The sequence below is a fragment of the Lissotriton vulgaris genome, chromosome 1_1 (genome assembly GCF_964263255.1).
Source record: "Lissotriton vulgaris chromosome 1_1, aLisVul1.2, whole genome shotgun sequence".
NCBI classification, from domain to species: Eukaryota; Metazoa; Chordata; class Amphibia; order Caudata; family Salamandridae; genus Lissotriton; species Lissotriton vulgaris.
Window position 1 is genome coordinate 1630806227 of NC_141685.1, and position 261959 is coordinate 1631068185.

The following is a 261959-nucleotide window of genomic DNA, read 5'->3' on the forward strand; positions in this document are numbered from 1 at the left end:
ATTCATACGTATATGTGTGCTGTTGTGTATAAAGCAGGTCCAACATGGCTGATGGAGAGAAACTTTTGAGGACCTGACACACTCTCAGCCAATCAGAACCAGAAGGGTCAGCTAAGAATACTGGTCCACCAATTGCAAATGATGTCAACCATTAGGTTGTTAAAATACGTGAAAGTAGGGTTTGAGGCTGTGTTTTAAGATCATAGCAGAACAGATAAACATAAAAGAGCTCTTCCAAGCATGGGTTGACGTTTCTAAAAGTACCCAAAGAACTAACAGAATAGGGACGGCCCTAGGCATGTGCAAACTGTGCGCCTGCACAGGGCCGCCAAACCCCAGGGGCCGCCACGACGACGGACGAGGATCGATCGGAACTTGGATCACTGGCAGCCCCCTGGCAGGATTTGGCGGCCTCCGGGCAATGGCAGCGACGTGTGAGCGTTGTTGTTGTTTAGTTTTTGGTTTCACTATTGCCCAGGCAGCCAGCCAGCAGTTTGGGTCCCAGGGCCGTCAATCTTAGCCCTACAACGACGTGACGGCCCTGGGACAGCCCCCGCGCGCTGTGCGCAGTGCGCAACTATTAGGGACTGGCGAGTGCTTCAGAGAGCGGTGGTGCGTGCGTCGTCACCCATCGTGTGAGAATCGATTGAGAATCATAAAGAACAATTATAACGTCAGACTCGTCCTGTCGCCACCCGATCATCGAAGACAGAGAACACCTGTCTGACTAGTCCGGCACTATCTCGACTCTTCCCCGAGTCTGACTAGTCCGACTCCGACCCTTCAAATAACACCGGTGAGAGTTCAATTAATAGAATTAGATAAATTAACTGGAAAGAAACCTGAATTCATTTTCCCTGACAGCTGGCAGGCCCTTGTCTGTGGCTTATGGCCTTTGCTGCGTAAATAAACATGCAGCCGAACCTATCTGGCGAGTCACGGATGAATGCCCCTCTCTGGTCCAGTTTGCGGCCTGTGTTCCATAAATATATGGCCTCTGTCTAACGGTTTCCTTTGTGACGTACTTAAAAAGTCTCCCTTCACCTTCGCTGCAATTTGTGACGTTGGTGACAAGAGATGCGCTTCATCGGTGCTCTGCCAGTTGCCTACATGTATTTATGTGTGTATGTGGCATGTTGGAGGCACTGGCTTTGACCCATGGAGTGATTGTGTCTGTTTATTTTGTCCTGAGGTACGCTGTAATCTTAAATGGCCCCGTAATAGTTTTCTTGACAGTTCATGGATGAAGTGTGATAATTCCACATAGATATTTATCTCATATTTATTTGTGGTGTTTCTGATACATAACTTATCATATTCCCCATAGTCACTCGCTCGTGGCGTTCGTCATGTTCACTTGAGGCATGTTTCACATTCCCTTGTGTTTTCGTACTTTCTCCTTGTTTCTTCGTGTTCACTTGCACTGTTTCTCATATTCATTCATGGCCCACCTCATATTCACTTGTGGTGTTCCTCATATTCAGGTGAGACATTTTTTACATTCCTCTGTGCCATTTTTAAATTCTCTTGCGTGGTTCTTCATATATGATTATGGTGTTTCTAATATTGACTCGTAGTGTGCTTCATGTTCGGTTGTGGTGTTTTTCATATTCAGCTCTGGTGTTTCAATTATTAACTTGCGATGTGCCTCATAATCACTTGTGGCTTTCCTCATATTCATTCATGGCATTTTTCATATTAACCTGAGGCAGCTTTCATACTCTTTTATGGGGTTCTTTGTGTTCAGTAGGCTGTACCTAATACGTTTTTAGGTTCTTCATATTCACTTACGTTGATCCTCGTATTCGCTTGTGACATTCTTCAAATTCATATGTCGTGTTTCATATCGCAGCAGGTGTTTCTCATACTCGCTCTTGGTGTTTCTCATATTCACTGCTAGCTTTCTTATTCATTTGTTGCAGTCCTTCTAGTCACTTCTGGTGCTTGCAGTCACACATGTTGTGTCCCTCATATCCAATGCCAGCATTCCTCGTAAGCAAGTGTGTCATGTTTCAGATTATTTTATGAAGTTTCACATATTCACTGAGGCATTGCTTAGGTTCAGTTTTGTTTTTCTTTTTGTTTCCTTGTGGTGTTTCTCAATTTTACGTAGTTGTTCTTTGTGTTCACTTGTGATGCTCCTGTGTATCCACTTGTGGCATTCCTGAAACTCAAGTGTGGTGTTCCCAGTATACAAGTGTGCTGTACTTTTCAGTTTTCTGTAGGATTCCTCGTTCTAACGTATGGCAATCTTTGTCATTTTTGGTGCTAAATTGTGTGTTATGGAAAACAGGGCGTGGATCAATGAAGGGTGATTGTAAGAGGTCACTTACAGTTTGTTGACAGATATTGGACATATCTTTTGTGAGGTTACTTTGTGAATACGGCTGGTACAGGGCGGGTTGGGGAGCATTGGGAAGGAGTCAGAGGGGATGTGATTTATAATAGCTCTTAATCTACATTGTGAACTTTTATGCTTGTCACTTATGGGTTGCTAATATCCCTGTGTGATAAACCTTGTAGGCATATCTGGTTAACAATGTGTTGGGGAACAGAAGGAGGGGATCAACTTATGATGATTGCGACTGGTGATGTATATCATGTTGCTAATTGGTGTTCCTCATGTTCCCTTGCACAGTTTGTTTTAACCAGTGTTGGCTTGTAGCACATTTTGAAGCATGGGGTTTATCTGGATCAATTGCCCACTTCTGTATGCATAACCGAGACCTGACTCACGAATGCATGCGTCTGTGTGCACAAAACGCAGCAGCAAATTTCGAAAAAAGTTAAACGCTTGTTGTGTCACGAGGTGGCTATGCAGTGTCTGCAACGGACGTGGCCATCTGCAAAGCGTAAGACACCATATGCGATATGGCATCGATATTACTGTTTCCGGGCAAAGAGCCACCGATTATTTCTCTGGGGGGTTGTGGGGGTCCGGTGCCCCTGTCATGGCCCTGGCACTGCAGCTGTCTGTGCGCCCAGTCCCTCATGTCGTGTGTCACAATGCCCTCCTCCTCCTAAATTGTATCGTTCTGAGACGAATTCGGAAGGGTAGGAGCAGCCGCAGGTACTGGTCAATCATCTAACGACTTTTCTGGACGTATTATTATTATTAAAACACCTTCCTGAGCTCCGCCCCGTCCGGACCCCCTCTTCCGGGGCCCCCACCTACGCTCCTTGCACAGGGCCACCATGAGCCTAGAGCCGGCCCTGAACAGAATGACAGCAAACTACTAAAAAGACGTTTTCTGGCACTGCCTCTGGCTTCATGACATGTTTGGCGTAAACTCGTCCAACATTTTGGTTTACAATGAGGAGAAAATAGACGATGATGGGAATTATGAATGCACACCCCCAAAACAAAAATGTCTTGAGAGATAACATTAACCCATGTGACCTGTGGCAAATTTGGGAAGAAGAACCAGCGCTCCCTATAAGTAGAACAATGGAATACGCAGGGAAGACAAACGGTCAGTTTAATAGGAAGTCGGCTTAATTTTATCCGAAATTGGGTGCCCATTACAGGGACAAACAGGCCATACTTGGTGATGCCCTGACAATCTCACAAGTGTTGTACACACAAATGCACTCTTTTCTGATTCCAAATGTCATGCATGAGAATGATTCATGTACAGTCTGTACTGCCCTGCCAATGCACCTGTCACCTTCACTCCATTAACTTCGACGTGTTCAAAATAACACATCAAGTCCTGTGCAGGAGAATAATCGAGCGAATATTCACACAACAGCCGCATGCAACCTGTGGTCGAGCTCATAAAACGTGCAATGAAATGAAACAAAAGGTATTGGGGCGGAGTCGGGACACGCACACACACAAGCAGCCACGTACAAGGACAATCCCCGGGTGCACAGACGGGCGTGCCCTTCACACATACTCATTTCCGGCACTGGCGCAAGCACTGCAGTTCAGCTGTAGAAGACCAACAATGTGGGTTAAAGATCGTGACGAAAGTTTACAAGCTGTCCGTGCGTGCCAGGGAAATGCCCAATTTAATGAGAAATGCTCCACGCGTCTCCGCAATTTTCTAATTATACAGTAAGACTCAGCGACAGCGGCTGTGGTGATTGGGGCGCTCTGGCCGGTGGACAGTTGCACCCCACAACTGGGGACTTCTTCCACCTCAGTCCTCGTGGTAGCGGCGTTAGATGCTCAACTTCCCAAAATATCCGTTGTTGTCAGGACTGGATTGTCCAATTTATGGTCTTTAAAATAGATTTTTCCATATATTTAATTTATTCAGAAAGCCAAGGCTCATTATGACAACATTAGCTATGCCAGACTTTCTGAATGTCTTTCACCTCATCTTTAACTCTCGCAAAATGTGTCAGTTTAGCTCTACTCAACCCCAATCTGATCGCTGTCTGCCCTTCACTGACTGGTCGCTTCAGTATTAAAGAACCTTGTCGATTAAATAGGAATCATCTGGGCCTGCGAAGCTAAATAAGATTGCCAAGCGCCGGCCACCAACTGGCCTTCCATGATTTGCCTGACCCAGGATAACTGGGATTAGAGCCAGCCAAAATTAACATGCCATACAATATGCAAGAGGCACTTCACTCTAGCCAACTTGATCACACTCTGCACTTTACTCATTGGCCAGTGCTCCAGGGCGATGAAGCCACAGGAAATACCCCGGTCACTGTAGCAACCGGCGCAGGAACAGGCAGCATAAACAAACAGAATCCACTCCTCGTGTTTAGGGTGTATCCTCCACAGTTTGGGGAACACCCTCCTTGTTTTTAGGTCCCCCCACACACCAACAGGCCCCTTGGTGTCATGCTTCATCATCGGGGTCATCGTACCCCTCTACGGGGTACGGCGTGCTGCGACCTAAGGATACACGAGAGCACTTGGTAGACTATGTGTGGTGCGGATGAGAGGTTGTTTTTTGTGTGAGTGTATGGTGGGGTTTAGAACAAAAAATATATAATTTGGTTGCCCACATGTCCGTGAGCATAAGCATGTTCCCTATTCTTTTTCGTGCCTTCTGCTTCCCTTGATGCCTGAGAGTTAAAAGAGTAATAAAAACAGCAGAGTAGAACACACATTTGCTGCCCCGGGGTTTGTGTGTGGAATTGATTGTCTCTCAAACCTAAACCAAGTTACTTCTCAGCACTTGGGAAAAAAGAAATAGTATTGGTCTACTTGTGAACATGGCTATGGAAGAATCCCAAGATATCATGGGTGTTTCCATCATGAATGTGAGGTACCCAATTCAGAGGAGACACCAGCAAAAGACATGTCTGAGCAGCGCCACTTTGTGAAAAATTTCTAAGCAGCCAAGCTCGTTATGCCACCTGGCATTTTACCAGTCTTGCAGCACCAAAAGCTTAGATTTCCTTTCACTATATTTTGCACAAAATATATTTACGATTACTGAATACCTTTGGTACAAACAAACAGGAGTGCACTTTTAAATGTCCCCTGTGATTCTGAATGCATACAGAATTGTTTCATTGATTAATTTGAAGTTTGTAAAGCACTAAGTGTCCTGGAGCCAAGAAACAAGTGGACTGGCAACATTTAATATCTAACCCAACTGACCCCGCCCTGTGTGTTCACTGTCAATACCTGATATGTAAATAAAGGCAGGTTCATCAACCTGTTGGACTGTGGCCAACATACCACAGTGCGTCACCTCTTCTATCACCTGCTTCACTGCCTCATGGCAAATGACATTTAACAGAATAACAACTATCTACACTCCTCTTCCAGGAAAAGCCCAGATCACCAGACACAGAAACAGTACAGCAACTCAGAGCTCACGTCTTCTATCGCAACTAGGGGAAAGGGTGGGAGGTGAGATCAGTGACGTAACGAAACTTGAGGGGGCCCCCTGCGAAGTAAATAGAGGCCCCCCCCCCCCCCAGACTCACTCAGGAGGTCTAAGGCCAGTGTACTGTGCTGAGGGGGCTCACCTGCAGCTAGGCCCCCCTCTGCACTTCGGGGAGCCTTTGTTACACCACTGGGTGGGATACATGGGTTGCCTGGAGGGTCGGACTGGCCTATAGGGCAATCAAGCAGTGTCTGAAGGGCTGGTTTGATAGGTCAGCTTATTAGCCATTTTTTTGGAAGTTTGTGGACCTGTTTTACAGTCTTGTGAACTTGTTTGTACTGTTCATTTCCCTGATACTACCACAAACATTGCCTGTAACAAGCACAGGTGCCTCCCATATTTTACAAAACACCTATACAATGTGTCTTTACAAGTTCAAAACTGCCCTATTTGCAAATATGGGTCAACTAGTAGGTATCTGATTTTTAAATGGAGGCCACTTTGACTTTGGTGCCTGGGCCTATTTTCTGTCTCAGTCCAGCCTTGTTTGCCTTCAGGTAAGATGGCGGCTTCAATGCCTTCCTCCTCCAACATACAATCCACACAACTCCAAAAGTGAATCAACATACCTACCGACCACAAAAGAGAAATGATATATGTAAACATGAGTATAAACTCCCATTGGACTGAGCCCTTTTGCCCTGGAAAACTAAGAGTGGATGATTCTGTGCCTTTGCTTAATCGACTCTGACACATAGCTTCTGCCTGGTACAAAGTGAATTACAGACTTAGCAGCAGGGGTAAGTGTGTAGAGTTCTGGCTTGAAGTGGACCCAAAGCTCAGCCAGTACACCTTACCCAACTTAAACCCGAAACAATGTGGGATTGCTTCCTGTTCAGCAGATCTGTGGTGTCATGGGTAGATCAGCCTTATGCTTTAGACAGAAAGCAATCTAGATGGGGGTGCTCCCAGCTCCTCTTGTCACCAAAGATGAGGCGAAGCAGAAGATTCTCCAAAAACATCCAATTAAGGGGGGCTGCAGTTATTCATCCATAAGACTACAGAACAAACAAGAATTTGCAATGCAATAGGTCTCGCATTAGGAAAGTTTGAGCTATTGGTATTGTAAATGACTCATTTTTTATTTATGTGTTGGTTTTGAAAATAGCGAAATTAATAGCTTTGTCATTTACAATGCCAATAGTTATAACTTTTGCAAATGTGACACCTATAGCATTTGTAATGCAATATGTGTTGTATTTACGTGACTTAGATGTATTGATATTACAAATAATAATGGCTTTTATTTTTTTTAAAATAATTAATACTTAAATAAAAGCTATTGCAATTTATAATGGCAATAGCTTAAACTTTTGTAAATAACTTTTGTGAAGATTGTTCAGTGTATTTTATTGTGACGAAAATACAAGAACAGAAGTGAAATATTAAAAAATAATTGTGACATTTGTAATAAAGCTTGAAACATTGAGAGAACCTATTTGAACCAGTTGTTGAATGGTTGCACAGATTGATGCTGTGGTGGCGCTGAGTAATGTTGTGGTGGCGACAAGTGATGCTGTGGCGTTCAGTGATGCTGTGGTAGCGAATAGTGATGTTGTGGTGTCCGTGAGTGATGCTGTGTTGGTGCTGAGTGAAGCTGTGGTGATGCGATAGATAGATAGATAGAGTGAGGGCGATAGATAGATAGAGTGAGGGTGATAGATAGATAGAGTGAAGGCGATAGATAGATAGAGTGAGGGCGATAGATAGATAGAGTGAGGGCGATAGATAGATAGAGTGAGGGCGATATATTGATAGACAGATAAATAGAGTGAGGGCGATCAATAGATAGAGTGAGGGCGATAGATAGACAGAGTGAGGGCGATAGATAGATAGAGTGAGGGCGATAGACAGAGTGAGGGCGATAGAGTGAGGGCGATAGATAGATAGAGTGAGGGCGATATATAGATAGACAGATAGATAGAGTGAGGGCGATCGATGGACAGATAGAGTAAGGGTGATAGATAGACAGAGTGAGGGCGATAGATAGACAGAGTGAGGGCGATAGATAGACAGAATGAGGGCGATAGATAGAGTGAGGGCGATAGATAAATAGAGTGAGGGCGATAGATAGATAGAGTGAGGGCGATAGATAGATAGAGTGAGGGCGATATATAGATAGACAGATAGATAGAGTGAGGGCGATCAATAGATAGAGTAATGGCGATAGAGTGAGGGCGATAGATAGACAGATAGAGTGAGGGTGATAGATAGACAGAGTGAGGGCAATAGATAGACAGAGAGTTAGGGCGATAGATAGATAGAGTGAGGGCGATAGATAAATAGAGTGAGGGCGATAGATAGATAGAGTGAGCGCGATAGATAGATAGAGTGAGGCGGCCTCGTGGTGGATGTGGTGGTGGTAGTGAACGTGGTGGTGGTGGTGGACTTGGTGGTGGTAGTGGATGTGGTAGTGGATGTGGTGGTGGTGGAGGTTGACATGGTGGTGGATGTGGTGGAGGCCTCGTGGTGGACGTGGTGGTGGACATGGTGGTGGTGGATGTGGTGGACATGGTGGTGGTGGACATGGTGGAGGTGGAAGTGGTGGTGGACTTGGTGGTGGACGTGGTGGTGGTGGAGGTGGATGTGGTGGACATGGTGGTGGTGAACGTGGTGGTGGTGGATGTGGTGGTGGTGGTGGATGTGGTGGTGTTGGTGGTGGACATGATGGTGGATGTGGTGGTGGTAGATGTGGTGGTGGTGGACATGGTGGTGGTGGTGGACATGGTGGTGGACGTGGTGGTGGTGAACATGGTGGTGGTGGACGTGGTGGTGGTTCACATGGTGGTGGTGGACGTGGTGGTGGACATGGTGGTAGTTGACGTGGACATGGTGGTGGTGGACGTGGTGCTGGTGAACGTGATGGTGGTGGACGTGATGGTGGTGGACGTGATGGTGGTAGACGTGGTGGTGGACATGGTGGTGTACGTGGGGGTGGTGGTGGACATGGTGGTGGTGGATGTGGTGGTGTTGGTGGACGTGAAGGTGGACATGGTGGTGGTGGACGTGGTGGTGGGGGACATGGTGGTAGTGGATGTAGTGGTGGATGAAGTGGTGGTGGATGTTGTGGTGGTGGTGATTGGTGTGGTGGGTTGGAGGGCTGAATACGAGAGGCAGTGAGAGAAAAAAAGGAGACAGACAAGGGAGAGAGAAGCGAAGTGGGAAGTAGAGAGGGAAAGAGCAGCGGCTAGGGAAGTTGTGGAAAGCAGGGGGTGGCGTAGAGGGTAATGTTAGAAAATGAGAATGCAAATAATAAAAGTCCGTGCATGGTGGGACGAGAAAAAATGAGCCAATTTGTGCAGGCATGTAAATATTAGCAAATGTGTGTGTAAGCATAGAAATTGTAACAAGCTCTCGGCATTGCTGTGGCGGGGGGCGGGGGAGTGGGAGCGCATTCCTTTGAAGTCTGATGGGGGCGGAGGAGCGGCTTGAAAATAAATGCATGTAACTAAAAGTGTAAGGTTAGGTAAGGATGCAATTAAACAATCCTTGTAATGCATCAGGAAAAGCACTTTTTCAATGCATGTTGGGCTAGAAATGAAGCAAAATGTGAGATGAAATAATCAGTTTTGCCCTGAGTGCCGCCACTAGCGCGTATTAAATATATGCAGGAAGGGTAATGTTAGAAAATGAGAATGCAAATAATAAAAATCCGTGCATGGTGGGACGAGAAAAATTGAGCCAGATTTAAATTTGTGCAGGCATGGAAATATTAGCAAATGGGTGTGTAAGCATAGAAATTGTAACACGCTCTTGGCATTGCAGTGGCGGGAGTGCATTCCTTTGAAGTCTGATGGGGAGGGGGGGCGGGGGAGCGTCTTGGAAATACATGCATGTAACTAAAAGTGTACGGTTAGATAAGGACGCAGTTAAACAATCCTTGTAATGCATCAGGATAAGCACGTTTTCAATGCATGTTGGGCTAGAAATGAAGCAAAATGCGAGATTAAATATTCAGTTTTGCCGTGAGTGCCGCCACTAGCGCATATTAATTATGTGCAGGAAGGGTAATGTTAGAAAATGAGAATGCAAATAATAAAAGTCCGTGCATGCTGGGACGAGAAAAATTGAGCCAGATTTCAATTTGTGCAGGCATGGACATATTAGCAAATGTGTGTGTAAGCATAGAAATTGTAACAAGCTCTCGGCATTGCTGTGGTTGGGGGGTGGGGGAGCGGGAGCGCATTCCTTTGAAGTCTGATGTGGGGGGCGGGGGAGCGGCTTGGGAGCGTATTCCTTTGAAGTCTGATGCCGAGGCTCAGACAAATGGTGTGCGAGCGGCTTCCTTTGAAGTCTGATGCCAAAGCCGATGGTGTTTGATGTGCACGCGCCTGCCTCACACACCTGCCTCACATGAACTGTACGCGATCCGCAGTTTGGTAGACTTTTTGAACCGCTTACTATAATCTTGCCTATTCAATCTCTAATGGGATAGAATAGTCGAGACCTAAAAACAGACTTCGAAGTTGTCACAGGAATGAAGATCGGTGCAGTCTCGAAGGACAATCAGTTGGATGTTCTTTGCAAAGGAGTCAAAGTGAACCCCAAATTTGACAATTAGAGCAGCCAAAGGTGCCACATGGTTATTAAATAAGTTGGGCTTTGCCAGACTTCACAGGTGACCTCTTTACATTCTGAGGTAAAAAAATGCCAGGGATACTGCTTGACAATGTTGTGTTAGAAATTAAATAATACAGTTTAAATCTTGATTCTTGATGCCAATGTCCTTAAACTGCTGTATTAGGATTGTGTGGAGTATGGAATAAGAAGTTGCAGAGAAACCCAATAATATTAGGGCAGTAAGCCCACCTTCATCTTTCATCCAACACAACAGATATCATATGCTGCTGTAGCCAATCCCATTTCAGTGCTATAGGATAGGATAAAAGCCAGACTGATGAGCATCCATTTTTCTTTTGTTTACAAACTTTATTTGGGTTATGGGTACAGTAGGTATAGCAGCCAAGAACATATAAAGGTTTACAGTATATTGTTGTGGAACATCATATACTAATATAGGAAAATTAGCATATTAAAGGTATGCCACATTAATAAGTTGTATTACATTGCTGCTCATCCTTGATAACTTCAACTCTCTCAAGCTTCCTAGAAAACATTGCAGCAAGCATGAACAAAAAAGTAAAACTCATAATAATACTTTTTCTAGATCATCCTCTCGTACAGAAGATGATGATGAACTGGAATGGCACATCCCTGCCGTGTGAGTGGTTGATGCCATATGAGCTGGTCCTCCTTTATGTCGACCTGCATTTTTAATGATTGTGTTGGAGGGAGCCCAAGAGTTCTCAAATGTATTAATTTTATTATAAACCATAGCTGACATTTTTGTAGCAAAGATAAACAATAATTGAGACCACTTAGCACATACAGGACAGGAGTGTCTATCATCTACACGTGTTATATCATTGATAATATCATTCATCTTTTTTAGAAACTTTTAATTTCCATCATTGATAAGTAATACACAGGAGTCACGGAATCTTGATGAAAAAGTCTTGATTGATTTCTATTCTTTTTGTAGATGTAAACATGAATTCAGCCCAGCCAACGCGTTTCGTCCTAAACTGACTTTATCAGGGTTGTCAGTAAATGCTTGAAACCAGGTGTATCATCTCTAGTTAGGCTTTGCGTTGTAATTGAGTGGATCCCAGATGATTGTATCAAAGACGAGTCATCAAATATTCTATGTTCAACACAAATTTATTTATTCCAACCCTCCATCTTCTCATCAGAAGTGAATTCATATGATCAATGCTGATCATAATTAATTCAATTATTTTATAAGACAAAGAAAGGCAGTAGGGCTATAGGACAGTCGCACTAGTGTTTATTGGTATTAGTTCATTATTTAGATCAATGCTGATCATAATTAATTCACTTCTGATGAGGAAGATGGAGGGTTGGAATAAATAAATTGGAGTTGAACATAGAATATTTGATGATGGTGACGGACATGCACCGCTGCCATGAGTGCCACAGCTACATAGATATCTGGATCCCTGGTAGTGATTTTTGCACATAGACGAACACCGATCATGAGTGTGCACCAATCGGCCTGCCTTTTTATATTTGCAACTGTTGGAAAATGTTTATTGAGTGGGCATTATGACTGGACTTTTGAAAAGCATATTGAGGAAAAGAAAAATGATCACTGGTTAATAACATAACGTGGAACTTTCTATTGCTAATTGTCTCGGCTGCATGTTAAAATTAATTGATGGAATCTATATGAATGTGATTCATGTTTAGATGGAATTGTACAGGGTATTTTTTTTTTTTTGGAAAACCTTTATTGTTACTTCAAACAGTTACAAGTATGGGCCTACAACCACCTAGGCCGGCCGCTAATCAGTTTCATCAAGCAAGTCAGTTATGACACGACTCGGCAGCCCGTGAATCGAAGGTACCATAAATTCAGTTAAAACTTGTTATTAAGCGTAACAGCCAAATTATAGGATTCTAAAGGCTCCATTTTACAATCTAAAAAATAAAAGGATCAGGTGCCATACAATAACACAGAGTCGCAGAAAGGGCGGGCAAAATAGTAAGACATCCACAGTTAGAACAATCTTAATTAGAACAGTGGCGCTAAGGCATACAAATCAGGATAAACAAGCATACAATCACAGTTCACACCAGTTAAGCGCCCGCCCATTGATACTGATTATACTATAGAAGTATAGGCACAGATAAGGAAAAATAGATAATAACACAAGAGTGGACCCACTACGCTGACCCGAAAAACGAAGAAACGAAAGAAAAGGCAAAAGAAAGAAACAAAAGAGAACAAAGGCCATAGAAACAATAAAGGCAAAACAAAAAACCCCCACCCTCACCCCTGCAGATGACTACGGCCTACCCCCCCTAGCAGCGTGCCTGTCGCCCCAAATAACTGAAACCCGAGATATAGAAAGAACAAAGAGATATAAAAGAGTAACTAAATCCCTACACTAAAAGTAGAAATGAAGGAGGGCATTGTCGTACACATTCCCGGTTCCCCCCCCCGCTTTAACAAAGAATCCCCCACAAAGCTGACGCAATCGAGCAGTATACAATAGAAAATTACACCGGAGGAAACTATAAACCCCGCCCGGTCTCCGTTAACCCATTAAAGCAAATCCCGTTACCGATGGAACCACAATAGTAAACCCAAAACAACAGTCTCAGCCTTGACCCCGTCGATCAAACTTGCTGACTCCCTCTGGTAAGTAGAGCTCCATCCACCAATTGTCAAAATATACATAGAAGTTGCCGAAATATAGTCTGCTAGATGGAGAAAGGATGGCAAACCCCAAAGTACATGGCCGATTTCAGCGGTGCCCCTCCCCGACTCCAAGGCCAGACACTGTTTCCTCCGCCATCTTGATGAACCAGCTGGGAAGGGGGTGCGACACAATCCAACGCAGTTCATAGTCTCGACCAAAAGTTTCCAGAGTGGGAACAGCAGTTAAATTTTCCACTGGTAGCAAAATCAAGGATTCCGACCATACAGTCGATACACAGATCGCAGCATGTTCGACCAGTTCCACTTCTGTAGGGGCAGGCACAGCTCCATGCACAGGGTCTGAATGCACCGCTGGGGTGTCTATCGGGAGTAGAGCTGGCCGCCGAGTCACGAGCGATAAATCAGGGTCCGGTCCCAATCGCCTAATGCCATCTGCTGCCGACATCAGTTTACAGACCTGGGCCTCCATAGTCTCTTGAAGTGCCTCGAGGGCTGCCAGCACTGACCGCAGTGACTGGCCGCACTCAGCCCGCTCCGCCGGGTCTTGCATAACATCAGGCATATTGATCCCCTCGGAGAGCCGCTTTTCCCGGGGGAAGATTAGGCGGAGCAAGGAGGAACCGTGAGGGACAAATCTTCAACATGCGTTCCTGCGCGTCAAGTCCCCAACCCAAAGGCACCAGCGAGGCGAACACTAGGCCTCCGGGTCAGGGACCCCCACCACACCGCCTCGGGCGTCACACATCTCCTCACCTTCGACACGAGACCAGGCAGCAGTCCAAAAGATGTCGAAAGTTCCATGGACCGGACCCTGCCGCCCTCACCAGTCCGCTGTTGTTCAACTGGGACCCGGCAGGACCAGCACTCGAGACCCCGGCTTCCAGACTGGGTTAGGCCTCGAGTCAAACCTCGACATTACTCCACTCCACAAGGTCGGAAAAAACTCGGGATTGCTCCATCGGACTGCAGATTAGGTCATAGACACAGATACATGGCGGAAAATCAGGATAGATGACAGGATCTTCAAGCGAAAGACGGAGGTCAGCGAAGCCGGGAGACTAAGCGGCCATCTTGTTTGCTGTCATAGCTCCTCCCCCTGTATAGGGTATTTTAATCATATTCATGTTTTATATGTTACTTTTAAGATTTTAAAATGTTTAAAATCGAATAAAGTATATTCTGATTCTTAAGTGTTCACCATGACATAGGCCTCTCACACGGTAATGCAATCTGGTTAGACTGGCAGGGGCTCACCAAGCACTGCCTTTGAAAAGGTAAAGGACTACTGCCCATACTTAGAGTTAAGTGACTTGAGCATGCTTGTGGAGCATACCAGATTTGTGTTTAGTAAAATCATTATTGTGAACAGGACTTTACCTGTGTCACTACTGGCCTACTAGTGTAAAATTCGATTACTGTGTACTTAACTCACTCTTAGCCTGAATGGAGCATGCATAGCATAGCAAAATTGTGTGTGCATACTGGGATGCATGTGTGTGGTATAGAACATGGAACCCTGTGGGTTCAGGCACTGGGCATGGAGGGGCAGGAGAGGTAGGTGAAAACTGCAACCTCAGGACAGGAGATGTAGATTGCTGACATTCCTGAGGGCTGGGGTGGGACACACACATTGAATAAAGAGGAGGCAGGCAGGTTTCTTTGATTCCAGGAAGAATTACCTGTCAGTGGGGCCTGGGCTCCTTGTGTGATCCCAATGCTACTTTGGCCTGTTTTGTGGGCCCATCAGAATTGGAGCCACGTCTGCTGTGGCGGACTTTCCCTTTGACAAAGGGCAGTGCAGAGGAGTGAGCAGTTCAAAGAAGCTAACACCCCCCGCACGAATTTCAAATGTCAGACACTAAACCACATATGTGTTTGGATTTGGACTACAGCACTGTCTCTTTAGGGGAAGAAGATTGTCACAAATTCCTGCTGCTGATACCAAGGCTTGGGACCAAGTTCTGCTAGTCTCCCTGTGGGGGGCCATCACTCAGGAAGCCCTCTGCCTGCCTGCCTGCCTGCCAGGACCAGAGTACCACGTGAGAAGCAGAGTCTGCCTGCCTGTCAAGACCAGTGGGCCCTGTGAGGAGAAGGAGAGCGCCTTAAGAGAGTGAGGCCTAGCAGGGATCCTGTCAAGTGGATCCTGGTGGGAGATGTGCGAGACATTTGGTCTGGGACTATTGCAGAAGAGTGGGCCATCATCCCAGTTCTGCAAAGTCTGTGACCCCCCCATGTCCAGTAAGGGGCCACTGTGAAATTTGGGCCAATGCCCTTTTCTATGTGCCAAGTAGGCTGACCCCTGTGTACAAGGAGGGGGTGGGGAGACACTGTTAAATTTGAGGCACTGCCAGTGTGTGTCCCAGAGACGACACTACCTCCCCGTGTGCTGGGAAGGGGACCACTGTGAAGGCAGGGCCATTGCCTGTATGTGGCCCAAAGTGGGTGACAAAATGTGTCCGGAAGAGGGCCACCGTGGAGCCAGGGCTGACATCTTGACTTGTTGTGCCTAGGAATCTGGTAGGAACACTGAATGATCACTAGAAAAGCCAAGTAGGGGTGCCTATCATCAGCATGGTTGTTTGGAGACTTAAGAGGCTGCAACAACATTGGGGAAAGAATGCAAGAGTTCGCCGGCCCCCAGCACGCCGAGAACAGAGCCGCTGAAGTAACGAGACAGCCTCTGGAGTTACTGGCTGCCCTTGGGTCGATAAGACTGTTCAAGGCTGTCGGACCTGCAGGTGACTTGCATGAACTTAGCAGCGGAACGCTGTCGATTCAACTCTTCAGGCCAAACACAGATTTTGTTTGCATATTGCGAACGTGGGCTACATCTTGGAGTCACCTTCAGTATATTGAATGGGGAATAACAGACTTCACTAGACTGGGATAGAGGGACTCAAGGGTTCTGCCCAGGACGATGCTAGTGCACAGACCTTAATGGGCTCTGGAGGTTATTTTAGTGTGCTGATGGTATGCTTTGTGTATTACAATAAAAAACTCTTTTTTCTTTACAGTAAGAATTTGACTGGACAGTCATGTTATTGTTGTTAATGTTTGTACTTTGAGTTGTGAGTCTGTCTATGTGTTACATCTACCTTCCCCTGAGGAGTTTTAATCTGACAACATGTGCTACCAATGAGTGTCAAGTGCTGGACGGGGCAGTACTTCTCCCAGTTACTCAGGACCTATAGTACATTGGGCTTGGCACATCAGGAATAAAAGGCCTCAATCCCCACAGGTGGGCCCAGTAGTTTCTGCATGCCCTGTGGCCATTTTACACACTGAAATGCCTTGCTAGGCCAAAGACAAAAAAAATCCAATAAAATATCCAACAGTTTGGCTTGTAAAGTGTCTGTCTTACAGACTCCACGCCAGGCCACAAATTTGTCCCCACACCCACTGTAATTGGACGTTGCAGACCAACACCTGGTATAAAGGATGATATACACCTCACCTCCTCAAGTGGTACATCGAATGCTGTCAACTGCCATCGCTCAATCTCCACGTACGAGGTGTAAACAGAAGATCCTCTCGAAGTATTAACCTGAATGGGGGACCGACGCTCATGCCCAGAAATTCCAGGTACTGCACTCTCCTGGTACAATTCGGAGCCCCTATGATGACTTGGACCTGGTCATCACTGATCTTCTTTAGAACTCAGGGCAGGAGAGCCACAGGTAGGAAGGTGTATATGAGTCCTGTGTTCCACTCTAGCCAGAATGCATCCTCTAGTGAGACATTTTGTGAGATCTTCAATACCCAAACTTCTGGACACTACACACTTTCGATGGTGGTGAAAAGATCTAGGCAGGTTCCTCCTACTGTTAGAAGATGCACTGTGCTACCTTGGGATACAGATACCTTTTGTGATCTGCTAGGCGTCTCCATCTGAGCTTATCCGCCCTAGTGTTACAGGATCGTGGAAGGTGGTTCAAGATTAGGGAGATGCCCCAGTGTTCCAATGAACTCCAGTGATGCAGAGCCTCTCAGCACAGGGGCCAGAACCCCATCTGCCCCGCCCATTGGCAGTACTTTTGTTTGTGAGAACTTGCACCAGCCTCCTCTTGATGGACAGCAGGAAGGCTTTCAACACGTGATGAATGGCCTGCAACTTCAAGAGTCTGATATGGAGCTGGATTTCTGCTGGAGATCAGAGTACTCTGATTTCTATATTGCCCAGATTACATCCCCACCCCAGCAGTGAGCTTCATCACCAGCAGGTCTAGATGGGGAAGGGAGTGTGGGGTCTGCCACTGGTTCATTGCAGTCGAGCAGCCACCACTGCAGATCACCTGCAGCTACCTCTAAAACCTAGATGGCATCTGACAAGTTGTCTGTGTGCTCGGCCCACTGGAATTTCAGATTCCAAAACACAGCCTGCATATGCCACCTCCCATATTCGACAAGCAGATTGCAGGAGGCTAATAGGTCAATGAGTCTCAGAGCTGCTCTCACTGAGATCTAAGACCGAGGTTGAAATATCAGAACCATAGTCTGAATATTATGGACTCTTAGCAACGGAGGGAAGGCCCTGAACTGCACCATTACCAGAATACCTCCTATATAAGGAAGCCTTCTCAATGGAGTCCGGCGCAGCTTTGGGTCATTGATCGAGAACCCCAGTGATGTTAGGAGATATGCCGCTGTCTGAAGGTGGTCCTTGATTAACTTTAGCGAGCCAGCCTTTAATGTCCAGTTGTAGAAACAGGGGAAAACTGGCATTCCCAACCTCAGAAGATGGGCTGTGACAACCGCCATCACTTTTATGAACATGCGAAGGGCACTGGTGAGACCATAGGGAAGCATGGCAAAGTGAAAATGCTCTTGACCTACCTTGAGCTGCAGGTAATGTCGCAGAGACTGCATGATAGTTATATGAAAATATGCTTCCTGCAGGACCTACACAACCACGTATAGCAAAAAGGAGGGGTACGCCTACTAAAATGGATGAACAGGTTGCGGAAAGGGGTTAATAGCAATAAACAAAACCAAAAAGAACTCGCCTCACATCTATTTCTTTATAATGGGGTTAATAGTGTACCCAGAATGGGACCCAAAAGTCAACATACTACCATGTATAATTCTGACTGTTTATGTTTTATTTCTTCACATTAGCAATATAAAGATCTGTAAAATATACAACTGTCATCGGTCAATCCCCAAAAATATGTATTAATCCTTACTACTTTATTCTATTATTTTATTGTACTTGTTTTACGTTATACAACAATCGAATTTTCAATTCACCCTATAATTCCCACCCTCATACATACATTATACACCAGTCATACCAATACATACTTCCTTTATTAAACAAATTGAATGAAATGTCAACCATATACATAAATATAAATCCCATTGTGTGTTACATATAGTGCGTCCACTACGTCTCTATTTTCAGAAAACCATTCCAAGAAGTTGGTTGACAAACGTTTTGGCGTCAAAACATCTTAAAGGACTCATAAATCTTTTTTCTTTTAACCTACAACAGGGAAAAGGGTAACAATATAGAATAGGCATCCCAATATTGCCAACATTTTTCACTGATAAAATATCCAAACTTTTAAAGACTCATATGATCTGTACTTCACAACATTATAAATCCAAAATATCTCCACAACTGGGGTAGAAAGTCAATGCAGGGCCACTTCCTGAGCCTACTTAGAATAGGTAGGAAGACAGAATTTCAAAGTCAAATACTTCATGGTGCATTATCTACTTACAACATATACTTTTCTCTCTTACCTCGGCTAGTATATGTTCAGCTCCCTCCATTCCAAGAAAAATAGCTGACTGTAGTGAGCCAGTTTTCAACAATCAGTTGCTGAGGTAGGGGAAAACTAGTATCCCTAACCTTCGAAGATGGACAGCGACCACTGTGTTCATCCGAGGAACACCGGTCAGGCTGAAGAGGAACACAGCAAACTAAAAATTCTCTTGGCCTGCCTTGAATCTCAGGTAACGTCTGTGAGACTGCATGAGAGGTGTATAAAAATACCTGTATGTCCAAGGCTACCATCCAGTCACCAAGATCCAGAGCAGACAGAGCCTGGGCCAGCCTAAGCATCTTGAATTTGACCTTTTGTAGGAAAGTAGTCAGAGGATAAAGATCTAAGATAGACTGAAACCCTCCATCCTTCTTCTGCATGAGCAAATAACAATAGAAATCAGTCCCTGTCCAAGCCCGGAATCCTCTTGATGACTCATCTGGAGAGAAAAGCTTGCATCTCTTGCATTAGAATAGACTGGCAATTCTCTGAGATCCGTTGTTATGTGGGAGGAAGGTGGGGGATCAGAAGGAAACAGTAGGGCATATCCATGTGAACGATTTTGAGCTCACGTCAGTTGGGTGTGATGGGTCACCACCTCAGAAGAATATGCCGGATCCTGCCTCCCAGAGGGTTGTTGTGTGCTACTAATGACAGCAATAATGGCTTGGAGGGTGTTGCCCATGAGAGGGGGACTGGTAAGACTGATGTCCATGGTGATCTGCACATTTGCTGCTCTGTGGACATCCCTGGCTATTATAGGACTGGGCTGACTGAAATGGGGGCTACGAAGACCGGCATTATCTGTAAGCCAACCCAGAGAGTAGCCTCAGAATTTCCTGAACTGGTGACCAAAAGACCCAGACAGAATGCCGTGGCCCTACTCATGTTAATGCAAATCTGATTTAATGCTGAATAGGCATGAGCCATCAAAAGGCATATCCATAAGGGAGGAATATGCATCTCCTGAGAAACCCTTGTGTTGTATCACATCCATGCATTACAACGAAACACCACACTTGAGCTGATTGTACTCCCCAGACAATCAGTATTATCAAGACCAGCATTAATCATATATATCTTTCTCATCTTGGCTGTCTTCAATGGTCATAGCCAAGAAGCCCCTAAGTTCTTCCGAGACCCCCACCAAGACCTTCTTTGCCATGTCCAAGAGGGCGTGCATATAGGGCCCAACAATCTGTAGAAAATCCAATAGTCAGATGAATGAATAAAATAAGGTTTATTCAATTGAAACCTACACAGCTCTTCATCTGCCAGTGTCACCTGAGCTTGATCAGTTTGTATCATCTATTGAAACATAACATTCCACCATGGACAGGGTGCGATGATCTCACAAACACAGTGACAGCAGAAACATAACCATTTCATTAAAGCTACAGTACAACTTAACATGGCTTAGAATATAACATAATCCAACTGTATTGAATGACCTCAATGTCAAACTATGCAAAAAGTGATGGATGGAATGCCTCTTTGGCTTCTCAGAAAGAAGCAAACCCAGTGCAAACTCTCAGGTGGAGTTACACGAAATTCTAAGATACTAAAGTGTAATCGAACCAGGAGCGTTGCAATTTTTGAGATCACATTGATCCCATCCTATCTAATCACAAATGCAAAGTACCCAAGAGCTCTGACTTTTTTGTTTGCTTCATTACAAATACACTTTTACAACAGTCAAGAATATCCAAAAGAAAATTTTGAAGGCCATAAAAAATGTACTGGTCAGGTCCACACGAAAAAAAAAACCAGTCCTGTACACAAACCCTTCCTGGTGATGGGCTCAATACTGTGTGCTTCCGAAAAGTAAATTACCTTTAAAACAAACCCTAATTATTCAATTGCCAGCTATAACTTAGAATTCTCCCTTTCCAAGAAAAAGATAACATGACTCTATAATGTAGCTCGAAACTGATCAACAATCACTTCATCCGCTGGCACATCCCTAATCGCTGGCTCAGCTGCAATACATTCAAATTTAGATATTTATCTACTACTTTTCCATAATGAATCTGATATCACTATTGGTCTTGGGGACAGATCTGGGGTGGCTGCCTCCATTGTAGACTCGGAGGTCTTAATGAATCATTGGGAATCAGATACAATCAATGGGAGAGGGTGGGATGTGGAGGTTCATTAAGGTATCTTATGCGTTGCTACTTTACTTTTACTTTTTGACTTCTTGTATTCTCTGTGAGTTTTAAGGTTTGAATGGACATACAGTGCACCAACGATAAGATTTAAAATCACAGACTGATTTCACAAGAGCAACCTTATAAGGACCAATTGGCACCACAGTCCTGTGGGTGCTTAGGACATGAACACACAGAAAATATGACTAGTTCATAAAAATAAGGAATGCCCATCTTTCATTATACTAACCATAATGTAAAGGATTTAAGAATGATTAAAACACTTTGGATTATTGTGGTCACCTAATGGAAAATCTAATACTTCTTTAGAAAACTAAAGGTGTGGAAAAGGAGGCCAAAAACCACATCAGTTACCATTTATAATTGTAGACGCCATCAAAAAAACAATGAATAATTACCCTTTAATTCAAACAAGAAAAGTTTAAAACAATGCACAGGGAAAATAGTGCTGGGTAACAGTACACCTAAAGTGCCATATATGTTGTAAACATACATGTGGCAAGTGGGGATTTGATTAATAGTGGGCAATGGAGATCCTCATCTGCCAAAGAACACCTTCCTGAATAAATGATGCATCCAAATATTAAGACCCTTTCAGCAGCCAAAGTTTTTAAAATACTGCAATCCTCATGTGTGAACATCCATTACTAAACCCTGCATGGATAATTCAAAATCCAAAAGTTCAGGAATTTACACCCCTTCTTTATCAACTGACTAGCAGCCCGTCCCGACGTTGTCCGGGGTTGAAATGTTATGTGTGTAATGTTTGTAATGTGAAATTGTAATTTATTGTAAAATTTCATGGTAAACAACATTTTTGGTCTTATTTGAATGTGGCCGTAGAATAAATTGATTTTGCAAAGGTGAGTTTGTAATGTTTTGTCAAGGTCTTTGTCGGCTTGTGCATGCAGTGTTAGTAACCCTGTTTTTTATATGTGCCTGTTTAGCTGTCCCGTATTTGCATGTCCTTCGTTGTGTGTGCGTCCTCAGCTTTAATTATTTAAGCTTTTGTGTATTGTGGAATGTCTTGGTTATGTAATTTGCAAGCACATTGTGTTTGACGTTAACGTGACAGTGCCGCTTCAGTTTGTAATCATTTAGTAACGTATTTTTTCCCTGTTCTGCATGCAGTGTTAGTACCAGCGGTTTTTATATGTGGCTTGTTAGCTGGGCCATATTTGCTTCTCCTTGGTTGTGTGTGTGTCCTCAGCTTTAAGCAGGGTCCGGCGTGATTCCGTGCTGCAAGGGCTGGTTTGAGTCCCCGCGCGCACGTTGTCTTTCACATTAAGGTGTGTAGGGTGAGAGTGCACTGCGTGATCCCGTGCTTGCAAGGGCTGTTTTGCGGCCCCGTCTGAGCCCCGGAGTAAAAGTCAATTGTGAAGTGTCTTTTATCGTTTTGTACGCTGCCTGCCTTCCGTGTCCGCTGGAGACGTTGTAGTAGGAATGTCACGGTCAGTGAATGTGGGCTTGTGCGCGCCTTCATTATTTCCTTCATGCAGCCACTTGTGAGAAATGTAACGTAAGTAAATGAGTGAATGTTAATGTAGTTACTGAAAAATAGTTGGTTGCATGTCAAGGATCTGTGAATGCGGCGCAGCGTCTTGTTTGTCGCGGTACGTCTGAGAAGTGATTCGAACGGCGGTGTCGAAAGCCGCGCCCCTTATTTTTGGTAATTGTATTGCAGCCCCCTGTGACAACGGTGACGCCCACTAAGTTATTGGCGCTCTATATATGAGTAATGTCGCGTCATGAGAAGGGCAATTTGGAGCGTGAATGTGCGCGCACATAGCTTGTGCAAGCCGCGCCCCTTTTTATTTTAATTGTGGTTGATCCCGTGTGACAAAGGTAGCGCTTATGCCCACAAAGGTTGGTTTGCAGTATATATGATTAACGGTGAATGCGGCGCACCTTGGTGTTTGTATTTGGGAGGGAGGGCGAGGGGTGAGAGAAAAGTAGACCAAAAAATTGTTTGTGTGTGTGTTAAAGGCCGCTTTATTAGGAAACAGGTGCACATTACAAATACAAACCTTGGCAAACGCCTTACAAAACTAAACCTCGCTAAATAAATAAATAACTAACCAATCGGGCCCCCAACCCCCACCCCTAACATATTTGGGCCCTCCCCACAATACATCAATACACATTATAACATCATTATACATTACGTCATAATAAAACATTACATTATCAATCAACATTACGTCATATATATAAAACATACGTCACCAATAAAACTTTATTCATCAAACCACAACTGAATTAACATTTGTCATGTCCTCCGTAATCATCGACCCTGCCTGACCCAGCACTCCTGCAGATACCCCTTTTTCAAACTGAACGGTCAAACCATGACCAACCTACCCCGGCCCCAGTCCAAGAAAAATCTAACGAAAATACAACCAACAATCTGCCTGAAACCGAACTGATACACCAAGACCCCGCACTGCACCTGCTCCTAGCGACAAATACAAATACAAGAAACAACCCCTGCACACCGGTAACCCATAAAAAACAGCCTTTTGAAAAAAGAAAAATATTAAAAAGGGGAAAAAACCCCAAAAAAGGGCAAAAAACGAGGGAGCGAGGGGGAAGAAAAAACTTACAGAAAAATAGGGAGGGAGGGTGGGACAAAAAAGCTAAAGCACCTAGCCACCAGGTCACCAAACCTAAAATGGTGGCGGCTAGCGGGAAAGGTGGAATTTATACTTGGGCTGGCTGGTCCTACTAGACCAGCCCAAAAACTAGAACATTCTGGCAACTTCTGGAAATAACCCCTCGCAGCCCTCCCAAACCGCCCGGGGGAGGAGACCTCCCTTCGGTCGGCTCCCTCCCCCAAGCCCCCCTTGGGAGGGAGGGCGAGGGGTGAGAGAAAAGTAGACCAAAAAATTGTTTGTGTGTGTGTAAAAGGCCGCTTTATTAGGAAACAGGTGCACATTACAAATACAAACCTTGGCAAACGCCTTACAAAACTAAACCTCGCTAAATAAATAAATAACTAACCAATCGGGCCCCCAACCCCCACCCCTAACATATTTGGGCCCTCCCCACAATACATCAATACACATTATAACATCATTATACATTACGTCATAATAAAACATTACATCATCAATCAACATTACGTCATATATATAAAACATACGTCACCAATAAAACTTTATTCATCAAACCACAACTGAATTAACATTTGTCATGTCCTCCGTAATCATCGACCCTGCCTGACCCAGCACTCCTGCAGATACCCCTTTTTCAAACTGAACGGTCAAACCATGACCAACCTACCCCGGCCCCAGTCCAAGAAAAATCTAACGAAAATACAACCAACAATCTGCCTGAAACCGAACTGATACACCAAGACCCCGCCACCCAGAAAGGTAGGCAAGGGGGGGGGGGGGGGGGGGTGAAACACACGGCGCCTCCCTTTCTGCCCCCCAACCGCGTAGCGAACGGAAAGACAATTGGAATCAACGCTGCACGGCCAATGCCCGTGCTAACACCTCACGAAGCTCTAATAGATAAAGGTCCATGCCCACCCGTGACAAATGGACTCCGTCATCCCGGAAAAACTCAACTGACTCAAATTTAATGTCCCTGTGCGATATCCTGCTGAAACCATGGCCCCTGCAGCAACGAGACACCTCTGAATTCACCTTCTTCCTCGCCCGGTCCACAGCCCTGGGGTTCACAGCCCCTCTCCATGTCCTACGCGGTATCAACTCTGTCCAAAACACATGGCACCCAGACCAGAGTTCCTTAATAAGGCCTAAATCCCGCTTCATAGCACGCAGTAAGACAACCCCTTTCGTGGCACAAAGATCATTTTCACCCAAATGAATTACCAAAATATCCGGGCATAAACCGCCCACCATGTTACTATTTAAACAAGGGATTAACTCTCTCCAGAGCATCCCACCTTTACCCTTCCATACAACGTTAAACATTCGATCATTAAAGCCAAGTTGTTCTCCAAAGTAGCTCCGTGCCGCCTGGACTCTGGCCCATTTAACGAAGGAATGACCCACTATCCAGACCGTTACCACTGGTGAGCGAGGTCCAGCAACGGATCCTGAAAAAGAAAACACAATTAGAACACATGACTAGGATGGTGACGCCTGCGCTTCCTCTGCCGGGCTCCTCACATAACGCTGGAAACAATTAGAAGACCAGCGCCCCAACCGCATAATATCCCTCTCAGTCCAACCTCTGTGAAAGGCCTCCGTGGCTGCACCTATGCGGAAAGAATGAGTACCATATAAATTGCTATCAAGACCAATGTGTTGCAGGGCTTTACGTAAAACCATCCGTAACTGATAAGTTGTGACAGGGGAACCATTAATGTGTTGGAATACGAGGGCTTCATCACCGCTTCCACACAATGAACGCCAGCGCCGCGCCAGCAATAAAGGGCAAGTGAGCTTTGGGTCGCGCGCTTGTAACCAAACCCCTTTCCCTTTACCCGTTTGATCAGTTTTGGAGCTGGATAACCAGACATGAACACCTTCATCATAACAAAAAACGTCCCTCCAATGTAAACCACCCTTATGTTTGGACCCCAACAACTCCGAGACCCTAAAAGCACCAAAAAACATAAACGCCATGAGCATTGAGAAAACACATGCCTCAAAATCATCTGAACATACCAAAGGCAAGACTGTGATTAACCTAGCAAGTATTTGCCAAGATAATGGAGCCCTGGATCGAACAACATGTCCCTGTTCCCTGGCCCATCCCTCAAGCATCCTCCTGCCTATCTCTCCTGCTGACGGGGTGTAACCCCATAACAACTTTCCCATAAAAGCAATGCCCGCTAGTTTCCCAGCTATAGTCACTTTAGTGAGGCCCTTATCCATGAGGTCCAGTATAAAATTAACGACATCATCCGACCGCTGAGACAGATCCTCCCGTCTGACAGCACCAGAGTCCAGGAATTCCCTCCAGGCCAAGGAATAAGCAGTACGCGTGGACACAGATGAAGAACCTACCACCAATTGTACGACCCTACCTCGCCTACGCGCCACAGATGAGTCGGCATCGGAGTCGGGGATCTGTCTGCATCCCTCGCCAGTCCACTGAATCTCCCCCACTGTGAACGAGACAGAGCATCCGCAATGTCACGGTCCACGCCAGGAATGTGTAAAGCACGAAAATGAATGTCGTGTTTCAAACAACCCAGAACGAAAACTCTCATCAGTTTCAACACCTGTTCGTCTCTGGCAGACTGTCGGTTCACTATCTCCACAACAGCCATGTTATCCACACGAAACAACACCTTCTTGTGGGCTAATTCCTCCCCCCACAATGTCAAGGCCACCAAAAGAGGGAACAATTCCAAGAAAGTGATGCTGCGACCACCATTCAACCATTCATCCGGCCAACGTTCCGCACACCATCTGCCATTCCAGAAGAGGCCAAAACCATCACTGCCAGCCGCGTCAGAAAACATCTGCACGTCCCACTGGAAATCAACGTCTCTGACCAAGGGAACACCATTGAAAGAAGTCAGAAAGAACTTCCACATTCTCAAATCCTCCTTCACACCAGCAGACAAGCGCACACGATGATGAGGCAAGTGATGTCCTGCTAATGCCCTACCCAGTCTCCTACAAAAAGTCCTACCTGCTCTCACCACCCTACAAGCAAAATTTAAATGACCCAAAAGCACTTGAATCTCTTTCACCAACACTTTCTTTTTGGCCAAAATTGTCTCTAGCAGTTGCACCATGTTGCTCCTTTTATCCTCAGGCAAGCGAGCAGACATAAGTACAGAATCAAGTTCGATACCCAAGAAGGAAAGGACCGTAATGGGGCCCACTGTCTTTTCCGGAGCTAAAGGAACTCCCAAATCTTCCATGAGCCCATGGAATGTGTCCAGAGCGGTTTGGCACTCCGCGGAGCCCGGGGATCCAACAAAGAAAAAGTCGTCAAGGTAATGTGTCACTAGGGAATGACCGGACTGATGTGAAAAATACCACTGTAAGAAAGTGCTAAAACATTCAAACAGAGCACAAGATATTGAACAGCCCATAGGTAGAGCTTTGTCCACATACCAGTTACCCGCGAATTGTATACCAAGAAGGCACCAATCGTCCGGGTGGACAGGCAACAGGCGGAAGGCAGATTTGATGTCACACTTGGCCATCTCAGCGGCTGCGCCCGCGGTCACAACCAGTGACATGGCTACGTCAACCGAAGAGTAGGAGACCGACACTGCCTCCGGGTCAATAAAATCATTAACTGAGGACCCTTCAGGCCACGATAAATGTTGAATGAGTCTAAACTGACCTGACTCTTTCTTAGGAACAACACCGACTGGAGAAACAATCAAATTGAGTAACGGCCAATCATTGAACGGGCCAGCCATCCTACCCTCCTGAACCTCCTTAGTAAGTTTGTCTTGGACAACTGCGGCGTGTTCCGACGCCGATTTCAAATTGGCAGACCACCTCCGTTCCCGGGATCCTAGATAACCCAGTCGGAAACCAAACTGAAAACCGTCTAATAATGTTATTTTTGCAGACTCATCGTCATAACCTTGCAAGGCAATCCGTAACCTGTCCAATTTAACCGGTGTACGAGCCTTTGGCCCCAGAACCCTTAGCACCTCTGGATCCCCGACCCCCTGAAAACTGTGTTGACGAGTTGGAATTTCCTGACCCCGACTGCTTCCCCTGTTGGCTGCCCGATGGCTGGTTGTCCCAACATTTGGATAACGGGTGTTTCCTCCCGCAACCTGAACACTCATGCCTGAATTTACAGTACTCTCTAATACAGGAACCCCTGTTGAATTCCCAACAGAAACCAGATCCTGATTGAATGGTTGTGTTGGCCCCCACCCCTCCCCGGGTGGGCTTCCCCTGAAAGGGCCGATAAACTAGTGGTAAACCACTGGCCGTAAAAACAGTCTTCCCCCCAGCTGCTGACCCCATTGTGTGTTGCCATAAATCCATATCGAGCTCACCCCATTTCGCCTCAGGGTCCCACGCCATCCTGGCCCTAAATTCCTCGTCGTATTGAGACCAGGCAAAACCACCCCCGGTGATCTGAGCTTTACGAATCACATCCATATATTTAAAAAGGGAAACGCTGCGCTCAGGGAACTTTTCGCAATACACACTGGCATAAATCAAAAACGCAGCCGTCCAATTTTCAATATTTAAAGGTACTTTAGGGCGTTTAGCCAACTCGAATTCCTCCTCTTTAGAACCCTCCTTAGACCGGACTTCCCGGTGGAGAAGCTTAAGTAGCTCCACATACTCACCGTTCCAAATTCTTTCCTTAGTACTAAGCATTAGATGAGCACCCAGAGGCTTCGTAACCCCCATGTATGGCATTTTTTTTGATTTTCAACTCTTTACTAGCCACTGGCTCTTTAACATTGCTGGAAGCACCAGCTATAACACCACTGTCAACTGTCTCTGTAACTTTGCTGGAAGCACCAGCCAGAACACCACTGTCCACTTTGTCTGTAACTTTGCTGGAAGCACCAGCTATAACACCACTGTCCCCTTGTTGTGTAACTTTGCTGGAAGCACCAGCTATAACACCACTGTCCCCTTGTTGTGTAACTTTGCTGGAAGCACCAGCTATACCACTGTCCCCTTTATTTGATATAAACAGTTCGTCAGTGCCCACAGCAGTGTCTTTGACATAACGACCTTTAACCAGACGGCCATCCGTAATGACCACATCAATTTCACCACCGGTACCCACAGACACCATAACAGGTTTGGCCTGTGGGGCCGTTTGCTCACCTGGCAACAGAGATACAGCTCTCGATGGCTCCGCCCGTGGCGCCGAGGACAATGCATCCGGTCTGCGAGGTGCCCTACCCGATGGGCCGCGCTCTCTTCTCCCCTGCAGTTGCCTCTGGACCACTGGAGCCTGTAAAACACTATGAGAAGCATGAGAGGGCACCCCCCCCTCAAGGTCCCGCAGTTCACCTTCCTCGGGACTCTCCTCATCATAGTCCAATACCAACGAGTCCACACTAGTATGCATCAAATCACCACGGGTCTTACCCAACCCGGTATCAACCACTGTACATTTAAAAGATTTTGAAACTCCAGGTGGGGGAGCAGACTGTACACGCCTGTACCTCCCTGGGCGCTGACTCTGTTGCCGCCGGCAAGGCCTGCCACCTGTACCTGCTACTCGTTGGGGCCAGCGGGGTCACGCCAGACCCTCGTGTGCTGGCCGCGTCGGGCTCCCTCGGTGGAACAGAGAGGGCCGCGCTAGGCACTCTCCTCACTTCCCCTTGGCGAAAAGGGACTGGACTGCGCCCTGCCAAGTCTGGAACTCCGCGCCTAAACTCGTCCTGTAAAGAAAAAGTTTGGACTGGTGTGCTAGGGTTCCTACCATCCACAAACCGACCATACACATTCTCCCTCCGAGTAGAATCAACAGCCATCCTCTGACCTCTCTCCAAAGAACGGCCACGTGCTTCATGCCTCAAAGGAACCACCCGAATCGGAGAACCACCTACCGCCTCCTCGTCTTCACTATGATCCAAATTATCAGTTGCCGGTGCCGAAAAGGAAGCGCGACTAACAGCTCTAGAGACTGAGTCCTGGCCTGCTGAATCCCTCTGAAAACTACGCTGTGCAAGGCCCGCTGCGCCAAAATGTTCCCAGCCTGGAGAACCACACATGAAAAACGGACCCCCAGAGGCCCCAGATAAGTGCGGAGCTGTACTCCTGGGTCCTTGTATAGGCCCGCCACTCACCTGTCCAAAACCTCTATCCGGGCCCAACAACGTGCCCTGGAAGCTAACCCCCGCCGCATGCAAGGCCCCAGGAGCCGGAAACCTACCCATACCCATTCCAGACGTGCCAAAAACCGCAGAACGTACACCAAAATCTGGCTGGCGATTCTGTAATCCCGATTGAAAAGGCCCACCACTCAGAAATGTAACACCCCCACCTTCCGCCCGAAAACCTGCACCCTGCTCCAAACCAGAAATCGCACCACCAAACGAAACACTTTCGCCCATTTGGGCCCATTCACCCTCACCTCTAGATCCACCGCCCACAGAAACCACTTCGCCAGTCGACGAGCCCGGGGTCGAAAACAATAACGGACTCCCCACATTACCTCCAAACTCACCCACCCCCGCTTCAGCCTCTTGCGCCACAACCTGTACACCAGAAGACAAACCAGTCCTGGGCCCAACTGCTCCCCCCTCATGTCCCTCCCCAACCCGAACATTGTGAGGAATACGACCTAAAGGGGTTAACAACAACCGTTGACCATCTTCAGGGGCGAACTGAGTTTCACTAACAACCAACATGTCTTCCTGGGCCCAACAAAAAAGCGAAAGCACCTAGCCACCAGGTCACCAAACCTAAAATGGTGGCGGCTAGCGGGAAAGGTGGAATTTGTACTTGGGCTGGCTGGTCCTACTAGACCAGCCCAAAAACTAGAACATTCTGGCAACTTCTGGAAATAACCCCTCGCAGCCCTCCCAAACCGCCCGGGGGAGGAGACCTCCCTTCGGTCGGCTCCCTCCCCCAAGCCCCCCTTGGACGTGTGAGAAGTGATTCGAACGCCAAGGTGGATCGTGAATGGAAAGGCGCGCTACTGAATGACGCGGCCATTTTTTATTTAATTAGTGGCACGCCCCTCTGACAACGCTGTTGTGCCACGCCCCTCTGAGAACGGTGCATGCCCACAAAGTAATAATGTTAAGTCTACTTTGACACGCCGGTGCCACGCCCCTCTGAGAACGGTGCACGCCTACAAAGTAATAATGTTAAGTCTACTTTGACACGCCCACGCCCCTCTGAGAACAGTGCCCGCCCCAAAGTAATAATGTGTGTACTTTGACACGCCCACGACCACGCCAGCAACATGAACACGCCAACGCCCAAGTGGAGTTTGCCATGCCCACGCCAACGCTCACAAGGGACTACTTTACCCCCAAGGTTCTTTGACCTTTCTAATGTATATGGTGGCCAGCTGAATAGCCTATGTCCATCTGTTGCAACTCCCCTTTACAATGCTGTATTGGGTGTTGTGATTGGTGCAGTACTTCTTGAGTTTACCCGCCTCAAAGGTTTCAGCTCTCTCTTTATAATAGTAGTATAGATAAATGGAGCTATCTGTCCTAAACTGATGACCACACAAATGTAACAATTTACATGTTTAACCACACTTGTGTTTCCTACTCGTAGTACAAAAACCTTCACCAAAAATCAAGATACTGCATGTGAAAGAATTGATTTGAGAGGACAGGGGCAAAGATCGAATCCAAGAAAATTCATCATTCTAATGCTTCACTTCGAAAAAACTTGTATAGATTCCATGAAGTTTTCAGTGAAGCACCGTAATTGACATATGTCTTTCAAAAAAACAATCAAACATTAAAATCCAAATACATTTCAGACAACTTAGACGCCCGATAATGAGGTGTCCCAAGTTATGTGCGAGGATGCCGCATGGCCAGAAATCCCAGTACATAAATGATTCTGGCTATTATGAATATTTTCATCCACGAATAGGAGATAGAACATGGACCCAGAACGACTGGGTAAAAATCCACTCATGAAATCCCCAAACAAGAGATGATGGTAGTTAGATTGATATTTTGGAAACCCTAGCTCTATTCGTATGCCAAATTTTACTGCCCTAATAAAACCAAATAATGCTGAGGACTGCCTCGAAAATATTAATCATCCTTGAAGGTAATTCAGACAATAGAGATCTTGTACTCTCCCATAGATGGAAGCTGCATTGTCTCAGTCATTCATGATTTGCCCCTCTGGAAAGCGTTTTGAATAGGTGGTATTTAAGCTTTTGTGTAAAACCTTTTGGACCTTAAAATGTATACAATACTACCATTTTTGCTGCATGCCTAGTGACAGCAATCAAACCTTTAATCTATCCAGCACAACTGTGTTTTGAAACACATGGACGTCCTATTGGCAATACCAGGGGGCATATGTAGGAATCTCCATTTTACGATTCTGAAATAGCGATTTTTAAGGAATCGCTATTTCAGAATCGCAAAATGCAATGTAGGTAATAATTCGCAATTTTTTTGCGATTACCTAATATTCCTTAATCGCAATTAAGGAATGAGTGTCCCATTCATTCCTATGGGCCAAGAGGCCCATAGGAATGAAGTGGGATACATTCTCAAATTGCGATTTTCTATGAGAAAATCGCAATTTGAGAATCGCAATTCCAAGGGTGCCAGGGTGTCCAAAGGACACCTGTTGCACCCCTGGAATGTGCCTGTAAGTGCATGTGGCGCACTGACACGCCCTAAGGGCATGTCTGTGCGCCACATGGCACTTTGAATTTAAAAAAAAAAAATCATTTTTAAAGGAAATCGCAAAATACCATCTACTTGGAGTAGGTGGTATTTTGCGATTCCTTAAGCCTGAATCGCATTTTTTAATTGACTCCTACATAGCATTTAAGGAATCGCAAAATTGCGTTTCCTTAAATACTTGAGCAAAATAAGGAATCGCAATTTTTGCGATTCCTTATTTTGCTAATATGCACCTACATATCAAAACGTCGTTTGCGATTTGCAAACGCCGAAATTCGGTGAATTTCGGCGTTTGCGAATCGCAAACGGCTACCTACATATGCCCCCAGGTTCGTTGCTTATCTTACATAAAGAGCTAAGTTATACTGGGAACCTTCTACCCCAATCCCTTTTTATGCGAAGACGGCTTCTGATAATGTTTCAAAGTTGTACTAAAGAACAGTGAACTTTCAAGTCAGAATTATTTGCTTCGGCAGTATCAGGGCTGTGTACCTATGCCAAAGACATTAAATTAAAGTAAAAGGGACCCCTTCATCTATTTTGACCTCACTCCTGGAGTGCTTCCTCTCACCTCTTCTCTTTGTACTAACATTAGTACTATCAGTGGTGGCTGAGATACCTAAAGCAAGCGTTTGGAAAAAAGACTAACCCACAAGTAACCATGCATTAGTTCCATAAACTCTGGGGAAATTGTGTGCTGGAAAAATTGACATATGCTGTTAACCTACAGACACATAAGTTTGCCAAAATGTGGTGCTCACTTCAAAAACGTATTCATAAGAGAGCCACTGCTCCAACTTTTTTATTAAGACTTAAAGCACTGGATGTGTACTACTGAATACCTGCTGACTTGAAGAGCTAGCTCTCGCAATTACATTGATGCAATTGTCAGCATGTTGATCAAGGCCAGAATGGAGGCAAAACCTAGAGCTAGATTCAAAAGGAGCTGGAATGGATTAGATAACCCCTCATCTAGCCGGTCAAATGAGAATGAATTGGTTAGATGACCTGTCTTCCATGGAGTGCATTGCTTGAAGAAGGGTTGGGGCACCAGAACCAGGGAGAGTTCAATGGTGACTGAGTCTTGAGGAGACTGACTACTGGTTTTGGAAAACTCTTGAGAGCTCTACTTCTGAGGCAGTAACAACCAATTTCTACTCCAACAAAATCTGGACTGGTGAAGAAGATGGGGCAAAATATACCCCTTGCTGTGCCTCTGTTGTCAAGGTGTCATCTCATTGATACTTTTAAGTTTCAAGAGTGGTTGGTGAGGGGCTTAATTATCAGTGCTTCATTTTCATGTGCCTGCATCCTACCCACATCCTACCCACTGTCAGGAATTTGAAATGTCCAGGTTTACAGCACAAACAGAGAAGTTCCAGGTTATGCAGATTTGGAAGATGTTGGCTTAATGAAATAGGCTAGTGCGTCATCACCTTGGAAGGTGTTTCTATCCATTTAACTCCTTCAGTGCTGATTCGCCTGAACAAAATATCATGCAATTCATTCATTCACTTAATTATCAACAACATGTATGCCAATACTGAATCTACAATATATATAATGTACTTACTCACACCACACGTGACACTCATTGTCATTGAAGAGAGATAGTTTATTTCTTTTTTTTATGAGGATTTCCAAAGGGGAATTTGGAAACTTGACTTTTGTTTTTTGTTCAAAATATTTTTATCATAGAGATCTATTCAATATTTTCATCGACCACAATACAACACTACACAAACATGTCATAAATTACATGTAATATGTACACATATAGTTATCACAGACTACAACTTAGAATACAAAAGTAATTTGTGAGTTAGAGTTCCACAAATGATAAAACGAAAAATGATAATAACATATACAAGAGACTTGTAATCAAAACAAAAAATATTAAAACGCACATCAAAAAACGATTGCAGAAGGGTTATAGGGTGTGTTTCAATAACTCCCTATTGCTTTTATGCAACCCACATCTGGGTGAAGACCAAACAGTGTGATATTCAGTTTAACCGAGGTTGATTAAGTCAATAAATTGTCCAATGATTTACAGACTATACAATGGAGAAAAGTGGTTAAAGTGATACCCAATGCATATTCACGTGTTTGGTCAGAGAATGAGGTCTACGTGTTTCAAACCCCTAAATTTCCGTTTTGGTGGTTATCTTCAGGACTGGAACTAAAACAAAGCTTATTGGAGATCAGCCGATCTCAACTCCAACTGTAGATCTCTTAGTTATTCTACATTGGAAAAGCGTGAGTTATAGCCTACAGTTTGACCACCTTTGTTTTGGCCGAGGACGGTCATGCACCCAAGAGCTCCAAACTAAGGGGTCCATTACGATGTCGGGCGGTTTGCCTCCGCCAGGCTGGCGGTGGCCACCGCCGGCCTAGCGGAGCCAAACCGCCCGACATCGCAAGTCCAAATCCCCCCCGCCATATTAGGATGGCGGAGGGGAAGGTGGCGGTGCAAAATACCACCCGCCTGTTTTCCGCCCGGTCGCCCTGCGGCCGGGGCGGAAAACGAGTAACATGGAGGCGGTGTCTGTTAGACACCGCCCGCAATATTACCATGGGCTTTTTTCAATGCCTTTCCGTGGCGGCAATGCCGCCACGGAAAGGCATACGGTGTTCACTCTAGGGGCCCCCTGTGGGCCCCCAGAGTGAAGGCCAAAGGGGGGTGGCACACGGGGGGGGTACCCCCCTGCCTTTGCATAATCAAAGAGGCAGGTACCGCGCGGTGCCTGCCGCTTTGATTGTGCAAAGGCGTGCTTTTGTTTCCTAACATTGTGGCGGGCGGTGCAGTGAGCACCGCCTGCCACAATGTTAAATTGAGGAATGCGCCCGCCACTGTGGCGGGCGCATCCTAATGGCAATGTCGGGACCCCCTCCCTTTAGGCGGCCGGTCCCGATTTCCGCTAGGGTGGCGGGCGGGCAAAGCCCGTCCGCCATCCTAATGTGCCCCTAAGAATCTATGAGCATGTACAACTAATAGAAACTGAATATTGGACCGCATGGACATACAAGTTCCCACTGACAACAAGAACAGTCCTACCACCAGCAACATTTTTCAAAATAAATTTAATTGATACCTGGGTTTTCAGGTACCGGCTATTTCAACTACATTTACATCTTAAATGCCTTAAACAAAAGGGAGGACTCCAAATCTCCAGTATGCGCTTATCTCCTGTATGCCATGAGCCACAAAGGAAGTTTTGAGTGCCCATTAAGCACTTCCCTCTGGAAAGCTATGCTTCGAGAGTAAGGTCTCTGTATAACATCACCAGAACAGACACTAGAGCATACATATATATATATATACATATAGATACATATATACATCTCTCTCTCTCTCTCTCTCCCACCCCCACTCTCCCCATTCTCCTGCGCTACCCTCAGTATTAGAGTTGTGCAGGGGTACAACAGTAAAATGAGGGTTTGGCAGTTAGGGACATGGGCTGTACGGCTAGGTGGCAGTTGCTAGGTCAGGAGTAGTGGCCCTGGGGAAACTTAACTGCAGCGACTGCTCTGGCTGTAAAGATCAATCAATCAATAGTCATTTGTAGAGCGCGCAGCTACCTCGACAGAGGTGTCACAGCAATAAGAGCAGACTAGAGAGAAATACCAACCAAAAGTACTACCCCTGCCTAAAGAGGCAAGTTTTTAAGGCCTTCCTAAACTCATGTTCTGTTTCTATCTGGCCCAAGTGACTTGGCAATGGGTTCCACAGTTCAGAGGTCCTTTATGAGAAGAACCTGCCCCCTTTTTGAGTCTTGGCACATTGTGGGATGCAGAGGAGTTGCAGGTGATTGGATCTCAGGGTCAGCTCCTGTCGATATGGGCTGAACCTCTGCCTAAGGTAGCCTGGGCCCCTGCTGCTCACGGCTCGAAAGGCAAAGGTCAGCACTTTAAACTCTATCATCCTGGCCACAGGGAGCCAGTGTAGCTGTCTCAGGAGTGGGGAGATATGATGACGCAGGGTACCCGACAAATTAACCTTGCCACCATATTCTGGACAATCTGAAGTCTCTGAATCAGGAAGGCTGGCAACCCCAGGTAAAGCATGCTGGCATAATCCAGCTGGAAGGTCACCAACGCATGGACAGTGATCCTTCAGCACTCCAGCAGAAATCGTATTCATTTCCTGATAGTTCTCAATTTCCAAAAGCAAGCTGAAGAGATGTGCTGGACTTGCGCTGTAAAATAGAGATCTGTTTCCCACCTGATTCCAAGACTTCTTGCTGAGTCCATAGGAACAGGCGGGGGCCTAGCTCTATGGGGCACCAGAGGCACAAGGGGGGCGGGGGTGGGGGAGGGGGTGCTGGACTGAAAAATAAGACCTCCGTCTTATCTACATTTAATTTCAGACAATTTCCGTTTATCCAGATTGAGATGTCTTTCAGGCACTCCTTGAATTTAAGGAAGGCTGCAGCTGATTGTTCTTTAAAGGAGAACACCAGCTGAGTGTCATCTGCATAGGAAACCACATTCACCCCCATGCGGCAATAAGAGAAGCTAAAGGGGCAAGGTAGATATTAAAAAGCAGCAGGCTCAAGGCCAAGCCCTGAGGCACTCCACACAATGCTGGTTATACTGAGGAAGATAAAGGACGAAGAAAAACCTGTTGGGAGAGGTCTTTAAGATAGGACTGAATTCAGGCGAGTGCCACCCTAGAACACTAATATGCCTTTATCTTTCCAGCAGGATTGGATGAGTGACTGTATCAAACATTGCTGATAAGGTCCATCAGAACTATCATGGAAGATGTGCTGCCGTCTACAGTCACTCTTACTTAATCGGCCACTTTTACTAAAGCAGTCTCCGTGCTGTAACAAGACCGAAAGCCACATTGGGAATCATGTAGGAGATCATTAGCTTCAACAGAGTTGGCTAGTTGTCACTGAGCCATTTTCTCTAAGATTTTTGTGGGTGCAGACAGTAGGGAGATTAGTAAAAAATTGCTGAGCTCTTCAGGGTCAGCATTAGGTTTCTTCAACAATGGTAATAAAAACTCCTGTTTCCAAATAGCCTGAAAATTGCCAGTTTTAAGCATGGAGTTCAAGATTTGGTTCAATACAGGAATTAGCCAGAGGGCCATTGATCTAAAAAAAAGGAGAAGGGCCAGGGTCCCCAGGCAAGCCCAAGCCCAACTTGCATTTCAGAAGTTCAGCTAGTGACTCCTCAGCTGTTATTGGAAGAAATTCTGAGGAAATAGTAAGGGTGTTGGAGGGAGGCTAGATGATGATGATTATTGGCAGTGGCCCCGTCACAGCCGGAAACGAGGAATGCAATTTTTGTATTTTTTCTTAAAAGAAACATGACACCCTTCCGCCATCGCTGAGTCGTTTGCCGACTATTTCAGGGGTGTTTACACCTCCTCCTCTGACTGCACAGAGGCCGATGCGGCAGAACTTCTCTCGACCGTGGATCTCCCCTGTCTTACGGAGGAGGACCGCGACGACTTGGACAGGGACATCACTTCTGATGAGATTGCCCTTGCGATCCGCTCCTTGAGATCTGGCAAGGCGCCGGGCCCCAATGGAATCCCGGCTGAGCTCTACAAGATACGGCCCGATGTGATCTCCCCGCGTCTTCGTGCTATGTTCCTAGAGGCGAGAGACGCCGGCGTCCTCCCACTCGATCAGAGGGTGGCCACTATTGTGGTCATTCACAAGGACGGTAAACCAAGGGACGTGTGTCGTTCCTATCGGCCTATTTCCCTGCTGAACACCGAACCAAAGGTTCTCGCCAAATTGTTGGCTAACCGGCTGGTTGGGATTATTGGTGACCTGGTGCATCCGGACCAGTCGGGCTTTATTCTGCACCGTAACACTGCCCTCAATCTGAGACGACTTCACGGCGCCCTGGCTAGGGCGCATACTCTCACGGAGCCAGCCGTGCTGGCGTCTCTAGACGCCACCATGGCGTTTGACTCCATTGAGTGGAATTATCTCTGGGCGGTATTAGCTAAGCTCGGTTTTGGCCCGGTCTTCCTCGGCTGGGTGAAGCTCCTATATGCCAGCCCGATGGCCAACGTATCTGTGAATGGTCGCCTGTCGACGACCTTTGTCCTCCACAGGGGTACCAGACAGGGCTGTCCCCTGTCGCCCCTACTTTTCGCCCTGGCTCTCGAGCCCTTGGCGGCCACTCTGCGCTGCCGCCCCGACCTCCATGGTATCACCTGGGCACCGGACTTTGAGGACCGTATCTCCCTCTATGCGGACGATATCCTCCTATATTTGACGTCCCCATACCAGTCACTCATCGTCGCCTGCGACGTGCTTGAACACTTTGGGAGGTACTCTGGCCTGATTATCAACTGGGCCAAGTCCTCCCTGTAGGTATTGAAAGGGGACACGCCGCGCCTCCCTAGAGGCTGCAACATCCAGGTGGCCACACAGGGCTTCAAGTACCTAGGGATCTACATCTCTGGGAACCCGAAGGTTCGATACGACCAGAACTTGCTCCCTCCACTGCAACGCCTTCGACGCGACGTGGAGGGTTGGCGTAAGCTCCCGCTCTCCCTACTTGGCCGAGCGGCCCTGTTTAAAATGATGTCCCTACCCAGATTCCTGTATGTCCTCCAAAACACCCAAGACCCGGTACCGGCCCGATATTTCCGAGAAATTGAGAGTCTTCAGCGGGCCCTGCTCTGGGATGGCCGACCTCGGGTGGCGATCACGAAGCTTACGCTCCCGTGGTATGACGGGGGCATAGCACTGCCGGATGTACGTAGATACTATTGGGCCTCCCAGCTTGCGGCACTCAATCACGGGTTTTACGGGCCGGCGAATAGCCCCGGGTACGCTATGGACAGGTGGCTCATGAGTGGAGGTAACTACTACCGCGCCCTTTACTCCAGATCTCTGGATCGGCGTATGTCCGGTCCCACTAAGACGGCAGTCTCTATTTGGCGTTCGATCACCAAGGTGCAGGGATGGCGGGGCAGACTGACCGGTTTCACTCCCCTCTATGAGTCCGATGTGTTGGGCAGGCTATGGCACACCAAGGGCTTTGACAAATGGGACCTTATTGGCATCACCAGGGTGGAGGACGTGATTTCCAAAGGGACTATTAAAACCTTCCCCCAGTTACAGACTGAGTACCAGCTGGGTGACTCGGAATTCTTTCGATATGCGCAGCTGAGGCACGCCTTGCTCTCTGCTATGACCCCTGAGGAAGACATCCCCGAAAGCTCACCGCTGGAGGACAGAGTGCTGGATGGCCATATGCCAGATAGCGCAATCTCGCTGTCCTATAAAAAATTAATCAATGTCCGCACTGACCTCCTTCTTGGGCTACGTGACCAGTGGGTGGCGGATGGACTAGAGATCGATGAGGAAGACTGGCAGAGTGCAGTGTCCTCCCCTAAGGAGGTGGCCATCTCATCCCGGCTTCGTTTGGTCCAATTTAAAATCCTGCACAGGGTGTACGTTACTGGCCCCCGCCTAATACACATGGGTTACTCGCCCGACGGTCTATGTCGTCGAGGCTGTGGTGCCCTTGCCACCTTCATGCACATCCTCTGGGAATGTCCGGTCATAGCGTCCTACTGGAGGAGGATTCACAGGGTCATGAGTGAAGTGTTGGGTGTGGGGATTGTGGCGGAAGCCCGTAGGTGCCTCCTTAATATTTGGGAGCCGACGGATCACAACACAGCCCAAACTCAGTGGGTGACCCTAGGCAACATGGTGGCCAAGAGAGACATCGCTCAAAAGTGGGGGGCCAATACGGCACCCTTGGTGGTGCAGTGGAAGGCCAATATGGACTGGTGTATGCTCCGGGAGAAGACTGTCTATGTTGCCAGGGGTAAGCCCAACAAGTGGAACAGGGTGTGGGGTGCCTGGAATTCTTACCGAGGTGATGTGTGTTTACCGCCTGAGCCTGCCTCACTAGATGAGCACCTGTCACTGTGACCTAAGACACCAACTGTACACGATATCTGAGTAATCCTGTCTTTCTCCTCCCCCCCTTTACCATCCTCTACCCTTCTGTGCTTCTGCAAAGCTGGTCTCTTTCTCCTCCTGGCCTTATACTCCTTGCTGTATTCTTCTCCCATTGCCACTTCTTAGCGCCGTTTGGCGTTTCTCACTGTTATAAAATATAAAATAAACCTTTAATTTCCTGTTGTACCTGAACTGCACTAATATGCTCTGTCTATTATGCTGCCTTGCCTCCGGGATGTCAGGCTGAATAGCTGTGTGCTTTCGTGAAATAAAGGTTTTCAAAAATTAAAAAAAAAAAAAAAAAAGAAACATGACAGGCTCGTGCACAAGGTATTGGAGGGAGGGATGGATAATACTATTCATTGCTGCCAGTTTGGTAAATGATTGTACAATCTAAAACATTTCCTTAGCGGATTTCTCAGAAATGTTCCCTCCTCTTAAACTGTAACAGTTGTGGAATTTCTTTAAGGCATCCTTATAGGCACTTTTAGCTGTGGGCTTGTAGGACTTTCTCCAGAAGCGCTCTAACCTCTTGCAGCTGCTCTTTTCCACTCTAAGTTTGGCTGAGAACCAGGGGACCAATGAGACGAGGCACAAAATGATGTGAGAATGAAAGTATTGATTCTAAGTGTCCTATTACAGCCCACTGGTGAGGAATATTGGAGCGTGTCCTTTCACCACCAGCTCCGCACCGTTACTGCCCCATAACATTCTACGGCCACACAATACATCATAACATGAGTGAGACAGCATCATGCCATACCTACTATTCCATACAATACTGGCCCTCTGGACCTTACCTTTGTGGACAAGAAGAAGATGGTGGCAATCGGTGGTAGCGGTCTTCAAGGCTTTCAGCGATCCGGTCCTTGACATCTGCTGGGCGCTAGAGGACCAGGAATGTAGAGGTCAGTGAACAGGCCAAGGGTTGCCAGTGTGATCCTCCTTTCTGCCGGGCCCCACAGTTGGCAGCCTGTGTCTGAGCAGAAGGCGCCTCTGAGGAGGCAGTGGCCTGAGATCTGACTGCCACCCACTCACAGGACGCACTAAGGGCGACATCAACTACATTGGAAAGTGGTAAAGTGTGGCCCTGCCATTTGAGCCTGGGCCCATGGCCAAGCTTGGATGCCCACCATACACTGGCAGGAGTTGGACGGAGTGCTGCAGGAGACAGACTGCTGCCACGGAAAAGAGGAGCAGCTTGGGGTTCGATTGATTCTGCTGGGGTCCACCCAAAGCTTAGATTTGAGCGACTCCTATGGGAGACCGCCGCGGTTAGCAGTGTGCCAGGACCGGGAAGAGAGAGGGTCTTGTCAAGCCCTTTGGATGGCCCACTTTGAAGATGATGTTGGCCCAAAATTGAGGGCACTGGCCAGGTAAGTGTGCGGCTGCTGGCCACTGAGGTTAAAGTATATTGAGGCCCGAATCTGAAGGTACAACATGAGCGGTAGTGTGGGTGACCAACCCTTGGGTCCACTGCAGGTTCCCTGGACCAATCAGGATCTGGTTCCCCTGCCCCCTGATGCTACCGACCGGAGACAATATAAGGTGTGTGATAAAGGCCGCTTTATTGGGAACAGGTGCATCTTACCACAATACCAAATCCTTGGCCTTTGCCATAGTAAACTAGGCCTAACTAAATATATAAATACCTGCCACAACCCCCGCCCCACCCCTAAAATGTTCCCCCACAAACAGCATATACATAATTACCAACTACCCAAACGCCTGACTCCACTGTTTAAACGCTTGCCATATGTACACTCCCTCCTCCTCCCCTGTTAAAGGAAACCTCATTCCTCCTATCCTAGGCCCCCCCCCTTAAACTAGGAAAAAGCACCATCCCAACAACATCTCACCAGCACCTGCCCCAGCGACATCAAACCCAGCCATCCTAACAAAAGAAAGCACCTGATCCCAACAAAACCCCTTCCGTAACCACCCCCCCCATGACCAACAGACTCCGGTCAAACCCCTACTTACCCTGCCACCATAGGGCGGGAGGGCGGGACAAAACTTTCCTGCCTACACCTCTACTGCTGGGTCACTGTCCCTAAAATGGTGGACAGTGACCCAACATGGCCGGTATTATACACACCAGCCCAAAAGGAGCCCAAACCTAACACCAGCCCAAAACTAGCCCAAAGAAGCCCAAACCCCCCCAAGAAGCCCAACCAGCCCAAAACTTCTTTCTGTCCCCTGCCTATCTCGTACCCCTCCCCTTCCTCCCGGGGCCCCAAATTCCCCAATTGGGGCCCATCGGGAGACGGGGGGGGGGGAGACCGACCGGAGACAATATAAGGTGTGTGATAAAGGCCGCTTTATTGGGAACAGGTGCATCTTACCACAATACCAAATCCTTGGCCTTTGCCGTACATAACTAGGCCTAACTAAATATATACATACCTGCCACAACCCCCGCCCCCACCCCTAAAATGTTCCCCCCACAAACAGCATATACATAATTACCAACTACCCAAACGCCTGCCTCAACTGTTTAAATGCTTGCCATATGTACACTCCCTCCTCCTCTGTCCAGGAAACCTCATTCCTCCTATCCTACCCCCCTTAAACTAGGAAAAAGCGCCACTCGAAAGCCCCATACGGCTTTCGACCCCCCCCCTAGGACCCTGCACCTTCGGATACCTGCGCACACCAAGAGCCCTATCCACCGCCTCCTTCATCTGCACAATATAGAGCTCCATGTCATATCGTGACAAATGCACGCCATCTTCCATGAAAAAATACACTGCCCCATACCTCAATTCCGGGTGCTCCATCCTACCCAAACCTTCCTTCTCACAGAAAACCCTCATTTCCCTGTTAATTTTCCTCTGTGTCCTTTCAATAGCTGCAGGCCTCTCTGCCCCCCTCCAGCATCGTCTAGGAATGAATTCTGACCAAATGACCTCACACCCCGCCCACTGCCTCCGAATCGCTAGCAAATCCCTCTTCATCTGTTTCACCAGTGCCAGTCCCTTACACTGCACCAAGTCATTCTCTCCCAAGTGGATGACTACCACATCCGGACAGACCCCCCCAGCACAACATTGTTTAAAGCCGGCACCAACTTGTGCCAACGCATGCCCCCTTTTCCCCTCTAATGATGCCGAAACAACTGATCATCTAACTCCAAATTTAGGTTCCTTTGCTTCTCCCATTCGTCCCTCTCCGCTCTCTTAACAAAGGAATGGCCCATCACATAAATGCTCATCGCCGCCGCCGTAGGCCCCGCCACCGCACCTGCAAAGATACATGTGTAAGTAATGGGCCAAACATGTCAACCTCACTCCACAGCTACCCCCCGCATCCTGACGTACGTCCTATAACAGTCCGATTTCCAGCATCCCAGTCGTTTATCTCTTCTCTGCCCCAACCCCTCCGCGCCGCCTCCGTCGCCGCACCAATGCGAAAAGAATGCGTCCCGAATTCCTTCGGGTTCTCACCCATAGACCGCAGTGCGTAATGCAGGACCCACAGCAGCTGAGCTGCCGTCACCCGACCAGCCTCTCCCCGACCAAAAACTTCCCCACCGTCCTGCGCCCGGCCCCCCACCAGTCGTCTCCCCCACTGCGCCGGACAAACTGCCTTTGACCCCCCAGGACCCAGCACCACCCAAGTACCCTCTCCTCGCTGATCAGTCTTCGATCGTCGCAAACGTATGCACTCCTGGCCGTCCCCACAACCCCACCAACTCCGACACCCGGAACGCTCCAAAAAACAACCACGACATCAGTGTGGAAAACAAAACAGCCTCCGCCTGATCCCTGCACACCTCCGGTAAGCGGCGCACCAATCCTTCCAGCATCCCCTCCATAATAGGCGTCGCTGCCGCACCCTCGCCCCCTTCTCCCTCTCCCAACGCCCCCCCAGCTCTCCCGCCGAAGGCGCGTAACCCCACCAGAGCTTCCCCAATAACGCCACCCCCGCCAGCTTCCCCGCAATCATCACACTCGCCAGCCCCTTGTCCATCAACCCGAGCATGTACCGCACCACCTGCTCCTCCCGACGCCACTTGCCACGCTGCCTTCCCGCTCCACCATACAGAAACTCGAGCCACGCCTGCTCATAAGCCTTCCACGTGGATGCCGCCAGTGTCAGGATTGAGCCCAGTTCAGACCGCCCTGTGCAGGTGTCTTCCACTGCCCACTCGACCTTCAGAATCGATCCTTATGCTATTCCCACAAGCTGGTCACTACTGGTGGCAAGATACCGCTGTGCACGGAGCAGGCATTTCCCTGTTGCCTGATTTCACCAGTTCAGTTAGCGTTCTAGTGTTTTCCCTCTAACGCCGGCTCAGTGTTCTTGGAGCGCGAGCGTTGTTCGAACGTTGCACTTCAACGGAATTTCCTCCGAGAGGCGAAGGTGTCATTCGCGCTCTCCTCACAGTTAGATATTTAGAGAAGCTATAAACTAGTTTTAGTCAGGGTTAGTGTATTAGCCCTGTATCTTCCTTGTTCGCATTTTCCCCGATGCTCAGGCGGCTTCCCAGCTTGCCGCGTCAGTCACCTTCCTACTCCCGCTTGCCTCACGGACTTCCTCACTGAGGTTTCCTAGCGGTTCAGCCCCATTTATTTTTTCCCCAATCTTCAGACTCACTATTTTTCCCTGCTTCTTGAAACTCTCCGTCGAGAGCGGCATTCCTGGTCCTCTGCTGTGAACTCTTCCTGGACAGCTCGTCATACAGCGGCAGAGGCATCCTGTACCTGGTGAGCTCGAACCAGTTTACTTGACTGAATATAATTAGTCCTATTGCACCGCTCCTTGTGTATGTGGAAACTTGGTGAAATACTTTTGGAAAAGACTAGTCCATGCCAATTTAGACTTCACGCTCTACAGTTTTGGAACTGAACATTTGGCTGCCTTCTTTTGGTGTGAGATTTGGAGCTGTGTACGTCTTCATCCACACGGAGTCTAAAAGTAGATAACAATATATATATATATTCTTGTGTACCACCTTTACTTCATTCTTTGAGCCACAGCAGCTAAGCTCCATTGACCTTCTCCACTGCAGCTTTACTGAGACCTTCTAGAGAGCAGCTAAACCTCACACACACACAGGTACTTAGGATAAGGCTAGAAGGGTAGTTTAGGAATCCGCACTTAAAAGGTCAGAACTTAGTAATTGTTGTTTTGTTTTGCAGAACTATCTTCACCAATCCTAGAGCGGGAGAAGATGAATGTGTGAGCAGTCTCTCTGTTTGTCTTATCCACTTCCCCTTTCCCTGACGTCCCTGTCGCAAGAGCAATCCGGCTCAGGGGCGAAAGGGAATTGGGACCTATCTTCACCTTCGGTGTGGTACCCCCGCGGAGCTCTGAAACTACAGGTACTTTCTGACAGATTGAAGTGCCCGCTGTTGCTCTCCGCTTGAGTATCATGGCCGAAGGATTTGATTTGAAGGCCCTGGGATCCATCCTGGAAGATTTGCAAAAGCAATTGATGGAAACCCGAGAGGAGGTTAGAAAATCCAATCAGGAGACTAACTTTCTTCGTCAGAAAATAAATGAACTCACGGTTAGTCCAAGCCCAGATTTTGGGGGTCAGAAGTCCCAAACATTTAATCCATCTCCAGCCACCAGCGAGTTTTCCACCCAGGTAGTGCATGCTATGTCCCCCACAATTCCTCTAGCCCCTCCCGAGAGATTTATGGGTGATCCAAACAAGGCACAGGTTATTGTTACTCAGTGTTCGTTACATTTTTTGTGCAAACCTATATTTTTCAAGGAGGATCAGTCCAAAGTGGCATTCATAATGTCGTACCTGAGTGGAGATGCCGCATCTTGGTCGTTGCCGTTGGTGTCTACTAATGATCCTGTGCTGTACAATTTCAGGGAATTTAAGACAGAATTTTTACGAATTTTTGATCGGAGAGCAATCTCTCAAACCACAGATAATGAGCTTCTTGATTTAAAACAAGGGAATCGAGAGTTGGTGGCGTATTTGGCTCAGTACAATAAGCTTATTGTGGAAACTAATTGGCCTGCAGAAAAAAGAGCAGCCATATTTTACAGAGGTCTACGAGATGAATTGAAGGATGGTCTCTCTCAGATTCCTAAGAGACCCACAGACGTTTCGGAACTCATCGACCTGGTTCTTCAAATTGATCAAAGACAATCTGAGAGACGTCAGGAGCGGCGAAAGGAAACTCGACCCATTCCTCCAAGATTTGACCGAATGCGTCCTGAGAGTGTTAAGGCTAAGGAAGAAATCACCATAGAAGAACCTATGCAGATCGGAACGGTTCGAGGACCTCTTAGCACGGAGGAGCGTGAAAAGAGAAGGCAAGGCAAATTGTGTATGTACTGTGGAGGTTCTGGACATTTTGTCAAGGAGTGTCCACGGAGACCTAAGACGGCGTCATGGGTAAAAGACAAGCTCCACCAGTAGAAGGAGTTGCTCTGGTGGAAGCCGATTCTAAGTCAACTCCTTTAATCCAGTCCTTATCAAACACCATGCAGTTTTCAGCTCCTCATCTCATACTCTCTTGCCAAATAATTTTTGGAAAGGAACAGTGTGCAAATGTAGCAATTATGATCGATTCTGGAGCTACTGGAAATTTTTGCGATATTTTGTTTGCGAAGCGCTTGGGAATAAATTTTGTGAGAAAGGACAAACCGGAGCCAGTGCGAGCTGTAGATGGAACTCCTTTATCTTCCGGTCCGATCGCTTTTGACACGGAGACAATCTCTGTGATTGGGCCTGGAAAACATCATAGTTACCTTCTATTTAGTTTAATTGATGCTCCTCAATTCCAACTCATTTTGGGCCTGCCTTGGTTAACAGAACATAACCCGAAGATTGATTGGGCTAAGAGAACTGTAGACTTGGTTTCCGAATTTTGTTTGGAACACTGTTTTCATTCCCCCCACAGAAGAGAGAGTCCAGTGAAACTTACTGTTTGGCTAATCAACCGCAAGTAATTTGTTTGGTGGAACTTCCAGAAATTCCTGCGCAGTACCAAGATTTGAAAGCTGTGTTTGATGAGCAAGAGGCGCAAAGACTTCCTCCTCATCGGGATTATGACTGTACTATAGAATTGGAACCAGGTGCCTCGCTGCCATGTAGTCGCATATATGCTCTTTCGGAATCTGAAAATTTGCATTTGAAGGAGTACCTAGACAAGAACTTGGCCAATGGATTTATCCGGCCCTCACAGTCCCCAGTTTCTTCCCCTCTTTTTTTTATTCCGAAGAAAGACAAAAGCCTGAGGACTTGCATAGACTACAGGGCCTTGAATTTGGTGACCAGAAAGAACCGTTACCCATTGCCACTTATCTCCGAACTTCTGGATCAGGTGAAGGAGGCTCAGATCTACACCAAATTGGATCTGAGGGGAGCCTACCATTTGGTTCGGATGGCTGAAGGAGATGAGTGGAAGACGGCATTTCGGACACGTTATGGTCTTTTTGAGTATCAGGTCATGCCCTTTGGGTTGTGCAACGCTCCTGCAGCATTCCAACATTTTGTAAATGACATACTTCGAGAATTCCTGGATCGATTCGCCGTTGTCTATATTGATGACATCCTAATTTTTTCCAAGAACACTGAGGAACATGTTCAACATGTTCGTACCATTTTGGAATGTCTCTTGAAGAATCAACTCTTTGTGAAATTGGAGAAATGTGTATTTCATGCTACCAAGGTAGAGTTTTTGGGGTTCATACTCTCCCCCGAGGGAGTCGCCATGGATGAATCTAAGCTCAAGGCAATCCGAGATTGGCCGGCTCCTCGTTCTGTAAAAGAAATCCAAAGTTTTTTAGGTTTCGCCAATTTTTATCGGCGATTCATTCAGAATTTTTCAGCAAAGGTGAGCCCCATTACTCGATTTTTGCGAAAAAACGAAAGGTTTGTTTGGGGGTTAGAGGCAGAAGAGGCCTTTCAATTCCTCAAGGAATCATTTGTCACAGCTCCCATTTTGCAGCACCCTGATCCTTTGGAACCATTTTTTGTAGAGGCGGACGCTTCCAATCTGGCCATAGGGGGAGTTTTGTCCCAAAGTCACAAGAAGACTGGACAACTTCATCCAGTGGCTTTTTATTCTCGAAAACTTACCCCAGCAGAAGTCAATTACGCCATAGCTGACAAGGAATTGTTGGCGGTCAAAGTAGCGTTTCTTGAGTGGCGACATTACCTGATGGGAGCCAGGCATGTGGTAACCGTATTTACTGATCATAGAAATCTGCAATTCCTTAAGTCAGCACGAACCTTGACTCCACGACAGCTCAGGTGGTCTTTATTCTTTGCTGATTATGACTTTGTCCTCACGTATAAACCTGGAGTAACCAATGGAAAAGCAGATGCCCTCTCTCGGTTAACTGAGAGCGAGAGCCCGGAGGCGAAGACAGAAGAATTTCTCATTCCTATAAATAAGATTGTGGCTGTCACAGTGGTTGATGAGTTTGAAGAAAAGATAGTCCTGGAATTCAAAAGGAAAGAATACTCCAACTGGGAGAACGAGGGTTCAGACCGTTCCGTAAAAGATGGGAAACCATATTTTCAAGAAAAGATGTTCGTCCCCGGAGAGAAACTGCGTGAGGAGATCATACACAGGTTTCATGATCAGCCCATGGCTGGCCACAAAGGAGTCTTGAAAACCTTGGAGTTGTTAAAGCGAAATTTTCTTTGGCCAGGTATGGAAGCTCAGGTTCGACAGTATGTTGCCACTTGTGAACTATGTTTGAAAGGGAAAAGTCTCAGACAGGCTCCGCAAGGGCTTTTAATGCCTTTGCCAGTACCTCCCTATCCATGGCACACTGTTTCCATGGACTTTATAGTAGAGTTGCCATCCTCACAAGGGAAGTCAGTCATTTGGGTGGTGGTCGATCAATTTTCTAAAATGAGTCATTTTATTCCCCTCAAAAGCCTTCCAAACGCCACTGAGTTAGCCACCTTGTTTGTACAGCACATAGTTAAACTTCATGGAATCCCTAAGGTTGTAATTTCAGATAGAGATCCTCAGTTTGTGTCTAGATTTTGGAGATCCTTTCTCAGAGGTTTGGGGGTGGACTCTCGTTTGTCCACCGGTTATCATCCTGAGACCGATGGACAGACGGAGAGGGTAAATCAAGATTTAGAGCAGTACTTGCGTCTGTATCTAATGGATCAGGAGGGAGATTGGCCTTCTTTACTAGCTCCAGTTGAATTTGCCTACAATAACTCAGTGCATTCCGCCACTGGTTATTCTCCTTACTACTTGAATTCGGGTCGGCACCCCAACATGTTGGTGGGTAGAGTAGTTGAGGATGTCCCAGCTGCTGAGGAAGTAATACGAGAGTTACAGTTAGCTTTTCAGTTAGCCACTGCAAATTTGATTAAGGCAAAGGCTTCCTTCAAGAAGCAAGCGGATAAGGGTCGTAAGGCAAATCCAGTCTTTCATCCTGGGGATCAAGTTTGGGTTTCCACGCGTCATATGCGCTTGCGGGGAAACCGAAAGTTTCAACCCAGGTTTGTAGGACCTTACTCAGTAGACAGAATGATAAATCCTGTTAGTGTAAGACTTCACTTACCCACAACCTTGAAAATCCATCCAACTTTTCATGTATCTTTGATTCGAAAGAATCCACCTAATCTTCGTAAGGTTCTTCCACCAGTTTCTGTGCAGGTTGATTCTTCGGAGGAGTTTGAAATAAAGAGAATTTTGGATTCCAAGGTTAGGAAGGGACAACTATTCTACTTAGTGGACTGGAAGGGTTACGGTCCTGATGAACAATCTTGGGAACCCAGTGCTAATGTTCACGCTGCTAGATTGGTGAGGGAGTTTCACAAGACTTATCCACACAAACCTAGGAGGGGGGTTTTGGTGGGGGGTACTGTCAGGATTGAGCCCAGTTCAGACCGCCCTGTGCAGGTGTCTTCCACTGCCCACTCGACCTTCAGAATCGATCCTTATGCTATTCCCACAAGCTGGTCACTACTGGTGGCAAGATACCGCTGTGCACGGAGCAGGCATTTCCCTGTTGCCTGATTTCACCAGTTCAGTTAGCGTTCTAGTGTTTTCCCTCTAACGCCGGCTCAGTGTTCTTGGAGCGCGAGCGTTGTTCGAACGTTGCACTTCAACGGAATTTCCTCCGAGAGGCGAAGGTGTCATTCGCGCTCTCCTCACAGTTAGATATTTAGAGAAGCTATAAACTAGTTTTAGTCAGGGTTAGTGTATTAGCCCTGTATCTTCCTTGTTCGCATTTTCCCCGATGCTCAGGCGGCTTCCCAGCTTGCCGCGTCAGTCACCTTCCTACTCCCGCTTGCCTCACGGACTTCCTCACTGAGGTTTCCTAGCGGTTCAGCCCCATTTATTTTTTCCCCAATCTTCAGACTCACTATTTTTCCCTGCTTCTTGAAACTCTCCGTCGAGAGCGGCATTCCTGGTCCTCTGCTGTGAACTCTTCCTGGACAGCTCGTCATACAGCGGCAGAGGCATCCTGTACCTGGTGAGCTCGAACCAGTTTACTTGACTGAATATAATTAGTCCTATTGCACCGCTCCTTGTGTATGTGGAAACTTGGTGAAATACTTTTGGAAAAGACTAGTCCATGCCAATTTAGACTTCACGCTCTACAGTTTTGGAACTGAACATTTGGCTGCCTTCTTTTGGTGTGAGATTTGGAGCTGTGTACGTCTTCATCCACATGGAGTCTACAAGTAGATAACAATATATATATATATTCTTGTGTACCACCTTTACTTCATTCTTTGAGCCACAGCAGCTAAGCTCCATTGACCTTCTCCACTGCAGCTTTACTGAGACCTTCTAGAGAGCAGCTAAACCTCACACACACACAGGTACTTAGGATAAGGCTAGAAGGGTAGTTTAGGAATCCGCACTTAGAAGGTCAGAACTTAGTAATTGTTGTTTTGTTTTGCAGAACTATCTTCACCAATCCTAGAGCGGGAGAAGATGAATGTGTGAGCAGTCTCTCTGTTTGTCTTATCCACTTCCCCTTTCCCTGACGTCCCTGTCGCAAGAGCAATCCGGCTCAGGGGCGAAAGGGAATTGGGAGCTATCTTGACCTTCGGTGTGGTACCCCCGCGGAGCTCTGAAACTACAGGTACTTTCTGACAGCCAGAGACGCCTTCACCAACTGAACGACCCGCGCTCTCCCACCAACCAAAGCTCCTCTGGCACCCCCGTCTTGGCTGCGGCCGCCTCCGTGGCTTGCCCATGGAACCTCTGCCACTGTGAACGAGACAAAGCATCCGCAATGTCATTGTCCACCCCCGGTACATGCTGAGCTTGAAACAGAATATCATGCTCCAGGCTCTTCAACACAAAAACGCGCATCAACTTCAGCACCTGGGGCTCCCTCGTGTACTGCCGATTCACCACTTGCACCACCAACATGTTATCCACCCTGAACAAGACTCGCTTGTGCGCCAAGTCCCACGCCCACACTGTCACTGAAACCACCAATGGAAAAAGCTCCAGGAACGCAATACTCCGCCCCCCCCGCCTGCCAATGAGCCGGCCACTGCTCCGCGCACCATCTCCCCGCACAGTAGAGACCGAAGCCGCCGACACCCGCCGCGTCCAACGACATCGAGACGTCCCACTCCCAGTCCTCCGGCGGCGCCATGGGCACTCCATTAAAGCGCCCCAAAAAGGCCAACCACATGCTCAAGTCCTCTCTCGAGCCCGCTGACAATGCCAGCCCCAGCCGACGGCAAAACATCCGCCCCGCCTGCACAACTCAGCACGCAAAATTCAGATGCCCCAGCAACACCTGCACATCCCGCACCTTCACTTTTCGCCTGGCCAACATGTCTCTCATCAAATCCATCATCACTGCCCGCTTTTCCTCCAGTAGGCGTGCTTCCATGGCCACTGAGTCGAGCTCTATACCGAAAAAGGACAGCACCGTGCTGGGACCCTGCATCTTCTCCGGCGCCAAGGGGACCCCCAAGTAACCCATCAAGTCCGTAAAACTGTCCAGCTGCTGCCGGCAGGCTGTCGAACCGGGCCAACCCACCAGGAACAAATCGTCCAGGTAGTGCGTCACCGTCTCAGAGCCTGTGCACCAGGAAAAAGCCCACTGCAAGAAGGAGCTGAACCTCTCAAACAATGCACACGACACGGAGCACCCCATGGGAAGCGCTCTATCCACGAAAATGAGGCCGTCAAACTGAATCCCCAGCAATTGGTGATCCGCCGGATGCACCAACAACAACCGAAACGCAGATTTGACGTCGCATGTTGCCATGAGTGTACCCTGCCCTGCCGCCATCACCAACCTCCTCGCCACATCCACGGACGAGTACGACACCGACGCCAACTCTGCCGAGATGTAGTCATTCACCGAGTGCCCTACGGCCATGACAGATGCTGAATCAGTCGAAACTGAACCTGCTCCTTTTTCGGAACCACTCCAATCGGGGAAATGATCAAGCCCGGCAAGGGCGGCTCCTGAAAGGACCCCACCATCCTCCCTTGCTTCACCTCCTTGAAAAGCCTCTCCCGGACGATACCTCTGTGCGCGTTCACGGACTTCAGGTTCTCCGCCCACCGAGCGATCCGCGGACCCTCGTACCCCAACCGAAAACCCTCCCTGAAACCCCGACGCAGCACGGCCGCATCGTCCGCCCGCGGATAAGCCGTCAAGAGAGGTTCGAGCCTGTCCAGCCTAACCGGTGTATGAGCCTTTTCCCATGGCACCGCCCCTGCCGCCCCCTCTCCCTCCAGCGGGAGCTGGCGCTGACTGCTGCCCCTGCGTGGGCCCAACACCGAGCCCCCAGCAGCGCACCACGGGGTGTCTCCTCCCGCCCTTGGAGCATTCATACCGGAAACGGCACACTTGCCGGACACAGGAACCCCTGTTGAAGTCCCAGCAGGCCCGACGCTGTTTGTACTTCCTGTGTCCCCCGACCCCACCCCCCCACTGGTGGGGCAGGCCGCAAAGGGGGGGACGCCAGTGGAAGCCCACTGGCCGTGTAGATGGTGCGACCGAACTTTGCCCCACTCATCGTCTGCTGATACAAGTCCGCATCCAGCTCTCCCCACTGCGCCTCCGGGTCCGACGCCATGCGCGCCCGGAACTCCTCGTCGTAATGCGACCACGCATAACCTCCGTATGTCACGTGCGCCCGCCGCACCACATCCATATACTTAAATAAAGCGACCAATCTGTTAGGATACTTTTCGCAGTAGACACTAGCGTAAATCAGGAAGGCAGCCGACCAATTCTCAATGGTAACTGGTACCCTGGGGCGTCTAGCTAACTCCTGTTCCTCCTCCTTCGAACCCTCCTCGGCCATCAACTCCCTGTGAAGCAACTTCAAAATCTCCACATATTCCCCCTTCCAGATCTTCTCCTTGATTGCCAGTGACAAGTGCGCCCCCAGTGGTTTCGCCACCCCCATATACGGCAGCCTCTTGACCGGCATCTCGCAACTCTCCTTCGCCCCGCCGCCAGACACCACCGCAGCTCCGGACGTCACCGCATCCCCTGTCCCCACGCTCGTGGACGCCGCGTCTCCCGCCGCCCCCTCTGCCCCTGTACCCACCCCCGCATCCATCACATACCTGCCCTTCACCAGTCTCACCAACTCCCCACCTTCCCCATCCGTACCCACAGACACCTGGCCTCTCCGAGGCTCCCCCAACTCGCCCCCCCCCGGCATCCGCACCTCCATTCACCCAGCCTCCATGAGGCCTGCCCAAGCCACTCCCCATCCCTGCTCCGGTCTTACCTGGCGTCAAGGCTGGCGTCGCACCGGATCCCGCCGCCTAACCAGGTCCACTAGGGGGGCCGTCACTCGCGGCACCCTCTGCCGGGGGCGAACCTGTAAAATACTTCCAACAGCATTACTCGTGTCCCCCTCCCCCTCCCGAAGCTCCCCTTCCTCCTCTGACTCCAACTCTCTGCTCACCCAGCTCAAGCCCGCCTTGTCCCTGCACGCCTGCATCAGCACCCCCAAGTGTAAGCTCTCCCTTCTCCCACTCTCCGTTTGGTAATCCGAGTAACCTGCCACTCGTTCACTCCAGCCCCGTCCCCCGGCGGCCGTCTCGACCCATCGGGAGGGGGGCGGCGGAAACCTATGGCCCTGCCATCCACTGTCTTCACGTGCATGGTCCCTTGGTGGAGCGCGACCGGCCGTACTAGGCAGAGCCGGCCCATCTTCTCGGCAGGTTGGAGCAGCATGCTGCTCACCCGAGCCCCCTGCCAACTGCTCCTGCCAAGAAAAAAGCGGGGAAGTCCAGCATGCCGATGTAAACTCACCTCCTTCTCCCCCCCCAACCTCTGTGCGTGCCTCTCCCCCATGCCGCTGAATATCCTCCCCGTTGTGCCGGACATCCCCCCGCCACCCCACACCCCTACGCCCCCACAGTCCCCTCCCGCGCCCAACCCAGACCCCCACACGCCCCACATCCCGCGACCCACCCCCGCAACCCCCGCCACCCCCTGCCCCCTGTACCCCACTCCCCACACACCCCCTTCCCCCTGTCTTCTCCCACCCCCTCTCCGCCCCGACCCCCATGGCCACGCCCCGCTCCTCCCCAGCCCCCAGACCGCCCCCGCCTCACCCCCTCACCCCCGTCCACCCTCATCCCCCGCTGCGACACCGGCCTGCTAGGCCCCACCATATCCCCCTCCCCATCCGACGAGGACCCCCAATCCAGCTCACTCTCTCCACCCCCCTTCCCCTGCCCCCTCCTCCTCCTCCGATTCCTCTATCAACAACGGGGATCCACCCTCCCCCTCTCTCTGGACCCCCAGCCCCACCCCCCCGCCTGCACCCAGGACCGGCCCCTTCCCCCCACCCTACCACTCCCCCCACCTTGCAAGCTTGGCACCCCCCCATCACCCTCTTCTCCCCCAAGCCCGCCACCGTCCTGCAAACCCGGCTCCTGCCCCCCCTGCCCCCTGCCAGAACCTCTAACCGGGCGCTCCTCCTCTTCCCCTTAGCACCCCTCCCCCCCCCCCCCCCCCCCGCTGGCCGCTCCTCGCGCTCCCCCCGCGCCACCTCCCTGTGCCCCACCCGCCTCCACACTGAAGTCCTCTCCCACTCGCCCCCAGCCCCCTCCACAAACGTCAACGGCGCCTTTCGCGCCCCTCCTCTCTTCCTCCCCGGTCCTTTTCCCCGTCGCGGTGCCCCAGCTGCCTGCCGACCGCCGCCGCCTGTCACTCCGCCTCCCCGCCCCTCCCTCTCCTCCCTCCGCACCCGCGATATCAGCGGCTCACAAGCCGCCACCGCTGCCGCGGCGCCATCAGCAGCGCGCCGCGGAGGCCTTACCCGAATATCGCCTCTCAGCAGGTCCATCCTGCCCACGTCACCCAGGAGGCGCAGCGCCTCCCGCACTCGAGGGTCCGACATCGCTGCTTCCGCCATGTCTGGTAAATGCCGCTCCCGCCGCCTCGCAAACCACCACCGCAGTAGCACCGCCTCCAAGATTCGCCTCAAGCCTACCACCGCTCACCACGAACCTCCGCCGCTAAACAACCTACTAAACCTACACTGCCACAACAAAACTTTCACCAAACTTTCCTGCCTATACCTCGACTGCTTGGTCACTGTCCCTAAAATGGTGGACAGTGACCCAACATGGCCGGTATTATACACACCAGCCCAAAAGGGACCCAAACCTAACACAACCCAAAACTATCCTGAGGAAGCCCAAATCCCCCAAGAAGCCCAACCAGCCCCAAACTTCTTCCTGTCCCCTGCCTATCTCGTCCCCCTCCCCTTCCTCCCGGGGCCCCAAAATTCCCCGGGGGGGCAAGCCTCCCTCCGGTCTGCCACCCCCGCGAAGCCCCATTGGGCCCCGCAGGTTCGCAGCCCAGCGGCGGGCCACCGCATTTCGCCCGGCTCCTCTGTCTACTCTGCTCCTCACCACTGGGCGTGTGTTTAGGTCTGAGCGGGGAACTCCGCTCCATTCGCAGAGTTCCCTGCACTCAGCGCTCCGTGGGGCGTGCAGAGTGCAGAAAACTCCTCTTTGCATAGTGCAGCTGAGTTTTTTCCCTGCTCGCGATCGCGAATGGCAAGTTTGTGAGCGCGAGCTGCCGTCCGGGTAGAATTTCTACCTGAGCAGCAGGAAGACCAGCGCGATCTCCATGGCACCGACAAGGGTGTCGGCAAACTTCTTTCAGGATATGAGTGGGCACTGCAATCCGTCCCAGGTTTGCTATTTTTCTGGTCTCTTATGGGCAGGATGCTTCAGGATTTATTTAGAGGACTGTAGAGCGTGGCTTAGCACATCCGATCGGCCAAGTTCTCAGGCCATTGACCCCCCCCCCTCCTCCGCCCCTCCCCCCTCACCCTTTCCAGCACTCTGTCTTTTTTGACTGACCTGAGGCAGCTTGGGACTGGGTGGTGGAAAAGAAAGGCTTAAAACGAAATTCATAGCCTCCCACAATAGACTATACCCAGAGGTTGGTGGCAGGAAACATAGAAGACAGCGACACTCAAGCCAGTGGAGGGGGCTTTGGAGACGCCTGTCTATTCTGATGTGAAAACAACTGACAACAAGATGAGGGCCTAGTGTTGGAGAGTCGATCGTCCGATCGGTGTGTCTCTTGAGCCTCAACGCCTAATAGAGCTCGGTCACCATTACTGGAATAACCCACTGACCAACTCATGACATGTCCTACACCTGAACAATTGCTTTAGTCCATTCCCTCTCCAATGTTTCATATTTACCAGCAGTATGTTATCCTCATACATTCTCATATAAGGGGTTTTGACCTTCACTATTAAATGAACAGTAAGGATGGAAGATGATTATAAGGGGGAAGTGTAGGGTGGGCTGTGGGGGGTAAAGTTTGGTGTTGCAGTTTTGACAAACGAATGCTTTTCATCTTTGCGTTGTACTCACAGTGCTGTTCAAGATTCGCAAAAGTGGGAGAGTGGGACCTCCTGCATGGTACTGGCACTCAGTAGCAGGGTGTGTCCACCTCTCGCTTCATTATGGCCCATGTGACGTGCTTTGGGGTAATGTGGTGGGAAGTTAACTGTCTCAATGACCACATTAAGGAAGTTGTGGCTCACAAATGTGCTATGCGTCATTCCCCAGCAGTACTCCTCCTTCAAGATAACTACCTACTTGGATCTCGCTGTCGGCCCTAGGCCAGTTTGTATAGTACAGTTTACCCGTGCTGGGCACACTAGAGGGTCTAGGGGCACTGCAGTACTATTACACGGATCACTTCTCCTGTCTGTTACCCAGGACAGATATGTAGCATAAGTGAGTTAATTTGAAGGGAAACAGTTCCCTTTTGTCATTACGTTCGCTCCCCAGTAGCTTTCTGGATCTACCCTGGACCATCTCATACACTAGTATTAGGGTTGTCACAGGGGCAGGCGATTATAGGTGGGGACGGACTTAAATGCAGTCTTGGACCCAGCAACCGACAAGTCCGGTGCAAGAGCCACAGAACCTCGGAGAGTAAGGGCACCCCATTTTTAGGTCAAGCCTAGTGGCAGCACGCATGCACTACTCACTTCTGCGAGGCATGCTGTAGTAGGGTATGCACTAGCAGCCCCGCCCCTCTCCGCCCACATTTGTCATTGACTTTGTGTCAATCGTCCTTCTTAAATTGTCTGCATTTGTTACGCCTATAACGGCAGGACTTTTTACTTGGCTTGTTAATCTAGTGGGTAAGCGCTATTTTGTTTTAGGACACTGATGGGGACAATGGCGCCTGCATTTTTTGTTTTTTTAATCTGCATGCTGAGCGCAGCGCCCGCTTCAGGGACACCGCACTCCGTTAATAGTAATATATGTCTTATTTAATACTGAGCGTGGCGTCCGCTTCAGGGACACCACACTTGGTTTCATTATTGTTTTTTAAACTTTAGTAATGAGCGCAGCAGCCGCTTCAGGGACACTGCGCTCTTTTTTTTTTACCTTTAATAATGAACGCGGCACCTGCTTCATGGACACTGCGCTCTACAATACAATAGGTATTGCTTTTGGTGTTGTAAATGACAATGCCTTTTTTTCATAAAATGCATTGCCATTTAGAATGCCAATAGCTCAAAAACAGGCAATTGCGAGACCTATTTCATTGTAAATGCTTTTTTAGGAATATACTCATGTCAGTGGCTCCCAGAATTAACTATCTCTTGCTAACAACTGCTGACATGATGTGCTCAACAACTGCAAGTATTCTTCCTCTGAGAATATCCAATCACTTCCTACTAGTAATTAAAAAGGGATCCCAAGGGTGGAAGTGTGCCTGGTCTGGCTGCTGAATGCCTAGTCTTTGGTTGACACGCAATGCTCTTGATATCTAGCTCAGAAACTAAACACATACTTTTTTCTCCACATGGGCTTGGTACAGCACCCCACAACTGCATTAGCAGTTGGGAAAGTTAGTTTACGTAGAAAAGCTAAAACATAACTGACGGTGAGGGAATGGCAGGAAAATCAATTGCAGCTGGCTTGGAAGCCAGGGCCCTCATGCTCGAAGGAGAGAGAGTGCCTCACCAAATGATACAAGGGACCTCAACACTAACTTGCAGTCAACGAAGTCTTCATGCAGCAGTGCTATCTGGATGAGGCTAGGCAATGCTGTGTAGCTTCAAACAGTAGAGTCTACGGATTTGATGATACGGCCAGGAAGCAACAACCAGTGATGCCGCTGCTCAGATGATTCCCAACAGAGTAGTTCTCAAATGGGGGTGGTTCACATAGTGGTGGAGATTGCCTTTGCCCTGTTTTATCCTGGCCCAAACAGATACAGATGAATTGCGAAAAACTATCAAGGGGAATGAGATCATGCAGGATATTAGCGATATGTAGCCAGGAAAAATGCCTGGACCAGAAAGGTTACCACTCAGATACTACAGCAAATATAAACCAATCACCCCCCTCCACCTACTGCACTTATATCAAGAGGCCATAGAAACAGGTCAGTTCCCACCTGACTGATCCGTCCATGATAGCGGTCATTGCTAAACCAAGGCAGGTGCCAGAGCAGTGCTTCTCTTACCTTCCACTCTACCTTATGAACACAGAGATCAAGATGTTAATGTTAAAGGGAATTTATTGAGCGCACTGCCACCATGAGTTTCCTGGCGCTGATTGGACACTGAGGCTGTGCAAGAGGGACTTAGCGGGGGTGTGAGAAGAGCAAAGTTTTTAAGGATTTCCTAAATGATAAGAGAGAACACGAGGTCTTAAGTGAGAGTGGAAGAGAATTCCACAGCTTGGGAGCCAGGTGAGTGAAGCTGCGGTCACCTAGTTTGGTGAGTTTGAAACGGGGGGTGACCAGAAGCTGAAGGTGGGTAGAGCTCAAAGTGCGGGGGGACAGTAGGGGGTGATCAAGGACTTCAAGAAAGCGGGGGAGGGGCCAGTCAAGGCTTTAAAGACCAGGCAACAAACCTTGAAGGCTATTCTTTCGCTGACTGGTAGCCAGTGTAATTGATGTAGTAAAGGTTTGGCCGACTGCCATCTTGGAATTTTGAATGCCAGTCTGGCGGCCTGGTTTTGGACGATCTGTAGCCTAGACAGCAGGGATTTGGGAAGGCCATGGTACAGGGAATTAGAGAAGTCCAAACGGGACATCACCAGTGCTATTAGGACTTGTAACAAGGCTTCAGGAGTCAAGAGGTGGGCGACTTTCCGTATCCTGTGTAGCTGGAACATGCAGGAAGATGTTACGGCGCTCACCTGGGCCTTGAGAGTGAGCTCAGAGTCAATAATGTCCCCGAGGCTCTTTACACAGCCAGCAGGAACAGGCGGTGGACCAAGCTCAGTTGGCCAATACTGGGGGCCCCAGTGGGAGGTGCTCCTCCCAGGAAGGAGGAGCTCAGTTTTCCCAGGGTTGAGCTTTAATTGATTTTGATTCATCCAATGCTGGATGTGTGTCATGACCGCCTGAAAGTTGGTGATGGTGTCAGGGGAAGTGAGGGGGAAAATAATTTGTAGGTCGTCAGCGTAATTGAACACGGTGACGTCCCACCTACCCAGGGAGTGAATAAGAGGTTGAAGATACAAATTAAAAGGGAGGGGGGACAAAGATGATCCTTGGGGGACACCGCAGAGCGAAGGAGCGCTGGTGGTGCTGAAAGGGCCCAAGCTGACTGCTTGAGATCTTCCCTCTAGGAAAGACTTGACCCAGGACAAGGCAGGCCCACGGACTCCGGCTGACTCGACACGGTGGAGTAGGATGTCATGATCCACCGTGTTGAATGCCGCCGACAGATCCAGTAGGACCAGTGCCTGGGAGAGTCCTCTGTCGGCATTGCCTCTGAGGTTGTCCAACACGGCAAGAATCACAGCCTCGGTGGAATAGGCTGGTCTAAAGCCGGCCTGGTTTATTTCCAGGAAGTTGGACTCCTCGATGAATTGCGAGAGGCAAGCAGTAACCTGTGCCTCCAAGATTTTAGACAGGTAAGGCAAGAGGGGGATGGGCCGATAATTGGCGAGGACCGCTGGGTCGGTGCCAGTTTTTTTTAACAAAGGCACCAGTACGGCCTCCTTAAACGACCTGGGGACTGTGCCGGAGCTGAGGGAGGTGTTGAGTAAGGGTAAAATGCAGTGCGGTAAAGTGTGACAGATGTCGCGAAGCACTGAAGGAGGCAGCAATCCTTGGGGGAGCCGGATTTCACTCGCGTAGCCAGCTTGGCTAGGGAGTCGGAGTCAAGTATAGGGAAACAAGTCAGGATGGAGGTATTAATAGGGGAGGCTGCAACTATAGCTGAGAGAGGGGAATGAGGGATGGAGTTTTTGATTGCCAAGATCTTATCAATGAAGAAGGTGTTTAAGGCATTACATGACTCTGCGGAGGGGGCCAGGTTCGGGAGTGTCCTGGCGTCCGATGTTAATTCGCCGAGGACCTTAAATATCTCTTTAGATTTATTAGGAGCTGTTAGTATTCTCTCGGAGACAAAAGCAGACTTAGTTGTAGTGATAGCTTTTTTATATTCTTTACGTGCAAGCACGTACGCCTCCCTGTCGGTACTGAGATAATTACGCCTCCACCTACGCTCCAATTGGCGCAGCTCAAGGTGTTGTAATTTCAAAGCTGAGTTGAACCATTTGTGGGATTTGCTATGGCGGGAGCAAGGGAACCGGGACAGGGGAGCGAATTGGTCGCTAGCCGTCGTGAGCCAGTGAGCGATATTGGCGTCCAATGCGTTGACACCTGGAGTGTTGCTGGGTAAGGGCTGGGTCTCCGCAAGAAAAGAAAGGAAGGCAGAGGAATCAAGAGCATTCCATTTCCGAGCGACCCCGCCCTCCAGAGGAGGAAGCCTAACCAGGCCCTTTACAGAGATAGAGGACTCGATCAGCGAGTGATCGGACCAGACGCAGGGGGAGATGATCGGGCAAGAGAGAGATACCCCCTGCGTCCAGATGTGATCCAGAATGTGACCAGATCTATGCTAAAATCTCATACATACTACAAAATTTCCCCTAACAATCCCCTTCGAGCTGTTTCTTTGACATTAGAGCCAGGGCGTACTTCGTTATATGGGCAAGCCAGCCACCATTTAAAGCATACGATAAATGCACTCAATCCATCAGGGGTATGGGCATGTTGGACTTGTGGCTCTATTACTGGGCTTTCAAATCCTGATGCTAAATGAGTGGCTGTATGGTGATAGACATTTCGCTCTGAAATTTCTCTAATTGGGCAAGAAAACATAAAATAATAAAAGTACAAGGACTCTATACACACTCACTCCCTGAAGTGACCAGGATGTTCTTCTTAAGCTGTTGGTCGCCCTCTGCTGGACACATTGGAGACCCCTCTCTGGCATGGAAGATGGTTTCCTCACAGTGCTCAGATGGAGTGGTATACACTGTGAACTGCGACGTTTGACAAGATACACACATGTAGGCGTTACAGACCTTGCAAGAAAAATGCGATCTACACAAAACTCAATTTTACAAATACCTCCAGTTCCACCAAGCATCATCATAACCAAAGCTCCCTAGTTGACCTTCTGAATACAGCCTGCTAGAAGCTAAAACCACCCTGGACCAACTGGGGAAAGGAGGGATCTCACACATACAAATCCCAAACCATAAATGCCCCTGACCTGTTTAAAACACTCCAAGAACCTTAATTTAGCTTTGAAAATACTTGCTATCCCCTCACAATAACAGCTGGATTACTTGCATGCTACTTATTACACCCCCAGGAAGCTCTGGAAAGCTGGTAGGATCCCCTCGCCTTCAATCTCCCTCTGTAACACTACTGATTGTGATTTCTTTCACAATCTTTCTCTATAACACTGCTGAATGTGATTTAATGTGGCCTTGAAATGCCCTGTCATAGCACAATACCGGTCCAATATATTTACCACTCTCTCCAAGGATAACCCATAGACTTTTCTCCCATTGTTGCCTTACTAGAGGCATGTAGGAGGCTGCAAGGAAGAACACACTTTCGTTGGGATTGAAACTTTGATTGCGGAGAGGGGCATTGGCTGATTTTGAAAATCTCCTGACCCTGATCCTATCGTGAATGGCGGAAAGCATTGGATAACTGTGCGAAAACAGACAAGTCTAATTATAAAGGTAGGGCCTGTCCCCATAAATACGGTTTAATCTGGGGGAAATGGTAACAATGTTATCGTTTAATGCCCACCAATTCTGCTCTGAAACTTTTAATGAACACACTGAATTCACACGCTGTGATTTCACTGTTTCTTTTACTTTAATGTTTTTTGATAAAACAAATAACATTTGGTTTATAAAAAAAAAACGAGGCTTGGGTTTTCATCTCATAGGGAACAAAGACGAAAACCAAAAAGAAAAACACAAGAGAAGGTAAGACAACTAGGCAAAACAGCTTGTATCCTTGATAAAGCCTGTATACCAATTAGGGCTAAGAACAGAACATGTGTACGATGAGCAGGTCATCTCTTTAATATGCACTAACCATTAATAAAAACAAACAAGAATAAAGTCTAAGTGGGAATGGGAATTCCAGGAACACAAGAGATTATTCAACAGAAATCCTTTGCTCTATTTCCTAAACGCAAACAATTGTCATTAGCGATTTAGGAGGGACAAAACCCAGCAGTACAAAAAAACCACACATAGTTAAAAAAAAGTGCACATGCAGCTTAGAAAGTAGCAACACCCCATTTAATGGCCGCCCACACCCAAAGTAACCATTCAGGGGGCACTAGAGGACGCACGAGCAAGATGGCCGCACTGGTCTGAAGCTCTTGCCGCCCAGGACAATAAAACACTTATCCTGCCCCAAATGCCCACGAGTTGCAAAATAATGGAGAAATAACGGTGACGGAAGATCGGCTATATCGATTGGCGTGAGCTAAGGCTTCTTCTGCTGACAACAAGCGGAGATTGGGAGCGGCAAAATGTCTGGCGGAGCTCACGACACACACAAGATGGCGGCCACCCGGAGAAGAGAACCAGGCACCCACTGAGGGGACGGGCGTACCGTGCGAAAGGCCTGGAGGTAGTGCCGCGTGACACATAATTCTGGATAGCTGCCCAAGGAAAACCTGAGCTGCGGGGAAACAGCGGGCTCTGCACCCGGAGACCGCACCATTGCAACTAGCATGAAGTGCTTGGGACTGGCCGGCGGTACAACAGGAGAGAGCACAAAATCCTGGCGGTTGACTGAGGTGCCAAAGAAAAGTAAGAGTCGGCGCTGCCCCCCATCTACAAGGTGCCATTGGTAGTGCTTTAACTTGGTCCCACTCTCCATAGAAGCGATCGGCTGCAGCCCTGGGACTTACTGAGCAGCGGGCTAGGCCCTGGTGAAAGCTGCAAGGCGCGCCCTGTGGGAGGCAATTATCAGGTGCGGAGGACTCCCAAAAAAACACACACCAAGCGAAAGCAAGTGGTCGCTGTCCCCAGGCACTAGGGGTACAAATAGCGGAAAGGATGCTGCCAATCCTCAACTTCACAAATACATGGGAAGATTTATCTGCTGGGACTCCCGCTTCCCCCTAAGTAAATAAATGCAACTTTAAGCCGAGTCAAGCACAGAGGGGATAAAATCGTAGGCCGTGCCACGAGGAGAGAGGTGGCACCGGCCCAGTGCATTAAAGTGAGCACACAGTGCACTGCAGAATGGTTGGGAGCCAACAATAAGGTGCTGGCGCTGCCCCACCCCCCCTTCTTTCTGATTATTTGTTATACGGCGAACTGGAGTGTGCATCAATTGGGGCCATACACCCATACAAGCAACAACAGGTATAGGGGAAAGGAGCAGGGGGGAAAACAAACAAAGCAAACGAAGCGTACAGTGATGCAAACCTCCCTACTCACAACAGAGACATTATAATTAACTTCACTCTTGCAAAAAGAATACTAAGCAGCAACACGTCCGCGGAGCGGAAGTGGGGACCATTAGGCAGCGCACTACACAGAGACAGTAAAAGAAGATCCCCTCTAAGCAGAACCAACAAACCACAGTGGAAGGAATAGTAAATGGACTAATTTCAGCTGGATAAAAAAAGACATTAAAAAAACCTATCAAGGAAAAAGCAATACGTGAACAAGCAATATCCACAGCAAAAGAAAGCGCAGGATCTGCAGAAAAAAGTAATACTACCTATCACCTGATAGGTTAGGAATAGGGGATCCGCTCAGAGGACATAACAACACTTCAGCATTGCGGAACATCCACAGTATGGAGAAGAGTAATGGTAGGCAATCCAAGCTGCAATTTGAGGTTCTGAAATCGACTCTGGTACAGAACAGCGAAACAGTTGAAAGTATGGCAGAAAAGGCCCCCTTAGAAGAGCAAACATCAGTTAATGACCTAAAAGACCTGCTCTTAACTATGAAAACCAGCCTCAATTCGATCGAATCCAAAATGGATGCCATGACTGCACGGATGGATACAATTACTCACAAAATTGAGCAACAGGACGAGTGCCTAAAAGAGACAGAACATCGCATCTCCGAGCTCGAAGATACAGAGGTGGTGCAAAAAGAACAACTATTGAACATGGACCAGCTACTGAGAGTAATAGGGGCCAAAAATGAAGACTTAGAATCACGCTCCCGACTAAATAACATCAGAATCTTAGGGGTTGCAGAAACTATGAACAACGGAAGGATGGAGGAGAGCGCTTACTCAAGACCATCTTTAAAAGAAAAGCATTTAAGAAAGTGTTCATTGTGGAGAGGGCACACTGGTCACTCAAGGAGCCCCACCAAGACCAATTATTGCCAAAGTACTTAATTATCGTGACTGCGACCCTGCATTGAGATTAGCATGGGAAAAACAGCAAATCTCATTTGAAGGCGCCAATATCGCTATATATCCAGACTTTCCCATGGCAGTCCAAAAGGCGAGGCGAACGTTTCTGACTGTCAAAAAGAAGTTACAGCAAGCCAACATTACCTATGCTCTGTTATATCCAGCGCGGCTCCGTGTGACACACCAGGGGAAATTACATTCTTTCACAAACTCACAGGTCACGGACTACCTAAAAAATATAGCCAGGCAAGCCCCTAAAACCCAAACATCCAGAAAGCGCTCACAGTCACCATTGGCGATGTCAGAGACAAAATGATTGGGCAATAAGAAAGAACAGAGAAACCACAATACTGGAACAGAAGGCAAAAATCAGAAATGAAGTATAGAGAAAACTATGAAGATAAAGTTTTTTTTTAAACGAACAAAAAGAAGGACAACAGATGAAAGACATGATAGACAGCGACCGTGGCCACGAGGGAAAACAGAAGACAGCCCGGGCAACCCTGGACTAACAGGGAGACACCGCCTGTATCCTGGTCGAGGAGGCGAGCTCTTCAGCCATGAAGGCTGGCGTCTCCAGGACAAAATATTAAGTCGACCCAAAGATAGCTCTTCCATTCCATGCGTCCAAATTGTCCAGCCACCAAGATAGTTCTAGCTTTGCTTGTTGATCTAAGATTATAAGGTCCCCGTACCACAGTCCGGACCTGAGGGAATTGGCTTTCACTCTCTGGAGGGCACCATAGTTGAGAGGTCCAGGGAAAATGGCCTGAATCGAAGAAGAGAGTAAGCCCAGAAGTCTGGCCAATTCTCGAAGAGTGAGGGACAGATGTCTTAGAGCGACCCTGATCTCTTTCCGAATCTTGGCGATCTTTTTGCTGGGGAGCAGGAGGAGACATTTCGAGGTATTTATGGTGAAACCTAGGAACTCTAGAGATTTTAGAGGGGTAAGAATGGATTTTTCCCAGTTTATAATGAAGCCAAGATTCTCTATGAGATTCATGGTGATCCTGAGATCTACCAAGAGTTGAGAGTGAGTCTGGGACATGATGAGAATATCGTCTAGATAGATAATGAGGCGGAAAACTTTCGCTCTCAGGAGAGAGACAATTGTCCTCATGATCTTGGTGAAACACCAAGGAGCGGATGAAAGCTCGAATGGGAGGGCTTGAAATTGAAAGAGGTGATTGTCCCATGAAAATTGAAGGAAGGGCTGATGTTCCTCTGCCATAGGTATGGTAAAATACGAGTCCTTTAGGTCTAGTTTGACCAACCAGTCTCCCTGAAGAAGAAGATCTCTGAGGAGGTGGATGCCCTCCATTTTGAAGTGTCTGTACATAAGGTATTTGTTCACTCCTCGAAGGTTTATAACCGGTCTCCACCCTTTTTCCTTCTTCTGGACTAAGAAAAGAGTGCTTACAAATCTCTTTTGAGACCAAGGAACCTGGATAATAGCACCTTTTTGGAGCATAAAAGAAATTTCCTCTTTGACAATTTCTAGATGTTCTATTGGGAGAACCAGAGGATAGGGTGTGTGTGTTTGACATGGAATATCGACAAAATCTATTCTGAACCCCTGAACTGTCTCGAGAACCCACAGTCTTGAGTTACAGATCTCCAAACGTGATAGAAGTGTTTGAGCCTTCCCCCGACCCTGGGAGGGGAAGAGGAGAGAGAAGGACTTACTTGCAGGGTTGCCGTTGGGAGTTCCTCGGGAAGAAAAACCTCTGCTGCGGGAACCTCTTCATCTCTGGGGATAGAATTGACGATTGAAGGTGTAGAAACTGCCTATGCCAGCAACGCCTCTGCTTCTATTGAATGAAAAGGGCCGGAAGTTTCCACGGCCAGAAGAACGGCCCCTTCTTCCGTCCTGTCCAAAAAAGTTAGTGGAGAAGACACGTCTCATATTATTTTGTCGCCTTGTCTAGGCGGTGAAGGTGGAAACGTACTTTCCTATGGTCTTAATCATATCCTCACCGAAGAGGAGACCCTTGGGCTTGTTTGAAGGTTCCTTTTCGGCAAGATCGGATTAATTTTATTGAGTATGGTCTTCCTCCTTTCGATATTGAGGCCTGAATTAGCATTACCAAGCAGGATGATTGCTCTCTGGCTCCAACCTCTAATAAGGTCAGTGTCGAGGGGAGAATATGAGATATAAGATTCCTCAGTCAGATCGAGAATCTTAGTAAGGGGGCCGAGAACATCAAGAAGAGGATCCTGGCAACTTTTAAGGGCCCTCTCAAGGCCCTTCGTAGGGTCCTTACCCAGTTTGAAGAATAATTTAATAAGGTCGGGATCGAGGTTGGGGGTCAGACAGACCTTGTCTTCGATGCATGGCCTCGGGCATTCGGATCTTAAGGTATTGCGTGTTTCTCTCTCTAGAGAGTTCCTCAGCCATCTGGTAATAAATTTGGCGACATGATCATGGGGGAACCATTTAGAACTATTCGGGTGGGAGATGCTAGTTGGTGAAAACATTTCGCCACCTAAAGGGTTGAGAATGGGGTCCCTAGGAGAGGGAGAAGAGTCAGCCTCATAATGGATATTGAAATCCAAGTCATTCAGATCCTGGTCGTCAAGGCGTCCAGGTCAAGAACAAACTCATCATAAGGGTCTTTGAAGACTTCGCCTTCGTCCGAATCAGAGCCAGTGTCAACACATGCACTATTAACGATTGCGTCGCAAGGGACACCCGCCAAAATTGTGCCGCTAGGGACACCCATCCTAGTTGTGTCGTGAGGGACACCAGTACCTTTTGAGGCACGAGGTCCTCCCATAGAGCGCAAGGTGCTAGGACCTCCCAGGTCAAGTGAGGTACCACGACCTCCAATAGTGCCTTCACAATGTTTGACTTTTTTTGAAGATTTTAAGCATACAGCATCAGGATCACGAGGAGTGTCGTCGTCTTGTGAGGATCTCTTATGCGACATTAACTTCTTTCAGCGTGTCCATCATGCAGGACCTCATCTCCCTATGTAAGAATAATTTGAAAGACTCATTGGTGTGGCTAGGGGAGCTAGCAACAGCATTATCTGATTCCATATCAGACATGACAGGCAAGTAGAGGAATATATATATATAAAGTATTAATCTATTAAATTAATCTCAATATACGCCCATTTTTTATATTAAATGATTCTAGATTAAATAAATAGATTTGTATATATATATTTTTTTTTAATATATATTTTTTATTACTTTTTTTATATTTTGTTTATTTTAACGTAGTCTTAAAGATCAATTGGATAACAATAAAATATTATTAAAGAATTATTAATTAGTTTAACAATCTCCGGGAAAAGAAATCAGGGAACACCTTTTAAAAAAGTAGATAATAGGAGACAAGGCAAGGAATTGATACTGGGGGCACAGGGGAATAAGGCGAGAGGCAGGGGGCATAACGCCGCCGAGGTTCATTCCTCATTACATGAGAGAAAGAGAGAGAGACGCGCTCGCGAGGAAGAGTGAGAATGTGCTAAGGATAAAGAAATAATTGTAAATACGTGCAAAGAAATCAAAATGCGGGCATATGGAATGTAGAGTGGAGGAGGCGCGCCAATAAGGAAAAGGCGCAGGAGAGAAGAAAAATGAGGGGGCACTTCGAAAGAACCGAGCGCCGAGTAGGCCACGATAAACACGACTGTGAGGAAGGGAGGGCGGAGGGTGGGAAAAAAACGACGACCATAAATTGGTAGTCGAGGGAGGATACAAGGGAAGGACCGGGATGAGTCCAGAAACAAAGCCACAGTCAGAAAAAGGCGTTATCAGTTAATAAATATTGTAGTAAAACAGTAGATAAACTATACAATAATCATGAATCAATATCTGTAGGCTTAAACAGAATCATAATAAGAAGAGTAAGGAGAGCCAACTTGAATCAGTATGTACAGATATAACCGGCCCAGTTCATACTGTATGCGGATTCAAGCCTCAATTAACACACACAGGTGTTCTGACTCTTAATACTGTGCAACAAAAAGCTTTATAAACCTAGCATTCAGAACAAGTACGAACACGCTTTGCTAAACCTTTTCATGTGTAGTGTATGAAGCACTTGTTTTTGGCTAGAAAAACAGCATTTTGTTTAAGTGCCCGAAAAGCAGTATATTGAGTGGCTTAGATTTGGGCCTTATCTGCAGGGTTAAAACCTGGACCTGCAAAGTGTGGATTGAGTATGTGTATCTCCAGGAGTTTCAGGTATTCAGGAGCGTGGCCATCAGCCTGTGCCTTCATGATTGGCCCACTAGCTCCCAAACAACCCTGTGCCCTCCTCCTCTCACACCTTCTAAACCCCTTTAACCACTTGGCTGCTAGGCGTTTTCCCGTCCTGCGCTAAAAAAACATAAATCCTATACACCATGACGAGCTGGCCTTGTCATCCGCGCACGGCAGGTAAGCGCCATGACGAGCCCAGCTCGTCATTAGCCTCGAAGGGGTTAAGGTCTGTGCAGGGACTCACAAGACAGGCACCTCCATCTTGTAGCAGTTGCCCCTCTGTGTCCTAAACAGCCCAGTGAACAAAGAGGGTGGTAAGAACAAAGACTTGTGCAGGGCTCGAAAAACCATTTAATTTGTACTAGACCTGCAGAACTAGTAACCTAAAAAATGTACTCGACCTAAATGAAATGCACTTGACCTCAGTTTCTGGAAGCAAGCAATTGTGACAAGTTAACAAGATTTAAAGACATTTTTATTGCTCATTCACTTTGTGAGCAATAAAGATGCCTTTAAATTTTACCATCTTGTCACACTTCCTCTGCTTTCAGAGACAGAGGTCAAAAGTCAGTTTGCCTTCCTACTCTCCAGAAAGGGTGTTGGACCTGGCCTCGCGGCGTGGTTCCCCCCTGATCCTCAGCAACCTGTGCACGCAACCCTGCCACCCGAGAACTACTGGTCGACCTGTCACCGGTCCGCCCAGAGCCCTACACCACACTCCCCACATGCCCTAACCTAGTGCCGGTGGCCCCATTCCTGCATCCCTACCCGTGGCCACCAGACACCATCATTGCCACATGGGCCCACCAGCCGCCATCTTTCCTCTCCGCCATCCCTGGCTCTGCCACCCTTAACCGACCCTAGCCCCGAAGACGCTTAGGCGGCAGACGCGCCTGACCCGGCTGGGGGGTAGAGGGCCCTCCAAGTACCCCAGACCAAAGACTACAATGGCACCTCCGGCCTCCTCCTGAGAGCCCGGTTTCGCTCATACCTCTAGCCTACCACTGGGGGCTGGTTTCGATCACACCTTTGGCCTCCCCGAGAGCTGGCTACAGACCTGGATGGGCGTCTGGGAATCCCCGAACGCATCTTCTAAAGCATCAAAGAGGCCGCCAACAGGAGACTCTGCCGGCCCGCCCTCGGACCACGAGATCTCCCCCTGCGAGGGTCCGGACATCACAGAAGCCCTGGACTATATGAAGGCCCGTCTCAGAACTAGCGGGCAGTTGTATCCTGGACAAGAAAGCCCTACTGATCTGATTGCGGTTGACCTTAAGGAGAGACTGAACTTTGCCAAGACCACGGAGCCCTGCTGACGCTGTCGCAGCTCCCCCTCGAACCGAAGGAACTAAGACCACGGAGCCCTGCTGACTCTGTCGCGGCTCACCCTCGAAGAGAAAGAACTAAGAATCCTGAGCCCTGCTGACGCTGTCGCGGCTCCCCACGAATGAACAGAATGTTCAACCACTCCGAATCCAGCCATGCTGACCTCGTCGCGGCTTGAGGAGTCCTCTGGTCCGGCTGGACCACCAACGCTACCGACAACCCGAAGTGAGTGAAATAGTCAGTACCACCTCCAACTTCCTTATTCCCCCGGCCCGAGGATTGAGGGTTGTGCGCAGGATACGTGACGTACTGACCCACGAGTGAGACTGTCCCGCTTCCACACTCCTTCCAACGGAGACTTTTATGACCCGTTGAATACTGTAAATATTGGTTCCCGTTTAAACTGTGATAAAGAACGTGCTTAATCAAGATTCACCGTGTGGTGTCTGTTCTTAAGTGTGGTGTGTGCCCAGTGTGTACGATCAGCCATCCTCCCCGGCGGGGACCGCACAATAAGACTCGGCAATAATTGTGGGAGAGGAGGATTCTGGGGTGGTCGAGAGAGTACTTCTTGTCCCTCGGAATCGGCCCCTCTAACATTGGTGGCAGCGACGAGATACAAACCTACGTCTAAGAGATCGTACCACTGACACACTACCTGAACGAACACACAACAGCAACGAGAGAAAGAAGCAACCATAATCTCCGCAGAGATGAGCGAAAAGGCCACTTTCGATAAAAACCTTTTGGGAGATTACACCCACAAACAATTAAAACAATTCTGCAAAGAACTCAGCATCGCTAGCACAGGTATGAACACCAAGGAAGACTTCTAGCAAGCTCTATCCGCCTGGGTAGAGTCCGGAACCTCTCTTCCCCTACCAGAAGGAGACGGGGGAGAGGGGGAACAACGGACCGAACTCAACGCCACAGGAAGTGGTGGTACCGATCCCCTGGGCCGTAGCCCCAGCACAGAGAGGGGTCTGTCATCAGAGGAGCTGACTGACCGAGAACGAAACCGAAGCCACAAACTAGAAATAAGGCACCTTAAAATAGAAGGAGAGCTCAAGCTGGCTGAGATGAAATTGGCCGTAGAACAATTAAGATTACAAGGAGAGCTAGAAGAAAAGAAGCTCCAGAGAGAGCACGAAGGAAGAAGACTCCAACTAGAACACGAGCGCGGCCTGAAAGAGATAGAGCTAAAGGCCAGAACGGGAGAAACCCGACCTACAGGGAATAAAGAAACGCTTCTACCGGTGGAGGCCAAAGTACACATCCCCAAAGATGTTGTGAAGGAATACTACAAAGGAGACCACATCCAACAATGGTTTAAAACCTACGAAGTCGTCATTTCCTCCCACCGGGTTCCCGAGAAGGATTGGGGGGCCGGCTTGTGGGGACGCTTCCTCAGCGAGGGAAGAGACACCTTGCTGGACTAACCCACAGCCGAACTCAATTCGTACCCATACATGAAGGACGCTCTACTATCCCGCTACGGGCTCACTCCCGAGATGTATCGCCAACGGTTTAGAGACTGCAAGAAAATCCCGGGCACCACTTGGGTGGAGTATGTGAACTTCTACAGCCGGACCTTAGAAGGGTGGATCAAGGGCAGCAAAGTAACCACCTTCGATGGCCTGGTCGATCTCATTGCCTACGAACACCTGTCCGCAAACTGCTTTGTGGAACTGAGACAACACCTCCGGGACAGCAAACTGGAAGCTGGCTGTCGAGCATGATCGTTGGGTGATCACCCGGGTCCAGAGGGGGCCCGTGGGGGACTACAACAGAAACAACCAAGGCTCTTCCCGCCAGAGAGGAGGGGGAGGTCGAGGTAGGCAGCAAGGATCCCAGCCAGGGCCCCAGCGTAGTACCCCCAGAAATCAGATACCCAACCCCCCTCCCCTGAATAGGGCAGCTCCTTCCGCGAATAGACAGGGCCCCCACGCCAGCGTAGCCTGCTACAAGTGTCAGCAACCCGGGCATTATGCCGGAGATTCCCAATGCCCCCTGAACAAGAGACCCGCCGCTGCGAGTCCGCCCACGCGCCAACTAGCCTCCGTAGCGATAGAGGAAGAAGGGAAGGAGGACCCCGAGGAGTGGGAACCCGCAGCCATGGTATTAGTCTCCCTAGGGAACAGAGAGATGGTCCCCGGAGACTCCTTGCCCGACAACACTGAGAAGTACAGTCAACAGGTCATGATCAACGGGCGCAGCGTAGGGGCCCTCCGCGACATGGGGGCCAGCATCACTTCTGTACGGTACACCCTGGTCACGGAATCCCAGATCATCCCCCACGCCTCCTGCAGGGTGATCGCAGCTGACTACTCTGTCCGCACCTGCCGAATAGCCCAGGTCCCGTTTGAGCGGGGGGGAGTCTCCAGTGTCTTACGGGTAGCGGTCCGCACTGATATGCCAGTGGACTGCCTACTGGGGAATGACCTGGAGAGCTCCCTGAGAAAGCAGGTAGAACGAAGGACTCATCTCGAGATGATGGGCCTGCCCGCCTGGGCCTGCGTGAACACCCGAGCCATGACGGCCAGGATGGCCAACACTGGGGAAGGGGAACCAGAGATCCCTAACCCCATCTCTAACGCCGTAGAGGGCAACGAGCAACCCGAGGTCCCCGACCTTCCACCCAGTGACGAAACTGACCCTGACGACTGCCCCCTAGGAGCATCAGTCGAACCGACCCAAACCTTGGATGACATTCCTGAGTTGGCCCAGTGGCGACAGGAAGGGGGACCTTCCAGAGAAGAGTTCTGTCTAGAACAGACCTCCTGTCCTTCCTTGGTTGGGCCGCAGCAGCAAGCCGCCGCCCAGGCTGCCGGACACCAGTCCGGCTCCCATTACCTCTATTGGGAAAATGGCCTCTTATATAGCTAGCAGAAAACCGCCGAACTAGGGTCAGCCCGAGTGCTGGTGGTACCCCTACGTTTCCGAGGCTTCCTTCTGAACCTGGCCCATGATGTGCCCCTGGCGGGACACTTGGGCCAGGACAAAACCTATCAGCGCCTGGTTACCCACTTTTATTGGCCCCGCATGCGCTCCGATGTGGAGGCGCACTGCAAGTCCTGTCCCACGTGCCAAGCCAGCGGGAAGAGCAGGGGAAAGCGCAAGGTTCCTCTCCAACGGTTTCCGGTTGTCAGTACCCCCTTTGAGCGGGTGGGAATAGACATCGTGGGTCCCCTGGACCCCCGGACCTCCTTAGGCCACCGGTTCATCCTGGCCTTAGTAGACCACGCCACCCGGTATTCCGAGGCCATCCCCCTCCGGACGGTGACGGCCCCCGTAGTGGGGCGGGCGCTCATGGGGATCTTCTCCCGGGTGGGATTCCCGCGAGAAGTGGTGAGCGACCGCGGTACAAACTTCATATCGAGGTATATGAAGTCCCTTTGGCAACAGTGTGGGGTGACGTACAAGTTCACCACCCCCTATCACCCTCAAGGTAACGGCCTGGTTGAACGATTCAACTGCACCCTTAAAGGAATGATCATGGGTCTTGAGTAGCCCCTGAGGCGCAAGTGGGACGTCCTCCTACCCTGCCTCCTATTCGCCTATTGAGAAGTCCCCTAAAAGTCCCTGGGGTTCAGCCCCTTCGAGCTGCTCCACGGGCACCCCGTCCGGGGACCCCTCAGTCTGATCAAGGAAGGTTGGGAAGCGCCCCCCCGAGTCCACCTCCAGATGTATTCTCCTACATTCTGGCCCTCCGGAACCAGACTCGGAAGTTCCGGGAGCTGGCCGAGGCAAACCTCGAGGCCAGCCAAGAAGAAATGAAACGCTGGTACGACCAGAACACCACTCTGGTCGAGTTTCAGCCTGGCTAACAGGTTTGGGTCATGGCCCCGGTGGAACCTTGTGCCCTTCAGGACAAGTGGACCGGACCCTTCAAAGTGGTGTAACGCAAAAGCCAGGTCACATATCTCATCGATATGCAGTCAGCCCGAAACCCCCTGAGGGTTCTCCACGTGAACCGCCTCAAGCCCCACTTCGTGCGGTCCGAGTTGGGTTTGCTCCTCGCCACCGATGACGGAGCGTAAGAAGACACGGAGCCTCTCCCCGACCTCCTGTGTGCGAAGGAAAAAGATGGCTCCGTAGGGGGAGTAGGCCTCTCCCCCTCCCTCACCCCCGAACAACGTGAAGACTGTCGCCGGCTGCTGGGACAGTTCTCTGACCTCTTTTCCCTCACCCCGGGGTCACCAGCTGCTGCGTCCACGACGTGGACACCGGGGACAGCCCTCCGGTACGGCACAGAGCCTACCGGGTCCCTGACCACGTCCGAGCCTGCATCAAGGCCGAAGTTTCCAAAATGTTAGCCTTGGGAGTGGTCGAGGCCTCTGACAGCCCATGGGCTAGCCCCGTGGTCCTGGTTCCGAAGGCGGTCGCTCCCGGTGCTGTTCCTGAACTGAGGTTCTGCGCAGACTACCGCGGGCTGAATGCAGTCACCAGAACCGATGCACACCCCATTCCCCGGGCCAACGAGCTCATTGACCGCCTAGGGTCGGCCCGATATCTCAGTACCCTTGATCTGACCAGTGGGTACTGGCAGATCGCCCTCACGGAAGGAGCCAAAGAAAGATCCACCTTCTCCACTCCGGATGGTCACTACCACTTCAAAGTGATGCCCTTCGGCATGAAAAATGCCCCCGCCACCTTCCAGAGGCTGGTTAACCAAATACTGGCCGGGTTGGAGGGGTTCAGTGCAGCCTACCTCGACGATATCGTGGTGTTCAGTGCCCATTGGACCGAACACCTACAACACCTCTGGGAGGTGTTGGAGGCCCTGCGCCGCGCCAACCTCACAATTAAGGCCAGCAAATGCCAAATAGGGCAGGGATCCGTGATCTTCCGAGGACACCAGGTCGGAAGCGGCCTCGTAGCCCCCCTCCAACCCAAGATCGATGCAATCAATGCCTGGGAGCCCCCCACGACGCAAACAGAAGTGCGAGCTTTCCCGGGGCTCACGGGATATTACCGTAGGTTCATAAAGGGGTATGGCAGTATTGTAGGCCCCTCACTGAGTTGACCGCTAAAAAGAACCCAAAGAAAGTTAGTTGGACCCCCGCCTGTCAGAAGGCGTTTGAAGATTTGAAGGTCGCCATGTGCACCACCCCCGTACTGCAGGCCCCGGATTACTCCCGAGAGTTCGTGGTCCAGACGGACGCCTCTGAGCACGGCATCGGAGCGGTCTTCTCTCAGGTAGACGACAAAGGTATTGATCACCCCATGGCATTCATTAGCCGGAGGCTACTCCCACGCGAACAACGGTGGAGCACCATCGAGCGGGAGGCCTTCGTGGTGGTTTGGGCCCTGAAGAAGCTGAAGTCCTACCTGTTTGGCACTCACTTCCTGGTCCAAACCGACCACCGACCTCTCCGATTCGAGACAGCCACCCCATAATTCTCACGTAGGACCACTTCAGAGTCTGTGTGTAGACGAATCCCCAAGTACCGTACTGTGTCCATAGTCCATTGAATGGGGTATTCCGGCTCAAAGGGCCGCGTAGCTGGTGTGAGCAGGAACATAAGGGACTTCTTCCAATTGACGTGGATCCCCAATAGCGAACTAAACAAGACCACCTCTTGAAGCACAGCTGGTAGGTGCACCTCCGGATCCCTGATATACAGAAGGGTGTCGTCAGCGTACGTGGACACTATCAGGTTATAGGTGGGGAAGCGAATGCCTCTATGGCTGTGATATTCGCGCAGGCGAGCGGCTCGGCGACCAGCGCATATAATATAGGGGAGAGGGGACATCCCTGCCTAATGCCTCTGCTTATCTATATGGGGTCCGTGGTGAGAGAACCTATACGTATTCGGGCAGACGGGGAGGTGTACAGCGTAGCTAGCAGCTGCAGGAACAGCTCACCCACCCCCATGCGGCTCAGGACGTGTCTCAGAAAAGGCCACTCGATGGAGTCGAAGGCCTTCTCCATGTCAAGAAAGACCACTATTGCAGAGGCCTCCGGGCGTGTATGTTGGAACGCCGCAAAAACCATCCTAAGATTATACGTAAGATTCCGAGTCTGAACAAAACCGGCTTGTTCCGGGGCCACCAGCGCAGTTACCATGGGGGCAAGGCGGTTGGAGATTAGTTTTGCAAATATCTTCGCGTCGTCGTTCAGCAACGGCAAAGGTCGGTAGGAGGCACAGGCCCACGGGTTTTACCAGGTTTGAGAATAGCAACTAATATGACTTCACGAAGAGTAGGCGGCATGGTGCTTGTGTCCGCCATATCCTCGCAGAGGGAAAGGAGGTGTGGTTTCAATAAGTCCGAGTAAGCCTTCTAAAAGGCGGCAAAGATGCCGTCACTGCCGTCGCTGCCCGGGGCACCCTCATCGCCTATAATGCCCACACTATTTCTTCCCGCTCTATCGGCCGTGCCAAGAACTCTCGATGCGTGTTGGACAACCAGGGAAGCTCTATGAGGGCAAGATAATCCAGGATACGCTCCTCAGGGACAGGGCCTGTTGAGTCATACAGAGTCGCGTAATACTACTGGAAACGCTCCGCCACCTGCTCATCGGGGAGCAACTCCTCTGTTGTGGGTGACCTCATAATGGGGGTTGACGTTCTATCTCGGCGACGTTTAGCCAGTTGCGCAAGCACCGCACCAGGGCGATCTCCCTCTCCGTACGTTCTGGCAATAGCGTATTTACCTAGATGTTTGACTTCAGAGTCAGCCTCCTCGTTGTATGCACGTAACGTTTGGGCTAACTCATGGGTAAGGGCCTCACTACTATCATGTAATCGTTTCTGTTCCAGCTCCGCTAGTTTGGATTCTAAAGTACGAAGCCGCCCCTAATCGATTTGAGAACCCCCGAATGTTTCGAGATGGTGACCCCTCTGACATACACCTTGAACGTCTCCCATACAGTCTGGAACGAATCTACGGAGCCTACGTTAATTTCAAAGAATGTCTCAATGGTCTCTGCCAGCTCCTCCTTAAAGGAGGCATCCAGCAATGTGTACGGAGGGAAGCGCCAGGCGAATGGCGGGATACGCTTTGCCGGGGCTGCTACCGTCAACAATGTAGGGGAGTGGTCTGAATATGTACGTGGTAAAATAGTGCATGCATGTATCATCCGGGTGAGGTGTGCCATGGCAGTCAATAGTCTATCCTGGTGTATATATTATAGGGGGCCGAATAGTGTGTGTAACCACCCTGGGTAGGGTGCATGTGTATCCGTACGTTGCGCATATCCAGCTGAACCATTTGCGACTCTAGAGCTCTAGCTGAGGCCAAGGGACAGGGGTCGGGCCATCTGATCTGTCCAGGTGTGGTTGTCTAGTCATGTTGAAGTCGCCCCCCCCAGAGCACCTCCCCTCTTGAGTGTGTCGCGACCTTGGCCGCCAAGTCCGTATAAAAGACAGGGTTGTCATAATTGGGGCCATAGGTGTTCACTGCACAGATATCCATGCCCTTAACACAACACCTCGTGATTATGTAGCGTCCGTCTCTGTCTGAGTCTAGAGGCGCCATCTTAAAGGGTGTTTTCGGGTTGACCCACGTGAGCACCCCTCTGGCGTGTGTTGTGAACCCGGCAGCCTGAATGTTCCCCGCCAAGCTCCTGTAATGAAGTATGTGGCTGTCGGGGTGTAGGTGCGTCTCCTGTAATAGGGCAATGTCAACACCATGCTGTGCAAAATATTGTAATACATTTCGAACCTTTCTATGGTCGTTGAGACCCCGGACATTCCAGGTTATCAGCGTCAAAGTGTCCAAGTTGTCCATAGGGGTGTCCATCCTATCTACGGCGGTCTGTGTGCCTGTTCCAGAATGTTCGCCTGCGTGCGTATCCCAACACGGTGTTGCGACTGAGTCATGTGAGGCAACCCATAAAAAACGCCCATTGGCAACAAACAATGTCCGCATCGCGGAAGTAGAACTCTAGAATGCCACCCAATCCCCCCACCCATGCCTGCCCATCCCCAACTAGGCCGCGAGCAACCCCTCTCCCCATCTTAGCCTCCCTCGCCTCCCAGAACCTCCCCAGGAAGCCCCAACCCCTCTAGAACCCAAACAAAACTTTAACTAGATTCAGTGGGATACACGCAGGGGCAAAGGTAGCCAACAATGTGCAATCTGTCTGTAAAATCAAAAATGGAATGCTGCACGCCCCTCCGCCGCCTCTATACAAGAAAGAAAAAAGCATTTTGCGTGTAACCAAAATGTACTTTGTGATGCAAACCCAGCATGACCATATTACATTACAGTTGTTACAAATATCAATACATATCCCAATGCAGAAGAAAACTAGGGTAAGAGACCTGTGCCTCCATAACACCTGGGACTTCCGCTGGTGCATGAATGTGTCTAGGGGTCATACCTAACACCCAGCTCCACAACCCCCCTGAGCAAACCACCATCCAGAAGGCTGGAACCGTCCCCAATGTGTCCGGGGAGCGGCACCCCCCGCATCCCATTCCCACATCTGCATCCCCCCCCCTCCAACCCACCAGGAAAAGCAAGGCAGAAGATGTTCCTTATCTCCAAGTGTCACATTTATTCCTATTCATCCGTGGAACCTCCAGCAGCTTCGCACAACCTATCCTGGGAGGAACAGCTCTCCTTCCGCCAGTCCTTCAGAGCCCTCTGCAGCGCCTTAGGGTCTGTAAATATCATGGATTTCCCCTGCCTGTTGATTCTTAATTTCGCCAGATATAACATCGCATAGTCCGCACCCATCTTCCTTAGCTGTCTTTTCATCGGTTGGAATGGATGCCGTGTCTCCTGTACCCTTGCAGTGAAGTCCGGGAACAGCGAAAGGGTCGAGCTCTCGTATTGGAGCAGCTGATTCTTCGTCGCAAGGCCACATCGCGGTCCCTGTAGTTGAGCAGCTTAGCAATGATAGGCCTAGGCGGAGCTCCCGGGTTTGGCCTTGGGCCGAGAGATCGGTGAGCTCGTTCGATCATAAACATGGCGGAGAAGGCTTAATCGCCCAGGAGGGACTTAAGAAGATTTTCAATGAAGATTTTCATGTTCCCGGTCTGCATGGTCTCCGGCAGATCCGTAATGCAAAGGTTGCATCTCCGGGAGCAGGCCTCCAAATCCTCCGTCTTGTCCTGGAGCAACTGATCCGCCCTAGCCAGTTGTTTGCCATCAGCGTTCAAGGTGGTCTGGACTTCCTCCACCTTGGTAAGCCTACGCTCAGACATGTCCAGGCGCTCTGCATGTTTATCAAGCCTCTCTGCCATGCGATCCATGCGGTAGGTGAGCGCGTCCATCTTGGTGCCCAAGGAAGCTATACCCCCCTGGAGGCTCTTTTCCATTGCCAATAGCAGGCTGCGGATATCTTGCTGGGGGAGGTCCTCCGTCGATTCACGTTCACCCTGGTCTTTCCTCGATGCAGTATCACCTGGTTTGGTGCCTTTAGGATCAAAGGACAGCTTCGTCTGAGTCCTGTCAGTGCGCCCCATTCTCACCGGGCCCAGTGTTCTATTGCCTTCTGGCGCTGACACTCTATTCTACGCAGTTTTGAATTAAGCCAAGCTACACCTGGGCCGTCAGCCGCGCCCCGCGTCCAAAGTGTGGCCACCTCCTCAACTCCACGGGACTCTAACTCAAGCTGGACCTCTAGTAGTTCTCCCCTGTCCCAGGGCACCAGTACCAGGGCGACGTTGATCACGCTATTGGGCCTCCCAATCCTCTAGGCTCATTAAAGATGGCGCACTGAGACCCAAGTGTCAAGCAGGGGGTATAGGGGGAGGGTATACAGTCACTCCCAGGGGCTCCAATCGCAGCAAGCAGCACCTCACTGTGCCGTTCTCGTGGTCTCCGGGGCCAGCTCCTTGCTCAATCCAAATGGGGCCGCCGCCTCAGTCCCTCAACAACTTGTGAGGCTCCCAGGTGGGACCCGCCCGCGCAGCTCTCCTAGCTTCACGTACCATGGACTGGGGTCTTACCCCTGCTCAAAAGACTCCAATGCTCCGCAACCTCCACGGAGAACTCGGGCCTGGTGTATCTCAGGGGAGACGCGCAAGCCGCCGCCAGGGTCCCCGCTTCAGCTCTAGGACCTTCAGCCCCACAGCGTCGTCCTCCGCCTTAGTCCGCGCATCCAGGCCTGCTCGCCCAGCCCGAGTCAGACACGCAGATAGCGCAGGGCAGGAGCGGTCTCCGGGCCCAGCAGCTGCCCAGATCTCAGCGGCCGGCACGGCCCTCGCAGCCCCCGAGGCGCACCAACCTTCCCGTCTTCACATAGTCGCTGCCCTCCGCAGCGCCGCGCTCCTCTGCACACTCCGGCACCCCGCAGTCCAGGTGCCGGAGTGTCGGTCACTTCGCCAGGGCTCGGGGGAGCACCGCCAGCAGGCTCAGGGCGCTGCCGGGCCCCGGGGGAAGCACAGTGGCAGACTAGTCTTCCCCCGTGGTCATTCTCACACGATAGGCCAGGTAGGGGAAGGGGAGGAGTTAGGGGGTGGGTATTTAGGCGCAGGGAAGGAAGGGAACTTCATCTTCCTGCGCCTGGCACCATCGGGAGGGAGCAAAAAAGGGAGGTTAGTTAGTTCGAGTTTTTTCAGCTGTTTAGAGTAGTCTGTGGGTCTTTTGGTCAGCTAGATCGGAGTCGGGGGCTGTTCACACGGCAGCCGCCTTGTTTCCTGCGCCGGTAGCGTGACCCTTGGCATTATGTCGGGCGTGTCTGCCGAAGAAGTGCGGGAGGCCTTGTTGCTGCTTGCGAGGGCCGGGCGGGAGGATCTCATCCAGCCGGGAGTTTTGGGTCAGGCGTGGGTGGGGGCAACCAGGGGCACGTGCGCTGCCTCGGCCGGGGTTAAAGCTGCGGTCGCGGCCTGTCAAGAGGACGAGCCCGACGCGCAGTGTTTGGGCAGTGATCGGAGGGGGGGCGGAGCACCGAGGGACCCGGCGAGGGGCGGGAAGCGCAAGAGCCTGCCCCCGCGGGCCTTCCGTCCGATCGAGTTTCTTCCTGGGGCCTCGGGGGCTCCCGCACCCCAGCCCCTGGGGCCTGTGCACGTGCCGGCTGGTGCTGTGCAGGGGGAGGGGCAGGGGGACAGCATTGCTAGGCCCTCTTTGTTGTTGGAGGTGGCCTCAGGTGGGCCTGTGAACACTGAGCTGGACGGTCAGACTTCTCTCACCACCCTGGGTACGGACTTGTCTGGGGACACTGTGAGGGAGGACGAGGGGCAAAATGAGGAGGCCCCCATCGACCTGTCCACTAGCTCCAGGGCAGGCACCCCTGCCCCGGCGAGGCAGGCGGCGGTGGGGGACCTGGGGGACCTGGGGGGCCGGGGTGGGCCAGCCGCCCTGGTTCCCGGGGTTGGTGGGCCTGGTTGGGTTCCTGGGTTCCCGCAGGTGGGTTTCTTCCCCCTGGGGGCTGAATTCTTCGGCTACTGCCCACCCCCGCCCCCTCAGATTTGGGGCGCCACTTCCTGGGAGGACAGGGCTAGGGGTGAGAGGATCCTGGAACAGATCCAGGAGGTTAGGTGGGCCAAGCAGACCAGGGCCAGAGTGGGTGCCGTATGGGGCCATGAGGTTGAGGGCCCTCCCACCTCGACCTCTGAGGAGGAAAGGGAAGCGGAGTTAGAGGAAGAGCTAAGGAGAGTCAGGGCCAGGAAGTCATTGCAGGACCACCCCCCACAGGGGGGCATGGCAAGAGTAGGGACGGCCAGGGCGGCTTTGAGGCCCGATGGTGCTGGGGCCCGCTCAGGTTGGAGCGACCTGAGGGGTATATTGTTATGTTATGTTAAAAAATTTATTGAGCGCGACTAACACCGTTAGGTTTCTTGGTGCTTGTGCTGAGGGAGTAGTGAAAAGAGCGTGAAAGCGGAAACTAATTATAGGACTCGGTAAAGAGGAAGGTTTTAAGGAGGGATCTGAACCTGGGGTATGGAGAAGGCAGCCTAAGAGGAAGGGGAAGGGAATTCCAAAATGATGGAGCTAGAAATGAAAACCTAAGGCCACCGTGTTTCTTCCTCTTAAATCTGGGAACTGATAGCAGGGCCATCTGGGATGACCGAAGATTGCGAGGAGGAACATACGGGTGGAGAAGGGAAGAAATAAAAAGGGGACCGTGGCCTGCAAGAGATTTTGAAATAATGCAGCCTAACTTGAACTTACAGTGAGCAGATATCGGGAGCCAGTGGAGACATTTTAAGAGAGGACGAACGTGTTGATCTCTAGGTTGGTGGTAGATCAAGCGAGCAGCCTGATTTTGGATCAACTGAAGTCTCTTGAGTTGGTAGTCAGGAATGCCTACATACAGTGCGTTTGCGTAGTCAAGCCTAGAAATGACTAACGCAAGCAAGGCCAAAGTGAGGGCCTCGGTAGTGAGTAGGTGAGAGATTTTGCGGATTTTCCTGAGTTGGAAGTGGCTGGAGGACACTACTGCGCTGATCTGGGGCGTCATAGAAAGATCGTTACTAATGACGACTCCCAGGCTTTTGGCTGAGTTGACTGGGCAAGGAGGGCTGCCCAGACTTGCCGGCCAAAAGGAAGGTTGCCAAGGATTGGAGGGTCCCCCGACAAGAACCAGCTCGGTCTTGTCGGGGTTGAGCTTCAGGTGGTTTGAGCTCATCCAATTGCTAATGAAGCAGAGCGTGTTTTGAAAAATAGTGATTGATTCATCAGAGGAGTGGGAGGGTATCCAAGCCGGTGGCTGTCGGCAGAGCCCGGGGGTGCCTGGCGGGGCGCAAGACGGCTCCAAGATGCAGGACAGAAGCAGTAGGGCAGTCCGCCGCGGCTGTCCCTCCACCGAGGGCTCGGGCTCCTGCAGCACGTGTGGAGACTGGCGTGCGTGTGCGGGGTGGTGTACAGAAAGGTATGAAGAGGGCTGTGAAGGAGGTGGACAATGTGCGTGTGGATCTGGAACCGGTGCTTGAGTTGGATTATGGTGCGGAGAGTGATGAGCTGGAAGACGGGGAGGTGCAGGATGACTTGGAAGGCTTAGGGGCGCTGCGGACAACGGCGACCTTGGTGTTTTGCAGGACCCGGCATCGACAAAGACCAAAGCAGGGACTGCGGCGGTCCAGGTGACAGCGGCAAGAGGACAGCCCTGGGAGCGGAGCTCGGCACTCACAGGTGTGGTCGGCCTGGGAGGATGTTCCCCGGGGGAGGGGGGGAGTAGGGGGGGGGGAGGGGTGGAAGAGGACTTGTAGGTCGGTAGGAGTGGGTGATGGTTCGGTGCGGGAGGCAGAGAAGCCATCGGGCGGTCCACCCGAGGATGGTAAGAAGGTAGATGGTAAGTCGGTGACCTTGGGGGTGCAGACGGACAAAGGGGAGGGTAAGGAGGAGAAGGGAGTGAAGATGCCTAAGAAGCTGCCATATATGGGGCTGGCTATGCTGTTGGGTTCATATCTCTCGGAGAAACTCAAGGAGCGGATCTGGAAGCATGAGTTTGTGGATGTCTTTAAGTTGCTACATAGGGAGGTGCAGGCAAAGGAGGGGTCCAAAGAGGAGGAGTGGGAGCTGACGAGGCGCCCTAGGGTGCCGGTGATAATGGAGAATTGGACGTCAGCGTTCTTGATTTATGCCAGTGTTTACTGCCAGAAGTATTTGGATAGGGCGATTGCGCTTTTCAAATACATGGACATTATTCGCAAGGCCCAGATGCAGTTCAGGGGTTTTGCCTGGCTGAGCTATGATGAGGAGTTTAGAGCCAGGGTCAGTGCGAATCCCGAGAAAAGTTGGGGGGAGGTGGATCAGGAACTCTGGGTTCAGTGGATGGCGTCTTCGCACTCCACTGCGTCCACACACACGGCCAGTGGCCTGCCGGTTGGTTATCGGTCTTTTCTGCCGCGTCCCGCCCAAAGCGGGGCGGGTGGAGGAACGGTGCCCAACACCATCGTCTCGGGGCAGCAGTCCAAGCCTGGGGGTTATTCCACAGGGGCCTGTTGGAGCTACAATAAGGGGTATTGTTCCCGGTATCCCTGTAAGTTCAAGCACGAATGTTCGAAATGCGGCGGGAAACATGCCCTTACTCAGTGCCTCACGCTCACCACACCCTCGGAGCAATGGAGGAACGCCAGAGGGCGTGGCCACCCTGGACCAAAGGGCACCTACACCGGTTAGGGTGGAGGCGATGGCCCCGTGGCTCTCGTGCTACCCGGATCAGGAGGCGGCGGCACAGCTTTTCAGGGGTTTCACTGAGGGTTTTAGAGTGGGCTACCAAGGTCCCAGGGAGCGCCGTTGGGCCGACAATTTGAGATCTGCCAAGGAGCTGCCGAGTGTAGTGTCTGCAAAATTAAAGAAGGAGGTGGAGGAAGGCAGGGTGGCTGGCCCGTTCACTGACTGGCCTTTGAAGGATCTGATCATCTCCCCATTGAGGGTGGTGCCGAAGAAAGAAGAGGGGGAGTTCAGGATGATACACCATCTGTCATGGCCGGAGGGCCAGTCAGTGAACGACTTTACTGCGGAGGAAGATTCTAGAGTGCTCTATGCGTCGGTGGACGATGCGATCCGTCTGGTGAGGGTATGTGGGACAGGAGCGGAATTGGCGAAATGTGACATCAAGTCTGCTTTCCGTTTACTGCCCATTCACCCGGCGGATTTTCCGCTCTTAGGCATGCAGTTTGAGGGGGCCATCTACGTGGACAAGGTTTTGCCCATGGGGTGCGCCATCTCATGCGCTCTTTTTGAGCTATTCAGCACTTTTCTGCAGTGGGTCATGGTGCGAGTTAGTGGGTGCCGTGAGGTCACTCACTACTTGGATGATTTCCTCTTCCTGGGGAGGTCGGATACCGGGGATTGCGGCAGGGCCCTGTCGCGATTCCAGGAGATGGCTTTTCAGTTTGGGGTGCCTCTGGCGCCTGAGAAGACGGCTGGTCCCAGCTGTTGCCTCACCTTCCTGGGGATCGAACTGGACTCGGTGCAGTGGCTGGCGCGCCTCCCTGCGGCCAAAGTGGCAGAGATCCTGGCATGTCTGGACTGGGCGGTGGGGGAGAAGCGGATTCCTTTGCGGGCAGTGCAGAAACTTCTGGGTTTCTTTAACTTTGCGAGTAGGGTAGTGCGGGCAGGACGGACGTTCTGCAGGCGGCTCGGCATGGCCATGTTGGAGGCAGTGCTTCCACATCACAGAGTCAGGATTTCTATGGGAGTGAGAGCGGACTTGAGGACATGGATTACTTTCTTGCAAGACTTCAACGGTGTGTCTCTGAATTTTGACGAGGAGAGGGCGATCTGGCAATGCCAAATTTACTCTGCGGCTGGGTCAGCAGGGTTTGGTGTTTTCTGGGACGGCAGGTGGTGTGCGGAGAGCTGGCCGGCCTCCTGGTTCAAACAAGGGAGTAGCATTGCTTTCTTGGAATTTTTCCCTTTGCTGGTGGCGCTGGAGGTGTGGGGGAGGAATTTCGTAACAGGTCGGTGCTCTTCCATGTGGACAATATGACGGTTGTGGAGCTGGTGAATCATCAGAGGGCAAGGGACCTGAGAGTGTTGCGGCTGTTGCGGAGGTTCATGTTGGCTTGTCTGCGGTTGACTGTGGTGTTTCGGGCTAAGCATGTCCCTGGAGCGAATAATGACATTGCGGATGCTTTGTCTCATTCGCAGTGGCAGCGGTTCCGAGACCTGGCACCGGGAGCGGATACATGCAAGACCGAGCTGCCGGCCGGCATCTGGGCCTTGGGGGAGTGAGGATGATTGGACTGGTGGAAGGTTCACTGGCAGAGACCACAAGGAGGACATATCGTTTGGCATGGTCTGAATTTAGTGCTTTCATGGGCTGGAACGGGAATGGCGTCGTGGGTGTGGAGTCAGCAGTGGAACATGGGCTGAGAGGTTAGGTGTTGGATTGTATGGATCGGGGTTTGACTGCGGCTAATATTTCTGGTAAATTGGCAGGGATATCGTTCTACTGTGTTCTGTTTCTGAGTTTTGACCCGACCAAGGATGTGATCCTGAGCAGGATGTTGCGGGGCTGGGGCTGGGGCAGGGAGCAGGGGAGTGGGGGGGCAGGCTGAGGGAAGCTGTAACTTTTGAGTTGTTGGTCCGGCTGGTTGGGGTGTTGCCGGAATGTTGTTACGACCTGGTTGAGGTTGGCCTTTTCCGTTTGTGTATGGTGTGGATGTTTTTCGGGGCATTTAGGGTGTCTGAGCTGTTGGGTACGAGGAGAGGGGCTGGCAGGTTGTTTGAGGAGATTCGAGTGGATGGAGGGCGCTTGGGTATTTGGCTGCGGTGCTCCAAGACTGATCAGTTGGGCAGGGGCAAGTGGGTATGGCTGAATGAGACCGGAGGGGCGGTTTGCCCTGTATTGGAATGGCGTACTTTCCTGGGGACGGTGAGTGTGGCATGTGGGGAAATTTTTTGTCATGCGTCTGCAGCGAGAATGATGGCGGGCCAGTTGTTGGTAAGACGGTGACATGGATTTTTGGGCACTCCTTCATGCATTGGGCTTCCAAATATGCGGAGCAGCAGGTTTACGGCCGTAACCTGGGACTGAAAGGACACTTGCACGAGGTACAATGGTGGGGCAAAAGTGGCATGCGATGGGGGCACTACTGCCCAGGCTCGCGAAGATGATCCCACATCGGGGATGTCCTGATTTGTTGATCTAACATCTGGGGGAAAATGACCTGGTGCAGCTGTCCGGATTGGCACTTTTACAAATCATGCAACGGGACCTGGATGTATTGAAAGCGAGGCTTGCAGGGACCTGCATTGCCTGGATAGAGTTGGTCCCCAGGAAAGTGTGGAGAGGGGCTATTAAGCATGGGGCAATCGAAAAGGCACGAAGGAAGCTCAATAGGGCAGAGACATTAAAGTTATTGCACATGGCGGGATCCGACTGGAGAAGCCTTTAGTTTTCAGGGACGACGTGGTGCACTTGTCCCAGCTGGGCAATGCGTATTACATGATGGAGATGAGAGATGTGGTGAGCAAGTTGTGGAATGAGGCTATCTGGTGTCGCAGGGAATGAATGCGGGTGTGTTTGGTGCGGACTGGCGGACCTGGAGGGGGGGTGGGGCAGTGAACCGCCCTACAGGGGGTTCACTGGTTGGCGGGACTTGAAGGGACAGGGGGGTCAAGAGCGGGCACACCCATCCCTTGGGGGGGAGTTCGTAGGGGGGATAGAAGCATGAATGGCAGGACGCAAGGAGTGGGCTGGATGACAAGTGATTGAGGGGCAGGAATAAAGCATGGTATGGAGCTTCTAGGGCTTTGTGATGAAGTAGAACGAGTGAAACGAATGAGAGGGGAGTGTGAGTGGGGGTTTGTTGTTATTATTCTGTTTATGTTATTGTTATGTACAGATTACGCAGTTCTGGTCTAATAAAATGGCCTTTTACGCTGACACTGCGTGGTCTGTTTATTGTGCGATGCCGGGCCCCGGGGGAAGCACAGTCGCAGACTAGTCTTCCCCCGGGGTCATTCGCGCACGATAGGCCAGGTAGGGGAAGGGGAGGAGTTAGGGGGTGGGTATTTAGGCGCAGGGGAGGAAGGGAACTTCCTCTTCCTGCGCCTGGCACCATCGGGAGGGAGCAAAAAAGGCCACCCACCCACCCGGCAGTTGGAGGTGGTTTTTGGGGCGGTCTCTAGCGTGCCACTTTAGGCCAGAGCTGCTTTAGGCGGGACTTGAAGGGACAGGGGGGTCAAGAGCGGGCACACCCATCCCTTGGGGGGGGGAGTTCGTAGGGCGGATAGAAGCATGAATGGCAGGACGCAAGGAGTGGGCTGGATGACAAGTGATTGAGGGGCAGGAATAAAGCATGGTATGGAGCTTTTAGGGCTTTGTGATGAAGTGGAACGAGTGAAACGAATGAGAGGGGAGTGTGAGTGGGGGATTGTTGTTAATATTCTGTTTATGTTATTGTTATGTACAGATTACGCAGTTCTGGTCTAATAAAATGGCCTTTTATGCTGACACTGCGTGGTCTGTTTATTGCGCGACGACCTCTCCAGCTGCCCCAGGCATCAGGGTCACCACCAGCAACGTCTGGCAGCCGCAGCCGCACTGTCAGCGGCGGCCCGCCTCCTCAGGATAGTCCACTGCTCACGCCTGTGGGACCCGCTCGCAGGCCCAAGGGATCGCTGCTAATCAGCAGGGGGACCGCAGGGACCAAGCTCACTCTCGTCTGGGTCGGTGTAAAGCCAGCGTCACCAGGTCGCAGTCTGAAGCCTCCAGAGAGAGGTTAGCACACAGGATATTTGAAGGATTGTTGGCGAGACGGGGGAGCTCCGGGCTCAAGCAGCCATCGTGGTTGCGAGCTAGCGCCGCCCCCCGAAGGTTGGGAAATTTAGCTATATTATGCTTTATGCAGTATTGTGCGAGGACGCTCTCAGGGGTGGACAGCAATTCGTCATTGTCTACAGGAGCATCCTTTGCTCATAAATCTTCTGAAGTGTCAAGTTGTGCCGGCACAAAACAGAACCTTCAGCAGTGCCTAATTCAGGACCGGCCTGCGCATGGTTTTTCTACCAAAGATAAGAGCCGTAAAGTTGAAATTTGTAGTATGATTGTTTCTGGACAGCAGCTCTGCTTCAGTAAGATTCTGGCTCCGTGTTCAGCCTCACATGGCGTCATGTGTCCTTCTAGTCCTCTGGGCTTGTTCGCATCTGAGGCTGGTGGTAGTCCAGATACTCCGATAACGAACTGCTTAGAAGCATCTGGAGAAAAAAATTCCCATCGCATCAAAGATCAAATCAGCTCTGCTTTAGTGGCTACTTCCAGCTTCTTCAGGATCCACTGGTGATCATAACTGAAGATGCCACCCAGGAGGGCGGAGGAGAGGCTTGCATTTTCATTCAATTCAGAGGAGATGTCCATCAACGAGCAGAACCAGTTCTCAGATTAGAGAGAATTGTCTGCAATCTTCAACCTTCTGTTGAGGTTTCACAATTTGATTTCTCAACTGAATATGTTGATAAGGACAGACAACAGGACTGGTATGTCTTATGTGAACAGGCAAGCTGGGTCAAAATCTGCGTTTCTCAATCTGGTGGCAATGACGACGGAGTTCTGGGTGGAGAACCATTTTCTATCCTTGAAGGCGAACTATGTAAAACTGAATGACAATTTAGAAGCAGATCACTTGAGCAGGGTATTTTTGTCTTCCCTCAAGGTCTGGCTCTGAAGTCTGTAATGTCTGCCAAGATTTGCATACGTTTTGAGATTCCTCTTCTGGATTTGATTGCCTGCCTGTGACCAAATTCTCTTCCTGCACAAGGGTTGTTGGCAGTAGATGCTTTCTCTATACCATGGCCTCATCACCAGCTTCTGTATGCCTTTCCGCCAATTCCGCTTATTCCACGCTTACTCCTGAAAAATCAAGAGAGTTGATTGTAGAAATAATATTTTGTCCATGCTGGGCCTTGTTTCCTTGGTTTAGGGAAATGGTGGTGGAACCGTGCTGGAGGATTCATCTTTCTCCTCCTCAGCTTCAAATGTAGGCATGTCTTCCTCTGTCAGAAATGGTCTTTCGGTTTGGAAATTGAGAAGATGGGAATGGAGTAGCAGGATCCCTAACCCGAGGCTACCCAGAAGTCTTGTCGTCCCTTGGCACTAAAATCAAACAGGGGGGGTCATTTTAAAAATAAAACATTTTAAACTTACCTTTGTCTCCGGTTCCGCGTCTCGTCTCCTTCTCTCTCTCTCTCTCTGCTCCGAGTCCCAGGTAGCAGGCAGCCTCCCGCTCCTCCCTAAAGCCAATCACAATGCTGCAATGGCTGGGACGCCGACCACACAGATGTTTGTCTATGGGGAGGCCGTTTTCTCCAAGCAGGCTGCATGCAGCCTACATGGAAACAAGCATTGAAAATGCAATAGGTCGCGCCTTTGATTAAGTTAAAGCCATTTGCTTTGCTAATAGTATAGTATAGCAAAGCAAATGGCTTTAACTTAATGAAAACGAGACCTATTGCATTTTTAATGCTTGTTTTTATTATAGTTGAATTTAGTTAGTGAATCGCGCCACGGGTTAGGCAGAATGCTCTATAGTAACAAAGTGAGCGAATTTGCCTCCAGACATTTGGGAAATTGTAGACTGTGTACGTGTGAAGTTCTTAAAACATCCACAAAGATCAAGCTTCTCACACTGTCCACCAATGCAACTCATGCTGGACACGCGAAGGTCGAGATGCCATGATGCTCGTTCAGTTGATGGCCTCTCTGCAGAGATGCAATAGGAGCAGTGCTTTTGTTCCACCTGGGATAGAGGATTCTTTCAATCAGAGGATTACATTATTGTTATTTGAAATACGATAGTACAAAAATCCTGTTACACAAAAACAGGAGATATATCAACAATGCATTAGAAAATGTTAAAAATAAAAAAACAAATGCATTTAAACATGAAAGCAGTGAACAATAAAAAGCAATGCGTATACAAAAGTATACACACTCCATTTTAGCCCCACCTTTCTGGAACGACTTGAAAGATAATCAAACCACTAAAGAGAAAAGTGAAATGCTATAACACTTAAATGCAGTGTGCCCGCTGCTTCTATGCGCTTAAGAAACTGTACGTGCAAATACGACTGACCTCTGAACTATAAAAGGGGTACAGCCTCTTAAACAGACTTCAATAAACTTGGCGGGTTATTTAGGCAAGAGAATGGACGTGATGACCAAAACCTAGACAAAGCAACAGAGGAAAGAGGATTGTTAAACATGACTCAGTGAGTAGAACTTCAGTGACTGAAACGTGCAGTGATACAATCTATTCACACACCTAATACTCTGCGGACACCTGACGCACTGCTGACACTGCCCTTGCACATTTCTGGCACCCTCTACCACAGTCTATCCACAAAGCTGGCACACTGACTACGGACTCCTGGTACATAACTGATACTGTCCTCGCACATCAATGCCTCGTCCCCACGCACAGTGCTGACATCTCCCATGCTGTAGCTGACACATTTTGTCACAAGGCCGGGAGACTCCTGGCACACTGCTAATGTTTTCATGGCACATTTCTGACACGCTCCTGGCTCACTTGCAAGTGCTCTGCTTGTTCACCTGTGCCACAATCTATTTACACAGATGGCACACTGCGCACGCTGACTACGGAATCCTGGCACACTGCTGACACTGCCCTCGCACATTTCTGGACACTCGTGGCACACCCCTAGTACACTGCTGGCACACTCTGCCACACCCTATCCACACTGCTGACACTATCCTCGCACATTTATAACCATTTCAAGCAGGGTGCTGATACAACCCATGCCACGGATGGCAAATGCCTCCTGGCACACCGCCAATATTTTCCATGCACATTTCTAACTTCCGCCTGTTCACTAGCACAATACTACCAGAGTCAAGACACATGGCCGGCACACCCCGGGCACAGTAACGGCACACCGCTTTTAAACGCATGGCATAACCCTTCTTGCACACTTATGGCACGCCTGTAAAATGCTTCTGGCAAAGTCCTGGCCACAGCCAGTCATATAGCTGGCACATTCCTGGCACACAGCGAGCACTCTTAGGTGCAGAGTGTTGCACTACCGATATAACCCCAAAACGAACCAGAGAACCTGTTGGTACATCACCAACCCAGTCCAGAATATTTGGCCCACCCCAGGAACCCTCTGGGCTCACTGCTGGCACACTCCTGACATTCCAAATTGAGGTAGTGCGTGCACCTTTAACATGTGTGGCACAATTTTGATGTTTAATGGCACCCCACTGAAAACCACGGCTCGTACATTCCTGGCACGAGCCAGCCCAGCGCGGATTCCCACGTCTAGATAAATGTTCTGTTTTCCAACAATGTGTATGTAAAATACGGTCAAGTTTTCCAAAGACTTATGGAACGCTAACCATTTCAGACAGCGCGCCCCCACCTTTCTCCCCAGAAAGGCGAATAGGTACCCACCGTGGCTCCCGCACAGGGAGACTGGCGAGCGGTAGATCGAGACGGGTACGGAGTGTTGCTTGGTCACATGGTAGTGATGATCGTGTTGAAAGTTCGTGGATGAGGAGGACGACGAAGAGGCCACGAGGCCAGAGCAGACCACCCCCCCCCCACCCCCAAAAACAGGGACCATAGCCACGGTGTCCATGTGCAGTAGAGCGCGGTGTACCGTATGGTCAGGGAACCGACCACCCCCTCCCTGTCTTGTGCACCACCATCATTAAACAATTAAAGCAATTAGACATGAGAGGAGTTTTCTTTGGAAGGCGGGGGTGGGGGGGGGGGGGGGGGTGTCTAACGACCCCCGGCCGTATTAATTAAAACATGAAAACAAATTAAAATTTGGAAATAAACAATATTTATACAATCATTATTAAGCAAAAATTTGACATTAGATTACAAGTAATGTAGACAGGTATCAAAGGGCTAACCTTAACAAATGTCTAATACAGCGTGTTTCCTAACCGAATCTAACATCCTACGTATGAATTTTTGCATATCCTAACTTTTTGGGCCTACAGCAAGGTCGCTAACCAGTGTCAAATCCTTTTTAACCAGCTACGCCCTCATGTATGAGTGCGCATGCGCAGAGGGCCCGTTTACCGAGAGGGTACTTCCCCCCCTCCCGGTTACCCCATTACGCTCCATGAACTCCATTAACCAACAAGCATTTACAATGCAATGGTTTTGCCTTTGTTAAAGTTAGAGCTATTGGCATTGCTCTTGACATTATTTTTATTTATGTGTTTTTTTAAAACATAAATAAATGGCATTGTCATTTACAATACAACTAGCTTTATCTCTCGCAAATGACACACACAAACACCCACAGAGAGCCCCCCCACACACACAGAGCCCCCCACACACACAGCCACACAGAGCCCCCCACACACACAGCCACACAAAGCCCCCCCCACACACACCCACACAGAGCCCTCCACACACACCCACACAGAGCCCCCCCACACACTGCGACCCCCCCCCCACACACTGCAAGCCCTACACACTGCGACCCCCATTTCTATAGATGTGTGATGCTTACCTGGTACTAAATTGGTCCCTGCATGGCTGAAAGGTTGAAATGGTGTAGGAGGCAAGGGGACAAATGTGAGCATGGAGAGAAATGAGTATAAGTTTGAGATGAGTGACTAGGTGAAAATAAAATCAGGTAGGACACAGGGTGGTCTTTCCAAATTAGATGGTCTATTTCAGGTAGAAAATGTCAGTAGGTTCTTTGTGTTCTTGAGGGGGGATAGGTCCAACCGGCACCATAATCGGACGTTTATTGTTTATACCCATTCACAACAGGCAACTAGGCAGGATGGCCGCCTCAGAGCCCAATCAGCAGTGAAGCAACAAGGTCCCTAAACCTCCGTAAAAGCATGTGTAACACTGAGGGGCCCTCCTCAACACACACAGGGCTTGATAGAACTTAATTAGTTCCATACTGACAATTATTGCCAGACCAAACAGTAACATACACACTTGATATCTAGGAGAGCTCACCGTGTAGCACTGCAGACCCCAATTTTACCCCCATTTTTGCCTGCACACCCTAAAAACGACCACATACAACATGTATACACTTTACGCGTTTAATAGCAGTTGACTAGGAAGTTCAGAAAGCTTTTTACAAGCGAGTAGTCCGCCTGCTCACGTTTTTTCTGGGTTTTCCGCTGCTCGAGTTCGCATTTTTAACATGAAAAGCAAAAGGAAAAACACAAACAGACTCAATGGGCTACTCAACATATCTAATAATATACAACCGGATATTTGCGTGTCTAAAGTTCAAAAATGGGTTTTGGCAACTTCCAACTGAGCGTTGAAGGGACTGACTGAGAAATGTGTGTCTCCGAGGCAGGGTGACAGTGTAAACAAGCATTTACAATGCAATGGTCTCGGCAATATTAAAGGTAGAGCTATTGGCATTGCTCATGACATCTTTTTTGGTGTGTTTTTTTAAAAAAATCATAAATAAATGGCATTGTCATTTACATTGCCAATAGCGTAATCGTTAAATAAATGGCCTTGTCATTTACAATGCCAATAGCTTAATCGCTCGCAAATGCATGACCTATTGCATTTTACACCCACACAGAGACACACACGCAAAGCCACCCACACACACATAGAGTCACCCACACAATCTGCACTCTGAATCTGCACTCTGAATCTGCACTCTGAATCTGCACTCACAATCTGCACTCACAATCTGCACTCACAATCTGCACTCTGCACTCTTCTGCACTCACAATCTGCACTCTGCACTCTTCTGCACTCACAATCTGCACTCACAATCTGCACTCACAATCTGCACTCTGCACTCTGAATCTGCACTCTGAATCTGCACTCACAATCTGCACTCACAATCTGCACTCACAATCTGCACTCTGCACTCTTCTGCACTCACAATCTGCACTCTGCACTCTTCTGCACTCACAATCTGCACTCACAATCTGCACTCACAATCTGCACTCACAATCTGCACTCACAATCTGCACTCTGAATCTGCACTCTGCACTCTGAATCTGCACTCTGCATCTGCACTCTGAATCTGCACTCTGAATCTGCACTCTGAATCTGCACTCTGCACTCTGCACTCTTTAAGACGCCATACTTGGAGTTGCCACGTTGTCCTGTTAAGAATTAACTGTGGGCGCATCTAACACCAACACCATGTTGATATGTTAACGGGACACAGTAGCCAGCTAATAAAGAACAATGGTTCAACTGGCCAGCGCCTCAGATTCATGAGCGTCACGTTTATAAACCCGGCCTGTTTGCTGTACTGATACGGTAACTAAAACCATGGATGATCCTTTGTATCTGATTCCCCTTGTGTATGTTGTGAGTGCTGACCTTTACCCCTGCAGCACAGATTAGTATTTGCGTATCTTCGAGCTTGCATAGAATGAAACCAAATAGCAAGCAAGGCGCTGCGCACATTGTGGGCCAGCGGGAATGATTGTAAACGAACGACGGCTGAAAGAGCCGCGCTTTTCCTGGTTGTGTGTTCAGGCTCTCTCTGAAGGGAAGGGGGGAATGCACAGGGCGGTTATGCGCTATGGCCTTGTTCAGGTCGCGGCTGCCTTGCATCGCGCGGGAATGTGTTCACTTTTCTGGCTTCTTGGTTTCAAGACAGGTGATGTCATCACTTTGTACTTGCAATATATCTTTGAGATATAATAAAAAACATCAAGCTGGTGGAGTTTTCCCACAGGTACCTTAGCTTGTTGGTTGCTAATCTCCTGGATGTTAGGTGGTCTTAAAGGTGATGCGCTGGCTAGTCCTGGGTACTTGGTTTTAGTGACGTAACGTAACATTAGGCACCACAGTGCGGGGGGGATGGGAGGAAGGGGAGGGGGAGAGCTGAGCTCCAAGGGAGGCCTAGCCTGAGAGCTCCTGACTGGGTCTGGGGAGGGGGTGTACTTTGCAGGGGGCCCTTTCACTTTTGGGGTGGGGGTGTTGTTGTAGTACTTCTACAGTCTGTTAAAGCACGCAGGGTGCTTTTCGTGCACCCCGAGAAGAGGAACTGATTCAGGCGGTGAGACTGTTACCGCCATCCAGATGGGGAAAAAAACTCTGCGCGGATGAGGTGTTCAAAGTCCAGTTGGGGAAGATATTGGAAGCAACTTACATTACAGCTATTGACGCAGTCAGCTGACCTGTCCACATGCTCTTGTCATTTCAAGAATAACCTGTACCCAAATCTGCTTTCTTCATAGCCATCCAGTGACTGTCAAATGCCACTAGATATTGCTGAATTTAATTTACGTTGAGCTGGACTCTTTATAACCCATTAGTCACATACATAAATATGATTTACCTGTTTTACGGCTGCGCTCAGTACACTATCAAAGAAGATCCTTAACCCAAATACTCGCCCGGCACTCCAGATCCTCTCAGCCCATCTGAAACCACAATATAAATGGGCCCTTGCAGCCAGCTGATCTGTTCACATTTAGACTTTGTGGTGACCTTCAGGCCTTCATTATGTGGAAGGTGGTAACTGCAAAACAGAGGCCAAGAATAAAGGGCAGGCTTATTCAGATATCTGTTTGCTTTACAGAGTTTATATAGATATCTAACATGAGAGTGGAAGTCCACGCTGAGGTGGGTCAAAGGCGTCGCCGCAAAGTAGCAAGCTGTGCTCGAGCACTGGCAGGTGAACTGGTTTAGGGATTCTCAGTTAAAGGGCCCGCAGCCTGCCTATAACAACTAAGAACTGCCTTCACCACAGACCACATCCCGACCACAGGGTTTGCAGTGAGACCTTCTGGAGTGACTGAGGAGGGGGATCCCTTCACAGGAAACGACTTGAAAACATGATGCGCAGGTTTTAAAAGCGGAGCCGAGGCAGCGGTAGGGGGGCGGGAACGGGGCCGGGGAGACACAGAGCGAGGCAGCGGTAGGGGGGCGGGAACGGGAGCCGAGGCAGCGGTAGGGGGGCGGGAACGGGGCCGGGGAGACACAGAGAGCGAGGCAGCAGTAGGGGGCGGGAACGGGAGCCGAGGCAGCGGTAAAAAGCAAAAAAAAAAGCAAGCACTCACCTGGACTTCTTCCGGGTGCCTTCAATGCCGGACCAGATTCGGGGGCGTTCCCGAGAACCGGCTTTCGGCTGACGTAGCCAAAAGCCAAAAAATCTCGGGAACGCCCCCGAATCTGGTCCGGGATTGACGGACAGAGCCAACTCCCAATGGTTAGCCTCCATTTATGGAGCTAGCCAATGGGAGGAGGGGGCTGTTACCCGACTCCACACACAGATCATAAGATTTTTCCTAGCGCATGCGTACTTCGTACGCATGCATTTGCTAGTCAAAACCGAAAAAGGAGGCCCTTTCACTCTGCACCGTTTAATGACGTCATAGTGCACGTGCGGGGTGGCTAACTAGCCCAAAGAAAGTGTGACTCCCCCCCTCCCCCACACCCATCCAACCAAGCGGATATACCGCCCCTGGAGTTCTAGGAGAGACCACTGGCCCTCCCAGGTCAAGAATGGTGACGCCCCCTAAGGACCTTAAATTGACTGCTCAACGATCATGACCTTACTGTCACATAGTTGACCGACTATCTGGCTCCCCCAATCCTCCTACTCTGAAAGGTCATGCCTACTTACAAAAACCCTCACAGCCATGCCAAAATATTCTCCATCAACCGTTCGTTGCCAGCCCTAGTCAGGTTGACCCCATCTTGTAAGAAGACATGTTCCCTCCAGATGCACCCATGTGGAATATTCTGCAATTGAGGTGACCGAAATAATTACTCTATCTTGTTGTTGGTCCTCTTTACCGAGTGATTCTGCAGTCTAGGAATCATCTGAGACCATATTATGGTGCAGCCTGGGCGTATTTTTGCTAACCGGCTCAGTAATGAGATTATCTCTTCCATCAGGACCCCCATGCCCAGTTTTACTAAATCGTTGCCACCCACATGTAAGATGACCACTGAGGGTGGTGGGGTGTGCCTATCTAGCTATTCTGTAAAGAACCCCCTAAACTCACTGAGGCAAAGACCAGTCCTACCATAAAAGGAAACCTTGAAACCTCCCTGTTCCGCCCTCTGTCTATAGTCGCCTGAAAAGAAAACAGATTTAGCGCCCTTCACATATGAGTGACCAACCACCCATACCACTTGTGTCTCCTTCCTATGTTCCTGGGTCCGCCGTGATGAGGACACTTGCTGTCGATAAGCCGGTAATAGTTTCCGCCCTGCATTACAGGCTCGAGAAACTGAAATGCAAGCAAAGAACACCACAGGAGTCAGCGTAACTTACTGTGTAACCTCACAACATGTGCAGCCGCACATAACGCTTATAACAGTTGGAAGACCATCTCCCAATCCTTTTTACACTGTTCACATGCAACCCTCTAGCCGTTGCTTCAGTGGCCGCCCCTATTCTGAATGAATGTGTCCCAAAATCCTTTGCCTTTAAACCCGCCTTGCTAATTGTCATTGCCAACACTCTTTGAAATTGAAACCTGGTCAATGGGGTGCTGTCTGCATGCATTAACAATGCTCCTTCTGCTGTACCTGCTATTTGCTTGATAAAGGACTCTACAGGGAACACTGGGCAGCAAGGATTAGTCCGTGCATGGTGGAGTACCAGACCATCCCCCTGGGCCTTCTGATCAGTTTTTGATTTACGCATGGTAATCAACAGCGTATCATCCAGTATCTTTGTGTGTTCCCGCCGGAGACCCCCATGCATGTCCTGCTTGCTTCTAGCCACCAGTTCGCCCACCCGTAATGCCCCATAACGGCCAATGAGAAGGCGGCTCTGAATAAGAGTACCTCCCCTGATGAGCAACAGATTTCAGACAAAGCATTCAATAATGATGCCAGCCGTTCCAAACCGGTTGTCTGGAATAAATGACAGTTGCTTGGAGGCGCCGCCACCCCCTCAGTGCCTTCCGCACTATGAAACTATTCATGGGATCTTTGACCCTTTTAAGCTGCGCAAAGAAAGAAACCGCCGCCCTGTGCCTGCTATCTGTCACTGCTGAGCGCCCCTTTTTATGTAATGCCTCCATGTACTGGGTGAAATTCCCCTCCTGGTCCCACTTCTCTGACCAGCCCTGTCCCAGAAAGGAGCAATAAAACAAAAATGCCCCTTCGTAAGTTGTTCTGGTCCTGGGCGCTAGGCTAGCTGCCACGAGGTTCTGTAGTTGGGGGCACCAATTTGCCAAAGTGCTGTTGGGAAGTGTGCCGGTGTCGCCTCTGTGGGTGGTGATGCTCCCTGAATACCTGCATCTTAAAGTGAGAGAGTGCGTCAGCTGCGTTATTCAACACCCCTGGGAAATGTTTGGTCTAAACTGTACTTTCAGTTTCATGCAAATCAGCAGAATTTCCTTCAGGAGGCGGAGTATAAACTTACACTGCGCCGCCTGCTGATTGATACATTCGACTACGGTCATGTTATCTAACCTGAAGATCACAGATTGGTTACACAACTGGACAGGCCACACTGTTAATGCAACCCATATTGGAAATAGCTCCAAGAAGCAGATGTTAGCTGTCAAGCCGCTTTCCTCGCACCAAACCAGCCACCGTTGGGCCACCCACTTGTTTCCAAGTATGGCCCAAACCCCAAACTGCCCGCGGCGTCAGTCCATAGACCTAACTCAGCATACGTAGTGGGGGGACTGCACCACACTACTCTGCCGTTGAAATCCTCCAGGAATGCCATCCATATACGCATGTCCTGGCGAACCTCAGCCGACAATCTAGTGCAATAGTGTTTCTCCCGCAGGACCGTCATGGCCCGCGAGAATGAGCGGGAGAAGGGGCGTGCCATGGGTATTATTCTTAGTGCGAAATTTAGCTGACCCACAGTCTGCTGTAGCGTCACTTTTTCTTTAACCAAACATTGCTGTAGAGCTGCTCTAAATTTCATGATTTTTTCTTTGGGTAACCTGAAACAACCCTCCACTGAGTCGAATTCTATGCCTAGAAATTCCAAGGCGGTTGCCGGACCCACCGTTTTTCCAGGTGCCAGTGGGACCCCAAAAAGCCCGCATGAGCACGCAAAATTCCTGCAATGCCCATGCACACTCCTGTGAGCCCGCTGAGCCCAGAAAGAGAAAGTCATCCAGGTAATGCATAACATGGTGGTGTCCTGTTTGCCTAAAAACCCATTCCCGAAAGGAACTAAATTTCTCAAAGTAGGCGCATGGGACAGAGCAACCCATGGGCATACACATATCCATATAGAATTTCCCCTGAAAAAAAAAACTAGCAGATGCTGATCTAAGGGATGTACCGGCAGTAGCCGAAAAGCAGATTCAATGTCTGACTTGGCCAGCAAGGCCCCAGGTCCAAGGATCCTCAACATATCCACTGCTTGGTCAAAAGACGCATACTTAACACTACAAATGTCTTCATTTATGGCGTTGTTTAAGGATGCGCCCCTAGGTGCTGAGAGGTTATGAATGAGCCTGTACTCGCCCTTCTCCTTCTTTGGGACCACTCCGAGGGGCGAGCAAACAAAATACTGGGATGTCAGTAAAAGAACCCGCTATCCTACCCAGGCGCAGCTCTTTAGCAATTTTTGTTGCCACTACAACTGGGTTGTGCCTAACTGACAGTTGATTCCTACATTCTGGTGTCCCGGTATATCCCTAAAGCCCTGCGCGAAACCTTCCTGCAACATCCTCCCAGATGCATGGTCTGGGTACCTGTTCAGCCAAGGAGTCATAGCCAGAACATCAATGGGTGAATGGGCCTCCCCCCCTAATCCTGCATCTTTCGCCCCCTGTTTCCGGAGGCATTACCCTTAATGATCGTGGGAGGTCTTGAGGCACTGGAGACTCTCCATTTTGAAAACACGGGCGCTCGGAGCACATCGCGTCACGTGTCAGGGCTACAAAATGACGTCATAAACAATAGACTTGTAGTTTTGAATTCACAATTCCTGTCTGATCACAATCCATCGTGAATGTGCAACACCTTGCTCAAAGTGCATTACGAATAAAACTACGCATAAAATCCTTGTACAAACATTTGTTTATGCAATATTTAGTGCGTGTATATTGTATTTCATTCAACATTATTCTGCTTAGTCATCTACTTTATCGCTAAATGAACAATAAAGTTTTATTGAAACAGTAGTAGTTTATGCACAAAGCCTCCAGAAAATATCCTAGAGACCTAACCGCATCAGGCTTTAGTTAGTGATTCATATATCTGATGGCAGTTGCCTCGACCGCAGGGTATAACCCAGGCCCACGTTTTTATATATATATTTTCTTAAATGTCTACAATGTGAGGGTCATCTTTTAGTTGAGTACACCATCTTCAATAAAGTATTCTTCATGTTTGTTACTATTTAAGTGTAGACATCGGGACATGTTGGTACAATTTGAAACATGCTCTCAATGAGCAGCCATCTCTTCCTAATAATGTGAACCTTGTAAGCCCAAGATACACATGGACTTAGGAGTACTTTGTCCCCATACTTGGATAGAGCACAGGGCGAACAGGAACTCACAGCAGAGTCCAAGGTATCATATCATTCAGACCTTTCGTGTCACTGCGAAGTCTGAACACCCATTTTTGTTCTTTATTAAAAAGAAACTTGGCTTTGTCATTCATTTGAGGTGGTATAAATGGTTGTTCTAGCACAGTCCATGAACAATCATCAGATGGATGATTAAATTCAGTGAAATGCCTTGTAAGTTTAGTATTGTTTTTTTTTACAGCGGAACGTGCTTTTGTGTTCTAGCATCCGTAGTCTAACTTTCTGAGTTGTCATGCCGACATACTGATATCCCCAAGGGCACTTAATCAAATAGACTAGGTTCTCACTGTTGCAGTTAGAAAACTTGTTTGTATCCATGGCCTTGACGTCCCAATGTCTATTGTTTAGGATTGTGTTTTTTGGGGGCAGGTGGTACATACTTTGCAAGGAAAATGGCCTTGAACAGGTGGGAGATTCCTGTGTCCCAACTTTTTTTGGTCCTTGTTGTCTTGGACGTGTATGCACGAAACTGTCATGTAAGTTGTGCCCCCGTTTGAAAGCAAAGAGAGGCATTGGTATCTTGTCTTTGCTTGTGTTCAGAAAACACCAATTTTTGCGAATACATTTCTGTATGCCATTGGTAAGTGTACTGAATGCATTGACAAAGGTCAAACGCCCTAAAGGTGGTTTTTCAACTTTAAGTTCCAACAGCGCATCTCTATGATGATTGGCGGCGCGCTTACAAGCCTGTTTTTATGAGTTTCTTGGGGTACTTCTTTTCCAATAGTTGGTCGGACAGATTGCTTGCATGATGTCTGTACTTTTCCATTTTGGAGCAGTTACATCTTAGCCGTAAGAACTGGCCAAACGGCAAATTATCTTGCAACGACTTCGGATGTTGACTGTCGTAGCGTAAGAGCGAATTACATGCCATTGGTTTCCGGAAAAGTTCACTTTCCAGTCCAGTTGATGTCACATAAATTGATAATTCAAGAAAATAAATCCTTGTTTTGTTCACCTGTAGGGTAAATCTCAGAAAATCATGTTGAGTATTAGGCCATGCTTGAAATTGTGTGACTGATTCCAAATCTCCATGCCATACCACAAGAATGTCTAATTGACTTATGGAAGGGATTCACGTTGGTCAGTACATGTTCTTGTTCAAAGTTATGAACCTATAGGTTCGCCAGACTTGGTGCGAAAACGCTCCCCATACTCATTCCAGACACCTGGAGATAGTTTCTTTGAATTGGAAGAAGTGTTCTTTAATGGCCAAATATGCCTTGTGTCATAATAAAATGAACTGGAGTAATTGAGTTAAAAATTGTATCATTCAAGATAGTCGGGATAGTATCTAAAGTCTCATCCTGAGGTATAGATGTATAAAGGGATTAGACATCGAATGAGACCAATAGGTCACACTCCGGGTCGAATTAGACTGTAGGTAATAGCTGTAGTACATCTTTTGTATCCTGCAGATACGTTGGCATCTTCCTTACTATTGGCCTTAAGAAGAAGTCTACGAAGGTTGACAAAGGCTCTAGCAATGAGTATATACCCGATATAATGGGTCTGCCCGTTGGAGATCTTTGTGCCTTATGGACTTTGGTAAAGTATAAAAATAAGGCATCACAGGGTGTGCAGTCTGAAGGAATGCAGATTCTTGAGAGGTTATCCATCCTTCATTATAGGCCTTCTTAACTACTTCCACGATGGCTCTGCTGATTCTCTCTGTCGGGTCTTCTTTCAGAGGGCGATAAAATCTCCTGTATTTAAGTTGTCATAGACACTCAGTGCGGTAAACTGCGGTGTCAAGAATAACAATCGCACCGCCTTTGTCCGCGGGCTTGATTGTAATGGCCTGATCTTCAGTCAGCGCCCTAACAGCAATTTGTTCCTTCCTGGGGAGATTACTGTAATTTCTTCTTTTGTTCTTGCACAAGGTTGTGATCTCCTCTGTACCGCTCTTTCGAAAGCAAGTACTTATGGTGGTACACTGTGTAACGGGGGATTAAAGGTAGAGAGAGTCTTAAGCCCAGTATTGATAGTATCAGTCAAGGGCTCTGATTGGTCTTGGTCTTTAAAAAAAATGATATAAGCGGACTTTACGAAAAAAAATCGCGCAAGTTCGCATTGAACTATGAAATCATCACCTTCGGACGTAGCCACGAAACCCAGGCCTCTATTGAGAACTGTTACCTCTTCTGTTGTCAAAATCTTTTTACTGAGGTTCACTATTAGGTCCCGTCTGGGTGCATCCCGGTTTGTTGCTGATTCTGGTTCAGTTTGGTTTTGCTGAGAGTGTCTATTTGATGGGGTGCTGGCGGAGGCTGGTTCCAATGTACCTGTACCTGGCAATTTCTTCGCCTTCTTCTGGATCTGCCTGGGCCTGACTCTAAAAAAGACTGGTTATTATAGCCTTGCTGGAATGGTGCTGGTGGCGGATACCCCCATGGTGTTGGTGGCCACCACTGTTGAAAAGGTGAATTGCTCAAGTTGTCTTCAGAGCTACTAACAGAATAAGTGGAGCCATAGCGTTTGCCTCTATGGTTAAACTCCGGAGCAGTGTAATCATCACTAGTGTATGGGTAAACCACCTCATGTTTAAACTTAGCCAAGTCTTTTTTTAAAATTTCAATTTTAGCAAGAAGAATCGAATCTTTAAATTCTTTATTAACCTTATTGGATTCATCCAGAATCTTTTAACAGAGAATGCTTGTGATGGTAGTTTTGATTTGAGCTTCCATCGCCTGTATTTCTATCAAAATAGCATCTGCTAAACGTTTTGCCGTGCAGATAATCAAGAGTAACCAATCGCGAGTACAGCGCCAGGCTATTGATGACCAATCCTTACGAAAAGCCTTATCTTGTAAGAACAAGTGTAGGGCATTGGTAACAATCAGACCTGTGGGTGCACAGTTTCCTCGCAAATACTCTGCCATAATAGCACCATGTATCACTGTGCGTGAATGAGATTTCTTTAAAATTGTAACTGAGCTCCAATCATCCACAGTGAGACCTGTGGAACTAGTAATGCTGTCCAATATACTCGGTGTGTTGTCTAATATACTCTGATATGTAGCGTCATCATACGCTAGGCCACTGAATTCAGCCATGTCGAAGAATCAAATCGGAGTACGTTATTTGTCTATAAAGAATGTGTAAGAAATGCTTTCATTAGAACAATAAACTCCCAGTGGACTATCCTATTGGTCTAGGCCACTAGCACTTAAAATAAAGGACCTGCAGCCATCAGTTGCACAGGAACACTACATACAATTTCACAAGGGAAAAGGGTCCTAGGGACAGTTTTACGACCAACTTACAAATTTAATCCCCAATACAACTTGAAAAAATAAACAACAAAATCTGGTGGTCAAAGAAAAGAGAAAAGGTGCAACAACTGGTTTCTTACCCCACAACTAGTATGTACCACCAAAAAACAACTAACTCATTAAGTGAGACTAATATAGGAGAAAGTGACCATTACAAAATAGTTGGATTTCCATCAACTGCCCTCAGTGGCCAGTGTCATCATCTGGATATCCTTCCTTCCTACCACAGCACCTCTTGATCACAGAGGGAAATCATGTGGTTCGGATTTCATACAAGTCACTGAAATCTCGGCAGAAGAAAGTCAAATGAAACATAATGACCCACTTGGTCAATCGCTTTCAAGATGTAAACCTAGGATATCTATTAGGGACAGCTGATGGATAGTATTAGTGCAGTGCCAGTGAGTGAAGATATAAAAAGGATATGGAAGAAAAAACGTATTACAATATCTCTCCCAAACCTGTTAAAAAAAGTGCAGATGCGGCTTGTAACAAATACGCCGCTGATCTTTATTGGTCGACTAGTTTCAGCCAAGTGGGCCACTTGTCCTGGCTTTCTTCAGGACCTAAGCTTTACATAGCTACTGCATGTATGAAAACGTGCTATTTTGCAATAGAATTATCCAATAAATAGCTCAATACAGGCAGGGTAATCTTCACACCTGAAAGAGATGGTAACAAACAATTGTTGTGAGAACGTAAACCATTCTGACATATCCGCCCCTACTACACAACATATGAGTTGCTCAATCTTAATGTAATGCACAGATACACTCACCTGTCCTGTACGAGGTATTAGCCTCACCTCACCTGGTAACCACTCAGGTTTGTGAGACCCCGCCCTGTAAGGAAAATCAAGTCACTTGTGAGGCGGGTGCCCAAATACTAGTACTGGGTGGATTCCACTCAAATACCTAGTACTCCATTAAAAACACATTCTCTAGGAAACAACACCTCTAAAAACCCACTCTCCGCTGGGCTGGTCGATATGTCATAGGTGGAAAAAGACAACATCCAGTGATTCTTATTGAATGTTGATTATATCACAGATCTGTCTGTGCTATGCTGATACGTTATGTTAAGTTATGTTATATTTACTTATATAGCGCACAGCTGCCCCAGCTAAGGGGCATCCCGGCGCTTTTCCAGAGAGATCGGAGAGTTAAGCACAACAGATGTTACAGTGAAGAAATAACATAACAGAGCAGTCTAGCAGAAAAGGTGGGTATTAATGGCCTTTCTGAAATTAAACATATTGACCTACTTGGTCAATAGCTTTCAAGATGTAAACCTAGGATATTCATTAGAACAGCTGATGGATGGTATTAGTGCAGCACCAGTGAGTGAAGATATAACAAGGATATGGAAGAAAAAACTTATTACAATATCTCTCCCAAACCTGTTAAAAAAGTGCAGATGCGGCTTGTAACAAATACGCTGCTGATCTTTATTGGTCGACTAGTTTCAGCCAAGTGCGCCACTTGCCCTGGCTTTCTTCAGGACCTAAGCTTCACACCTGAAAGAGATAGCAACATAAACAATTGTTGTGGGAACATAAACCAATCTGACATATCCGCCCCTATTACCAACATATGAGTTGCTCAATCTTAATGTAATGCACAGATTCACTCACCTGTCCTGTACGAGGTATTAGCCTCACCTCACCTGGTAACCACTCAGGTTTCTGAGACCCCGCCCTGTAAGGAAATTCAAGTCACTTGTGAGGAGGGTGCCCAAATACTTGTACTGGGTGGATTCCACTCAAATACCTAGTACTCCATTAAAAACACATTCTCTAGGAAACAACACCTCTAAAAACCCACTCTCCGCTGGGCTGGTCGATATGTCATAGGTGGAAAAAGACAACATCCAGTGATTCTTATTGAATGTTGATTATATCACAGATCTGTCTGTGCTATGCTGATACGTTATGTTATGTTATATTTACTTATATAGCGCACAGCTGCCCCAGCTAAGGGGCGTCCCGGCGCTTTTCCAGAGAGATCGGAGAGTTAAGCACAACAGATGTTACAGTGAAGAAATAACAAAACAGAGCAGTCTAGCAGAAAAGGTGGGTTTTAATGGCCTTTCAAATTAAACATATTGCACCACTGGGAATGCCATACTTCCAGCATGATATGAAGTAGGTGCCACGCCTGCGATTTGCCTGTGTGTGACGCATGGATAAACAACTCCAGGTATCAGCATAGCACAAACAGATCTGTGATATAATCAACATTCAATAAGAATCACTGGATGTTGTCTTTTTCCAACTATGACATATCGACCAGCCCAGCGGAGAGTGGATTTTTAGAGGTGTTGTTTCCTAGAGAATGTGTTTTTAATGGAGTACTAGGTATTTGAGTGGAATCCACCCAGTACAAGTATTTGGGCACCCTCCTCACAAGTGACTTGAATTTCCTTACAGGGCGGGGTCTCAGAAACCTGAGTGGTTACCAGGTGAGGTGAGGCTAATACCTCGTACAGGACAGGTGAGTGAATCTGTGCATTACATTAAGATTGAGCAACTCATATGTTGGTAATAGGGGCGGATATGTCAGATTGGTTTATGTTCTCACAACAATTGTTTATGTTGCTATCTCTTTCAGGTGTGAAGCTTAGGTCCTGAAGAAAGCCAGGGCAAGTGGCGCACTTGGCTGAAACTAGTCGACCAATAAAGATCAGCGGCGTATTTGTTACAAGCCGCATCTGCACTTTTTTAACAGGTTTGGGAGAGATATTGTAATAAGTTTTGTCTTCCATATCCTTTTTATATCTTCACTCACTGGTACTGCACTAATACATCCATCAGCTGTTCTAATGAATATCCTAGGTTTACATCTTGAAAGCTATTGACCAAGTAGGTCAATATGTTTAATTTGACTTTCTTCTGCCGAGATTTCAGTGACTTGTATGAAATCCGAACCACATGGTTTCCCTCTGTGATCAAGAGGTGCTGTGGTAAGAAGGAAGGATATCCAGATGATGACACTGGCCACTCAGGGCAGTTGATGGAAATCAGACTATTTCGTAATGGTCACTTTTTTGTCATATATTAGTCTCACTTAATGAGTTAGTTGTTTTTTGGTGGTACATACTAGTTGTGGGGTAAGAAACCAGTTGTTGCGCCTTTTCTCTTTTCTTTGACCACCAGATTTTGTTGTTTATTTATTCAAGTTGTATTGGGGATTAAATCTTTAAGTTGGTCGTAAAACTGTTCCTAGGACACTTTTTCCCTTGTGGAATTGTATGTAGTGAATTGACGAACAAGTTACTTACCTTCGGTAACGCTTTTTCTGGTAGATACTATATCTGCCTGGGGATTCCTCACCTTGTGATTCCTCACCTTGTGAATATCCCCTTGCGTCAGCAACATTCGGAAATTCTTTTTGTAGCCTCGCGCCGACGTGGACTTGGACGTCATAGAGACACGGCATCGCCCGCGACTCCGCTGACGCCTACAATAGGCCCACGCCGGCGTGATGACATCTGTTCCGCCCTTTTTTCCGTGCCATCGAGGCACACGGACGGACCAATGTTAGCAGAAATATACATAGTATACATAATACACAATAGTCAAGGAGGAACACACACAGTGTGAAGCAAATGCAATCGAAACAACTCCTTAACATTACTATATACATACACAATACATTACAGTAACTCTGGTATAGAAGAGTGGACAACGGGGAGGCGGGTGGGTCAGTGAGGAATCCACAGGCAGATATAGTATCTACCAGAAAAAGCGTTACCGAAGGTAAGTAACTTGTTCTTCTGATAGATACATCTGCCGTGTGGATTCCTCACCTTGTGAATAGAGTCCCACAGCAGTCCCCACTCCCGGAGGAGGGTGTCCACTCTTCTAAACCAGGAAATCCTGAAGGACAGAGCGCGCAAAATGGCCATCCCCCCTCACCTCAGTGTCCAAGCAGTAATGCTTTGCGAACGTGTGGAGGAAGGACCAAGTTGCCGCCCTACAAATGTCCTCCACAGGAACATCTCTAGCCAATGCAGAGGTAGACGACTTAACCCTTGTAGAATGAGCCCTTATACCCTCTGGAGGTTCCTTACCGGCCAAAGAGTAGCAGATCTTTATACAGAGGACGATCCATCTCGATAAAGTCCTTTTATGGACCGCTCTTCCTTTCTTGCAGCCAGCAAAGCCAATGAAGAGCTGATCATCCAACCGACAGTCCTTAGCTCTGTCCAAATAAAAAGACACTGCCCTCTTAGGGTCCAGACGGTGTAACCTCTCCTCCTCCTTGGAAGGATGTGGGGGAGGATAAAAGGTAGGGAGGGTAATGGATTGACCAAGGTGGAAAGGAGTCACCACCTTAGGGAGAAAAGCAGCCCTGGTCCTAAGAACCATCCGATCAGCATGAATGGTCAAGAAAGGGGGCTTGGAACTAAGAACTTGAAGCTCACTTACCCTCCTTGCCGAGGTTATTGCAACGAGGAAGACTACCTTGAGTTAAAAGCCTCATAGGACATTTATGAAGAGGCTCAAAGGGAGCCCCCATCAGAAAAGTCAAGACAAGATTTAAGTCCCACTGAGGCACAATAAAAGGAGTCGGAGGGAACAAATTTGTGAGACCCTTCAAAAACCTTAAAACTACAGGAGACTTAAAAAGAGACGGCTGGTCAGGCAAACAAAGAAAAGCCGACAGTGCCGAAAGATAACCCTTAACCGTAGCAACAGCAAGTCCCTGCTGCGCCAGAGAAAGAGCAAACCGGAGAACGTCAGACAAACGGGCTCTCAAAGGGTCAATAGAATCCCCACCACACCAATTGACAAATTTAGACCATCTATACGAATAGACAGATTTAGTGGAGTCACGCCTGGCTAACAAGATGACATCCACCACGTCAGGTGTGAGAAAAGGTTGCCCCGTTCAATCTCCAGGCATGAAGGTGCAATGTCTGGAGGTGGGGGTGTAGAACCTGCCCCTCCATCTGAGAGAGGAGGTCTGCCCTGAGAGGGAGACGGAGCGGCGGGTGAGAGGAGAGGTGGAGTAAATATGTATACCACACCCTTCTTAGTCAGTCCTGGGCGATCAATAGGACTTGGGCCCGGTCTTGGCGAATCTTCCTCAGAACCCGAGGAATCAAGGGTATGGGAGCAAACGCGTAAAGGAGTCGATTTCCCCAACTCAACCGAAATGCGTCCCCCAAGGCTCCCTGCATCGGATACTGGAGACTGCAGAATGACGGGCAGTGAGCATTCTCGCAAGTAGCAAACAGGTCCACCTGAGGAGTCCCCCACGTCCGAAAGACGTGACGCACCACCTCTGGGTGAAGCCTCCACTCGTGATCGGCAGAGAACTGTCGACTGAGAACGTCTGCACGAACGTTCAGAACTCCGGCCAGATGATTTGCCATCAGACAAATCTGGTGGTCCTGAACCCAGGACCAGAGACGCAGAGCCTCTCTGCAGAGACACTGCGACCCCACTCCCCCCTGCTTGTTGATGTACCACATCGCGGTCGTGTTGTCCGTCAGGACTTGGACCGACTGACCGCGAAGGGAAGGGAGGAAGGCCTTGAGCGCCAGACGTATCGCCCGCAATTCTAGAAGGTTGATGTGAAGCAACCTTTCCTCTGGAGACCAAAGACCCTTGACCTCCAGGTCCCCCAGATGAGCACCCCACCCTAGAGTGGATGCATCCGTAATCACTGTGGCCACCGGAGGAGGTAGCTGAAAAGGCTTCCCCTGAGACAGGTTGCCTTCCACGCCCCACCAAGACACATCCGCCGCAGCTTCTCTGGAGATCCTCACTGACTCCCTGAGATCTCCGTTGTGCTGATACCACTGCCTGCGGAGGCACCACTGGAGCGCCCTCATGTGCCAGCGTGCATGGTTGACCAACAGAATGCAAGAAGCCATCAGACCGAGCAGGCGAAGGACCTTCAGGACTGGAACGACCGCTCCATTGTAGAATAAAGGAATCATATCCTGTATGTCGCGAATCCTTTGAGGTGGGAATGCACGACATACAGTTGTGTCCAGTACTGCACCTATGAACAGGTTGCGCTGGGAGGGCACCAGGTGAGATTTGGGCACATTTATTGAAAAACCCAACCTGAACAACAACTGGGTTGTCAACTGCAGGTGATGGAGCACTTTCTCGGCCGACTCCGCTTTGACCAGCCAGTCGTCCAGATAAGGGAATACAGGAATCCCCGACCTTCTGAGATGCGCTGCCACCACTGCCATCACCTTGGTGAAGACTCGAGGCGCAGTAGTGATCTCAAACGGAAGGACCGCAAACTGATAGTGCTGCGATCCCACCATAAAACGGAGATACTTCTTGTGCGACTTCAGGATAGGGATGTGAAAATAAGCATCCTGCAAGTCGAGCAACACCATCCAGTCTTCTTCCAGCAGAGCCTGAAGAACCTGAGCAAGGGTGAGCATCTTAAATTTCTCCTGCTTTAGATAAAAATTCAAGATCCTGAGATCCAAAATCGAACGAAGCCTGCCATCCTTCTTGGGGGATCAGAAAATACCGGGAGTAGCATCCCTGACCCTTTTCCTGCTCCGGGACCACCTCTATCGCACCCTTCCTCAACAGAGTTTGAACTTCCTCCTGCAGGAGTAGCAGATGTTCCTCTGAGCAATATCCCCAGCAAGGAGGGTAATTGGGAGGGAATTCCCGAAAGGGAAGGGCATACCCATTTTCTACGAGATTGAGAACCCAAAGATCTGATGTAACCGATTCCCAATCCCGTAGAAAGTGAGTAAGCCGACCCCCCACCGGACCCACATGATCCTGGATGGCGGATCTAGGGCTGCTTTTCTGTGGCTGGGGCGTTGGAGGAGGTGGAGGAGGAAGAGGCTTGACGCCCTCGAGGACGCGCCCTTTGCCTTCCCCTGTACGACTTATACAAGGTGTTTGGCTGCTGCTGCTGCTGCTGTCCTTGCCTAAATGTACGAAAGGAAGAGCGACCAAAGCCTCTGAATTTCCTGTCCGTAGAGCCTCTCACTTGTAGACCAAGAGATCTAGCAGTCGCCCTGCTGTCCTTAAACCTCTCCAAGGCCGAATCCGCTTTTTGCCAAAGAGTCCCTCTCCATCAAAAGGCAGATTTAGCAAAGCAGATTGCACATCAGCTGAAAAAAACTGAGGATTTCAACCATGCTGAACGCCTTGTAGCAACAGCAGTGCCCATGATCCTCGCCACAGAATCTGCAGTATCAAGGCCGCTCTGAATAACCTGACGAGCTGCCGCCTGAGTGTCAGATAAAGCTTCCTCAAAGTCACCTCTGCAGTCTTCAGGAACCTTTGGGATCAAAGTACGTACTGAGTCCATAAGCGCATGGATATATCGTCCCATAAGGCAAGTGGCATTTGTAGATTTTAACGCCATACTCGCGGAAGAGAAAGTCTTCTTGGCCACCTGATCCTGCTTTTTAGCCTCCTTGTCACCAGGAACTTGGGGAAAAGCACCTACTGACTTCTTGGAACATGCCGCTTGGATCACCAAACTTTCAGGAGAAGGGTGTGTCGACAAAAAGGCAGGGTCCTCAGAAGCCACTCTATACCTCCGAGCCACACCTTTCGAGACTGCAGGAGCAGAAAGAGGCTTCTTCCACACCTCCATAATGGGTTCAGTCAAAGCATCATTAAAAGGGAGCAAGGGCTCCACTGCCGAGCTCGGAGAATGAAGAATCTCAGTAAGCAGATTCGAGTTGAACTCAACAGTAGGCAATTTTAAGCCTAAAAGACCCGCTGCTTTTCTCATCACCACGTGATATGGCTGAACATCCTTAGACGGCACATCAGAGCCTGATTGCAAGACCCACTCTGGGGAAAATTCAAGTCCACTAGCCTCTGCTAGATCTTCGAAATAATTTTCATCCAGGTCACCTTCTTCCAAGTCAGAATGAGACTCACAATACCTCTGCTCTTCTAGCAGACGTTGAGCCTCCCTTCTAGATCTCTGCTTAACTCAGAGTGCAGCCGGATCCACTGTCGACTCCGACGGCGCCGGAGCCGACGTCGGAGCCGACGTCGGAACCGAACCCAAAGGCTTAGAAGGATGTTCCAAAGACTTGCTTGGAGTCGTCGACTTCGGACGAGCCGGCGTCGACATCGGCGTCGACCTCGGTGGAGCCTGGTACTGCCACAGCGGAGTCGGAGCCGGCAAAAACGGCATGAAAGGTGCCGGGGTGTATGAAAGAGGCACCCCCAAATTAAATGCCATTGGACCCATAGGACCCGAAGGCGCTCCAGAGGGGTACCAAGACTTAGAGAAGACATCATACATAGCGTTAAGAAACGCTGAAGGATCCTGACCTGGAGCTGGAAAAGGTGGATGCTCAGGTCGACCTCGAGGTAGATTCAAATCTGTCTCAACAACAGGAGTCGAACCCTCAACCTCCTCAGGAACCTCCTCTTCCTCTTCCTGGGCCGGAGACAGAGCCGGAGTCGGATCGGGTGCCGGAGCCGGTGAATGAACTGGCGACTCCGAAGGCGAAGCCTCGCCCTCCTGATCCGAAACCTCTTGTGGAGGAATTACCTTGGATCTTATCTTCTTGGGTGATCTCGACCTCGAGCCAGACTTATCACCCGAATGACGTTGAGACTCATGTCTCCTCTTCTTGTGCTTCCTTCGCGACCTCGAAGCATGATCCGAGGAAGACCTCGAAGCCGACGCCTCCCTAGACCTCGATCTCGACTTCTTCGAATGGGACTTCGAAGATTTTCTTTCTTTATCAGCCTTCAGCTTAGCCACGAGAAGCTTAGACTCCCTTTCTCGCAAGGCCTTAGGATTCATTTTTTGACACGTCGAACACCCATCCACGTCGTGGTCGGAGCTCAAGCACCAAATACAGTCCTGGTGCGGGTCCGTAACGGACATAATTTTTCCACATTCCCTGCAGGGCTTAAAACCCGTCTTCTTTGTCGACATTTTAACGAACAAAGTGACAAGAGAACTGGAAACAACGAAGAAAAACAGCTACAGAGTAACTAGAAGCTACAGAGTATCCCAAAAACCGTTAGCGTCGACGACGCGGAAAAAAGGGAACTGATGTCATCACGCCGGCGTGGGCCTATTGTAGGCGTCGGTGACGTCAGCGGAGTCGCGGGTGATGCCGTGTCTCTATGACGTCCAAGTCCACGTCGGCACGAGGCTACAAAAAGAATTTCCGAATGTTGCTGACGCAAGGGGATATTCACAAGGTGAGGAATCACAAGGTGAGGAATCCACACGGCAGATGTATCTATCAGAACAACCTTACCACAATAAGAGCATTTAGACTTTAACGCTGGACATTTTGTATCGTTAACATAATGACCATTATAGCCACATCTAGAGCAATTGGGAGTTTTGTCAATTCTAGGTTTGTTAGAAATATAAAAAAAATTCCTGGTATCAGATGATGATCGTTTATTATTTTTTTTTTTAGTATGGCTATGAAAGATTTTACTAACAGTTAAACCTTCTTTGTCTTTAAGTGCAACTTCTGCACATCTTTTAGACATTTCTGCTTTCCTTACAATTGCAAAAATTTCATTGAGGGGAGCGTAAACAAGAATATAATCTAATGAATGTACATCACTTGTGAAACAGTCAATAAACCGATGTGCAATAAGTTATAAGGTGTGCACATCACTGTGTAAAAATAAGGAATAAGATGTGCTATAACTGCTATGAGGTGTGCACATCACCGCGTAAAAGTAATGAATTCCGATGTGCCAACTTTGTTATGAGGTGTGCACATCACCGTGTAAAAGAAAACAAAGGAATCCGATGTGCAATCTTTGCTATGAGGTGAATACATCACCGTGTAAAGATAGGATTTATTGTGATGTGTGGTGTGCACATCACCGTGGAAAAACTACAATTTGTATTTAAATTTATAAAGAAAGTACCTTGAAATTCTTTTAAAACGTTGTAAGAGAATATCTTCCGATCGGAGATTCTCGTTGCTATGCCGGTACTTGCAACAAAATGGAGGTACGCGAAGTTGTGTACTTGACCTTATGTGATGATGAGGTGTGTAGCGCTTCGTGCGTTTACTTCCGTGAAGTCAAACCTGTATGTGGTGCGCGCAACAGGAAGGCTGCACGGAAAGGCTGGCTCACGCATAGCAATAGAATGGCGGCGCCGCCGCTCGAATAATGCGGCTGAGAAGCGCCATTGGTTCAAACCGTCCGAGATGCAGAGGTTAGAACAAAGTACACATTTTAATGTAAAGAACTATAATTTGAATAAAATTTGAAGCAGTAGCAAATCGCTCCGTAAGGTGCACTCTCACAGTGAATACTTGTGGAGATTTAATCCAATCTTCAATCCACACTGTTAGATGCACTCCATTATTCAAGGTGCAAGCAAGTCCACAGCTGCTAGACGTTCAACAGTAACTTCTTGTTCAACGCTATCAAGTCATCAGTCATCTCTTATTCAGCGTAGTCATTTACACACTACTTACGATTAAGTCACAAGTGAATTCTTGACGTCCAGCTGTTTGAGATGAAATCTCTTCACTTGAATGCCGGAAGATACATTAAGGAATAATTCTTGAAGTTGATCAGTGGAGAGTAATTAAGTAAAGATTATGAGCAAAAACAAACATTTGGTAATAAGTTTTAAAATATTTAAAAATGTAAAGGTAGTTGGATCTGCATGGGTCCATCATAATCTCTGCTTGTTGATCCATCAAACGTCACCAAAATGTAAAGAGGAGTACATCCAAGATTGTAGAACAAACAAGTACATCTCACATCTTCATTATCTCTCCTTCAACTGCCCTCCTTATCTCATCATTCTGGAATTCTATTACAGAGCATCATCCAGTTGCCATGGAGCTGGATGCATGCACTGCAGCCAGGATACCACAGGTTAGTGTATCGGTTACCTCAAAAAAGAGACGACTAGCAAGTCACGGCCTTGAATGAGACAGAGGTAGACTTAACCGTCGGGGATGGGGCTCGTTGGGCAACATTTAAATATTTTGCAAATGTCGTTCCCTATACATCCCCCTACTTCAGTCTTAGCCTCAGGCTGCATGTAAAGAGTAGAGAGTGCGGACTAGGTGTTTGGCTCAGAGGCAGGACCCTGATGGTTCCTTTCCTTTATGTCCCAGACTGTGTGGAGTCCCACACACTCACCCATAGCATGGAGCAAGATCGAGAGGGGGTTTGTTTTTTCTTATGGGTCTAGTATGACGCAGGCTGAGCTCTCCATGTCAGGACCCTCTTTCCACTATTCCATGGCAGAGAAGAGGTGGGATCTTTTAGGTTTCACGACTAATTGGAATATTGATTATGTAATCGAAATGATGTCATGTTGACCGAAAGAGAAATTGACATGAAGTGGGATCAAGATCAGGTGACACGCCTTGTATATATGCTGTATTGAATAGCTGGACTCTAGCTCCGCAGGAATGGAATGCTGCCCAGTAATGGAGTTGGGTGAAGGGGTGATGCCTTTATGACATCATGAGATATAAATGACATGACATTATGAATTGCTTTGGAGCCTTTGTCCAGCTTCAACCTCACTAACACAATGGCCCTCATTCGGAGATGCCCATTATCAATCGCATGTGACGTTTTGGAAACCTCCTACCCTGCGTTGTTTTTTGTTACCGGACCCTCGCTCAAACTCGGGGTGTTTATCTTTACTGGGTAAAATCCATAGTTTCCTCGCTGAGGACAGCTGCTTTTACATTTTATGGCTGAACACCTGGGTTGGAATTGTGGTGTTTGTTATGTGTCGCAGGTGACATGGATGGTGTGTGGGTGTACATAGGTGGTGCCAGTGATGGCTCAAGAAAAGAACTACAAGAAATCAGATCAAAAATAAAAAAATAGAACAAAAAAACTTTTTTTTTACCAAATGACAACAAGCGAACTTAATAGCTGTGGACGTAAAGAAAGAAAAACGGCAGACATGCCTTCACATATTAGTCTCAAATAATTGCCTTTTTATGACCGCTCGAGACCGCTTCCATCAGCCCTCGAAAGAAGTGCTCTCCAGAAAACTCCTGCTGCATAAAATGACATTATAATGCTGTTGCTGCCACCTGGTGTCTCACAGTGGTATTTTTATTTGCTACAATATCCCCCATCAGCTGAAACGAGCTGAAAGACACGCTGTGCGCATGCCTATGTGCTGTCCGGCCCCAAGTTGATGCACACTCCGTGAGAGTGCACATCGGCTGTCCAGGTATGCACATGGTTTGTCTCACTTCCGCACCAAAGCAACAACAATAGAGTCTCACCAAGGCGAAGCAGTGCATGCGCTGCATTCGCTAGGCGAGACCTAAAAACAAGAGAGTGCTTATGACTGGTTTGGTCGGCCCAGGGGCACCCAAACAGTCTGTGCCCACAACAGTGGGCAAGCCACTCCTCCTCTGCCCTGCAGCAGGACTGCCCGCCCCCAACCAAACCATTCTGCTTTTTCGCAGAGCAAGAAGCAGAAACATAAAATTGTATTCATAAGATCATTTTATGTTTTGGCTTCTTGCATTGTAGGAAAGCAGTAGGGTGACGCTCCTCCGCCCACGTGGAGGAGTCGCCCCTGGATATGCTACAAACAAGAGGAAAATGATAAGATTGACTTGTGCTGTGTGAAATTCAAAGCCCAGGTCAGTCCACAAGTTACTCATGGAATTAACAATGTGTACTCATTGTAACACTGGGTAATTACACTGGATGTGGTTCTAGGCCGGCACACTTTGGTGCTGAGAGCGCAACTCAATGCCTAGTGATATGTTCTCACACAACATACAACTACCACAGAGGGCTTGAGGGTATTTAACAATGTGCACCTGAAGGCTACAATCATCAACTGAAATGCATCATATGGTATGGATGAGGATGTGTGCTTGTCCGACTTCATATGTCTATCTACAACACATAAGGAACCAATAGTGTGTGCAATGCCAATTGGAGGAAGGGGGATTTGGGTAGAAAATTTTGAAAATATATAAATTGTTAACTTTGATATTTCTACAGCACGCCTCGACCTCAATGGTATTAGGGAGCTTTTTAATGAAGCATTCAAAAGGAACAGCTTTACATTGAGATAGGGGCAACAAAACAATAAATGTTAAGAACATTGGAGACAAGCATGAGGGAGAAATCAGCTCTTTGTGAAACAATACAGCAAGCATCGTTTGAAAAAAATGTGCCTTTATTGTTTTCAGAAGGTAGTGAATGGTTTCAAGGGTTGAAGGACGAGAGTTTTAAGCTGAAGACGCTGTCCCAGAAAAAGACTCAGTGAGCCACAGAAATTCCCAACTAGGTGGTTTCGAATAGGAGAGAAACAGGATTCCAAGGGAGCCTATCAGCTGTCCCAAATAAATAACAAATGACAATATGTTGAGGAGTGTGCTGCTTGAAACAGCAATTGGGCAACGCATGGATGCTGGCAGCTCCCAGACAACTACTGTTTCTGCTGCATCCCTGCCAAATTCTGAGTAGAAGCCATAAGGGACGGCCATAGTCCAAGAGCAGCTGTGCGCTTTATAAATCCGTCTTTATCATCATCATCATCATAATATTCTGCATCTTGGTGCTTTGTAATGGGACCAGAGCTTATGGTACAGTTGAAGGATCTGTAATTCAGGCATTGAGCGCAAATGAGGCACTTTCACACTATATGTTGATACATGTGCTTAACACAGGCCTTAAATCTGCTTTTGCTAAACAGTGTAAAACAGTAGACGTACGCTCCATAAAATAATCAAGTCTATCAGCAATTTGTGGAAAAAAGTAAGCTACAGTGCACTACAGTGAAACACCATGAAGATGTTTATGAGCTACTCACAGACTATTCCCCCGACCTTTTATTTATGACAGAAACGTGGCTAACCGAATACATCCTGGCTGTCTCTACCCAGGCTCTCCCTCTAGGCTACCTTATATGTGCCCAAAACAGACCCATAGGAAGGGGGTGGCTTAGATGTAATTTTTAAGAACAACTATACTTGCACCCATAAATATTGCTAACTGTGAGAGTGCGATATTTAAGGTGAGGGTCTCTGACACTTTTACCCTTGCGGGTCTTCTGATATACCGCCCACCAAGGCCAGCGAGCGCCTTCCAGGACTCACTAGTATCGAACATCTCAGCGCTAGCTCTTCACTCAGCAAACTTTACTGTGTTGGGGGACCTCAATCTCCACCTTGAGCGTCTTGACTCACCCACTATACTAAAGTTTCTGGGAGACCTGGAGGCCTGTCAGCTGAATCAGCTAGTGAATGGACCATCACATCAGGCAGGCCATCTTCTGGACCCATTGTTCACAAATATCCAGGAAGTCACAATCACTACTCCTAGCCCTCTTAGCTGGACCGATCACTTCCCGATCCTTATCTCGATTAAATTCCCAGCTAGCCGTAGGAAAAAACTTCCCCCCTTGCTGTGGAGACGCCCGTGGAACAAACTGGATAATGTCCCGTTTGAAACCAGACTGAAAACATCTTGTCCAGTCTGGCCTAGCAACATTGAGGAGGCAGACACAGCCTACAGGGAATGGATAAATGAGTCATTTGACCATTTCATCCCTATGAAACGATCAAGGCCCAAACGTGTGCAGTCCCATCCGTGGTACTCTGAGGCTCTTGCAGAAATAAAAAAGCAATGCAAGGTATTGGAGCGTATTTGGAGGCGATCATATGATCATTTGGCCAAAACTAACTTTAGAGCTGCCACTAAAGAATATCATAAACTTATTAAGTCGACCAAAGCAAAGTATTATACTGACCTGATCAACTCCAGCACCAACCGCTCCAAAACTATCTTTGCCTTAGTGAAGGATCTGACCAAGGCCCCGGAGGGAACTGCCAATTTGATAGTATCGGACGCACAGTGTGAAGAGCTATCATGTTTCTTCCTGGATAAAGTAAAAGGGATATATAATTCTCTACACCCGGAAGGACACACTACGTCCCCCAGCCCTACCATAGGTCCAGTTGTCCTCCCATGTTCACTTCTAATCCTGCCACTTATTGAGCAGACTGTGATGGAATCTCTAGCCTCAAAGGTAAAGTCCGGCTACCCGGAGGATCCTGTAAAACCTGACCTGTTCAGAACTTTCAAGGATTCCATCTTGCGGGAGGGGCTGACGCTGATCAACAACTCACTTCAGTTAGCAGCCATCCCCAAATCTTGGAAACATGCTAAGGTAGTCCCACTCTTAACAAAACCTACGTTAGACCCCGCTAGGCCGGATAGCTTTAGACCCCGCTAGGCCGGATAGCTTTAGATCCATCTCCCTACTACCATACCTTGCTAAGGTGGCGGAAGCCCATGTGAATTATATTCTGACCACCTACCTGGAATCTAAAGGATTTCTGGACAAGTCCCAGAATGGCCTCTGTGTCAAACATAGCATGGAGTCTGCCTTACTGGCCATTACGGAACATCTAAGGGAGGTGCAGGACCAGGGCGAGACTTCGTTTCTGGTTCTGCTGGACTTGAGCGCGGCCTTTGACAGGGTCTCCCACAGGATCTTGCTTGAGCGACTGTGGGAGATCGGAGTCAGAGAGAGTGCCTTGGATTGGTTTGTGTCTTTTTTAACTGACCGTTCCTTCCAGGTGCATGCCCCGCCGTACTCGTCCAGCAGTGAGCTAAAAAACGGTGATGGATCAAGCCCTGATCTTTGGACTGGGTAAGAGTGATCTGCTTAATTCAGACACTCTTCATCACCACCCCCTTTTCTGAATCATTTTGTCCACCCTAAGCGTGGAAGGGTATTCTCAGATGTGAGACCCTTGCTCATTGCACCATCAGGATTCAAGCAAACCGGGCCGAAGACGGCTGTAATGCCAGAAACCGGTCCCCGGGAGCTTGTTTCCTTCCCAGTGTAAGAATTGGCTTTTGTAGTTTGGTTTGCCCTGTTCCCATCATGCACTGGGAGAGGAACAGACTAATTTGCATACAGCCAGGTTCTGAAACTGGGATGGTGCAGTGAGCTAAAAAACGGTGTTGGATCTAGCCCTGATCTCCTGACTGGGTGAGAGCTTTCTGCTTAATTCAGAGACTCTGTCCCTCACCACCCCTTGTTGTAAATATTTTTGTCCACCCTAAGCGTGGAAGGGTATTCTCAGATGTGAGACCCTTGCTCATTGCACCATCAGGATTCAAGCAAACCGGGCCGAAGACGGCTGTAATGCCAGAAACCGGTCCCCGGGAGCTTGTTTCCTTCCCAGTGTAAGAATTGGCTTTTGTAGTTTGGTTTGCCCTGTTCCCATCATGCACTGGGACAGGAACAGACTAATTTGCATACAGCCAGGTTCTGAAACTGGGATGGTGCAGTGAGCTAAAAAACGGTGTTGGATCTAGCCCTGATCTCCTGACTGGGTGAGAGCTTTCTGCTTAATTCAGAGACTCTGTCCCTCACCACCCCTTGTTGTAAATATTTTTGTACTCGTCCAGCAGGCACGCGTTGGAGTGTGGGGTCCCGCAGGGCTCTGCGCTCAGCCCCACATTGTTCAATGTGTATGTCTGACCCCTGGCTTTGTTGGCTCGAGAACGTGGGATTAGGCTAATATCGTACGTTGACTATACGCAGCTTATTTTCACCTTCTCCAAAAACATCGAGATGGACCAAACCAAATTCCAAGAAGATATCTTGGCCATATCAAACTGGCTGTCCCAGAACTGCCTTCAGCTAAACTCCTCCAAAACGGAGGTTCTTCTAATAGGTACTGAAACTCAGAGATGGAACAAACACTGGTGGCCCCCCACACTAGGACCCTCACCTATTCCTAAGGAGGTAGTTAAAATCTGGGCGTGATGCTGGATAGCTCACTCTCCTTAGAGTCACATGCCAAAAAAGTGGCAGGCATCAGCTATGGTCGCTTACGCTCCCTTAAACCCATTCTTGGCTTCTTTGAGCCCCCCACTCACCAGGTTATAGTCCAGGCTTTAGTCTTATCCCATCTAGACTATTGTAATGCTCTTATACTTGGCTCTAACCTGATAGTGATAAATAGACTACAAAGAGCTCAGAATGCTGCGGCCCGTATTCTGTTTGCATTGCCAAAAACCTGCCATACCTCCCCGATTATTCGACATTTGCATTGGCTGCCAGTTAAACAACGCATCCAATTCAAAACCCTGTGCATAATCCATAGAATTCTGTATGGCTCCGGTCCACAAATTCTGCAGGGACTTTGCGCCCTGTATGCACCCACGCATGCCCCCCGCTCGGCGGATCTGTCTCTTGCCACCACTATCAAGATCCGGAGGAGCAGAGCTGGTGGCCGCTCCTTTAGGTACTTGGCCCCGAAGCTATGGAATTCGATCCCCCTAACGGCTCGGGCCACCACTAATCATATGCTCTTCCGGAAACAGATCAAAACCTGTCTGTTTTCTTCCATTTAACCCTCTCTCACTGGCCGCGCTGTTGCACCCCCCTGATATGGCCATAAGCGCTGGGACGCCCAGTAGCTGGGGTAGCCATGCGCTATACAAATAAAATTAACATAACATAACATCTAATAATTAATCTTAAATACACACATATGAAGCATTTAATCTTGATTTCGGAAACAGTGCGAACAGGTTCCATCCTTTGCTGTTGTAACATGCATGAGAGAGAGGGAGCAAGAACAAAGGCAGAGGTAGATCTGAGAAGACAATTTTTGTAGTGGTCTATATTCCCATACTAATACTGTTGGGTGCTGACGAGAGAGTGAGCTGTAGCACCACTGTGAAATCCTAACATAATGAATAATTTATTTTTGCAGTTGAATACTGCTTAAAGTATTGGAACCCTTCTTCTGTACTTCTCATGCTTTTTGACAACCGAAGAATATTAATACCCCGTCAGAAAGAATGTGCCAGTATTTGGTTCTCAGTCAACTTCGTATCAGAATCAGTCATAAAACAAGGTGCACATTTAGAAGGTTCAACTAACCCCACTATGCTATTGTAGGTTCTCACGCCATACCCCTCAGCATATTGGCACTTTTGCTTGTCCTTTACTTGACACAGCTGCTAGGCTTCAAGCAGGCTACTGCTGATTTTAGTTACATGGTTCCCAGTCTAATGCTGATAAAGGAGGGTAAGGGGCACACGCCACACAGTCAATGGGAAATCCTCTTGCAATTTTCAATTCCTTTTTGCAGTAAAGCACTGCTCAATATGTACTGGAAATGTTATGAACAGGTCATGACATTTGGCTGGCTTTGGAGTAGGGCTGAAAGCTTGCAGTGTTGCTACATTTGCAGCACCTCCTATGTGTGATGAGTACGGGAAACCTTGCACTCTTGCTGCTCACAATGTCTATGTACTGTGTGAGACAGATCAACAATGCACCTTTCCAAGCTCATCTTTCTGTAAGAAGAAAGACTGCAGCTCTAATTATTAGGCAAACCCAGATGTGCATGTAAGGGAAGCTTGCACTGCTCCTGCCCAAGCTGCACTCGGTTTGTGTTTAAGAGACGTTTGCATGACTTCTAAATTAATCAGGATTTATAAAGCGTGACTAGTCACCTTTTAGGGTATACAGGTGCTTGCAGGCCCCGGAGGCTTATTCTAACAGCCAGGTCTTGAGGGCCATTCGGAATTCCGGAAGTGAGGTGATGGTCCAGAGGTACTTGGGGAGGCTGTTCCAAGTCTTTGCTGCGATGTTGGAGAATAAGTGTCCTCCACTTCTGCTTGATAGATGCTGGGGGTATGTGCAAGTGACAGGGAGGCAGAACTTCTGCACATGTTGTATCCATTCTGTAAGAATAGTATACTGCTATTCCAGGAGTCCTACACATCTAACGTATCCTGGCAAAAACGGTCTCCAGTGAGAGCCCTGCTCTGCTTGTGGGGATAAGGGGCATGGGCGAGGGACGGGTGTGTGAGTGTGCACTTTTGCTGGCTTTACTGTACCTTTTTTGTGTGGTCAGTGCACTGCAGATGTCCATTTTATCAAACAATCACCGAAAGAAGTCAGGTTTGTTGTGCTTTATTTCTATACGGTGTCTATTCTGCCACATGAGTAGATCCTTTCTACTGCATGAAGGTCTTCACGTGTATATACACATAATAATACTTTCCCGCAAATGTTACTGAGAAATAGAAAACACCAAAAGGAAAAGGTTGAAAAGTTAAAACGTAAATAAAAAGAGGGAAAAGCGAACTTACAATACACTGTACCCCGGCTTTATATAGGTGACAGAGACACACAGCATGTACTTTGAAGAAATACTAGTGTATGGATAAAATGCCTTTTATTAACACTTCAATCCAATGATCTGCCTCTGCAGAGTTGGTCAAAACTTGGTGTAGCTTTCCCCAGTTTCTTAGATGAAACTATAAAGAACGGCTTCAGGAAAAATGGGTTAAAAGTTCTGGTTATAGGAAACTCTGAAACTCACAAATCTTGCCCCGGTATTAAATCAAAGCAAATTAAATGATTAATAAAAAAATTCAGGACAAAGAAGAACCCAAAACCAAAAGTTATAGCTGCAATCTCCCTGCCATGGGAGGGAATATTGGCGAGTGAGTTTTCCCCCATTACCTTAAGCTTCAATCATTTCACATCGAAACAAATATGACTGCAGCTGGGGAAAAGGCTGTAAATCTGCTTTGGCTTGTCAAACACTGCCACGTGACCTTAGGCTGAAAGTTAAAACGATTACATCGAAGAGGCAAGGAGCAATGAGCAGAGAAAATCAACAAATCACCACTGTTTTACAATACTGAGGGTTTGCTAATATCCAATATTGTAAACGACCCCGATTTCTTTGGGAGCAAACAATTAACTCCTGGTCCCTATCTGTGGATATAAAAGCACACTGTATCTCATCACTTTCATACAAAAGAGCAATCATTTACAAAAAAATCAACGTATTTACAAATGCTAGACATTGTCTGTGGCGTCCTGCATTAAGGGTTTGTCTTCCACTGGCAGTGAGGGGCCAGGCGTTATTGGCATCCCCAGGCCGCTGGGAGCCACAGCTAGCTTCATCTTTTCCCCGATGGCCACCAGCTGCCACTACTCTGATGTTTCAACACAATCCGCTTCTCCTCCGGGCTGAAATGCAAGATAGTCAATATGGCGGAGAGTGTCTGCTGGCGCCCGAGCAGGTCAGGCAGGGTCAGGAAGCGGTACACAATGTTCTTGAGATACTCCAAGTTGGCTCCCTCTCGTCCTTTGTCCCGCAGGTCCTTCTGAAGGAGGGCCTGCAGGGCAGAGACCTGATCCTTGTGCTGCTCTTCCTCCACAAGCAGCTTATCCTGAAGTTGGTGCACCTCCACCTCAAGTCTGTGCTTTTGTTTGCGCAAAGCTCCTATTTCCACTTCTTTTCGGGAAAGCTGCTCAACGTAGAGGAGGAATGTTGGCTCATTGGCACTGTGTAAGTGCAGTGCCTGGGGAAGGCCATCCTGGGAAGAAAAGTCTGTGGTGTTGTCAGGGATGTTCTCGCCGTTGGATGATGTTGACATCTTGCCCCCTGGAAAGGCGTAGGACATAGCAGTGGATCTCAACTGCTCCACCTCCTGATCTTTTTCCGACAGAAGGGCCATTGCTCGGTCTCTTTGCTTGTGCATCTCTTCATCCAGCATGGCCGTCTTCTCTCGATACTCCTGCAGGCATTTCTCCAGTTCCTGTTTGTGGAGGAGTGCCAAGTGGACCACCTCCTGCTTCTTGGCTTCTATTTCTCCTGCATGCTGCCTCTCCAGCTCATCACAAGTCAGCCGCAGGGCAATGTACTTTTCCTTGAGCTCTGCAACCTGCTCCTGAGCCTCCTCCAGCTCCTTGGCAAGGTTGCTATCCTTGGTGTTTTTGTTTTTTAGTACTACCTGTGCCCTCATTTTATACCTCTCAAACTCCTCCTTAAGCTGCTTCAGCTCTTGTTGGTAGTACAAAGCAGTGGCTTTCTCTCCATCAGTTGCATCGTTTTTTGCTAGCTCAATTTCACAGAGCTTTTCTATGTCTAGAGTCTGTGGACTCTTTTTTGCTGCCAACTGCAGTAACCTCTTCAGCCTTTCCATTTTGTCCTTCAAAACATTGATATCCAAGCTTGGCTCCTCCATGTTCATATCCGCCAAAGACCTGCTGGACGCAGCGATGGCCAATGTTTTGTTCTCCATGTCCAGCTGCACAATGCGGTCCCTTAGTTTTTGAATTGTAGCCTGGTCCTTCTGCTTGGCTTTCTCATAAGTACCAAGGAGATCAGAGACTTCAGAGACTTGAGACTCCAGGCTGGCCACCCGCTGCTCCTCCATCTGGGAATAAAGGCGAAGCTGCTCTTCCACCTGAGTGGTCTGAAACGACATGACACAAAACAGGTAAAACACACAACTTAAACATACCCTAAAAATGGCAACCAATCACGAAGTCACAAGGTTTTAGGGGCATAATCAGAAAATCATTATGTTTAGAATGTATGTGGCAGAGGAAGAGATGTGACCTGCTAGGAGCACCAAAAGTATAAATAGCAATCTGTCTAACAAAGAGCGCTGACCTACAAACCAATCAGTACCTAATACCCAGAAGAGGTGTTAGATTGTGAACACAGCCTAAACTCAAACCCAAGGCTCTTTTACACCATGCTTGCATTGGAATGAAGCAAGGGGTGTTCTGGATGTTATCTGGATAAGAAACATCTGTAGGATAATCTGTAAAGTCACTTGTCTTTATGAGAGGAGCTTCTGGAGGGAGGAGTGGTTGTAGAATTGTAATAGTTTTCAGGCTGAACAATCATGCAGATGCGTGGTAAAACTTTGATGCTGGACTCCATTTGCCCCAGTCAGTGAACAAGGGCTATGTGAGCTAATAAAAAGGATTATTAAGCACACACTATGTTAAGTTAAAACATGGAGTAGTAGTTACCCTCTTATCCTATTACTGCCTGGTGCCTGTTCCCTCTGAGACCTCCAAAGACATCCACTTATTCATCTCCCCTAACCTTACTCGTTCTTACTATTGCTTGAATCCAACTCCTTTCCCTCCACCTCTCAGCCGCTTAACACTTTTCATACTTCATTTTGTTTCCCCTTTCATGCAGTTTCACCATCTTGTTCTTCCTTCCTCTTGCAACCCTTACCACAAGACTCAGAAAGTTGTTTGGCCTCAGCTCTGCATCTTTAGGTTTTCTCCTCTTCTGTGATAATCTCGTATGACTACATTATACTGTGTGGCAGTTTCTAATCCTGGTACTTTTATATCCACGGTCCATTCCCCGCTTCTCCTTCTTAAGAACAGAGAGCCCTTTAACTGTTTTCCTTTTATTTATAGTTTATATGCTGGCACCAGTCCATGGGCGGGATAATGAGCATCGCTGTGTTCTTTATGTGTACAGGATGCTGACAACTTTTTGAAGAGTTATTTTTTTATGAGAATGTAACATACATAGTGTATTCATGCGGGCTGTAGAGTCATTTAAAGTAAATCCCTTTCCACACACATACATACAGCGCGACCACGGAGATATATATATATATATGTATATATAGCCATTAAACGCAATTCAAACACAGACCCTGGAGTGCGAGTCGTTTGTGTGGTTCCTGGGGGAAGAAACTCTGGTCAGGAGATATATATATATATATATCGCAAGTATGTGTGCCCTTTCATCCCTTATAGACACTTTCATGCTAAAATGCGGATAGTAAACATTTGTCTATGGACGTATAAATATCCCATGTTTCACAACTTGCCTTGGGAAAAAGGATGCAGGTGCAATTTATGTTCAATTTCTGAAAGGAGTTTATGCGCACACAAGGGAAATACCATTTAAACAAGAGACCGACAGTTACTTCCAAATGTTGACTGGGAAATCTTTGGCCAATTAAGGAGAATCAGTCCTTATTACTATCTTATCTTTTTAAAAGGTGCCATCCACTCAATACAATTACCACTGGATTCCATCTTTTTCGTGCCGGATTCAAATGATCAGCACATTGACATTTAAATAAAATAATGAATGGGAAAATGCCCATCCCAATGTCTACATATCCTGCTGTGAACGAGAATCATCAACACCACTAAAATAGGTATTTAAGGAAGAACTCAAGGATGTGCCCCCCAAATAGCGCTTCACAGCCTTTAGGAGCCAGAATTCTATCAAGTATTTCCTGGAGGGAAATGGATTCTGAATACAGTGATTCACCACAAATCTGAGGAGTATGTGTCAAGTCCTCTATTCAAGTCACTGAACCTATTCGTTTTGGAGAAAAAACATATCACGCTTTTAAATACTAAATAAATAGATGGGTTGAAAAGGGCTGGAATTATTTTGGGAAAGGCAGTGTGGTAGGTCAAGCACAGGACTTGAAGGCAAAAAACCAACACACACAAAAAAAAACATTTATCAAGTTTAAAATAGGAAGCTCCCAACTACTTGATCTGCGAATAACTCCAAACCACCGAGGAGCATATTACCTTCAGCATCTCCTGCTGCAGCTGGGACTGCAGGTGAGTCTTTATGTTGGCCATTTCCTTTTCCATTTCGTGTAGCTGAGGGTCAGGTTTGTCTCGCTCATCCTGGATGGTTTGCAGTTCCTTTGTTCGCTGTTGTAGCTCACGGTTTAGGTGAGCCACCTGCAGCTCATACTCTCCGACCCGCTCTGCTAGGTTCATCCTCCCAGCCAGGCACCCCCTCATGTCCTCGAGCTTTAGCTCCACATCTTGCCGCTGTGCTCGCTCTTGCTGCAAAAGCTTCTGAAGCTCTCGGAGCATGACAGCATGGTCGTTCTGCTCCTGGGCCCGGTCATGCTGCTGTGTGATGAGTCGAGCTTTGGTCTCCGCAAGCTGGTCTTGGACACTCTTCAGCTCTTCCTCAAACCACCTTTGGTTTTCGGAGGCCTGTTTGTTTAGGTCATCCATCTCCTGCTTGGTTTTCCTCTTGTCAGCCTGGTAGGAAGCTTCCATTCGGGACTTTTCCTGAGTCACTGTGGATAAGGCATTTGTCAAAGTTACCAACTGAGTCTTCATTTGAAGGACTTTCTTGTCCACTTCACTGACAGCAGTGGGTCCACCTTCCCCGCTTGCTATGCTGAATCCACTATCTGAGCCACTTGCTTCTTCTGGTTTTGGTAGGGGGGATCCACTGGCGGCAGAAGCATCAGCGCCTAGACGATCCTCCTCTGCCAGCTCCCCCTTGATGCTAGATAGGCTAGCAGTGGTGTCCACACTTGCAGCTGTTCCAACACTGTCCTCACTGTGCAAGGAGCATCCATCATCGCCAGCATCTCCCAGGGAGGTGGCACCACCACTGCTCGCACTGTCCAAACTTGCTTCAGCCTGATGGGTCACAGACAACACCTTCAAGCTGGCCTCCAATGCTTCTTTCTCCTTTAGAAGACTCTTGTAGGCCCGCACAACATCTTTTAAACGAACCTGGTACTGAATCAGCTGTTTCTTCTGGTTTTCGATAGTCTCCAACAGTTCCTTCTTTCCACCTCCAAAATTCATGCCAAATTTCTCCATGACCCACTGTCAAGGGCTAGTGTGCACTTCTCATGGTACCTAAAATGAAGTGAGGGAAGTGTTACTCACTGAACTAGGACAGCTCTTTCAGTTGTAGTGATGCTTTGTCACGGAATAAACATATAACATTTAGTCTGAATACATTTTACTATCCAGCTAATAAACACCAACAGAGCTCACTGTGATCAATAAACTCAGTCTTAACTTCTCTCACAGGCTACATACTCTTGGTCATCAGAGATGCATGCCCATTACCCTAACCAAATTCATCACAATGACGATCTTTATTCCACATTTTCTTTTTCAGACAGGCAGTTCACCCACCATCACCTCATGCAAAACTCGGACTTCTTAAACCCAGTATTCTGTACTCTGCTGCACCAAAGTCAATTCTGGCAGTCTGGAGTCTATGGAACACAGCAATGCATACACATACGTTTTCCAAGAATTGATATTTTTACCTTTCGTATCTTTTCTAACCTCTTTTTACACAGCTTAATTTACAGAATTATCACCAGGAAAATACCTACTCTCTTTCTTTACTGTCCAAAGTTTAGAAAGATGTGCTTCTATAGCAACACACACATTTATCTGGTTGCGATCCAAAATTTTATTGCAGGTCTTATTAATAGAACATCATTTGGAAAAGAGAGACTTTAGCGGTGATAGTAAATTGTTGGTAAATCTATTTATCAACAGTATTTACTCTCTCAAATCAAGCTCATTGGTCTTTAACAGTGGTCATTAATTTCTCATAGCCATGGGGATGTTAAACTTTAGCCCAACATAAGGCCGTGGTGGGAAATCGAGACCATCTATTTTTGCCTTGTAGTTTGGCTGCTAGTAGTAGATGAGAGCCTAACTTACTAATCATCGAGAATATGCAAAGATGCCATCCTTGTCGAAACAGTGAATTTAGTGATCTCCTTAATGAGAGACAAAGTTCCACTCAAGAATCCCCTTTGTCTTTCCACAGCCACTAAATAAGAAAATTAGAAGCCCTCTCATCACACCCCTTTCAACGGGTATCAGAACTGCTGAGCACTGCCCTCAATCTTAACAAAAAAATGAATTTGTTCTTCTGTAACGAAACTGGTGCTCATGTAAAACACTCTGATACCCAATGTTTCGGGTCTAGTTTGCGCTATATGAAACTCTATATATAAAAATTAAAAAAAATCTTGAATGAAAAAATAGTTTGAAAGGGAATCCACGTTTATTATTGAAATGCATAGGTTAAAGAAAATCAATACAATTTTTGAGGGATTTTCTTTTGCAAAGGTTGTGCCTTATATATTCCGGAATAGCAGGACCAGAGCCTCTTTGTACAAAATGGGTTTAGCTTTCTGCGCCGCTCTCAGAATCGCCTCCTTGACCATGGAAAAATATATTTGTGTCAGAACATCTGGGGTTTAAAGTTATTCTGTATTTCATAGGTCGTAAATACATTGTCTGTATGGTTCAGGTGTACTGAAGAGCCTTTTGGGCGCAGTAGCAGGAAAAAGACCCAATTATAGTTCTGAAATACCTAGACTGAATCGCTGCGGGTACACTCTTGATAAATAGATTATTTTGCCTTGACCTGTTTTCTACATCATCCAGCCTGTCCAGGATTTGCTAGTGTTGTTTTTCAAGTTCTTCCACTCTATGATTTTTGTAGTTAACCTGTCTCATGAATACCTTCCACGGCAATTGTTTCTAACTGCTCCATCCTGGTTTCAACTTGTGCGTCTCGTGGTCTAATTCAGCAGTGTTTTATTGCAAAGTCTTAGTGTAATGCTCCATCTCCCTTTGAAATTTCAATATCAAAACATGGACACTGACCTTTGATGATGGTACACCTGGATTGGCTTAGTTAGGAAACCCCCGAAGGAGTTCAGCTGATGATGCCAATGGTGTCTCTTTCGACTTAATTTGGGACTCAGAAGAAGCAACCAGGCAATGACCTGTAGGGTAGAGTGCTGGCGTGTTGAAGAGAACGTCCGGGTGCTAGGAAATGAATCTATCGGGGGTCTCAGTCCAAGGGGATCCGGGATGGAAGAGAGTATCTCTTCGGCGTAAGTCCGAGTGGGTGCGGGAATACCCAGGAAAAAGTGAGCCGTCAGCTGGAACTACGCCAGGACGGCCCTCGTGTCATAGTTCCAGCTGACTGCTCACTATTTCCTGGTTATCACCAGGACATTCACTTGAACACGCTGGCAATCCTTACAGGCCACCATTACCGAACGATCTCCTCTCGATGTGGGTAGTTCATGCTGGTGCTAACCATTCTCTCCCCCTACCTGGGGATCACGCTCCTCTGATCTCCTGCATGATCAACCTGGTCCTGAAGACGACCTGAACTAACAACAGGTCGAAACGTCGACTGCCCAGTGCAATCTTTGGCGCATCTCCATGGTTCACCTAAAATGTTTTACCTTCTTCAATTTCTGTAATTTACCATTTGTGAACCAAAATCTCTTGTAAATATTGTCACTGTTGTTTGTTCTGCGCTGCCTTTCGCGGTGTCACTTGCACCGTTCACATTTTCATGAGCACAGATGTGCACAAGTGCCTTCGGGTCACGCTCATATTTAAAAGTAAATGGTGCCGATACTGTTCTTTTGGTCTACATTGGCTCTAAATACAGACCAGTCCTGCATTATTCAAACAACCCTTCCAGTCTCCCTTTCTTTCCTTTTTGCATCAAATGTGCATGTTTTATTAACAGTCTTTCTAATATTACCCAATTAGACATTGTTAAATAAAGGAGGCCTGGGGCATCGAGCAGCATACGCATTGCGACTCCTCCCTCAATCCCATACGATGCAACGGTTTAGGTGTAGGATACATTCTATGAAGGAACTTGAAATGTATAAGATGCAGTCTATAGTTGGGAGAGAGGACCTCAGTCTGCCCACAGCAGTACGCCACTGTTCCTCCGTTTAGGAGCAGAGTCTACTGTCCACGGTTCGTAAGCTCCTGGGCCGCAACCGGTGCCTTGTTCTGCATAGTGGTGTACAGCTGTGTAATCAATTTATGACGTGCTGCATTAGTCAGTATGTGTTCCAAGGCATCTAGGGTAGGCGAGGGTTCGGGAAAGTATTATTTATCGCTTTGCAAGGGGCTCTTAGCTGTTGGTATAGGATGATATTTGTTACTGACTGCTGGGTGGCGCCCAGTGTCCAGGAAGGGGGGAGGAGGGGGATCGTCCCTCTTCGTACAAATCTTCGAATGTGCGCAGCGGTCTCTGGGGTGTCTTGGCTTTAGTATTTGAGTCTAACAGTGCTGGTATTAGTGGGTTATTTATCGGAATGGAGTGAGCATAAAGATAAGGGAGTCGAGCCCGGCGTCTCAGGGTGTCCCATGCCCATTTCACACAGACAGCCATAGTGGCTGTTATGCGTAAATATCTATATGGATAGTATCGCGGTGTGGGGTGTCTCAAATCTGCCTCCACCGCCACATGCAGTTAAAATTTAATGGGATATATCCTGCAGTTCATATATTGAGCCCGAGTGCATACTGCACACAGTGTCATGGCTGTAGCACCTTGGCGTAGAGATAGGGTAAAGATTTCCCGCACTATCCTGTGATGTTTTCCAGCCCATGCAAGTGTTATTAATAGTGATCTTAATCGTTGTAGGAATCTGGAGGGTAGGGTAGGGGCAGAAGTAGATTAACAAAAAGATGCAGGAATTTGGGCAGAACCACCATCTTAATCGGAAGGCAGTCTTTACTTTTTGCGCACCCAACTGCAATTACATTTGTTGGATTGCACCTCAACTCGAGGTGGGTTTTGTCGCAGTAACAGGAAAGGTTCAATAAACAATCATATACATGGCTCAATGTTTATCGTTCCCACTTCAGAGGTTTCCTAGGCCTTGTACCTGCGCTGCTATCCATGCCACATCAAAAGCCCAGGTGAGCCAGGGGGGAAGAGAGGAGACCTTCAGAGCCCTGGAAAGTGCCAGCAACAGGTCAGGCCAGGAAAACCAAGGCGTCACAGCATGAATTGACAAATGGTGATGAGTGGAGATCTAGCCAATTTAATAATGTTCATTATCCTCCTGAGTGTCTGGTGATGTGCTTGAATGTTAGCTTTTGCTATATCTCCCATCGGCTGCCAGGTGGCCTCAATCGTGGTTAAACTCCAGTGACATGGGTTACACTCTGCTGATGTGTTCCCCACCAGGGCTCATCTCCCTGCACAGCTCCCAATCGACTGGTGTTGCTGCGGTGGTCCCTCTCCCTTGGGCAGTTTGCCACCAGCTGGGGGACAAGGGATTCTGACAAACAAATATTTAAAAAGCTAAAAAGAAATTTAAAAAAGGAATGTGAAAAGGTTTCCAATGGTCTGGAAGCGTATTACAGCTGCTGCACCTACTTAACATATCATGACACAACGTGTATTTGTAAAGCAAGGGTTTACCACAATAGGTATCATGGCGCTGAATAACAGATGTTTATTGTTACTCAACTCAATGGTACTCTTTTTATCAACCTGGGAAGGTTGAAAGGCTGAGTGGACCTGCCAGGACTTGAACCGGTCACGAGGTCAAGCGCAAGCCCCTACACATTAGACGCATTAGTCCACTAAGCCACCAGACTCGTTTAAAAAACAATATTAAAAAACATTCACATGGGGATGAGTGACCCGCATCGAACAGCATTGGTAAGACAGAGGAAAAGAGCGCCAAAGCGGTGGGGGTGGTATGCTATAAAAAATGATGGGGTAGGAAGCAAAACGGAGAGTAAGGGGAAGATGTGAAGAGGAAAGCAGCACAAAGGGGAGAGACCAATGAAGCAAGCATTGGAAAAGATAATAGGCCTCTTTTAGGACAGAGTGACCAAATGGGCAGTGGCAGCACGATTTAGAGGTTATAACAGTGGGCAATGTTAACGCCTTCACTGCGGTGTTAATTTCGCCGCAGTGCAGGTGGGGCTAGGGGTGGGCGTGGTGCCGCGGTGCTCATGATGGCTCCGCCCACTGATTAATTCGCTCGCACAAGCGGGGAATTAATCGCGCGTGGGCAGAGCGACAACCTTCTGACGGCTCCCGTCGTCATCAGCACACGCCAGGAGCCAGGAGCCGTCATGAGCACCAAAGGTTTTAGGCCCCATGTAACCTTCCACAAAATGCTATGACTTTAGCAGAAGCCCAACAAGCCAGCGGCAACTTAAAAAAGAAATGGCAACAGCCAATAGCCGAAGGGGCTTCCCAAACCTCGCACTTGTGTGTGTATGATTTTGTGCGTGTTTAAAAGTTATGCAAGTGTGTATATGTACGTATGGGTGCATCAGTAAAGTGGTGTTGTCTGTAGGTCAGACCTAAAAACATTCATTTAGCTAGACCAGCAACTCTCCTTGTATGTCCAAGGAAAGGTAGGCCTCAATTGCAAACCTCAGACACCAAAGAGCCACACTTCCCTATTGCTGGAGGCCTCTTCTCTTGCGTTCCCCTGCTGTGTTGCTTGGAGGGATCCATCTAAAGCACTACTCGCTTACTTATCCCTGGAGTATTGACCACTATGGGGTTACACAAATGCTCTATTATCTAGACCTGGCTCTGGGAAGGGCTTACTAGCTACGGAAGCTCTAAGCTCTAAGGCGCGCGCGCACCGCTCCGGACCTCACCGCGCACCACCTAGCGTGGAGCGCGCACACAGTCAGGAAGTCGCGCCGCCGGCCGCTTTGAAAGAAGCGAGCGGCGCGAATGCGGCGGAGCGGTCGTTAGGCGTGCAGGTAAGGAGGTGGGGGAGGGCTTGTGGCGCTTGAGGCTATGGACGGAGGGCGGGGTAGACTCTGGCCTTTTGTTTAAGTAATGCTGTTAATCAGAGCCCCTTCACGGGCTCCGATTAACAGTAATACTTAAACAAAAGGCCAGAGTCTTCCCCGCGCTTTCCTAACAAAAGAGTAGACAGTTTCCAAACACACGCTGTGTTTGGAAACGGCCTACGCTTTTGTTAGGAAAGCGCGAGGAAGACTCTGGCATTTTGCTTAAGTATTACAAGACGTTTCGGTCTCTGAGGTATGAGTATGTGAGACTATCATCCGAACAATATAGCATACTGCCAAAATGGCCATAGATATCCAAATATAAAAGAAATTAAAAAGTATAGATAAGCATAGGAGTAAACAATACACGAGAATACCGTAAACAGGGGTAAATGTGATCAAGCAAAAGGCACATGTTGGACCAGACCCAAACAATAAGCGAAACCAAGTGGGCTATTCACGAACAACCTACTGACCTATTGGGCTACTCACCAAGATTAAAACAAGACAAAAAATCAAATAGCTGTAGGCAGATGCTAAAAAAGGCGGACCAGCTAAGAATGCATCTTATGTCAAGGGCCCAAATAGCTTCTGAGTCAAAATAGTGTCAGAGAGAAATGACATGTTAATGGTACTCGAATAATCAGTCCATTGAGGAAAATAAATCTTAGCCTACTATACAGAACAATTATGACCAAGTATATTATTCTAAAATCCATAATGGTGTGCTGAGTATATAGGCGAATCATAAAGTAGTCAACAGCAAGAGGAATACTGAAGGGCCCTTATATCTCACCTTAGACTTCAGAGCAATAAAGATAAGTGTGAGTGAGGACTGAAGCACCTAGGTGCAGCCTATGATTTTTTTTCTGCTAGAGACTCATTATCGAAGACGTCCTCTTGTACTGTTGACTTTAGAGCCATTGATGGTTATTCCACAGTGGCTTGGAACTATTTCACAGTGCACTGTTCATTGTAACCAAGACTTTGATTGGCCTTTTTCATTTGTCAAGTGGAACTACAGCTACACTCATTTATGTAACTTTGTTATGCGTGGACTTTGATCTCAATAGCTCTTTGCATAGATGTCAGCTGTTCCGTTTTTGCCAGGACAGTCCTGGCAAGTTGGAGACTGTCCCGAGTAATTCAGTATCCCGGTACAGACCCGGCAATTGCACTTCCAGTCCTGCCTAGTGTCTTGTAGGGAATTACGATGATAATTTCAAACTGAGTTGGAAAAAGTCTCCAATGCAGATGAATGGAAGAATTTTTCCAACTCAGCTATTTTGTTTGATCTTAAGTTTGAAATTCCCATCTCAGTTTCTTGGAATTCTCTCTTTATTGTATGTGGGTTGAACTTTACATCACACATGCAATGTGTGAAAACTCTAAACGTTTGTCTGCGCATAGTATTTTCTAAAGGCAAGGAACCATTCCAGGACAAATTCTGTGCTAGACATCACACATTAATAAATTAAGTATTTCTAAAGCTCATACACATTCCATAAGGCGTCTGAGCACTGATGCAGTTGTAGCTAACTGGTGGGCAGATTATGAAAGTTAGATAGATTTCCAAGGCAAAAAGACAGGTCTTCAAAGTTTTACAGAAAGGAAGATGTAGCTCTAAACCGGATATGGATAAAGGAAGAGTTTTCCAGATCTTAGCTACTGTGACCAAGAAGGCTTTCCTCCCCTCTTGCTCTTCTGTATGTCGAAACTACCATCATGTTTTTATTGGTTGATTGTAATTGTCAATTAGGGATATAGAGGAGGAAGATGTTTCTGATTCCTGCTGGTCCTATATTGAGTAGTGCCTTATGAACAATGCACAAAAGTTTAAATAAAATTCTTGCTGACAGCCAATGCAAATATATAAATCGCTCCAAGTTTGCCGACCTAGTAAAGATGGAAGGCTGAGCCTGCCTGCCTGGTGTGTCTGTTCCTGCGTGTGCATAGGCAGTGCCACTTTTCCTCATGTTTAAGTGTGTTGCTGCCACTGGCCTCTTAATCTTTATTTGGGAGTGTGTAGTTTCTTTCCACTGACGCACAGCAGGAGAAAAGCCTCTGTGGAGCAGTTATCAGAACCCCTTCCCAGCGTGAGAAGCTGGGTGGGGTAGGTGGGTGGGAGGTAGGTGGGCAGTGGTGGGTAAGGCGGATAGAGGGGCCAGTTCCTAATAGCCGTTTGAAATGCTCTAGGGCACGGTGTGTTCGCCGATTCTCTGATTTCTGGAAGTTTATCTCGCTGTTTGTCTTTTTCCAATTTCGCGGGAGGGAGCCTTGGGAGGGGGTCGGATCGCGGGCTTCCAACTCTGCCGGACATCCTTCAGAGTTTGTTCAAGTCAACTAACTGAACACGGGTCCATTGAGTAGTAATATTAAATGTTCTGCCGGTCTGTCGCCTGAGTTATCCGGTTGAAATGCGCTAACCAAAAGCAAGTGGGGCAGAGGGCAGGAGGGCACCAAAAGCGAGTGGGGCAGAGGACAGGAGGGCACCAAAAGCGAGTGGGGCAGAGGGCAGGAGGGCATCAAAAGCGAGTGGGGCAGAGGACAGGAGGGCACCAAAAGCGAGTGGGGCAGAGGGCAGGAGGGCACCAAAAGCGAGTGGGGCAGAGGGCAGAAAGGCACCAAAAGCGAGTGGGGCAGAGGGCAGGAGGGCACCAAAAGCGAGTGGGACAGAGGGCAGGAGGGCACCAAAAGCGAGTGGGGCAGAGGGCACCAAAAACGAGTGCCGCAGAAACACGCGAGGTTCGGTTCCTGGCGCACATAGCCATGGTTGCAGCGCACAGAGACCCTCCACTGCCGCACACAGAGGAAAATAATTAGAGGGAACATTGCTTACTAGTATGATATAGCATGGGAGGGTTACAAAATAAATAAACTGCCCTATTCCATCATCTCTAACTTTCCGGGACTCTGGAATACACAAGTGTAGCAGAAACTTGCCTAATGTAGGATTCCATATTTCATCCCCCATGTCATTATTTCCGCTTCCCCACCTTGTAAAATGAATATAAAGCAATACTGGACTTCCCCTTTTACTCCCCTCCTTGAATCTCTGCAGCGTAAATTGGTCATTGTAAGAAGCAATATCAACACCATTTATACACAATCGTACACAGACACACGTGCGTCATGGAAACACATACATCTAAGCACACCCACATATTTGCACATCTGTAAAAAAAAAATGATTGTGCCAAAATGCTTGCATAAATAATCATTCACCAATGCTCTCACAAACAATGCTACGTTTAATTAGAAGACATAAGGGGGTACAGATGCCATACACATATTTACTAAGAAACGTGTATGCTTTAACACCTTGTTACTAAGCATTTAGTGTGAAAGTGAATATAGCCGCCGGCGAGTGGTGTAGGAGTAAAGTGGAGTGCAAGGAAGTAGGTAGAAGAAAGTAGGGGTAGGAAGGAATACGAATTTGTAGGAGTAAGAGATAGTAAGAGATGGTGTGTGTAGGTATGTGTAAGCAAAACAAAGAATAAGTCAAAGTAACAGTAGGATTTAGGAAGAGAATTAGTAGTGTAAATAGGAGTACGAGCAGGAGTAATAGGTGTAGGATTAACTAAGATTATGTTTGAGCAGTTAGGACTAGGTTTAAGTAAGAAAAGCAGCAAGTAGGAGCAGGAGTAAAAGTAGAAGTAGGGAGGAGGAAGCTGGAGTAGGCAAGAATCAATCAATCAATTATTCATGAGGGTCTCAAGGCGCTGAGCGGGGGTGGGGGTGCAGCTACTGCTCGAACAGCCAGGTCTTGAGGAGTCTCCTGAAAGTCAGCAGGTCCTGGATCTGTCGCAGCTGTGTGGGGAGGGTGTTCCATGTCTTGGCGGCGAGGTAGGAGAATGATCTGCCGCCGGTGGAGGCCCTGTGGATGCGTGGGATGGTGGTGAGGCCGGTGGAGTGAACTTGACGGTTCGGGGTGTAGAAGGTGAGACGCTTGTTGAGGTATGCTGGTCTGGCTTTGTGCAGTGTTTTGTGGGCATGGGTGAGGAGCTTGAAGGTGATCCTCTTGTTGACTGGGAGCCAGTGTAGGTCTTTCAGGTGGGCAGTGATGTGGGTGTGGCGGGGTATGTCGAGGATGAGGCGTGCTGAGGCGTTCTGTATGTGTTGAGTCTCTTCTGGAGTTTGACCGTGGTCCCTGCTTAGAAGGCGTGGCCGTAGTCCAGTCTGCTGCTGACGAGGGCCTGTGTGACCGTCTGTTAGACGGAGACCCAGAGGGTCAGCCGAGTACAGGGGGAGAGGCCTCCGGTGAGGGCCGTCTCCGGCGATCGTACAGACAAGTAACTTCCCCCCCACAAATGGACACCACACAAGGATGAGATCTGCACACTTTATATAGGGTTCTTGAGGCAAGGTTATCAACGATACAGTGGGGGCAGGACACGAGGATCCTCCCAATTCTAGTCTCTGTAGTGTAAGGGGTAGTGGGACAGTCTTGGTACCGGTCCGGTACAGGGGCGGCCAGAAGGAGCTCACAATCCTCGAGCTCAGGAGTCGGCAAGGTCGGGCCGCGGCAGCGCCAGCAGGCTAGGATGATAGTTCTCGGCAAGGAGGGCCGCGGCAGCGCCAGCAGGCTAGGATGATAGTTCTCGGCAAGGAGGGCCGCGGCAGCGCCAGCAGGCCAGGATGAAGGCTTTACGACGAGGAGGGCCGCGGCAGCGCCAGCAGGCTAGGATGAGGGTTCACGTTGCAGAGGGGCCGCGGCAGCGCCAGCAGTCCGGAGCGATGGTTCACAAGGATGGGCCGCGGCAGCGCCAGCAGGCCAAGGCGAAGGTGCACGTTGCAGAGGGCTGCGGCAGCGCCAGCAGGCTTCGGAGATGGTTCACAAGGCAAGGCTGCGGCAGCGCCAGCAGTCCGTCAAGGATGAGTTCTTCAAGGTGTCTCTCGACTCCAGGATACAACTGCCTTCCTGCTCTGGAGCTGCCCCAGTTATAGGTCTGGTCTCCTTTGATGTCCGGACCCTCGCGCTTGGAGGTCGGGAGGTCCGGGATGAGGGAGTCCAGACACCCAGCAGGGGGGTGGAGCCAGCGCCCGGGGAGGCCGGGGGCGATCGGCACCTGGCGGGGGAGAGCCATCGACACTCCTTTCTCCCATTGACCTGCCAAGTGGTCTCTTCACCTCCTGGGTGGATGGTGGTGCCTCGATGTCGGGGCCTGGCCAGGCCCAGGGTTGGGGTCGCGCCGAGGCCACGCGGCCTCGTGATGCAGTGTCCAAAGATGGCGGCTGGGCCGGGGCAATGGTGCTGACGGGGGCCCAGGCCAGCCAATGCTGGGGTGTTCGGGAGCAGGCGTCCCGTTGGGGACGGGTTGCGGGTTGCCTCGGTGGGTTGCCGGGATGGTTCTTTCTGGGGACACAGGGAGAGCCGGCGTCCGGGCCTTATCATGCGGGGAGGGAGCGGGCCTTTCACGAGGCCTGTCCAACATGCGTCCCCTCCAGCTGAAGGCAGGGAGAGTCACCCATCCTCTTGGGTACTCTCCTCGCCGAGGCGGAAAAAGCGTGACAGGCCGTCCGCGTTGGCGTGGTCCTGGCCAGGACGATGCTCCACAGTGAAGTCCATCCCCTGCAAGGAGATGGACCATCGCAACAGTTTTGGGTTCTCCCCCCGCATTTGCATCAGCCATTGCAGGGGTCGGTGGTCTGTCTGTACCCTGAAATGGGTACCGAAGAGGTAGGGCCGGAGTTTCTTGAGTGCCCATACCACTGCGAAGGCCTCCCGCTCGATGGTGCTCCAGCGCTGTTCTCGAGCCAGCAGGCGTCGGCTGATGAAGGCCACTGGCTGATCGACTCCCTCGGCGTTGAGTTGAGAGAGGACTGCCCCAACGCCATGATCTGAGGCGTCCGTCTGGACTATGAATTCCCGGCTGTAGTCGGGGGCCTGGAGCACGGGGGCGGTGCACATGGCGGTCTTCAACTTCTCGAAGGCCGCTTGACAGTCCGGAGTCCATTTGACTGTTTTGGGGTTTTTCTTGGAAGGGAGTTCTGTGAGAGGCCCCACAATGCTGCCATAGTCCTTTACAAACCGCCGGTAGTATCCGGTGAGCCCCAGGAAGGCTTGGACCTCGGTTTGGGTGACAGGTGGTTGCCAGGACTGGATGGCAGCGATCTTGAGCTGAAGGGGGGCCACCAGACCGCTCCCCACTTGGTGTCCGAGGTAGGTCACGGACTCCTGGCCAATCTGGCATTTGCTGGCTTTGATGGTGAGGCCGGCCTGCTGGAGGGCGTGCAGGACTTCTCGGAGGTGGTGGAGGTGGCCTGCCCAGTGGCGACTGTACACAGCAATATCGTCCAGGTAGGCGGCGCTGAATTCAACGAGGCCCGCCAGTACCTGGTTCACGAGTCGTTGGAAGGTAGCTGGAGCGTTTTTCATGCCGAATGGCATCACTTTGAAGTGGTAGTGGCCATCCGGGGTAGAGAAGGCGGATCGTTCTTGGGCCCTGGGGGTGAGGCCGATTTGCCAGTAGCCCGCTGTTAGATCGAAGATGCTCAGGTAGCGGGCGGCCCCCATGCGGTCAACTAGCTCATCTGCCCGGGGGATAGGGTGAGCGTCGGTTCTGGTAACGGAGTTCAGGCCCCGATAGTCCACACAGAACCGGAGCTCGGGGGCAACGCCCGGGGCGGCAGCCTTGGGGACCAGTACGACTGGGCTGGCCCAGGGGCTGTCAGATGGCTCGATTACTCCCAGAGCCAGCATTTTGGTGACTTCGTTCTGGATGCAGGTGCGCACCCGATCTGGCACCCGGTACGCCCTGTGTCGAATAGGTGGACTATCCCCGGTGTCCACGTCGTGAAGGCACCAGCGGGTGACCCCGGGGGTGAGGGAGAACAGGTTTGCAAATTGTAGCAGGAGAGCTCGACAGTCTTGGCGTTGCTCCGGGGACAAAGCATCGGAGAGTCTGACCCCTTCCACTGAGCCATCCTGTTCACGGGTCCTCAGTAGGTCAGGGAGGGGCTCGGAGTCTTCCTCCGTCCCACTATCTGTCGCCATCAGTAGGCTGAGTTCCGAGCGTACGAAGTGGGGTTTGAGTCTGTTGGCGTGGAGGACTCGTAGGGGGTTCCGGGAGGACTCCATGTCGATTAGGTAGGTGACGGGGCCCTTGCGCTCTATCACCTTGAAGGGTCCTGTCCATTTGTCCTGTAGGGCACAGGGTTCGACCGGAGACATTACCCAGACTTGTTGTCCCGGTTCGAACTCGATGGAGGAGGCATGCTGATCATACCATTTCTTCATGTCCTCCTGGCTGGCTTCAAGGTTGGCTTTGGCTAGCTCCCTGAATTGCCGGGTCTGGTTGCGGAGGGTCAGGAGATACTTATATACATCTGGAGGAGTCTTCTGGGGGGCCATCTCCCATCCTTCCTTGACCAGGCTGAGGGGAACCCGGACGGGGTGTCCGTACAGGAGCTCAAAGGGGCTGAAGCCTAGGGATTTCTGGGGGACTTCTCGATAGGCGAATAGGAGGCACGGGAGCAGCACGTCCCATTGGCGACATAGGGGTTCTTCTAGGCCCATGATCATTCCCTTGAGAGTGCGGTTAAACCGCTCGACCAATCCTTTTCCTTGCGGCTGATAAGGGGTCGTGAATTTGTAGGTGACCCCGCACTGTAGCCAGAGAGACCTCATGTACTTCGAGATAAAGTTTGTGCCCCTGTCGCTGACGACCTCCCGGGGGAAGCCCACTCGAGAGAAGATCCCCATCAGGGCTCGGCCTACCACGGGCGCTGTCACGGTCCGAAGAGGAATGGCCTCGGGATAGCGGGTGGCGTGGTCCACCAGGACCAGGATGAACCGGTGCCCCTGTGCCGTTCGGGGGTCCAGGGGCCCCACAATGTCTATTCCCACCCGTTCGAACGGGGTGGTGACGACGGGAAAGGGTTGCAAGGGTGCTTTGATCTTTCGGCCGCTCTTCCCGCTGGCCTGGCAGGTGGGGCAGGCCCGGCAGTGGTTGGAGACATCATTTCGCATTTTGGGCCAGTAGAAGTGGGTTACCAGGCGGTTGTACGTTTTGTCTTGCCCCAGGTGTCCAGCGAGAGGGACATCGTGTGCCAAGTTCAAAAGGAAGTCTCTGAAGTGGAGGGGTACCACCAGCACCCGACTGGCCCCCAGCTCAGCAATTCTTTGCTCACTGTAGAGCAGGTCATTGTCCCAATAAATCCAGTGGGCCCCTGAGGTGTCTTCTGCGCTCTGGGCGAGGGCTTGCTGCCGGAGTCCCTCGAGGGAGGGACATGTTCTCTGCTCCTGTCGGAATTGTTCCTGGGTGGGACCACCCTCTTGACGCCACTGGGCCAGTTCGGGAAGGTCCAGGAGCCGATCGGGCCCTTCTTCGTTTTGTTCTGGAGGACTGGCTCTTAGGGTGGCTCCTTCTGGGATGATCGGGGGAGGAGGCTCTGGCCATTCGGGTTCTTCGGGACTGGGGATGGCGCGGGCGGCCATGGACCGGGTCGTTACGCAGGCCCATTCAGGGAGGCCCAACATCCCCAGGTGCTCTCTTCTTTCGACGGTTGCCCAGGGGGAACTTTCGAGGTCGTTCCCCAGGAGGCAGTCCACTGGTGCATCATCGCGGACAGTTACTTTCAGCATTCCGGACACTCCTCCCCACTCGAAGGGGACGCAGGCCATCCGACACAGGCTTTCTGAGTTGTCGGCTGACCGGACGGGGCAAAGGATGTTTGGCAAGATCTGGTCCGGGGTCACCAGATGACAGCGGACTGCGGTCACACTGGCCCCGGTGTCGCGTAGGGCTTCAGCCCGGCGCCCATTAATGTTGAACCACTGGCTGTATTTCTGCGTGTTGGCGGGTAGGGGGGCCCGCGGGATCATGTCTCTTTCCCCTAGGCAGACCAGGGACATGGCGGCTGGTTCCCACTCGGGCTGGTCGGCCTCGTACTCCTCAGGGTCTTCTGGGGTTTGCTCGTCCCCCAGGGCGGCGGCAGCGACCTGGCGGGGCATAGGGTTCTGGTTCTTCGGGCAATTAGGATCATTGGCGTAGTGGGCGGGTCGCTGGCATCGGTGGCAAGTAACGTTGGCCCAGAAACCTGGACGCATCGGAGGGTTTCCCCTGCCGGCCGGGGGCGGGGCGTTGCTGGCGGGAGCCACCGGGACGGCGTCTCTGCCCCGACCCTGGCCTCCTCCTCCCCCTCGGGGCCGAAGGGGTCCTTGGGTGGTTCTGTTCGGTTCGCTGGGTCCGTTTCGGGCAACTCGGGTGCTTTCCCATCGGTCAGCTTCGGCGGCGAGTTGCCGAGGTTCAGTCAGTTTACTGTCGAGGAGGTGCTGCCTGAGCTCGACGAAGCAATTGTTAGAAAGGTGCTCCCACACAATAAGGTCAAAGAGTTGCTCGTAAGTGGTCACCTTGCTGCCCTTGATCCACCCCTCGAAGGCTCGGCTGAAGAAGTTCACGTACTCCACCCAAGTCGTACCCGGGATCCGTTTGCAGTCGCGGAACCGCTGGCGGTACATTTCGGGCGTGAGTCCGTATCTAGTGAGGAGGGCGGCTTTCATGTGGTCGTAGGATGTCATCTGATGGTCCGGGAGTTGCAGCAGGGCGTCTCGCCCTTCGTTGACGAACCTCCCCCATAGCCCGGCTCCCCAGTCGCTCCGGGGAATCCGGTGGGAGGTCATGGCTACTTCATAGGCTTTGAACCATTGCTGGATATCATCGTTCCGGTAATACTCTCTGACGACATCCTTGGGGATGTGGACTTTAGGGTCTGTAGTGGCAGGAGTGTTCGGGCGCTCGGGAACCCCGAGATCTTTGTTCTGTTTCCGAAGCTCTATTTCTTTTAGGTTGCGCTCATGTTCGTAGGCTAGCTTTTTCTCTTTTAACTCTCTCTGTCTTTGTTTCTCTTCCCGCTCCTCTCGGAGCCGCAGGTGTTCCAACGTTATTTTTTGTTCCGCCAATTTAAGTTCTCCATCTAAACGAAGTCGAGCCAGTTCCAATTCATGGAGCCTGCTTTTTTCCCGATCTCAGATCTCCTCCGGGGAGAGACCCGATCTTCTTTCTTCCGTCGGAGTGGTGCTCTTTTCCGGTGCCTCGAGGCTTTGGTTTTGGGGTACGGCCGTACCCGTCTCTGCCCAAGATTCCAGGGCTTTTTTTTAAGTCTTCTTTCGTGCTCAGTCCTGTGGTAGCAATGCCTAGTTCTATGCAGAATTGTTTTAGTTCTCTGTGGTTGTACTCTTCGAGTTTCTCCAGCTGGAATTTTTCTGTGGTTCCGCTCTCTTTTGTGGTCATTGTGGTTGAGTCGTGGGGTGAGTTACTCTCTGTACGATTATGCGTTGGTTCGGATCGCGCCGCTAGCCACCAATGTTAGACGGAGACCCAGAGGGTCGGCCGAGTACAGGGGGAGAGGCCTCCGGTGAGGGCCGTCTCCGGCGATCGTACAGACAAGTAACTTCCCCCCCCACAAATGGACACCACACAAGGATGAGATCTGCACACTTTATATAGGGTTCTTGAGGCAAGGTTATCAACGATACAGTGGGGGCAGGACACGAGGATCCTCCCAATTCTAGTCTCTGTAGGGTAAGGGGTAGCGGGACAGTCTTGGTACCGGTCCGGTACAGGGGCGGCCAGAAGGAGCTCACAATCCTCGAGCACAGGAGTCGGCAAGATCGGGCCGCGGCAGCGCCAGCAGGCTAGGATGATAGTTCTCGGCAAGGAGGGCCGCAGCAGCGCCAGCAGGCTAGGATGATAGTTCTCGGCAAGGAGGGCCACGGCAGCGCCAGCAGGCCAGGATGAAGGCTTTACGACGAGGAGGGCCGCGGCAGCGCCAGCAGGCTAGGATGAGGGTTCACGTTGCAGAGGGGCCGCGGCAGCGCCAGCAGGCCGGAGCGATGGTTCACAAGGATGGGCCGCGGCAGCGCCAGCAGGCCAAGGCGAAGGTGCACGTTGCAGAGGGCCGCGGCAGCGCCAGCAGGCTTCGGAGATGGTTCACAAGGCAAGGCTGCGGCAGCGCCAGCAGTCCGTCAAGGATGAGTTCTTCAAGGTGTCTCTCGACTCCAGGATACAACTGCCTTCCTGCTCTGGAGCTGCCCCAGTTATAGGTCTGGTCTCCTTTGATGTCCGGACCCTTGCGCTTAGAGGTCGGGAGGTCCTGGATGAGGGAGTCCAGACACCCAGCAGGGGGGTGGAGCCAGCGCCCGGGGAGGCCGGGGGCGATCGACACCTGGCGGGGGAGAGCCATCGACACTCCTTTCTCCCATTGACCTGCCAAGTGGTCTCTTCACCTCCTGGGTGGATGGTGGTGCCTCGATGTCGGGGCCTGGCCAGGCCCAGGGTTGGGGTCTCACCGAGGCCAAGCGGCCTCGTGATGCAGTGTCCAAAGATGGCGGCTGGGCCGGGGCAATGGTGCTGACGGGGGCCCGGGCCAGCCGATGCTGGGGTGTTCGGGAGCAGGCGTCCCGTTGGGACGGGTTGCGGGTTGCCTCGGATGGTTCTTTCTGGGGACACAGGGAGAGCCGGCGTCCGGGCCTTATCGTGCGGGGAGGGAGCGGGCCTTTCACGAGGCCTGTCCAACACCATCCTTCTGGTTCTGGTGGGGATCCATCTGTGGATCTTGCGGAGCATGCGGAGGGTGTTGAAGCAGGAGGAGGAGAAGGCGTTGACTTGCTGGGTTATATACAGCGATGAGTCCAGGATGAACCCCAGGTTGCGTGCGTGGTCGGTGGGTGTGGGTGCGGCTCCCAGGGTGGCTAGCCACCAAGAGTCGTGCCAGGTGGAGGGAGTGAATCCGAGGAGGAGGACCCCTTTCTTGTACGAGTTAGGTTGCAGGCTGATCTGCATCCAGCTGGCGACGGCCTTCATTCTTTCGTGGAGGTTGTTTTTTGCGGTGGCGGGGTTTTTGGTGAGTGAGAGGATCAGTTGAGTGTCGTCGGCCTAGGAGACTATGTTGGCGAGCGGTGTCATGTAGACGTTGAAGAGGGTAGGGCTTAGGGATGATCCTTGCTGCACGCCGCAGATCTTGGTGGCTTCCAAATGGAATGGGGGGAGGCGGAGCCTTTGGATTCGGTCACTGAGGTGGTCAGTCCAGGGCTTTGTCACGTATTACTGCGTCTTGTAGGCGTGTGTGAAGGATGTGGTGGCAGACGGTGTCGAAGGGGGCTGAGAGATCCAGGAGAATGAGAGCTGCAGTTTCGCTGTTGTCCAGTAGGGTCCTTTTGTCGTCTGTGGCGGCAATGAGGGTGATTTCTGTGCTGTGATTGCTGCGGAATCCAGATTGGGACAGTCCAGGATCTTTTTCTCCTCGAGGAAGTGGGTCAGTTGCCTGTTGACGATCTTTTCAATTACTTTCACCAGGAAGGGAAGAAGGGGATGAGTCACTGTGGGTTTCTTGAGTAGGGCGCTGATCTCAGTGTGCTTCCAGCTTTCCGGGAAGGTGGCAGTCTCGAAGGAGCGGTTTACAGTCTTCCGGAGTTGGGGTGCGATGGTGCGATGATGCGGTTTGCTTTGTTGAATATGGGGTGAGAGCAGGGGTCCGATGGCGAGCCGGAGTGAATGGTGTTCATGGTCTTAATGGTGTCGTCGATGACATGGGTCGAGGAGAGCAGGTGTTTGCTGAGGCTGGGGGGCGGTGAGTCTGCAGTGTCGGTGGCTGTAGGAAGGGTCTGGGTGTTGAAGCTGTCGTGGATGTCTGGAATCTTGCGGTCAAAGAAGGTGGCTAGGGAGTTGCATAGGTCTTAAACAGGCCTGGGCAGTAAATTCCGTTCCGCTCGCAGAATTTGGGTAATTTCGCGTTCCGCGGAGAATGCGGAATTGGCAAAAATTCTGCGATTCGCAGAATGTTTTGCTTGTTTGCGCTTTCAAAATGTGTGTTTGCAAGATATTTCTCCCCGAGCACGCAAACAGCGTTCGCAAACAGGAAAAAAGCATCAGGACGGGCGGAATAAGCAATTCCGTGTGTTCGTTGAACTTTAGCGTGCTCACAGAGATTTTTTACCGTTTTGCGAAGCTTTCCGTAGTGCAACTACGCAAATTACGCCCACCTCTAGTCTTGAACGAGTAGGTGAAGCTAACAGAAGGCATATGTAGGAGTATATTTAGGATAAAAAGTAGGGATACTAGGAGCAAGGGTAGAAATTAGTTTAGGGTTACAGTCTGATTAGGTAGGGATTAGCAATAAGTAGGAGCAAGAGTAGGAGCATATAGTATTATACAGGATTTAGAAGAAGTAATATTAGGATTAGGTCACACTAAGAGTAGGAGTAGGAAGGAGTGGAAGTAAGATCTCCAGGAGGACCAAGGATAAGTATAAAAACAGGATCTGGTGTACGATTAGGAGCAAGGAAAATAGATGCAAGTAAGATTAGGCATATGTGCGAGCAAGCGTAGAATACGATTAAACAGGTGTAGGTAGCAGAAGATAACAGGCAGAAGTAAAAAGTATTAGGAAAAGGAGGAGCAACATAGTAGGAGTAAGCAAAAGTATATAGGAGTAAGAAGGAGTACAACGAGGAGCAAGTAGGGCTCCGAGTAGTTGTACGTAGAAGTGGAAGTAAGTAAGAGTAAAGTAGGACTAAGAATGTGTAGAAATAGACATATGTATTAAGTAATTAAGGCAAAGACTAGGAGTCTTTATTAGTAGGACTAAGCAGAAGTAACAGTGATATCAGTAAATGGGTGTAGGCCAGAGTAGGTAGGAGTAAGAAGGACTAAGTAGTAATAAAAAGAATAAAGCATAAGAGAAAGTAAGAGTGCAAGTAGGAATAAGTAGTATTATGTAGGAAATAGTAGAAGAGTAGGAGTAAGTAGTCCAGTGGGCAGAGGCGGAAAGCTCTTTATTGCAAAAGGAGGCTTAGGGAAGACAAAAGCCTCTGGAATTAGTAAAGGCTTGGGGTGCATGGATACCTACAATAGAGGAGGTTTACAGGAGGGGTGCTTGTGGCTCCTGGGGGATTACCAATTGGGAATCAGACAGAAAGGTGAACAGAAGAGGGCAGGGATTGGAAAGGAACTCTTCAAATTGACTTGTATGACAGTCCCATTACTGTATTGCAGTGATGAGAGCTTTGACACCCCCTGATGCCCATCTACTTTGCTCTCCTTCATCTTCCCTTCCCCTGTTTCCCCCTCCTTCCTTGCAAGTTTAATAACTTTGATCTTAAATCCAATGAGCACTGTATGAGCTTGGTCACACCTATTTAAATGCAAATGTCTTACGTGTGCCTAGAGTTTATAGGGCTAGGGGTCTGGACCTCAGTTTGATTCTGAAATTCAAAAAAATATGTTTTAAAAAAAAAGAGTAGGAGTATGTAGACCAAAAAATAGAATGAAGGTATATAGGAGAAAAGAGTGAGTTAAAAAGAAGTGGTAGAGTAGGAGTAAGTCTGTTATACACCCCAGATACTACATCAAACCTCCCAATAAAATGATAACGGGAGGTTTACTAAGAATATTATTTTAAAAATGTAAGAATTAAGGGAAGGTTGTATATTTTATAAATTTGGGTGGTAAAGGCAGGCTGATTTATTGGCAGTTGTGAAAGCACCAGACACATAGTTCAACTGTAGATTCCAACGAGACCTGGAGTCTCAGACACCATCAACTCTTCCAAACCCACTGTGACAAAACGCCATATTGGGAGTGGCTGAAGGCCACTGGGGCAGGATTCCAGAGTCATGGAAGTGCACACAGATGTCTCTGGCACCCTTGAGTAAACAGGAGACCCAAACACTGCTCAGGGCACCCTCCAAGAATGCTTTTCTGATAAACCATCTGGATTAACATAAAATGCCCTCCTCGAGACACCATCCCCCTGCCCCCCCTCACCCTTTTCTTTACTTCACAAGGGCTTAAATACAGGTAAATTTAATGGCAGTCTAAAAAGAATTAGACATCAAACAAAACTCCTCACTGGTCCGCCCATCTCTAGTAGAAATGCTTAGTTTTATCAAATATATCAAATTAAGATAAGGCTCGTTTAGCAAAAAGAAGTCACGGATGGATGACCTTGCAATCTTATGTCCAGCTGATCCCACAGCAGTACCTAACCTTACCATTCACTGCACATACAAAGCTACGTTTTTTAAAATTGAGAATGGGAGTCATTAATTTGTTGGTCCACTCGCCAAAATGGAAAAGAGATCACGGTCAGGACCAGTGTCGACTTTGTGGGAACCCCAAAGAAGACATAATACACATCCTATGCCTCTGTCCAAACCTGCTGAATGAAAGACGGTCCCTTTTAAGGAAACTCTGGAATATTAACATGATTAGATCGTGTAGAGCAGCAGTTTTGGCCTGTTTTGATCCTCAGAACACCAAATTAAACTGTGCCCTAGTAAGGTTTTTGGATCAAGCAACAAAAAAACTTTGTTAGGGGACCTAAGTCTGTGAACCTCCATCAGCATAACAACTTGGCAAGATCCATCTGCCACCTTTCTCTAGAATGGACTCGAACTTACATTCTCTTTTACATGTATATTTTGAAATATTTTTTAAAAATCCTGTAACTTGCAAAGGTTTTTTTTAATCATGCAATAAAGTCTTACTTACAGTTGTTTTATCAAATAAAAAGGGGTGGGTGGTTGGGGGATGCAGCGTGATATGCAGGACGTTCAAGGATGTGTGCAAATTAGCAATGTAAGGCGCACAGACAGGGGAGCGAGAGAATAGCGCGCGCAGCCACGTTAATTATAAAAACACAAGGCCCCTGCGCGCTGCTGCTGGCTCCCGCAAGGTGGATGCCACCACAAGCACAAGTGCTTGAAAAGTACAGACCAATGTCTAAATGTCCTCTCCTAGAGCAGCGCATGCACACTGCGCTAGGCTCGACCTAAAAAGGTAAGCACTGTAACATTTTGTCCATCATTTTCATGATGTAGGATCCATTATTGTGATCAACAGGAAAATATATAGAACATGGCATGGCATGGCATGAGCTGGCGACTTAGGAAACATATTCCTAATCAGACATTAATTGATGTGATTAGATACTTAAAGCAACTCTGGAACAAACCTGAGAATCTAAAGCAAAGTTAAATATTTATATTTTGTACTGGTTGACAAACTCGCTTTGGGGGACATAAACCACTTAGCAGGAAATGTGCATTGGCTATTACCTACCATATGCAACATAAAGTACTACCATACACAACTTAAAGTAATTGGTTTGTCTTCAAGACTGGCAGATAGTAGTAAATACCAGCCTCTATCTAGACTAAACTAAGCTACTGCATTACTCACATGCCTGCCTAAATCTAGTCTTACACACATTAATCAGCCTTTAAAATCAAAAGCAAGATTTATTTCAAACATGAGAAAAGACCGATCACATCTCACTGCCACTTAAATCACTACAACAGCTGCCTATAGATTTTCAGAAGAAATGCATGCAAAACCTACAAAGCGTTAGATGAAAAATATCTGAAATAGCTAGGATAGACATTAAAATGTGTTCTACTTATTGTACATATATTTTTCCTAAACATTCCAATTCAAAAGGACCAATTACAGATCTCAGGTCACAGCGGTGCCGCTATTTTCTGCCCATTCTAAATGCCATGTGATGCTATTATAAGATAGTCAAAGCTACCTACACAATTAGAGGAAATACTGTTGAGGAACGGGCATCAATCTGGCATTGTATCTGTTGAGGATGTGACAGTGTGTGTAAAAACAGAAATTCAATAACCAATGATAGCAATTCATCACAATTCAATAAGCAAAACAACCTCTTCCAATCCTTTTCTAGTTCTGCATCAAATATCTGAACAAGCATTTGCAATGCAATAGGTCTTGCATTTATACCATTTTGAGCTATTGACATTGTTAACCTCATAGATGCTATTAAACATTCCTCCCCAGTGCTGCGCTGTCCATTGGAACTAGTGCTGAATGCACTGGGGAGGTAGTGCTGCCGTCGGCCAATGCACCGAGGCAGCACTTAAGGGGCTAATGACAATGCCGTGTATTATTGTTTTCGTTTTTAAAATATAAATAAAATGCATTGTCATTTACAATGCCAATAGCATAAACTCTTATATACCGAAAACGTACGTATTCTATATATATCTGCAGGGATAGTGATCTCACACCTATATCTGCAGTGATCGTGCTCTCACACCTATAACTGCAGTGATAGTGGTCTCACACATATATCCGAAGTAATATCTTCAGTGATAGTGGTCTCACACCTATATCCAAAGTAATATCTGCAGTGATAGTGATCTCACACCTATATATGCAGTGATCGAGATCTCACACCTATATATGCAGTGATAGTGATCTCACATCAAGATCTGCAGTGATGGGGATCTCACATCAATATCTGCAGTGTTGGGGATCTCACATCAATATCTGCAGTGATGGGGATCTCACATCAATATCTGCAGTGATGGGGATCTCACATCAATATCTGCAGGGATGGTGATCTCACACCAATATCTACAGTGATGGAGATCTCACCTATATCTGCAGTGATCGTGATCTCACACCTATATCTGCAGTGATAGTGATCTCATCCCAATATCTGCAGTGATAGTGATCTCATCCCAATATCTGCAGTGATGGTGATCTCACCCATATCTGCAGTGATGGTGATCTCACACCTATATCTGAAGTAATGGTGATCTCCCACCTATATGTGCAGTAATATTGATTTCACACCTATATCTGAAGTGATGGTGATCTCCCAACTATATCTGCATCGATGGTGATCTCACCTATATCTGCAGTGATAGTGATCTCACACCTATATTTGCAGTCACACCGATATTTGCAGTGATAGTGATCTCACACCTATATCTGCAGTGATAGTGATCTCACACCAATATCTACAGTGATTGTGATCTCACCTATATCTGCAGTGATCTTGATCTCACACCTATATCTGCAGTGATATTGATCTCACACCTATATATGAAGTGATGGTGAACTCACACCTATATCTACAGTGATGGTGATCTAACACCTATATTGGCAGTGATAGTGATACCACACCAATATCTGCAGTGATAGTGATCTCACAACTATATGTGCAGCGGTCGTGATCTCACACCTATATCTGAAGTAATGGTGATCTCACACCTATATCTGCAGTGATAGTGATCTCAGACAAATATCGGCAGTGATAGTGAACTCATACCAATATCTGCAGTAATGGTGATCTCACACAAATATTTGCAGTGATAGTGATCTGACACCAATATCTGAAGTATTGGTGATCTCACACCTCTCTCTGCAGTGATCAGGATCTCATCTATATCTGCAGTGATGGTGATCTCATACCTATATCTGCAGTGACGGTGAACTCACACCTATATTTGCAATTTTCAGTGACTATGATCTCACACATATATCTACAGTGATAGTGATCTCACACCTATATATGAAGTGATGGTGATCTCACACCTATATCTACAGTGATGGTGATCCAACACCTATATTGGCAGTGATAGTGATACCACATCAATATCTGCAGTGATAGTGATCTCACACCTATATGTGTAGTAATAGTGATCTCACGCCTATATCTGCAGTGACAGTGATCTCACACCTATATATGCGGTGACGGTAAAAATTTAATGCCTAGGTTGGTCTCCAAGATCCAACATGGATTTATTCAAAAAAGGGATACAACCGACCACGTTAAACGCATTATTGCTTTATTGGACTGGGCGCAGGCCACGGGATCCCCAGTCGGGATTACCCTGCTGGATGCTGAAAAAGCATTCGACAGGGTCGACTGGGGATTCCTGTGGTCTGTGTTGGAATGGAAAGGGTTCCCTATAGAATATATACAAGCGATACATGCGTTATACATCAACCCCAGGGCCGTTATTCGGATTGCTAATGAGGTCTCTGACTCTTTGCCAATAACTAGGGGGACAAGGCAAGGTTTTCCTTGCTCCCCCCTGCTGTTTGCACTATATATTGAGCCCTATATGAATAAATTAGATAAACAAGCTGATTTTCCCCCTGTAAAGATTTACCAAGAGGAGTTTGAAGTTTTGGCGTATGCCGATGATGTTGCTATGGTCACCTCTGATATCAAAATGGCACTACCTAAAATAATAGAAGAAGCTCAAGAGTTCGGCAAGCTCTCAGGGTATAAACTAAACATCGTTAAAACACAGTTGTTACATTCGGCTGTGGGCCGGCCGGACGATATGGCTTTTTCTACTGAAGCCTCTTATCTCAGCATAACGATTTCCCCCAAAATGTCAAGTCAAATAATTTATATAGCGCGCTACATACCCAGAGGGTCTCAAGGCGCTTGAAGAGGGGTGGGGAATTACTTGTCGGATATCCAAGTTTTAAGTTGCTTTCTGAATGCTAGGTGGTTCTGAGTGAGGCAAAGGTGAGTGGGAAGTGAGTTCCAGGTTTTAGCTGCCAGGTAGGAGAAGGATCTTCCTCCCATGGTTGTTTTGTTGATGCGAGGTACAGTAGCAAGGGCTTGGTTGGAGGAGCGTAGCTGGCGGGAGGGGGTGTAGAAGGAAAGTCGAGTGTCGAGGCATTTGGGTCCAAGTTCGTAAAGTGCTTTGTGTGTGTGGGTTAGGAGGCGGAATGTTATCCTCTTATTGACGGGGAGCCAGTGCAGGTTTTTCAGGTGGCTAGAAATGTGGTCTTTACGCGGGATGTCTAGTATGAGTCTGGCTGATGCGTTGGAGTTTTTTCTGAAGTTTTGCGGTGGTACCGGCGTATAGGGTGTTACCGTAGTCCAGGCGGCTCGTGACCAGTGCGTGGGTGACCGTTTTTCTAGTTTCGGTGGGGATCCAGCGAAATGTTTTTTTGAGCATGCAAAGAATGTTGAAGCAGGATGATGAAACGGCGTTGACTTGTCTGTTCATCGAGAGTGAGGGAGTCCAGGATGACGCCTAGGTTCCGTGCGTGGTCCGTCGGGATGGGTGCTTTTCCAAGGGCCTCAGGCCACCAAGAGTCATCCCAGGCGGAGGGGGAGGTACCTAAGATAAGGACTTCTGTTTTGTCTGAGTTCAGTTTCAGACGGCTGTGCTTCATCCACTCGGCTACTTCTCTCATTCCTTCATGTAGGTTGGTTTTGGCGGTGTTCGGGTCTTTGGTGAGTGAGAGGATCAGTTGAGTGTCATCAGCGTAGGAGATGATGTTGAGGTTGTGTTGGCGTGCGATGGTCGCGAGGGGGCTCATGTATATGTTGAAGAGGGTGGGGCTGAGTGAAGATCCTTGTGGCACGCCGCAAATGACTTCCGTGGCCTCTGACTTGAATGGTGGAAGGCGGACTCTGAGTTCTTCCGGTAAGGAACGAGGTGATCCATTCCAGTGCTTTTCCTTGGATTCCGATGTTTCTGAGGCGTTGTAGGAGGGTGCTATGACAGACTGTGTCGAAGGCTGCGGAGAGGTCAAGGAGGATGAGGGCGACTGTGTCTCCATTGTCCAGTAAAGTTCGAATGTCGTCTGTTGCTGTGATGAGGGCGGTCTCAGTGCTGTGTTTGGCTCGGAAGCCGGACTGTGAGGAGTCGAGGGATTTGTTGGTTTCGAGGAAGGCGGCGAGCTGGTGGTGGACAGCTTTCTCGATGACTTTGGCCGGGAATGGTAGGAGCGAGATGGGGCGGTAGTTTTTGAGTTCGGTGGGGTCAGCTGTGGGTTTTTTCAGAAGGGCGCTGAGTTCGGCGTGTTTCCAGCTTTCCGGGAAGGTGGCGGAGTTGAGGGAGCAGTTGATGACGTCCCGGAGGTGTGGTGCTATGATGGAGTCTGCTTTGTTGAAGAAACTAAAGACCTGGTTGTTCCCTGCCTAAACCTCCATACCCCTCCCCCCCATGAGAGTTCTGCATCTACAGCGCCGAGACACCCAAGGGTATTTGCGCGCTTTAAAAATTGTCAAATAAATAAATAAATAAATATGGTGAGGGCATGAGTCTGTAGGGGAACCAGAGTGAATGGAGTTCATCAGGCGGATGGTGTCCTCAGTGGAGATAGGGTTCCAGTCGTTGAGGATGTTCGAGGGGGGTGAGGGTACGGCAGAAGGTTGGGAGGGTTGGTCTCCGGGTTGGTTGTCGAAGCTGTTGTGGATGTCTGCGATTTTGTCGTGGAAGAACGAGGCTAGGGAGTCGCAAAGGGTTTGAGAGGGAGTGATGTCGTTGGAGTTGGCTGAGGGGTTGGTAAATTCTTTGACGATGTTGAATAATTACTTGCTGTTGTGGGCGTTGTTGTCTAGTCGGTCTTTAAGTGCAGCTTTCTTGGCAGTCCGGATCAGTTGGTGGTGTGTGCGGGTGGCGTTTTTGAAGGCGTCCTTGGTGCTGGTGTTTGGGTCTTTTTTCCAGGCCTTCGAGGGAGCGACAGAGTTTCTTGGATTTCTTAAGATCATCGTTGAACCAGGGAGCGTTTTTGCTGCCTAGTTTGTTTTGACGTTTTTTCAAAGGTGCTAGGTTGTCGGCGCTGTTGGTTAGCCATTGAGTGAAGTTAATGGCTGCTTGGTTGGGGTTCGAGGAGTGGGCAGGTGGGTTTTGAAGAAGCGATGAGGAGATCTGCTCGATGGTGATTTTGTTCCAGTTTCTTCGCAGAGTAGGTTGAGGATGGTTGTGGGTTGTGGTCTTTTTGTAGACAAAGTGAACGCAGCTGTGGTCCGTCCAATGGAGAACTGTGGTGTGACTGAAGGAGATATGTTTGCTGGAGGTGAAGATGGGGTCGAGTGTGTGACCTGCGTAGTGAGTGGGGGTGTTGACAAGTTGTTTGAGTCCAAGGTTGGCGAGATTGTCCAGTAGGGTGGTGGCGTTGCTGTCGTTGCTCTTTTCCAGATGAAAATTGAGGTCTCCCAGTAGAATGTAGTCCTCGGAGGGGAGGGCGTGTGGGGTGATAAAGTCAGTGATGTCTTCACTGAATTGTGCACGGGGTCCAGGTGGCCTGTAGAGGAGGGTGCCTCTGAGTGTGGTCTTGGGGTCGGTGTGGATCTGGAAGTGAAGGTGTTCGGCGCTAGCGAGGTTAACGTCTGAGCTGGTTGAGATGCGGATGGAATTCTTATGGACGATGGCGATGCCTCCTCCTGTTTGCTTGGTGCGATCCTTACGGATGATCTTGTATCCTTCCGGGATGGCAATGGTGATGTCTGGGGCTGAGGAGGCGTTCATCCATGATTCTGTTAGGAAGGCGACGTCCGGAGGGATGGTGTCTAGTAGATTCCAAAGGTTGATGGCGTGTCTGTGGACCGAGCGGGTGTTGAGCAGGATACATTTAAGGTGGTTGGTATCAGATCTCTGTTTGGTGTTCGTGGATGTGGAGTTGGTCTTGGTGCCGTCATACTTGCAGGAGTTGCATGTGAAGGGTCCATGGGTGTGTCCAGGAGCGGCTTGGGCACAGTTGGGGAGACGGCCGGGATTTAGGGCTAAGAGGGTAAAGGCGTCGTATGTAATGCGGGTGGGGTGGATGGGACGGGGGCCAGGGGGTCTGGCGCTGGGCGCGGGCTTGGCACGGACGGGCGTAGACGGGCTTACCTTTGGCGCACCTTCGGCGCAACTGGGGCCCAACTGCTGCGCGTGGACGCTGCACGTAAAATCATCTGTCATATATAGATAGTGGAGGGGGGGAGGGGCGAGGGAGGAGCAGCCGGGAGGCGGGTGCGGGGCTGGTAGGCGAGGCTAAACAACAACAACAACAACAATTAAGCATACAAAATGGCAGAGATTCAAAGAGCGCAGGACGAGACGGGGTACGGCGCTATAGTAAATAAATAAATAGCAGTGTTAACCAAAGTCTGCTAATAGGCGCTACAGAGAGCAGAGCGTGCACAGCGGGGTTTTAACGATACCAGCAGAATCAGGCTGATGTGCAGGGAGTAGCGAGGGGAGCGACCGCTTCGCCGAGGCTCAGGACGGTCACAGCGCTATTTCCGGCCGTGAGGGGATGTAATCTCTGTGGGAGGGAGGAGCAGCGGGGAGGTGGGTGCGGGGCTGGTAGGAGAGTTTCTTTGGGGGTATCGGAGGTACAGGAGAGCTCTTAAATGGTGTACCCTACCTAGGATTAGGGGTGGCTGGGGGATACCAAATTTTCGTCTATATTATTGGGCTGTAGCTCTAAGAGATATGGGTATTTTGATCTTCCAGGATATCTCTATGGATGATTCAATTAGGTCATCAATTTACAAAATGGCTTTGGGGAAGGGAATTCAACAATGTTTGGTGAGAGTAATAGAGCCCAGTTACTAAAAAAAAAAAACAAATTTAAAATCATGGTAGCGGCACTGCAAATTTGGAAGCAGTTCAGAAAAAGATTTAATTGCTATTCGGACCTAAATTATTATACACCACTGCTTAATAATCGGACTTTACCCGAAATTTTTAGAGACACAGTAATGCTGAGGTGGCACACCGCCGGAGTGCGTATACTAGGTGACTTATATCAGGATGGGCAATTTGTCTCTTATTCTTATTTGCAACAAAAATATAATTTATTAAGAAGGGTTTTTTTTTTAATATTTACAAATTCGATGTTTTCTGGCGGCAAAAGAACTCAGAGGACAAAATATATTTGATAAAATTGATATACTAGAATGTTGTAAGAAGGGGAATAGAATCGGGGTAATTTATCAAAGAATGATTACTAGAATGCAGGATGATCTGTTTGTATATATAGACAAATAGCAAAGGATATTAGGAATTGTAAACATTGATTTGTCTAGAGTAATAGAGTTGTCTAATACTATTTTATTTAATGGCTCGCTTAAAAGCCAACATTTTAGGTCTATTTTTGATTTATATTATTCCCCGGCTAAGCGAGCCAGATGGAATATAAATAGCGGAGATAAATGTAATTGCTGCAGTCATATTGCTGCAGATTCTATCCATATGTTTTTTACCTGCTCGGAATTATTTCAATTCATCGTGGATGTACAATTTTTTTTTAAATACTAGCCTTGGGATACCAATTGAGTTAACTGCTGAACTAGTAATTCTTGGAATTCAGACAGATCAAATTGGCAAGAGACCATCGGAGGAAGAAGGTTTTTTAATTATTTGCATGTCTGTATTCCGGTTTTGTATAACCTCTCGGTGGCAGGATGCTGATCCTCCAGATTTTCACCACTGGCAATCTAAAATGTTATTTATTTATCAACTCGAGAATGCAGTGTATAAACGGTAGAGCCGGAAAAGAAAGATGCTTGGTTTAAAACTTTGGGCTCCAATCACCAACTGGATTTGACTGTTGTTTGCATCCCTGCAATTACCATTTTTATTGTTGTTTTGGTTGAGACTATCAATTATTTGCTTCTGCCGGATACTTCTTTATTTGCCTTAATGAATTACTGAAAGTATAACTACCTGCTGACATAAAACCAATAAAAAATATGAAAAAAAAAATATCTGCAGTGAAGGTGATCTCACACCTATATCTGCAGTAATAGTGATCTCACACCTATATCTGAAGTAATGGTGATTTTACACCTATATCTGCAGTAAGGGTGATCTCACCTATATCTGAAGTAATGGTGATCTCACACCAATATCTGCAGTGACGATGATCTCACACCAATATCTGCAGTGACTGATCTCACACCAATATGTGCAGTGATGGTGATCTCACACCTTTTTACTGTTAGCACATCACTACAGCAAGGCCAAGCGAAAGGAGCGCATTGGGCGTGAAGGGGTGCCTGCGACTAGGGGTGGGTGGAATTTGTATAATCGCATTACGCAAATCTCTGCGAAATGGTAAAAAATCTCCGCAAACACGCAGAAATTCCGCGAACACGCAGAATTGCTTGTCCGCAATGCTTTTTTACTGTTCGCAATCGCTGTTTGCGTGCTCGGGGGAAATATCTCTCAAACACGCATTTTGAGAACGTGAACAAGCAAACAATTTCGCGAAGTCGCGGGACGCAGTATTGGGCAATTTCGCGCTCTCCGCGGAACGCGAAATTACCCAAATTCTGCAAGTGGAACGGAATTTGCCGCCCAGGCCTACTTGAGACCTCAATAAACAACAAAGGAAGGCTGGACTCTGGTGTTGAGCAGTGACTGGTTGAAGAGAGCCTCAGCGGTTAGCAGAGGGGGAGATGGTGCACACGTGTGCTCTGGAGGCAGAGGGGGGGAAATGGTGTATGTATATAAGCACAGAAATCTGGTTAAACGAAACATTAGATTTAGGGTGAGGAAAAATACTGTAGCGTAAACGTTATATTTGGGTGTAGACTGTGCGCTGTGCTGCTTTGTAATGTTGTCACTGGCAGACATAATCCCATTTAGAAAAAAAAACCAGACTTCGGAAACATGATACGTCACTACATGCCTCCTTTAGATAAGAAATACCATCACAACAGCTGTTAAGCACACAATCCAGTCCGGATGGGCCGTCCCAAAAGGAGACAGGGCGGTAACAAACAAGCCTCACTCCAAATCAATAGTGAGCGTTTAGAATAAAGTGTGACGCGTGCCAATTAAAAACATGGGAGGAGCTTCAACCCCACTACCGAAATTAACTCGACGACAATAGATCTTGCAGAGCGCGATCAGCGCATGCGCTGCCAACACTAGGCGAGACCTAAAAAAAAATGACCCAAGCACCCTCATAGACTGCCTTCAAGACTGCGATTAAAGAATTACAATTAAACAGTCTACTCAACTGTCAGGAACAAGTAACTAGCGTACTTCACGTTCAACCACAACAGCAATTACCAAAGATTATACAAAATAACACCTCTGCTTGAACATAGTCTCTACAGTAACAAAAACTCTCAAGAAGTTTGGATAGTCAAATTACATTGTTCCATATTTATATAATCTCATTGATACAGTTCACACTTATAGAGGTCTGTTATAGTTTGCAATTGTGTAAAGCGCTCTGATGTGGACAATGAAAAGATCCATGCTATATAAATCCTCAAATTAAAAATAAATAATGTCAGAACTAGCCCATATTAAGAACATTGCCATAATCTGTGATCTAATGGGCGGACACCAAATGGGGCAAGTGGACAATAGATGGGAAAATAGACACAGTAGCGTATCGCATGTACAGAATGTCAGAACGCCTTAAGAAATATGCAGAGCGAATTGACATGACCGAAAGGCATGGGTCGGAAGTGGAGGAGGCGCAATCGTAGACCGACGCTGCCCAAAAACAACTAGCGAAAGCTCTCACTGCATGGCAAGACAAGACTGAGGACTTAGAGGCTAGATCCAGGAGGAGCCACATGCGCATTACAGGCCTGCCAGAATCTACTGAGATGGGCAATATGGAAAACTTCATAGAGAATCTCCTCATTGCGCTCCTAGGGCTTAAAATCTTCTCAGATATGTTCATAGTGGAACGTGCCCACCGCTCGCTTGGCCCTGAACCTCCCCCGGGTGCCTCTTTACGCCCTGTGATAGCTAAACTGTTGAACTACAGGGATAAAGATGCAGCCCTAAAACAAGCTTAAAAAAAAAAAAAGGAGTCCTCAAACATGAGGGCTCTACGATATGTCTGTACCCGGACTTTACCATGAAAGTTCAGGAAGCCAGACATCTGTTCGCCCTATTGAAGCGGCGGCTCCGCGAAAAAAACATGCACTACACCGTGCTCAATCCTGCCCGGCTCAGAGTTGTCATGAACGGCAAGTCAAGCATTTCCTTGGATCCAGAATCCCTACAGAAAGCTTTAAAAGACTACACCAAAGCGGAAGAGCGGAATAAAGAGGTGAAGTCTCATGACGAAGCACCTGGCGGTAGTCTGGATGAGCAGAACTGAGGTGGGCTCCGTCCGGTATCGTCTAGTCCCACAATTTTGTGTCACAGGAGTGTCTTGTGCCCAGGTTGAGTTATAGCCATTGGGAATAGCTAGATCTGGTATTCAGACTTACCTACGATTGGCGTTCTACGGCTTACAAGTACTGTTAATACTACTCTGACATTATTGAGGAGAGGGCCGCCTTGTGTAAAAAAGTTAAACATTTTAAAATAAAGAGTTATTTTTGCTAATACAAGGGCTACCAGGGTCCCGAAGCTCTTAAGGTAAACATAGTGTTATAATGGCTCGGCACGGATGTACTATATAAGCCCTTATGGCACAGTTACGATCCTTTGGTAACATCTGCCTCTGTGTTTTACTCACTCAATGCCTTCTTGCTTTTCATTTGCTAGGAGGAAGAGAGGGGGGTTCAGGTCTATCAACTGTGCAGAGTTGGGGATTGCATGGCGTGGGCAGTGGGTGATGATTTGGGTTTGGGAGATTCTTTCTTTTCATTTTGTTATGGTCACAGTGTGTGTAATGAGACTTATATCCTTGCCGGGGGTGTCTCGAGTCATGAAAAAGAACTGGTGTTCTTACATGGGAGGACATCAGGAAGGTGTCGGGGAATTGCCTGCTCTTATAACATCTTGGCTATGGGCTGCGATTGTTAACCTGCAATGTCAGAGGCCTGAAAAACTTTCAGGAAGTTAATGCTTATCTTAACAGACATAATATAGACATAGCCCTCCTACAAGAGAGCCATCTACCTATAGACAGCCCAATACTTCCGCAGTAGGTTGCATGGAATATTCCATGCTGCTGGCTTTTCCACGCATGCGCGTGGAGTACTCACTTGGGTCAACCCTAGAACTGGTCTCCCACTCGAAGCCTTGGAGACTGGCACGGAAGGTAGATACACTATCACTAAAGTAAAGGGTATGGAGTTTATTATTGTTAATGTATATAGCCCCAATTTTAATCATCCACATTTTTATAGTGAGCTTCTTGACTGTTCTCGACGTCAACCCCCTACCCTGTTGCTATGGGGAGGGGATTTTAACTGTGTCCTTAACCCAGCGCATGACCGGTCCGGGTGTCCCATTCAGTGCCATTTGTTAGCTGCTGGAGAAATAGAGGATGCAATAGTTGAATTAGGCATGGTGGATGTTTGGCGTTCGTGGTCTGGAGGGGAGGGAGGCTTCACACACTACTCTGCCCCACACGACCTATATACTAGAATCGATTACTGGTTCATTTCACGCTTCTTGAACCCTACAATTCGGGGCTGCAAGGTGCACCCACATTCATACTCACAGTTCTATCTAGAGAGCCCGTAGAAAAGGCCTGCTCCATTTACTTGGAGATTTCCTCCTTATGCACTTCTAGATAACGTGTTCATGGCCGAGCTGTCTGAAGCTATTGAGTCTTTTTACACTAACATAGGGTCGATACTCCAGTTTGCTACAATCAGGGAAACCTTCAAGCTATATATCAGAAGGATAGCAGATCACTAAACATTCCGGGGTTCTTCGATCAATAAGGGTGTGATTAGTAACTTTGTAAAGGAAACTAGAGTGTGAGGCCTTAGAGGTTTGGAATGTGCAGGTAATGAACGAGCTCAAAGAAAAATTAGAGGAATATCATGAGGAAGCCGATAGAGAGGTCAAATTCTTAGGGAAGTATGCGGCAGCAAAAACATATGGAGAGGGAGAGCGTCCGGGTGCAACCGTAGCAGTTATAATGAGAGGCAAACAAGATTTAACAGGTGTCACAGAACTCCATGGAACCTCCAGCGAGACGATACGAGATCCTGGCTCTATAGCCGATTGCTTTAGGAATTATTATTCTGATCTATATCGATTCAGGTCGACGGACGCAGACGTTGCTGTCCTGGATTATGTAGAACATGTTAAACTACCATAGCTAACCGACGAACATAGAGAATTTCTCATGAGACCTCTTGAGTCTTGGGAAGTTCTAGAAGCATTAAAATCCATGCGAGCATGCAGTGGTCCGGGGCAAAACGGTTCAACAGTGGCTCTCTACAAGGAGTACAAAGATCTTCTAGTTCCCTATCTATTACCCTTTTTGAAGAGATGGGATAAAGCGGGATTATGCCTCCTACCATGCGAGAGGCCATGCTTGTTAAGCTCTTGAAACCGGGCAACCCCCACATGAATGCTCTTCTTATAGGAAACAGTCTTTGTTAAATGTCGACAACAAACTATTCGCAAAAGTCCTGGCAAATCGGCTGGCCCCTCTCATACGGACACCGGTCTGCTCTGAACAGTTGGGATTTGTGCCTGGGCGCACCCTTACACACAATCTGCGCACCGTATTCGGTACTAACCACCACATTAAACCGGAGATTTTAATGCTTCTAAAACGTCCCAAGACTCAAGAGGTCTCATGAGAAATTCTCTATGTTCGTCGGTTAGCTATGGTAGTTTAACATGTTCTACATAATCCAGGACAGCAACGTCTGCGTCCGTCGACCTGAATCGATATAGTTCAGAATAATAATTCCTAAAGCAATCGGCTATAGAGCCAGGATCTAGTTTTTTAGGCGCCAAAAAGGCATTCGATATTGTTGAATGGAATTTCATGATGCTGGTGTTGAGGCGGATGGGTATTGGTGACCTTTTCGGGCAACTGGTGGCAGTTTTGTATAATATATCTGCCAGAATCCCTGTTAGCAATCTGGTAACGAACCCTAATACCATTTCTAGGGACACTCCCCAGGGGTGTTCACTATCACCTTTACTCCATGCTTTCGTAGCTGAGCCTTTGGCATGCGCCCTCAGAGAATATCACAGCCATAGAGGGATCCGGTTATAATTTAATAATCTCCACTTACGCAGACGACACTCTTCTATACATCAGGGATCTTGAAATTAACCTCTGCCCAGTGTGGAGAGGTGGTACGGCATGGCACATTTTCTGAGCTCAAAATAAATTGGTCTAAATCCACTATTTTTCCACTCACCCAAGCTATGGAACAAATAGAATTAGAGTTCCCTCTATCCTGGTCTACGGACCCAGTGCGCTATTTGGGCATTCAGGTGCATACGAGCTGAGACAATATTTTTCAAGAATTATGGTAAGGCAATAACTAAATTAGGAGACGAAATTAGTAGATGTGTGCGGCTACCTTTGTCCCTTATCAGGCGTGTATCCCTAATGAAAATGGTAATTTTGCCTAGATTCCTGTTCCCGTTTTTAAATATACCTATGGTCCTTCCCTCCCACTTCTTTAAATTCATCAAGTCTCTATTGGTCAGGTTGGCTTGAGCTGGAAAACAGCCTCAGGTTAAATGGGATGTCCTTCTTCCATATCACATGGGCGGGCTTGGTGCTCTGGATCTGGAGCTTTATTACCAACTGGCACAATGCTTGCATGCCTTCTATTGGATTAATCAGCAAACCCCACCTCCTCATCTAAATAAAGAGGATTGCGGTTGCGCCCTCTCATCTATCTACGTCCCGGTTCGGTACTCCTCGTAGGAGTGCTGCAACTTTAGATTCTATAAATTCCACCACCCACCCGTGGCATAATCTACTAAAACAACAAGCTGCATCTATGCTGTATGTAATTTCCACTCACACCAATATAGTGATGTGTATGGCTGCCGATATTAAGCGAACCAGAAGTGTAACGTGCCCTGGCGCTATTGGGTATATCCAAAATAGGAGACCTGTTTGTAGATGGTAGAGGTCATGGATGGGAGGAGTTACTCTTGGAAAAACAGGATGTCTCCCCTCTCACGATATTCCATTTGTATAGGGTCAGCCACATTCCCAGCGATAGGTTAGGTGAAGACATGCTGGAACTACCGGAAGTGGCACATTTTTCTCTAATGTTATGCATAAAATCCCCATGTAAAATGGTCTCCCACATCAATAGCACGGTACAAGGAAAGAATTATTACATTAAAGACAGGTTAGAGTGGAAGACTGATTTGGGGGTCACCCATGAAGATGAAACATGGAGCTACTGCTGCGAAGCTAAAAAACAGATTTCCCTGAATGGAAGGCACCGACTCATTCAATTTAAATTTCTTAACAGAGCATATTATACACCATCACGATTACACAGATATGGTCTACAGGATACAACGAGAGATGCAGGGAGGAATCAGCAGGTTTTCTACATTTGGCCTGGCTGTGCCCATGTATAGCTCACTTTTGGATATTAATTAAAAAAAACATTAGCACCATTATCGCAGAGCCTGTGATGCCAGACCCCTTATTGGCCCAACATGGTTTCTCTAGGCGGCTGCGGAAAGATGTAAGGCGACTGGTTGATATGGGATTGCTGATAGCAAAGCTGGGAGTAGGAATGCGCTGGGCGCGAGGTCTCCCCCCCCCACCATGGCTCAATGGTCAAAAGATATATTGTTCTGCAACACGCAGTCTGCATTGTATAGCAAAATACTCCCGCCCCAGAGTCGACCTAAACATTTCTGAAGCCTATATCAGGCTTTCCTAGCTGGTTCTGAGTGAATTATCTGGATCATGCTCTTTTCTAATGGTGGGTGATGTGTTGCAGGAGTATATATTACTGTTGTAGATGGGTCTCCCGGGGCGCTAGAACAGGTAATCATCTAATAATATTCGTCCTCAAACTGTCAAGGTTAACATCTCTGCACAAGTTTTATTTGATAATATGACAATCGCACGTTATGACAACTGATACGTTGCCATGTGAGGATTTACAATGTAAAAATGTCTATTCCTTGGGTATTGTTGTTTACATACTGTATCCAGATACAAGTAATGCTTCTGATTTTATGTACATGGATACTGTGACTGCTTTTTTCCCACTCTTTATATCTCCTTTTTGTTTTCATTGCCATGTGGGTTTTTTCATTTCTGTAAAAGCAATAAACAAAATAAAAAAATAAAAAATAGTAATACACCTTAGCACTCAGAAAACAAGAGCAATGAAAAGTTGGGAATGATGGCCTTACGGATTGAATCTAAAATAAGTAGCTCCAGCGTGGAAAAGGTCTGGCACACCACTGGCAGATTTATGTTAACATTTAAGACTCCCCATACAATCACTGCCTAAAAACAGACGATGACTGCTGTGGCCAGAAGAAGACACATCATGTCCAAGACCATATCGTTCTTTAAAATGCTCAATTGACTGAGGTATATGCTTGATAATGAGGTAGAATATCTCCCCAGATACCTTTAATTGTGAACTTGTGGTAAATGAAATGCCTGTGGCTAAATATACAATCATCTGCCTCCAGCCATCCGAGGGATCGTAGTAGACTGTTGTGGTAATCTGTATGGTATCACACATCAGTGAAAACATCAGGAGTTGTGTCAGCCTTCGTCCAAAGAATACTGAAGGATTACAGTGAGGGAAAGGACTTCTACATTATTTGAGGCCACACCTCAGTGTGTACACTAGGACAAATAAATGTGTTGCTGTTCTAACTGGAATGCCCCCTGCACAGCTTTGCGAGTGTGCATCACTGTCTTTGGTTACCCAACTGAGAGTTTCCGAAGTAATCCTTACTTGTTATGTGTGCCTATAGAGTGCAACAATCAGGTGAGCATGTTACTCTACAATCTAAAAAGGTTCAATGTATTACTTCCTAATGAGTTTTTAGGTCGAGTCTGGGCAGCGCATGCGCTGCTCTGTGAACCATGCTGTATTGGAGTATGTACTTGAAGCTCAGCCCACTCTGCGCCCATATTGGTCATTGGCTTGTGTCACTGTCCTTCATAAATGCAGGTTTTCAGATTTGTTATTAGGCTTGTTAGTCCCTCCTTAGTACCGCCTTGTCTTCATTTGTAATCTTCCAAGAGGACTAGCCCTTTTACATCAGTTGTTACATGGTACGTCTTTTTTAGTCTGTAAGCAGTATTTTTTTAAATGAGTATCCCTAAGTGCAGGAGGGTCTCTCATTTGCAGTTGTGACCAGCGGCGTGCATATTTAACTCGTAGCAAACGGGAGCTCTTCAGGGGCCATGGGAGACAGAAGGGGGCAACTCAGCAATGCCTTAAGGGAGGTCAAAGGTGCATTATGTAATTTCCACTAGATCTTGAGTATTTATTTTCTGAAGGAACATTTTATGCTAAACATGAATATGCTTTAGGTTTGCTCCTCCGCTCACTTGCTAAAAACCAAATTTGTCCCTCTGGGAAATGGATCCTAAAAAGAACGAAACTCTTCGGCTGCATATGTCTCTTTGGACACTCTCTCAGCAACCATAAGCACAAACCTGAGATCCAAAGTGCAGCTCCCTGTGCTTTGCTCCTCGGTTTAGATTACCTATAAAGGGTGTGCACCCTTCAGCTTAGCGTTGCTCTTTCTCATTTGCTTCTCTCCCCCTTCCTGCCATATTGCTCTATTGTTTGCTTCCATATGCCCTCCGTGCCCCTTCCCCCCTGCACCATAATTTTTGCTTCCCCACATCCGCAGCTTTGCTTCCCCACACCGTCCCAGTCGGTGTTTCTTCTGCTACCTTCTGTTTGTAATCCTCCCACACACTTTTAAACAAGCATTTGGAATGCAATAGGTCTCGCATTTGCAACAGTTTAAGGTATTGGTATTGTAAATGACAAAGCCTTTTATTTAGGTTTTAAAAAACAAAACATAAATAAAAGGCATTGTCATTTATAATGCCAATAGCTCAAACTAGCGTAAATGCGAGACTTATTGCATTGCAGATGCCTGTTCTTGAGTTCTTATCTCTTTTTAGGTCTCGGACTAGCGCCCCACGCAGTGGGCGGAGTCCGAGATTATATGTTTTGTAGTATGGGGGCTTGAACCCGCCCCTCTTCTCCATTGGCTGGCCTCGTAAATGCTGGCCAGCCATTGGAGGAGAGGGGCGTCACTCAGTTCAGGCCCAGTCTTGAGCAGATTCGGGGGCGTTTTTCCTCTTTTTTAAGCCCCGCCCCTTTTCTAGTGGTGGGCGTGGTGGGCGTTACACCCTCCTTCTCGCCGAGGTCCCAGTCTATTCCTCCTGTAATGTACCTTTTGCTACCTCTTGTTATAGACAGGGTGATCCCTTTCAGGTTGGTTGCTTTGCTGTCACCAATCACACTGCCCGTTTTGTCAATACCAACGCATCGGTGTATACCGCATGCCAGGACTTATGTATAGGCATTTTTTTTTATATAGCGCACTACTTACCCGTAGGGTCCCAAGGCGCTTCGACCGCTGCGAAACCCTTCCTGGCTTCCCTGAGAGATGGTCCCTTAATGGGTATCTCCAGGGTGAGACCAGGCATCTCCGGCGGTCTGGTGGGGCCGTTAGTGAAGATGAGGCAAGCTAATGCCCAGAGTTGCCGAGTGTGATCGCTGATCAGAGTGGGCACCGAGGCGAGAGAATTATCGAGTCCGCTGACCCTGGTCCAGAAACCTGCCGCGCCGGGAATCGAACCCTGGTCCCGGGCCGTCCTCTGCTCTCGGGTCTGCCGCCTCTAACCAGTGAGCCACACTACTTCACTTATGAAACTTTGCTGCTTTGGTTGCTAGGCCAATCACTTCCTTGAGTGGGCGGTTCTTGTTTCAGGCCTTTTTCCTCAATTAGCAACTGTAAACACTACTCTTCTCACCTTCAGGAGCTGCGTCAACTTGTGCTGTGTGAGAAGAGCGCAAACTGCGTTGAAAAATAAACAAAGACAAGCCCCGCCATATAACGGCATGCATGGGTGTTCAGCACCAGCGGTGGTCAGTCTGCTGCTAGCTCTGTATGGCTTTTTCATGAAAAAACTGGGGTTAACCCTGTGTCCCTCAGAACCTGGGTATATTATGATTAAAAGAAAATTGGTTCTGTCGGGTAGCGAAACAACTAATTTGTAGATTCTATCTGTGTTTGATATTACCACCTCCCTCTGACAGGAATTCACAACAGGTTCTTGCAATAAATGAAAAGAAAAAGCCTGTATAGAACTATTTGTATCTTTATATTTTTCAAGATGCGTTCAAAATAATTCATTGGTGACTGTCAATATCATAGTAAAAAAGTGCAACATGTGACAATAGTGAATAGTGCTTATGTGACACATACAATATGTACAAAAATAATTTCCAATATAGACAGTTTATACACATATATACAGATTCAACTTTCAAAAGAGGCCATCCATTAATACAAATTTACAGAATCCCATTTCCCAACAATTCTCGGCTGGATTCGGGAACGCTGACTTATTGCAGCGTTCCCGAATCCAGCCGAGAATTGTTGGGACAATCTCATTTCCATTCCGGATTTAAGGACTTCGATCTGATCCAGTCCAGGTGACTCAACCGCACTTGAACTCTAGGACTGTCGTGCTCGTTACATCCGTCTTGAGAAAGACCCGCTGCGACCTCATTCATCTTGGCTACGCGAAGGGTCGAAACATCGACATTTCTTCTAATTGGCCCCAATACTCCAGAAACCCAATAGCATTGACAAAGCAACAAATGGGATTCTGTAAATTTGCAGTGGTGGCAGCTCATCTCAGAAGATCAGGGTTCCCAGTGTTCCCTTATCTGGACGACAGGCTGCTCTAAGCAGAGTCACCAGAGATGGTGCTTCATCATCTGCATGTAACAACTCAACTGTTGTTCAACTTGGGCTTTTCAATATATGTGCAGGAAATCGGTCCTTCCAGAAAAACAGACCAGTTGAATCCTTTGAGCAGCACCGCAATTCTTCAGACAGAGATTCAGTGTAGGTCCAGTAGTGTCTGATTTGGGAGGGTCAGAGACCCAGTGCATATACCCAAATGTGTCTTTGATGAAGGGGAAACTTCAAGGAATAGCTTTGAAGTGCATAAGCACCCCTTTCAAGCCAGTCCTGTCTGCCAGGCTATCTGAGGATCACCTCTTTGAGCCCCCTTTAAGACAGTCGGCTTGAGTTCTTGTACCTTTTCCCTCAGTTTTGCTGCCGGGCTGAACCGAGGAGTAAGGGAGGTGTGAGGAAAGGAGACACAGCTGTATTATATGAGCCCGCCCCTTCCACCAGCCTTTCTCCAACACTACTATGGTCTTAATTTCTGTCCCCCTCGAGGTGTTTTATCATACTAATTGCAGTCATCGGGGGTAGCACTATTGGAATTGGCAGAGGAGAAGAGTGTGGGTAACGTAGGTGACGTGGATAAAGCAGAATCCTCAACCGTAAGAGAAAGCCTCCGAAACTGTCAGCCCAATCAGACTGACCTTAGCACCGCTCAGACTATTCCCCACCCTGCCTACTCGACGGAACCCCCAAAGAAGAAGTAAAGGCAAGCAAATGCCAGTGTCCACTGCACACGAACAGCCCGAAACCGGAGCCTCGTAGTCAACCCCTGCGCAGCAGGAGGTCCTGGCAAGCAGTTGTGAACTACGTACCAAGTGACAAAAAGCTTTGATTTGTTGTTTTCTTTCTCAAGCTCTCAAAAATGCAAGAACACCTACAGCACATATTTGCAATGGCCAGGCGATTTGTTGGAAGAAAAATTTAATTTGAACACTGGTCTAAATTATGCTTCGGATTTTTGAGACTAGTGCCGACAGATAAAGTGCATGGCTTTTAACTCTGGGCAGTGGCTGTGGATGCGTCACAAGTATGTGTTGTTGGCATTTAGTTTTTCCTGAGATTCCTGGCCAATTGTCTTGCTTCTCTAGCCAGGTACCAATATCCACGTCTTCAGAAAGCGAGCCCAGTGCTAAAGAAACAGAAAATATTTACAGTACACCACTAATACTAAAATAGAAATAGTGCACTACTATTACTAACAAGCATTGGCATAGCCAATAGGTCTCCCCTTTGGGATATGCTGCATAAGCGAATACTTATAAGGTCACAAAGGCGAGACCTGTTGGCGATGCCAATGCTTGCTAACTTTTTAATCTATTTTATATCAATGCTAAACAAGTTTCTTCTTTTAATCATTTTTTAACAAAGAAAAAAACTTTTTATTCATACATGTGTTTTTAGCTGGCTGGAGTTTCCATGTTTATTGATAGGGACCCTTTATTAAATGCAATTCTGACTTGGATTCCAGTTTATATAATGTACTGAAAGCATAAAATACTGCTCTCTTTTAAAACATTTTTTAAATATGGACTCTCCTAGATGTATGGTTTGATCATTGTTTTGAAAATTGTCTTATGACATTTTGTATCTTTTAGGATCTGTTTGCTAAGATTGAATAAAGATACTGGACTTGCACATTTAAGGGGTTGTTGAGTGCCAAGCCCCCCACACTAGTTCCAGAGAAGCCTTGAACCGCCTCTTACCCCATCACCCTGAGAATTTAGTGCTAAAAATGCGTGCTTGGTGGTCAATTTTCAGTGCCATACTAGCGGTGCCCTGAAACATACAAACAAAGCCTTTCAACTTTGGCCTGGTAGATTAGTCGTCTGTATGCAAATTACAGAACAAATGTTATGCTATTCAAGAGCTACTCTGCTCACGGACGGTACACAGGTAGAGCTGTCTGCATCTGAACATCAAAAGACCTTAGGTCAACCTTGTGCAACATCCCCAAAATGTGCTATATCTGCATCAAGTAGAGTTCCTCTCAGTGCTATAAATGGGCCGGTACTGAGTAGCGTCACTTTTTTTAGGTCTCGCTAGAGTCAGCGCATGCGCTGCCCTTGCAAGACATTTAGTAGCTGCTTCAAAAAGCGCTACCTTGCCGGCCACCAGCTTGCTAGAACGCGCACAAGCACTTGCGACATGCACAGAACTTTTCCCCGCCAGGAGCGTGCGCACAACTTGCATCACCACTCATGTTTTTTAAAATTATTATTTCATTTTGAGGCCGCGCAGCGTTACTTTTGAAGCCGCGCGGCCAATGCTTTTTTTTTTTCATTTCATGACTTTTGCAGCCGCGCGCCGTTACTTTTAGGGCTGCAACGCCATTGCTTGTTATACAGTGCGAGCTCGACCTGAAGGTATTGGGGCGCCTTACATGTGCACCAATTACATTACACAAGGTCAAATTCAATTTGAAGAAACAGGAGATCATGTGGTTTGTCCAGAACCATGGGATGTCGAATTTGAGCCGACCCCAGTTCCAAGTCTGCCAATAACAACTTGCCAACTAAGCTCAATTCTCATTCTGCAAAAGCAGACGGCATACACAAGTTTAAAGAAGTGTGAAAACTCTGGAGCTCCGAGTGGGCCCAAATCGATGACTTTAAATGCTTTTTATCTGCAAATTAAAGATCCAGCTGGGTCAACGGTAGTCATTTGATGCCAGGTGCAGGCAAGCAGGCTGCTTCTGTAGAAGGATTAGAGGCAGCCCGCCTCCTGAATGCAAAGAACAGAAGCTCTGATACAAGCAATCCCCACACTCAAAAGTCAACCGTGGCAAGCTGCTAACACCTGCAGTCAATGCAGCGAACGTTTGCACAAAGCACGTGACTTTGAAAGCATTAGTAGGTTCTAATTAATAGTCTGTGTGTTCTGCAAGAAGAACAAGGCGGGCACAAAGAAGCAGCCTCGTTCACAGGGCATTTTCCACCCTTCTGAACCGCCTTTTAGATCTCTGCTCATTTTGTTCTTTTAAAAAGGCCTTTCGAAATCCCACCGCAAAAGAGCAAACCCATTTCTCAGTGGTACCAGGAGATCAAAAGTGTGAGGTCGGGAACTAACTTTATATCTGCTTTTTGTGCATGTCACGAGGGAAGAGGTGTTTTATCACCGACTCAAGAAACTGCAATGCAGCGTCTAATTTAATCCTGATAAAGCGGGTCATCAGATGGCCGCAGCGCTCACCTCCTGCAGCAGAAAGCAGACAAAGACGGGCCATTGATTCATGGGCAGCTGCGGCACGGCGCGAGGCGAGCCCCCGCTGAGAAGCAATCTCCGCCACCAGGCAGAATGCACCAAATTGGGCACGATTAAAAATTGCCGGGCAAATAGATCATCTTAATTTAATAACACAGGATAATTAGAAAGTGATTTATGCAGAGGAAGCCTTTCGCATTAGAACATAGCAAAATGTCCAGTGCCAATTTTTACACTGTGACAAACAGAGCCCCCGAAATACTGCAATTTAGATCATGTTTATTTGTTCAACCTTGCAGAGAGATTGCTACCGCTGTTTTCACAAAACCAAAGCCACTAGCAGCACTGTGGCAACTGATAGAGGCGGTAGCAAGCTTGATGCAGTGCCACTAGTGCAAATCAACTAGTTATAATTGAAACAAGAATTGGCATATTCACTTTGGGGACCTTATAAGTGTTTAGTCATGCAACAGTTGATGTGGTTACACCAAGGATATTGTGCTGCATAACTAAACACTTATAATGTCCCAAAGGCGAGACCTATTGGTTATGCCAATACTTGTTATTTTGAACGGGACAGTACCAGCGCTTCTCAAGAGAAACAGAATATTTCAAATTGGAGAGTACCGGCATTTTTGAGAAACAAACAGGTACTCTGGTGCAGAGTACCTGCACTTCAATTTTTCTATTTCAAGCGCTGGTTACTGTCCTAATGCTTAATTAAAACAACATACTTACAATGAATGTTTGAACTAAAATGGGGTTCCTAGTTACTGATATAGTGTAAAGTTCCAGTGGCTCTGTGATGGAAAAATTGAACATTTCAAAACATTTGGGGCCAGTCACATTGATCATTACTTCGCAAAATGTAAAGCCCATCCTGAATAGTTCAGTTCAGTTTGAGCTTTATTTCGATATAGTACATATCATAAAAGCAATACAAACATCAATAAAAACAATTCAACAATACACATTATAAAATACCCTACGGGATCACGATAAAAACATTTATGAATAGGTAAAAAATACAATACAAGGAGCGAGCACATTACTGGATCAACAGCTTCTTAGTAGATCTTATTCGCCATGCCCAGCCTAGAAATTTAGCCATACAGCAGGCAAAAAAGGGGCGGGCATCTGAGCGCAATATGCGTAAGCCTTCTGAATGTGATCTTGTTCCCAGGCTCCTACATAAGGGCTTTAGCCATTTTGATCTAGGCGCTGCATAGGCATTGCACTCGAACAGTAGGTGGGCGACAGACTCGACCCTTGAGATACAGAAAGGGCAATATGGAACAGTTTGTAGTGGTGGGTACCAGGTGGAAGTTAACAGTCCTAAGGGGAGTACACCCACCCTAAATCTGAAGTACAATGATCTGTCGCCCGAGTTGTGGATTAAATCCAGATAAGGTTCTCTGTGGGGGAGCTCCTTAACCAGCAAAAACTGGGCAACAGATTTACAATGGTTTGGGTTGGACATTCTCTTATTGTCTACCCAAGACCAATAGGCCTTCTTTAGGAGTTGTTTGGACGGTGCTGTTTTGTTGACCCAAGCATCTCCTAAACCCAACTCGTAGAGTAGTCGTTTGACCTCCCTGAGCCAGGATATCTTGCAGCATCCTGAATAGACATTTAGAAGTCTGCCACAAGGTCTTTTTCAGCAACTTATTAAACGCCTTGGAACAGTGACATTGGACAGTCCCTGGAAAAAACTAAAAACACGTTATTTACGTGGGGCACCCAAGGCAACGCCTGAAGAAGCAGCTGAGTACCGAAATGAAGAACTGGAGTAATGTCTTAGTGAGCTGTGATCCCATCTTCACAAGCCCAACCTCGGTCTCAGAATTTTTTTTTTGTAAAACACACCTCACACTGTCACTGCTTATCTCAACTTCCTTACGACACTATTGCTTTTATTATTTAACATCCGTGCACAGCTCAACAGGACCAAAAACCATTTGGGGGCTTTGTGAGTAACTCAGCATCGAAGACTCAGACCCACGAATTATTGTACAAAAGTAGAAAATCGTAACCAAGACAGCGCTTGAAGATTAGTCTGAGATTTTACAGCGGAGACATATCCAATCAAAATACCAGTAAAGAGAATAGATAAGTTGTTGAGCTTTGTTGAAGTAGCATATGATACCATACCATATATTTTCTTCATAAACAGACTCCCACACCTCCGCCGTTAACAGCCACCCTGCTTTCAAACCCCACTCACACAAACTGAAGTCGTTGTCACCGATCGAAACCTCGAACACGTACCCTCAATACTGTGCGACTATTCCGAGCCCGCCCATATGCCACATCAATCGGTTTCGCTCTTGGAATAACTGTCTGATTGGTTGGTGGCCATGCTCATCAATATTTGTTAATCGAGTGTTTCCGCTCAGTTTACACAGCCAACAGGGAAATGTAGTTTCTTGCTTTGAGCAAGCACTCGTGCCGGGCGGGGCGCAGGAACTTTACCAATAGTAACAAAATCATCAACTCTCCAGTCTCTCAGAAACCTCATGCGCTCCCCCGCAGACGCGGGAGAGTGCATAACATCGAAAGACACAACTGGAAGACGGAGGGAGATCCCCATGAATACACAACGTGCACGGGCCCGGCCCAATAAAATGGCCACCACTCTGTCGAAACGGACAATGTCAGTTCACGGCTGCTCTTTGCTGCGGTCAACCTGAGCATGCAGCTAGCTGCAGCCATCTTGGAATGGTGTCGTTTTACATTAACGAACTGATAAAAAGTGGAGGCACGAAGAATAATTTAAGACATTCACTGCTTTGAACTTTTTTTCTTGAAAAATTCAATTTTTAAGATAATAAAGTACGCGCATTTTTATTTGTGTGACCTATGTCATAGCTGATAGGCTACTAATGTATTATTTAGCCCACGCCGCCATGCAACCGAAGTAGTTTTTCAAGAAACACTAGCATTCCCTCTAACAGATTGTAAGCTGTTCAAATGGAATAGCAAAACATGTTAACCGTCTTCCTTGTCGCCTGCGCTCCGGTCTTTCTGGTGACGGGGTACGTACGCATCCATTCCAGGGCGTAGGGGTGGGGCTTGATGATCGTCCGGCCTGTTTCCGGGTGACGTCATTTCTTCCGCGTTGGCCTGGACGTGGCAGCGGCGGGTGCAGCAGGAGCAAGTGCCCAAAAAAACCGGGGTACCTAAACGACACCGGCAGGACTGCGCCAGCTTCTAGTGCCGACATGGGTCTCACCATTTCTTCGCTCTTCTCCCGGCTCTTCGGCAAGAAGCAGATGCGGATCCTCATGGGTGAGGCTTACTTGAGAGCCACTCAGCCAGTTTAGGAGACATCCCACTCACAACCACCCGTTCCAACCGATAGTCAATCGACGTTTAGTACTTATGAACAGTCAGTTCCTAATATAACTATGTTTTTTCCTTCTTTTAATTGCATTGCTCCTCCCAGAGGTACAAACCTCTACAAAGCCAACCTCCCCCACCCGTAACCAGGAGCGCAGAAACATCCCAAAGACATAACACAGTGAACGTATAAACCCCTTGCCTGTGAAATGTCACGTTTTATGTCCCCGGGCCACCCAGCACGTTGATCGCACCTCGACTTACCAGGCAACTGAAACCACAAAATAGCAGTGTTTGATAGCCAATTGAAAGACTACTACCAAATTTCGGGACAGAACGAGAGCACCCAAGCTCCATAATGTGGGAGCATGGGAAACTCGGAGTCCAAGCAAATGTATTTAATCGCCGCCACCTTTCTGTTACGAGGAGACCACATACAAACTGCAGACGGAGAGAGCAAACCCTTCTCTGCTCGCTTAGCGAGGCCTAATTGAGGGCATAGGAACAGCGACCCTCACCCGGGTTAATGTGGCTTTTTTGTATCATCCCCGCCTCTTGTACTCTTGAGTAGCATCCCAGGTGCACGGAAGGGAGCCGACCTTCACCCCACCTCACTCCAATCTTTTCTTAATATCGTGTAACGCCTGGTCCCTTTCTGACAGTGGCCATAGAATGTGTTTGAAAGAGTACCAGTGTTGACAGTTGTGGGGTCACATTTCAACTCCGTAGTTTCGCCAGACGTGCACATTAATGGCTTGGCTTGACAGTCTCACGGTGGACCATGTATACTCGTTCCTAGTGCTGGCAACGGAGGTGAAGCTACTAAATTAAGGGAGGAGACGTCCGCACGTAAATTAAAGTCGCACTACTGCTGCAACTGTGCACCCCTCCTTGCTTGTATACTAGGCATGATGAAGGATATACCCAAGGCCCATCATGCTTACATTGCCTCATTTGTTCTTGGTTCATAACATCGTGCTGTATGAAACTTTTTTTTGTAAAAACATCCCTATAGCAGTGTACTTTTAATAATTCATGGGTCAATTATGTATTATCCCGATTATTAGCATCTGTTAATAATCCTTGACTCAATGCATTCATACATCAATAATATTACCTCGCCAGTAGCACACAAGTTCAAGTTGTTTTCGCATGTCTTTTTAATTTTTTTTTCTCTTTTGAGTATACTTTATTGGTTTTCACAAGGTATACAGAAGGCGTATAGTAGGGTGTACTACAAGGGTATCCAAGGCAAAGTTTTACATATGCATATGCATTGTGAGATTGGGGCGCCTTAATGGACACCCGAGCCTACCTCAGCAATCATTTGCAGCTGAAGGACAGGCAAAGGAAAGGAAGGAAAAAGAGAAGAGAAGGAGTTAGTTAGGCGAGCTGTAGCATCACATTTGCATATCTATACACATGATTGTACAAGGAAGTTCAATTTTGGCAACTTTACATAACATCACAGACTGGTGAGTGTACCCGTGAAACATATCTCTTGAATACAGTTATACAGATGGAGCTGCAGTAATATGATTCCTTCGTGAGCTCTTTTATTCATGGTGGATCATAAGTCTAGGAACGTGTAGAGAGAGTTCCATAGTGTTCTGGCTGCCGGTTTCCATGGGGAGTTTAACACTGTTGTCAGCCCCTCTGAGGTGGATGATCCAGTATGGCCTAATGATCTAACACTTGTATCCTTTTAATTTTTCACAATGTGACTCTGCTGTGGACAATATAATTGAGATGAAATGCTGTAATAGATTTCATCTTACGGGCAGAGGGCCTACGTCACCCTCAGTGCCTCACGTGTAACTTTGCCAAAAGTACTCATAGGGAGATCCATGACACAGTTTATCGCAACAGCTGTTCTCTGTGAGATGGGATGGGGAATCCTGTTGTCGCACCTCCTACATACGAGGTTTGCAAGGGCGGGGGAAGGAGAGGGTGGGAAATGAGAGGTTGCAGATTGTTGTCTGTAGTTACGGTGCACCCATCTGGGGGATTCTCCGTATTAGTTTTCTCTGTTTTCTAATTTCTTTTTCCTTTCTCACCTCTCTTCTACAAACGGTTGCGAATACTTCTTACTGTATGCATGACAAGTGAGATATGGCACACAAATGCACCCTAAACATCTGTTTAGACTGAACTCAAGGCACATGGGAAATGTATCCCTTTTATGCATAGTTGGGGAGGGGGGGCGGCCTGCCACCTATCCCCTCCTGGGTCCGGGTGACAACCCCGGGCGCCTTAAGGAATAGAACTGTGTATCTACCACACAACACCCCATCTGATGGCCAGCAATAGCACACTCACCCTGGCAACTGACATCAACACAGTGTCCCTAAATGTTAAAGGTCTTAAACCACCCAATCAAGTGCCGTAAAATCCTAGGATACCTAGCCAAAACTAAAGGGGACAAAATCCTTCTACAGGAAACAAAGCTGTCTAAGGATGATGCCAAACTCTCTAGAGGTAACTAATCTCGCAAATGGCTTGCTTGCTGGCCGTTAAAAAGAAACGGGGAGGGTGTTTCTTTTTAACGGCCACAACAACAGCAGGCTCCTCGCCACATATCTGAGAAGGGGGGGGAGAGCTAATCCACGTTGCAAACATATACAGCCCCAACATGGATGACCCAGCGTTTTGGTCCGAGGTGTCTAGCACATTGGAAGGTTTCCCCCAAAATGACCTCATGGTAGCAGCAGGAAACTTTAACATCCCTTTAATATAATTTTTACTGTAAGAACCACAAAGCTGCTGTTTATTCTTTCTTCCTCTAGACTAGGCCACGGTCCTCCAGGGTGTTGGTGAAAATTTAAAGTCTATTTGGTACATTATGAATTTTCTGACGGGGCTTCCTTTATCACTCGTTAACGTTAATCTTAATGTTGTCATCTCTTCACAGGATGCCATGCCATTTCTTTCTAGTCCATATAGTGTTCGCATGGTGGTTCCACTCGCAGTGGCTCTGGTCCTAGGTATTTTCTATTTTACTAACTGCCACTTTTTTTCTTTCAGTTGGATTGGACGCGGCCGGCAAAACCACAATCCTGTATAAACTAAAATTGGGTGAAATTGTCACAACCATTCCAACGATCGGTAAGTGGTGGATGCCTCTTTACGTCTCCATTTATTTGCACTTATGTTGTGGCATTGGAGAGTCCAAAATGTGGATTGGAATTATACATAAACTCTTGAAACAAACTAGGTAACGCATGAATTCCAAATTGGCAAAATGTAAGGAGGCCAATAAGGAAATTAAATTGCTGAGTATATACACATCCGCTCGGGCATGGGCTTGCCAGCCTAGTTCAGCTGCAGTGGGTTGCATCTGATATCATTAAGGTAGACACTGCAGGAGGCGGTTCAATGCACTTACCCTCCAGATATCTTAACTGAATTCATACAATATTATACCAACTTGTTTACTACAGGGAGGAGTTCAGATGCACATATGTCCATATGTGCTTAGAGCTACACTGGAAAGGGTAGGGGCGATGGAGCGAGAGTGCTTATCCCCCCCCCCCCCCCCCCCCACACCCATATCAAAAAATTGATTGAGTAATGGCAAGGCCTTGGGCAGCAGCGTATTCTAGTGGAGTTTTATTAGGAGTTTGTGGAAGAGATTTCTCCATTCAAATAAGAAATGTGTGAGGAGACGCATGATGTGCTCATATGGGAGAGGTAAGCCCCTTAAATATAGGGACTGGTTCGAGTACTTGGCTGTGAACAGGCTGAGGTTTAAGTTTACCTTCTTCCTACGGCCTAGACATTTTTGGTGCTCTCTCCAAACGTACTCCTCTGACCTGGATATGTAATCTAGCCTCTTTTCGTATAATGCAGCCAAAGTGCTGGTTTCGTGAGCGAGCAGCGACAACAATGGTGTAATGCTGTGTTACCACAGTAGTTACTGTGTGCATTCAGTGTGGTGTAAATGTAATTGTGAGCCTGTTAGGATTACAAAATATAACAATCAGGTGTTTTTTTAAAATGCTATTTCAAGTAAGTACTTTTTGCAAAAACGGATCACTAGAAAACGAAGAAAAAAAATGCCCCCACCACCCAAAACGTCTGTAGGTGACCGATAGACAAGTTCTGGCATAGTACGTTCTTTTCAGAGATGAGTGCTAGCCTTCTGTACCTTCAGTAGGAACAGGTTAAATCATCTGTGGCAATAATGGGTTAAAAAAATGGGTACATAAATGTGAGGGGAGGCACAGGAACTGATATACATGAAGTACTATGGTCGTCATCACAAATAAACTAACAAGTCTTATTGCCACTCCTTGATCACTTTAAAAAAAATATATTTTATTAAAGAAAACAACAAAAGCAGAGTCATCATCCAGCAATTAGGCAATAAAATACAGAATCAAATAAATCAGGCATATACAGAAAAATCACTTTAAAGATCATTACATCATCTCGATCCAGCCCTATCCGTTGCCATTTCCACCGAGGGGGAGGTACAGATCTCGCCTCTATAGGCATCCCAGTGTACCCATTTTTTATCCCACTTCTTGGGGCATCCTCTGACTTTAAATACAGATTTTTCTGCCAGCATGCATCTGTCCATTTCTGCCACCCAACCCACCATGAGAGCCCTCTGGGGGGCACCCCAGTGCATTGCCACTGCTTGCTTTACTAACAGGAAACCCAGGGCCACCCACTGAAGCTCCATGTCAACGAGGTCTGTAGCACCCCATATATTAAGAAGCGCTTGCTTAGGGGAAAGAGGAATGGGTTTCCCCAACGCCTCTGCTATTTTACGAACCGCTCTGTCCCAGAACCATTGGATAATTGGACATTCCCAGAGGACGTGGTAAAAGGTGCCAGGGCGGCCACATCCGCGGAGACAAATCTCATCCGGGTGTCTTCCCAGTTTGGCCAGGAGGGGGCGAACATGTACGTTCTGTGTAGAATTTTCAATTGGATCAATCTCTAGCTGAGATTTATTGCCGTTTCCCTAGGGGACATTAGCGTCGATCTCCAGTCTTCATCGTCTAGGTCTCCCACGTCCTCCTGCCACTTGTCTCGCACGGCCTGGAAGGAGTCGGGCATATTGTTGCATAGTTTACGATACGTGCACGATATTGCCTTTGTCTGGAGTGGCTCTGAAAGTAGCCTATCTTCTAGGGGAGAGACCTCCAGAAGGCAAGATCGTGTTTCTGTTGGAGTTTGGCAAAAGTCAATAGTTTCCCCTTATGAATCAAGTCGCCTAGAGTGGAGATGCCTATCGTGTCCCACCTGTCAAAGCCCTTAAGGTGACAAAGGGAACCCAGCCTTTGGGATGCCCAGAGCGGGGTGGCTTGAGTAAATCTGTCAGACCAACCCAGGCTTTTAGTAGTCCGATGCCAGATTTGTGTCATGGGTCCCACATAGCGATTTCGGGGGAATTTTCCATATAAGGCGCCTAAGTAACCCTCCTGTCCCGTCTGATAGCGCTCTAAATAGAATGCCGGGGTTGGCAGGTGACCCGTGGATCCAGGAGTTGGTGGCTACTAGTTGGGAGGCCCAATAGTAGAGGCGCATGTTTGGCAAGGCAATACCCTCATCATACCATCCCTGAGTTAGTTTATTCAGGGCAATTCGAGGCGCTTTACCATCCCATAGGAGGAGCCGCAGATCACCATCCAATGCACGGAAAAAGGAGTCCGCAATTGGGTAGGGACAATTTTGAAGGACATACAAAAAGCGTGGAAGTGCTAACACTTCGAAGAGAGCTGCTCTGCCAGGGAGGGACAGGGGCAGCGTACACCAGTGGGAAATGTTACTATGGAGCTTCTGGAGCGGGCCCTTTAGGTTGTGTTCGAAAAAGAGTTTGGGATCAGGAGTGACAAAAATACCCAAGTACTTGAAGCAATCGTTGGCCACAGCAATGGAGAACCCTCTCGGGAGCACGGGGGTGGGCCGTGGAGACAAAACAGGGCCAACTTGGACCAGTTGATTGAAAAACCAGAGTAGTTCCCGAAATTCCAAATGACATGAAACAGACTTGATGGAGGATCTGGGAGAGGAGACATACACAAGAGTCTCATCCGAATACAGGGAAATTTTATCAGTTGTATCTTCATTCCATTTCAGCCCTTTGATTGAGGCATCTGTACGGATTCAATGGGCTAGAGGTTCCAATGTAAGCACAAATAAGAGGGGGGAGAGGGGACATCCCTGCCTGGTTCCCCAATGCAGTTGGAATTGTCTGGATGTAAAAGCGTTGACTCGCACCTGGCCTAACAAGTTGGTGTATAGCAATCGGACCCACTGGATAAAAACCGGGTCAAAGCCAAAACGTTTCAGGACCTCAAAAAGGTAAGGACCATTCTATGGAGTCGAATGCTAGAGTGGCATCTAGGGACAGAATTGCGGCATCCTCTTGTGTATATAGGGTTGCCTGCCCATTACGTTATGGAGCCTACGGAGGTTTAAAGCCGTGTTCCGGCCCGGAAGGAATCCTGACTGATCGTCATGCACAAGGGAGGGGAGGACTGTGAGGAGTCTGGTGTCCAGAAGTTTGGCCAGAATCTTAACCTCGGCGTTAATGAGAGAAATCGGCCTATAGGAGCCACAGTCAGTGGGCGGCTTATTGGGCTTATGAATTACTACTATGGAGGCGAGACGCTGGTCCAGTGGCAGACTCCCACGTTCAAGACGTTCCTCAAACATAGCTTTTAGGTGAGGAATCACTTCTTGGGCCATCCCCTTGAGGAATTCGATGGGGGATACCATTAGGCCCCATAGCCTTGCCCGAGTCGATAGCAAAGAGGGCGCTCGTAAGCTCCTCGGTTGTGAGGGCCACGTCCAATGCCTCTCAATCCGAATCGGAGATAGTGGGTAATCGCATCTCCTCTAGAAGGAGGCGGGATTCGTCCGCTGAGTAGTATGCTCTCGAGGAGTAGACCTCTTCTAGGTGGTCTGCAAATGCCTCAGCTATGTCCTGTGGGTCTGTGATACGCGAGGCATCGGGACAAATCAGTACCATCTAGATCCCGGTTTGCGGCGTTCCAACCAAGCGAGCATTTTACCTGCTCTGTCTCCTAGCTCATAGACTTGGTGGCGAGTTTGCAACAGTTTCGCCTGAGCCTTTTCTAAGGCCAGCATTCTGTATTCCATTTGTTTCAGTTGGAGACGGGCAGCGGTTTCAACGGATGGGGTAGTGTTGAGGTCAGATTCTAAGTTGAGCAACTCTGACTCAATTTGAGGCAACAGTTCGGCCTGCTTGTGTTGATATCCGGCTTTAAGAGCGATCGCCCTCCCCTTAATGTCTGCTTTATATGCTTCCCAGATTGTAACGGCCGATTGGACTGAACCAAGGTTCTCGGCAAAATAATAATCAGTATGTTCGAGCAGGCTGTCCCCGATATCAGGAATTTTCAGGAGCCATGGGTTGATAACTATGGGACCCCTGGTCACCTGTCGGTGGTAGGTGAGTTCGACATTGAGGGGAGAGTAATCAGAGATACCTCGGGGGAGCCCCTTTGGATTGCGTAAGAGGCCAATGTCTGCCGTGTGGCTAAGGATATAGTCAATACGGGACATACTGTTGTGGGCGTTGAAATAATGTGTAAAATATGGGTTATCGGGGTGTGAGGTCCGCCAGAGGTCTTCTAAGCCCATTGCCTGTGTAAATTCCAAGAGGGCCGAACACTGTTTATGGGAGCCACGTTGGGGGTGTCTATCTATAGCGTCACCCATCGTCATGTTAAAGTCTCCACCTATAACCAGTGTACCCTGGGGGAGGTCTAACAACAGTTGTTCTAGAGTCGTCAGGGCGTCTTTGCTCAGTGCTGGCGGGATGTAGGCTGAGATAATGTTTAGGTGTCGCCCCTTCCATGTGGTCTCGGCCAACGTAAAGTGGCCCAGAGGGTCAGCCCACGTATTAGTACATGTAAGTGGAAGACTTTTCCTGACGAGGATACCGGTGCCCCGGGAACCTGAGGTGAACCCCACATGTATCAGTAGTTTGTACCCCCCTTGATGGAGTGCTCGACATGTTACCCATCAGGTGTGTCTCTTGGAGTAATACTACATCAGGAGCGTGGCGTTTAAGGTATTGCAACGCCACTCCCCTCTTTATCTTGCTTCCAAGTCCATTGACATTCCTCGTCATGAGGGTGAGTGCCCTAGTATGGGTTTGCGTCATGTTGTGTTGTATAGTGGGGATAAGGATTCTAGCCAAAAACTGTTAGTCGGGAACCAGGACCAAGGACCGATATCTGTAAAGGATAGGATGGCAATTGAGGCTGGACGGCAGTGTCTGTTATGCCCATATGTAAGGAGGACTCTGCAATAACTGCAAACATCAAAGAAAATAAAAAAGGCCATTGAAGATCGACCGAAAACAGAACCCCTTCTCGCCCTGCCCCCCTGCCCGCGGACTTATAACTATCCACTCCCCAACTAGGCAGAGTGCCTGTCTCCCTCCCAAACATCGATGGGGTGTGGCGAGCCTAGGGTGCCCCTGCTGTAAGAAAAAAGGATTGTCTAGCCTAGTGCATCTTTAGAACAAAGTATATCCATAATCGCATTCACATCGTATAGGAAACAGTGAAACAAGCAGGATGTTCCATAGTATCTGGACCAGCAAAAAGGTCATGAGTAGTTCAGGGGTGGGCACTAGCCAGTGAACCCAGCCCGATCCGGAGTAGGAAGTCTGTCTCATCAGGCTGGTCCCAGGACAGCGACTTGGATTGACAGCTGAGATGGAGCGAGCAGCTGAAGAGATCACGCCCAGAGAGTACATAAGGAAGGAGTCCAGTGCAACTGAAGTCAACAATGACAGCCGTGACTGTCCCATAGCACCACAGTGAAACCAGGACTGAGCAGATCCTAGCATCGAGGCCACGAAGTAAAGTGCATTGAGAACAGGAGTAAGTACCAATCGGTCAAGAAGTGGCCGGTCCGTGGTAGAGGTGGTCCGTGGCTGGTCCTAGAGCAAAAGGTACTCCCCTCGGGACGACCCTCAGATTGGATCCAAATGATAGGAAGTATCATTGGTCTCCGGAAGCAGTATCCGTGAATAGATCCTGGCTCCCTGGTAGCGTCTCTGGGCCGGAGTGGTTGGCTGATAGTTCGCGACGATTCTGAGTGGCAGCCGGCTGACGCCACCCCTCAAGCCAGTCCCATACCTCAGCAGGGGACTCAAAGAACCAAGTCTTGCCCTCCGATTCCATGCGTAGTTTAGTGGGAAACAGCATGGAGTATTTGACGGATTGAGCACGGAGTGCCTTCTTTACTGCGCCGACGAGCCTGAACTTTCACCGTATAATCAGGGAAGATCGTGATCTGGGCATTGGCCAGGCGCAGGGGCGGTCCCGTAAGTGCCGTCTGAAAGATGTCGTCGCAGTCACGGACGTTGAACACTCGGGCAATGATGGAGCAGGGGTAGCACCCGGCTTCGCCTGCTCCCGGGGACCCTATGTGCCCTCTCAATGGAGAAATAGTTAGATAGCTGTTTTGGTTGGAGATGTCGAAGTACCAAATTCTCCACAAAGAGATCAGTAGTCGGCCCCTCCTGTCGCTCCTGGACCCCTAGGATGCGGTGGTTGTTGCGTCTCGCACGCCCTTCATAGTCATCAAGGAGCTCCCCCATTTGCAACTGCTGTTTTTGAAGTTGGGCCACCTGCTGCTGGAGGGTGGAAGTGTCGTCGATAAGCGCCGTGGTTTTGACTTCTATGTCCTTTACTTTAGTGTCCATTTTGCAGAGGTCCGCACGCAGAAGTGTCACTTCAATGTTGTTTAGAGTCTATACGGGTCTCTAGCGAGGCACGGACCCCAGCGATTGCCTCCAACACGTCCTCTAGAGTGGGGGGGCCGATTCGCAGGAGGAGTCGCCGCAGTTTTAGATGCATTATTGGGGTTAGCGTCCTTGGGTTCCCCTTTAGAGCCCCATGAGCTAGTTAATTTGTCGCTAGTTGGAGGCTAACCTCCTTTGTTAGAGGCCATCGTGAAGTCCAACATTTACAATATGACCCAGTGACGCAGGGTTAAAGAGCGCGCGATCTGGAGGGGGCCCCCGGTTGCCTCGGACAGGTAAGTAGTCCCTGCACCTGTCGGGATATTAACTATAGATAGTTTCGGGAGCCGGGAGAGATGGGGCAAATCAGCAGTCAAGTGTATGGGGAGCAGGTGCTCTACTCACGGCTGTATAGCGTGCAGGTCACACTCTTCGGCTCTCAGCACAGGGGGCTGGGGGGCGCAGCCTGTCCGCTCAGGAGGAATGAAGGGGGACCCATCGGGGCCAGCTCTCATCGGAAAGCACCAGGATCTGAGGGGTGGGCAAGCCGCCGCTGGGCCGGTGCGTGTGGAGGTAAGGTAGGCCCCCCTTGGGCTCCAGTGGCAGGCCCAAAGCAGCTTCCAGCCGGCACTAGGGTACAGTGTCCAGTCGGCACCTCCAATAAAAGGGGGGAAGGGTCTCAGTTTGAGCCACCACAGACGTATCAGGCTTCAGAGGCTGGGGTGGGCTCAGATATACTGAGTCAGGCTGTGGAGGTGGAGGGGTGAGCACTACCCTCCGCGCTCCTGAATCAGGGTCCAGTTCGCTCCAGTTATGCAATTGTGGCCCCCCTGAATGTCCAAATGCCCTCCGCGGCACAGCAGCAGGTCCAGGTGGCGAGAGGCAGTCCACCTGGGTGGTACAACAGGCCGCGATTTGCGCAGACCGGATCGGGCGCTCGGGGCAGCTTGAAGACCCCTTTAGCCCCGACTGGGCCGAACTGTCGCGTCGGAGGCAGCTAGGCTCTCCCAGCGGCCCTGGAGTCTGCCGTGCATCGGCCACTGGTCGCAGCCGCCATTTTAAGGTGAGGGAGAGCCGGGCCCTGGGAGTCAGCTTTGACGTTCGGGGGTCTGGAGTGAATTGAGGAGGGGATGGGGGAGTCCAGGTGGTCAGCGAAGATATTCCCCTAAGTACAGGGGCAAAACAGGAGCACCGGCACAGGATTAGTGCTTGTAGAAACATCGAGGGTAGAGGAGCCGCCTCAGAGTGCGGCCATTCTGCTCAGCTGAAACATGCCCCCCCCATTTTTGTTTTCTGATACCTTTTTAGACAAACCTTGATAACAGTAATTCTCACGAACATGTGGTCCTTGTTGCAGACTGATCTGGAATTTGGCTTCAAAGGACAACAGACCCTGCTTCTTCCTCAAGAGAAGCAGAGTGTGTTGTCTGTATGTTTTAGGAGAAATTGTGTTCTTTATTTTGCACTTTCAAAGATAGCAATATAAGAACATCCCTGCAAGACACATTTTTTAATTTATTTTCATAAGTGAATTAAAACAGTTGCAATACGCTAATAAAGGGAGTAAAAATGTAAAACATTATAAAAAGGCAAACCATAGTCCTGAACAAGCCAAAACGTAAGGATTAAAAGTTCTAATAAAGTGCAAATGTTAAGTGCCTTTGTTTGACTTGGTGCTTATTTTCGTGTTAACTGTTGTCTTGTGCTCTGCGACCGGCCCCTATCGCCCAACTGCCTCTAGAAGGTCCTAGTTTTACTTTCCTCCCATACCCTTTGAATTTCTCGAGATCCATCCGTGGAACAAAGTCCCAGATAAAATGCCTATGTGTTGCGATTTAGTCCAAATTTGAAGGAACCTTTTGATAGTTAGTATTTTTGGGAAGACTCCAGGCTTAGTTTCTTCGTCCAGGGCAGGGACGGAGGTCTGTCACAATGCTGAGTGCTCAGACTACTGTTGTGTCATTGAGAAGGTAAGTAAAAGTGTTACTTTGATCTGATCTTGTCTGGGCTTCATGCAGGCTTCCCTTTAAAGCAGAGGTATTCAAACTCTTTGATGCAGAGACCCCCTTGTAAAACCTTTTCAGGCGTAAGGCCACCCTTCCGACAAAAGTTTCTAGAAACTGGTAGTCCCCATCATCAACTTCTGACAACCATAAATGCGCCTGTTAGACCTCCTCACATCCATCCATCATTCATCCACCCACACTTTCACTCATCCATCCACCCTTTCATCCTTCCATACATCCATCCACACTTCCATCCATCCAACCATCCTTCATCCACCCACCTTTTCACACATCCATCATTCATTCATCCATGCAACCTTTTATCCATCCATACATCCTTCATCCACCCTTTCATCCTTCCATCTATCCATCCTTCATCTATCCACCCTTTCATCCATCCATCCTTTCATCCACCCACCTTTTCACACATCCATCCATCCTTCATCCTTCCATCCATCCTTCATCAGTCCACACTTTCATCCATCTACCCATCCATTCACCCATCATTAATCCACCCAGATAGGCAGATAGGCTGTAAGAACATCTCTCCATGACGAACAGACTCTCCGGCACATTTCTCCCGCACAGACGCCAGGTATGAGGGCTCCTGGGACTTGAACCAATGACGTGTCACGGGACCCACAGCTCTAGGCTATTATCTGAAGGAAGACCTCCCATTACTGTAAACTCTATTCTCCATGACTATGGAAGTGCCTTCCCAGTGTGTTCTTGTGGTTTGAGAGTCTGCCATTTATTGCAGTTTTATCATTGTACCTGTGTTTGGTACTCTTTTGTAACATGCACACGCCACTTTTCTCTACCGCTCAGATTTTGTTTGCCTTTGATACATGCACAAGTGCCACCATTGCCTACGTAACGTTTGTTCTTGTGCCTGAGTGTCTAGCATATATTGCAGTATATTACCTCTAATTGTACTTTTTCTCTTGTAACCTGCACACTTGTCACTCTTTCCTCCTGTAATGCACTGTTTGCTACCTCAAGTATTTTGTTTGCTCACAATTGTCACTTTTACCTTCTGTAACTTATCGTCTGCTTTTGTAATTTGTTCACTTGTAATTTTCTGTTCCTATTGTGAAGCGCTCTGACGCCTTCGGGTAAAGTCTGCGCTATATAAAATACATAAATAAATAAATGTCCATTAAACTCAAAGGGCTACACTACAGCCTCCGCCCCCCCACCGGCCCCCCAGCTCGTGTATGTGAGCCCGGCTGAAACAGCTTCAGGGACACACACAGAGTACTTCACAGGTCTTTAAAAGACCTTTTACTTGTTGATGTAATGAGGCTTTGATGTTTTTCTCCCCTCAGTGGGAATTTGGTTAAATAACGGGATTAGAAGCCCAGCCCAGCTATCTGGGACAGATTTAAAGGTCCCAGTAGGGAGTCAGTTTGCGCCAGGCGCTCCACTAGCCTTCATAGATTTAATTAATTTTACTATTTCTGTAGATGAAATTGGAGCTTGATGTTCTTCTACTTTTGGCCTAGCGGGCTCCGAAGTAGCTGAAGGATTGTTAGCGGGGAACTGACACCTCACATGGTTCTCCCATACTGTTATTGAAACTGCGTTTAGCCCTTGGTGGCCCAGGGGACTTTAGCCTATTCACATACTGCCTAAAACGGGCTAGGATCCTTGCTTGAGCATTTCAAATATCTTTTTTTCCATTTCTTCTATTGGTATGCACATTTTAAGGCTCAGTTTTTTTTTTGCCTTGCCTCCTTTGCTGCGCCTGTTTCTGGATAAGCTGAGCAGACTGGTTCTTTTCAAGTATTTCGGCGCGAGGTTAATGCTCCGTTGCAGTTGAGGATTGTTGTGCTGGCTAGAATGTTGTCGATGTCGCTTTCGAGGACCTCTGTGTCCTTGGAGAAATGCAACCAGAGTTCTAATCTTCTTATCCCAATTTAATAGGATTTTAACCCAAGGTTGGTCACATTCAACTGTCTCGGCTACCGATGTAAGCCCAAATGTGGATAGTAGTTCGTTAAATTGGACTTGTTTGTTGGACTTTTGCGCAGCATTGTTATGATGAACCATGTATTTGGTGTTGAAGTCCTCTGCTAATATGATTTAATGGGTAGTTTTTAATGATTTATTTTATACTCTAGCACTGGGACCCCATGTCGCGTGCTTTAGAAAATTTGCAAGGAGTCCTATTACAATTGATGAGGAGCATGGAGAAGGTCTTCTGGCCACATTTTAGGCCTTCTATTGATAGAGCTTGTAAGTCCCTGTAGTTTTGCGTGGGTATGGAAGTCAACACTATCTCCTTGCTTTAAAAAATAGCGAGGCCCGAGGGCTGCCTGAAAAGGCTTGTTTGCGTGGCAGTTTGAAGGATTTCGTAGAATTCATATATTGTAATAGGATTCAGTGACCATGTCTCCTAAAGACATAGGATGTTACTAGTGTTTAAGAAGTCGCACCCCTGTTTTGATCGTAATGTTGAGGTCAGCCCTGCCACATTCCAACTAGTAATTGAAAGTTGATCTTCGGTGCTGGATTGCTTATATGAGAGTGCAAAGGTTGGTATGAAGGAAACATATTTAATTGTGTTGGGTAACGAGATCCACATTGCTGGCCCTCGACCTTCACTGCTGGGATGACCTCTCCTGGATCTGTGCTGCAGATGGCCACCTGATGGTCTGGTGCGTAGAGCTGCATTGGACCATTAGGGGATTAGATTCCATTGTGGACCCCACTAACCATTCATAGGTGGCTCCATACAGGGGGGAGATCTGTGGGCTTCAGTTGGAACGTGTGGGTATTTCCGAGGGCATATGGGCTCTAACTCAATGCCCCATTCCTCAAAGATGTAAGCCTCTTTGAGGATGGTGTCTCGGGTTTTTATTGAGACCCAGTTGGTTAAAGTGGATTCGAGTACCCTTGAGCCCGGGATGTGGGCACATTTTACAGAGTGAAGTTCTGCAGTGGTAAAAAGATTCAGTGTTGGTATGTTTTTGAATAATTTTAAATGGTTACCTCTGTTCAGGATATCCGCAGACCCTTTGGAAGTGTAGTGGTGGAAAATGCTAGGCCTGCCATGGACTTGTCTTCCCCCATTCTCCCAGCTCCTTTGATGCTGTGATGTATTAGTGCACCCACTACCCAGTCCCTAAACCTTCCCTTTTCTACATGTTAGTCACTCCTAAAGTTGGCCCAAGGTACCCCTGTGGGCAGGGAGCATTGTATGTGAAAGGCGACATGCCCTGGTGTGTGTGGCATTTCCTGATAGTGAATTACAGCCAATTTCGTTTTAGGGCGAGGTACTATCCGGTTCGTCAGAACCGGAAGTAGCGAGTCTTATGTTTCTTAGTAGGGCTTCTTCATCCCGCCTCTCATTTTGGCTCCCTCCCATTGGCTGGCTTCCTAAATTGAGGCCAGCCATTGCAGGAGAGAGCCGTCACTCCAAATAGGCTCCGTCCTTTTCGGATTTGGAGGTGTGTTCGGTGTGCTTCTTTCCACTTTTTAGCCACGCCCACCGAACACGCCCCCAAATCTGAAAAGACGGAGCTTGCCGGCCGCCATTTAATGAAGGTGAGCCTCGCTAGCACTGCGCGCCATTCCATCGGGTTTGCAGTTGTGAACTCTCACTCCAGTTTTTCAGCCATTGCTCAGCAAAAGAGTCCGTGTTGGAGTGACTGACTGGGCTGTGACTCACTCCCTGAATGCAGGCGCAGAGCTGGGATTCCTGTGCAACCACTCACGAACGACTACCGTAAACAGGCAGGAGTTGCTTGGATCAGCTGATTCACAGAGCAAGCCGCCGGAGAGTGCATACGGAGGAGACTGGGGCTAGCATGGCTGCCCGGGAGCCACCTGTATTCTGAGTGTCTCGATAGGAGGATCTCCGACTGGAAATAATCCTACAGGAACGGGGTTATTTACTCCTTGTTCTGTCTCTCTCCGGGTCTCTTCTGCGCTTCTGCTTTGGGCGCAGCCGCTCTCCTCGCACTGCTCACGCTTACAAACCTCCTCTGCCTCGCCTCACTACACCTTTCCCGTTCTCCCCCCTCCCCCCCGCCCGCTGCTCTCCTCTGTCCCGTTGTCTCCCCTCCCTCCGCCCGCTGCTCTCTGTCCCGTTGTCTCCCCTCCCTCCGCCCGCTGCTCTCCTCTGTCCCGTTGTCTCCCCTCCCTCCGCCCGCTGCTCTCCTCTGTCCCGTTGTCCCCCCCTCCGCCCGCTGCTCTCCTCTGTCCCGTTGTCCTCCGCCCGCTGCTCTCCTCTGTCCCGTTGTCCCCACCCCTCCGCCCGCTGCTCTCCTCTGTCCCGTTCTCCCCCCTCCCTCCGCCCGCTGCTCTCCTCTGTCCCGCTCCCCCCTCCCTTGCATATCAGGATCTCTGTCCTTCTGCCCAGATCACATTAGACTCCCTCTTTACTTTTCCTATGCATTGTCAAGCGTTTGGATGCCTTTCCTGTGGGAGTGGTGGGCGCTATATCCAATATAAAGCATATTGTCAGCGGGGCATGCCAGATATGGGCTTTCGGTGCAGGCATGTAGTCGGTTCTAAGGCAAGGGTGCCAGTGCAGGCAAGAGGGCAGTTTTTGGGGTAGGCAGGGGGGCCAGCTCTGAGAGCTTTAGCTTTGAGAGAAGGCCTCTCTGGGTGGTGTTAAGGGCTCGAGTGGTGTGAATTGCATAGGAAGGACAGCATGTCCTTTATCTGGCTTGTTTGGTCCCTTTTAGCTCGCACTACTGACGGTGCAGCCGGAACGGCCTGCATGTCGGCCTTTGTCTTGCTGCCTGCCTCCGAACCGCTTCTAAAATTACAGCACTCAAATCCCCTGGCAGCGGCATCTCTGGCCGGGGAGGAACAGGTGATGCTGGCCAGCGGCTTCCAGTCCAGCTGCCGGCCTGACATCACAGGCCTATTCTTCACAGTGTGAAGTTTTCATATGTGCAGAATCCCTGCAACAAAGGACCGGCTGTAAGCGCGTGAATTAGCACTTCCGTTTCAGTGTGGTGAGCGGGACAGCCAGAGTGCAGGTTTAGGACTTAGTCGGGATGTCAGGGAGCAGCACGCTCAAAGCATTGGAAATGAGGGAAGAAGTGAGGTGAGAGGGGTGGTGATGCTGGCAAACTGACGTGCTGATGGAGAGTGCCACTGTGGCTATCTGTGTGGCACTGCCACACATAAATAGCGCTGTATAGTTCTAGCCCTTTCTAGGCGTTGTGCTAAGCGTTACGGGTCTTGGAGCCAACCAGTCACGAGTGTCCCATAAAACCCCATTTTTTCCCAGTTTTATGAAGCACAACTCGACCCCAAGGTAGTAGGGCGCTTTACATGAGCTCCAGTTACATTACACAAGGACACATTCATGTTTTTTTTTTAGTCACAGGGAGATTGTGATGTGCCCAGAATCACAGGATGGTGAGCCGACGCCGAGGCTCCGACCTTGCTCACTGTTTCGAACCTGCAGCTCTGTCCTTAGCGCCCCTTAAGGTGTCCTTACCTCCTGTTACTCAGGAGATGGGACTTAAGCGCTGTTGACCGGCCATCCACTCAATAATGCTTTTATTATGAAGGGGTTATGGCTAGGGGTGTGCAACATTTGCAAAGTTGACTTTAGCAAACTTCGAGTTTTTCCCCCAAGATTTCGCAACTTGGGAAGTTTAAAAAAAAACAAAAAAAACTGGATGACGCTCTCCGCAAGCTAGGTTTTCTGCGAGAAAAACATGACCACTTAATTTTGGGGGAAAATGGCAAAAACCACTTTGATGGCATATATGTTAGGTGCAAACTGTTTTGCATGAAGTTCCACCTATGAGAGATGTTTATGAAGTTGCAAACTTTTTAAAGTAGTAATATCAGTCATGCTTCACAAAACTTCGTTGGCAATAGTACACGCCCCTAATTACGCTGGCCCTGATTCACAATGCTATTTACGAACGTTAGTTCATTTTAGAAACTCAAATAAAGTAATTTGTAGGAGCAACATTTAATTCTTGATTTATAGAATCACGAATGGTGGGAGTTTACTCTTCTAACTTGAATTTGCTGTGAAGGAAATTCTGCTGATATGGTGGAATTTCCATGGAGCACTCTCTCTCTATTTCAATACCTCACTCGCTCTCTCTATCTCACTACCTCACTCTCTCTCTGCTAATGCAATAGGTATCACATATGCAAAAAATAAAGCTAATGCCAATACAACTAACAATGCCATTTATTTAGGGATACAAAAAAAGATTTAAAAAAATAATGAGCAATTCCAATAGCTCTACCTATAATATTGCCGAGACCGTTGCATTGTAAATGCTTGTTCACTATTGCAAGGCTACCTGTTCCAATAGGCCTAAATGGGCAGTTTGATTATAACATCTTATAATCCTAACTGACCCAGGGAACATGGTAGAACAAAGAATTTAGTATGCCTGAACTCAGAATATTAAAGCCAACTTCACTAAAAGATGTATTTTATCATTCTGTGTTTGAAAATACCACTTTAACAAAGTAGGTATTTTCTTGCCTAACCCTCCAGCCTGCCTCTGCTGGGTTGTGTATTGTATGTCTGGTTTGTGAGTGACCGGTGCTGGGGAGGCTCCAGGAGGCAGGCTGAGTCAGAACTAGACTGAATAGACTTATCTACATTGGGAGTGGTGGGAGGAGTAGCACCTGGACCTGAATAGGGCTGTGCCTGCCTTCCACAATGCTGGCTTCACCTCCTATGGGGCGCAGGATGACCCTGGCCCACACTGACCAAGGAAGAAGTTGTGCACTGGCAGAAAGCACCCAGAACTGGTTTGGACTAGGTACAGACTCTGCCTTCAGAGAACAAAGGATGTGGTGGTATAAATATTGGTGCCCAGACCCCTGAACTTTAGAACTCTTTTGAATCAAGAAGACTGCCATGGAGAAGGTGTGAGGAGGGACTACCACTTTGCTGTGTGCTTTGCTGTGTTGGCCTGCAGCTGCTGCTTCTGTCTTGGGCTGTGAAAGGACTGGAATGAACTTTATGCAATCTACTTTTGTGAGTTTCTCCAAGGCTTGAGGTAGAGCTTGCCTCCTATTCAAGAAGTCTCAGGAACAGCAAAGACTTCAAGCTCTTCTGCCCTCAGCACTGGGGACTGGTTTGTGCTGCAGCAGAAGAAAAAGCAACCAGACGCCGGCTACGCCGCAGCTGTCCGTGTCCTGAAGTCACCGCCGCAACACGACCCTGGTCTCGCAGACGATGCCGCTGACACCGCCACCAGGCTGCTGCTCGCACCGCGACCTGTGGGCACCGCACTCGGCACCGCCTCTCTTCACCACAACGCCTTGGTATCCCAACGCCACTGCTTGCACCGTGGTTCGAGGGCATCGCTCATCCCGCACCGCAGCCATGGCCTACCGATGCCGGTACCATCGACTTCAGTTCGTCAGCCGACACAGTGCTTCAGCAACGACGATGCCCCTGCTTGCACCGTGACCTGCCAGCACAGCGACGAGCACCGCATTCACTTCGCACCGCAACCCTGGTCTGCCCGAAGCCATCTGACGCCGCCACCGCGCTGCTGCTCGCACCGCGACCTGATGGCACCGCACCGCAGCACCAGACGCCAGCGCTCTTGACTTCAACAAAGAGGAGTTCAACCTGCAACGTGTGTGACTTCGAGGGCCCGATGACTCCTGCACAGACCTCCGGAACAGTCGCCTGCAGATACTGCCTTTGGTAGCTCAACAAGATGTCGCAGACGCCCTGCATTTCTAAAAAGTACTGTTTGTGTGTCTTCCCGACACATTAGCTGGCTCGCGACGCCGCAGTCAGCCTGAACTGTTCGGATTTGTTTGCTCACGACACTGTGATTGCCCTGGACTGAGCTATCGACATTAAGGAACTGTTTTTCAAGGTTATTTTGATAACTGAAGATTTTTAAGTACCGTATTGTGGATTTTTATCGTTTTTGGTCTTGTCTTAAGAATATAAAAATATTGGATATTTTTTTCTAAACTGCTGTGGTGTCGTTTTGTGGTGCTTACACTGTATTACTGTTGGTTATGTGCAAATGCTTTACACACTGCCTTTAAGGCAAGTCTGACTGCTCGTGCCAAGCTACAAAGCTGGTGAGCAGGGGTTATTTTAGGAGAGTAACTCCCTCTTCCTGGCTAGGAAGAAGGTTCCCTATTTGGACAAAGGGGCAAACCCTTGCCATCTAGAGACCCCCCATTTCTAACAACCTTCCCTTGTTTATTTTTCAGGTAGCTGCGGCCGATCTCCCATGTATCCTTATTCTCCTTTGAAGAATTACTGACTTGGGATAGATTCAATATACCTTTGTTATCAGATACTAGGCCATGTGAAGTAGTTCTTGTGGAGTCCCTGGAGATCTTGCTCCCCATTATCGCGTTATTCTGCACCTGTTCTTCGTGTCTTGCTTGATCGTTCTTAGTACCTTTAGGAGCTCCCTGTAAAGGTTCAAATTGGTTGAACGTAGTCGGTGAACGAGCGTATGGGATGATAACCCTGGGATGGGCTCCATGTAGTGGAGTCCGGGAGTCCGGCTTTCTACGTTGGAAATCTGTTTTCCCGTCCTGGACTGTTGCTTGAGTTTTTTCTCCTGAGAGCCTTAGTGTGTCCGTCATGTGGCGGGTCATCATCGGCGGGTTATGTGGGTTGCCATGGTCTGTGTTAGTAGTTGACATTCTTTGGGTGCCCTGTGTTGCTCCTAGTTTGAAAGGCTGTTGCTTTTCCTGGTCGCAGGTCCCTAAGTTGTTTGCTGTTAATTTGTTTATACTGACATTATTGCTTGTTTTGGTACTCTGGTAAATTGGAAATAATTTAGCTGAATTTTCTTGTTGTTTAGCTGGGCCAGGGGCATAGACCTAATATCCCCAGGTACCTTTTTTTGAAGGTGTTGTCTATTGGAATGTTTTTTCAGTTTTTTTCTTTGCTCTTCTAGAGCGGGAAGGCTCTTCCAAGGTACAAGAGTTTAAGATGTCCTGAGAGGGGCTCTCTTGTATCTAAAGTTTTTTTTACTGAGTTTGAGGTTGCATTGGCGTCAGTACTTATGTTGATATTGTCATTAGCGCCCATATTTCCACTTCGGCGGGGATCACCTAGTGGGGGGCTGGTTCTGCTGTTGGAAGGGAGCTAGCTGCCACTGCTACATTCTCGGGTTGAACATTTTTCCGGAGCTATTTTTTTTATGCTGTCAAGTAGGGCGCGCAAGATTTCTTATATTGAGGACAATTTATGCCTCAAATGGGTACATGAGCCAAATTGGCCCGTGTCTATCTGGCTAAGTTTGAGTTCAATCGGCATTCTCCTGCTCCTAAGTCTGCGAGACTTTTTGTATCGACTGAATTAAGTCAATCTGTAACTCCATTTATTTTTTGATTGCCAAAGTAAGGCTTTGGCTATTGTATCCTGTTTATATATGGAGGAATCCACCTGGTATAAAATGACTGGATTTGCAGTACTTACTTGCCCACTGCTCCCTTCATGTGATTGGTGCGGTGAAAAATATCTGGAGGTAGTTCCTCTTGTGAACAGTGGTGTTGGGGCCATTGATGCTTCCATTTGAGTATAGATTTGAGCTTCTTAAGTAGTTAAAAATTCATCTGATAATGGCCCCATCAGGTTCTGATGTACTATGTCAAGTTAGCTCCCTTTGTGGGGATGGTGACTCCACGGAGACCGCAGGGCTTAGATGAATGACAGATTCCTGTGAGAGATGCCCTGCATGAATTTGTGCTACTGTTGTAATAGGATAATAATGCGTAGCCAGTCCTAGTGTCGCAAACTTGGTGGAGTGAGAAGGAGTTTGTTCTCCTAGGCTTGACTCCCACGGGCTTTAGCAGCTCTGAGCTCGTTGTAGCAGACTTCATTAGGGATAAAAAGTGTCTTATTGTTACCTTTCGCCTTTTCCAAGGTCAAGACGGGCGCATTGATTGAGTGACTTTTCGGAAATAGTTCTGGATTCTCCCCCCATGGATCGTGGGGCAGGCGCTTGGTGGGTGAAATTTCTTTAGGTGGGCACCGGCTTCCAGTTTCCATTGCGAAATGAATTAAAAACTGTAATTGAGTGTTCCCCAATAGCTCAGGCTGGAAGCTATCCTGCTCCCCTTCGCAGGCCCGAGCTCTCTTGCAGGTGGTCTATTTGTCCCTTTCTGGTAGTACTTCTGGCTGGACATCTCTTTTTAACCATGATTTTGACCCTACTATGGGTCCTGGAAGGCAATACTATAGTTCTGTGCTACTAGTAACCACAGGAGGTTGGTGGGGTCTTTCACAGGCTCTTCGAGCTGTTTAACTGGACCACCTAGGTTGCCTGGCAGACTGTGTTCTATGCGCAGTGGGCTGTCCTGACGAGGTAGCATTGGGGAGAGGTCAGATGGAATGGGCGACTGAAGGTGGGGGCACACAGTATGCAGAACTTAATCAAGCCCCTTCCCCCATTGCAGGCACTCGTTGAGTGTTGGGTCCAATTCTACAGCGCTTCGATCTCCTACCTCACACCTTCTCGCGTCTTGCGGTATGATGAGGGAGTCCTGGGAACCAGTTCTTGCTGTCCAGTGGTATCCTGATGCAATATCCAGAAGTCAAATTTTGCTACCCACGACTTTCCTGATCCTTGGCTTGCTGCTACTTTACTTTGGTCACCCCATCAAAAAGGGCACCTGAGCTAGTGGAGAGCTCAATCTCAGGAGAAGTTGAGACCTGAGAGAGGCAGCAGGCGCAGAGAGCTGCGGAAGGCTAGCCGAGATCATGGGCGAGGAGCACAGTAGCATTGGTTGTTTGTCGGAGGGCGAGTGGGGCCTCCAGGCAGACGCAGGCTGCACCTGGGACTAACTGGGCCACCTCTGCGTGAGCCTAGGGCACGCTGACTGCAGCCGCACTCATGGGAGAGGCCAAAAAGTCCAGTTGGCCGTAGCCTGCCCCCCCCCCCCCTCCCCCCTCTCCTCCCCCTCCCTTCCTGGGCAGTGGCTCAGGATAACTCACAAAATGCAACAGGCGTCTCTGACTTGGTGTACTTAAGGAAAAGAGCCATTACGTTTGTAGCCCTTACTGTCTAGGGAATCTGAATGTCCATAAAGCAACTTATGAACATCAAATCTATGGCATCTTTAAAAATAACTTTTTAAAATGGTTGAATAGATTTTGTGACCCTTCTTTAAAAGACAAAATTTTGAGCCATTGGGTCCTTTTAAGACCTTTCAGCTTTCTCCTCTCCAAACCTGGCAGACCAACAACTCCATTGAAACCTAGCTGCTATGCTTTATGGAATGTGCTCCTGGATATCGCTGGTAAGATTACCCAGTTCATATCACAGTGAGTTTATTGAAAGTTATTTAGTATCTAGGTCTTACCAGAGATGGAATACTGTATCCGTATTCATGATTTTTTTCAATTCAGCCATTTTATTTCATCGAAATGCATTTTACCCGTGAAGTTTGTGTTGACCCATTCACAGGTCCACAATTTTAGTTATGTGCTTTAGTGATTGAATTGAGTGGATTCCCACATTTATACCTAAAGAAACTCCTGTTTTTCCTGAGGCTGTTATCTCTTATCATTTCCATTTTAACCCCCCCCTCTTTCATTCTAGAGTTCTTTCCTCTACCTTCAATCCTCTTCGTTTAACCCTCCGCCTCGACCTCACCAGTGTATCTGCAGCACTAATTAAGGCAGCCGGACGTTTTAAAATATTAGATCAGGACTAAGATGCTAAGGTGGCCATGTATTTTGAACAGTGAAGGATGAAAGCTTCAAGCCCCGTGGCCAATGTTATCTAGTGGATCTGGGTTCCAGTTGAATTGAAGCATTGGAGTGCTTTTCAAGTCTACATTTATAAAGTCTAAACCTATGGGTACAAAGGTTCGTCTGCAAACAGACTAAGACACTCAAATCATCCCTGTGTGACCTCAAATAAGAGTTTCCAAATGGGTGACCGTTCTGGGCTCAGCAGTGAGATCATTTCACCATATTGACCAAGTGACTTGTAATGGGTTTGCCTTCTGATCTGGGAGACCTGTAGCAAACACTTATGCTGAAGAATATAGTTTTAATCTGGCTTTTCAGTGTGCCAGTCCATTCAAGTTGACAGTCTTAACATTTTAGAAGGGGCACAGAATTTCACCTGTTTGGAAGTTGGAGTTTGTGTAGTGTTGGATGATATGGTTTATCATCACCACCGCTTGTGACCCGTAGTTTGGAATTCCGTGATGGTGTCCCTGTAGCGTTTGAGGAGTGACTGCAAGTAAAGTTCTTTGTTAGAATAATCTAGCGGCTGCAATTGCCCTGGCTATTGTTCTTCTTTCTTATGCATCTTTTGTCAGTTTTACTTTGTTTACTTGCAAAGTCCTGGTCGACAGAACAAAGGTGCCAGGCAGAAGGAAAGCACCATTGAGACCTTGTTGTGCCTGGCCTTGTGTTTCATTAGTCTCTGTTCAGAAAACTGCAACTTGCTGAACTGAAGCCCTAGCTACAGAGTTTCCAATCAAAGTAATCAATTTGTGAAACAAATAATACCACCACCTAAAGTGTAAGGGTTCCATCGAATCATAATGGTGAATTTTAAGTCTTTGGTTTCAGAGTACTACAGGGGGCCTGATATCCTGTGCCATGGCACAGCTCGGTTCAGTATTTGCAGAGAATGATTAAGGTATCAACTGTTTATCAAGACTTTTTAGGTCTCTCCTGAGCCAGCTCATGCACTACTCTGGCGTGACATTTGGTGAGTGGGCTTCAGAAAATGCTACCACGCGCTTTTGCTTGTGGTGGCCTAGAGCTTGCGGTTACGCGCACAAGCCTCGCTCCGCCTCTCCGGCTCGCGCTTTACTGCTTCTCCCCCTCCCCACCACAGAGTGTGTCTCGGGCCGCGCGTCTTTTTATTGTTTGTTTTGCACAACTTCCCGCTCCTTGCCAGCGCACTCACTCAAGCGCCTCTGAGAAGAGGAACCCAGGCCAACTATTAGAAATCAACATGTTTCATGGATTTTGTCAATTGTGCGAAGAGTATTTCTTCTTTCTGCTCAAGAAAAGGTAGGCTCCCATATGACACTTTAATATGACTGTAGTGTAATAACAAAAGTAACATGGTGCGCCCCCAGGGTACACAACCAGAGTGCTTCTGTTGTGCTCAAAGAATCCCTTATTACCAATTCAAAGCTGTGGTGCACGCTCAACTGTGGCAGCAATATTCCGTCGATACATTGTTAATGTGGTTTAGTTAGCTCACATTCTGGTTATTTTGGAGTTATCTTGAATATTTTCCCTTATTTTAGTAGTCCGGTACTTGCTCAGTCAGCTCTGGAAATCTCTCGGAACGTATCTCACATTAATAAATAAATGTGAAGGAGAAGTCTGAAAAAGTATCACATAACATCTAATTTCTAGGTATTATATTTGTGTTAATGATGCCATTTCAGTTGCTTTTATGCCATTTTCACGTGGGATACATGTATATACCAAACTATATATAGAGCCATAATATGTCATTGGAATCAAGTTTAGGACACTGTTTATCCATTCTAAACAATAATGTTCAGTTGTTGTGAAACTGCCTCTTTTTAGCGGTAAACCTGGTAGGTTTCCTTAGCACCCAACAGTGACAGCTGCCTTCGCAGAGAGAAAGAAAACAAACGGTAATTTCCTACCTCAGGAGGGGTTTACAATCCGACTTGCATGCCAAAGAAGCTGTGTATCTGTAAGGGTAAATGCAAGGGAATCGTCCTGAAATCGCCAGATTCGTTACACAAAACAACTTACATTTGATAAAAATCCGTTAAATATGCGCTTATTAAATACAAATCATATTAATTTGAAATATTGTCAAATTGAATAAAATCTAGAGTCCAAACATGATCCATTACGCATGCCTCGTCAGTTAGTCTCCAAGAAAAAGTTCCCAGACAGTTATCTGGGGTGACCCAATGCACTACGAAAGGCATCAAAAGGACGCTACAATTGTCATCCAATAAGAAATATAGTATATAAATCAATACATCATAGTTAGAACAGCATCAAATGGAACAAAACAGTGCACAAAATAATTCCAAAATTGCACGTCTTGGTATCTTATCTCCGAAGAAGTTTTATTCACATTCTTCAAAATAAGGTGGGTGGAACATAAATACGAGGTGCTTCACAGCAGCATCCAAACGTTTAAAAATCCCAATGCATTTCGGGCATAACGGGAAAGCCCTTCATCAGGGGGAATCTACCAACAATAGAAATCATCATCATCATCATCATCATCTTTAGTCAAAGCAATGCAATTCAGTCAATTTAGTCAATGCTTTGACTAAAGATGATGATGTGTATGTTTATCTTGAACCATGTTTCTTACGCACCTGGCCTGTTTCAACTATTTGGTGTGCTACTTAGAAAGAAGGCATCCCAAACACCCTGCCCCACTGGTAATTTTCTAGTTAGTATCATACAGAATTTCAGTTCCTGCCTAAAACCATTGCTTCTGCCTCCACATAATGGATTTCTCTTCCAACTAACATAAACCTAGGGGAAGGACTTCATATAACCATCTTATTTTACATCTTATTTTTAGCTTATGAGGTATGTTGAGCTCTTGTTTGAACCCTTTCAGCCCTGACCAGTATCTGTTCTCCTTGAGGCTGCTATTGTCTCCTTTGTGTGCTGCTTACTGCCCTTTGTTTTCATCAAGGCTTACTAATCCACATTATTTCATAGACTTGAGTCTTTTATTGGTTTCTCCTCAGTACTTTGGCTGACATCTCGTGTGTGCTCAACATGCTATGTACTAATGCTGTTAATATTTGATGTATGGAATGTTATCTTTTAATTGTGGGGCTGCAGTGCATGTATTAGAACATGGTAGTGGGTTGTCTGCACAGGACATGACTGCCCTCTCGAAATCTGTAGACTTCACTTCTTGTGTCAATCTGGTCTATTATGTAGTGTTCTGGTCTCAGCTATGTGCTTTCCCTGTTTTATGACCTGAAAAGATTCCATTAGCTGCTATTGGCCAGTCACTTGAAGAGCATGCATTTCAGTTTGTCAGTGAAATTAGTTTTGTGCAATGAAGAACAGGTGGAGCGCACAAAGGATTTATTACAGGATTGAGTTTAATGCGATTACATTTTTAACTCTGCACTAGAACACTAAAGCTATCTTGCCAGCTCCATGTAATTAAAAGATTTCCTAAAATGCATACATTTTCACATACGTAGGAGGATTTTGGGTTGGCCACCTTCATCCATTGGGCTGATTAACTTCAGCCAGTTAGTCTCTTTTACTGCATTTTACTGATATCATACACTTCTTTGCCAAGGCTGCACTTAAAAAAAAAAACGTTCTTATCCTTTTGTATTTAAACTGTATTCCTTTTACAGAAAGCGCAAGGAATGCCTTTCTTGGCTCCTATTAGAATCCAATTTTCCCGTGATGTGAATCAAAACTAACATGCCTTTTTTACACGTCCTAGCTACCCCTGCTGTTCTGTTTAAATGTGATAGTTAATATTTTTTAAATTGTGGAATTTTGATTATGGCTTACACATTTAGGCTGTGGCGCTTTTTTGTGTGGCATCTATTAAGACAAGCACTGGCGTTGCCAATAGGTCTCGCAGTAGGAAAGTTGGAGCTATTGGTTTTGTAAATGACATTGTATATTTATATATTGTTATTGACAATGCCAATAACAATATATAAATATAAAATGTCATCTACAAAACCAATAGCTCCAACTCTCCTACTGCGAGACCTATTGGCAACGCCAGTGCTTGTTTTTTCTTTACTTTCAGCCATGCAGCACAGCTGTACATGGCTAAACAAGGCATTAAAAAGTCAATAGATCTAGTAGAGGTGAGCTCTATTGGCTTTTCCAGTGCTTGTTTAGAAATGGTGACCTGGATCCAATACGAGTCAGTAGCACCCTTGCTGACAGAGTGGTATTTTAGAAACAAAACGCGTGCCATTTTGCAAGGGTGAAAAGACAGCTCAACCAACACCAGCACTCGTGTCCTTTTCTAATGCTTGCAGCAGTCACGGGACAGCGCTTCAAGTTCCAAGGAAATAACGGAGGTCACATACTGCGGCTAACACTTGCCTGCAATGACCACACGTTGCTGCTTTCTTGGGCCCAGATGGGAAGTTTGAATTTTTGGATTATGGCTTGGTGCAGACTCGCTGAAGTTCCCATCAGGGGTGTGTTGAGAGCTCCGTAATAAATAACAGCGCTATGCTGGCAAAGTGGACATTCTTCAAATGCTGACGAACAAAAGCAAGGGAAAACAAAGTAATTTTTTTTAAAGGTAGGGAAATGCAGAGGCGTCTTGTGACGGAAGCCGGATGGGGGCGGGAGAGCCTGGGGCGGGATTCCGAGTGAGGGGAGGCCATCGGATTAGGAGGGAAGTGCAGACTCGCTGAAGTTCGCATCAGCGGTTAGTTGCTTCAAAAGGAATGTATTTCATTCCGGGTAAAAGCCCAAATAAAGAACGTCTGCTCCTGCACTGGTGAACAAATCAAATTATCTACTGTGCCTAATAAAAAGTAAAGTAAATCTAGCAGATTAGCACAAGTAAATTATTTTTAATAAACACAAACTGGGTGACCCTAACCTAAAACAAATGTGAGTGTGGTTAGAGCTCCTTAAAAATAACAAGGATTGTTTACTTTAGGTGCTTCTTGTTTTGGTGAATAAGTATGGCGGGGATGTTTTCCACTTACCACAAATGTGCACGCTTGTGCTCATCGCCCGACTCACGTCCTAAACCCAGCTCCGCCTAAGGGATTAGGTCTGAGGGGTGGCAAGATGCCGGTGCGGGCGTCGGGTGTGTTTACATTCGGGAAGCAAACCCTACAAGAGGGGCCAGGGTCAGTGTGAAAGAGGGGCCAGGTAGTGGTTTCTGCGGAGCCCTGTCGGACGGCGTTGTGGGATAGTCGATGCGGGACATGTGCTGAATGTTTTTAAACCTTTAATAAAGTAGCGTAAAGGCGGAGGCTCGACAGAAAATGAAGGTTGACAGCTGACTGGATGGTAATACGCAATGCAGTAGTGTTGGCGGGAGAACCTTGGCTCTGTGGGAGGAGGGGGGAGGGGCGCTGGGGGGTAGGAGGCACATGAGAACGAGCTCGTGTAACAACATGCTTGTCTGATGGAGAAGATGCTTCCACTTAAGAATGTACCGATGTAATCACGTTGTAAACTAAAATAAAACAAGTAAGGCTGTGTGCCAGGAGAGAGAGGGGAGGTGCTGGAGCTGGGGAACAGATGGCCGTGTGCGAAGCACTTGGAGAGTGTATGCTGGGCGGGAATGCGAGCGAGCGGAGGCAGGCTGGTGTGGGAGGGGGGAGGTGCTGGTGTGGGAGGAGTGCTGCTAGGGGAGGGGAAGCCTGATGCCGGATGGGGGCGGGAGAGCCTGGGAATGCGAGAGGCTGGGCTTGCATGCGATGCGCGTGCATGTTCACGTGAACTTCATGAAAACCGCGGGGCTGAAAGCCCTTTGGTTTGAAGATGTTTTCGCCACATGAATTCTCGCTCCGCTCGATGCGCTTGCGCACATCGATAGGTCGCGAGACCTAAAAAATAATCCTAGTAGGTTGTGCAGTCCAGCCTTATTCCCTCGGACAATGCTTGTTTCTTGATAGAAATATAGTTCAGGTTATTGCACAAGTCATGTAGTTTAAAAATGAAAAATTTCCTAGCTAATGTAACGGAAAGTTTCAATTCTATTAAGGACAAGGAGGCGAGGATTATGCAGTCCTTTCTTCTCTTTATTAAAATAGCAAATTCAAAGTAGACCAATTAGAAAACTTTTCAAGAACTACAACTCCCATGAGCACATGGGCCACAGTGTCCATAACAACCGCCATCCAATCACGAGGGTGTCCACTGTATAACTGGTCTTGACGTCCCTTCCTCTTCCTCTTCTTCTCTGTGAGGAATGGTACAGAGGACGCTCATCAATCCTTCTGGTCTTGTCCTAAACCAACACAAGACAAACCGTTATCCTGGTCTTTTTCCGTGCACGGAAGCATGGAAATACAAGACATAGCAGTGCATTTTAAGGTAAAACATGAGTACAGATATCATGGAGCAATTAAGAACATTGTATATGTGTAAAAAGGGCCTGGTTATGAACCTAACATAATAATACAAGTATCGCAAAGCAAAGTTTATCAGCAGAGACCTATTCAAACCCCCAATGTAAAAGTACATACTGGATTTAAGAAGACTCCGGGAGGAAGAGACCAGCAAGTCTCGTGGGGGGCAGGGGGGGGGGAGGGGGGGAGATAATCCTCTCCTACTTGACCTTAATGGAATTGAAACTTTCCGTTACGTTAGCTAGGACATTTTTCATTCTATGTCAGGACGGAGGCAAGGATTATGCAGGTTTAAAGCCTTTCTACCACCAATTCTGCGGCTCCATAAATGGGTTTGAAATAAAATTTCTTGAATGTGGATTCGGAAGACCAGTCCGCCGCGGCCATAATATCCTCCAGTCCGCCGCCGACCTGAATGGCCTTAGAAGCCATTGCTCCCCTAGTGGAATGGGATCCGAATCTGGTCACATCCACCCCTGCCTCGGTCATCATCCAACGGACCCACCTGGCGATGGATGGAGAGGAAACCGCATTAAAAGGTTTCTGCAATGCAATGAGGAGTTGACGCTCCCCCGGAGGACGAAACTCCGACGTCAAGTCCTCGTATGCCTTGAGACACCTCACCACGCAAAGTTTAGGTTGATCTGGAAACATCGGGTACGTTACCGACCTGATATTAGTCTTGGTTTTTCTAGCCACCATAAAGGTGACGCCATCCGGGGTGTACGCCGGAGCTGAAATGTCCAAGGCTCTCCCGTCCGAGACGCGCTTGCACGATACCAGACATAGCAAGATCGCCAACTTGGTGAATGAAAAGTTTCCTTGAGAGATATTGATTATCCCCCCAGGAGCAAAGTAAACGCAGAACAATATTGACGTCCCAGAGGAAATCGTATCTGGGTTCCGGGGGTTTAGACAACCTAGCACCCTTCATCAGTTTGCAAACCCAAGGGTGCTCCCCCGCGGGTTTTCTGTCGATGTGGGCATGTCCCGCTGAAATGGCGGAACTGAAAGAATTGATAGACCGGTAGGCCAGTCCTGAGTTAGCCAATTCAGCCAAAAAATTCAAGATGTGGCTAACGTCTGCCCCCACGGGATCGGCGTGTCTTCCCAAACACCAACGACGCCACCGCTGCCAAGCCGAGCGGTACCTCTTGACAGTTCCAGGGGCCCCGGCTCTACGAATGAGTTCCTCAGCATCCGCCAAAAGGCGTCCGTCTTGACAACGTCCCCTGAAATCCACCATGCCATGAGTTGCAAGGTCCCCTGAATCACCAGAGGGTGAGATTCTCCCAGGGGCCCCGAGAGCAACGAAGGGAACAAGGGTAGTCGAATCGGACAATCCCATGACAGATCCAACAGAGAGGGAAACCACGCCTGAGCCCTCCAGAAGGGGGTCACCAGAATTATGGAGGCCTGTTGCCGGCGAACTTGTGCCGCTACTCGTGGAATCATGAGAAAGGGAGGAAACTCATACGCTTGCTCCTGTGCCCAGTCCTGCAGGAATGCGTCGACTGCCGACTCCTCCGGGTCCGGTCTCTAGCTCACGAACCTCAGGAGTTGTCGGTTGGGTCGAGACGCAAATAGATCCATCGAGCATGGGCCCCACCTGGCCCTTAAAGCCTGGAAGACTGATCGCTCTAGACGCCAGTCGCTGAAGTCTTGGAAATGCCTGATTTGCCAGTCTGCAATCGAGTTCTGCTTGCCCGGAAGATACTCCGCAGACACAGATATCTGTTTCTCTAGGCAGTAGTGCCAGAAGTTCTTCGCCAAGTCTGCCAATGCCTGAGAATGAGGGCCGCCCAGGTGATTGATGTATTGCACCGCCGACACATTGTCCATGCACAGCAGAATGCAACATGACACCTGATTCTGGGTCAGGGATTTCATCGCAAAAGAACCTGCTAGGAGCTCCAGACAATTGATGTGAAGTCGAAGTCCCTCCTCCGACCACCGTTTTCCCATAGTTATGTCGCCACAGCGCGCTCCCCAGCCCGACCTGCTGGCATCCGACTCGATAATGAGATCTGGGCTGGATCCAAAGATCGCTCTCCCGTTCCACACACTCATGTGCTCTATCCACCAGCGCAACTCCGTTCTCGTCTCCTCCGTGAGCGAGATGAGTTCGGAGTACGTGAGCCCCTTCCTGAGGTGCTGCGCCTTCAGTCACTGCGCCTTCAGTCACTGCAGGGCCCTGTAGAGTAAGGGGCCAGGGAAGATCGCCTGAAATAGAGGATGAGAGGAGGCCCACAATTCGAGCCAAGTGCCGAAGGGATATCTTGTCCTTGCGGAGGACTTGGGAGAGTTCCTTTCGGATTTTGGTTACCTTCTGTGGAGGAAGACTGAGAGAGGCAGTCTCCGAATCGATCAGGAATCCCAGAAACTTAATCGGAGTCGATGGTCGGAGTTCGGATTTCTGGGCGTTGATCACAAAGCCCAGGTCCTGAAGTAGTGCAATAGTCCTGTTCAAGTCTAGACGGAGCCGTGTTGGAGACTGATTCAAAATCAATATATCGTCTAGATATATGATCAACCGAACGCCTCTCTCGCGTAGGGCCTCCACCACTGGCTGAAGGAGTTTTGTAAAGCACCATGGGGACGATGAGGCCGAATGGGAGAGCTTGAAACTCGAAGACTGTTTCGTTCCAAAGAAACTGGAGAAACCTTCGATGCGGCGGGGAAATCTGTACCGTGAGGTAGGCGTCCTTCAAGTCTATACGCACCATCCAGTCTCCCTGAAGGAGAAGGTTGTGGAGAAGATGGATTCCCTCCATCTTGAAGTGGCGGTACACCAACCACTCGTTGATTTCCCGCAGATTTATTACTATGCAAAAACCCTTGTCCTTTTTCTGGACTAAAAAGATGTTGCTCAAGAACCCCGCAGGGTGCAGATGTGTCAAGCAGATCGCTCCTTTTTTGAGATCGGACCCCTCGCCTTCTATCAGAACCCTGTCTTCCGAGGAAAACACAAGGGGTCGAGGGCAAATCTTCTGAATGGAAGTACCGTAGAACTCTATCCGGAAGCCTCTTACTGTCTGGAGAACCCAAGGGTCTGAGGTGATCTTGCACCAATTGTGAAAGTGGTACTGTAATCTCTACCCCCCCCCCCCCCCACCCCCTCCGAACGGACGGGGAAAAAAGGGTAACACTCACCGGAAGGGCCTCCAGGTGCGTTGGCTCCGCCGTGGTAGCCTCTGCCGCGCCCTTTCCCGGCGCCTCTGCTGGGATAGAAAGATCCCTGTCGGCCATCATTCCAACCGTTGTTTCGACGTTGTTGGTTCTTGTTGTTGGGACCTTGTTGAAATTGGCGGCTAGAGGAGCGACCCCTACCTCTTCCAGCCCCAGCAAAAACCCGTCCTGGAAAAATCTTTTTAATGGACGACGGAGCCTTATCTAAGGCTGAAAAGGTGGTGACTAACTTGTTCAACTGTATAATAAAGGGCTCGCCAAATAACTTGGCCTGTGCGATAGGCCCTGCTGCTAAAGTTGCCAGGTCCCCAAGTTTAGGTCTCCTTCGTTCCACCGCTAATGTGCAGTTCGCATTGCCTAAGAAGCATAGAGCTCGCTGGGCCCAACCTGCCACGACATCTGTGGACATTGCGGTCCCCGACTCCTTGGCCCTCTCGGCCAACTGGATGATCTGAGTCACAGGCCCCACAGCGTCCAGGAGTTTATCCTGGCAGCTGCGCCAGGAGCAGACTATTCCTTTCTTAGGGTCTTTCATAAAGTTTGCGAAAAACGCGCAAAGTATGTCATCAATGTCAGGGGGGACCACCACTCTGCCCTCTAGTTTTGGACGAGGGCATTCACCCCGCATGCGGGTCCTAACTTCCTTCTCAAGGGGTTGGCGCACTTTACTAGCAACATACTTTGCCACCTTAGGGTCAGGAATCCATTCCGACGACCTGGGATGATATATCCTCGTCAGGTCAAACATATCAGAGAATTTATCCTCACCCTCCTGGGACTCCGAGGAGTGAGACGCCGGGCGCCAAGGCCGGCCCGTGTACTCATCCTCTGAGGAGGCTTCATCTGAAACACCCTCTCCCTCCACGGGGAAACCATCCTCCTGGTCCGTCTCCGAGGCGACCTCGTTGCCATCATCTCCGTGGTAAAATCCCTCCCGGCAGGGTACGTGTTTCAACGTCCGCGCACTTTGCGGAAGGAGTCTCTCAGGCGATCGAACTCCTCCAAGTGCCCCGCGTGACGTTTCATTGAGACTTTGCCACCCCCTTGCCCGCCCTTGGGGCCGCGGTCGACGGGTGCTGAACCCCCAAACACCCCGGGGATGCTCTGGGCTAGTGCGTCCACTCGCTCCCTCAGCGGCACTAGGACAGAGTCCAGCGGCTGCGAAAGCGCGAACCAACCACTGGCGGCAAGGGCTGAGAGATGCAAAGCTCTTCTGCCTCCTGAATGGAGGGGTTTGACTGGTCGGATTGCATTACTAGAGGGTGTGAGCACGTTGCACCTCCAACGATTTTAATGAGGTAGCCCCCTCGCCGGTGCTCAGGCCGCAATTAGTAGAAAAATCAGGCGCGGTACCCTGTAGTGGCCACTAGGTGGCGATGCGCGCAAGCGCGCGATAGACAGCACCGTAGCCGGTGTCAGGCGAGGGTTGGTGAGGTCGGAGAACACTCCTGCCTCAGTGCGCCCAGCGTCCAACGAAAAGCCGCAATCGCAGCCCATTGTGAGGCGGGCGCCTGACATGGCCGGGAAGCGCCAAAGCACGCGGTCCGCGAAGATACGGCAGAGACGGCGCAAGCAGCGCCTGTCGCTCGTCGAACTGCCGACAAAAGCGCTGACAAGCACCAAATAAACACAGCGTTAGAGACGCGACAACCACAGAAGCAGAATACCGCTCAGGTCAAATACCAAATAATCACAACACAGTACGTCAGAAAGAAAATGGAAAGTGACTTATCTGACGAGCAGAGAAGAAAGAGGAAGAGGAAGGGACGTCAAGACCAGTTATACAGTGCACGCTTGTGATTGGATGGCAGTTGTTATGGACACTGTGGCCCATGTGCTCATGGGAGTTGTAGTTCTTGAAGAGTTTTCTAATTGGTCTACTTTGAATTTGCTATTTTAATAAAGAGAAGAAAGGACTCCATAATCCTCGCCTCCGTCCTGACATAGAATTGATTTTGCCGACTACCTAACAATAGCAATCCATTCTGAGTGAAAGCCTCTGAGGTAAACTAAGTATCATCCCCTTAGTATGATCTACTTTGACTTAAACTTGTATATGTTCCGGCTCAGCATGCTGGAGCTGGTACTTGGCAGTCTTTGTGTTTTTTTGTGTTTTTTAGCAATGTGCTTCTTGAAGGAGGGATAGGTGTCATGGGGGAATCCGTGATTTGTACGAAATTGTCAAGGTTCATGTCATCCAGCCAAGTTTGTACTTTATTGTTCTTGGCCAATGATGAGTACTCTCTTGGTTGGGTTGACCCCCTAAGTAGGTGCTGGATATATAGGTATGTAAATGTGCAAGCCGTGGTTCGACATTGGATGTCTGATGCAGAGGAGAATTTCAAGTAGAGCTGTGTGCATCATTTACATATTGGTGAATCTTGATGCTGTTATCTGGGAATAGTGTACCGAGTGGATCTATGTAAAAGCTGAATGTGACAGGAGACAGTATTGAACCCTGTGGGACTCCACATGTGGTAGAGACCTTTTGTGACCTGGAGGTGCCCATGTGAAATAGCTGATGTCTGTTGTAAAGGTAGGAGGAGAACCAGTGAAGGACCATGCTGGTGAATCCAGATGGCTACTCAAGGGTGCATATGAGGCTTGGATAGTTGACTCTCAAAGACAGCTGGGAGTTCCAGCAATATGAGGAAGCAGGAGTCCTCCATCTGTGGCCAAGAGGATATTGTCTACAATGTGTAAATGAGCAGTTTCCATGTTTTAGTGTGAGCTGAAGCCAGGCTGGTGTAGTGTTCCACTTAAGTCTGTCCCATTTCCTCCTTTCACTTCGACCTTTGGTATAGGATAGTCACTCAAACAACATCAAGACGAAGTGCAGCAGTTAACCCCTTCGTTGCTGGGGGGGGAGGGGGTGCGCACAGCGCCATCATGCTCATGACGAGCTCAACTCCTTATGAGCTACAGTGCTCCTGTGCTCATGACGAGCTGAGCTCGCCACAGGTGCATTGGCTCCCGTGGAACGCTCATCACAGCAGGGGAATTCTCCCCGTACCCGAGCGTTCCACGGGCCATGACGAGCTGAGCTAGTCATGAGCACCGGAGCGCCGTGGCTCATGACGAGCTCAGCTAGTCAATAGCACCGAAGGTGTTAAACACACACACTGTAGAGGGTTGCTGATCGTATGCTTTCCCGTGTTTAGGTATAACATTCTGTAAAAATGCTATTGTACAGTGTCTGACCAAAGAGTGTGATGGAATTGATTCCAGCTGGCGTTCACCTGGTTCTAGGAAAGGCTTAAAAGGGACATATCGATGAGGTTGGAGTACTAAACTATGTTTAAAAAACATTTTTTTCCCATTTCCCTGCTCATATCCTTCCCCTCATTTTTTGCTTGCTGTTTGTATTTGTCAATACTGTGTTTAAGAAACACTTGTTTTAATATTACTCTAAATATTTGGTTGCCTGTGTATTGCCAAAACTTTCTGGGTCAATCAAGGTTGGAAAAGGATTGGAGCCAATAGGAAGAGCAACTGCTTTTTAGGCCTCCTGGCGTTGAACCGCGTGAAAGCGTGGTCTCGCCAGAGACCTATTGTGAGCGACTCTGCTTCCCAGGAGAGGGGACAGGAGCTGGCCGCGCGCCTCTCTGAGAGACGGAATACAGCGGGGCACGTGAACGCGCGCTCTATTGAGCAGGCTCGCTCTCACCGCGCTTTCAGTTTTGCGCGCTGAGGGACGTTCTCGCACCTCCCAGTCACAGATGACTGCGCGTGGCCTCCTTGCCAGAGGACTTGTGTCCCCCTCTAGCCTCGCGCTCTACCCCGGAAGCCTCCCCTCCGCAGCCCTCCTCCCCTGGTGAGTCAATAAACGCTCATCTGGTCGTTGGGCATGAGGCTAGGGATGGCATGTCTAATTAATGTAATGAGTATTATTATGGAAAACGAAGAACATTGAGTCCTAATTTAAAATACTTGCCATCGTCACTCCATCCCGCCCGCTCCTGTCAGTCGCCAGCTTCTCCACACGCTCGTTCCTCCAGGCCCGCAATATGACTGTGAGGCAGCCTTTCGAGCGACTCCCGGCAGACGTACGACCTCTCAACTATGTGCTGTGCCTGCGACCCGACCTGGTGGACTTTACCTTCGAGGAAAAGCTGGACGCGGCTGTGCAGGTATGGGGGTACAGCAATGCTCTCTCACCTGGTGGTTGTATTAGTGTGTGGTCCCGCACAAGGCCCGGTTTACACACTTAGATTGGATTTACACACTTAGATTGGGTGAGGAGTTAATCGTGTGAGTTTGAGCTGTGGAACTGCAGGATGGCAGGATTAGGGTAAATGAACCCGGCGTACGGGTTAGAGAAGGCATGGGGCTGCCCGCAATGTCCCCACCTGCTACAGTCTCTCACTGTGGATGTTAGTTGAGTTAGAGGTGTGAATTGTTTTGAAGAGCAGCGGTGAAACAGCCGTGAAGTGGGCTTCATATTATTGGCCAGTGTACTTGTGTGATCAATTTATGTTGCAGATGTGGAAATTACAGCTTTCTGCAATGAGGAAGCGGCCACAGATGTCCTGTGCTGGTGGTGGATGTAAGGCAGCGTTTTAGACTATTTACGAGACTACGTGATTGCATGTACACTGGGGCGTCATCAGCAGAGTGCTAGTGTAGTGCCCTCTCAGCTTTAGATAAGGTTGATGGATAGTTTTTAAGGTAGCAGGAACATGTATTTTTGTTTGGTGCTTTAGACAGCGGTTCTGTTTCTAAGAACTATAAATACGGGATGTTCGTGTTATCCGGTTTGATGGTTCTTGACTTACTTGACTTTGAGGCAGGTGCAAGGCTTAGTTAGCTTTGCCGGGATTTGAGTTTGCTTCAAAGAACGACTATTCCTATGTACTTGTTTGAAGCAATATGGAGACATCCTGCATTAGAAAACGTCTGTATTACAGAATTGTTGAGAGTAAGAGTGATATCACCAAATACTTCTGTTAATAAAGTACATTATTAATACTGGAACCGTATGTAAATTTTTTTTTTTACCTTAAGTCAATATGTGAAGGTTATAGTGACCGTGCAATACTCAAGAAAAACGAGAACCCAGTCAAGTAACAAAAAGCAAATAATCCACACATTACAAAATAGAGGTTTGACTGCTCACTGATTACGTAATAGGACATATTTGGACACACTGTTCCAATGTATGACCAGTAGAAAACAGAATGCATGTCAACATTAGTTGACGTTTCAGCCCCTACTGACTACAAATACTAACTGCATATACTGGCGTCTTCAACTAACCAGGCGATGCCTTACAACCTCAGTAGGATTTTTTGTTTTGAAGTGGTATTAAAATAAGCCACGAACAATAAAGCAACATCCTTATCTTTGTCTCAGTTCATTCAAAGTTTCCGTATTGTTTCGTATACTTGACTGCACTGTGACCTACCAGCTGTAAAGGACCACACAGTCCGGGTGTACTAGTAGTGAAGAGGACCCAGCCCATTTAAAGCCCTGCGCAAACATATACGTAAAAGTATATATTGAATTGAATGGAGAACCCTTTTCTTCGAGAGAGTAGGGTGACCAGCAGTCTCAGATTTCCCAGGACAGTCCTGGTTTTCAGAGGACTATTCCATCTTTTGAATTATTTCCTTCACTTTAATTACATACCCAAGTTTTTTAGAAAATTGCCAGCTCATTCTGCAAAGCAGAAATGAAGCGTATGCCCTCCTAACTGTGCATCTGAAGGGAAAAAAGCACCCAAATTCCTGCACTCTACCACACTGCTTTCAAGAACAGCATACTCTTGCACACACTCAAAGTTTGCTAAAAATGTTATGCAACGCATTGTCATACACAATGCCAATAACTCAAATTTTAATGCTGCGAGACCTATTGCATTGTAAATGCTTGTTTTATTTGGTTTAGCCAGGTAGCCTACTGTTGAGATTGATACGATATTGGATTATGTGTAGGGTTAAGGGGATGGAAGATATGGATAAGTATTTCTCGTACCATAATTGCGGTCAATCTACTGTTAACTTGAGGAATTGAAAGACATTTTACTGTTGACTTGAAGGATGGTACCTTCCTATAACATTTAAAATGCCTTCATTCCAGAGGTTTTATAAATGTTTCTAATATGCAGTATGTTCAAGTTAAGAGTGATTATCTATTTCTATATGTCATATGCCAACAAAAAGAATTAAACGGAAGAATGGAAAAATCAAAAAAGAAATGCAGGAATGCACTTATCCTTAAATCCCTGTAGATAGTGTTTAGGTTCTTGTTTGGCACTTTCATTTAACTTTCACTCTATTTATTTCAGGGTTCAATGTTGAGACTGTTGAATACAAGAACATCTGCTTCACAGTTTGGGATGTGGGTGGCCAAGACAAAATCCGCCCTTTGTGGAGACACTACTTCCAGAACACACAGGTACGGTCCTTCTAGTTATTTCCTCCTTCTTGGACTATGCTTGGCAAGAGAATGCCTCTTAAAAAGCACTCCTGAACTATGGGCTCCGATTGTCATTGTGAATCTTTACATGTTATGTCCATTGGTTCTCTTCTCAGCTTCGCATGTAATCATTGGTTTTCTCTTATATGCAACTTTTGAGGGTTTTGGGACCATAAGTTTTATTGACGCAAAGTAAAGATTTTTTTGTTGTTTTAAGTATCTGCTGTTCTTGGTTGTCTGTGAGCAACGCTTTTTTCCCTCTCTAATGAGTGACTTGTTTTAAACGGTGCTTTTGCTACGGTGTATTGAACCCCCTGTAAGCATAGAACTCCTTTGGGTGTATAGTTAGTTTCCAGTATACTGTGATGGCTATCCTTCGCATATGGATCTACGCAAGTAGTGCTTTTTCAGAGGTGCTGTAACCCTTATTGCACTCTGTCTGCTGCCATAAAGCTCCCTGCAAAGAGTGCCTTTTGTGCTCTCCTGTATACATTCATGTAAGCAGGTGTTTTTTTTCTCCTCTACTATAGTTAATGGCTCAATACTTGGATGGCTTTGCTTTGTTGGAGTGTGGCCGCCTGCAGGCAGAACATTTTCTCCACTAGTGTTTGCCTCCTTAAAAGCCGGGGTTTTTCATGCTCTGTAGAACTGTTCCCTCTAAGCAGCATTTTCTGCCTTCTGGCTTCTTTTATGACACAGCGTATCCTGCTGCTACCTGGATTATTGTAATCCACGTTTTTCTGGTTTGCTGCAAGCACTACTTCTCCTTCCCCAGTGATGAAGCGTGCGTCAAGCTCAACTGTCTACAAAATGTGGAGTGAAATAAAGGGTGTTTGTTGAGCCCATGACTGACAAGAATGAGAAATGGGCAATCACAGCCATTTGACAAGTGTCTTTTTAAAAACCAAGAACTAGTTTCCACGTGCACTTGGCAAACATCCTTTTCATAAGGTGCCGCTGGGCATAATTTCATCCCTGAATTTTGAAATCTTTTCAGAAAATAAGATAGCCTGTTAAGATAATGGAATGCACACTCCCACCCCCTTACCTCTCTAACTTGCATACCTTTCTCACTTAGTGTTGTAAATTTTACATATTAAAAGAAACTAAACATCTGAGGGCAATGTTTCCTTTTTAGAAAATGTTTGGCTTTCTCTCAATGTTTAGTACATTATGCAGTGTAAAACCCCTTCCCCCCCTGCACATCATGGACATTTTAGGTTACTAATTATAACCTTCCACAATATTTTACATAACCTTGCATGAGTTTCGACAAAATAGTTTCAGTTTCACCATTAGAGGTGGGCTTAAAAAAACTTCTTTTAAAGAAACTCGTAAAAATCCAAATAGTCACTTTTGTCTTCTCTAATCTGGCCAACCCTTCATTTGTTCTCCGTTGGATCTCCCTGTAAACTGTACTGACATATATTTGGTTATGGCTACCCATAAGGTGTTCTTAAACTCCAACCCTACCGCAAATAACCTGCTGTCTCACTAAACTGTTTTTCTTCTTTTTTGTCACTCCTTAAAAAAAAAAACCCCTTTTTACCCCCCCCCCCCCTCCTTTCTCCATTATCCCGATCAGAAGTGCTTTTCTTTTTAGTATGTTGACAGATGTAAGCAGTGGTTTTCTGTTCCAGCCTTTGATTAACCGTCAAGCAGTGATTTTCTCTCCACTTTTCTATGGCTTCCTGCAAACAGTTATTTTCTAATGGGGTAATATATAACCAGATTCTTCCCTTTGAAATCTTACCTTAAGCAGTGTCTGTCTCCTATTGCAGTGATCCCCTTATGACGTGCTTCTCTCTCCCCCCCCCCCCCCCCTTTCTGGTGAGTTTCCATTTAGGCAATGCACTTTTCTCCCATTTTGTTTTATTCTAATCGGATGTTTTTTTGTCTCCAGGGTCTTATCTTCGTAGTGGATAGCAATGACCGAGAGCGAGTGCAAGAGTCATGTGAGGAGCTCCAGAAGATGGTAAGTACTTCATGCTGATTGTTTGGAAGGTACAGTTCTGCTTGGCTGTGAGACAGTAATGCGCACATCCATTGATGACTGACATGCATGAAATGAGCAGACATCAGTTTCTGTAAAATTCTCAGTGTCTGTGATTAAACACCTATCTTACCCCCCCCCCCCCCCCCCCCCCTCTCATGTTTGAGGGTATTCAGAAGTCCCTGCTGTTGTGGGTGGCTGCGTGTTTTTTTTTTGTCATTTTTTTAATATTTTCTCGAGACGAAGCGTGAAAGCAAGAATTCTAACACTCTTGAGTAGAAAGTTTGGGAGAGGAGAGCATTCTCTCAATCTGTTAGAGCGTCCACGTAAACATATTTGAACATAACTAATTGAAGCAGTGGATTTTCTGCCAGTGCTTGGCTATCGCTTTACATCCTAATCTAATTCATGCAAAACCACAACTGTCACCTTGTTTAATGCACACACACTGAAATGTAAATGCAACCTCTCGTCATATACTCAAAACAAAAGGCAGTCAAAGTAAAAAGTGTAAGATGCATTCTGCATTAAATTCGACACAAATACTATTTCTAATTTGCATTAACTTTATTGTAGTCATTCGGGTATGCAACTCCCTACAGAGTGTGTTGGAGTTTCATGATTGTTGTCTGCTTCTGTGCTGGACCAGTAGAGTTCTGAATTTAACGATTGTAGATGTAATTACCCCAGTTAAAGGTGTTGGTCCGTTTTGGTTCCAATGACCTTAACTAATCAATAACCTTTTTAGTTTTTGTTTCTCAATCCTATTGTAACTTAATTTAGGTTCCTTTATTTTTTGCGGTTTTGTTAATCCTACAGACCACAGTTAGCAGGGAGTTTGCAAACCGTATGTGATAATGATTGTTGTCTGCTAACATGCTTTTGCAGTTCAAAGCCTGTGTATAGCTCTACCAGTTGTTTTGGCCTTTCGTTGGTTAGCTGTGGGAGATAAAGGCTCTGGTCCAAACCTCCAATGTATGAGTTTGTATTTTCCCCATGCCAAACGCCGCGTTTACAGTACTCTTTCACAAACTGTTTTTATGTAATAAACAGGTCTGTAAATCGTGTTCTTATTTCGGCACATTTGCTGGACATTCAGAGACCGAGGTCAGATGTCAAGCTTTGTCTTCGAGGGAGCCTGGTGTTTATTTTAGAATCAGCTGACTTCAAAGAGAGCGTTTTACAGGAGAGAATAATGCAGGATACTTTCTCCATGGAGCCTGTTTGAGCCTTTTATATATTTTTTATTTTAGACATCCCTTTTGAGATGGCCATCTCTTTATTCAGGTGCACAAAAAATGTGCTTTTCATTCGTATGGGAATTGATTGGTATTGTCAGGGTGGGTGCAAGCATGAACATTTATAAAATCCTATTTGAAACTATTACTTACAAAAACACTTGCACTGCTTTAGTCTGATTCACTAGTAATACTTGGATGAAGCAGTTCTGCATGTGAGTCAAATACATTTTGGGAGATTTTGCAGACTTTTTCATTTTTACCACGTTTTTTGCAAAATCCCTCTCCTTAGAGTGATTTTATTTTGTGAAACTGCCTTAAAGGGACAAAGTGCAAATCTGCGTTTCAGTGTCTGTCGGCCTACCCTATGGTGAACTTGGGCAATATACACTCTTTATGGCCCATTCACTGTCCAGCACAAGATAAGATCTTTTCGCAGGAAGAAGCCAGCCACATTGTAACACAATTTAACAATTCTTGGTTTTCACTTTGATGTGTAAAGCATATGCTTTTTTTAATTACTTTTTTGGCAACTCGTTTTGGAAAGTTGGATAAGTTTAAAGTCCCTTTTTATTATTTTTGTTTAGCTGCACTGTCATTATGTATTCTGTCGGCAACTGTGCCTTTTTTGGAATACATGTATTACTGGATAACATTTTTCTTTTTTCCTCGCAAGCAATAGCGTCATGATTTGAATGGTGCAGTAGCACATGGGGCCAAAATGTCGGGAACTCGCTGAACACCAATTATTGCTATATTTTATTTCTACCTAAAACTCTGAACCAGCTCTGGCTGCTATCTTCCCCGCCCCCTAGCGACCATCTTGTGTCCCGGTGTTCCATGTGGCGCAGTGCGAGCGCTGCCTCCACCACTGTCACCGCCGTGCTTCTTGACTTTTCCCCTCTACTCTCACGAGCTGCCTCCTACTCAGTCTTCCTCTTTTCACCTCCTTAAGTGTACGGATTCCCTTTTTCACATTATGGGCAGCTTTTATAAAAAAAAAATCACTTAATGCCTATAAACGGACCCCCCAGGATAAAGGGGCATGAATTAGCAAATTTAGCGGCACAAATATGGAAATTTAGCTGCATTTTTGCTGCACTTTATTTTACTCATAATCATTCATTTTCAGTCTGAAATCGCGAAATCCTTGGATTACTGGCTAAAACACAACATAAATAATAATGAAAGTCTTGAAATGAGGCCTTTGGACTAAGGCGCTCTGGTGGGCAAGAAAGAGCTGAGATCTGCTCGGTTGGGGATCCAACCCCTTAATCTGTCGTCTTGAAAGGAGTACCATGGGAGACAAACACCGGGATAGACTAACATACAGACGACACTGATGATCGCCCCATAAGCAGAAGGAATTGACCCGGGCGAGCGGATCAGAGGAGTTGGGACTAGGTTGCTGCACGAACCCTGTGCTGGATGGCGTTATGAGGTTGGATGGAGCTGGTCACCAAGTGCCGGACAAGTGGCACCTAGGAGACTCATAGGCTGCAGAGACCAGAGCAGACATTGCAACGTCAAGGGGAGCCGCTCTTAGTGGCATGCCCAGAGGAGACCTGTACAGGTGGTGAAGTTGAAACGGGCGGCTCGGCGAGCGGCAGTCACTGGGACCATGACAGGCAATTATGGGGCACGCTGTGAGTGACGAGCGGGCAGCAGTGCTGCTCCTGAGAGACATCTCTGGAGATTTAACAGTGGAGAGGTCTGAAGGGACTGGCATGACCTCTCCCTAAGCAAACGGCAATACAAACACGCAGACACAGTGGAGTCGTGGCGTGGTACTTCCCAGGTGAGGCCTGAAAGGGCGCAGGCCATATGAGTGAAAGCTACGAATGACTGAGAAAGGAATAAAGTACTCCGAGCGTGTGTGTGTGGGGGGGGGAGGGGGCAGGCGGGATCTACTGTATCTGGCCCGAGATTATTACAGGGAGGCACTGGCCCATTGAAGTAACAGTGGTGATTGGCTCACACCCTTCCTACCCCTCGAGGATGCTCGGCATCACTAAACCTCCTCGAGGTCCCCAGATTCAAAAGAAAAAAGCATGGTGGCCTGAGCTTTTCTGTCCTGGCCCCCTCCACCTGGAACTCCCTACCTCCTTCTCTCCTTCTCTGCCCAAAGTACGACTGTTTCCGTACACTTTTAAAAACCCTGCTCTTTCAAGCTGCTTATGATTAATCCCTCACCCTGGATCAACGCTATATGTCAATGAGCGCCAAGAAACCGATGGTGATAGTGCGCGTTATAAATAATTTTAATAATAATAATAAGGGACTGGCGGCCCTCCCTGCACCGAAGATAACTAACAGACACATTTCAGGATCCAAACAGGGAGCTGGAGGCATTTCCCGTAACATCAGTCTGCAAGATGGGAGAGCTTAAAGGCTAGGAGTCCCTGAAATCAATAAGATAGACCTGTGCAGAATCGGATTTTTTTTTTTTTTTTTACAAAACAAAATTGCCGCTTTTGCGGGCATTTTTGCAAAAGTGCTGATTTCGCGGCAAATCGCGAAATCCTGGACGGTCTGTATAAAGTATTTCAGCTCTTTATAAGAGCACCAATTATATTGGCCAAAGACACTTTTTTAATGGCACTGGGGAGATTACATGATTTGGCCAGGATCATAGGCTTTTGAGCAGACACCGAGACTCGAAACAGTTCCCCAATTTAGCAGCTCTTTCCTTTATTTCACATCTTTATTCTAGTCATCTGCAACATGTACAAAAAATATTGACCAACACCATAGATTTCGCATAGGTAGAACCTATTGACTTTGCCAATGCTTGCTCTGGTATTACATATAATGCGCTCTTGAAATACCTTCAGGATGTGCGCTGTATAAAAACGTCTCCAACGTTTTGATTTGATTAAAATGTCAGTGTAGAATAGCAACCCAGGCCATTCAAAGGGTGCACATAACTAACTTTCCTCTTTTTTCACTATTGCCATTGTCGGGGTGAGTGGAAGCATGAACGTTTCAAAATTCATGATTGAAAACTATTCATTAAAAAATACTTGCAGTGATTAGGTTTAATGTAATATTACTAAGATGTAAATGTTCTGCATGTGAATAAAATACAATTTTGAAGAGACTTGGAGAATGTCTTGTTACTTCCTTTCTTTCCCGCTGATTAACTTACAAATACTAGCCCGTTTTTAACTGGGGGGCCACATGCAATGATCAGGAGTGCGCTTGGGCCCCCAGGCTATATATGTACAGGGACATTATAGTATAGGTTATTCAGCAGCGCTGGCTTTAGTACATCACAGCTGCAAGTATAACGCTTTTTTCCCTTTACTTTCAGCCATTTGCAACATGACTAAAAACAAATTGGCATGGCAAAAAGATCGTGCTTAGGCAAGACCTATTGGCTTTGCCAATGCTAGTTAAACTTCATGTTCAAGAGAATCACCGAAATACTTTACATTTAATCATTTGGTTCTAGTTGAAATTCACACTGTGCAACATTATGCAACTATATTACAAGACTTTTTAAAACCATTACATTATTATCGAGGTCTTGTGTACGACATTGGGTCAAGTAGCTTGGAAATCAATGCATGGCAGTCTGTTTTTGCTATGCCCATTTCTGGACAACTATTGGGTTCCGGGCAGGGATAGTAAAAGGAAGTGCACTGCACCCCATGCATGCTTTCAATACCAAGCCACCCTAGTCTTTGCGTTTGTCATATTCGCTGTCTCTTGTACTAGTCTTATTTTTTCTGCTACTGTTTTGTATTACTGCTAATGTGGTACCATTGGGCATTGTAAAATGGTGGGAAACACCACAATTTCTTACTCCTGTCCCAAACAGCCTTCTGTGTTCCCATTTTCCTATCTTGAAATGACTATATAAAACCCTTAAAATCCTATTTGTCCGTGGATGCCTCCATTCGCGGTTTGCAAATGTAGCTTATTGTGTATATTTATAGAATGTATTATATGTCATGAATAGTTTTTGTTGATCTACAATATTTAAGAGAACAAAAATAAAGCAATTCATTCTGGCCCAATAGCTGTTCCTGATAACAGTTCCCTGCCTCCCGTATTAATGTGTTGCTAATCTTTTTTTTCTTTTAGTTACAAGAGGATGAACTAAGGGAAGCTGTTCTGTTGGTCTTTGCTAACAAACAAGATTTGCCCAATGCCATGGCCGTAAGCGAGCTGACGGACAAGCTGGGACTACAGACACTCCGTAGCCGAACTGTAAATAGCTATAAATTCCACGTTTTAATATTCCACTATTTATTCAATTTCGTGATAGTTTTTGTTCTTTGAACTCTTTGGTATCTGTTTATCTTTATCTTTTTAAAAGCATAGTTCTGCTGTCTGCCCTGAGACTACGGTCTTCGAAACATGCGGTTGTGCTGAGCTTATTATGTCTGTGAATGCTACTCGACATAAATGTAGTTAAAGGCATAGTTCTGCTGTCTGCCCTGAGACTGTACGGTCTTCGAAACATGCAGTTGTGCTGAGCTTATTAGGTCTGTGAATGCTACTCGACATAAATGTAGTGTTTTAAAATCAGGAGCAGAGCCAGTGCAGTTCGTGTAACTTGAGTGATGGCACTTTTGTTGACTTGAAATATTGCTGTGATGTATTTGGCTGTGCTGGTAGAGCGTCTATGGTGTTCTACTTTCAGGATACCATGTAGCTCATATATTTAATCTAAGTGGGCTAAGAGGAAAGTCTCTGAATGCAAAGGTTTTAGGTGTGTGTGTGAAAAAAAAATCCTTTTAATGCTACTCTTTCTCCCCCCCCCCCCCACCCCCCCCTCCTACTCTTTGACCTTCTCTACATGTGCATGTAAGAGAGCCGGATCCCTCTGTGGTTAATGGGGAAGATGAGATAATCCTTGTAAATAACTTAATTTATCATCTTTCACAGTACATTTCATGCAGTGCCTTATGCTAACGTTTGTGCTAAATTAGTGTCAGACACAAGTCTGAATGTTATCCTGCCTTCTGTACCAGATTTTACATGGCTCTTCAGTGTGAATGGGGTTTTGTGGAGTGTTAGAACTGGTGCATGGTCTAGCATTTAGTTCAAAATGGACATGTTGGAATAATTTCTAAAAATAATATGGTGGTTGGAACTAATTCATAATCTGCATGCTCTCATCATTGTAGCTCTCCATTGCATCAAGTTTTAGCTCATCTGAGTGATTAACAAATAGTGCCAGCCATATATCTTGAAATCTACCGATTGGAAGGAGCAGGGGAGCTTGGGGTAGGGAGTGTTGGGTGCAGACTTAAGCCAATTTTGATCAGTGAGAGTGGTCAGTACGTGGCAAATGTGCTTTTATTTTTTTCATATTATTTTTGTGGTGCAGCGAGTGCCTCTAGAAAAGGGTCCTGGCTCCCTCACCTACATGAACACTTGCACAATTGCTCCCATCACCCACTCCTTCCTTTAACCTTTATTGTATTTCAGGAGTTGGATTTGACCATTTGTACAGGACTGCCCTCTATCATCTGGTATGGGAAACTGACACCAAATGGAGTGTGGAGCCTAGAGCTCACAATCTAGTTCACCAGCCAGATTAACATTTTAGGCTGAATAAGGACTGATGCTGTGCACTCCCTTCCACTTCATGCATCACTATTTCTGGCTGCTCCAGAAGTTGACTGTGAGCCTACATGGCAAAACTGGACGTTCACGCTACAACCTACAATGTCTGGTATACAAGCCAAAACTGAAGAAAAAAACGTCTTTCCTCTACACCAATCCTACTATCTTCAGCCATAATCTTAAAATGGCTGGGTAGGCTGGGATGTTTAGGGTCAGTACCAACAAACAGGCATGGCCCGTATTGTTCTTGCCACTTTGAGGTCCTCAGCACTTATCTGTCTTAGTACTTCACTGTGTAAACGTCATTCGAAAGTGAAGACTGCATAAACTGTGCAGTTTGTATTAATCCAAGAATGCAGATTGAAAAACAAAGACAAAAACTTTAATACTTTTTTTGGTCAAGCCTGGGCGGTGCATGCGCTGTATTTGAGTATGGACTTGAAAATCCACCCGTATTTTTAATTGGCTTGTCATTGTTCTTTTGTAAATGCTGGCTTCTGATTCGTCAGTAGGCTTACTAGTCCCTCCTTAGTACCGCCTAGTCCCTCCTTAGTACCACCTTGTCTTCATTTGTAACCTCCTACGAGGACTGACCCTTTTACATCTGTTACACAGTATTTATTATTTAGTTTGTAAGCACTATTTTCTTTAAGGAGTTTCTCCTTCAGCAAGCACGACATGCTTTCCTGCAAAGTTCAGCATGCCATGCGCACTTTCACTTTCCAAGCAGCTCAGGACAATGGCAGTCGCTTCTTTGAAGTTAAATAGATCTCGTATTTACAAGAGTTTGAGCTATTGGCATTGTAAATGACAATGCCTTTTATTTGTGCAAATTTTGAAAACCGATCAATAAAAGGCATTGTCCTATACAATGCCAATAGCTTAAACCCTTGCAAATGCAAGACCTATTGCATTGCAAATGCTTGTTTTGTTTAGCTTCCGTGTAATATTTCCTAAAAGGAACTGCAAATTTACAGCAGTAGGGAATTAGATCCGTGTTTCTACAATAAATGTCTCTATAGTTGATGGGGAGATTATTGAACCTTTTACACATACGGTTTGAAAAATCCGAAATAACAAAGGGAACCCATTAAGGCGTGGAATGCACGGCAGAGGGTATTGGGGACAGCAGGAAACTGGTTTGGAGTGTCATTATGTGTGTAATCTGAACGTGGAGCAACAAACCTTGTATTCAGGTGTTTTTATTTTTTGCATTTAATTAATCGTTTTGGTTTTCAATTGATGGAATGCAGACACAGCTCTTTGACCTCAACTGGCATGTAATTCCGTAGATTTCATTTGTTTTGTAAAAACCATAGTGCTTCACTGAAGTGACTAAACAAAGCATCACCTCGTCTCTTGTTTCTCCGATGGTTCACTTCTTTCTTTTTTCTTCTTTGCAGTGGTACGTCCAGGCTACATGTGCAACCCAGGGCACTGGCCTATATGAAGGATTGGACTGGCTATCCAACGAGTTATCCAAGCGCTAGATAGTGGACTCGCCATCACCATGGATATACATATTTTTTTTTGTTTTTATTCCCACCCTCATCCCCACTTTACCCCGGTCTAAAGTTATTGCCCTGTTTTTATCTGGCGGAGCTTCGAAGTTCTGGGACGTGCCAGTCAGCTCACCTCAGCCTGCCCTTCTGTGTCATGCTGCCTCTCGAAGGTCTCAGAGGAGATTCGGAATAGAAACCAGGACTTGCATGCCTTTTAAGTGAAAACAAATGGAGATTCAATTACCAGGAAGGACTGTCTGGCCCCTAGTTGTGATTTAGGAAGGTATTTTTGAAAGAAGTAACGTTAACGGGGCATATGAAGTTGCAAAGCAAACAGTTTTGGGATAAAGCCTGCTTCTTGATGTGTAGGGTGTTTGACGGTCAAAGTGCCACCTGTAAAGGCCTCCCTATACAAGAACAGAAGCTTTTAAAGCAGGCTATGATGAGAAGGTTCTTTAGCATCTCCTGTGTTGTACATTTATTTCTTTGTATGGTTGGGAGGGGGTAGGGGGGAGTAAGTGGTCCATTTGGGTTGTACGTGCTGTTGTTGTACAAATGTCTATGCACTACCGATGTTTAAACCAGTACATGGTGCCAGAATGCAAGAGAATGGGGCTTTCATGTATTGAGAGATGACTACCCCTCAGTGCATGTGCTCATTTTAACCTGTTAATGCTGAGTGAGCTCTGACTGGGTGAGGATGATATTTAAATGGATAGATCTGTTGCTGTTGGGCCTCAATACCAGCTGGGGATGTCATAGCTAGGGTTAGGGAAACCCCATGTTGTTAGATATATTGGTCTAGAGCTACAGACCTCCTCTGTCCCCGAAACAATTTGTGCTCTGTATACACTAGGTGAAATGGGATACCTCCTTTTATCCTCTAAAGTGCATTTTGATTTTGTATTTCTCCACCAGTCATTTTTTTTACTCTAATCCACTTGTGCTCTGCATCAAGGATCTCAAAGCAGGTGGGCTTTGTATACAGTCGAGATGGTCCCTGCTCAGATTGAGTACCTCTCTCAGCTCCTTAAGCTGCAGCATGGAAGAGTCCCATTGCCTTTTTCAAGGCAGGATGGAGGGCACTTTTATCCTTTGAATGACAGCTGCCTTCGCACCTGGTGTCCTTTTATGAAGACTCCTGGGACAAAAGCATGTTACCCAACTTACTTCCTAGTCTGTTTGTTTTTATCCACTAGGAGTAATTAAAGCTCGCCCACAGGCAAAATGTTTGAAATCCATGTATTATTGACGGATACTGCAGGCGATTGAGCCAGGCTTGGTCATACCAGCTAAATCTTGGGAAGCTGGACTATTTGCAGTACTGTGAACTTGAAATGTTTCATAAATGGAGGACAAAGCTTGAACTAATTCTGATCTGCAACGAGGCCATTAAAATAATCAATGCTGCCCCTTCTGAAGTTTAGAATTCTGCAAACCCCTTTTCTGAATCTTGGGCAGTTTTAACTTGTGTATTCTGCCATCCAGTTTGTCCTGCTGGACCAAGTTTAATTCCTTCAAGAACACATTTTTTCCAATTAGATCTTTGTTGTGACCAGTTTTGCTGATTTGCTGAGGAAATAGTTTCCTGCATTGCTTTCAACCCAACAGATTAAATTTGAGTTTTTAAATGCAGATAACTAGCCAGCCCGGATTAGACGCACTGATTAGACGCACTGATTATTAAACTTGCAAAGGATAATGTCCTGGGAAATGTACTAAAATAGATTTCTTCCCTCCGCCTGCCATATAACGTCTTCAAAAAGTAATTGGTCGTGAAATATAAAACAGCGGTGTAAAGTGGGCAGAAGGTAAAATGCATGACAGCTTTGATTTTATGGTTATCCATATAAGATGAAAATATGACATTGATTAAGGCCCCCATGGAGATATAGTCAACACCCTGTGGTAATAGAAGTTCTGGATCTCCCGTCTATTGCCTCCGAGCCTGTTAGGGCAGAGCCAAGTTCTAAAAAAAAAAAACTAAAAAAACCCAAGAAAAAGGTGTCTGAAGTTGATCACAAAGTTGATCACAATTTTTCCCCTTGGTGGTTTTTTTTTTCCTCCCAATAATCCATTTACATTCAATACGATATGTGACAAGTTACTTTTTCTACCTCCATTTTCTTCTTGCCACTGTTCAGCATTACTATTTTTTTCTCTGCCATAGATTTTTGTTGGGTAGGAATGTTGTACTTCTAAATGTATTCTTTCTTATGATCCCCCATTTTTCTGCCCAGCAAAATATAAAGCAGAACCTTCAGCAAAATGAAACTGTGCCCTCTGCGTTTTTTCTCTAAATGTGAGTAACCATTTGCAGAGCGAGACAAGTTTATTTTTTTTCATTTATCTGGAATAGTATTTTAACTGTATAATGAAATTCTAGTTGTAAGATCCAAGGGTTGTAGGGATTGGATACTCTGTGGATGCGTGATAAACTGCTTTGGAAGACTTACAAAGTAGTGCAAGCTGTTAAATCATCCTGCGAGCCTGTGCCCCCATACTTGGCTGGGCGATAGGGTTTTTTTTATTTTTAGTTTGACTTCCTGAGAGTGTGCACCTCACTTGATGATATTGGATTACATTGTACCATACGGTTTGGTTTCTTTGTACTCCTTGCCCTCTCGTTACATGCACTCGACTCAAAGATGGTATTTAATTACAAGTACATTTGCATTAGGAGCTCTTGCCATTAGAGACTTTAAAATGGAGAGTAGTAGATATGGATGAGGTCAGCACATTCCCGCTGCAGCTGTGGCTGCTACCTGTGTGAACTACAGAAACCCTGGTATTTGCTGCAGATGCAGTTTTTAAACACATTCCAATCCAGTCATGTAGCCTTTTGCTCTGTATGTCTTTGTGTTTGTCAAAGGATCAAATCTCTTGCGATATCTTTACAAACTGAGTCACATGTTCAGTGATTTGCCTAAGTGTTCAAATAAAGTCCACTCTATTTGGTTGCCGAAATAATTGTATTGTAAAAGTGAAATTCCCTGGGCTGGTTGAGTTTAGTATTTGCATCACCGCTTTATTGGACATATTCCTTTGTATAAGACCGACTTTAAGAACATCCCAGCAGGTGCTGGCTGGTGGGTGGCTCAGGGTCAATTTTGCTTTTGGCTGATCTGAGTCCTTCTGTTAGAACCGGCATGTGAGGTTGTGTGGAGTTTGAGTCTGTGCACTGGGGTCCTGTGGCATACTCTGCTATACTAGCGGCTTCCATGCTTACGTGGAGGATGGCTGCAGCATGGAGGAAGCTGGTTATGAAATGCTGTTGTCGTGAACCCTTTGCTGCATTTGATTACCTTTTTCTTCTGTTCCGTAAATCGCTGCTGCTTGGGATGTTTAAATAAAAAAAGCCTTTCAATTTTTTCCTTTTGTCCTGTGTTGCTTGTCATTTCTGTGTACTAATGGGTTTAAGTCCGCTCAGAAAAAAGGAGATTGACTCTGTGCACTTTTGTTTAGTCCAAGTGCATAGATAGCACGAACATTTGGAATGGGAGTAGGTAGACTCTTGCTTTGCAACTTTTTATTTGGTGATAAGACATGTTACCCTTTCATGAAGTTACATATGCCAGTGTAATGAGTAAACCACGAGTTGCATTTTGTTAAACTACTAATCTCGCCACGTCACAGTATATATGGAAAGATACCCCCTATAGTGATTGACATTGCAAGTCAGAGGAGTTCTGTGACCATTCAGAGGCATGAATCCGCAGACCAAGTCCCTTTGGGGGTCACTGGAATCCAAGGTTATCTGTAGTCCTATTTGTGCGCAGCTAGGGCTATTAAAAAAATATATATATATCACATTCATGGCCCTGTTGTCACAAGTTGAAAGTCTGCACAAGTTGGATTATTCAAGTTGGGTCTTGCCTTTTTAAGCAAGACCATTGCATGCTGGGATTTTTTTATTTTATTTAAATGAATACACTCTATTGCAGTATCAGAATACAACAGAATGTTGGGGAAAACCGATGACTAGCTGAATACTCCCAATCAACATGGTCCTACTTGGCTATAGAGCCGACCATCTCAGTAAGCAATCTTCCATGACCAGCTTATAAAGTTTCTACTGGTTGGTTAAAAAAAATAGCCTTTTTAACCAGGCGCATTCTAACGTATAATTTTTGGAGAGTGGTCCGCCTTTCCTATTGCAGTGCCTTTTTTTTATTTTTAGACTGGAATAAAGCCTCCCGGAGGCGGACGGGTGCGGTCGGGGAGGCTTCAGATCCTGTGCATGTGGGTACCATGTTGAAGTATACTACAGCAGAGCTAGTGGCTCTTAAGAATGGGGTTGAGCACCTGCTCCATGGTCTTCCCTGGGCGGCATAGGGGTAAGAGGCGATGCCCGGGCTGTGGCTGGCTTCCAGGCAAGGCCCCCGCCTCTGCTACCATTGCTTCCTCCATCAAGCATTCATGTCTGCTCCTTAACTCAAGATCTTTGAGCAGACACGCTTTAGACATCTATGAGCTTCTGGTCACTGAGGAACCTTTTTGTCTCTTCCTCACAGAGACGTGGCTGGGGGAGGCCTGGAACCCAGACATAGCCACTGCAACCCCCCCCTGACTGTTATTTTTAGGCAGGATAGGGTGAAGGGCAGGGGTGGAGGTGTGGCAATCGTGGTGAATAGGTCTGTTACATGCTCTATTATCCCTACTGACGTTATTCCAGGCTGCAAATCCTTGGCCTTTTCCATATTGTTGTCACCACACCAATCATGCACAGGGCTATTGATCTATAGGCCACCAGTACCCATGGGCTCTTTTTATGAAGAGCTGCATGCAGTGGTATCAGCACTGTGTCTGAGGGCAGAGCACTGTATTGTGTTGGGGGATTTTAACATCCATATGGACGACGGGGCGGACGTGGATACTATTAAGATCTGTGATATCACTTCCCCCCTAGGTCTTCCCCCTACCTTAATACACCCACCCACAGCAAAGGCCATACCCTTGACCAGTTTTTTCCACCGTTCACATTGACCTCTCTATCCCTTTCCTGTGCTATGGTTGGATCATTTTTTGGTTAACTTCCACATCCTAGGCACTAATAAACCACTATGCAGTACCCCTTTACGGCCTTGTCAGGCCCCACGGGCTTATCTGGTTTCTCCTGAAATGTTGGCTCAGGCGCTTCTACTTCACCCATGCCTGTTGTCTGGGACTTTAGAGAGGGATCTGGCTTCTATGCAGACATTGCTTATGGAAAGGTTAGATGATCTTGACCCCGAGATTGTTCCCCACAAACGTGCCTCTGTGCTGTGGTTCACGGAAGCCTTGGCCTTGACACGGAGTAAGTGTAAGGTTGCGGAGAGGGCCTGGCGTCGCCAGTATGACATCACAGCTAAGGTGGCGTATAGGGCCTCCATTAAAGCCTATCCGGATATTCTGCTTGAGAAGAGAGCTTATTTCTCAATGAGAATTGAGGCGGCTACCAATTCCTGCAAAGAGATATATACAATTGTAAGGGAATTTACTGCCCCTAAAATGAGTACGCTGCTATGTGTGCTCTCGGAATCTTGGGTGTCCTCACTTGCCAATTTTTTTTCCAGCAAAATTAAGACCATTCAGGACTTTCTTGTTGGCGGGGATAGTGGCAGACCCGCCTCCAGTGCCCGGGCAGGGTCGGTTTCCAGCTATGAGCCCACGTTTTCAGAATTTCCACCTCTAGCCGTAGCTACATCACTGGAGCTCTTAGCTAAACTAAAGTCTGGGTCCCCTCTTGATCCCTGCCCAGCCACATTTTTGGCTAAAATAGCTGAGGGAAACAATCCCCTTGTTAATCCTGTGCTGAACCTCTCTCAGCACTGGAGTGGTACCTTCAGTCTGGAAGCAAGCTATGATCATCCCGTTACTAAAAAAAAGCCCAGTTTGGATCCGGAGGTCTATGCTAACTATAGGCCTATTTCGCTCTTGCCAGCCTTTGCTAATATTGTGGAGAAACATGTACATCTCTCTCTAGTTTCCTTGAAAGCCACAATCTGTTACATTCCACTCAATCCGGCTTCCGTACCAACTTGAGCACCGAGACGGCGCTGCTGGAAGTTACGGAGGCAATCAAGGAGGTATTGGATGCAGGAGGAAAGGCCATGTTGGTTTATGCTCGACCTGTCGGCGGCCTTTGACTCTGTCCCCCATGAGGGTCTCCTCACCAGACTTAGTGAGATCGGTCTGCGGGGGACGGTGCTCAGCTGTTTCAGATCTTTTTTTAGCGGGCCGCTGCCAAACGGTCTGGGCCCCCCTTGTTCTGCGGTAGTGCCGCCTTTGGAGGTCTGAGTTCCCCAGGGCTCTGTTTTGAGCCCTACTCTCTTTAATATCTTTATGACCCCACTGGCGGAGTCCTTCGAGGCCCAGATTGTGTCGTATGCCGACGACACTCAGCTCCTCTTCACGTGTGGGAAGGGGTCTGAGTTAGACGGTGAGAACATCCGAGGGTGCCTTGGGGCGGTTTTTAAATGGTTCCTGCTAAACAGCATCAAGTATAACTCTGACAAATCTGAGGTGCTCTTTTTCGGGTGTCGGGTCTGATCCAAGCTGGCAGGATTGGTGGCCTGTAAAGGTTTCCTCCATCGGCTGCATCTACGATGGCCAAGAACCTTGGAGTTAAAATCAATAACTGCTTAACGCTGAAGTCCCAGATTCTTGGCTTAGCAGGAACATGCTTCGGCCTCCTTAAGATGCTCCGTAAGTTCCTTCCCTTGCTCTTGTTGGCACACAGGAAAATTACGGTGCAAGCCCTTATTGGATCGCGGCTTGACTATGCCACTGTCCTGTACTTGGGCCTGTCTGAGTACCTTCTCCAACGTTTACAGGTGGTTCAGAACTCGGACGCTCGGGCCATTTTTGGTATTCATAGGCGAGCTAGAGCATCTGACCTCTTGTACACTCTTCACTGGTTGCCTATCCGGAAATGGATAGTTTTCAAGGCACTTACTTTGGCCCACAAGGCTTTTCATGCTACCGGGGCCAAATACATTCAAAAGCGGCTGGCTCTCTATCAGCCTGCCAGATCTGAGGTCAGAGTCGCTGGCTCTGGCTGCGGTCCCAGTCATAAGAGTACGGACTGGTGGCCGGTCTTTCAAGCGCCTGGTGCCTCAGCTCTGGAATACCCTGCCGATTACTCTTCGTAGGAATACCAAACTGTTGGCCTTTAAGAAGGACCTAAAATCCTGGCTTTTCGCACAGTAGGCCTGTCCCCTCTCCGCTTGCCACCCTGTTTCCCCTGTAGGTCATAAAAGCGCCGGGACACTCTTCGGAGTAGCCAAGCACTATATAAAACACCACCTAACATTAACATAAAGCTGGTGCACCACAAAAGCAACATTGTTGCTTATAGCTGCAAGGGTGCTGCTTTCTCTGTGCCTGTGGAGTCGGTACTGCAGCACACACGTCCATGCTTGAAATGGTATTAGAGAAGTGCAGGCGCTCACTATTCTATAGTACCATACCGAGAAGTGCCAACACATGTCCATTTAAAGACCTGGTGTCCTTCATGCTGAAAGGCAGAGTTGCTGCCACGGGCCAGAGGAAGCCCATCTATCACCCGAATTAGTTTGTGAGAATAAATGTGCACTGTGCACAAACAGCAGAGCAGTCTGTCATAAGCATTTTTTTCCGTTCCTTCTGGGCAAATGTGTTCAGGCAGCTGTGCCCTGTCGGTTTGCAGGAAGGAGGACAAGATAACCTGCTGCGCTACGTTGAAATGGATCTATGGTACAGTGCAAGATGCCATTGGAATAAGACTAGTAATTCCGTTCCCAATTTCATAGCGATCGCGTTCAATTTACAGATATAGCCATACCTGCTTATCTATCCTGGTTGTTTTTTTAATATTATATATATACTGCCAGCAAAAATAAGAATGGCGTAAATGTACTGATGAATGCACATTGTCGCATTTATTATACAGTACAGCCCAGCTGGGTAAACAGTGCTTTATGCCTAGCTGAAAGCATGTTACAATTCTGCTTATGTCCAAGAGCCCGTTCAGTGTAAATTTACGTCAGTACATGGATTTAACTCCTTGTATCCTGGATCTAGTTGAATACGTAGTTTGACTGCTAATTATGGCATAAACCATGCATGCAGATTCAATTGGTGTAATGTTACTCATTACCATGGTTGAGGTAGGGGACAAATAACCAACTCTCGTGAGCCATGGCCCTCCTCACACCAGTAATAGCATATCACACTCTTGGAATCTGCATGTCATATATGTGACATGCGTTTAAAATAAAGGTGCCCAAATAACACCTTCTTTGGAACAAGTGTAATGATAAAAACACTTAACTTATTATTTTTTTAGTCACAGATTTCATTCTAGAATCCGTTGACAGGAAAAATAACCAGGGCGACAGTTTAGTTATTGCATCTCGCTTTAGTAATTTATCTCCTCATACTCTGAATGTGGTTATACTTGTGCTAATAACTATTGTACATGAAAAAAAAAAGCATGGCGTAAACCATGCATGCTGAGTGTTCCATGTTATTTATTTCATTGAGGGGGCAGATGTGCATCTGAACACTTGACTCTTGGTCGCTCATTAATTGTCTCCCCCACACACGATTGGTTATAAATAGCATATTACTTTACATCTCCATATGTACCACTTCTTTGTGCCACAAATCTATTACTTCTGAGTTACGCTGGCTTCTTGCATACAATTCCGTTATATTTTTGTTTTCGTTCCTATAGTGCAATGGGAAAATTAGGTTTATGCCCGTAAGCACCAGATGTCGGTCTTTTGACATTTGCCAGAAGTGCAATGATGTTCAGGAACTGAGCATCACTCGGAGCCCTCCTCTAACTAGCACCAAAAGGACCTTGGAGAAAGAAGCTATTGTTCCGGAACTATACAGATAAAGCTTGACCAAGTCGTGCTTACTTTCCAAGCTGATGCATGCTCCAAGCCAGCCGAGGCGTTCCGGTGCCTTGATGCTCTAATGAAGTGTCACAAGAGGAAGAGATTGGTCTTGAAGAGGTATTTATCTAAATGTGTTTCGTTGGAGTTCAAACTAGTGACCGGGGCAAGTTGCAGGTGTCGAAGCATTATCTGACAGTTACTTCTTTATGTGATCTAAACATGGTATGGGAAATATAGAGATAAATATCTATCTCAACCATTGATGTTATAACTCTTCAAAGACCTGCCTCCTACTCCTCAACCTAAAGCCTTATCTACTAGATCTTGTCTTTTCCTGTCTACTTCTGTTAGCTTGTGGCTCTGAAGGGATACTGCTGATAGCTCGTTGTGTGACTGGAGCCTCTGCTTTCATGTTTGCTTTGCACCAGTATAAAAGCGGAGTTTGTTTGTAATTTTGGCTCATCTATGGTAAGGAAACTTGGGCCAAGTAAGTTTCTAGGCCAGAAGTTCTGAGGAGACTTTTTTTTCCTGTTGACTCCTCATACACAAAGGCAGCTTGGATATAATTTACACAATTATTCTGATAAATAGGGACGATAAATGATGCTTGGATTAATGGAATGCTAGCAAGATGGGCACTTCACTTGAGCTGTTCTACCGACATGCCTTATTCAGAGCATTCTATGGAGTTTTCATGGTTGGCTGTACTTTTGGATAATCAGATGCAACGTGAGGAGCTCAATACACCTAGATCTAATAGACATTTTGAAGACCTCTGCCCACTCTGTTTAACCTATTTTTCCATCCAATTATTCCCGGGCAGGGCCAATTCTGGTCAGTTCTAAAGAAACGATCTTTGTCTCTGGCGCTGAGCTAAGCGGCATCTTGCTGCCTTTAGTTACTAGTTTTTTTCAGACCACATACCAAATCCAAAGGTTTGGTAGGGAAGCATCTTCAGGTCAAAATGAAATCCTTTTGTAGGAAAAGCAGAATCATTTACTGTATATGCTTTTTAGGTCACAGCCTATGAAATAGTAAACTGTTTGGTTTGATTATGACTTGTGGGCAGGCTGAAATCTTCCCTTTGAATGCATTTTACTCTTTGCTTACCATTGTGTCTGTGGTTTGTAACTCGCATATGCTTGCTTTCTATTTGCTGGCTTAATTTGTTTTAGGCTGCCCAGCTTGAGTGTGTCCCTCCTGTGAGCATTACTTGTTTACTGTATCCTTCAGAGTACACATTTTCTATAGGGGGGGAGTCGCCCCCCCCCCCCTCTTACTGCCGAACAGCACCACCTGTGTGTGCTCACCCCGCTGCTGCCGTTCTCTGCATGTTCGAGTATCCAGTGCCCCAGGACCTTTCTGCCGCTTTGGTTTGCCTTCAATTTTGTTTTTTGTTTCTCCACTCTTGTGCATTGTTATTTCTGTCTCCATTGCTTGTATTTTCTGCCACTGTAGCCCAGTATTGTTCTCCCATACCCCGACTTCTTTGCCCGCACTCTTCCCGCCGCTGAACCCGTGGCCACGCCGCCCCGCCTCCCAGCGGCCCCTCCCTCCCCGCCTTATATTGCGGTCGCTGCCTGACAGAGGAGGTAACCCCTGACCCTGCTTGCAGGCCATTTAGCTCCCCCTACTGCCAAACAGCACCACCTGTGTGTGCTTGCCCCGCTGCTGCCGTTCTCTGCGTGTTCAAGTCCTCGGTGCCCCAAGACCTTTGTGCCGATTTGGTTTGCCTTCAGTTTTGTTTTTTTGTTTCTCCACTCTTGTGCATTATTTCTGTCTCCATTGCTTGTATTTTCTGCCACTGTAGCCCAGTATTGTTTCCCCCCTTCTTTGCTTCTGTGCCTGCTCTCTTTCTGCCGCTGACCCCGCGGCCACGCCCCGCTCCCACCTCCCAGCTGCTCCTCCCTCCCCGCCTTATATGCTGGCTACTGCCAGGATGCGCAGCGGGCGCGCCAAAGGCAAGCCCGTCTGCGCCTGGACCGGCCCTGCGCCAGAACCCCTGGTCCCTGCACACGCCACAACGCCAGAATTTTATAAGACGCAAACTCTCCTCGCTCTCAACATCGGCCGAGACCACCACTGCTTCCAGGCTGCCCAGAAACGCTCCCACGGACCCTTCTCCTGCCTCCCCTGCAACTTCACATGCGACAGAACCACCAAACCCCCAAGGAATTGACCCATCCACTTCTGCTGCATACTCCCCAACACTCTCTCCACATGCAAACACCCCGTCGAGCTCTGGGACCTGCTCGACACCACCGCCCCAGAAGTTGCCTTCCTGACCGAGACCTGGTGGAATGAGTCATCGGCACCTGACATCGCCATAGCCATCCTGGGCGGCTACAAGATCTCCTGCAGAGACCGCACCAACGGAATGGGAGGAGGAACAGCCATCGTCCACAAGTCCACCCTCCAGGTCCACACCCTCGCAGACTCCCACAACTCCGCCGAACACCTTCACTTCCGGATTCACACCGACCCCCAACCCCACCCTCAGAGGAACACTCATCTACAGACCCCCTGGACCCCGGGCCCTCTTCAGCGTCTCCGTCGCCGATCTCGCCAGCACCCACGCACTCTCCTCCCCAGATTACATCCTCCTCAGGGACTTGAACTGCCACCTCGAGAACAACAATGTCGCCAACTCCACCGCCCTGATCGACAACCTCGGCCTCCGACAACTCGTCACCAAACCCACCCACGCCGCTGGCCACACGCTCTACCCTGTCGACTCCACCAGCACCCACGTCGACTTCAACCACACCATCGAACTCCACTGGACTGACCACCGATGCATCCACTTCACCTTCAAGAAACCAACCACGCACGACTGCACCCAACAGCTGCCCCGCTGCTGCTGGAGCAAAATCACCGAAGACTAGCGGACCCTCACCCAGAACCCACCCTCCGACCCCACCGACACAGACGCCACTGTTCGAAACTTCAGACAGTGGATCGATGACTGGGCCAACACCCTCGCCCCGATCAAGAAACCCTCCACCAACCACCCCAGCAAGAAAGCCGCGTGGTTCCTCAAAGAACTCCAGATCTCCAAACGAACATGCCGGAAGCTGGAGAAGAAATGGCTACACGACCGCGCACCAGACAGCCACGCAGCCCACAAGGACGCCATCCGCAGACATCGCCACGCAGCCCATAAGGACACCATCCGCAGACATCACCACCTCATCAGAACACAGCCAAGAGATCGTCCTTCAAAGCCCGACTGAATAACAACGCACACGACAGCAAAGAACTGTTCAACATAGTGAAGGAATTCTCCAACCCCAGCGCCAACAGAGACTACATCCCGCCCTCTCAAGAAATGTGGGATTCCCTGGCCACCTTCTTCCATCACAAGATCGCCTACATCCAGGACAGCTTCAACTCCTCATCTGCCCCGACCGCATCAGACCTCACCCTGAACGCCTCAGACACCAACCAGCTGGCGTCCTGGTGCCACGTCAACGACGAAGAGACACACATGGTCATGAACTCCATCCACTCTGGTTCCCCGTCAGACCCCTGCCCACACCACGTTTTCAACAAAGCTGACGCAACCATCGCATCCCAACTGCGGAAGATCATCATCTCCTTCGACACAGCGACATTCCCGGAAAGTTGGAAGCACTCAAAATCGACGCCCTCCTCAAGAAGCCCAAGGCGGACCCCAAAGACTTCCAAGAATTTCCGGCCCATCTCCCTGCTCCCCTTCCCGGCGAAGGTCATCGAGAAAATCGCCAACATGCAGCTGACCTGCCACCTCGAGGACAACATCATCCTGGACCCATCCCTGTCCAGATTAAGACACAACCACAGCACTGAGACTGTCCTCATTGCTGCCACAGACTACATCCGGCGCCAGCTAGACGACTGTGAAACTTCAGCCCTTATCCTCCTGGACCTGTCAGCCACCTTCGACACGGTCTGCCACTGCACACTAAGAACACACCTCCAAGAAGCCGGAATCCAGAAGAAGGCTCTGAACTGGACCACGTCCTTCCTATCCGGCAGAACCCTGAGAGTCCGCCTCCCGCCGTTCCTATCCGAAGCCACTGACATCATCTGCAGCGTACCCCAGGGCTCATCCCTCAGCCTGACCCTGTTCAATGTCTACATGGCCCCCCTTGCTCAAGTGGCCTGCCAGCACGACCTGAACGTCATCTACTATGCCGACAACACCCAGATCATCCTCTCCCTCACAAAGGACCTGCACACCGCCAAAACCATCCTCCACGAGGGAAAGAAGGCCATCGCAGAGTGGATGAGAAACAGCAGTCAAACTGAACTCTGACAAGACGGAAGTCCTCATCCTAGGTCCCATCCCCTCTGCGTGGGACGACTCCTGGTGGCCGACCACACTGGGAGCACCGCCAGCACCCACGGACCACGCACGCAGCTTAGGATTCATCCTCGACTCCTTCCTCTCCATGTCAAAGCAGGTTAGCGCCATCTCCTCCTGCTACAACACCCTCCACTTGCTATGCAGGATCTACAAGTGTATCCCGATAGAAACAAGAAGAACAGTGACCCAAGCCCTCGTCAGCAGCAGGCTGGACAATGGCAGGCATCCCGGCCAAACACCTGCGACGACTACAACGCATCAAGAACGCCTCAGCCTGACTGATCCTCAACATCCCCTGCCGCAGCCACATCACCTCCCACCTAACAGACCTGCACTGGCTCCCCATCAACAAGAGGATCCCCTTCAAACTCCTCACCCACGGACACAAGGCACTCCACAACACCGGACCAGCCTACCTGAACGACAGAATCAACTTCTACACCCTGCCCGGCAACTCTGCTCCGCCAGCCTCGCCTTTGCCGCCGTCCCATGTATCCAAAGAACGACCTCCGGTGGTAGATCCTTCTCCTTTCTTGCCGCCAAGACCTGGAACACCCTCCCCACCCACCTGCGGCAAAGCCAAGACCTGCTCATCTTCAGAAGGCTGCTCAAGACCTGGCTCTTCGAGCGGTAGCATCAACCCCCCCCCCCCCCCCCCCCCCTCGCGCCTTGAGACCCTCATAGGTAAATAGCTCGCTATACAAGTTCACTGATTGATTATAGGGAAATTTGCAAAAACTGCCCTCACTCACAATTTGTGACATGCTTCATCATTGGGCTTGCTTACTAACACCCCTGTGCAGACCAACGCCTGGGGCGGAGCAAAACGGAGGGGAAGACAAAACAAACCTATATAAATCATTTATATCCAACAAAAACTAGTGGACATGAGAAGGGGTTCACAAGAAAGGATAGGGGTGAAGACCCAAAGTAGTAAGTGACAGCAGCGTTTATGAATATAACCTGTGCAGACTGGGGCGGGTGTCCCAACAAGGGCAGCCTGATGTCCTCCGCCCCTTTTCTGGGTTTTATGAGTTGGGCATATGGATGGCCAACAATGTTGCCTCCTGATCAACAAATGTAGGGATTCCAGACAGAACCCCCATTTTCCACAGGCCCAGTATCCTTTTTGAAGGCAGAGGAAGGGGAATAGGTAGAGGAAAGCAGAAGGGACAGCAGAGGTTACAATGGCAAGACCTGAATCAGCAGATAACGAGTAGCATGCCACCGGACCAGGGCTCGGGACGAGCATGGAGTTCCACTAGTGGTAAACCTCAGATTCCCTTGACATCTCAGGAAAATCTCCTGAACAAGGGACTTGGTTTTGTACCCACAAATACACTGAATAGTTTCCAACTACGACAGGAACTAGCTGATTTCTTCAGGAAAATTTGACTCAAAGTAGTCTTTGAAGGAAAGGAGGAAACCAGAACACCTGGCGGAGACACATCACTGCAACCTAAATTTACGCCATCAATCTCCACCTTACCCTTGGAGGTACAAACCTTTGAGCAAGCTGTGATCCACGATTTTGAGGAATTAAGCGGGAAACAATTACACCAGTTTCAAGGGCTGAAGGAAAGAGGAGGAGGAGGTGGTACTGGAAGAACTCAGAAGTAATACAGATCTGGTTATTAAACTGGCTGATAAGGGAGGAGAAATAGTCTTCCAAAACAGGGAAGCTTACACCCATGTATGTACGAGACTCCTATCTGACAGGAGAAACTACAGTACTCTCCCTGAGGGATCCTACACTAGAAATAAGAAAAGAGATTGCCACTATTGTGGAGGAGGGAGTGGCAAATGATTGGATCACACAACAGTAAGGGCTCTTCCTGTGCAACGATAATCCGATGATACCATATTTCTATATGCTCCCCCAAAATCCACAAACCCACGAGACCAACACCAGGGAGACCCATTGTCTCAGGTATAGGCTCCATACTCAAACCATTGTCCTAATTGTGTAACTTTTATTTTAAACCTCTGGTACAAAAAAATGGAAGCCTATGTACAAGATACAATAGAAATCCTGAACCTGATAAGAAGAAATTGAGTTTGATCCAACCATGGAGTACTTGGTGGGATTGGATATTGAATCCCTCTATATTAATATCTCACAAAGGGAGACTGTGAGAGTGGTGGAAGACCTATATGCGGAAGAATGGGCATCTAAGATAGCTAGATCTCTCATCATCAAACTAGCAGAGATTGTCCTCATCAGAAATTACTTTGAATTTGAGGGCACCATTTATTTACAGACTCGTAGTGCCTTTGCCCCTAGTCTGGCTGGACTGTATGTGGGGGCGTTTGAGAAGGAGCACATTCATACCCAGAAGGGCCATTGGTTCCACAATAATAAATCGTGGCAAAGGTTCGTTGACTGTCTTATTGATTTGGAGGGGAGATGAACTATCAATAAGAGATTTCCTACATTGACTGAGTGGTCGGAAACCGCTATTACATTTTGAAATCAACCATCATACGGACAGAACTTCCTTTTATGGATCTGGGGAGGAACTCTACCGACCTGGGTCTACCATAAGCTTACAGATAAAAATGCACTGTTCTCTTTTCACAGTTTTGACCTAAGGGAAAATCTACCCCTGGGACAGTTCTTCTGATTGCGGAGGAATTGTACTCCTGAAACAGATTTCCTGGATGGATCTACTCTTCTTTCTAAGAAGCTCCGAGAGAGACCATATCCGGACAGGGCGATAGGCAAGGCAAAAAAAGAGGCACACATTTAAACAGGGATATTCTCTTGGAAAAAGCTGAGAAACCAAACACTGTCTGTTACGACTTTCAACACCGTGTCATTCAACATTAGACACCGTATATTGAAGAATTGGTGCATTCTTAACTCAAATGGCCTACATTTAGAACAAGCATTTGCAATTCAATCAGTCTTGCCTTTGGGACCTTATATGTATTTAGCTATGCAGCACATTAGCCTGCGTGCTGAAACATCTACTGTTCTTTAACATGGAGGGAAATTAAGCACCAAACTGCATGACAAGCCACAGAGCTACCTTTATGAGTGCTCACAGAGGAGTGCCAATATTTGAATGGTTTTAGATAGGAGTATGGCAAGAGCAAACTTACAGCAGCAAATAGCTCTGTACCCCAGTTTCACATGGGAGACCTATTGGCTTAACTTACTAGTTATTTTAAATCAAGAATAGTTATTAATATAGGTATATTACACACAATCTTATTTGTTTCAAAGTTTGGCTGGTCATGTTCCACGATAATTGGCAGTCATGATTGGCTGACACCAAGCAGATAGGCAAAGGTTGAATGGAAGATTGTTATAATTTGAAGATATCACTACAACAAAACCAGTGCAGTCGCAGTCTTATTCTCACTCCTCAATCACTCACTAATTCCAACCACTTTAAATGCGGCCCCTATCCACAATAAGGCATCAACACACAAACTTCCAAGGAGCTGTTACGATCCTCTTCAACATACAGCCACACCAACTACACACCCTCATCAACCTAAAAATCCTATTGCCAAGAAACCACACATGTTCCAGAACAAAAAGAAATGCTAAATGAACAATAAAGGTAAAAATAAATTATTTGTTAAATTATGTGAGATTAATGTAGTGAAACAGGGCTGTAGATGAAGGAGAGGAGCTGCCAGCAGTCAGCCTCTGGAGAAATTTAATTACTGCCTCAGTTTTCAAGTGCAGCGGGTAGGCGGCACAAAGTGGAAGCCGTTAAAGAGCGTGAACCGGCAGGAAAGTGCACGTACACTGCACTTTACAATCAGACTTGACATGTTTCTTACAGTATAGTTTTAACCCTTAGACATTGTGTGTAAATACCGGTAGTATTTATTGACGCTCTGTGCTTTTTTTTTTTTTTTATTCTTGAAAGAATCTAAGGAGCAGACACCAAAGCAACATAAATAAAATAGAACTTGCAAAGGTTACAACACAGCAACCCATTTCGTATCAGCTTGGATTGTAGGTTTCATTCCTTACTTTATGCTCTAATGCAATCATGTTTTTGAGTTAAGTTCTGTGCCCCATTAAAAGAAGCCGATGCAATACTCATGATAGTGAAAGGGTAATTAGTACTGATCCAAGCTAGCCCCAAGTCAGCCATTTCCCATCATGCTTTGCTACAGTATAGTTGTCAACTTTTTTTTTTTTTGCAGTAGCCTGAAGCAGTCGAGGGCAGAGTGGAAAGTTTCTCTTGTTTCATTCAGGAGCAAAGTTGTCAACAGTTCTCGCGTTTCACATGCTGCATCAACCAGCTCTGCAGGACGCCTTTCTGGAGGAGAGAAAAAGATACAAATCGGGCACAAGAATGTAGAGCGAAGAATAACGAACCACTGACGTAAAAAAAAAAAAGCTCTCTGCTTTGGCAAAGGCAGCCGATTGTTTATAATTGCATTGCGCGTTCACTTTAAGTGAAAGTGCGATGCAGAAATAAACACGCGGCTGCCTTTGCCAAAGGCAAATGCTATCAAAAAAGTGCGTAGCGGCTAATTAGAAGACCCTGTCTCCCGCCGCCAGTAAGAGATCCAAACCCGCTGAGCATGGATCAAAGGAGACAGGGTGGAAACCATGAGGGAGTGACATGCCTTCGGTGCAATCATTGCACTGGCTTTGGCATAATTTGTGACGCCAAATGATGCGCACGAATCAAAGCTGAAGGCGGAGCTGGGACGAGGCTTCTGGAATCGTATCGATTCCAAGAAGCCTCGTATGAGAAGAGCAGCGCATGCGCTGCTTACGTCAGGCCGAGACCTAAAAACCTTTGTCCTCCTTCAGGAGTGCGAATCTAAGAGACTTACTAGTGCACACAAGACCCCATGAAAAAGCACAAAATCGAACACCAAACCTGTAGGGTACCACTCCAGTGAACAGCCACAATAGATGTGGCTCTTATGATGTCTGTGATCTGAAAAAAGAAACAAAGAGCATAGACGTGGAGCTAACATATCCATGGGTACAAAAGATACACACAAACTGCAATTCAGAGAATGTCATTAACTTAATAGAATGTCCATGCAAAATGTGATATGCTGGTTTGGCAACCCTAAAGTAAAAATATGTATCATGGAACACAGAAGCAATATACATTGCTAGAGCACTAAAACTGACTTCACCACACACTATATGAAGAAACCTCATTCGGTGGATGATAGATTTTGGATGGTGTTGGATAAACCCAACATTCATAACACCACCGTAGATATTAGGAAACAACTACTACTTAGGGAACAGAAGAGGGTGCATAGGCTACGTTGCCATGAGATGGGTTTGAATAATGACATCCTGTGAAATTCACTCAATAGGTAACTTTGTAGTTCAATTTTCTATGCCCATACCTGCAGTTCAATTTTCTATGCCCATATGTGCAGTATCTGACAATGAAATGCACTATAGTCCCCATAATGCATATGCTCAGATGGATAGGGCTGATATGGATCCAATTACCTTGAAGAGGAAAGTCAAGGTATAGGGTCCTACTCCGCCCACCCCCACCCCGACTGAGGAAGGATTTTCAGTCCCCCGTTATCGTACATATATCTTTATCTTTATCTTTATATATATATCTAGATACTGGTGATGGTACTACCATGAAGTAATAAGTAACCACATGATTTAGTTTACATCCTGGGATGATCTTGAATTCAGCTTCAGAGACACAGTGAGGTATACTCCCATATCGTAAAAACACCCCATGAAGCGTTGTTGCTGAATTCATTATAATACTTGGACTATGGCAACGGTAGAGAAATCGGGTCATCCTCACACTAAGCACATACTAAAAAAAATGTTTGTGTAAAAACGGATGATCTTCTCTAGGTGTAGTTTTGTGAGAAACCACACTCATACAGGATGGTAATGTATGGTGAAGCCACTCGTCTCCAAGAAGTGGGTAAAATCAAGCAAATAAAGGTACATCTGCACCATTCCAATATGGCACGTGAAGCGAGTCAAACGAAAAGTAAAAAGACAAGGAAGCGTATTTAACGCCTCTGAGTTGTCTGGTCGCGTGGAGGGACTCCATCACTTGTCTGGAACAGCTACGTTTTTAGAGGAGCCACGACAGGAGACAGGTAGCAACACGGCGTGAGGAGAGCTTTGCTGAGGCAACGGTCTCACCTTGAAGAAGTAAGGAGTCGGGGGGCGGCTGTTTGACCTAGATACTCTTGCGGCTAGACTGATTTGCATGCCGCTTTTTTAGAAACTTGTATTGCGATCCTGATAGTTTTTTAGGTCGAGGGACCTGTCGCTTCTGACGGCGAAGCGGTGAGGGGTGGAGTCCCGAAGAATTAATGTTTTGGAATTAGGGGCTTTGAACCCAGCCTCTATCCTCCATTCTCCTCCTCCTCCATTGGCTGGCTTCCTAAACGGAGGCCAGCCATTGGAGGAGAATGGAGTCACTCGAATAAAGCCCTGTCTCTGTCGGATTCGGGGGCTTGTATTTTTAGGTTCTTTCTACCTGTGACGTCATCCGTCACTCAAACCTAAAAGCACACACCCCCGAATGCGAAAATTACCATGCTTTCTCCAAGGCATTTCTGCTTTGCCTCTGAGAAAGACGGTGGTAGTTTCCAGAGCTGCTCTGCTCGTCCCCCCTTCCCTCAGCTCTCCTTCGTCCTGCTCTGCCCCCCCTTCCCTCCGCAGCTCTCCTTCGTCCCGCTCCCCCTCCCTCCGCCAGCAGCTCTCCTTCGTCCCGCTCCCCTCCGCCGGCAGCTCTCCTTCGTCCCGCTCCCCCCCCCCCTCCCTCCGCCGGCAGCTCTCCTTCGTCCCGCTCCCCCCCTCCCTCCGCCAGCAGCTCTCCGTCGTCCCGCTCCCCCCCTCCCTCTGCCAGCAGCTCTCCGTCGTCCCGCTCCCCGTCCCTCCGCCTGCAGCTCTCCTTCGTCCCGCTCCCCCTCCACCCCTCCTTCCGACCACAGCTCTCCTTCGTCCCGCTCTCGCAGCAGGCCCAGCTGTCCACTTACAAGGGGTGTGGGGTGGTGCATTACGGCAGAAGTATAGCCAGCGGTGCGTGCAGTAGCTGGCCTCGGCAGTGGCGAAGTGCACATCTGTCTCTAATAAAAGAGAGGGACCCTGAATACTAAAGGGGTAGGGTTCCAAAAGACAGAATGTCACAAAATAAAGTCCCCTTTGGACCAATTCTAAGCAGACAAAAAACCTTGCATCTATATCACACACTACTCAATACAAATTTTCATACTAGGCAGCAAACATGATGATGTAAGAATAGTCAGAAAATTATAAAAAATATACAATTTATTATGCCATTAAAAAACTCACAATAAAAAAGGATAACCAGTATATCCTAACATAGTACATACAGAAAATAATCACACGGTGGGAACACAAAACACAACACATTGGTTAAAAAATGCAAAGGGGTACTGTGGTCTGACTTATATAAATCATGCTCCAATTTTGTAGAAATATCTTTGAATTGGAGACGTTATCTTAGCCCAATGATTTAGTGTATCCCAGTATACAAGAGCATAGACGCGTTTCGGCTTAGGCAATAAGATTTATCAGCCAACACCTTCATCAGGATAACATTTACAACATTCCCACAATATAAGGATAATCTGCAAAAATATAAAATATACAGAATCAAACAATATGTCATTAATGTATAAAAACGGACTACTTATTACAACATCAACAGTTTGCTACTCCCTTGAAAAGCCATACACTTAAGCATTTAACACAGTCATCTTACACACTTAATCTAAACAATTCTACTTTTGTTGTATCAATGGAAATAAATAAACAGACAGAGTCATATATACTGGCTTAAACTGCAGAATGATTTGATGGTACTGTTCAGTATAAAGCCTAACTTGCTAAAAAGAGTTGTGATAAACTCATACAGACTTGTAAGTAAGAATCTAAATTGTAAAGAAAAGTACAAGACCCTGTTTATAAAGTAAGTCGTCCTCAATTTACGATCGACTTAGAAATACAATTGCTTCTCTCTTAGAAATCGACGGGGGTGTTCGATATATTACCTCGTTATTACGATGTCAGGCTTTTTTTAGGTCCTTCCAATATGAAATCTCGAGTTAGGTGAACAAATAATACACCTTCTACTGCTGCCACCTATAAGGGTCGTACACAAGTTTAATTGACCGGAAATAATAGAAACGCTACAGTCATAAGTATTTCTCACATTGTTAATAAATGCTCACCAAATGGACTTCAGTGTAATATCCGACTCTAGGAGCTTTATCAGGGTAAATCTTGTCAATGTTTGTTCTCGAGAGCTGAAAGTAAATCACAGAATAGTCTACTCGAGTTCGGGATCAAAAGTGAGTCCGCCTACATTTAAATGCTAACATTTAACTGCTACCTTAGATAGCTTACAGTATACATAACATAAATATCGTTATTAACATTAAAGGGATTATTAAAGGGACTATCACAGGATTTAATAAGTCCCGAACATTTAGTAAGGAGAGTGTATAGTATCTTGATAGAAAACGGCAATACAACGCTTAGATGCCGTCAGTAACACACTCAAGAAGTGCACATCTGTAGCAGCATGCCCAGCTTCCAGCATAGGTCTGTGGCGGTTCATATCTACAAGGCAAAGCCAGTAGACGCAGAGGGTGTGTGGGGTGGTGCGAATCTGCGGTAGTACAGCAGTGCGTGCGGTAGCTGGCGTATGTAGTAGTGTCTGCACATCCGTATCCGCAGGCTATGCTGTGCACTTAGAGGATGCCTGTGGTTTGTATCTGCAGAGCATAGCTAGCAGTGCGTGCGGTTGCTGGCCTAGGCTGTGGTATAGCTGCAGGCTCAGCTGTGCACGTAGAGAATGAATGTGTGGTCCATGTCTGCGGTAGTGCAAGCTGGCCTAGGCAATGGAGAGACTGCACATCTGTGGCCGCGGGCCCAGCTGTGCACGTAGAGAATATGGGACGGCTATTTCCTAGTACACGCAGTGCGTGCAGTTGCTAGCCTGGGTTGTAGTGTGTACGCACATCTGTGGCCGCAGGCTCAGCTGAGCACGTACAGAATGCCTGTTGTGGTTCGTCTGCGGTAGTGCAAGCAGTGCGTGCGGTAGCTGACCTAGATAGTAGTGTGTATGCACATCTGTAGCCGCAGGCTGAGCAGTGCACTTAGAGGATTCCTGTGGAGGTTAGTATCTGCAGAGCATAGCTAGCGGTGCGTGCGGTGGCCGGCCTAGGCAGTGGAGAGAGTGCACATCTGTGGCCGCTCTGCAGCAGGCTCAGCGATGCTTGCAGGAGTCAGTGCGGGTTGGGACCGGGGGCGTCTGCGACAGCAGGCTCGGCAGCACACGCTACAGCTGGATGGGGGGGAGGTGTCCGTGCACATTTACAGCCTGCACACTCGAGAAACTCAATATGGCACAGGGCAGTGCCCATCCGTAGAATCTGCCCGGGTGCATATCTTGTCAGACCCATCATTGCATGTTCTCGTATCAGCTGAGGGGTGGGGTGCATAGCGCCTGCACAAGGCCGAGTCTTCCAGGTTGGAGCGTTGGGCGTATCTGCAGCAGCTCTGTGCATTACACGTTGAGAGTGGCAGCACAATACCGAGCATTACATGTTGTGTGTGTGGGGTGGGGGGTTGCATATCAGCAGCAGTAGGGCCGAACGTTGTGGATACATCTTCAGAATTCTGTCCAGCACAACATGTTTGGATGTGGGGGTGGTTTAGGGTGCATAACTGCATGACCATTCTGAGCACTACATGTGCAGGAGCATACCGAGGATTACATGTTTGGATGTCAGTGTGGGGGGTGCATAACTGCAGGAGTGTTCCAAACATTGTATGTTTTACTGCAGAAGAGAGAAATTAGCCCGGGGGAGGGGGTGGTCTATGCAGTGGTCGAAGTGGGGAAAAAAAAGTAGGGGAACTGTGGGTGGAGAATCAGGGGGCGGGAAAAACCGAAGATTGAATCAGTGGGCGGAGTCAGGGGTGTGGCTAGAAATAGCAAAACATGCCAATTTTTTGTACGTTTAGCATTTCACTGACCAGTTACAGCTTATTACGTTATTTAATTCAAACAATGGATAAACATGTTTATTTGAGGTTTAATTCAGGAAAAAGCAAACACTCATAGGGAATACAGGTTTATGTAAAGCGTGCGAAATATAAGAAGGAACAACATGTTACCTTAATGTTTTTACTCTCATTGTTCAGAAATCCATGATTATTTTTTGTCTCAAACATTGAGGTCATGAATACAGGGCTCATCCTGTACATATGTGTTAAGTAGGGGTCAGAAGAGAAAGGGACTCTTCAGGAGAATCTAGGCTCACGGAAACCCACAAAGGCTCCTTCACATTCATGTCAGCCAAGTAGCAGCTCAATCTTAATATAGCAAAAAGAATAACTAGTGGACAGAATGCAGAACAATGTCATACATTCATCCCAGTACAGAGATCTGGGCCTGAATCCATAGTTTCTTTGCTCGCCATTCCAGTCTGGCCCCAGCCATATGCAAATCAGTCTTGATCCTGCACCCAATGGGAACAGTCCAGCCCGAACTGCCAGGCCAGGTCCTCCCTGGACTGGAAACAAGCATCCTAGGACCAGTTTCGGGCTTTCAGCCCTCATTAGCCAGGATAGCTTGACTCCAGTGGCATGGAGAGCACAGGACTCAAGTCTGAGCATATCTGTCCCACTTGGGATGACAAATGCAAAAAGAACAATTGATGGACAGAATGCAGAAAAATGTCATACATTCACCCCAGTTCAGAGATCTGGGCTTAAATCCATCGTTTTTTTGCCCACCATGCCATTCCAGTTTGGACCCAGCCATATGCAAATCAGTCTTGATCCTGCACCCAATGTGAACAGTCCAGCCCGAACTGCCAGGCCATATGTATTCAAGTGTCCTTTCATTCGGGAAGTGAACACAAAGCAGTACCCACTGAACTATGCATATACAATATTGCTCTCCTGCTCCGTCATTTCTCCTGCCCAGTCACCTCTCCTGCCCAGTCACCTCTCCTTTCCTGTTGCCTCTCCTGCCACGTCACTGCTCCTGGCCTGTCACTTTTCCTGCCTTGTCACATTTCCTGACCCGTCACTTTTCCTGCCCCGTCACTGCTCCTGCCAGTTCACTGCTCCTGCCCGGTCAGCCACCAACAGGTACATTTAGAGAAAAAAGAACATACATTTTGAATTTAATCATTCCACAACCCACTAAATGATTAGTGATAATATGAAACTATATTAAAAAATACACTCATGGCCTAGTACAGTGCAGACCAGGCCCCAAAGGTTAAAATAACATGACAATGAAAAAATACATAAATCATTACAAACATTCACAAAAAACACACAAAAAAATGGAGAAAAGGTATATTTAACTCCAGGTCTCCACCATAAAATATTGCAAATGTTTTCCATTAAAAATAGTTAATTTGCAAACTTCAGGCCAACCACCAATAAAGATACAAGATGAAATTTATAGAGTGCACTTTCACCCAAAGGTATGATGGTGCTAATACTCTGGGGAGAGCAGACATTATGTGTCAGAGCCAAACACTTTACTGAATAGCCAAGTTTTAAGTGAGCACGGAGAGCTCATTGTCATTCGAAAGGGGCTAATCGGCCTCAATCGGAATGACAATGGGCCTGCCTGCAGTCTGAGAGCTCAGGGGGGGGCTGCTGCAGCCTCTGGAGTTCAAGAAGTGCGAGCAGTGTCTGGAATCGAATGGAAAAAAAAGTGATCGTTTTTAAGGAGAACTATTCTTTCCGTCCCGGGATGCTTTCTTGAGAGTAAGAAGTAGGGGAACGGACTGGACTAATTTTTAGAAGTAGGGGCACGCCGTGCCCTTCCGTCCCCGCCCACTTCTACCGCTGGGTCTATGTAACCCCGGCCCTCAACATCTGTCTTGGCATGAGATAAGACGGGGGGCGGCCCGAGCCTCAACATCTGTCTTGGCGGGAGATGAGGCGGTGGGGATGTCTGCTTGTGTACCGACCGTCCAACAAAATACGGTGGTGGGTCGCACCAGGAGAGCTTCAGCAACCGTGCTGCGGTGCCACCCCGAGCTGTGAGACCTGTGCACATCCGTCGTAGCAGGCCGACTGGACACCCAGGGTCAGAGAGCGGCAGTGCCCTTAGCAGAGCGCCCAGCACAGTGCGTCAATGACTGGAACGGATGTGCGTGCATGTCCTCAGTGGTACCCCCAGAAGCAGGTCCGGCCAGCATTAGAGGGGGACACCGGAAGCTGCACGCGGAGCTGAACTTGGGTAGGGCTTACGTCAGCGGCAGGCCCTGCATGCATAGGCAAGCTGAGGTGTGAGGGTGGGGAAGGGGGGCACTTCTGCCTATCTGCCCATGCATAATTTTGCAGAATGCGTGCTGGTCTGCTGACGTAGGCTCAGCCTCGTACTTCCAGGTAGGGGCGTGCACTTCTGAAAATACTGGCCTAACTATATGTAAGAGTAGCGCATTATTGCAACCAGGAACATCTTAAGGATTTCGGGGGACCCTGGGCCAAAGTTATTTTATGGGCCCCTGTTTGGGACAATTTTGAATTTCAGCTCTTTCATGTCCACAGCATTTAAAATAATCTGTTTGAGAATTATTCAGTGTCATCAGGGCAAGACTCCCCGCAGAACAAAGCTAGGTTTATCTGGGGTCCCCCTGAATGCCTGGGGCCCTAGGTCAGAGTCCACTTTGCCCATGCCTCAAACGACTATGATTGCAGCAGACCTAGCAGTGCACGCAGAAAGCAGCGAGGTGGATGCGAGTTGCTATGGGCATTTGAAACTTTCTGTGTAGCTTTGCCTGGAGGAGCTATGGGAGGGAAGTGCTGCAGTGACCGCATACGTGCAGCCCGGATGTGAGAAGATAGGTGCTAGCGCCTATGTCCAGTAATAGGCCATGCTGTGTATGGGAGTAAGAGGGGAGCCCTACACATCTGCTTGCTTGCTCATATATACACACATAGTGGCAGTTGCCACTGTGCAATTAGTCAGGTTAGTTTCTATAGGAAGAGTTTTTTCTGTTTTGCTAATAACTTAGCCAGCCTTTCACAAATGTGCACAAAACAAGTTCACCCACCTCTGGCTCTTTAATGGAAAGTTTCATGCTAAACCGTCAAGTGGGAGCCGGGGTGAGGGGGGATTTAGAAAGTGCTATTTCCCATGCTGATTTCAATAGGAAACTTCACGCTCTGGTACAGAAAAAATGGCTGATCCCGATTTGACACAATGTTAGACCTTTACTTAGTGTGCTTTTTGAGATTTTGTGAAAATCTTTTCTGATGTTTTTGAGAATTCTTTTTGTCCAGATATGCTCGGAATTGTCTAATTTAAAGGGGAAAAGTCAGCCTGATTGGCCGACCACAACAGGAACATTTTGTTGTGGCAGGACTCGGACATTCCTGCTTCATAAAAAAAAAAAAATAAGGGGCCAGATTGAGCACAGCATTAACCCCCACGGGCTTAATTTGCAGATCATAACCAAACACTTTGTTTCTTACTCACAGATTTAAAGTTACTGTAAAAAAAGAAAAGTGCCACACATGATGCTGCCAGTGGCATGCCACATAATTTAGTTCATCCTGCCACACAAGGTGGTCGGTCCTCCGTTTCCATATATTTCTTGTGGCCTAAATTTCTGCTATGATTCATCCATTTTTTCTTTAACTGTTTCCCTCACATTCCTCTCACCCTCATTATTCGAACAGCAATCATATGAAAAAAACAGCCACACACATACAAACCAAAACTCAGAGAGAGAGCTAAAGAGACTCTCTCTCTCTCATAACTCTACAAATCTTGATCCGTTTTATAATGATTCAGAAAAGGGGGTGGTGATGAACAGAGTGTCTGAATTAAGCAGACCACTCTTACCCAGTCCAAAGATCAGGGCTTGATCCATCACCGTTATTTATCTCACTGCACCATCCCAGCTCAGAACTTGGCTATATGCAAATCAGTCTGTCCCTGGCCCAGTGCATCATGGGAACAGGGCAGACTAAACTACCAAGCCAATTCTTCACCAGAAAGGAGACAACCTACCGGGGACCGGTTTCTGGCATTTCAGCCTTCTTCGGCTCGGCTTGCTTGAATCCTGATGGTGCAGTGAGAAAGGGACTCACATCTGAGTATACCTAGGCTTTCCTGTTTTCAGTTTCTATTTTTGGCAAATTCTGGTGGGGTTTTTTCAGTGTTTTCAATATCTTAAAAAACAGTTGTTATCAGTGGTTACACATTTTCACACCACTAAAAACAACAGAAAAAGTGTTTTTCCGTTTTTTATAGAACGTTTTGCTTTTATTATTGCTTGCTTTCTGCACTGAAAGAACATGGTATATAGAAAGTGGACTTATAGTGTATATGAGGTCCAAATAGATTTTTGCAAATTAATCTTATTGTAATACACCATACAATACTTCTTCAGTGAGTCTTTGGGTCATGTGCGCTCGCTCTTTCCTTCCCATGTAAACTTCTGTGAAAAGGCCCTCTCAGCACTCTTAGCCTATTGGGCTGAGAATCATCAGCTAAGGGACCCAGTTGGGATGACTTTCTTTGACGCCACATAAAGCACAAAATGATAAATAGTTGTGTTTTAGTTCCTGTGCATTAGAAACCAGTGCACCAGAATGGAATAAAAAGTCAATAGCATCCGTCATTAACTCTTAACATTGTAAAGATGCTTTCAGCATACCATCTAACAAGTGGCAAGGATCTACTATAGGGAATCACTTCAGCTCGGGTATCAATTTTGACAGGTCATCACACAACTTTTTAATATACGTAGCTGAATCACTGCAAATACAAACAATATCACTCCTATATTTGTTGAACTTGGAAAGAACCTTTTTTGCAGAGCATTACAAGTGACACTGCGTTCCATGTTTTCCAAAAGTCTGGTGTCATGTTTTCACCACTATCCCAGATGCTTGGTGATATATGTACTTGTCACTAAACCTTGCATTGAATGTTTAAAGCCTGAGGTGTTGGCAATTCACCTACTATCAATACTGATCCACTAGAAACGATGGTCTGATGTATTAAGGGTTTTTACCCATTCTCTGTGGGTAAATGTGATGACACATTTTAGGAAATATTTTCATGAAACCAGCCATTTTACCTATCGGTGAAAGAATCAAATGCAGCCAAAATATCAAATATGAGTTTGATATTTCCTGATTCTCTATAGTTTATAAAATAATTAAACTAAACCTAAAACATGAAACTAAACCCTGCATCTTTAGACCAAAGGCCACAAAACTGAAAAAGTAAAAGGAAGAAGAAACAATATTTTAGTGGCATCCCTAAAGAACAAAACTCAGGCAGAATAATGTTAGCCAGTCTTTCTTACTGCTACTTGTATAACAAAGTTACATTGTATTGCCCCCTTTAGGAAAAAAAATGACTTTCACTCTCTTTTTCCTTTCTTTGAATGGCATTTAGCTTGTGGTTGTCCAGGTGTTTTTTCAGTGTTTATATGTTTTCACTGGTGAGGGCTATTTTTCTTTCAGTGGGGTTTTATCAGTTATTATAGGTTTAAACCTAAAACCCCACAGCCTAAGTATACCCTTCCACGCTTATGGTGGACAAAAATGATTCAGAAAAGGGGGGTGGTGATGAACAAAGTGTCTGAATTAAGCAGACCACTCTTACCCAGTCCAAAGATCAGGGCTTGATCCATCACCGTTATTTATCTCACTGCACCATCCCAGCTCAGAACCTGGCTATATGCAAATCAGTCTGTCCCTGGCCCAGTGCATCATGGGAACAGGGCAGACTAAACTACCAAGCCAATTCTTCACCAGAAAGGAGACAAGCTACCGGGGACCCTTTTCTGAATCATTTTTGTCCACCATAAGCGTGGAAGGGTATACTCAGATGTGAGTCCCTTGTTCATTGCACCATCAGGATTCAAGCAAGCCGGGCCGAAGACGGCTGAAATTACAGAAACCGGTCCCCGGTAGCTTGTTTCCTTCCCAGTATAAGAATTGGCTTGGTAGTTTGGTCTGCCCCGTTCCCATGATGCACTGGGCCAGGGTCAGACTAATTTGCATATAGCCAAGTTCTGAGCTGGGATGGTGCAGTGAGCTAAAAAACGGTGATGGATCAAGCCCTGATCTTTGGACTGGGTAAGAGTGGTCTGTTTAATTCAGACACTCTGTTCATCACCACCCCCCTTTTCTGAATCGTTTTTGGCCACCATAAGCGTGGAAGGGTATACTCAGATGTGAGTCCCTTGCTCATTGCACCATCAGGATTCAAGCAAGCCGGGCCGAAGACGCTGAAATGCCAGAAACCGGTCCCCGGTAGCTTGTTTCCTTCCCAGTATAAGAATTGGCTTGGTAGTTTGGGCCAGGGTCAGACTAATTTGCATATAGCCAAGTTCTGAGCTGGGATGGTGCAGTGAGCTAAAAAACGGTGATGGATCAAGCCCTGATCTTTGGACTGGGTAAGAGTGGTCTGCTTAATTCAGACACTCTGTTCATCACCACCCCCTTTTCTGAATCTGTTTTATAATGTGCACCTTCCCTGACAAGCCAATAACAAGTTCGGCTAGCAGAAGTGTCAATCAGGAACACAATTATAAAACTTATTCTTCTGTTTGAGTAATATTGTCTACTACGGGACATGTGCTTCTGTCCTAATAGCTTGGCAACTCCAGTTTACATTAATTACGGACAGTGTTGTGCACACAAGATTTTGTGATTTTCCATGTATGCTGTTTCAAGGCTTGTGGTTTTGGCATGAAGATGACGGCTCGTAGCGCATCAGCTGGAGAGCGTGGAACAGACTGTCAGGACATCAGGAGCAGGGAGGCCGAATTCGAAAATAAAGAACGGACTTCCAACTCACAAAGGAGGGACTGGAAAGCATTATATCCGAGAAATTGCGCCAGTCATCTAATATTGAATGGGTCATTGATGAAACCCAATGTTATGATTACGGTGGCTCCTCCTGGTGGTCCAAGACCAAGCTAATTCACCTTGAAAACCAGTGACATCAAAACTGGCAAATTAACACCAAGAAGAAAAAGCCAAGTTAATTGAAGGCACCTGGGTACAGAACTGAAGTAAACTGTGTCCAGTGGGACAAATTTGCCCTATCTAAATTTAAGAATCAGTCCTGAAGAAGGTAGTCATACAGAATACCGAAACGCCGCGTCGACTTGTGATTCTTTGTTTTAAAATGTTTTTATGAAATGTATAATCATGTTTTTTAAGAATTTGTGTATTGTATTATGATTAACTGTATTTCCAAATGTAATAAATGTACAACAGAGGTTTACTAAATTCATGGTGTGGAAAATATCTTTTTAAGACTATTCTAAATTGTTTTACTTGTGTTCATCCTTTTTTGTGGAATACGACACTTATGTTTGGATTAAATATATACTTTTAGATATGCCAATTACTTAACCATTGGTAACTGCAGGGATATAGATAATTTACTCCAGAGATCTTGCCTCCCCATTCAAGTATGTGTTTAGAGATTATTTTCAAAATCTTGTAACTTTACCTTTCCCGCCGAAATACCGGCATGCTGGTTCTAGGATAAAAAACTCAACCTGTGTGTGTCTTTGTTAAGGGGACGCCATAGTTCGTTGATAGTTTATTGTTGAACACAGTGACCAGGTTGTTGGCAGCTGGCGCTTGTGTGTCAAAGTGATCATTCTGAGATAGATAGTGTGTCATTTGTGGTTTATCCACTTGTGTGCTCGGATTGATGATCTAAATCAAGAACATGTTGGACCGCTTTTATGAATCTTGAGGTTCTGGGGGGATGAGGTAGCCTTAGTTGTAGTACTTAGCATTGGTGCAGTTGGATGTCTGGGTAGGTTCGCTGTCGGGAAGGCAGACTTGTTGAGTTCCATGAGATCAAGAAGTAGATCTTCTGCCAGATATTAGGCCTTTCACAGAGCCAGAGCGGGAGATCTCTGGCCAAACAAACCTCTTCTGGCAGCTGCCCCCTGGCTGTGCTTGCTCCCCTGCCCCCTGGCTGTGCTTGCTCCCCTGCCCCCTGGCTGTGCTTGCTTCCCTGCCCCCTGGCTGTGCTTGCTTCCCTGCCCCCTGGCTGTGCTTGCTTCCCTGCCCCATGGCTGTGCTTGCTTCCCTGGCTGTGCTTGCTCCCCTGCCCCCTGGCTGTGCTTGCTCCCCTGCCCCCTGGCTGTGCTTGCTCCCCTGCCCCCTGGCTGTGCTTGCTCCCCTGCCCCCCTGGCTGTGCTTGCTTCCCTGCCCCCTCGCTGTGCTTGCTCTCTCGTGTGTGTATGTGGCTCTGGGTGTGTGTATGGCTCTGGGTGTGTGTATGGCTCTGGGTGTGTGTATGGCTCTGGGTGTGTGAGTGTGGCTCTGGGTGTGTGAGTGTGGCTCTGGGTGTGTGAGTGTGGCTCTGGGTGTGTGAGTGTGGCTCTGGGTGTGTGAGCGTGGCTCTGGGTGTGTGAGTGTGGCTCTTGGTGTGTGAGTGTGGCTCTGGGTGTGTGAGTGTGGCTCTGGGTGTGTGTGTGTGTGTGTGTGTGTAGCTCTGGGTGTGTGTGTGTAGCTCTGGGTGTGTGTGGCTTTGGGTGTGTGTGTGTGTGTGTGTGTGTGGCTCTGGGTGTGTGTGTGGCTCTGGGTGTGTGTGTGTAGCTCTGTGTGGGTGTGTGTGGCTCTGTGTGTATGTCTGTGGCTCTGTGTGCGTGGCTCTGTATGTGTGGCTCTGTGGGTGTAAATGCAATAGGTCATGCATTTGCGAGCTCTTAAGCTATTGACAATGTAAATGGCAATGCCATTTATTTATGATTTTAAAAAATGTCATGAGCAATGCCATTAGCTCTACCTTTAATAATGCAGAGACCATTGCATTGTAAATGCTTGTTGTAGGTAGAGAGTGAGAGACCTTGTTGGGACAACAGGGTTTCTTGGAGGTGGGGCTGCCCTTTCTTTGATCGATCCCACGATAACTAGGGTCTGAACTCAGCATCAGAATAGAATTTGCTGAATGCAGCAACATAAGCAAACGCTAAAGAACTTATGCTTCATTGTCTCCTAAATTTGTATAGTGTGTGACTACAGGGAGCCGCGCCTACTCTCATGCCTTTTCAAGCGCGATAATCATTGAAACTCCGTAAGTGGCAGATAATAATAAATACATAATATTGGGCCTAACTGTTTCCAGAGGATTGCTAATATATCCTTGATGGGTGGTTTTATACAAGGGGCAATGTGATACCTGCGCAATAAAGTTTTTTATTTGCAAAATGAGTGCAAAGTAAATGCAAGGACCTTGGATCAACTGGATCTGAAGCCACTAAAAGGGATATATAATGATCTGTGCCCTGATGACCCTTCTAGAAGGCCTTCTATATAAGGGATATAGTGATGCCAGTGTAAGACACTAGTAGATAACTGGGGTATATTGGATGTATCCACATATTCGATCTATGGTGGGGTATACTGTTTGATTTTTATATCCACAGATATCACCGAAGTGTATATTGCATATCCCCCAATAGGAGCCAGGGAGATACCCCATATCAACATACTGGATTGAGGTAGGACAGGAGGGGTTTCTAAATATAGTCCTGAGGGAAGCCATCCAGACCTTCAAATTGAGGGCTCTGTAATTCGGCTGAAACATGTTGACACACATGCAATAAGGAGGGCTGAATGGGTACTAACAATCCTATTTCGCCTCCATCCTATTCTTTTAATCCTGGCTGGGTGATCCAGGAATAAAGGGTGACTGAGGATATACCTGAGCTAGTTTTAATATCCCTAAACTGCACATATTTTTTTGTTCATCCCGCTAATATTCAGATATGTTTGTATTGTCTTTCCCTCCTTTTTAATCAACCCCAGGCGTTGGTCTGCGCAGGGGTGTTAGTAAGCAAGCCCAATGATGAAGCATGTCACAAATTGCGAGGGAGGGCAGTTTTCTCACACTGAGCTCATTTCACTAGCATCACATAACCACGTTCCCCATTCCTACCTCTCTTTTGTGTTAATTTTGATAGTCTGGGTGGTTGGGGTAGGAATGTATTCTCTTCCACCCCCCCCTCCCTTTTTGAGTAATTAGGTACTCGTTTTCTATAAACAGGCCTTTAAAAAGTGTTCCTATTTTTTCACATTTGCTGTGTATTCAAAGACTGGTCAAATGTCAGGCGGTCTCTTCAGAGGGAGCTTGGTGCTTACTTTTCTTTCTCGGACTTCAAAGTGAAAGCATTCATGTGGCAATCCTGCTGAGTAGCCATGTGAGAGGAAAGGGTGGAGGATGTTGTTTTTTCTAGCACACAACAAAAATGAACTGTACTGATGTTTCAAATGAAACACACTTTTTTGTTCTGAGTTATGTAAATACAATCAAAACACATTAATACATTAGGTGATGAAATTGTCACACGTGTGCAGTAAAATTGAATGTATGTTGAAATTTAATGGTCATTCAATAAAAAAAGTGTTTTCTTTAATGGCAGTGCGCTACCACAGCATGCATATGCCACACCACGTTGCACCACTCCACCATGACACTCTACTCGCTCCACAACACACCACTCTATGCCACTCCATCTCAATCTACTCCACCTCACTCCACTCCAATCTACCCCAGTCTGCTCCACTCCAGCCTACCCACACTCCATTTTGCTACGATTGGCTCCACTCAGTCCCACTCCACCCAATCTACATCACTCCAATGTAACCCACTCCAGTCTACCCCAATCTGCCCCATTCCACCCCTCTTCAATCTACACTACTTAAGCCAACACATCAACCGAACCCCATTCCACTCTACCACAATCTACTGCACTTCAGTCAAATCTATCCCACTCTTCTCCAATCTACCCCACCGCACTTCACTCCAACCTACCCATCTCCAATCTACCCCACGACTCTCCACCTCAATCTACCCCACTTCTTTCTATCTTCAATCTACCATTCTCCGCCCCACCTCAATCTACCCCATTCCACTCCAATTACTATCTACCCCAGTCTATTGAACTCCAATTCACCCTGCTCTGCCTCAATCTACTACTTTCCATTCTACCATAATCTAGTTCACTTCACACCAATCCACCCACTCCAATCTAACACAGTCCTCCACAGTTTACTCCACCCCAATATAACCCACTTCACCTCTATCTACTCCACTGCACTCCAATCTACCCCACTCCAGCCCAGTCTACCCCACCCCACTCTTCCACACACCAGCCCAGACTCCCCTCTCCATCCTTCCCCCTCCTCTCTACCCCAGTCTCCCCCACTCCATTTCACCCTACCTCGCTCTACTCTACCTCCCTTCACTCTGTCAATCTACCCTCCTCGCCTGCTCTATGCTACTACAATCTACCCAAGGCATTCTTACAAATTATACACATATATACAGAGGTAGTAGTGGTAATAAAATATTGCACATTCGATTAGCCCCTTCCCTAGGCTGTGCTAAGCCTTTTTTTGGCTATTTGGGGTCATTCGTGCTTAGGCCCCTGTAACTTTTTGTCCACATAAGGTATCCACATCAAATTTGCGCCCCTTTTTCTCAACACCTTGAGGATTCTAAAGGTACCCAGGTGTCGCAAACCAGAAACAACGCTAGGTCAGGGCTTCGGTATAACACCTTATTTGTTGTTATTTAAGCTCAATAAGTGTGGTCTTTTTAGCCGTCCTGTAAGTCTATGGTCTCAGGTCTGTGTTCTTGCAGTCTCTCCACAGGGTCTTCCGGTCTATCAGGGGATCCTCTTACTTGGGGCCTCCCCCTCATGAAAATGGAGAGTTTAACAGGCAGTTAGTGACCCTGCGTGTTCGCTATTGTCCCGCCCTCTTTGTGAATATAAGGGGGATTATCCTTCAGAGTGCTGTGTTGCTTCACCCGGCTGCTACAAGGCGTGCTAAAAAGTGAACGGGGGGGTTGTGTGAGGGAACCCACCCATGAGGGAAAGAAGGAAGAACCAAGAGTTCTATCTCCACTCAAGGTTCATACGTGCCCAATGCGCCTCTTAGCTGTGGTTTCTTTTTGTTTCACTTCCTTCTGTATCACTCGTGCCTTAAAATCCCAGGAATGCCACCCGATAAACTGCCCAGCTCTGCCACACCCCCTTTGTTCAACCAGTCACTTGCCCGGTACCGTGACCCGGCAACAGGACCACAGCTGCCTCATCCTCGGCGCATTCGCGAGGGATGTCCACCTGCTGCTCCTTGTCCTCGTGGGCTGCTGCCTCTGTACTCACTCTGTTACCGACCTCTCCACTTTTTTCTTGTTCTCTCGCCTCCCGCCC

The 261959-nt window shown here is 47.6% G+C and overlaps 2 protein-coding genes across 4 annotated transcripts; one reads left to right on the plus strand and one right to left on the minus strand.

Annotated features, from left to right (window-relative positions):
* Positions 1 to 118151: 118151 nt before the first annotated feature.
* GCC1 (GRIP and coiled-coil domain containing 1) lies at positions 118152 to 175862 on the minus strand. 3 transcript variants are annotated; one of them, XM_086918852.1, is made up of 5 exons: positions 175786 to 175862; positions 128367 to 129452; positions 122732 to 126247; positions 122475 to 122638; positions 118152 to 118765 (listed from the first exon to the last, which is right to left on the minus strand). In XM_086918852.1, exons 2-3 carry the CDS (start codon positions 129411 to 129413, stop codon positions 124946 to 124948), a joined length of 2349 nt encoding a protein of 782 aa, XP_086774978.1. In that variant the 5' UTR covers positions 129414 to 129452; positions 175786 to 175862; the 3' UTR covers positions 118152 to 118765; positions 122475 to 122638; positions 122732 to 124945. The 3 variants fall into 3 exon arrangements, with proteins under 3 accessions (XP_086774978.1, XP_086774977.1, XP_086774976.1); XM_086918851.1 differs by having other exon boundaries at positions 175742 to 175818; XM_086918850.1 differs by having other exon boundaries at positions 175669 to 175797.
* A 717-nt stretch (positions 175863 to 176579) lies between these two features.
* LOC147750945 (ADP-ribosylation factor 4-like) lies at positions 176580 to 229903 on the plus strand. The gene is made up of 6 exons (XM_086918853.1): positions 176580 to 176805; positions 179881 to 179961; positions 216089 to 216198; positions 218123 to 218194; positions 223540 to 223665; positions 226434 to 229903. Exons 1-6 carry the CDS (start codon positions 176739 to 176741, stop codon positions 226518 to 226520), a joined length of 543 nt encoding a protein of 180 aa, XP_086774979.1. The 5' UTR covers positions 176580 to 176738; the 3' UTR covers positions 226521 to 229903.
* Positions 229904 to 261959: the final 32056 nt, after the last annotated feature.

What these genes read in the sequence shown, in the direction of transcription:
- GCC1 (XM_086918852.1), bottom strand. Translation starts at nt 129,413, where the DNA reads ATGGAGAAATTTGGCATGAATTTTGGAGGTGGAAAGAAGGAACTGTTG. An exon ending in TGCAGCAGGAGATGCTGAAG is followed by an intron (nt 126,248 to 128,366) that starts GTAATATGCTCC and finishes ATGTCGTTTCAG; the next exon opens with ACCACTCAGGTGGAAGAGCA.
- LOC147750945 (XM_086918853.1), top strand. Translation starts at nt 176,739, where the DNA reads ATGGGTCTCACCATTTCTTCGCTCTTCTCCCGGCTCTTCGGCAAGAAG. An exon ending in ACTACTTCCAGAACACACAG is followed by an intron (nt 216,199 to 218,122) that starts GTACGGTCCTTC and finishes TTTTGTCTCCAG; the next exon opens with GGTCTTATCTTCGTAGTGGA. An exon ending in GTGAGGAGCTCCAGAAGATG is followed by an intron (nt 218,195 to 223,539) that starts GTAAGTACTTCA and finishes TTTTTCTTTTAG; the next exon opens with TTACAAGAGGATGAACTAAG.